General features: G+C 37.2%; 4 protein-coding genes, 1 long non-coding RNA gene and 1 pseudogene across 14 annotated transcripts in view; 5 read left to right on the top strand and 1 right to left on the bottom strand.

Annotated features, from left to right (window-relative positions):
* PDE3B (phosphodiesterase 3B) overlaps nt 1–77,439 on the top strand; it is an 84,430-nt gene extending 6,991 nt beyond the window's left edge. The window contains exons 2-16 of the mRNA XM_068685221.1: nt 56,288–56,338; nt 57,242–57,490; nt 60,253–60,392; nt 62,257–62,363; nt 63,953–64,163; nt 64,726–64,799; nt 65,301–65,404; nt 66,154–66,288; nt 68,492–68,603; nt 70,393–70,506; nt 71,533–71,732; nt 73,480–73,683; nt 74,118–74,279; nt 75,635–75,881; nt 76,216–77,439. Coding sequence (XP_068541322.1) covers nt 56,288–56,338; nt 57,242–57,490; nt 60,253–60,392; nt 62,257–62,363; nt 63,953–64,163; nt 64,726–64,799; nt 65,301–65,404; nt 66,154–66,288; nt 68,492–68,603; nt 70,393–70,506; nt 71,533–71,732; nt 73,480–73,683; nt 74,118–74,279; nt 75,635–75,881; nt 76,216–76,445 — 2,340 coding nt within the window. The 3' untranslated portion in view covers nt 76,446–77,439. The remainder of the gene's footprint in view (nt 1–56,287; nt 56,339–57,241; nt 57,491–60,252; nt 60,393–62,256; nt 62,364–63,952; nt 64,164–64,725; nt 64,800–65,300; nt 65,405–66,153; nt 66,289–68,491; nt 68,604–70,392; nt 70,507–71,532; nt 71,733–73,479; nt 73,684–74,117; nt 74,280–75,634; nt 75,882–76,215) is intronic.
* Nucleotides 77,440–78,501: 1,062 nt separating this feature from the next.
* CYP2R1 (cytochrome P450 family 2 subfamily R member 1) lies at nt 78,502–96,949 on the bottom strand. Of its 3 annotated transcripts, none has more exons than XM_068685222.1 (5): nt 96,169–96,949; nt 94,154–94,295; nt 91,894–92,526; nt 88,624–88,953; nt 78,502–87,685 (listed from the first exon to the last, which is right to left on the bottom strand). In XM_068685222.1, exons 1-5 carry the CDS (start codon nt 96,829–96,831, stop codon nt 87,510–87,512), a joined length of 1,944 nt encoding a protein of 647 aa, XP_068541323.1. In that variant the 5' UTR covers nt 96,832–96,949; the 3' UTR covers nt 78,502–87,509. The 3 variants fall into 3 exon arrangements, with proteins under 3 accessions (XP_068541323.1, XP_068541324.1, XP_068541325.1); XM_068685223.1 differs by having other exon boundaries at nt 96,165–96,509; XM_068685224.1 differs by lacking the exon at nt 96,169–96,949 and having other exon boundaries at nt 91,894–92,090; nt 94,154–94,293.
* Nucleotides 96,950–107,878: 10,929 nt separating this feature from the next.
* CALCB (calcitonin related polypeptide beta) lies at nt 107,879–113,013 on the top strand. 3 transcript variants are annotated; one of them, XM_068685227.1, is made up of 5 exons: nt 107,879–107,975; nt 108,869–108,964; nt 109,272–109,403; nt 112,254–112,427; nt 112,770–113,013. In XM_068685227.1, exons 2-4 carry the CDS (start codon nt 108,879–108,881, stop codon nt 112,414–112,416), a joined length of 381 nt encoding a protein of 126 aa, XP_068541328.1. In that variant the 5' UTR covers nt 107,879–107,975; nt 108,869–108,878; the 3' UTR covers nt 112,417–112,427; nt 112,770–113,013. The 3 variants fall into 3 exon arrangements, with proteins under 3 accessions (XP_068541328.1, XP_068541327.1, XP_068541329.1); XM_068685226.1 differs by lacking the exons at nt 112,254–112,427; nt 112,770–113,013 and adding an exon at nt 110,234–110,775 and having other exon boundaries at nt 107,887–107,975; XM_068685228.1 differs by lacking the exons at nt 112,254–112,427; nt 112,770–113,013 and adding an exon at nt 110,234–110,775 and having other exon boundaries at nt 107,960–108,102.
* Nucleotides 113,014–129,660: 16,647 nt separating this feature from the next.
* On the top strand, nt 129,661–265,416 carry INSC (INSC spindle orientation adaptor protein). 6 transcript variants are annotated; one of them, XM_068685218.1, is made up of 14 exons: nt 129,661–129,869; nt 133,852–133,969; nt 170,043–170,133; nt 199,970–200,315; nt 200,799–200,851; nt 202,353–202,476; nt 204,976–205,089; nt 211,097–211,222; nt 242,022–242,193; nt 244,192–244,370; nt 255,388–255,454; nt 258,396–258,551; nt 259,220–259,296; nt 261,231–265,416. In XM_068685218.1, exons 3-14 carry the CDS (start codon nt 170,081–170,083, stop codon nt 261,357–261,359), a joined length of 1,596 nt encoding a protein of 531 aa, XP_068541319.1. In that variant the 5' UTR covers nt 129,661–129,869; nt 133,852–133,969; nt 170,043–170,080; the 3' UTR covers nt 261,360–265,416. The 6 variants fall into 6 exon arrangements, with proteins under 6 accessions (XP_068541319.1, XP_068541318.1, XP_068541321.1 ...); XM_068685217.1 differs by lacking the exon at nt 133,852–133,969; XM_068685220.1 differs by lacking the exons at nt 129,661–129,869; nt 133,852–133,969 and adding an exon at nt 130,159–130,192.
* Nucleotides 237,334–237,450, top strand: LOC137858188 (U2 spliceosomal RNA; annotated as a pseudogene).
* Nucleotides 265,417–269,176: 3,760 nt separating the features above from the next.
* On the top strand, nt 269,177–288,137 carry LOC137857953 (uncharacterized). Its single transcript, XR_011097420.1, has 5 exons — nt 269,177–270,971; nt 271,539–271,579; nt 273,630–273,704; nt 287,343–287,408; nt 288,080–288,137. It is a non-coding gene; the product is annotated as an uncharacterized lncRNA (long non-coding RNA).
* Nucleotides 288,138–288,358: the final 221 nt, after the last annotated feature.

Here is a 288,358-nt window from a genome sequence, read left to right as displayed (position 1 = left end):
AGAAGTTAAATTCCTGCTGTGCCTGTGAAACACAGGCACAGAGCCCTGATGAATGGGCTCTGACTGGAAGACGTAAAGGCACGTGAGCAGTTTTCCTCTTGAGTTGCTGGACCTGTGAGATGCAGGCTTTAGTCACCCAGGGAAAGCTGAGCACTGATCTGCATTATACTGCTCCCTCTGAGATGGTACATACAGAAATGCACTGAAACAGAGGGACGTCTGCTGGGAGATGCTGGTTACAGCCTGGGGTAAGCAAGCACATGCATTCATCAGTTGAGGGGCTTTGCTCTTCCCAGTGTATCAGTATAGGATAGAGCAGTATCTTTCATATCTTAATTAGAAAACACAGACAGCTTTGTGGTATTGACCCCACATTTGCCCTATTTTTGTCATTTTTTTAAACCTGCTGTTTTTTTGGGGGGGCAACATACCATTCGTTTGGGGGTTACTGAAGTGTTCTTGGAAAGCAAATTTCAAATGGAAAAAGTAGAATTACAATGAGGGAACTTCAATTGGTTATGCACATAGATGTTTATTGGCATCTTCTATTTTTTTTTATTTTTTTTTTTAATAATAAAAAGCTAAGCAATGTTACTTAGGATCTTTCCAATGAATTAAAGAAATGTAGCCTGTCTAGATGAAGTTAAGATGAGTGATTGCCATGATGCGAATAAGAAATAACAACATTGTGCCGTTATAGCAAAGCATAGTTGAAAGTATTTTGAAGACAGGCATCTGTTCACTTATTTTCTGTAGTTATAGGAAAATATTAATTAGAGTCTATCTTGGAGTTATTTGCTATTCTTTTATTCATTACAGCAGACTGCTTCCTTGCTGTGGTAATACTGGAAATCTGTTTTTTCCCTCTATTTGGAGTTTCTGGTGAACAAATTTACTTGAGAAGATTTTGGAACAGCTGTTGTGTTAATGACCAGTGTTCATGTTGGTTTTAATTTTATTTATGTCTCATGACTAGCAGCACTTCTGTTCAATGAAAAAATTTTTGAAGAAGCTTGAAAATAATAGGTTTGCACATGACTTTATGATGTCAGGGAGGAAATAAGACATGAGTAGATGAGCAGAGGCAGACAATGGCTATTGCTTTTAAGGTTAGCCGATATTTTCAGACCCTCTGAGACAATGGTCATCGCATCAAAGACATCTGCAAAATGTTCTGAAGAAAACAGCACTTCAGCCTGTGTGAAGGATAAAGATTTTTATTGAGAGTAAAAATCAAAACTAAGATGCTGAAGTCGAACAGTCTTGGTAAAACCAAGTAAAACTGTGTTTACATATGAAGTGTAACATTGTTAAGATTATTAAGGATAAAAAATTCAGGACAAATTAATTTGGAATTTAGTGTTGTGTCTGAAAACAATAAGTTGATACCTTGTTTGAATTTGTGTTCAGGAAAGACTCATACAGCTTTGGAAAAGATGCAAACAGTGTTTCATATAATAGAGATGCAATTTCAGAACTAATAGCAAGTCAATATAACTTCAGTAATGCACGTATCACAGTTCTCCATGAAGTAACAAAGGTGTCATTTTTCTAGTATGAGCCTAGCTAATGTTAAAATTTAATTGCTGAAGATTCATAAGTCTTCCATACTTGCCTTAACGTTTGTTCTGTTAGGAAGCTCTCTAGAGTCTGCACAGAGCACATTAGCTTTCAAATGGAAAAGAACATGTGTTTAACAGTGTTTAAGGAATGAGATTACAGTCCTCACTTGTTAAAAATTCACAGGGTTTAATGTAATTTATAACTTCAGCTCTAGTTGTAGGTGTTAACAACTTCAAATGAATGCATTCTTAAAGCTATGTTCCTTCCTCCTACCTGATGATGGACAGGTTTGGTGTGCATTCAAAAGGTTCATCTTTGTTTTAAATTAACTTGGCCTTGAAAGTACAAGAAAAATAATATCCCAGAAGATATAGTAAATATAGTTCAATAGTAAATTGCTTACTTGCTTGTCTGTCTTATCCGTAATTCAATTTTTCCTTTCCATTCCCTGTCCTTAGCTGTTCCTAATTTTGCAGTCGTTTTAATACCTCTTCTCACCAGTGTGTTCTCTTCCTGCACATTACAAGACTGATAACTTTATCCAAAATCACAGGTGTCTTTCAGCAAAGACATAAAAATGTCCTGACTGGAAACATTTTCACTTTTTTTTTTTTAGAAACCTTTCAAGCTAATTATTAGAAAAAAAAAAAGGCAGAACGTTTGGTAACACAATTAATTAAACTGAAAAAATAAGTATTTATTTGAATTTACAGCATGAAAATGTTTCTAGAATCCCTTACATGAATACTATATAAATGTCTATGAATGAAAAAATGACAAATAAGTAGACTGCATTTGAAAAGGCGTGTATATTTCTTTTTGATATACTCATACAGACCGTATCCTTTATCTTGATCGTCTGCAGTATTGTGAAGTTCTTTTTTTTCATTTTGTTCCTTTAGTTCTCTAAGTTACAAGCAAGGTGTTCACTCACCTGCTTCATTTTCTATAAACATAACTGCAATTCTCTTTGTGAAATGTGAGCTGTTAATATGTAGACTTCTGTAGCTGGGAGCTTATTCTTTGCTACTCAGAGAGAGTCTGTACCTCTTCAGTAGTTGCAAAGCTGCAAATAATCCTCCATTTATTTTTTTGGATAGATGGGACAGGTTTTCCAAGTTTTTTTTTGGAGAGCACCAAGCATTTAGCCATCTTGCTTATGGTTTGCCTCTTTCCTAGTGTAAGCAAGCAAAGAGAGCAGTATTGGATTGGGTGCTGCTGCAAGAGTAGCTACCTGACAGGGAAGGAATTGTGCCTCAGAAAATATTTACCGAACATCTTACTCTCTTCAGTTCACCTCCACTCAAAAACAAAGGCAAAGAATTAGAGGATTTGTATCCTTCAAAATTCTTACAGCTCTCAAACAGTGCAGGAAGGAAGCTTTGCCTGAGCTTTTTGATACTGAAGTTCATATGTGAATTTGAGGTGTTACATTCTGGTTACAGCTTGGGTTGTAACAGGATCAGGAGGAGCAGAGAAATATTTTCTGTCCTGAGTCTTGAATTCTATTTGCCTCCACAGGGCAACCAAATTAAGCCGAACTTTTGCAGAAGTTATTTTTAAAAGAGATTCTGAACTTTATTTCCAGTTTCTCAGTAATACTTCAGCTCAGCATTTCTGCTAGACTCCCAGCTGTGTCCTGGGTCTGTCTTTTTCTTCCCATCAGCTCTGCTTCACTGTTTGAGATGTTCTGCAGCGGTATCCCTGCCGATTTCAGGAAGAGGCATAAGCTGAGAAAAGCCAGAGTCAAGAAGAACTGTGAGTTCCCTGGATCTGTCTTGTCACAGATGTCATTTGGGAGGTTATCCAGCTCAGTGGACAGAGCTGTATTTTCTTCTTTTGTCACGGGCAAAGTATGGCTGGAGGCAGAGCTGGAGAAAATGTATCTGATGGTGGTACCTCCTGTAGCTTGTGGATTGTTACGAAGCATGGAACAGTTCTGCCTGTTGCAAAATTCACTGGATCATTAGTAATTGGATAGACTTCCAAGGCTATCCGAAGGCTCACAGAGGCTAACCCTCTCTGCAGGATGGCTGTGTTATACATCAATGACATAACTGAAATGGTGAGGTCACTTGGTGCCTATTCAGATATGAGCCGTGTTTTGTGCCTTCTGAAAGACCTTGTCTGTGGATGTTCCTCTGGTTCTAATCCAGACAGCTAAAAACTCATTTTATCAAAGACATCCGATACAACCATTATGTTAGTTTTGTAAAAACCTTCCTGAGCCTTGAGTCCCATAACCTAAGGCCACCAAGTGCCATTAGAAATATACTTTGAAGAACTAAGAGAAGAAAATTGCTATCAACAGTTCTCAGTTTGGAGATGAGATTTTTCTCAGGGCTCTCTGATCTCTTGTTGAATAGGGCTGAGAATCCTTTGGATCCCAGGAACCAAACAACGTAGCAAAGTTAGTCTCACTGGTTTCTGCTGGCTTGTTGTTTCTCCATTCAATTGAAGAAAAATGCTTATTGGTGAAGAAAATGTTTCTTTCCTTGTCATATTTTTTCTTCTGCTTTCCTATCTGCTATACTGGTGCTGAGACATCAGAGCAAAGAGGAATGCAGGTGTGTGGGAAGAAACTTAGAAGTGATGCAGTGGGAAACTCTACTAGTAAGGCAGAAAAGCCTGCTGGCTGAAACATCTCTGGTCAGAGCAAAATGTCACTGGGAGGCTAACAAGTAGTTAATTGCTAACTAAGCCTCAGCATTGATTATATCATGTAAACATGGTGGCCCTTTTTGTTTCTGCTTCTCCAGATAAGTGTGGTTGCCAGTGCATGCCAGCATACCGCTCCTCAGAGCCCTATGTCAGGACAGTCAGTTGTCTGTGCACCTGGGCTTCTTGCCCTAGTGCTTTATTTCTGTAATATGGATAAATTGTGATAGGAGATGCGAGCAAGAAGGCCTCCTGAGGAACTGGAGAATCTGATGAATTTGAAAGGTTGAGATTATTTCCTGTTATTGGAAAACCAGGACTGTTTTGGTGTTCCTTTCAGAGTAGTTCTAGCTTGGTGTGAACCCGGCCTTTTTGAAAAAAAAGTCAATAGACGGTCACTAGCTTGGTCTCTCCTTGCACCTTGACATTTCTGATACCTAGTTCTCTTTTAGTGGTCAGGAAGCTGCTGTGACAGGTCGTTCTTGTGGCTGTCATCTGTCTGTTTCAAAATGCTTCAGGGGATTTCCCACTTAAACATGCTTTGAGTACATCAATCAGTGAAGGCGGGAGGCTTTTTTTTTTTTAATCAGTAAATTTCACATGCATTTTGCCTTTATGAAGCATTGCTTACAGTTTTTAATAAAAAAAAAATATGACTTGATCTTTCCTTTTTGCTTTCTTTGTGCTGCATGTTTATTCCAGAGTACAGAAAAACAGTTAAGTTTGACACCAGATAAGCACCACTGTCAGCACGCAACAGCTCTGTGCTGGAAATAGTTTGTTGCATGTTTATTTGTGCCCTGAAGTGGCCAAATTCAAATTCACATTTAAAAATAAACCCTCAAATTATCTAAATTGTCTTGTGCAACATGTTGTCAGACAGGGCCAGTGCTTGTGCTTTTTGATTAACATCTTAGATTTTATTATTTTTATTTGCTCTAGGGTCTGCAGTTCCTCTGGAAGATAGCTCATTGATGATGAGGCCAATGCCCTCTGCACTTTTTGTTAAATTAAAATGCTGTTTTTCTTTTCCTGTGTGTATACAGTTACCATTTCTTTGGTACATTTTTAAAGCACGCTCCTGACTGATATATGAAGACACATCTATTTTAAGCAAATGAGAAGTAAATTTGATATTTGTATCTAACGTGTTTTTGGTGTTGTGTAAAATCAGGTAAATTCTGGAGTTAGAAAATTAAAATCAGAGGCACAAATAATTTGATATTTTAAGTAAAATCTGCAGCTATTTAAACTTCTGTACATCTAGTTTGTAGCAGAGGCTTTCAGTAGTTTTCCTGCGTTTTTGTTTTAAGTGCAAATAACTTTTTAAATGATTTTAGATGATTTCTTTTTCGTGTTCTCCTCCTCCATTAAAAAGAAAATGCAGCACGGACAGTTGTTGCCAAGGTGTGATACAGTTAAAAACATGTTCGTAAAAGGTTGCTGTAAGGGCTGATTTCCAGATACGATAGGTTAGCTGTTGAGATGCTAGTCAAGGGTTAAGCTCGGCGTGTTTGGCTGGCTGCTGAGTGAAACAGGATGCAGTGACTACATTGTCAGACTGCTGGTGTGAGTGCAAACAGATGAGGAAATGCTGGATCAGGCACTTCAGCAACTTGGGCTGTAACCGAGGAAACCGCTTGCGTCATACTTGCCAGCAATTAGCTTACAGTTCTTTTCTTTTTGATAGTGTTGCAAGCTGAACTCAACTGTTACAAAGGAAAAGACTGGCTTCATCTCCAACTGTTAGGTTGCGGCTGAGGCCACGTTGCTCATAAAAATTTGCAAGCGTAACTTAGGGTAATGTGAAATTATCAAAACTCTCCAGCTCACCTCTGCAAAGAACATTGCAGCTGTGCTTGGTTCTGAAAGATGTGCAGTCATTTTTTTTTTCTTGTTTGTGAGAAAGTGATCATTCCTAGCTCCCAAAATGAAGTACTGTGCAAGGCTCACCGATGCCTCCGATTATCCCCACCGTTGCTAGCACTTACACTGAAGTATTCCTGTGTGTGCTGCAATGTTACATATTAAAAATTAATTTTCAAAATAGGTGCTACCTGAGGTTTAACCTCTGAAGGAAGGGATTCTCTTCTGAAATCCTGCTTTTTCTCTGTTGATTAAAATTCAGCAACTTTTAGTGGTGTTTAAAGCAGCGGGTGCTTTGTCTCAGAAAATCAGCATTTCTTTTGCATTTCACTTACAAACTGAACAAGTTCACAGCTACTGATTTAACACTAATATATGTTTTTAATATGAATATTGCCTTATTGGCTAGCTATGGCTAGTTACTTTTTAGAGGAAAATCACATAGTGAGTATACTAAGCCAAGAGTGCTTGGTCACTGTCTTTACCTTTGTTGCTGTTGCTTTTTGTTACTTGAATAAACTTAGATGTTAGCAAACGACTGCTGTAGTACGTAGTTGCAGGCTGAACCTGTTAAAATGTCAAGGTTAGTACACAATACACATGTTCCTGTGTTTGTATGAAGGTTAAAAAGTTAGTATCTTTTAAATGTTTGAGCACTAGGATTTTCAATTTTTTTTTTTTTGGAAATAAGCTGTTCCTATTAAAAATAAACAAAAAACGCAACTTGTTGAAAAATAACATTGGCAGATCATCAGTGAAGGCTGTGTCAGTATTTGAAGTGTAAACTCAAACCTATTAAAAAAAAAAAAAAACAAAAACAAAAACTTGAATGCAAGGCACGGAAAGACTACCACGGGTATCTGTGGTTCTGTGCCTTTGCGATAGATGAACTTGGCTGTGAGAGCCTAGCAGCCCATATTTGGGGGGGAACGGGACGGGACATTTTTCACACTGAATGCAAGTGCCATTTGTAGTTAGCTGGCCATTCGTATTGCACTCCAAATGGAGACCACAGTCTGCCTTGCCAGGGATCACTCCTTATTCTCTCTTCTTCGTTGTTATTATTTTAAAATAAATATAAGATTTGAGTGGGTGGAGGTGTTTAAAGCACTGAGATGTCGTTCTAAATGAAGACCAACTGTTTCTGCTGTCCATTAAAAATCACTTGGCTGACTTGTCCAGCCTTACTAACACATGTCATTGCATGTGGTCGCTGCTTTGTATTTGCTTTATGTGGTGTGCTTTCACTTTAGCTCAACTGCAAGTTAGGAATTTTTTTCCATTGGAGTTAGTACTGGGATTTAAATCTAGATGGCTAATAAATGGTTAATGTAGGTGCTAATAAAAACAGTGTCTGGAAGTCTGAAATTTATGTGAATTTTGTCCCTAATTCTATTTATTGCTTCAATTCCTGACAGTAAAATGGAAATTACAGTGTCGACAGATCACAGTTGGTTCTGTGATTGTATGCTTTGTAGCTTTGCCATTTATTTAGGTGAATGCCTGCAAATTATGCAATACATCACACGTATTGGATATTATGCCTTATCCTCATTTAGTATTTTTGCCTCTTAAGCCTTGTCAGTCTTTTTAAGTGAAGATTCTCATCCCTGTTTTTCTGCACAACTTCTAATATTCTTTAATTATTTGAATTTAATCGTCATTCTAGTACTTCCTAGTTATTTTCAAAGTGCTTATATGAGCACAATATTCACTTGTTGCTTCCTGAGTTTCATATTCTCAGCCAGACTGTTTGGCATACATGCATGTTTCAAAAGATAAGTCTGCAATAACAGATGCAACAGCGGTAGGAGTAGGACACTCTTTGGTATGTAGTCTTGTAGGCCTTATACTAAGGGACCATGTTTTTCCAGCAAAGTCTGTGAAGTTCCATATGATTCACAGGAAAATATTTGTTTTGTATATGTTGTGGTCTCCTGACTTGATAAACCAATTCATCTCATACTGTATCTTCTGCAGCTTTTAGAACCAGGCATGTACGGGGGTGCTACGAAAGAAAAGGCTCCTTTCCATCTTCTTGTGATCGTGAGGCAAGCAAATCCATAACCAGTTCTTTGAAACTCTTACACTATGCAGTAGTTTGTAGAAAATCCACTGAAAATGCCAAGGAGATGGCTGATAGTCCATTATTTCTTTATGTATGTAGCTAAAAGGGCTAGCTGTCAGATCACCTAGAGTAGAGAGTTCTGTGTGTCAGGAATATTGTCCTGCTTTTCAGAGCACTACAAAGGGGTTTTTCTTCATTTTGTTTTCTGATACAACAGTTATGTTCTTAAATGATCATTAGAATCACCTAAGATTATTATTTTAATATTGTTATTCCCATTGTCTAATTTGAATAGATTTCTTTCAGGCCTTTTTGTTTTCAATCCATCTGTGCCAGTTACACAGCCTTGTCTCAATGCAGTGATGTAGAACTACTACTCTTCATCAGCTCCTTTTTCCCAATTTCCCAATGTTAAAATATCCTTGCTTCCTCTGAATAGGAAGTTTGTCTGCAGCTCCACCCCTAGGAAATCCCAAATTCATCGTGCATTAAACCTGTTAGTGGGCTACTTTTTTTTCTTTTTCCTTAGGGTGAAACCTAGGGGGAAATAAAGGGAAACATGTCTTTGGCATCTCTGGAAAAAAAAAAATAAAAATCCTGGCATGTCAAAAGATTTCCTTTCCTATTTTGTGATTTTCAATGTTTATTTATTGTCTGTGTCCAAGTAACTCTTTCCCAATTTCTTCAGTGTCAGGCTTCACCTCAATCTGTTTTGTATCCACGTAGAATTTGAGTCCTTAATTCACCAATATAACTTATCAGTTGACTAAAATGCTGTGGATCAAGAAGCTTGCTCCTCATTCTTGTTGCCTTAGTTGCAGGTGGTCTTTCTCAGATTTCATATCCCACCAATCTTTTCCCGGGATACTACTTTTATTTAAATAAATAAACAAACCTGATTTAAAATGCTGTTCTTGGTGTACAGCAGCTATTTAGAGGAAATGTTTACTAAGGATGTACTTTGGAGGCAGGGATATCAATGGCTTTTAAAGACAGGTAATATCACTAACTGTCCCATACCTTTTGCATTCGTCTCTGTTATCTCCTTTTAGCAAGCCTTCCTCATTGTTTTTTTTTCACACTTTGATTTTATTTTTTATTTCCCTTTGCCTCTTTTCTGCTGATAACACCACCAGCAGAATTAACTAAAATGTAAGGTTCAACAGCAGCTTGTTGTCTGGGAGGTACAATTGCGGTGCAAGTTGTAACCAAAATCTTGAGCTCTGGTGTTAGAACATTTTTATCATATATGTATAGACATATATTATGCTAAGAACTACATTAAATTGATATAAATCTTTACATAGCCATTAAAAAAAAATAATATATATATATATATATTTATACACACACACACCTGTAGACGTATCCTTTCTAATCTAAACATCCCTAACTCAACTGTTGCAATTGCCTGAGTGCTTCCTAGTGATTCCACTGCTGGGAGTGCTCCTTCCCAGCGCTGTCTGCTTATTCCTGCCCTGGCCCCATCCCCCTCCGTGCTGACACAAGCATTCATGAGACTACGCAGTGAACTAAATTGGGGAACTAATCCATGTTAAAACTAATCAGTTCTTTTTGTAGTTCCTTGCCATGTGTCTGCGTGAATGCTTTTGCTGCATAAGGAGGGAGTGACACGGGTTGGGAAGGAGCAGCTGGGGGAGGGCAGGGCTGCTCCTTTATTGTGGCGATGCCAAGTCATGCTGATTTAAGGCAACTAATGGCAAAGCAGTGTAAAGAATGGATGTGTTAGAACTTCCCACCAAATAATTCCAAATAGCATCCCCTCACCCCCAAAAACTTCTGTGTGTTTTCTGTGTCTTGATTGAACTCCATGTTTTGCATTTTTCTGCTTGAAGTGAAAGGAACAGGAAGCTTCAGTATCGGAGAGCTGGAATATGCCTAACAGGTACTTAAAATGTAAGATATTAAGCAACTGCTGTCATGTGTGGTACCAGGTTTGCCATATATAAAATATACATGAAGTCCCTGAATGGGAAGGTGTAATTTAGGTATCTAAGTAGCCTTGTATTCGAAGTGAGGCAGAGGGTTCATTTGGAAAACAATTTAGGATTGTGTGGTAACAGACAGAAACATACCACATTCGCAGGTGAGAACAGAACTAATTGGTAAAGGACGCATGTGAAGCCAGATTCTGTCTCATATCCGGGTATTTGGCTCTCATTTATAACAGTGTTTTAATGTTAAGTTTATGTGAAAAGCCTTTGTTATTTTCAGAGTGAAGTAAAATAACATAAAACTGTTAAAGCACGATTTTGGGTCACCTTATGAGTCTTGTACTCAGCAATTCATCGTGCTTCCATCTACAGGGCTAAATATGTAATACGGTAATGGAAAAAGGCTATTATCTTAGAATGTAGAAGTCCTGTCATGCTGAGTCAGGAAGTATGGCTCTCCCTCTTTGATGCTCTTAGGTGCTTTGATAATTTTTCTGCCTGCTTTTGTGAGTACTTAAAGTTTCAAATAAAGTAAATTGCTACAGTAAGAAAGTTTCAGTCTAGGTCTTTGCAGTAACCTTCCTTGGCTCTTCCTTCTCATGTTGCCAAAAATTGACATATATGACAGCAAGAAAAGGGAAATTGTGATTAAAATAACCATTTCTTATCATTAGTTCAAGCTCAAACTGAACTTCGTGGGGCAAACAGGTCCCATAACTTCATTCCTGCCAGCTTCAGAGATCTATCAGGTTTATAATTTTCTGTAATACAGAATTGTGCAGTCCACTCATGTGTCATTGATTATTTTCATAATAACTCACTCTGTTATTTTCATGTTATAGAGATCTTTGCTTATATGTTCTTTTCCACCATCCCAGTAAAATCACCCAAGTGAAAGGCATCAGCCATTGCCCTCAGTATTCATTGCTGGAGGGTTTAGGGATGGAGAAATGGAAGCAGGTGCACCACACTTCTGACTTCAGCTTTTGAATAATTCATCTGTTGGGGAGCATACGCAAATGGCTTCAGTTAGCTACTTCTGTTGTGATGTTTTGGAGGTTGTTTTCTACCTCGTGCTCGAGGTTTGTGTTCAAAGAGAAACTCTCGTGAAAGCACTTGCACTCCTGCCACTTGGAAAAATTTTAGTTCTACATCTTTATGAAATTCAAAAGAGCAGATCTTTCATTGTGCAACTAATAATGTTTTTCTAATACAAGGACAGTGTCGTCTGATCACCTAATTGAGGTGTTGGTCTGTCGTGTCCTCCCTCCCTCCCCCCCCAAATACTAAGGAAGATAAAGTAGACATTTGCATTTAAATTCACATTTTTTAAACCCAAAGCATCAACAGCATTATTGATTGTATCAATGCTTGTCAAAGATTAGACCCAGAAGTGAGAGGAAACAGAAAGGAACAATAAACTGGAGAGAAAACTTTAATCATATAAAGAAGAAATGTAACTATAACCAAAAGAAGCATAAAGCTTAAAAGTGAACTAAATCAAAACTTGATTAAATACAACAATGCTTTATGTTGAAAGAACAGGCTAAAGCCTGATCAGCCTGATGATTCTTTATATTTTTTGATTTTCCATGCCAATTATTCCTAGCCAGAAGGTGGAGTCAGAACACTTTTTTGATTAGGTAAAAATAAGGATTTTGCAGTTCTTAGCGCTTTATCTATTTTGTGAGCAACCGTACAAGACAATCTGTTCTGAACAATGTTGTGTGAAGTATGAAGTGTCCAGGTTCTTCTGTCACCGGAATTCCCTGAATGTGGTCTGTAAGATTTTTTTAAATAGTATGGCCAGCTGGCAGAAATACGCTGGACTTAGAAGCAAAGGCTTCTAAACTGAAAACATTATTAGAAAAATATTACAAGTAATAGTTGAGAGAAATCATTCAGGGAGTGAGAGTTGGGCAACGACTTCTGAAGAGTGTAAGAGTGTCCCTTAGCAGTCAGACATTATAATGACTACACAAAAGGATAACGGCCCTACACCATTTTAAGAAAAGGGGTACAGTTTGTGATAGTTTCATAAAATCTTTATCTAATGCTGCTAACAGTACAAATGAGACAATTTACAGCATACTGTGAAACCTGCTGAGGAAATTGGGTGACTACAGGTGGATATTTTGCATTGAATTACGTTCTGCCATTAATCTTTTTTGACTAATTGAACATTTGGAAAAGGAGCCTATAATGCTCAGGTATTTTGCCAATGCTCCTTTTTTGTGTCTGATGAGCTGTCAGAAGCTGTAAGTTTTGTGAAATTTAGTCGATGTTTTCTGCAATTGGTCAATGCTGACAGGGATCCAAACCAAGGTCAAACAAGGTAATTTTAATCTGATTTCCCTGCCTTGTTTTCTAGCCTGCACCATCTGGGAGTCTCCACTGAAAAAACTTTTTTCCCTTGTATGTTAATGTCTTTGTTCTCCATGCAAATGTACTGTGTGTTGATTTGATTAATTCATTAGTCCCGTGTGGGTTGAGGAAAATTCAGGATTACTGAATTCAGGATGATCTTTTATATATTGATCAGAAACATCAAACAGAAGCAATTCCAGAGTCTCTTACGTATTTTATTGTATTGGTATTGAATACAGCTTGATTGACAATAAAGTTACAGAGGGTTATAGATCGTGTTGCTAAACAAAAACCTCACCCACAACCTGTAATGGATTTGTATTTATTAGACTTGATTGTATAAAATGTAACTTTGCTGTGCAAGTGTCCTGAGAAAAGAAGGAGTACAGGGTTCTTATTTCACCAAAATGCTTAAAGATAGCATTCCTGGTAGATAATATTTTTTCAGAAAAATTATAAATATTCAAAATGTTTTAAATTTTCAATAGGGAAAGTAGGAATATTGAGATTATCGTGAATACTGTGTATTGAGTGGATGTGGATTTTTTTTCCACTTTATAACTTTTTTTTTTTTAAAGATGTATAGCTTTTTGGTTTTATTTGATTGAAAGATTACTGCATTGTGCTAGTTACTCAGTAATGACTTTTTTTTTCAAGTAAATCCATGTACCCTTAATTCTAAAACTTATGGACGTTAGACACTTTTTTACTTTTAATAAAACATTTTGCTTTTCCCACTCAGTTTTCAAATCTGTGTGTTTAATGACTAACCTGGTATGGTGTACCTAAATACAGTAAAACGTCCCATATGTTCACACTGAAGTCTCATAACTTCAAAACAGCTACACAACCTTTTTATATTAGGAAAGCTATTGTCAGTCAAAACTATTGTCCAAAATTTTTGAAATGGACAGTTTATCCTTCTAAAGTGTATGTTTTTTTTTTGTCTTTAGAAACATGTTGCTTAGTATTCTGTCTAGTTTCAACATCTGCATAAACTGTACAGTGTGCTTCTTCCTCTAAGCATTAATAATCCTTTTTAATAGCCATTTATACACACTGAGAAACTTAATTTTCTACTTTGCAAAGTAGTAGTTCATTTTCCATTTCCTGATGCAATTAATTTAAATAGTTTAAGTGTGATAGTGAGGGTTAACATTGTTTAAGCGTAATAGTGTGAGTCAGTCTTACAGTGTTTGCAATAACAAGTTTTCACGTCACTATTTTTTTAAGCAGCAGTGTGATTTATTTTTTTGCATTGAAGTATAAATCATTGTAACTGTTCCGTTCTGCAAATTAGTCAATATTTCTTTTCTAGTTAGCTTTTTCTGGTCTTAACTAATATATTTTGGTAAACTCCAGGTTGAGTGTCTTCAGCTTGCACTACCTTTTGAAAACAGTCCTTTCAAGAAGTCAAAGCATATTTAAACTATATAAATGATTGTTGATGATGGTTATCTGACAAGACAAAAAGCTTTAAAAAAAATAATCTCTGCTCTCCTATTTTACCTTCTTCTTAAATACAAATAAATGACACTGCTCCATGCTGTCAAATACCTGTACTTGGAAAAGAAATCTGTTCCCTTACCACAGGCATCTAGTGTTTTCCTGGCACTCTGAAGTTTCTATTTTGTACTTTAAGTTGGAGCTACCTCTATAGATTAACTTGCTGGCAATATAGCCCTGTATTAAATTATGACCTTAACTTTTCCTAAATATTTATGGGTACCTCAGCAAGAGGTTTTTTTACTACTAAAATGTGTACAAAGCAGTATATGTGGGTGTATATGGTGTGTATGTGTGCACACAGTCACTAGCATGACTGGTGTCATCTAAGTACATCTTTGTCTTTTGTGATCATCCATCCCTAGCACCTTTGGATCTATTGACCTTTCAGTTAGATTTGACAGAGGATAATGATCTTGAGCCCTACATTTCCTGTATGTTTCATGAAAATCAGTAGCCAGCAAGAGGGGAGAGCCTACTAACACCCTTGTTACGAGAAATACCAAAAGAACCACAAAAGACAGAGAGAGAGAGTACTCTAAAAAAGGGAAAATGAAGCACTTAAAGCTTACAGCTCCAAGGTGCCAAGTCATTTAGTCATAAGACAAATGTTCCTAGGATTTCATCACTTACACTCCTCACAGAACTACTTATCCCTTTTTCTGGAAAAGCATGCGTACTCTTAAGATGTTTTATTCAAGTTTTGGGAAGATGGTCTTCTGTGTAGTGCAGCATGATGGTGTATTTCCTGTCATGTTATAGGACTCTGTTTACTCCTCTTCTGTCTTTACCAGTTTCAGAAATAAGCTGTCTGGTGACGGCAGCCTCATGATCAATGAAATGTTGTCTTATCAATTGGCCAATTTACTTATCCTCTGAGCTTTTCTTGCAGTAGACTACAATTTGTTTGTTTATAACAGAGTTAGCTTGCTAGGTGGGAATAGCAGTAGCTATGGCCTCTCTTTGAAGGAAGCACTTGAACAGCTTTTGCTTTACAAAACAGTTACAACAGTTTACAAAACTGCTTACAACAGTTGTGCTGTACAGTGAAGCACAAGGCATGCTTCCCTGCCATTCCTGGGATATGACAGCAAGCTGCCTTGCCGGATTTTATTTTGTTGTACCTATTCAGAAGCGGAGGAGTAGGTCACAACCTATTCCTGGGGAGCCCTGAATAGTAGAATGGACAGCAGATAAAAACAGTAGCAAAGCAGTTTGTTTTCCAGGGAAAAGAGGAATTCTTACCGGATTTCTTTGCACAGATTAATCACAGTGATTCCCATTCGTTTCCCTCACAGTCTTTTCTGATGTACCAAGTTATTTTTTCCCCTTTAAGAAAAGTAACTTGTGTGTGACTGAAGTACGTTTGTCATTGTATCTCACAGATCATCACATTGTTAGCAGGTAAGATTTGTACATTTAGAATCTGGATGTTGTTTGTTTCAGCGGGGAAGTGATTTAAAAAAAATAATTAGCTAACGTTATGAAGGGCAGGATGAAGAAGGAAACAGAATATAGGTATTTAAAACTTGGCTGTTTCCTAAGACCAGTTATAACAACAACAAAATTGAGTTGTTCAGCCTGGAGAGGAGAAGGCTCTGGGGAGACCTCATTGCAGCCTTTCTTAGGGGGCCTATGGGGAAGCTGGGGAGGAACCCTATCAGGGACTGTAGTGATAGGACAAGGAATATTGGCTTTAAAATAAAAGAAAGTAGGTTTAGATAAGCTATTTGGAAGAAATTCTTTACTATGACAGTGGTGAGGCCCTGGAACAGGTTGCCCAGAGAATCTGTGGATGCCCCATCCCTGGAAGTGCTCAGGGCCAGGCTGGATGGGGCTTTGAGCATCCTGGTCTGGTGGGAGGTGTCCCTGCCCATGGCAGGGGTTAGGAATTTGAGCATTAAGGTCACTTCCAACCCAACCCATTCTGTAATTCTATGATTTCCTAGCAACTCCCACCTTTTTATGGGATATGGAACTAGTATTGAAAAAGTGTAGTTCTAACCTAGAATTCCGCAAGTGTGTGCTTAGTGCATTGGCTGCCCTTTCAGCAGTAATCTGGACGCTTGCTTATGGGCCTTTGCTTCTTATCACAAGTTAAATTTAAAATATTATCTGAGAGGCTTCTGACTGCTTCTATATGGGAGGTTTACCAGCAGTGAGGCTGGGGCAACCGAGTCTCCTGCTCGTGCTGCCCATCGAAGCACCGTTGAATTGTCTTGTAGCCCTTCAAAATTCCTCAAAGTATAGAAGAGTTGGAACAGCCAGCTGTTCCCTTCGGCACCTTGATTATTTCCAGACACAGCAGCAGAAAAAAATGATGCTTTGTTTCCCAAGGGTGTTAGAAAGCTGGCAATTCAGTTCTTAGCTGTCGTGGTGGGAGGTGTGATGGAAAGTTCGGATTCCTGGAAAAGTAGTCTGTAGAGCCCAGAAAGCAAGCTGGAGTGATTTCTGAACAATCACAGAATCAATGAGGAAGGCTTCGGTGAATTTAGTAGAACCAGTTTTTCTTTAGACTTCTCTGTCTTGATTTCCAGGTAAACTAATTTTGGACTAGATGTCCTTTGAAGGCCCCTTGCAACAGAGATATAATATTTGATTCTACTCAAACCTTTTGCTGTTGTCAGTTCAGTTCAGTTTGTTCAGTTCTGTTCAGTTTGGGATCAAATACTGATTTTTGGCTCAAATTACTTTTAGACATTGTCCGGAAACAACATTATTGTGTTGTAACGGCAGGTGCAGCTTTGTCCCATTCCTGACAGCAGACCCCTCAAAAAAATATTTTGAGGTGAACAAAACCAACATCAAATTGTTGTTACTTGCTGCTTTTCCTTGCTTTGATTTTAGAGAATCTGGGGATGAATTGTGTGAGATGGTCTGCGTGTCTTGAAGTCAATATTTCAAAAATGAGGATTATCCTTGTTTACTGTCTTTTATGTAGTTTTTCCACTTTGCATATGGGTGGTGGCTTGGCAGGGGGTGAGGGGGGAGTGGTCCTGGTTTTGATCACTTCCACTTGATACAGCATGTGTTCCAGTAATCCTTTCCAAAATTGTAATAGTTCTTGTGTTAGCTTGAAGAAAGGAGATTTTCTCTTTTGGTGCAGTTTTTCAGTCAGAGATGTATACAGTGAAAAACTAGTAAAAAGCATACACAACCTCTTGTCTGAGAAACTAATTTTATGTCAGGGACTGAGAGTGAATATGCTTTATTCAGATTTATATATATTTTGACATATAGCTATATGCTAAGAGGAATATGAAAATAAACATTGTTTTTGTAATCCTGACTCACTTTTCTGGTTTCTTCTCTGCAATGGTCTTTTCCTGGCCATTCTAGTTTTAGCTTCTTTCTTCATGTTTTCTTAGAGCCAGTAGGAGGAATGCTGTGAGCACATGTGGGACAGACTCTCTCTGTTCAGATGTCTAATGTTACAGTGCGCTGGGATTCCCATTAGGCCCAGCTCTAATGAGAACTCCTTAAATTCCATAGCCTGAAGCTGGAGAGTGCCTGCTATAGGTGTAATATGTGAATTTAACACTTCCAATAATATTTTTTTAAGCTCGTGCAAATCATTCAAAGTTGTGTGTTTTTTTCTTCAATAGATTTTGACAAGTGTAACAAAACGACATTCTTCATGTCTGTACCTTACTGTCTGTTTTCAAGACCTTGTGCCAAAGTATGTTGCCGTAATACACATTTTTTAATTTTAATACAAGTGAGATGCAATCTCTTTAGAATAATTCCAAAAAATAGACAATATTTTCTTGCAGAAATTAAAAATAAAATAAATTGGAGAAGGCAAAGGGAAAAGAAAACAGTGGACACCTTGCACTTAATTTTCAGTGTTCTGTGATTTGGACACTTAACCATTTAGCAATGACTTGTAACCATTGTGCGAAGGTTACAAACCCTGTACTATGTTGTTACAGAATGGGAAGTATCGGGCCATTCAGAACCTGGGCTTCATTCTTAAATTGCGATGGACTGATGGAGGAAAACTGTATATTCACTTTTCACACACATTTTTTCTAAATTAAAGTTCTGGAACTGGAAAATAAAGTTTGAAAAGCTGTCACAAACTACTTTTGCAGCTCTACATGTTTATATTTATTCTTGAAAGTCTTCAAAATGATTTTTGTCTCAGGTTATTTAAAACAGAGCACTGTAAACAGAGCAGTAGAGCTCTATTATATAGTAAATGCTATCCTTAAATGCTAGACTTTCTAAATATTTGTCTATTTGGAAAAAAATGATGGGATGATTATTTCTATTGCTGCAGGTTGTTTTGTGAGATCTTTTTGCTTTCCTGCTCTGGGAACAACAGAGCTTTGTCCCCATAAACAGTTACCCGATGAAGTTGTTACTGGATTTGAATTTTTGTTTACAGATTAAACAGAAGTGAAAGAAGCTGAAAGCTTGCATTCCAGAACTGGTGACTTCTGGGGAGGGGGGAATTGTACCATTTGAAATAGGGAAAAAGAAATCTATTGCTCTTGGTGGAGTAATAACGACTGCGAATTATTTATGCAGATCAATGTTCTTAGAAAATCCAACAAAGCTTTTAGAAAATATTTTTTTTTGTAGGTTTATAGATTTTTAAGCCCTTTCCTGACGCTATGGTGAGTCCTGCATACTGTCATTCTCCTTCAATTGTAAACATAGTTTCGGTACTACCACTTTTGCACCAAACGCTGTTCCTAAGCGACTGCTGACGTCAGTTGGTGCAGCACAAGAAGGTTTGTGTGTTTATCTGCTGTGGGCAGACTCTCAGAAAAGACGAAAGTATTTAACTAGATTAGGCTAAAGAGGTTGCTGCTTTAAATATGCATACATACTGTTTGCAATGTCGCACTTTATTTTTTCTGTGTTTTATTTTGATTAGCAGTTGTATCTTCTTTTGCATATGCCACAGTATCCAGTTTACAGGAGAGGATCAGGAGGGGTACATATTCTCGTTGCAGTTTCTTTAAAGGGAAAGCATTTTTGCTTCTTTTCTATAGCATAGTTAGAATAATTTAAAAGCAGCACGAATGTCATAGCATAAAGATTTCAATACCTGATTGCAAGGCTAGAAAATAAGAGTATTAGAAATGAAAGCAGGCATACAATTTCCAGTTCAAGTGAAACATTTACTCAGAGATTTTTGGCTAGAGTCTATACATTTAGAAACACTGGAATGATACTTTTGGAATATTTTGCTGCTCGCTTTTGTATTAAACAAAATCAGAGTATAGCTGGTTTAGGAACCGTTGTGAATTTTTATTTGTTCTTGGTTTTACTTGCAACACACCCACACTGAATAAAAATTACCTGGGGGGGGAAAGGAAGGGAGGGGGAAGAAAAAAACCTCACCGTTGTATGAAAGTAAAGGAAATAGTAGTGGGACTGCAGTTAGGGCAGTGCAAAGAGAGAAGCTGGGCAGTTTACAGGTAGTAGTACTACACAATGAGTTACTAAGGCAGTAAGAAAAATTGCAAGTGTTTCTGGCATAAATCTTGTCTTCAGATTGAAGAATAGAAGCAACAAATATCAGAACTAAGTAAAAGTTGAGAACAATTGCTCCAAATTAAATTAGATTTTATTATTATTATTTTTTTAATTTTATTTTTACGAAAATGCTTATGGGACATAGGAGCACATTGGTAAGCACAGAAGTAAAAAGCTAAATAAGGTTCAGACCAAACGTAGCTGTTTTGATGGCCTCATTGGTCTTGAAGTCCATTTCAATTTTGTTATGTTTCCTGTACTGGTATATTGGGTTATCTAATTTGGCCTTGAAAACCTCTGAGGCTGGAGGCTGCACAGCCTCTGGGCGCTTTGCTCCACCTTGCCCTACTGCCTGTCTGTCTTCATAATGAGAAACATTCCCCTTATATCTAGTCTGAACCCCTCTTGTTTCAACACACCCTTGTCCTCCCACTGTGCACTGCTGGGTACAGCCTGGCTGCCATCTCGATGACCTCCTAAAGGACACTGGCAGGTGGTTGTACATCCCCCCGAAGCCATCGCTTCTGCAGGCTGAATCAACCCATGCTCCCCAACCTCCCCTCACAGGGTTGAGTTTTTGGTCCTGTGGTCCTCTTGGTGGACCTCTGCCAACCTTGCTCCATTTTAACGATGACTTCTTGTGTTGGAGAGTCCAAAAGTGGATGTAGCATACTAGGTATGGTATCAAAGGAGCTGAACAGAGAGGAATAATCCCTTCCCGTTAGTGCAGGACAGGATAAGGCTGGCATTTTTTGCTGCCAGGGTGCGCTGCTGGCTCGTGTTGAGCCCCTCATCTTTTCCAGATGCACAGCTCCACTGCCTGTGCCTTTGCAAGGGATTCTTCCTTCCCAGGTGCAGGACCTCACCCTGTCCCTGCTGAAATTCATGACTCCAATTTGACCCCTTCCTTCAGCCTCTCTAGGTCCCTCTGGATGGCAGCCTTGCCCTTGTGTAGACAATCTGCTTCACCCAGTTCAGTGCCATCTGTGAGCGTGTCTTGTAAATGTTTTCTGTTATTCAGAAAAACATAGTTGGTTTTAATTCTTTATTTTCTTTTTTCTTTCTTTGTCTCTTTTTTTTTTTTTTAAAGTATTTGTGAGTGCTATTACTTCTCTGCCCTTAGTGATTCTTTTTTCTAGGTTTTCAATGAATTTTCACCCCTCCTTAACAGTATTTTCTTATGATGAAAGTCTCTTCATTTTTTTCAGTAACGAAGGATTTGGAAAATGACAGCGAACTTTTTTTTTTTTCAGTCAACATTTCTTAAAGAAATTTTAAAGTAACTTATGAGTTTTGTTAGTGTAAAAGAGTAAAAATGGCTCAGGTCCATGCAGCTTAATATTCTGCCTACAACCCCAGGTTTTTGACTGAGATCAAATTCAACATCTGTTAACGTCTGGTTTTGACTGAGGTCAAATTTAACATCTGTTCTTATCGGTTAAATATCTCCCACATCCTTGACCTGAAAATGTCATATTAAACAGATTTTTTGGGACTGAAATATGGGCTAGAACTTTTTCCCCAGCTCCCATGCATCTGCCTGTTATTGCAGTGTCTCCGGGAGCAGCACACCAAGGGAAAATCAATAAGAACAGTAATCGTAAGTAGCTGCTTATCACTTCCTGCCTATTACAAGGGCTAGTGTTCAATTAAATGCATTAAAGATCACGGGGGGAAAAAAATAAAGCAGCCATAATCAGAGGCCGATAGAAGGATGAAGAATATGAAACATATGATGCTCTTTTTCTCCCATCCTGCCTTCTTATGCTTCCACCTGTTTTCAGTTCAAGGGACTTTCTGATGTGGTTTAGCTGTTTAGTGACAAGTGGCTCCCTTTCAACTTCTGAGAACTTCTAACTTTGCCATGTCTCCCGTTGAACTTATGTAAACTTCTTGCATCCACGTGTTCCTTTGATAAGGCAGGTTACTTAAAGAAAAAACTGCTTTCTCTTTTGGATCTGGCTCATCCTTGCCCTTTCCAATGGCTTTTGGTTCTTGTGCTGTGAAAAAGTAGTCTTTGATGTTTAACTTGCTACTGACTGTTCCTCGGGCAGAATTTGCAACCATCATGATTTCAGCATAGCAGTATACGTGACACCTAGCAGTGAAAATAACTAGTTTGTTTAAAAAAAAAAAATCACTTTAATATGATTTCAGGAACCAGTTTATATCAAAGTTCGTGACTTTGTGTATTCTTAGAATGAATATATTGCAGTAATATGTAGTTTTCCTGTTTTCTGGAAGATAACTGTCTGTCCTTGCAAATTTTTGCTGCAGGATGTGCCACTCCAAGTGTTGCCCAATGATATCCGACAGTCTTTTGCAAAATACCTGGAGACAAATGAACAGCAGAAAAATCTGTTCGCTGAGAAATGATACCATTCTATAACACTGATGTCCTTCTGCAGGGGAGATGTGTCAATTATGCATAGTGTGAGTAGGGCTGGAATTGGTATAACTGTCTTTGCATAATTACAGAGAAATGGCTGCATCTTGGACATAGGGTCTGGGTTTTTACAGGTATTTGTGCTGCTGGTTCTGCTCATGTTCAGAGAGCAAGCTGTGTATTTTTGATAATACCGAGATTATTCCAAAAATTGTCCATTGTGTTACTGACTTCAGAAGGCAGCCACAACAGAAATCTCAGAATACAATTCTATGAACAGAAAAAAAGGTCACTCTTTCCTTATTAGGTCACATGTTAAGAGTAGAAACAAGCAAGCCAGAACAAAAAAGATAGAAACTCATTTATGATGTATGATCTTACAACAATTCTATTCTGAATTTTCAAAGCTATTGCCCTGGGATACCATTAAAATTTCCGTTAAAATTAATTATAATCAAAATTGTGTAACTTAAAAAAAATATATTTAAATTGTTAGCCACTTTAAAATTATTGTAATATCTCCTTGTATTAAGGAAATAAAATATTAAAATGATTTCTTTAAGAACACCTGTGGTTTAACTGTAATTACCTTAAGTTGAGACAAAGCAACAGGCTTTTATTATTTTTCCTAATTGCAGTACAACCTATAGTAACCATTCTGGGCTCAGGTTTCTTGGTTACCATCCCGTATGCTCTGTTTGTGAAACTATAGCTGGGCTCCACTCCAAAAACTTCTCTCTGGAAATTTATAATAGGCAAAGGGGGAAGCCTTTCTCTTTAGACTTGCAAAAAAAAAAAAAAAAAAAAAAATACCCATGCTGGTTCTTTATAATTTTTTGGTAGTTTATTTGTTGGATTTTTAGTTTTAGCAGTCCACTGTTACTTTTTGAAAAGTGATATTTTCAGTGCAGTATCAACATCATTAATTAACATTAGTATTAATGCTGCATTATTCTCTCAGTAAGGCATTTTTCTTTGGTTTTCAGTACATTTAAACTGACTATACACAACTCTAAAATTCTGAAACTGTGTAGAGTCAACAGAATCTTTCAGAAGCATTTTGTTCATTTACATAGGGAAAATAAGTTTTAGTAATGAAGTGGAATAAATAGTAGAGATGTGTTAAGCTAGTATGAAACATACTGGAGTTGGAATAGTAATTCACTGATGATTGGCTAACAAGAGGCTTTTGTTGTTCTTTTCACTGTTTATACAATGATTATGAAAATATAAATTTGATCTATTTTTGATCCTGTAAATTTCTTCTGCCCACTTTCCTTCGATTCTTACTTTTATTCCAGACATACAATTAAACAAGTATAAAGCTAAGTTATTCAGAAATGTCCTGAAAGGCCATGATTCCTCAATAGATATGGCTTATTTTTTGTTAACATGTTTTAGACAGCAACTAGAAGGACAATTGGCTGATAAGATGCATTTACAAAGTTATAACTTAAGTATGCTTGGATGCAAATGGTGAAGACTTTTTTTTTTTTTTTTTTGTCTTTTTAGGCCAGAGTAAATAATTCTGAGGTATAGTCCACATATGGCTGCCAGAAAAAGGAAAGTTTTATAGATAAGCTATGCATGACTGCTGAAAGAATTAGTTTTAACTCAAATGTAGTAATACTTCGCTCAGTCTTTGTGGAGATAATTTGAACGCATTTTAAGGCTTTATTTTCTAATTTCTTTTTGAGTAGTTCTTTATTGGAGGCAACCACTTGAACTGATTGTACCAAGAATGGAGACAGCATATTTTGCAGAGAAACCCTAGTTATTCTCTTTCTGCTTTTGGTAGCTTTGCCTCATTGGTTTATTTCAGAAACTGACCTTTCATTTTGGCCAAATACTCGACTGAGTTACATGCTGCCTGATGTTACAGTGGTTCCCAGACTAGATGGGATTGCTAACGGTTGCTAACCCAGTTTTGGTTCCTGCAGTTGCAAGGGGAATTTCATTCCTGACACAAAACCAAACTGCTTGTTAGTATCAGGAGTTCTCACCATGGAAGAAATGACGCTTAAAAGTGTAATTATCACAACATGGGAAATAAAATTGGCATCTACACTTTTTGGAATAAAGGCAAGACAGGGAAAAGATGATATTTCTTTCTTATGCAGGAATCATTTACTATTGCCATATCGTGACTTCTTTATTTCTTAAGGTTTCTTTCAGATGGATTTATCCCAAAAGAGGATGTATCTTGTGGTGAAAAATTTTGTGAGGACATACCTAACTAGGTCAGGTACTGCTGAGGGCATGTTTGCAGTAGCACATAATTCTTCTCAGGCTGTGAATTCTGGGAAAGGAACTGAGCAAATATTTAAGTATTGAGTCAATGTTGAACTCGAGCCACTGTGGCTACTGAGCTAGTACTACCTAAGCTAGTTAGCTTGTAGTTTGCAAGGAGTTTTCTAGCATACTTCTTGCTAGCATGTATGAATGAACTAGAAGCACCTAAGTGCCTTCAACTACTATTTGTAGCTCTTCTGTTGTAGTGGAAATAGGCCATATGATGTTACATATCCTGTCTGTCTTTTCTTGGATTTTAGACCTGAAAAAAACACCAAAAACCTAGAGAGATACTCATGACTTAATTTATCCAGTACTTCAAACAATCTGTTAGTTTACTGAGTTAATATAAGCTTATCAGTTATTATTTCAAAATGTTCTGGGGGAGGGGATGAGATGTTTATTGTTCTGAAACATGCATTTTAGATTGCCCTTAATATGTTCTCACTGTATAGCACACAAGTCATAACAACTGACATAAGTCACATTATTCTATTAAATATTACTAAAACTTGAAAGATTTTGTTAACGTGATATACATCTGAAGTTGCACTGATGTTTTAAGCAATGCTTTGGTTAAATTTTATGAATTTGGGAGGAAAAATGTTCATGTGCTTTAATGATATCTTGCAATGTTCTTTAATCTGCCTTTAAAGCCAGTGACCCAAGTCTTCAAAAATTAAAACCTTTTTTTATATTGTTAATTTAGTTCTCTTGTCCCCACACTGGTATTGAAATCTCTGGGTTCTTTAGCACTGCTGAAGTAATTTGTGGTAGAATAAGCTTTGAAATGTATTTTGCTTAAAAGCATGAATTTGTACTTTCCTCTTAAGATGTCTGTTCTGCATGAGAGAATTATCAGGAAGCTGGACCTCTTAAACTGGGGGAAGAAGTGGTATCATTCAGTTCTTGGCCTTCAGTAGATTACATCAGCAAAGTATGTATTAAAATGTATAAAATACACGTGACTCACATTAGAATTCACTAATTGTTTTATTCTGTAAGCAGTCTATCTAATTCTCAGTTTGTGAGTCATACCAACTTTTGTTGTTTTTCATAAACAGATTACAGGAGATTTTGAACCCATTGATTTTTAGTGTAATTGCTAGTAATTGAGCTAAAGAAATAATACTGAAATCTCTGTGCAGACCTGTTCCTGAAGAAAGATTTGATGAATTTTTACCCAGTTAATTACTGAACCTTGTTGGTTTTTTTTTTTTTTGTTTTTGTTTTTTGTTTGGTTTGGTTTCAAGTGAAGAACTGCGCAGAAGAATCCTGGAGTAAGAGGGGGTACTGGTCACATAGCAAGCTGAGCTGTCACTGCTTAATCAGGTTGGCATCTGCTAGGGCCTTGCTAGATGTCACTCTCCTCCGTTGGATTAAGGTGCTACAGCATGTTTGGAGATGGATTTTTAAACATTGCTAATAGCTTCATTAACTATTAAAAGCGTTGAAGCAATGGTTTGATAGATTGGACCACTAGAAGTTGTTACTAAATCCTCTGTAACAGAAAAATGTGCTTCTAAGGTCTGTAAGGATTCCTTGTTGCCTTGGTAGTATGCTGGATGTTTCTGTTACACCTATTTTAATTGGGTAGTCCCTTACATGAGTCTTTATCAAGAAAGTTAATAATTCCTAGTGCCATTATGGCTAGAAACAAAACAGTGGAAAATCTTGCAAAAACTACTTGCTAAACCTTTGACTAATAAAATGTTTCATTAATTTTTGGCAGAATGTCTGCTTACTGTATTATATATAATCTGAAGGAAGTATAAAATATACAAACTCATCTATGTATTTAAATAAAATTAGTGAAAACTCAAATTCAAACAAGGTGGCTGTAAGCTGTTGGATGATACTGAGTGAGTGGAGTTGATATTGTAACTAGTAGATAAAAACTGAAATACGTATAATCACAGTAAAATAAATCAGAATGTTAGAAGCTAGAATGAGGATCTTTTCATTGAGATGTACTATGCAGTGTCAATTCTGTCAAGAGTTACTACTGAAGATCTAATTCAATTGTTTAAGAGAGTAAAAAGATAAATATTTTTTACAGATAATGTGAATATATATCTTGAGCTGTGTATATCCATGAACAACTATGGAAACTACACATATGAACAACTATAGAAACTCCTCTAGGCATTTCTCTGCTCCTCTGCTATCAGCTAAGAAACTAGCTAAATAGATAAGTTTTCTTGAAACTTGAAAAAACAAAACAAAAAACTTGTTGTCCCATCAGAGATCCATCCTGTATTTTGTGGCACCTTGAGAACTTTAAACTACATTAACATAGCTTTATGCAAATTGGTTAGATTTTATGAGGGTGGGATGCTCAGATTACATGGAAATCTTTACGTACCATCAATGATTGTTTATTGAAGCTGCCAATCAGGGAAAACAGAAAATGAAAAGCAACTGTTAGGTTATTCCTGGGAATATTTAGAATCTGCTTTAAGATAGCAATTGGAGATCATCCCTGTATCGGTGATTGCAATGTCAGTGATGGTTCAGAATTCATACTGGAACAATGCAAACTAGAAGATCCACTACACTTGTGCTTAAATAGAAAATTTATCAGTCAGAAAGTTTGTTAAGCTGAAAGAGGGAAGTAAATAAAGCGAAATTCCTGCAGGCAGCATTGGGCCTATTCAAAGACATCATACTGGAAACTTGAGGTAAATGCATGTCCCTCCCCTTCCCCCTCCCCCCCCCCCCCTTTTTTTTTTAATAAAAAAGTGAAAAGAAACATGCCATGATAAAAACAAGTCAGCAAAAGAGGCTTAAAGGAAAACTAAGCGTTTCTGAAAGAAAGTTAGGCTTCTGTCTAGAACATACAGGTTAAATCTAATTGTCGGAGACAGGTGAAAAAGAGTTTGAAGAGCAACATACAGAAAATACAAAAATCAGTAATAATATTTCAAATGCATTTGAAGCTTGAAGTCACTGAGTGTCTTTAGGACTGATGAGCTCTCAGAAGCAGAGGAAGAGTCTGTATAAGATGAGGCCATAGCAGGAAAAGAAATGATTTTTCTTATGTTCACTGTGAGAGAACATAGAGAAAATTCTGTCCCTGGAAGTTTACAGGCAACGTTTCAGAGGATTTAAGTGTTTTTAATAAAAACAGCAAAATATCAAGGCCAGATAGTGCAGGCTCAATGTTCTCAAAAAAAAAATAAAGAATTAAATAATTCAATTGTTGACTGTAATGTGCAGCTTTTTACTTAAAATGGGTGAGGTCCCAGTGGAATGGAAGACAGCTGATGTCATATCACTTTATGAAAGTTCCTAGGAGATCTCTTAAAAACTGTTAGCCAATAATGATGATGTTCATAGCAAGCAAACCGGTAGAAATCATAACAAACATTAGCATTACTCATTTCAGATAAAATACGGTGCTTTGGGGGAGAGTCAACACTGCTTTTGTTAGCAAGTCTTGCAGCAAACAAAACTGCAACAGTATTTGGAAGGGGTCAGCAAGTCTGTAGATGATAAAGATCCATCTGACACTGGCAAGAGTGGAAAAGAGAAAAGAAAGAGGTAACAGAGCTAATAAAATCTATTGCAACAGCTTTTATACAAGGAAGGATTTATGGACTGTGGCTGCAGCAGGACAAAAGGTATCTACAGGGAGAGTATGACAGTGAAATCATGAATGATAGGGAAAGCCAACTTCCCAGGGGTTTGACTGGATCCAACAGCCATGTAGTTTCCTATATCCTTCTGCTTGTCTTTTAAAAGTTGGGTAACAATCCTCTGCTCACTCTGAGCTTACAGAGACACCAGACATCCAGTGGAGACATTCCACCTAGACCAGTCCAGCTTCCTTCATCATCCTCAGCTTGATCTGCCTCTGCTCTGGATTGCATTGTGGATGGTACCCTAACCTCTGGAAACAGACCAGGTACTTGGGAAGCTTGAGGCCAAAGGAAAGAAAGCATTGGGCATGTTGGGCTTCTCTATATCCTTTGTCACTCAGTCATCTTCCCCGTTCAGTGATACACTAATGTTGTCTTATACTCCTCTGTTGTAGAACAGGACTGGAAATTGAAGAGGAATGACCTTTATGCCACGTGTGCATCATCTTTGTGAAAATCTGCCCTCACAGCTCTATTTTTAAGATGGTATTTTGCGTATACTCAATAAACCCTTTTGATCTTTAGGGCATAGCAATTGAAAATTCCACCATAATGTGCACAATCCTATCTGAAGTGGTCTTGGCCTATAATTTCAGCTCTGAGCTTGGGCTGTGCCCCAAAACTGAACAGGAGGATGGTTTCTTCCACTCTTTATCTCTTCCTTGGCTCGTCATGCATGATTTGATAAGGGATGAGAACGGTGGGGGAGAAAATACAATAAAATGTTTTGGTAAGCAAAAGGAGCGACGCTGGGAGCAGAGTTTCAAATGGTGGTTTGAACATGCATAAGAATGGGATGTTTTATATCTGGAGTAATGAGATTGACATGCTAGTCGAGGAGGTTATGATGAGAAGCTTGAGAAGTAAACATAATTAGAGAGAGATGAAGAAATGGGAATAAGCAGGCAAGAGATGGGTCTAGATTTATGCTAGAAGGGACAAGGCTCTAAATCTTGTATTTGGGAGAGCAAACAAAAGTTTGTGCCTGCTGTGGAATGCTGCAGCTGGAGCCTGAAAGACACTGTCCCTCCCCCTGTTGCAAGCAAGACCTGAGAAGTGCTCCTAAGGAGTTTTCACCTTACTCTTATCATTTTTTTTGCGTATATGTCAGATCTAGGGTGAGTCACTAAAATCTAACTTTCATAGGTGGTTACTAATTGTATGGGTTTGTTTGTTTGTTCCCATTGAGACCGTGGATCTGATGTGCAATAATGGTAACCACTCTAGGCTATCATCTATACCTTGAACATCTAAAATCTACATGAGTGGCGAAAGAAACTGTATGGTCAATTCTTAGCCATCTAAATGTATCATGATGATTTTTAGTCTTTGTGTATCTGAGATACTAATCAGTAAAGTACTTCAATATCTTATGAGTATTTTGTAACTAAATCTGTGGGAATGTTTGTAAGTATTCAGGTGTTATGGTCAGCACTATACAAAAGGCAGAGGAAGTGTATTTGTTGAGTGATTTTGAACTGCATTCAGCAAGGATGGGGCCTTACTCTGAACAATAAAAAAGCAGAATACTGTACTCATTCTGTGGACCTGATCTGTTGTTCTTTTTTTCCGAGTGTGACAACTGACGTTTTGCTGTATTCCTCTTGACAGACCAAACTCCTATCTCACTAAGCCATCTGTAAATCCCTTGCAGCTAAATCCTCTCAGTTAGTCTGAGTCTGTATGCTTCTATTTCGATTTAGGAAATACCACGCTAACATGTATGTAAGCATAATTATTGTGCCAGATTAGGCTATTTTATGAGATTAAGGATTTCATAGGTATACGTTTCCTCCATTGAATTTTGAAAAAATGCATTCCATTCACATGAGTCAGTGATGGTGAACTACGTACACCCATCACCAAAAAGGAATGTGACAGCTAATTAAACAATTGTTTTTTGCGATGGAACAAGTTCTGTTGCTCATGAATTGAAATTATTGTTTATAATGCGTCTGCATGTCACTGTGCTATTGTGATCCTAAAACGTTAACCACGATATTTTTTAATGTCAAGAACAGCGTGAGTGCTGCTTGTATATTAAACATCTGTATTACAAATATATGTAAGTACAGTATATTTTACATTATTGTACATCAGCTTTTCATATATTTCAGTTATAATATTGCAGTTTTGCGTGCATTAAAGCACTGTAATGCTTTTAAGAAACCTACATTTATGCTTTACAGTTTTGCTGGAAATGTTAGGATATTAATGGCTCTAAACTGACGTCAGGTATACGTGATTATGATGAAGCCTTTGATTTTCCAGCAATAATTTTTTTTTTCCACGTGTAGGTTAGATGTATTTGGAAGAATTAATCTGTGCAGATAATGTGAAATATGCAAAAAAATCTATAGCTCATATGATGTTTTGTCTCAGGGTTGAAAGTATGACAAGTAAGGATCACTTTGTGGTTGAAATAATTGAATGACAAAGCATCTTTGTCTGATAGTGTTGTTATCCTGATAACCAGCCTATTGCAATTGTCTTTGTCTTGGTCTGTCTTTAAAACATTTATCATAAAGCTCTCATCTTTCTTGGAGAAGATGGAGACTTTTTTTTTCCCAAAAATTAACATTATAGAAAATTCATCAGAAAATTCATCTTTATTCCATTAACAGTTTGGAAGGTTTATGGTAAAGAATATATGAGGTCACACAAAATGTGTGAAATAGAAATATTGAATTGTTTCTGAACTTAAAATGGTCTGTTAACCTTTTATGCCATCATTGTTTAGATGTGAGTATGTTACCTTGCCATTGTTATCTTATGATACATCAGCTATCCTGCAGTAATTGCTGATGGATTTCCTTTTATTCCCTGTGTAATAATCCATTCTCAGTGTATTTTCTCAGAGGGGCGATATCTTGAAGCATCTTGTTTTTTAAAAACAGAGGCTTCAAATGGAGCAGCTGACAAGTAGCAGCTTGCACCACACTAATTGCCTAATGGATGCCTCTGAGAGGGCCTAATGCTTTCAGAAACATCCCACTTCACTAGGGTACTTCGCGTATCTTGGGTCATGCATTATCAACGTATTTCCACCAGCTAAGAAACCAGGTAATTCACATTTCCTGGAGTTGAGGCATATATGTTGAGAGATTAGAATTTATCAGATTGCTTTGAAAGGTCATAATTTTAGTGCTTTTGTTACAATATTCGTGACTTTCAGGAGGTTTTGTTGTAGTATTGTAAAGAAAGTGAAATGTAACATGGGCTTCTGCTTGTACAGAAGATCTAAGAATGTTAAATTTGTTGCCTTACTATTGTCACAAAACAAATATTAGGAATCTCAGCATTTACTGTTGGTTTGAGTACATGTTCAGTTAACGTAATTTTGCCCTTGTAATTTGGAGTAACCAGGAGTTTAACACGGTGAATTACAGTTTTAAACTGATGATGGAAATATCTTGATTTTTTTTTTAAATTAGAATATTTCACTATTCCATATACATGGTTTAGGTTAAAATTGTTGAAGTCCTGTTCACGTCTTGTTGGACAGCTGTCTCCACTGCTGGCATCCGAGTTATTCTAAACTGAGTGGAAAACAGGTCTCAGACTTTCATTGCCTATAGTGTTATAAATGTCTGTTCAGAATGACAGACTTCATCTGTTTACTCTGTAGTATGCTGATCTCTCAGCAGTTTAACTTTTTCCTTTCCCACCAGCCTCTAGTAATTTGGTTCAAACATTTGCATGTTAATAGTACAGAAAAGTCAAATTTGCATCTTTTACCACGAGTGGTCTTTCTCTGTACAGACTGATATGCAGTAAGGAACCAGTTATGAGGGCAGCTCATGAATATAAATAGTCCCCTTTTACAAGTATTTTGCCAAGGTCAGTGGGAGAGAGGAGGGAGGTCAGAAGTAGCTCCTTAGTCGCAATCACATCTGGAGCTGAAACAAACTCTTCCTTTGTCTGTAGAAATTTGGCAGTGCTTTAGGGTTGCCGGAGTTTAGATGCTAAAATCTGGGACAATGGCAGAGAACTAAACTGTGCATAGATTAACTGTGCATGGAAAGTACAATTTATCTGTATAATAACTACTTTTCCGGATGCCCCATAGCCTTGATTTCTGCATGTTTGGAAAAACAACTGTTACCACAGAAATACAGGAAAAGCCATACCCTATATGCTTTTCATAAAACATCAGATTTGACCACTAGATCATAACATCTTAATTATACAGGACATCTGGCAATCCTGTGAGCTTCAGTCTGCATTTTTTCCCGCATCACAGAAAAAATATTAATGCATCAGCAGAAAGCATTCTTTGGATACAGTGATTATTGTTCAAGATGGCACTACTGGCACTTGGTTTTGACCTCTCCGCTTATTTCTGCTTGGCAATGCCTTTCAGTATTGTCTGAGTCCAGACTGGTGTCTTCTCAAAGCAAAAATATTTTTGTTTTCTCTTATCTGTCAATCTGTCCACTTAAGTAGCCTCTGTCATCATAACATTGTAAAATACAACTGAGAAATCTCCTTTGAGTGGGGAAAAAATGCATGTCTGTAAGTTCAAAAAAAGAATAGTGTTTACATGATTCTTCTCAGTTTAATACTGGCTTTTAAAGAAATTGTCTTGGGAGTGTAAGCACTTCAGGAAAAGAGGATGCGGGTCACTTGCAAAAAATAAAATGAAACAACATTAGCAACTCAGGGATGGAACATTTTTATTGTTGCTACAAGGAACATGACAGCCAGGGAACATGGCAGTGGGTGCTTTCTAGGTATTTCCCAGCCAAAGTAGTCTCCTCACTTTGTACATAAATTTTTTTCTGTAATTATTGACCAGTTTTGTAGTTTGACTGAGCAAATACTATGAGTATGTTTAATGACTGTTAAATATAGTCTACAATAATGCCGTAAAGACAAATCACTGAATATATGCTGCAGGAATATAGACTCTTGGCTGTGAGCTGAGATACGAATCCTTGTATCCTCCTGTCCCCTGGAACATTCCCAGCAGTTTGAAACACTGGAGATGGTACTTTACCACTTACCAAATTCCAGACTTTTTATGTTACAGTTCACTTTGCCATAGAAATTTGGGAAACTTGGGAAAAATACTTTTAAATTACCCTTTGTTAAGGGACATTCATCTTCTGAGTACAAATGATTTTTTCTCAGTGAGAACACTAATGACCATGGCAATATAGGTTTGAACATGAGACAGTTATGGTAAAAAGTTTCAAAGTTGTCTATTTTTTTTTTTTCTTCTGCAACAGATGAGGACTGGTTCATTATCTGTTATTTGTGCTGGAGTGAAGGCAGGAGCAGCACTGCTTACTGTGAGCCTCATCTGCCCATTGCAATAGCCTTTATTACCTTACTAAATAGCCTGGAAAGAGAATTAAGTTCTTCCAACTATTTGATTTCTAGCACCTCAGATAGTTTGTTAGAATGGTAGCTTGAAATAAGATAAACCCCTAGACCATAAAAAAAAAAAAAAAAGTCAAAACCCTTGTCTGAATCCAGTTTTTAGTAGCTGTGTATCAAATTATGGCCCTTGCGGATAATACAGACTGGCACTAACCTCAGTTAACATCAGCAGCTCGAACCATTCTGAAGAAGGAAAGCTTTTCAGGAATGTCTTTGGGAGGGCATCAATAGCCTGTCCCTGAGAAGGTTTGTTCACTTATGAGAAAGCCGTATCATGAACCATGCGAATAATCAAGTGATTATGGGGGGACAGTTATTTTGGATCAGAGCAGAAAATGTGCTGAGGAACGATGAGAGGGAAGTACTGGGATTTTTTTTTTATTATTATTATTAAAATAGAGAAACTGATGATAAAGAAGAAGCCTACAGGCCAATTTCACTATCTTTTCATGCAATTGCAAATGTCTATTGGTTGGGGAGATCAAAAAGCAGATTGACATTATTACAGATTGAACACATCAGAAAAGAAGAGTCACTTTATACACAAGTTCTGTTGTTATGCGTCAGTCACATAACTGCACTTTCCAAGTCAAACTTGATTTTGCTGTATTCTTGCATAAATGTACTTGTTCACAAAAACCTTAAATCCTACTCTTCTTACAGAGCATGCGAAACAAATATTGCATTAAAAATACATTATCTTTATATATATAATTATATATACAATATAATATAATTAATATAGTATTATATATAATATAATAGTAATTATATATAACTATGTATTGGCTTAAGCTGCACATAATGTCAGGCAATATGCTTGGCAGGAGTACCGTGATGTAGTACGAACTCCATACCTGTGTTCCAGCGGGGCTGACTGAAAATCTCCATACGGCCCTTCGAGCATCCTCAGTACCTTAGTGAGTGACAAATTGCTTTTTGTTTGTTGAGTGGTCCAAAATACGGTTGTGTTACCACCATTAATTTGTTGAGTAAATGGCAGGCTTCAATATGTGCACAGAAGGGTTTCCTTAAGTCAGTTATTAGCTGGGTAAATCTAGTGTCAAAACAGTTCATAAGATTGTTATCTATCTGGATATTTTTATAGGTTTTGATCCTTTTTGTTTCATTACTTAAAGGTGGAAAAGGCATTTGCGATTATTGACAGTGAACCTAGTGTCAAAATTTTTAAGGCTTACAAAGCTGAATTCAGGATGATAGAAGCCACAAAACTGTCCTATAATTGAGGCCGGGCTAGCTATTGTCTTGCATGGTCTCAGTGCTTCCCTGTGACGTGTACAGAAACAGTGAGGCAGTGGCAGGAGAGAGGCTGCAGCTCCTTTGCACCCCTTCACCTTTCCTGGCGCTTTGTCGTGTTATTGGCAGTTCTGATGCTTTGGGTTGATGTGATAGACAGGATTATGTTCTTATATTTCTGCTTTTAGAAACGAGTAGAGCAGAAAGAACAATTCCTGTAGAAGTATGCTTATTCAGTAAGTAGTATCTGAGGTACAATACATGTTTTAGCTAGGTTTCTGGAGAAAGCCAAGTATGTGTGGTTCTGCCCTGCAGGCAGAAAGGTGCAGGAGAGCATTCATGCTGTCTGTATTGGCCTGTACAGCTGTCCCCTCTTGCCTGCTAGTTTTTGAACCTGTTGCATCACTTCAAAATCAATCAATAAATTGATGGAGGAGTAGTTATTTTACTTGTGATGAACTTCTTTAAGTTTTATGACTGTAGTTATGAAAGACATGTGAGCTCCACTACTTGGTAGAGGTTACCCATGGGAGAGACATCACAGTTTTAAGTGCACAATGATTTCAGTTTCAATTTAAAATGTTGGTGTCATTTTTTTGACTGTTCCTTTTTTTTTTCCCCATGCATATTTTATTAAATGAATCTTGAGGCATTTATACTGTTGTTTTTTTTTTTAATTTATTTTGTTTTGTTGTTTTTTAAAACTTTGATAGCTGAGTCCTTTCCAAAAGATTTGCTAAAATTATGAGGAGCAGAGTTCCTTTCTGTAAATCTTTAACTACATGGATGGCAACAGCTTATCAAGCAGAGTTTCCTTTCTGCCTTGTTATCCTGAAGTTTCTGAAGATGTAGCCTCTTTTCTGGTTCTATCCTACTCCAGCTGCTCCTTCTCTATTCTAAACAGGCCTTGTCTGAGTAGGCACATGACAGTTACATACCTCTTTACAGTTCTTCACGTTTTAAATCAAAATTTGCCAAGTAATTTTGATGTTTTGAATTCTGGTGTACCACGATATTAAGTATAGTTATAACATGGGTCATGGGTGTGTGTGTATATATATATATATATATATATATTTTTTTTTTTTTCTTCTGTAAGTGGCAACAAGTCAGAATTTGGGGAGAGAGGGAGAAAGTAGGAAGAGAGAGAACTGATTTAGCACTCTCCTCAGTTTTATTAGCTTTGAAGACAAAAATAACTTTTATACCCTTCTTTGGGGCAGTAGCGTTGAGGTAGTAACATAGGTAGAGCTGTATTCTTCATTTTAGAGTATCTTCTACTCTAGTGACAGCTGCCAGGCAGTGATGCTATAATAATTTTTTGGCAAATAACCAATCTTAGAATCTTAGTATGTAGTCAAATAAGATGAAACCCACCATCACCACATAAGGCATATTTACATGTTTAATAATGCTTCTGTTTTGATTTTTTTTCCATTATGCATGTGGATTAGTGTTTGCTCTCTTCATAAACATGGAGATAGTCTCCTCAAATTCAGGTCTTCCTGTTAATATGTCAGAATACAAAATATGGTCTAATATTTTGTTTTTATCTCTAACATAATCTGCCTTCTGCCTGGTGAAGAGAAGGTCTCCAGAGATTGAAACATGCACAGACCTTAATTTCCATGTATTTTGACAATTAGTGAAAGCTGTGCTGTGAAAAAAAGAGCAGTGAAAAAATCAATTTGATATGATACAACTGCCAAAACTTACTCAGATGTGCTCAGCTTGAATCTTGCTACCTGCCAAAAAAACTAACCCTAGCTGCTTTTTGGTTCCCAGATGGAGAGGATTTCTTTATTACATTCTTTTTTTCTTTTCCTTTTCTTTTCCTTCTTATAACAGCAAAATATATGAAACTCAGATGGTATTACCTGAAAGAAGATAACGCAAAAAAAAAAAAAAAATGTTTGTTTTACTTTTCTTACATAAGTTGGGCAAAAATGTCACTAGTGTAAATATTTATTAACACTTTTGTCTTGAATAAGTACCCTGTATGTTTTGAAAGAAAGGTAGCATTACATGAGTCTTGGACTTAAACAATTATTTAAGCTATCTTCCTACAATTTAAACATTGTAGTTTGGTTTCACATTTTTAGAAAATCTTGCTAGCTTTTAGGTGAAATTGAATTTCTCACTGTATCTTGTGTAAAAGCTGCCAGAAAGATTGGGTGGTGCAGCAGCATCCATACACTAGCTGAGTGTTGAGAGTTCCTTCAGGCTGTCTTACTCTTTCAGCCCTGTTCTGAGCCCCAAGATTCAAAAATGCTTGCATAATTGGGTACTGTTTTGTGACTTATTAATTGCTCTCTTGGGTATATAGTTGCATGTGAGCCAGATTGGCTCCTTTCCCAGCTTGCATCACTGGCAGCTGTTTTGCTTGAGGCAGATGGCTTGTAAGAGAAGCACCCATAAATTAGGGCATTGCTACTTTTCTCAAACCATTTTGTGAGTGAGAACCTGATAAGATGACGTTTCAAAGTGTTTTCTTGTATGCCCTAATAAACTTCTTCGTGTCTAAACAGTACATTTTACAGTAATCTCTTTTTTAAAGCATTTCAGAGAAATGTAGATTCTACAATGGAGTCAGCATGAAAATCTTATATTAAGAGCCATTGATGATATTTTCTACACAAAAGATTGTTCTGGAAGAAAAGAATTAATATCAGAAAGATGAAAGAGCCTTTATACTGAGAGTAAGAGCATTTCTAAAGCCTGTAGCTAGAGAAGAAATGGAATAACATGAGTAGACCACTAATGTTTTCCTAACATAAGAGTTTTAGACGTATTTGCTTATAATATTTTTCTTCTGGAGTTAATGCTCACAGTTCCCATGTGCTTCTGATACTTCCCGTGTGCTTCTCATAGTTACACTTCCCATATACAGTAATAGCTGTACATGTATTTCTACAAAACTGCTCCTAAGGAGAGATGTAAAACTTGTGCAGTTTCCTTGTAGCCAAGCACTAGAATTTTTCTCCACCCATATGTTCATTCTGTAGTTATGCGCATATCACTGCTCTGGCAACTGGAAAACTTCTTGCATGAGCAGGATCCAGGGACAAGCACACAAACATTGCCGTAGTATGTCCTTACCAGCACAAACCAAAACTCTTATCCTATAATCTTCATTTCTTACAGCTATCTAGCAATTTCAATCCAGAAAAGTTTGTTACTTTTGTCTGTTTCTTCTTTTGTTTCTGCACTGCTGTTTTTTTAAAGCAAATTACTTTTGTTGTTGTTGTTATTTTTTTTTTCCTAGTTTGTTCCTCAAGGATTCTTCTTTATTGTTGACTATACCTCCACTCCTCCAGTGGATTTCAAGAGCCATCTTCACCCTAGACTGCTTCTGAAATACGTTTCTAAGTATGTCTTCACAGAAAGGCCTGCATTTGAGAAATGTGGTATGTGAATTGGATTCACACTCCAGGAAAAAAGCGATTACTAGAGGAAATATCAATAATTTCCTCTAGTGAAGACCTAAGCTTTTATGCTCTGATGGCAAGCTGGGAAGGTTTTTAAATTCAGGTTAGGCTCAGATAGGTCTCATGTTATGAAGAAGGGAAAAATAATTGATCTCTAATTCAATTTAGCTTGGAGAAAATAGTTTTTCTTTCTTCCATGGGGAAACAAAGCTCTTCAGATGGGCTGTCAGAGCTTTTGATCTATGATATTGGTCCAAACTGCCTTTATATGTGGACCACTGTTAAATCTCTGTGCTTCATTGCCTTCTTGCCTTACCTTGAAGATGTACTTGGAAGCATCTCTGCTCACAAATCAGTCACAGAACCAAACTGTGCTTATCCTGCTATTGTTTATAAATCACGTTGTAGTTTGATGATTTAAGTCACTTAGCTTCTGTGGTTATGACAAGTGTTGGATTATTTGTTTTTCACATTTTTAATTTTCTCTAAACGCCAGATTTTCTCATCTCACTTCTGAGAGGAAATGCTGAAGTATAATGGTGGTCTTTCAGCTCTGACCTTGTTATTTAATTCCTCTTTGTATGTGTGAGAGACACTGGGTGTGTGCATACTCTTTTGAAGGAGAGAAGGAAGTTGGAATTTGGAGATAGATATGAACTATCTCTTGAACTGTATCCAAATCAAAATTATTAATTTTCTTAAATTACGTTAATCTGGGGAAGCTGGGCTTTCTGAGCTTCTTCCCAGCATGTAGAAGTGAAGTGATTTAGAGCACTCCAGTTAGCATGCATATGACATAATCTAGATCAAATATTTCAAACAATCACACATTTTCTCTTTCAACTGAAGTTAGCTACTGTGAAAAGACCCAGATGTTCTCCTAAAAAACAGGCTCTAAATTAAACCTGTCAGTAGTTATGGGCTGGGTGCAGAAATTACTACGATCTGTTTTATGTTGTATGTAAGGAAGGAATAAAAATAGTCCTTTTGGGACCAATATTTCATAGCTTCAAGTGTCTCCCCCCCCGCCCCTGCCTTTTTTCTTTTTTTTTCTTTTTTTTTTTTTTTTAAATCTTCTGTTGTTAAAGCGTAACTTGACTGCTTTTACTTCTCCAGTGTTAAGAGATACTTTCGGCAATTGGTGACATAATTGAAATGAGGGCAACTGTGGTCACAGAGCTCCAAACCAGGAGTGTCCTTTTGTGGTTGTCATGAACTGCAGTTAGTAATTGGTCTCAAACGGGTGTCACTTCTAACAGATGTCTACTTACCTGTCTTTATTAACCAAGGAAGCACCACTGCAAAGTGTAGGCCAGGAAATTTCAAATCATTGCTCTGAAGGAAAGAGGGGTTTGAAATAAAGACAAGCTTTGCTTTTCTCTTTGTTAAAATGTGGAAGTAGGAAAAAAAGGAAGTTAACATTAAAAGCTGTTAGCAATTTTCAGGGTTTTTTAGTCCATCTCCCTCAAAATCTGAGAGAGGTTTATGGTTTGTTTGTTTTTCCTGCCATCTACTTCCTACTGACTGATCTCTGGGTCAGGTTCTCTGGTAATACTTATGGCAATTAGCCTATGTCTTGCTGATCTAATTGCCCTTATAGGCCAGCTGACTGGCCTTGGCAAAAAGAACCACAACAAAGTTAGACAGCATGAACAGATAGACTGAAGAAAGAGACAGAATGGGGCAGGGCAAGAAACCATAGAAGAAATTGTACCTTCTTTTCATTTAATTCTGACAAGGTTCTGTCAACCTGTTTTTATATTTCTGAGTTTATGGCTCCTGACTTTGACCCCGTCCTTCTCTTTCAAAAATTTGGTCTGTAAAGTGTCTTTATTTTCAACAAAATTCCTGGTATAAAAACAGAAATGTCAGTGATTGCCAATAACAATGGAGAATCTAAATAACATAAATATAAGCTTTCTATATAAAATTTGTTTCCTTTTGTCTTAAATACTAATTATTTTCTATAATCAAGTTGCAGCGAAGAGAGAGGTGTTCTGCATCTTTTGACTACTACTTCTTAAGGGAATAAGTTATAGTTTTTTGTTTTTGTTTTTTGTTATCTTCACTTCCAAACATTGCTGCCTGAATACGAACGTTAAAGTAGTTTGTTATGCTATTTGCAGTTGGATAAAGAAAATACTGCAGTGTGAGACATGATGAAATCTAGCATGGCTCAGAAGAATTCATACCCTTCACTTGAAGATTTGCTGTTCTCTCTTCTCCTGTCATATGACCATCTTTATTTAAGAGGACACACAAGCTTATTTGAAAACAGTTCTCTCAGATTATTTGATCCAATACAGTGGAAACTGCTGGTATGATCATTCTCCATCAACATTGAATTAAAGAGTAAGCAATTATGTAGACAGAACAGATCACAGACCTTTGTATGATAATCTGGGCAGTCAGGAAAATGTGTAACTGTGAAATAATTCTATTGAAAGCGAATAGCCAGTTAAATAATGGTAATTTAGAATCTCACTGGAATATTAGTCATTCCTTATTTCTCTGTTCCTCTCCCGAAGGTGATGCTCATCTAGTTTCTCTCCAAACAGTATTAGTAAAATTTTTGGAGATACAACAAATGGGGAAAGGACTGAGGTTGTTTTCATTCAAGACAGTAAAAAATACCTTTGAACCTAAAACTTCAGATGCAGCCTCTGAAGGACACTTGCTACGTGTAAGGAAAGTGCTAATTTCCTCCATAATTCTTAAACATCTTTCTGAGTTTAGTTTCTTTTAAGCCCATTCAGTGATACAGTGCTCAGTTTAGAGACGTATTCTTTTTTGTCCATTAGGACAGTGATAGTGCAGTTGTGGCAGTGCCTGCTTGCTCAGATTACAATTGCAATTTACTTTGCCAATCAAAAGTAGGCTCTATTTGGATGTACTGCTAATAAATTCATTAGCTTGTTTGTTTAGTGAAGTATGATCATGGGCATATTCTCAGGTTTGTTGGCTTGCTATTTGCAGATTGGTTCAGTTTTGTGTTTAATATTTGATGTTATATTCTAGTGTTTGGGGCTCTGTGCTGCTGAGAACACTGCTCTTCTCCTTGGTTGTCACCATTGAACCACCCTGAATGTTTTGAACTAGCAGCCTGATATTCATATTTTGAAAGTGTCAAGAGAAATAAAGTTGAGATATATTTACTGAAAGAGCAAAATTTCTGAGCTGTTTTTCGGTAGAAGGAGGTGAAGGAGGGCTGGGTCATTAGGATCATTTATTCTGCAAGAGGAGCAAGAGGATTAAGTCTTGTATTTGAGCCATAACCGAATCTGGTGGGATAAGTTCAGATTTATAATAGTTTGTATCATATATAGGGAATGACTTGGTTGTGTGGGAACTCCCTGGAGGGAGTGGAAAACTGCTGCTGCCCTTGGGAGCACGTTGGGAATTTGGGCAGGGGGAGAGGAGAAGCTTTCAGACTACAAGAGTGGAGGAAGAATGAGATGTACAGAAAGGAGCTGGCAGCCTGCAGTTCAAAGACAGGAGCAATTCTATGACCCGGGCCTTGGAAGGAAACTTCCCATGGATACAGAAGGACAGTACAGTTTGCAACCAGGAAAACTGCTGAGATGGGTCCGTTTTTATAATTACTCATTTCGCATTAATTGGAGATCAACCTGGTCTATCGACCCCAGGTTTTTCATCTTTAATAACAATAAGTAGCAGCATTTATTTCAGAAGTGGATTTTTCCCTTCTGGGGTTCTCTGCCAGGTTCTGTCAAACTGTGGCTTGGGCCTCCTTAGCCAGAGGATGATGTGTCGGAGCCATGGCTAGTAGCCATGGGTTGACCAGTCTTGGGGAACTTCTTTTGAAAAATCTTTGGTTACACCTGGCTCTGTAAAAACCTGCACAGGGAGTGCGATAATTTAACGATGCAGTGTAAGAGAAACACCCTCTTTGGCATGTTTTAAGCCTGCTGCCAGCTGATCTAACATGGCCCTCACTCATACTTGTGAGCAATACTGACTAACTGTTCCGTATTTACCTTCTCCATAACACTGGTAGCTGTAGAGCACTGTTATACCCCTCTGTTTTCTTCACACTTGAGGTACCAGTCTCTGTAGCTCCTCACAGAAGAAGCTGCTCTATAACATTAATTTGTCTTATCCTGTCCTTTTGTATTCCTTCCATATTTTTATGTTTACACCCACTTATATTGTGGATGTAGCATGGACTTATGCAGTAGCTGTGGCTTTCTGTATTGTCTAATCTTTCTTTTCTAATATTTCATTAAAATCTTTGAGCACTGGGCTGATGCAAATGACTTCAAGATCTCTTTCCTGGCTGATCTTCCTAATATTTCCTGGCAATGCAAACCCAGCTTTCTGTATATATAGTTAAAATTTATTTTTGTTCTCAGCATCTGTTCATTAGTTATCGCTGAGTTTCATCAGTGTTTTATAGCCTGTTTTACTCATTATGTTACCATCTTTTGATGCTTTTTCACAATCTTCTCTGACTATCCTCAGAAACTGTATGTCAACAGAATGTTGACACCTCAGTTTTTTATTGCCTTTTCAACTCATTTTATGACAGGGTAAACGAGTATAGATCCCAGCCTGAATCTTTGAGGAAGTCCATTTTGACTTGTTTTTCTTTTGTATGAACTTTCTACTGGTATTCTTTGCTTTGTACGTTTTAACAAGTTCCTAATCCAGAAGAGAGTTTTCTGTTTCTTTCCATGTCTGTGTGGTTTCTTCAAGAGCATTAATGGGAGACCATGTCAAAGACTTTTGCAAATCAAAGTACACTGGCTGGCTGGTTCACTTTTAATCAGTGTGCACCGTCTGTATCAGAGACCAGTAGATTTACAGGACATGGAATCCATGTATGAAAATTCTGCTGATTTTCTGCTAATATTTCATTTAAATGTTTAAGTAGTTTAAATTAAAATCTATAAATTCTTTTTTTTTTTTAATTATTACTTTTTTCTTTCCATTTCTTGCCCATTTCCTCTTACAGCTTCCCCACGTTCATCTGCATCCCTTTAAAAGGTGATGTTATATTTGGTGCTTTCTGTTCCTGTGGTATAAGACACAACATGCAATTGGTTCTACTGCACAGTACAGATTTTACTCATTTGAAGGTTACTATAATAAAATCTTATCTTTCATGTGCTGGATTGGGCATGAATAAATATTTGATTATTTATTTTGGCCAGTCTTCATCCTAGTTTAATTTGTATGTGTTTTACAAGGGTGTTTGATTAATATATGCATTTTGAATGTCATAAGTTAACTGATAAATTCAAAACACTCAGGAATAAATTCTAATGGCCACATTTCATTAAATGCTGTGAAAGATATTTGTTAGTATTAATTTCAGAATGAAATCTGTAATTACTATAATAAAAAAAACCTTATGGTTTTTAAAGCATAAGGTAGATAGTTTCCAAGTTTAAGAGAAATTAACAACTATATAATTATTTGTCTTTTTCATAAAGATCATGAAGGTAGTCTTTATTTATTTCATGGAATAGACCTATCAGTGGTCTGATAGGTATTCCTTTGTAAAAGCTTTTTTTCATGTCTCGCTGAGACAGTATTCTTCTAGTCAGATAGTGCTGAGAACCTTGGCATCCCATACTTTTTCTATGGTTAGTGTTAGTTTTAAATTCAAGGCATCTTTTCTTTTCTGCTTTTAGGGGAAAAAAAAAAAAAGAAACTTAAAGTGTGAAAAATTCTACGATAACCTAGCTGAGAGTTGAATTTTTGAATTTATTGGAAAGAATATAGAAGTAGACACAGGTGAATGTAGGCTCTTTTTGTTGGGTTCATCATATTAATTAATATTTTGAAAAGTATAGACCAAAAGAGACTTCATAGCAAGTACCCTAAAAGCTGTTAGAAAAAGAGAAATGAAAGAATTACTGGTATTCCCCAGGGAAAAGTTACTTAGCATGTATTTGTAATACTTGATGGGTTTATTGGGTATGCTGTGCTGCAAACTTGTCGTAAATAATACTTGTCCCAAATGGCAAATGATATTCTCACTGCAAATTTTGTAATTTTGGGGCCTTTATGTAATTTTCACAGTTCTGATGAATTTGCTAAGTGTCTTGCAGTTTAAAAGAACATCACAGTACTTTTCTGCTTGTATAGAAAAGGCTGGAGAGCTGTTCTTGTTATTGTACAATCACTGGAAGATACTTGACCCATCTTGACCTCCTTTCATATTAGTTTCTCCATTTGAGTCATGCTGCCAAAATGAAAAAGTTTTTTGTTAACTGAGTATGTTTAAGATCAACTCAATACATTGCAACTTTTTTTTTTTAATTTATTTTTGTTTGTTTGTTTTATGGGGGGGGGGGGGGGGGTAGGGATCAGAGGGGCATATCAATTTAAAAAAAAGAAATTTTGCCCAAGCCAATCATTTTTATTTTTTTTCTTTGATGGAAATGTACCTTAACTTACCACATTAGCAGAGAGTGAAATTCAACTTAAGTCTACATAAGTCAATCAATTCCAGAAGGATGTGCTATTAAATGTTATAAAAACATAACATTTCACAACAACTTCTGGAGTCTTACAGTATTTTTTCCCCTCTTAACTGAAATTTGAACTTGTTCAGCGCCCAGTATTTTCATTCAGAACTTTGTCACAGCATGATTAGTAACTGGTAACAATTACCAGGGTATGCTGCCTGCATTATCTCTTTATAGAAGGAGTTTATCACAAAGCAAGGTGGAATCGGGCATGTGGCCCTATTGAAATGCTGTGGGGAATCCTTTATTAACATTGCACTTGCAATATTTGTTATAAAAAGTTATTTGTGCAAGAAGAGCACGGATACGAGCACAAAACCAACCAACCAAAAAAACCCAACACCAGTTATCTGAGCAAAACCCATAAACAGTTATCTGTGCAAAGCTCAGCATTTTGGGGACAAAGTGGATCTCACCAAATATTTTTATTTAAATGTCTTCTAACATTTTAAAATAATAATCCTTCCCTCCTCCCTTCAGTTGCTTAGGAAGATGCCAGCTAAAATACCACTTAACATGAATACACCAGAGAAAAAAAAATGCCATTTTCTGCAATTTGCATTCCCTCATTCTTCTCAGTTTCTGACAGCAATCTGTATTATGTTCTTCAGAGTTTCAATATTTTTCCCCCAGGAGAGCTCGTCTTATATTTCCTGGCACTGCATCCAGAAACTTGTCAGTAAGATATTTTTTAATGCCGATTTAACTTTCTCTAACACAATTACTCTTGTAGTCAGACTGACAATTACGGTCTTTCATCTGTTTTTAAGTTGTTATTTTTAATTCTTTAGCTTGAGTAACTGAGAATGTCATTAGTTCAATCCCCATGTATAACTTCCAACCATAGCACTACACCAATATTTATTTTCCTTTATGAAATACTATCTTTTTTGGCTTCTTGACCGTGTTCTCCCAGCTTACTTCCCTAACTTCAGTGTCTGTACTGTTACTTTTAGAGTCATCATCTTCCTCGACCGGGTAAATTACTGAAAGAAAAAAACAGTGATTTGTGTTGATTTGTGTACCTTGTGGCAATTCTGTTTAGAATATATAACAACAATTAATGCAATCATATTAAAAAAAAAAAAAAAAGGCGGTGTTTAATAAATTAGTGTTTGTTGTTGTTTTTCTACATTGAAGGCACCGTGTCTCTGAAGTGTAGCCTGGAGGATTTGAAAATACTGTCTCATATTCCAAAAAAATACTGTCTCTTGTGCCTGCAGGTAGCTGGAGAAGAACTGTGAGGTTTTGTAACAATCATTCAGTGGGTAGGCTGCCAGAATGTAGTGGTGATTCCTTGCTGTAGGAATTCGAGGCCATTGAATGGAGCAGGTTGACAGATTCAAAAGGAAAAGGAACTTCGCATAATCTGTAATTAAGTCGTGAAACGCTTTTGTGCATGATATCCTAACTGTCAGAAGTCTACGTGGATTCTGAAAGAGTGATCAGACAGATGCAAAGACCAAAAAAAAAATCAGTCAAGAGTATTCTGAGAAATTGCAGCTAGCTCTGGAATATTCTTATCTTGAGGTGGCTGTGATTGTCGGTGGCAAGATAGCAACTAGATGAACAGATATGGTCTAATTTACTTGGTGTGAACCATTCTCATGTTCCATGGTAACTTCTGGCTGCAAGAGCTGTACAGCTTTGGTTTATGCTGCTTGTTGCAAAGCGGGAGTTGGAGCGAGCAGAGGACTGTGTTTTTGTGAGATTTTAAAGAGAAAGTTTTGATAAAGCACATTTGTGAAAAATTCTCTATCTCCTGTTCTTCAGCTCAGCACTTGCAAAAAACTCGACCCACCATCATGTAACAGCCCTATGAAGTAGTTTCTCTGTGTCCTATGGAAACAGATCTACGATACATTCTTAAACCTCTAGTGTAATAGGTGGAAAAAACACTTGATTTGAAAAAAAATAAGTTAATAGAGGAAATCAGTTCATGTCTAAATAGTGTTTTAGTTACTGCATTAAGAATCCATCAGCATAAGATTCGTGCCCATCCATCTATTGCAGAAGGAAGAAACTTAAGGTTACTGTCTCCATTGCACTAACAGTGTGTCAGCACACCAGTAAAGGTGTGTTTTTACTGTGCATTATTTTAAAGCCATGTCAATAGGTAGATGTGAAACGGATGCTTTGGGAACAGCTTCTAGATTATATTTTTCATAAAAGCAACACAACTTTAAAAATGGTTTTAGGTTTTGGATGACAGCAAGAGAAGCACAGAATGCCAGAACACCGGAGCAACTGCTGGATCAGCGATGGGAGCAGTAATCCACCTAGCGCTCTTTCTTCCCTTTGATGGCGATTAGAACCACATGCTCCAAAGGAAAATGCTTGTAATGGGCAATTAAAGGATCTGCACATAGCAGGCTTTTTTTCCTCTACCCTCCCTCCCCCAGTTGCCATAAATTACTGGTTGGCCTTTACTCTGACATGCAAGTCTGACAAAACCTAGAAGGAACAGGAAATGACCTAAGTGTGGTTTTAGCCAGTTTTTTTCATTAGCTACATAAAGGAGGGGGGAGAGGAAAGAAAAAACACACAGAAAAAGAAAAACACTTTCCCTTAATAAGCAAAACACCTTTAAAACCTTTTTGAAACACTTGAAGATCTCATAAAATATTGAAAGGATGTTCTGAGCAAATAAAGCAAACAAACAAACAAAAAAAAAGAGAGAGGAAGAAATCTGTAAACTTTCTGCAACAAAGTGGAAACTGACCTGCAGATACTCCTGGTTACAAAAGCAGAAGTATCATGTCTTGTTTAAAAAAACAAAACAAACCCCAACCAACCAAGCAATAAAAAAGTATTATTTCACCCACCTGTAAGCATTAATGTGAACTTTCTCCGTAAGCCTGCTGAAGGCTTATTTGAAAGTTAACCTAACCTATCAGTGGAGTGTTTTTGCTCTGTTTTTGTATCTTGTGGGTATGTTGGAGTCTAGTGACTACTTTGGTGTAGCCAGGCACCTGTGTGCTCCTGTCTGGTTCTTATCTGTCCAGGCGAGTATTTAGTACATCCTATATAATGTATCAAATAAATATTTAATAAAATAATTAAGTAGGAGCAACTCTCTTTCCATTGAAGGAGTATTTTAGATTTCTCACAAAAGCGAGGATAATGCCTTTAATGAATTAGTTCAGTCAAGTCAGTGGAAAAGGCCAGGACGTGACCATTGTAGTGAAATATCGTCACGACTCTAAATGCCTTAAGTATCACACTGAATGCTTTTCCAAGTGCCATATCTTGTCTTGTTTATGATAATCTTCTCAAATGGCTGTTGTTCTGGCTGCAGCAGGATGTTGTCTTATTTAAGTAATGCTACTGCTTTGACAAAGTCATTCTTTGGTTGTATCACCATTAGTACTGTACAGAATATAACTTTACTTACTGGAATAGAGTTTTTCAAAACCTGCCATTTTTACACAGAGGAAAAAAAAAAAAAAAACAAACTAGTTAATAAGATAGGGCTTCTAGGTTATATGGTGCTGTGTTTGCTTTTGTATCATGAAACTACAGGGATTTATATAGCCAATTGATTCTGAACTGTCACAAAAGAACATTTAAAAATAAAAGCAATGAACCTAGCATCAGTCTTGGTTGACAGGCAGTCATGAAAAGAAATGGATGTGTAATGCAACCTTTCTTGTACTTTTCAATAAATTAGTTTCTCAGCTGGTTGTAGAATTCAGCTTTTGAATGAGGTGATGCTCTACAGAGTTGGTTTCTGAATCAAGTTGCTATGGTGTTGGTTTCATTGTTTAGGCAATTCTCTGCTGGTCGCTATGGAAATGCTTATTTACGGAGCTGATTCCTAACCATGTCAGCCAGATGCTACTAGCAGCTGGGAACCTTTCATATTTCATCAATGAAAGGCTTGGTCAGAAGCAGAAACTCCTTTTTCTACTCACTTGTTCTCCAAGAAAATTTGAGAGCATGGAACGCGAACGGGTGCAGTCAAATCAGATGAGTTTGCTTCTTCCCAGTGAGCGACATGGAAACCAGCACCTCCTGGGACCTGCTTGAGGCGATCAAACAGCACAGCGACTGCTGTTAGTGGTGTGTATGGCCTCATATGGACTTCACACCTCAGCGCATTAGGGTATGTGGCATATTTCTAGGTTATTTGCTAGTTTGAAAACTGCTTTTTAGTTTTATAAGCTCTGAAACTTTTTTTGTAGTCACTGCGTAGGCATGGATATTGTCCTTTGTATAACTCTGGAAAGTTTATGCTTTTAAATGCACAAAAGTAGGTAATTCTTGACTAGTTAAGATATTATGGATTTGTATTTTACATTAAGCTAAATTACTCTCAAAATATCGTCACAGCTATATACCTAATATAGTATCGCTTGAGCATTAAATTTGAAAAAAGAGGTTTAAAAATGCTGAGTTGAGTGTCAGCAGTAATTTCAGTGGTTCTAACTTGAGCAAAGTAAAACCTGTAAACTTTTACTGTGCTTAAACTTTTAGAAGATTAAAATGCTCCTCAAACAAGTCTTTAGCCAAAGGGAGCTGTGGCAGTCACGTGAAGAAGATCCAAAAGGATTTCCCCCCCCCAGCTTCTGGAACTTGCCCATTACAGGCCCTGTGAACAATGGCTGCACCGTGATAGGAACGTAAATTTCTGTATTTTGTAAATAATATGTAAATTTCAGAAAAATATTCAAAGGAAACAATCCCCCCCCCCCGCCCAAAAAAAAAAAAAAAAAAAAAAAAAACCTGCCATTTTTCTTTGACTGTTTTATCCCACTTTTCACCTGTTTTTTGTTTATATAGTCTATAAGCTCCTAGGAAGAGTCATTTGACATTTTTCCTTACTTTTTGTTTGTAAAAATTACCATTGCTTGTTCCTGTTGCTGCGTGAACTATAAACCGTATTAGGGAAGGCCTTTAATGCTGTTAGCTTGTGTACATTTTTAACAAATGTTTCTGGTGTTGCTAACAACATGTGCTTTGCCAAAGTGCCATGCTTTGGTAATTCTCAGGTTGTTATTCTACGCTCAGCCTTTTTCTTTTCTTCTCATTTATTTTCCTTTTCTTTCTGTTCTGTTGTTTTTTTTTTTTTCCTCTTCCTTTCCTCTTCTTCCCACCTCCTCCTCCCTCCCCTCCTCCCCCCTTCCTTTTCTGTTTCTCCCAGTAAATTTCAAATGGTGTCAGACTCACTGATTCTAAAATTCTTATGTTCCAATTGTAAGGCGTTCCTCTGGAGCAATGGAAATGCCATTTTCATTGTTTGAGAAATATAATATATAAACCAAAGATATCTGTCCAGGTCTCCATAGATCTGACTCAATATCCATCAAACTGAATTCATTCCTCAGAATAGTGACTCTAAGTTGTTAAGCTTCAACAGTTATTTTACAGTTTTTAACTTTATTTCCAATGATGTAAATTCCCTCTGTGGTACACTTAGTCTGGTTGACACGTTTCTGTTCAACCTAAAGCCAACTGCGGCTAAATCAGAAAAGACCACTTGTATTTCGAGTTCTTATAAGCTGCTTTGTCTCATTTTACCTGCACTGAAATTTATTTTAAAGACTAGATTTGTTTACTATATTTAAGCATGATGCAGCCCCTGACTGTTAACGAACATACTGCTAGAGGTGTTTGATTTTTGTTTGCTTGTTTGTTTTATTAACTTTCTCCTTCAGAAACATGACCAGCTTAACAGGCAATTAGATAAAAACATGAAAGTGTGCTCATTGCTCCGGGATGAGCAGGGAGTCTCCAGGATTAGCATGGGGCTGAGATGAGAATTTATCCTGCAGGTTGACTGGTAACTTGTTGTACACGATTTTGGGGGGAAAGACCATAGCTTTCTAACCTTACCAGAAATTCATAAGCATTATTAGAGTCCTCCACAATTTTGTTTTTGAAGGAGCTTGCAGTTCTGTGACTTTGGTGGTGGCGGCACTGCAAATTGATGCTCTGAAGTTTTGTGAGTTGCTAAGCAGAGGTCTGTGTTATAGCTTGGAGCCTTAATGACTGAAGTCCCTCCTAGATCAGGTGTTTCTTGATGCAGGAGGTAAGGACGAATGTTGTATGCAAGTGAGTTACAAAATCTTGGTATTACAGAGCACAGATCTTTCTGCAACACGTCTAATGGTTGCAAAATCACAAATTGCTGAGGCTCTGCCTAAGACCTATTTTAAGGTCTGTTCACATTAAGTTAAAATAAACTGTACCCTTTTACTCCTGCTCTGCTCTAGGATTAATGGATTCATGCAATTCTGGGAATACTTTGTGACTTTCTACAGATGATCCACAGTAATTAATTAAAGGCTTAACTGCCAAACTCTCAAAAATAAAAATTCTGGATATGCAGCTTTTTTTGGTTTGGTTTTGTTTTGTTTACTATGCCAGAGTGAGGTTGCAAGGCATGGTATTAAGCTAATTGAGCTAAGTCTGGTGGGTAGTGAGAAAGTAAGTATAGCTTCCTTACAGGTACTTTCTAACTAGAACAGTAAGGATGATTTTGTGAAGAAGTAGAATTTATCAGCTGATAACCTTTAAAATTCATCCCTTCCCTCAAACCATTTCAGCTCTGCAGAAGGTTGGTGAAAGAATATGCTGCTGGTTTCTGTTCCTTTCTCCGTTGTTTTGGGGGGAGGCTTTATGGATTTGAGTGCCATCTTGTGGTCTATTATCAGCATCTAAGGACGAGGAATAACCCCCCTTTCATTGTTAATCTGTGAGGCTTTGAGTAATACAGTGATTTACCAAATTGTATTACCATGGAAAAATATTCCTCGTGTGGTGATTGCGGGGCGATTGGACTAAATGATCTTTCAAGGTCCCTTCCGATCCCTAATATTCTGTGATTCTGTGATCTACTCTTTTTCACTGTGCTTGGTGGAAGAGATTGTTACTTTGCTTCTAAAACTTTAATCTGCTAATTTAATTACTTTAGTGTGTGCCACATGGAGGGAGCCCTGAAAACTTTACAGCTAACATAGACTGTGCTATCCTGGTAGCTGCAGTGAAATAATATACCTGTCTTCTCTCAGGACATTTGGCTTTTAATTAATGGCAATAGATAACGAATTTATATATGTATATGTATATACATATATATCTGTTGGTAATGCATAGGTGAATTTGTGCCTGTTTATTTCAAAACCGTTTTAGTTTTTCTGTGAAAATTGAGATCAGTGGCAAAGCTCAGTTCTTCTGGTTTAAATGCCAATAGAAAATTTTCAATCATGGAACCGATCTGTGAAATTTTTCATTCAAATAAAATTGTGTGGTGCCCTGCCATTTAAAATACCAAATCATTATTTGCATTGGAAGTAGATTTTGCATGAACTGTGCATGTTATTTTACCTTGTGTATACTGTATGGGTATAGGACACAAAGTTTAGCAGGAGCACTTTTCACTGAGTATTTTATGCCTCTCAAACTTTGAACTTTTTTTTTCTCTACCAAAGTAATGCTAAAGCAAAAAGGAAGCCTTTGAACTTCTTTAGTCCTATGATCGATTCTCCAAAATCTTAACAGTACAGCTTACGTGACAGTGTGTAAGTACACGTGTGCACATCTGTATGCATGCAGAGACAGACATGCACACAAGAAAGCTCCTGGTGGCTGAAAGGATTAATAAAGGATGGGTCATGTCAATAAAAGGAGCTGCGTTTAAGGGCTTGGTACAGAAACTTTCTGGAGTTAATAAAATGCCTGTGCTCTTGCTAAGATCTTGCTTAAATAAGTAAACAAAATCAGCTAAGGTACCACGTTTCATATTAGAAGAGCTGGGGGAAGGGAAGCCTCCCATGTGTCCCATAATGGAGGTTGTGAGCAAGCTGACAAGGTTGCTGATGCAGCTAACAAAACTCATGCGGACACCCGATCGTCCTGGCTGGTTAAGACAAAAGTCAGTGAAGCGGATGGGCACAGTCACCGTGTCTGTGCTGAACATCATACAGTGAAACCACAAGGTCTACCTCTGTTTGACTTAAGTAAGTGTCAATCTGGAAAGAGAAGCTTAAGAATGAAGAAGAGGGTTTTGTTTTGTTTAAACTGTCCAGCTGGACAACCTGGAGGTAAAAACCTTAATCTTTACAATGATCTGGCTAAAACCTAGTGCCTCATGCAAAATGGGTATGGCCAGGTAGCGTTGGTTGCAATTGTCATGCTCCTTACTGACAGGCCAACAGTCACCTTGTCCATTTATTTTTTCAAGTCTTGATGTACGAGGCAAAGGTAGCTAAGTTAATCACAACCCAAAACCTCAAATTCTTGATTCTTGGGTCTAGATCTGCTCACATTATGTAACAAAGCTTTGTTATAGCGTAACTTGTTCCCAGTCTACGTGCATGCCTAGAAATCAATTTTCACAGCAAGTGGATGTCATCACTAATAACATTAAATGTGGTGTTTAATGGTGTCTGTGTGAAGATAACAGAAAAGGAGCCAGTGAATGCTGCCCTCACCTGAGTGCCACTGGTGCTCAGCCCGTGATTCTTTACCTCTCTACACCTTCTGCTTGACCAGTGCCAGCCTCGAACTTTGAGATTGCCCCAAGGAAAGCTGTTAGTCCTGGAGGAACAAAACTAAACAGAGCTCTCACCTATTTTATTAAACAAAAAAACAAAGGTGGGGCGGGGGGGAGGGAGGCAAACAAAAGTTCCAGGACTGCAGAATATGAACTAACATGCAGGGATATTGATACCTCATTCATGATCTGTAGTTACAGATAGAAGAGAGGAAAAAAGGGTTGTCTTTATATTTGTTTAATTTGTGAATGCATGTTGCGCAAATGAATTCATTTATCAGAATAATTAGAACCTTGTCTACCAGCATATTTTAGTGCCTGTCAAGAAGTCAGAAAGACTGAAGACTTTTGAAACATAACAGGCATCTGAATTTCATTTCTTTTATGCTGTTTTTATTTTTGCTCCCTGTAGAAGAAAAGTTAAGTGAGCACTGTTGACATACTTGAAGCTGATAGTATCTTTGGATTGTGTTGCTGACGTTTCTTTGTGGGTTTGGTGGGTTTTGTGAAGTTATTTTGGCACGTAGATTTGTAGCCATACTCAAGTAGAAACTAACAAAACACCCCTCCTGCAAGACAATGCTTTTTAAAATACAGATAAATTGTTTTTAACCTGAAGTACTGGGAAGCCTTTTGGTTTTATTTATTTATTTTTAAAGTGAATTATGTTAACATACTGCTTTCTGAACAGAGTTTACAAAACTGCTACTGTTTGAATTGTTCTGAAAAGAAAACAAATATTTTAAATTGCATTCTGTATGATATGTTTAAGAGAATGGAATATTAATGCAGCTGGTATAGGTGGTTACAAGCTGTGAAATTCATGCAGTTGTGTTAAAGAATTACTTCTCTACTTAGTTTCTATTTATATTTCCTACAATATATAAATACAATGAATGTATTTAACTTCTAGCCAATGTCATTACAGATGCTATATTTCATTAGATTTACAGAGCAGGGAAAAACAATAGTCACACAACCTGACTGTGGGTATGTAATAGGTTGTTGTAATTTAATGTGACTAGTGACACTGGATCTGTGTAATAGGCATTTTTTTCCTGAGAGCTGCTGCAGTTTCACAGTTACTGTGAAAATAGGCCCAGGAAAAAAAAATATGTATACAAATCAGTTTAGTTAAAGACTAAAGACATTCATTCAGAATGGTAATTTTATCAAAAACTGTATATTCATATGGAACGCTTATGTAGGGAGGTGCATGTACTGCCAGGAAATATTTGTTTTCATAATTTCAGTGCATGTTTCTTAACTCTGTCTGTTGTATTTAATTTTATTTTATATCTTAATTAGTAATGGAGAACAAATGTATAAAAAATGAGCTGGGACTCAGACTAAGGAATGATCAAAACATTGCGCAATATTTTAACATTTATGAATTGTAATATTTATTTTTTATTAAAAATGTTGAAAATGAGCAAAATGTGAGTGCAAAATATTGCACTGGGAAGGACAGAGTGGCAAAGACGGCCTGCTTTCCCAGCTGGAGAGCACTTGGTTGCTGCTTGCTGCCCATTTGACAGTGCGAGGCCATCTTCAGTGATGCTAGTTCCCATCCTGATGGACTTAGCTGTATTAAGGACTTAAGGACTTTTCCTGTTATGGGCCCACTCATGCATGTGCATATCTCACGTGACTGTTCTCCCTTCTGCTGCTCCTTTTAGGAATTAAAAAGTGAAGGGCTTTTTCCTAGATTGTCCTCTAAAAAAATAAATGCGTTCTGTGAGCTACAAAAATAGCAAATGATGATTTCTAGGGCTTTCTGTCCACCTTTTATCATGTACCTCTGTCACAATATCTCAGCTTCCTTACATTCAGTGTTTCCTCTGAGCCTCTGACCAAAATGGCCAATAAAATATTATGACTCAGGAGTATGTAGGCTCCCTGTTGGTCAGATGTGTCAAAAAGTTATGGGACAAGAAAAAGATGAAGAAACCAGAGAGGCAGTTTGGTTGCTCAGTTATATAATCTATATGCTCAATCTTCTATTTATATGAATATATATGTCCCCCCATATGTAAAATATTCTTATATATATATATAACTGTTGTAGAAATTGTGTCTAAATATCTGTCCTACCACAGAATTGCTAGCTTCCATCTATCAGCTGTTGCAGGGTCCTTGTTCATGTATGTTAATAAACTATATAAAGCCTCTATAATTGGAGTAATAAATGAGCATAAATTAAAATTATAGGTTCAAATCTCCAGACCTTTGTGTTGGTAATCCTGTGTATGCAGAACCATTTGAAAACTTTCAATGGCTTCTTTTTGAACACTTTTTTGACAAGCTCTGTAACTTACATAGGAAAACTTTTGATCTCCTCATGCATTTTTTTTTTTTGGTAGGATTTTAATGTTATAGTATTTTTTTTTTCTTTTTAAAGAAAAGTCTTTCATCTGTTTCTATATTTTGCCATTTTTTTCTTAAAATCTTATTTACAGTTTCTTAAATTGTATTATTCACAACTGTGTTAAATATTCTAAGAATTATATTTTTCATAGACTTAGCAAAATTTCAATTTGTAAAAATTCTGAAATATAAATTTGTTGATGAGGATGTTTAAAGTATTTCCTAATCATGACATATATGGGATTTTCCTAAAAATAGAATTGCAGTGAATTTCTACAGTTAGAAATTCCTGGGACTAAATGAAAACAAATGCTGTGCTATGAGCTGTTCCTTGTGTGGATTTGAAAATTAATGCAAAATGTATCCTCTAACTTGAGTTTTTCTGTTGTGAGCTTATTGCAACAGTTTATTGCATTAGATACAGGTATTTACTTGTACATTCACTTTAATGTTGGACACCTGTTATATTTTATTTTATTTTTTGTTCTATGCTTGTGTAATTCATGTAGGAAGTTCTACTGTGAGATTTGTCAAGCCTGGTACAGCCCATATCCTGAAGGGAAAAGCATATGCTATTAGGCTTCTTTTTTTCTCACTACCTTTGGAGTATATTTTATAGTTTAAGGAGGAAAACGTTGTTGGTATACTTTTCCTTTCCTGAGTCTAGTAGCTATATGCTGGTTCTCTTGATAATTTACCTACGTTTATAAAATATACTGGAGATTTTAGAATAGATTGGCTTATATCAGTCTAGGTGAATAGAAACAGGGAAGCTCTATCACAATTTAGTGTGTGTCTCAGATGTTCTGTCAACAATCCAGAAATATTGAAATAAGTCTATATATTTATGTCATCATCAAGACATCTCTGTTACAATTTCTTCAAATGTTTCTTTAGGACTTTTGCTGTGGTAGCATTAACTGAAAAAATGACCTCATTTTCATATGAAAAAGCATGAAGAAAGAAACATTTTGTTACCTCATATAATCAAGATTTATTCTGTATTAACATATCATCTCTTTAACAGAATTAACATATCACCTGTTACTCTTATTTTTTTACAGATGATACTTTGGGATTGGGATTTGAAGCAATGGTACAAGCCCTATTACCAGGTCAGTGTGTTATGAATTTAATTATTCTCTTATGAATTTGTCTGAATACAGACTTCTCTGTAAACTGTTAGATTTATCTATGGATGTTTTTGTTACCGAAGTGGCCCTAGTACTTTCTAGCTCTACATATCTATGTAGCAGTGACTAACTATTTAGCAGTCTGACCAAGCTGACAAGGATCTGATTTTGGTGGTGTACATGAGACCAATATCAAACCCAGTTAATATGGGAGTGTGGGGGGCATTTTTGTTGTTTTTGTTTTGTTTAAACAGGCATTAGCATAAGGTTAGGGAGCAATTTTCCAACTATGTCATCAAACTCAGGCCCTCAAGGATCTCACTTTTTTTCCTGATGGCTTGTTTCTCCTTCTCTTTCTTGTGTCAGTACTGGCATCTAATTAGCTATTACTGCTCATCTTCAGGGAGCTGTGCCAAATAAAAACTAATGATAGTTGTTGATATTTTTTTTAGGATTTGTCTCATTAGATTTAGAAATAATAACAATAATGAGGTTGTGGAAGTGGTACCTCTGTGAAGGTCTCTTAACATTTTGCCAACCAAATTTACTGTTGGTATTGGAATACTTAGTATTCCAAATTTAGTATTCCATATTAAATTTAATTCTAAGAAAAAGTAATAAAAAAATGAGGGCAGAAAAATTGACATAGGATCTTCATTTTAAAAAGAGAAAGTCTGGTAGCTAGCTTTGAATTCTGAAGTATTTATCTTATTGCATGAGAAATCTTTGTACAAAATTTTTGAGATTTGTCTATATTTTTTCTGTAAAATAAAAATACTTTCTTTATTTTTTAACTTGTAATTGGATAAGATCCTTATTTAAAACTTAAAATGAAGTGAAACTATTTGCCATGTTAATGGTTTGCAAAAATTCCATCTCTTTTAGAATGTTGGCAGTGGAAATGGAGTTGATCTATCAGTACTAAATGAGGCTCGGAGCATGCTAGCAGACCTCCTGACTGACCCATCCCTTCCACCGCATGTGATTTCTTCCCTTCGAAGCATTAATAGTTTGATTGGTGCATTCTCAGCCACATGCAGACCAAAGGCCAATCCATTCACACCATTTCCGGGTTTCTTCCCATGTCCTGAAGTAGAAGATCCTGCTGAGAAAGGAGACCGAAAGCTGTTCAAGGTCAAATGACTTTAATTGTCACTATATATATGTGTTGTCATTAAAAAAAAAAATCATCTGGAAAGAATGCTTCTGTATGTATAGCAGCTTCATTGCTGAGTACCTGCACTATGCTTAAAGTCTAAAGAAAGAAGATGTGAAAATTCTTTTTCTGAAATGCAGATGTGTACCAAGATGTAAATTGAAATTATTGATGGGTAGACAGGTAAGAAGCACCTGTCTGCATTCTGAACACATTTTCTCAAAATAAACACAGGGTAAAAAAAAAAAAGGGGAAAAAAAAAAGAAAAAAGAAAAAGCAAATATTGTTAGAACACAATATATTCATAATATTTTCATCTTATATGGGATAAACAGGGCTTTTCTTAATTCTCGTGCATTCTTGCTCTAACAATTATTTGTTAGATCTGTTGACTAACCAATAATTTTTTTTTTTCAAAATAAATTCATTTTTTGTAAACATCAAATTAATCATCAGAAAGAAGCAAATCAGCTATGTAAAACATTCAGTTCTTCCTACGGAGCACATTACATTGTGGGGCGAGTGTGTAAATCCATTTATTATATGACACGTTAAGGAACATGGTGGAAAAACCATGTTTTTCATACAAACTCAGCTGTGGTGCACCAGGGGTAATAACTCTACAGACGCATGGTGCTGACAACTTGAAGCTGGTTATTGCAGAGGCTGGTGCACTGCAGGTGCTTCTCTTTCCAGGCAGTGGGCAGCTTGCCCCAAACTGCTTAGCTGGTTGACTTAGTATTTCAGGGTCAGATAAACTGCTTCATGAGCCAGATTCAGTGCAGGTATTGGGGACTTATTTCAATATTTTCAATACTTATTTCAGGGAGTGGACTTTTCCGCTGTTGGGGATTTTCAGCTGTGCTCCTTGTGTTGCAAGAGAGCACCCAGGTTGGATAGCTACGGTCCACTGACATAGTAGTCCATTCTAAACCTGAGAGCACATAGTGCTCAATGTTGTGTTATAACCAAAGGCTGGGCTCAAACAATTTGTCTGCTTTCCCTGGGCTAAATGCCCAGGGTGGACGAATTTTTGAGCAAACGCTTTACAATTACAACTGTTTCTTCTACTTTCCTGGAGAATGTCTTAAGACATTAGTCCATTCTATCTTTGTTAGACAATTTCAGATATACATTTTCTTTTGTTTACTTAAACTATTTCTGCCTAGCAAATCGCTCTTCAAGAGTGCATGGCTTAGTTGTCTCCTGTTGCTCCCTGTCTGAAGATTTTGCTGTAACTGGTTTAGGTAGGTTAGCAGAATTGCTCCTCTGGTTCTCCTTGCAGTAGAGCTGGCTGGTTAAGGACTACTGCAGGTTTCTGTGGGATATGGTGGTTCTTAGTCTGTCCAGTTCCACCTTTCTGGCTGTGCCTACTGCTTTTTGCAGCAAAACAAACAGGGTCAAGGTGCATCTCATATCAAAAACTCAAAGCAGTCTGATTTTTCAGGGTGAGAGACTAGTTGCGTGTGTCAACTGTTTAATTTTTTTGAAGTATATAGTAGTGAGTTAAGTATGATCTTTGACCAACTGATGAAGCTTAAATTGCAAAGGCAGTATTTCTGCAAACCTTCTGAAGTGCTAGTATCCAAGGGTCACCTGTCCTCATACATGACCCTGAAGACCAATATTGCAAGTATCCCTTTGTATTTTTTGCTTCACATGCTTTTTCCTGGCATCTTTTTTTTTTTTTTTTTTTTTTCCTTTGTGAGGTCTAGTTCCATGTATCTGAATTATGTGGAACATCCCCATCTCCTCACCCCTCATTGCATGCCCAAGTTTAGGGGCAAGTTCACATGTGGATTGTGGACTGAATGCAGTCAGATTGCTTAAATTTGATTAGAATGCAATGCATAGGTTTTCTGTGCAATGGAGGCAGATATGCCAGAGCTAGCTTTGTGGTTTTGGTTCAATGATCTTATTTCTGTTACTTAGCTTCTCTTAGTTACTATTTAAAAATGGCTATACATTTTTGAGTGTAGTTCTGTAAGGCAGAGCTAGGAAGTCCTGAGTTATTTCCATACCAGGACCATTGGAGTGCTGTTCTCCTGCAGCAGAGAGCTTTGTGTTCAAGTCCAATGGTGATTCCTTGTGTTTGAGCTGCAGCATGTCTAAACTAACAGAGCTTCGAGGCTGGGAATGGAGAGGTGCCTGGGAAGCCTCCTTGGTGCTGTGATGCCAGTATGCAAACAGAGGGAGCCCTGATGGACTACAGCTGACCTTGTGTATTGTGCATTGCCCCTTCAATATGTTCCACTGCACACACATTGTCCTTTCCATGTGGCCCACAATACAAGCATTACCAATTTTTTGTATCTGAGCTATTGCCGTTTCAGGCTATCCTGGATGCTGGAGACTGGATTGTGTAGCCTGAAACTGAAATGGGTAGAAAGATGATCTATAATCCTATATCAATTGCCCATCTCTAGATGACCTCCATTTTGAAATCCACATGGCCCAATAATTACTCTTTGAGGCCTTTTAAAAGTACAAGTACCTTTACATATTTTAATTTGGGAAAAGAAAACAAAATGATTTGCAATGAGCAAAACATTTTTAATTTTTTGATTTTGATTTTTTTATTTTCTTAATCAGTAAGAGTGAATATGAGATACCTTGCTTCCCGTTTCAGTATGAATGATTAACAATAAAGTGTCACATCCTATCTTCAGAAAGTATAAATAAAGTTTTTTTGTTTAATTTCAATTACATAAATTTTAACCATAATTAAATTATTCAATAGGGATTAAATAGCAGGAATAGCCTACCAACACCACAGCTGAGACGAGCTTCAGCAGTTTCTGGCATTCCACCTATAGAATCGCAATCTAGATGGGAACGGAGTAACAGCAAGAGATCTCATCAGGAATACAACACATCAAGGTAAGCACCTAACCAGGTTTTAAGGGTAGAATAATAAATGTTGCTCTTCAAAAATATTAATTATCTGTAATGTAGGCACTTTTCAGGAGAAGTATTTAATATAGATTGTACTATTTAAATATAAATTTAGTATTTATTCTTGTAGTTGAATTAAGTCTCCAAATTCTGATAGCATAAATTGGAAAACATTTCAAGTTAGTAATATACTATACTTTACTATACTTTTGTAACTCTGGTCCCGACTAGAAATCAGGTCATTCTGAGGTTGAATGGGGTGCTCTGTTGTACTGAGTGGGATGGCATATCAGTTTTAGTAGGAAATGAAAGCTAAGTCCAATAAAAATTTCTTTTGCAATTGTGTAAACTCTAAATCATTACCGACTTTATCTTCCTTTTTATTTAAAGTAGGTATCACTTTCCAACTTCCACATATCCAAAAACTGGGCCTTGATTAATATATAGTCTTCGTATACTAAATACTAATGCAACATTTTTATATGCTTTAGATGCATGTAAATCATGAAAGCTGAACAGCATTCAAACAGCAAAAAATTCACTCTGCCCTAATTGTCGACCTGAACACTTAAAAAAAAATTGTCTAACAAGTCAGCATCAGACTTCAAGATAATAAATCTGTCCTTATTTTTTAACTCATTTTTTGTTATATACTTAAAAATCTGGTATTTTTTTAATGTTTGACTTTTGTTTGAAATCTGATTAAAAAAAAAAAAAAGAAAGACTAAAGCTGTTTGAGTAGATATTGTTTTCCCACAGTGAAATGAAATAACTAGTTTTAAAAGTATTCTTACTTTAGATCACATGTATACAGTTGCTTTTAATTGCATATCATGTTTTTATTATCTAACAAATATAGAACGGGATTTTTGGAGTGCAATGTCATGCCTACGACAGCAGATGGCATAATTTAACAGTCGAGTTTGACAATGTATCTACTGAAGTAAAATATGACAGTCAAAAACAACTTTATTTTTAAGATAATTTATGATTAATTAAAGATGTGGAGCTGTTTTGAAAAACAGGCTGTAGCTTCATAAGGCTGTCATGATATTTGCAATGTACCTAATCAGAGAATGTTTTGGGTTGGAAAGGACCTTAAAGGCCATCCAGTTCCAACCCCCTGCCATGGGCAGGGACACCTCCCACCAGACCAGGTTGCCCAAAGCACCTTTCCACCTGGCCTTGAACACTTCCAGAGAAGGGACATCCACATCTTCTCTGAACAATATTTTAAATGCTTTCAGAGCTATTAGAAAAAAGCCTGCTTTGTTAAAACATACACTAGAGTATCTGATATTATCCCAAAAGAATAAAAATATGTGTTATTGTGTAATATTTAGCAGGGGTATATTAAGCAGTCATTCAAGACAGAATAATTCAGCAAATTCCAGTTACTTCATAATCTAGAAAATTTGTCTTTTCATAGCATTTCTTAAAAAGTGAATGGTCATGAAAGAATTGAACGGTGTTCTGTGGAAAGGTCTAGCTGATGAATGTGATTGTTCAGAAGAATATTAGACCCCTTCTAGACAATACTCAAGAAAAGTAAATAAAATTTTAGACAATAAATTCTATGACAAGTATTCTGGTTATATGTATTATTTTAGGACCACATAATATTTGCTGTGGCTTTTATCTAGTAACTAGATGATGATGATGATTATTCTATATAATCAACATTGTCTAGCTGATCTTGCCTTTTATTTCTGTCTAGTACTCTCTTTTTCTTGAATGGTAGTGGAACTTAGTCTAGCTGTTTTACAAGCATTTTATTTGATAAAATAAAATTTATTGATGGAATACAAAGGTAGGGTAGAATAAGTTTGTTTGTTTGTTTGTTTTTCAGCCAAGGAACTCATTCAAATGGGTCGTTTGGTGCAAACCTGCTGACAATACCAAAACAAAGGTCATCTTCAATAACGTTGGCTCATCATTTAAGTTCCAGACGAACAAGTAAGATTGTGTGATTTGTATAGCCTAGTGGCAGGATGTCAAGGCAGTACATCATGCGTTACAATTGTTTATATTTATTTATTTAATGCAAATGCAGTACCTGTATAATACCAATATGTTCTATATACATTATATATACACACACACACTTAGTATCTAGATGTTTTTAGTCTGCTTCTAAGAAATTCAAAATTACAGTTAACGTAACTGTAAAAAGCTCACTAGTCACCTAATGCAATGTATCTGCAAGTTGTTATATTCAGCATGGTTGGTAATTGTTGAAAATTGCTAAGTTCACATACCTTAATAAGGACCTTTTTTTTTTTTTTTTTAGTAGTGCTGCATTTTGTAATGGAACAATGTTATTTATGCACTGCAGGTTTCAAAATATATATATATTTTACATATAAAAAAATGCAATTACTTCTCTTGAGGTATGTGAGTCAATTCAGTGCAGCCTGTGATACTGTTTGAAGCCTTTAATGTATGGATTCCTTTTTTAAGGGCAGTTAATGCCTTCTGTATGTTCTCTTAGTAATTTGTTGTCATGTACTACCAATCACAAAAAAATATGATGGGAGTTTTTGCTTCATAGCTTGCAGGACAATAACAAATTCATCAATGGAATATCCAAAGAATACTTCATGATTTTGCTCTTTGAGCCATTGACAAAGAGCACTTTATTGTTTTTGATGAAAGTATGTTTACAATGGTTATAACTTACCTTTTGCACTCATAGACCTATATTTTTTGTATTTTTGCATAGGAAAGAACTGATATTTGGTTTAACACCAAATGTTGTTGTAAATTCATGTCAGGTACATAGTAGTCAAAGTACAGTTTTACCAGTTTTCTTTCCTAGATTACCTGAAGTAAAACCGAGCTTAGTGTTTGAACAGGAATGGTGAATTTCATGGAAGGTTGAGGTGTTTTTTTGTTTTGTTTTGTTTTGTTTGTAAATACCTAATTACAATGAACTTCAGTTGTTTTTGTTAATTTGTTTTTAATGATTTAATAGTCAGATTTGGACAGATTACCATACCACTAACAAAATGACACATCTCTGTCAAAATGGCCAGTATCTGCCAGCTTTAATCCCTTGCTTCAAAAATATGATTACTTTTTTTTTCTTTTGTTTTTAAAAATGTCATTAAGTCTATTTTTCCTTCATTACAAAACAATGAGGTAAAAGAGTTTGCACTAGGTCAGTTAGCAATACTGAGGTTTTTTTGGTCATTTGTTCTGGAAAAAATGTGATCCTGAATCAGAAAGGAATAGAGAAAATTTCAGCAACCAATTAAAGTTTTCCAAAGCTAAAAACAAAACAAAACCTTCAAAAGCTAGATGTTATGCATTACGTAGTCTGCTCCTTCAGATATATTGCCTAGACTGTTGTATATTTGTAGATCTCAAAATCAGGAATAAATCTTGTTGATCTCTATATATTTAACAATGTGAACTGTACACCACATTTTGAAAACTTCCACATTCTTTACAATTCATAAAGATTACTGTTGTTTATTTTCAGTCTTTCTAAACAATAAGACTATTATTACAGTCTGAACCCAATGTTATGTTTGTTTTGGAAGGTGCTTCTCCTGGCCTGAGTCCTGTGGGTTCACCCAGTCATGGATCTGTCTCCAGTGGGACCCTCAGCAGCTGGTCACCTGTAGAATTTCCTGATACTGCTGATTTTCTTACAAAACCAAGCATTAATATTTATAAGCCTCCAGCGTACACATTTAGTTCTTCAGATTTTCAGCAGCAAGTTAAAACACCTATAGGTCATGTGTGTAGCAGGTACTGTAATCGGTTACATTTTTAGTAACTTCATGTATATTGAACATACTATTTTCATTGAAAACAATAACAGGGCCCATTATTTGTTAATATTGAGGGAAAAAAAAAAGAATATAATCTCATAATAATTTGTATGTGTATTATCCAGGGAACTAAACGATGCTGTATCATTGAGTTGTGTACTAATGAATTGAAACATTTCATCCTTGGTAGGAAATGCAGTAGTTATTGTAGAGCAATAATAATTTACATATTTTAGAGAAGGATGACTTCTGACCTGGGAATTTAATCCTTTATGTCTGAACAATTCCTAAAGAATTATCTCTATGTTGTTAATTCGTTGAAGAGAGTCCAGGGGAGGTGATGGCTGATTATTTTCTAAGTACAGGCTAAATCTGTATGTACTTAATTTAGAAGAAAATACTAAGGTCACTTGGTGGAGGAACCTTGAAAAGCATATTTTTTTAAGAAAAGTAATTTGCAGATTTTTTCAATACAACACAGCAATAGCAAAAGAAGAAAATTACTGAATGTTTTAAATATTTTTCATGTATTCTGTAAGCTGTGGATGTCACATACTCAAGGCTGTTCCAACACCAGAACAAGAATTTGCAGAATATAAAGACAAAAAATCAGGTGGGATTTCAAAATAGACAAATATTTGTGTTTTCTTAAAAGCCAGTTAAATTAATATTTTTATATTTCTACATGAAATTTCACTATACTTTAAATAATTTATATGCATATTTTATTTCAACTTGCCACTTGGGATAATTGGGATAATCTACAATTTTAAACTGCTTCAGAATAAGCATTATATAATAGGCTTCCAGTCATAGCTTTATAGACCCCTACTCAGTATGTCAAAAATTTCTGTACTATCTCAACTAAACTAAGCACTGCACAATTTGTACAAGTAAAAAGTCATGCTTCTACTTTTTCTAAATCTTCAAATACATTTTGTCTAATAGATTTTATCCCTTGACACTTTGTTGCTAAATTCTTAAATAAGTGGTTTAGAAACAAGCCATTATTTATCTTTCTGTGAAGAAATCTGTATAAGTAAAAGAATTATTAGTCATTAATATTTTACAAATAAATGATTGATATAGTATTTATCTATTTATTTTCTTTAAGGTGAAGCTGGAAGCACTAGTGTTCCAAAAGAATCTTTCTACCATACAGAGAAGACAAAAGATGAAAAGAAGGAAATAATCATTCAAACACAAAATAGTCCACTTGTAAGCACAAAATTGCAAAAGAACTTGCAGTAACTTCTATCAATAAAATATTTATCATTTGTAACGTGTAGTAAAGAGGTTTTATTATTGCTAATATCTGTAGTGACTGAAGGGAAATGGTGCATCACTGGAATTCAAATTTACAGTTAATAATAGAGTATTTCTACCTCACAAGAATTTCAGTAGCAAATAACAAGATGATGACTTGCACTAATTACTGTTGACCAAAATTAATTTGTGTGGATTTAATGTAGGTAGTATGTTCAAATACTAATTGACTTGTATTTTCTCCTTGAAGTTTATGAGAGATGCATCAATTTCAGTGAAACTATAAAGACACTGTTCACACAATGCCGCATATTGGTAGTGCAAGAAGACAAGTTGTTGAATACACCTTTCTACCATTTTGGGTCTATACATCAATTTTTCAAATCTGGTTCAGCTAAGGAATTGTCAAAGCTCAGTAAATGTTAGCTTATGCATATTTTTGCTTTGTTTTATTAACTCAACTTGCTTTAATGATAATAATAATGGTACCATCTCAGAAAGCTTCCCCCAAATATGAAAAGCCAAGCAATTAACTGTGCTATTTGTGCTGTTGATTTACAATTTTTCTCATAGCCACAGTTACGGCACCATTCAATAAGTTCAATAAGGTTTTATCATTTTGATGTTTTCTTGTCAGTATAGCTGACAAATTAGTTTTCATTCTTATTTTAGAGATGATTAAGCGTCTTACTCTCATACAGGTAGAGCAGAATCCTGCATTAGAAACGATGTTAATAGAACATGACTCACTAATGGAGAAAATGAACAATTGGAACTTCCAAATTTTTGACCTTGTACAAGAAATGGGAGACCAGTCTGGAAGGATCCTTAGCCAGGTTTGTTGTATTTTATTATATGAGGGAGAGGGAGGGTGTATAAAACTGTCAAGCTTTTATATTTTATTTAAACTATTGTAAAGTTTTGCAGTCAACATAAATTTGAACACTGACTTGAAAAGTGGAAATATCATTTTTCACGTACTCTCTCATAGTAAAGCATAAGTGATTTATTTATTTACAACTTGCTCCAATTTTTCTGAATTTTATTTTCAATGTAAAATAGGTTAGATTCATGCTTACTGGAATGGGTTTTGTAGTAATGTGCCATTTCCTATTTAAAAAAAAAATAAAAAAAAATGTCTCCTGCTTTCAGAATTGCTACCTTGTTTGTCAACCATTTCTTTTTTCTTTATTTCAGTAAAATAATTCTGCCAGAGCTACACCTGTGGGGGAAGAGAAGTGATCTTTTAGGCAGTCTTTTGCCTCTTGATCCTACAAACAATGGGATTTTTTTTCCATGCTGCTTTCTGCATGTAGTATCCCTTTTATCTCTTTCTGACTTACTACTAAGCTCTTTTGTGCAGTTTTATGTTGTGCTGAAGCCAATCTAATGGCAGGTGCAAAATAATGATCCTGTTTGGTCTTTCCCAGCCTCTTCTATTCATTAATGTCATCTGTAAACTTCTGTTTCTTTCTTTATTCTGGATTTAGAAACCATGGGGCTATAGTATGAGCTGGATTTGGTTCTAATACAAAGATGAAAAGTTTTTTTTTTCTTGCTAGTATTTTAGTTTTTTACGTTGAGGTAGAATGTATGTTTCTTTTGGTTCAAGGGTAGTGTTATGAACAAGTAGCTGAAAGGAAGGAAAATGATTGAAAGGACTCATGTGCAGGTGGAAAAATAGATCTGCATCTATATGAAGGCATGGAAAAAGCAATGAGGAAAACTTCATTTTTGTCATTAGGCACTGTCTTTTCTTTTATTATCCACAAATATTCTGGCTATTGTTTTAAGTCTTCAGTTGGTTTTCTTTTATTTTTTTTTCTTTTCTTTTTTTTTTTTTTAATCAAATGTTGACAGGTTTTTTGTCACCTCAGTTATCGACTGCTGTTAATGTGCAGTCGAGAATGCCACAATCCATTTTTGAGTGGTATTTTTACAGTTGTATACTAATACTTTGGGATCTGTATTAGCTTGCGTTTCATTTGTGTGCAGTCTGGTATTCAAACCTGTAAGTACTTAAGTGTGCAGGTTTCTACTTACCTCTATCACATGTTCTGGAATAGTTCTGTATACATGTGTATCACCTGTCTTCTTCCTCCTCCTCTTCCCCCACTCCTTTTGTTAGTTGTTCTGTAAGCATCCAATATATACTTTGGTTAAAAGCCAAATAAAAACTGCATTTTACCATTATCAGTTGTAAGGGTCTCAGATTGAGTATGTGTAAGGGGGCTGGTTGGGACAGCTGGAAGGAGGGATGTCCCTTCATTTTGCTCTCATGTTTCTTTGAACACCTCCCACACTTCAGAGATTTTCACATTCTCTCAAGTGTCTGGGAAGGAGGTGGCAAAAGAGGTGTAGTGTCTTGTTTTAAAAAGCTTTTACAATATTTGTGGCCTTAACTGGTTTTTGGTCTTTATAGTCACTCTGTTCTACTTGTACAGCTTAATGTATTTGCACAGTATTCATGTGTGTACGTGTCATGTACATGTTAAAAATATTTTGCAATATTTTTTGGTTTATCAGACATATTGTTTTAAAAATACCCGAGATATTTCACAGGGGTTAGGAAGAATAGAATTTAAGTTCTCTAAAAGTAAATACAGGTGTGGGGTGACTCTCTACCTTTTCCCCTGTCCTCCCTATTAATGGATCTGCTACGATAGTTAGGTAATCTGAATTTTAGAGTAATAAGTAAGAATATAGATTTCTTCTTTTTTAGGTTACTAATGGAACGTGTCATGGATAATTTTAGAGAATGTTATTAAAATAATCAGTTGGAAATATAATTTATCAGTAGAGAAAAAAGGTTTTATTATCCTGTATTTGAGAGGAATATAAAAGTGCATATTTTTGGTGTTGAAATGATTAAACATGCAACTGTATGACATTAGCTTTCAGGTAAATTTTAATGGTATATCAATAATTTCCAGCTCTATCGGCAAGCAAAATTTTAAAAACAAGAACATTTTTAAAGTTGCAAAAACAGAATATGCTTAGGAATCTTTCAGACTAAAATTCATTTTAATGTATGTTTAGGTAACTTATACTTTGTTTCAAGACACTGGTTTGTTTGAGATTTTCAAAATCCCAATTCAAGAATTCATGAATTACTTCTGTGCGCTGGAAAATGGCTACAGAGATATTCCCTGTGAGTAATATATAATTGTGTGTGTTTTTTCTTATATGTTAGAGTATCTCTTTGAGTTCTGGAGTTCTGCATTAATATTTAATATTGAGGAATAGGTATGTTTTAATTATTATATTTCTCAGAATTTAGAACTTATTTAATTTACTGCAAAAAAAAAAAAAAATCCAAAATGGAAATTGTTAATGTATAGGCTGAATATAATCTTAAATTATTTGAATGAGTAACCGAATCCAACATACTTAAATCAATAGAACATCTCTTGATTTAGTAGAAAATTGGATTAGTCCTGTAGTAGAGCTATGAGAAAATAAAGAACTTGGACAGCAATCATTCATCTCTCTGTTTAGTGTTGCCAAATTTAAAAATAAAATAAAATCATGTCACAAGTGTTTGTGCCAACCCAGATGTCCCTAGGTGTCAGAATGGTATCAGTGCTAGTAGCTCACCATCACTGATTTAAAAGGTCACTTAATCCTTCCCTGACTCTCAGGTCAGATGAAGTATGCCTAGAGAATGAATGATTTTTACCTCACTTATTTCTTAAAAACATTGTGATATAGTGTCTACTGCCAGTTTAATTGTTGTTTTTTTCTTTATATTTAATTGAAATTTCCCTTATATTTGGTCCATGAGATATTTTTTGTGGTTCCTTTGTGATAGATAGATGGAACTGTTTTTTAATCACATTCGATGCATTTTCTTGTACTTTGAAGGCCTGCTGGGTTACTTTAACGTCCCTTATTATACACAAAATTGGTTCTAATTTTACTTTGTAAATCCTTGTTCCCTATTCCTACTGTATTCCACGTCTTCTCTCGCTGTACAAAAGCCAAGAGTGGCAGAACAAATAATTTCAGGTTTTCACATAACACATCTTTTAATAGTATGTTTAGTTTTATAGTCAGTCTGTGATCCACTGTAGATCTCTAATTCTTTTTGTGGCATACCACTAACATTCTGTCAGATCCCATTAGAAATATAATTATAATGGAAAATAAATGGATTACATAACAAAAATTGTTCTTTAGATATTAAATAGCAAAGCTCAATTCTACCTTGGGGTTTTAACCAATTTGGAACTAGCTGATAAGTCCTTTTACTGATTTTTCTGTACTGATTTGCCCCTGGTATTTCTGCAGAAATACAACACTCAAAAACACTTAATTTCATGTTTTAATAAAAGAAAGTAGAGGTTTGGTTTTTATATGAATAATGTCACAAGAAGTACAGCGTCAACAAGTCCACTCAATTGAGTTAGTTCCATTCTTTCTATCTGTCCTTGATTTCATTTTTCTGCTCATTTCTCCAAGTTATTAATGTAAGTTAAACATAAATAATTGTTTTGATGTTTTGTGTATTACTACATTTTTATTTTATTTTTCCTTTTTTTTTTTTTTTTAACAAGATAGTGTATCTTATGCGATGCATGAATATACGTAAGTGTTAGTGTTTTGTTTTTTTTTTGTCTGGAAACACTGGTTACAGTAAGTTTACAACACAGGTAGGGAAAAGGAAAGAATAAGAAAATGTCATTGAATAAGGCTTCATGAGAATTAAAAGTCAAATATAATGTATCATGTCTTTGTGAAATTTGAAAAATATTACAAATAATTTTGTTTCCATTTTCTTTTTCTTTATTTTCAAGATATATATATATATATATTTTTTTTTTTATGTGGATTTTTAAAATTAACTTGCACACCAAAGCCTGAGTAAAGGGTGTAAAGTAGCTCACTTGCTTATTTGTGGTGTTTTTTTTTTTGTTTTTTTTTTTTTTAATAATTTTCAGATCACAATCGTATACATGCCACGGATGTTCTTCATGCAGTATGGTATCTGACAACACGGCCCATTCCTGGATTTCAGCAAATTCATAATGAGCATATAATGGAGAGTGATATGGGTATGTATCCACATAGTTTACTTCTATGCATTTGCTGTAATAATAATTTAATGAAACTACAATAAATTAAACAAAACTGCAGCTCTAGGCAGCCTGCTCTAGTGGTTGGCAACCCTGCCAGAGCAGGGAGGTTGAGACAAGATGATCTTTAAGGTCCTTTCCAATCCAGGCCATTCTGTGATTCTCAGGGGAAAAAAAAATAAAAATCTTGTAACTCAAATATTATTGCTTATATTTTAATATAAGGGAGTAGATATCTGACAATATTAGTATATACCATTCAAATATTAGTATAAACAATTCAGAAGTATCATGCAGTTGATTTTAGAACAGTTATTAGGTGAGCTGACTTGTTAGCCAAGAATACCCTTTCACTTAAGCTTTCTATGCTGAATGAAACCTCTGCATACTGCTACAGTCAGTACATGTTTAGCACTTGGAATACATTAGACTATTTTTTTTTTTCCACATATGAGTAGTAACAGCTCTTCCAAAAGTCTCTTTTATTTGTGTGAATGATAGTTATCTTTCAGGACTGTTGTGGGAGATCATGTCTGAAAAAAAGATTCCTAAGGTATATTGATATCTGTATGCAGTACTAAGGAATTGGTTTTAGAACAGGAACATAGGGCTTTTACATTTTGGGACACTTCTTAAATACTCCAGAATGTCCTGGCATCCTGTTTAACACCTTTAAAATTTTCTATATATTTGTAAGATTGTATCTACTATTTTGGACAACCAATGTGGTCATGAATTTTCTGCTTACTGGCCTTTTTAACTGTAATTCAAAATTGCTGGTTTATGTAAAAGCAGTAATATGACTTTTTTTTTCTTTTCCTTTTTGTTCCTTCTTTAAGATATAAGAATTCCTTCTTTGACAATTATTCAGCTCCACAATTGTAAGGATAACCGTATTAAGATTATGTTAGTATATTAAAGTAACACTGAGTCATTTAAAATGTATTAAAAATATAAATGAATCGCGTTCTAAATATTTTATTTTTCTATTTTCAATTTTTGTAGATGAAGCTAGTGGTGTTGCCCCTGTTCAAGTCAACTATATTTCTTCAAAAACCTGTTCTGTTGCTGATGATAGCTATGGGTGCCTGGCATCAAACATTCCTGCCTTGGAACTGATGGCCTTATATGTAGCAGCTGCCATGCATGATTATGATCATCCTGGTCGTACAAATGCTTTTCTAGTAGCTACAAATGCACCACAGGTAAGAGATTCTTTAACCAGAAAATTGTCTCTATCTGAAATCAAAATAGTAAAATCGCCTTTCTTCTATATCACTACTATTGCCTGTTTAGGGGATCATTTGCCCAATATAAGGCACAGGGAAATTAATTTATATTTACTCGTGTAACAGTTTTTCCTGATAAATTCCAATGTGTTTCATGTGTATCGGTTGTGCAAATATATAAAAATATTTTTCAGTTTACAAATCTGTAAGCAAAAAAATAAATAAACGCAGGTTATAGTAATAGATTATTTCAGAAAGCTGGTTCTACAACTGTCTAAGCAGCGAAACTCATGGATATATCACATTTTGGGAGTCTTCTGTAATCGTAGTAATTTCTGCAATTACTATATAAAAAAAAGTTTTAGCAGTTCAATTAACTGCATTTCCTGACCTCTGAATTAGTCCATTATGGTAAATAATTGTTATCTGTAAGGGTGGATGAGTAAACTAAGAAGAAATATGCAAAACATCCTTGCTTTTGTCTCTCATATTCAACTTTTTTGTTAGAACAGACAGTAGGAAAGTAGAGATTCTTTTCAGGGTTGAAAAGACAATTATAGTAGATGCAAGGGAGAGCAAAGTTTTAAGGGAGAACAATTTTTAAATACAAAAAAAAAAAAAAGTGGAGAGGGGAGGGTGTGGTGGGGAAGGATATTCCACTGAATAAAAGATAACTGGAGTTCACAGTGAAATGTTTTTACTTAATGAGTGCAATACCATCGGGGAAAAAGAATATGTATCATAGTGATTTCTATCTCTTAATAAGCTTGAGAGGAGAAACTAAAATAATAATGACAATAACAGCAGTAAATCAGAAACTAATACAACTTGTCAGGAGATGGAGGCTTTAAAAATGAACGTCACAGTCAGCTTTCAAGGATTTCAGATTTAAAAAAAAAATAGTTACGCGTTTATACTGAAAACAATATGAAAGGAAGAATCAAAACAAATGACATAAACATTCATCTCCACTTTTCAAAAATGAACACATTCATTTTATCAATAATCTCTTCATCTTGTCAAAAATTGAAGACTTTTTTTTGCAGTTTTCCATAAAAGTCTTTTCAGGTCCTACTTAATTTATATTCAATTGGTTATATTCTAAGATATTTTGTATAAACATAGGATTTGTGAGTAAAATCTACTACTGTTTAATATTTGTAATTCATTTACAGTTAAAATGTATTCATCAGCATTAAATGTAATATACTGAAATAGTGAAGCTCTGCAGTATTTTGCATTAACCACAGTTCTTAATTCACTTTAGAGTTTTTTTCATTTTTTAATTTAATAAATGATTCTTAAAAACAAAACACTGTACTGGAACTGAGAGGAATTAACAGCATATAATTAGATCTGTGGGTTTTGTTTTGTTCTGTTTTTGTGTTAGTGTGTGTGCCCCATACATATTGCCAAACATACGAAGTCTCCATTTTAAGTGTGGGGTGTGTGTGTGTGTGCATGTATGCCTAAAAGGATAAATGGAGATCTAGGAGACCTTTAAGGACTTTTGAAGAAAGAATTTTTTTTTCTACTTTATTTCCTCTTATCTGCCACTTTTATTTCACTTTTAACCCTCAAAGCTAGAAGGTGAAAACATCATTTAATATTTTCATTAAGAACAACAACAAAAAAGCTGTTAGTGACTATCCGTTAAGCTTCAGAATATTTAATTATAATTCTAAATATTAAACCTATCATTTATGATTTTCTTCTTGTGTAGGCTGTTCTCTACAATGACAGATCAGTCTTAGAAAATCACCATGCTGCTTCTGCCTGGAATCTTTTCTTATCACGACCAGAATACAACTTCTTATCAAATCTTGATCATGTAGAATTTAAGCGTTTTCGTTTCTTAGTGATTGAAGCAATTCTTGCCACAGATCTCAAGAAGCATTTTGATTTCCTTGCAGAATTTAATGCCAAGGTTAGTTACATTTTAATGTTGTCACAAATTTCACGATGGTCATGATATGCATGAATAGCAATGTTTGCATTGCTATTTGATAGCATTAATAACTTGCATTTGAAGTTTTAAATTATTTATATTTAAGTGACTCAAAAAAATCCAATATGTGTAGAACAGTTATATGTCAGTTTGTGTATCGCATAGTAGGCTTAGCAGATGCGACACACAGGACTCATGGGAGACCTCAATCATATCTCATGGTTCAGTCTTCTCAAAGATAGAAAGTGACTTTGAATAAAAATGACAAAACAAAACAAATTGACAAAACAAAAACAACAACAACAACAAAAGAAAAAACTTAATCAAGTGTCTGTCTGTTGTGTAGAGCCTGAAAATATAATATTCATGAATAGTTTTAACTTAATTTTTAAAAACGTATGTACTCAACACAGGTCAATGATATCAACAGTCATGGTATAGAATGGAGCAATGAAAATGATCGCTTGCTTGTCTGTCAAATATGCATAAAACTGGCAGATATTAATGGCCCAGCAAAAGTTAGAGAGCTGCATCTGAAATGGACAGAAGGCATTGTTAATGAATTTTATGAACAGGTAGGTATGGAAAGGTTTTTTTGTTTGTTTGTTTTTTTTTAATTTGGGACAGACATACAATTCTTTACATTAAAAATATATAGCTAAATATTATTCCTTGCCTTAAATCTTCAGGTAAAGGATTTCCACCTTCTCTTTCTGAATACTGTCAAGTAATTTTTATACTTAGTATGATAACATAATCTTTTACTTCCTATTTTCTTAGAAGCTTGAAAAAAAAATTCCCCACTAATGTTGTCCATTTTTCAGATAGTAGTTTTGTTCATTCCCCACCTCTTCCTTTAGGTTGATACTGATAAACTAAAATAACTTCTTCCACTTTGGGAAGTTAACAGGAATGATTCCATGTCAAAGAATATTATGGAATCCACAAGACTGGAAATGTATATTCAATGAATCCATAGTGCCGAGGCAGAAGGCGTTAAAACTTTCAAAACCAACTATTAAATATATGCATTAGTAAATAGCATTAGTAAAATGTAAATAAATGTTTACAGTGGAATTTTAATAAAGGAACTTTAATAAATAATCCTATTGTAAATAACTTAAAAAAAAAAAAAAAAGTCTGAAAATTGGGTGTCTATTTTTACATCTAGAACTTCTTTAAGGCCCCCCAAATATATCTTACAACATTTCTACAGTTATTTTTCTGTAGCCAATTTCCTAGGGGATTCAGTATTTATAAGGCAACAACCAGGGATTAAAAAATATCTTTCAGACTAGGATAATAGAAGTGCTTACACCTAGTGTTCTAAGTTATTCCTTTAGGAAAAAAAAAAAAAAATCAAACAATCAGGTCCTACAGAAATGCTAAGACAAGTTATTATAAATCAGAGCAACTGCTCAAATTTTTCTTCTCTCATTTATAAAAATAAATACATACATATATAATATTTATATATAGACATATGTAATTTATATTGGATGTTGTGGTTCCTTTCAATCTACCCCATGCTTTTGGAGGAAGCCATTCATCAGAACGCCTTACTCTATTTGATTACTTTCCCATTTTCTCTGTTCATCAGCTCAGCAGCTGAAGTCAAATTTCTGCCTACCCTGAAGCTATCCTATAAAGGCAGAGGAATAGCAGTCCCAGTAGAACTAGATCTTCATCCATACAAAGGGCATCACAGCAAAGCTGAAGGGAGGATTATGATCTGTGCAAATCTGAAAATGTCTTTATTTGTCATTATTATTTGTCCTGTTTACATTTTCACTCATTTAGTCTATATTATTATTGCCTTTGACAAATAGACACAATCCATTTAATATCTATTTGGTTCCTTAAAGTTGATCTTTAAAAATGGAATTTAATTTTTTGAGAAGTTCTGTATTTTTGGTCCTTTCTTTTTCAGGGTGATGAGGAAGCAAGTCTTGGATTGCCTATAAGTCCCTTCATGGATCGCTCTTCTCCGCAGCTTGCAAAACTGCAAGAATCTTTCATCACTCACATAGTTGGCCCCCTTTGTAATTCCTATAATGCAGCCGGGTTGCTTCCAGGGCAATGGGTTGATGAAGAGGAGGATGCAGAAAGTAATGAAGATGATGATGGAGCACAGTCGGAGAGTGATGATGAGGAAATAGAAGACGATCTTATTTTAAGTAAGTTTCTGTATTTGAGTTTGCACACACATTTTTTTATTTAATACATTCAGGAATAACAATGATAGTTGAAATTAGGGAGTTCAAATATTGTAGATTTTGTGATTATGCACCTTAATTTTTACTCATAATAATTTTTTGTTAATATCAGGAGACTTGCAAATAAAAAAAAGTCATCACTATACTTTTCCGTGTCACTGTTCAAATATTCTGAATAAGAATCTGTGCTTTTTCTCAAATTTACATCTGTTTTTCAACATGGCATTTTATATGTACGTATAAAATGTAATTACTTTGAATCCCAAAATATCAATTAATGCTTTTAATTTTTCAGAAGCTCAAAGAAGAAAAGGTAGACGACGAATATTTTGCCAGCTAATACACCATCTAAGTGAAAATCACAAAATATGGAAGAAAGCAATTGAAGAAGAAGAAAAAAATAAAGCTGAAGGAGCTAAACTGCTGACTGAGAACTCATCTTTACCTCAAGCAGATGAAATTCAGGTTATTGAGGAAGCTGATGAAGAAGATGAACGACAGCTAGGAGAAGAAAAGACATGCTGAGAAAACTTCAGTCATGTCCAGTACAAAGATAGAAAGCTTATATCTATCTATATCTATTTTCACTGTGTTGACTTTCGCCTAACACAGTTCACTTAAAATTGAAAGGCCTTAATACTGTGAGAGGATTCTTTCTACTCCAGTGGAATCCCTATGCACTTTCGCCACACAGAATACGAAACTTTATTCAAAGATTGAGTATTGTATACCTGATGCAAAGTTCTTTATGCCTTAGTTGGTATAAAATATTCTGATATAATGCTGCCTTGCTGAAAAAGGAACTCCTGTTTTCCTTGAGGTACCTGCAATTTTTAAAAACATTCAGTGACTTGAGTTACCAAAGTGGCAAGAACTTTTTGCTAACAAGGAAATGTTGGATGAATTCTAATATTGTAATGAGTTGTGTATTTCATGTTGTTTTTGAACATGAATAAGACAAAGTCTGTGCCTGTATGAAAACCATGTTACTGTTGCAGTGCAAGCCTGTTGTGGGGTGTCTACTTAGTGCAATAGTGTGCTTAATGTAGTCATCTCAGAGCAACTGTTCAAGGACTGTGACATAAATGCTAAATTCTGGTGTTTGTGGTTTAAAAAAAAAAAAAAAAGAAAAAAGAAAAAAATCAGGTGCATCTATTTCTGATGCTTTTTATTCTTGTGCATAATCTGATGTTTTATTTTTGCAGAAAATATTCAGGTTTGCAGTGGGTGTTCACGATAATTCATTGAATATAAGGCCATATCTGTTGCCTTGCTGTTTTGTGGTAGAACATTAAAAATCTGTTCAGCTACTTAAATTATTAAGGGATTTTATTCTCTAGTTAAAATGTTATATTTCCTGCCCTTTCTCAGGTTCCTGTTTAAAAACAAGTCAACCACACAATAGATTTTATCTTGCACCATTTTCTGGTATTAAATTTTAAAGTAATAAGATCGTATTTCATTTATTCTTTGTATGTAAAACTTTAGGAGAATTAAAGATTTTTTTTTAAAAAAAAGATATGAAATATTGTTTCAAAATGACTAGTGTATTTTAATGTGTCCTACATATTTTCTTTTATCACAGACATAGCTTATATTACCTCCAAGTGTGATGTACATCCTGATATATACATATGGAAAGCAGAATGTGAAAACTTCATGTAAGGCCTAGTAGTAAGATAAATATCACTGTACTATATTACACTTTAGATAATTTAGGTTTTAAATAAGCTTAGACAATCCAAACAAATATATTTTTAGGAACACTCCCATTGGAGGACTGATTGCAAAAGTAAAAAATTAGGCTGCAAGTGCATGATCACCTTATGTAAGCCACATATAAAGCAAGCTTTAAAAGTGCATCTTTTAATACTAAACACTTACATGCTGTACTGTTGAATGGAATTTTTAAAAAAATGCACACATGTTCAAGTTGCTAAATGTATTTTAGCACATTCTTGTTTACATTTTTATCAGTTGACTTGAAAAAGAGGTAACATTCCTAAGCTAACCTTGTGTAAATTCTATTGCACTATTTTACACAACTGAATTTCTGTTTTGCTCTTGGGACAGTTTAAATAACTGAGAAAGATTTTTTTTTTTTCTATATTCCACTAATTACCTTTTTGTGGATTAATTTAGAAGACCGCTGAATTGTGCATTTGTTATTTTATATAATAAGTGCCAAAATCTACTTTGCTGCCATTATGACTATCACTGGATTTTTATTTTTTTTTGTAACATGAGCAGCGTTAAAAACAGATATTTCTGTCATTAATAAAGTATTGCACTATTGAATGAGAATGTAGAGCTTAGAGATATGGTTTAGTGGAGGACTTGTTAGTGTTAGGTCAGAGGTTGGACTGCTTGGAGGTCTCTTTCAACCTAGATGAATCTGTGATTCTGTGAAGGTGACACTTATCACTCCTTTGTGTTTTACATTTGGTGCTCATATATTTCCTAACAAATCATTTGAAGACTACAGAAATTATGCGTGTTTCAATATGCTATGTTTTCAGCATTTTGTGGTTAGTTTGTGTTTTCATGTTTAAAAAGGGGGGGGGGGGGCACATTAATGCAGTTTAGTTTCATTCTTGCTCTTACTGACAAAAGAATGCAGATGTGCTTGTTTAAAGTTACAGTTACGGTATTTTACATGGCAGTTCTCCATTTAGTTTCCATTTTTAAAAGAGCATTATTAAAAAGTATTATAAAGAGAGAATAATAAGGTAGAAATAACATTATCTTTTACTAAAGCATTGGCAGTAATTATATCTGGTGACAGCATTGCCAGCAACTTTATCTTAGGTTTCCATTATATTCTTTAGAAATATGGAAGAAGTTTTTAAATTTAGGAAAAAAAAACAATAACAAAACAACAACAAAACAAACAAAACAACAAACAATTCTGGTAACAGACCAGAATGAGAAAATGAGAAAAGATTACAACTAGTTTAATGCATCAGTTCACAGCCACCAAGGGATCCCTACACTGAATTTTATGCTTCTAGATAAACATTTAATGGATAATATTCTCAGTTTTAAGTGAAGTCTTTGCAACATCTTTTCTGTCAAGACAGTGTCCCACCTCCTCGTCGCCCTCTTTTGCAATGTGGGTTGGATTACTTGCTCCCATGCATACAGTGCATACAGAACTGAACTACTGAGTTTGTTTTCTGTAAAGAGCCAATTCCCTCTACAGCTCTGGAGACCTCTGAATGTCATGGTGGTACTAATTACCAGAGTCAAAATCAACTTGGATCATCTTCCCATGAATTATTCACAGCACATTCAGATGGTGAGTCTAGGATTCAAAATGGAAGCACAGGTGTAACATTACTTCAGGTAAGTTCAAGTTTACAAAGTTTGAGTAAATCTGTATTTACTATATGCATAAAACATTTTTTTCTGTGTACTTCTTGCATTCAACTTTCTAATTAAAGGGGATCAATTGGAGGAGAGTTCTGTCAGGTGACAAAAGTACATTGTTCTGAGAAAAATAATTTCATTGCTCTTCTTTCAACGCCCTTTTCATTTTAAGTGAAAAGAAAGGGAATATTCTCATAGGCGTTGAAACTGACAGACATTTATCTGTCGAACACAAACAATGGCAGGTGAATCAACAAAAGGTGTTAGCAGGATTTGAGAGCTCACTTCTAGCTCTGGTGCTTCCTCCTGGGTATGTATAGATGAAGGCTGGTTTATGATTCTTCTAAAAGTATACAAAGAAATTGAAGTAAACCAGTCTGGAACAAAAACGCCTGGGGCAGTACTTTCCCTTTTGTCCAAAAATGTTTGAAAAAAAGTGAGAGGTGCAGAATTGAAGTATCATTTGCTGATGAGTCTGAGATCAGGAATCCCAGCCTATGATACTTGAATCACCGAATTAGCTTAGGTGATGAAAATTAGGAAAGAAGTAGGCGGGGCATAAATATAATTGCACATACACATGATACATTCTTGTATGGAAGAGAGACACAGTTCATAATTTCAAGTCAGTTCATTGTCTTCAAAAAATATGGAAACAGGATATCTTTTGATATGTCATGATAATTTTCATTGTTATTAAAAATACAAGTCATACCACTAATGTATAATAATAAAAATACAATAAAATAAATATATAAATAAAAATACCACCAATAAAAATACAACTACCATAACTCAAATGTTGCAAATTTAAGAAAATTGATTTTTTTTTTCTGTGGCAAATAAATGTTAATATGTTTAAAAATGTGTGGACAAACACGAACTTGATCAAATAAGGTATAAAAATATGATCAAGGTGGTGTTTTATTTTAATTATTTTTAATTTTATTATATATATAAATTTTCTTACAGCTTTCCTAAGAATTGGTTTCGGACAACTTGCTTCCTTGTGTCTGTTCAAAGGCAAATGAGGTGATCAATCGCTTTCATTTTTGCATTGAAGAACTTTCCTTTTGATATCTCCAGAATTAAAACTTTATCTTGCTATGATAATTATACCATGACTTTTCAAAGAAGTGGGCAAAAAAACACAATTGTTAACTAGTCTTAACTGATCCATATGTATTTAATAGGGTCACAAGCAATCAGTATTTTATTTTTTTTCCTGTTAAATGAGAAAATAATGGCTTATATTTCTGAGAAAACAGGAAGGAAAGCTAAGCTACAATAGGATAAACACTCCAGCGTACTTGAGATGAAAGTTATCCTCCTGGCATAGTATATGTACTCCACACCCTCCAGCAGATGTATAACCCTTAAAGACATTTGTGTATATATACGTAACTCTTAACAGAGCCGTCTGTCTTAATGGTTTTGTTGTCCATTTCTACTCTCATTCCTCTAAGACACTTCTGGTTTGCACTTGAAATAATACTTCTGGTTGGTCTTACATTTGTTATCTTTAATACTCCAAAATAATAGAGTAACTAGCAATTGCTTGTTTTGTTAATGATAGCATTAAGCTAAAGAAAATCATCCCAGTAAAGAAAAAGCTGTTTTTCTTGGGTACTGAGATTTAAAAGTCTGTCCAGAAAATGACTAACTTTAAATGCCATGTTGTGATATATGCAGGATACTGAATAATGTGTTTAACGCACCTAAGGGATTGACACTTGGTTCTATGTGATACTACAACCACCCTTTAAAAAAGGGCACGTCATGATCAGAAATGTTTGACTGGAAGGCTTCTTTTGGAATCTGTACACTGTGAGTCATCTTTTGATTTCTGTACTGCAAGAGATCATAGGTGATAGCAACTGGTGTCTATGGTGGGTTCTACTACCTGGCACAACATTACTAGTTGGCAGAACATTAGTATGTGTGAAACCTAAGAGAGCTAAAAGCTTATACAGAGCAGAAACTTTGTCTTGTGGTTTGCCTGAGGTTTCAGAAAAATAGAAATGCTTAACATTAAAACAACAGAGCCTTTAAATAATGATGAGGTGGCATAGTGTTTCAAATGATTCCTATCATTCACCTTGTGATTTGTCCATCTTCTAAGTACCTTGCCAAAAATCAGGTGATGATTCACTCCTGACTCATCTCTCCAGATCAGCAGAACCCTTTGCACCTTGGATGAGATCAAAGTCTTTTCATTTTACTTATAAAACAGGGACTAATGCTCGGCTTAAGATATATGCATTATAACAAAAATCCAAAAGGTAAGCTTAATGTTGCTTATAGCAAGTGAGGAGCAGACTGCTTTCAAACTCATTTGTCACCATGCCAGTTAGGCATGAAAACTTACTCTTGTGTGGTCATTCAAACAGGCTTCTGCGTCTTTTATCATGACATTGATCCTGCTAGTGTTAATTAATCTCTGTGGTATTGTTAATTTATCTGATTCATATGCTAACAAAAGTTCCTCTCAGAGAAGGGAATAAAGAAGCACTATTATTTACCTTTGAGAATGGGTTTATAATCACTTTGTTCTACTCAGTGTACATAAGGAATTACCAAAGTACTGTTTCTAATTTCATATGTCACACCCCAGGAAAAGTATGTCCATTAGATAGACTGCTGAATTCCAAAACAGATCAGTGTGACTGAACAGAAACACAGAAGACACGTCCTAAAGAGAGAAGAGGATGATTAAATGAATTCGAGAGATTTTTCAGAGTCTAGAAAAAAAATCAGGCTTAAGTAATTATATTCAAAGTCTTATAAGGCTGCTTCAAAGAGCAAAGTAATCAGAATAATGTTTTCAGTGTTCATAGTGTTTAGGACAAGTAGTAACAACTTTAAGTTGCAGGAAAGAAGACTCAGGCTTGAGGACTGAGAGTGTGATTCACTGAGAGACATTACCTTAGTGTACAAAGGAAGTCTTATAAACAGCTCTGAGAAAAAAATATATTGCCTGGGTCAGATGAGCGAACTGTATAACTTACTGACCTTATTTCGGGACCTATATGCTAAATACTAGGACTAGAAACAGGATCTCATGTGAATCACTTTAAAGACTAATAAGGAAATGCGCACAATCTTAGAAATATGACAAATACCAACGTTCAAAAAACAGGAATTGGAAGTGTCTACTGACTCAGTGGAACTGCCTACTAATTTTGACTGTACTTTAAAAGAGAAACATTATAGTTTCATACACTGTAAAATATAATGGGAGAAGATCTGGATTCATTGAGGATCTTTAAAAAAACAACTCTTATGCTCCCATGAAGAACAATTAAATGAACTTCCTTACCTATGTAGGCACAAGATGTCTCATAATTACCTAGGTTTCTCCTGGAAAAATTAGACCAATTTAGTTCTGCTGTGGTGCGTGTTCACGACGAGCATTATTTTAACTGAGTTTATTGTGCAAGTTAAAGACAGCCAAAGGGAAGTTGGACTCCCTAAAACTGAATGTGTGTAAAGAAAGTAAACTTTGCTTTAGAATAACTGGAATTCTTTAAGGTGTTTTATCAATAGTGATTCTATTACTTCATTTGCATTCCTTATTGATATGAAATCCTACCTGCATTACCTATATTGGTGAAGGACCTGAACAATATTTGAGTCATCTTTTATTGCCTCATTTTAGTAAGAACATAAGAGTATTCAGTGTGGACCCTGTTGTCTAGATACTAAGCAGTGGGATTAATGTGGTTAAGCATACTAACAAACTAAGCGTCATGTAAAAAGCTCTTCACATATGTTACTTTATATGTACATTACTATTTATAATGTATATATGTAATCTCTTTTCATGCTTTTTACAAGTAATAGTTTACACAAATTAAGGATATTTCTTTTAAGATTTTTTAGTACTAGCCTGGATGAGTAAGTCAGCAGTTAAAAACAGCAAGGGAAAAATAGTAACTGTATTATGTTTCCTGTTGTATTACTATAGGCTGTTATAAATCACATGTAAAATTTTGGGCAAGCAGCCATCTGCTGCAGTAATAGTAAACTATTGGATTAGATTGCACATTCCTGATTTGCTCCATTATTGTAATAGACTTAATCTATTTGTAATGTTACTTATTCAGAAGAACGTAGCAAACGTAATGTCTCCTGAATTCTGGCAGTCTTCCTAAGAAATGACCACTGTGAGTATGGGTTCTGCCTAATTCTAATCACATTGACATCAAGGTAGTTGACAGCCTTCAGAAATATCTAAAAGGATAAACCTAGAAATGGAACAACCTAGTGATCCTCAAATTGTATGAAGGACAGAATAAGGTGTAACTTTTCCAGAAGTTTAATTTGATCCTGATTAGACAAAGGCTTCAAATTATGAAGCCCAATGCCTAAACAACACCTCCGATATCTAATTGCTATGAAAGGCCATGTCTGTACCTTTAAAGACCAATTTATCCTGAGAATTTGTCCTCACTATGCAGGCAACCACAGAATCCAATTATGACATACCAAATCAAGAAACAGTTTGCTTGATATGTAAACTCAGGCTGCTTTAACACTTGAATGACTAGTAGAAATATGGAATTCAGAATGAACAGTACACTTTAAAAAGGTGATGATTGAGATGGGAGATTATTGTGACTATAGTTTACACCTCATGCTGAAGTCAATTCAAATTATAAGCAGAGAACAGGAGAAATGTCTGATAACTGATTTTAAAATTTCTATAACTATCCAGGGATATCCTCACTGTTATATATATATCTAATTCTTCATCTACAGCAGTTTCAATGTATTCACCTGCTTCCTAGCTCAAAGATATTTCAGCTTGACTTCTCTTTCTGTTCTTTCCTACTAACTGAAGAGATCTTTTATCAACTTTTTCTCTCTGTATAGATGGTGGTAGACTGTAATCAGGTCACTTAATCACGTGTTTGATAAATGAAGCAAATGAATTGTCTTGAATGTATGACTAGCCAATATGTTCTACAGTACATTTCTGTGGTGTATATTCTGGAAACATGCTTGAGCCCCCAATTTATCCATAAGCTGTCAAACAGTGCCCATATATCACCAAGTCTGAAATTATAAATCATGCTGATTTGGAACCATATTGGCTTGGACACAGTGCTACCCTCATATGATCACATAGTATTTGGTCAGCTCATAAATAAGTAGAAGTACCTTGCAGCAAGCCAGAATATACAGCATAAACACATTCTAAGTTATTCTTACAGCTTTATAGGAACACAGCCACATTTTAAACACTCCTTTAAATATAGACAACAGATCGGGACAGTATTTGAGGAATGCTTGTGCCAGCATCAAATATATATGTGGCTTCTGTATCCTCACTCAATATTCTGTCAACACAAGATCTTTTGGCTGCAGAGTTAAAGTGCATGTTTACCTATCCACCATGAATCTGAACCTCTTTTAAGAATTATAGCATTACAATATGGATTACACTGTAAGGTATGAAATACAGCAAATTGACAGTGGAGTAAGTGATAGAAACAGAACCTGGAGTCAGCAAAGTTGAAGGATTAGGAATCCTTAATGGGTATAGACATTTGAACATGACATGAACAACAGAACATAACCCCAAAACAATACCCACCAAGCCCTTTCAGTAATACTGACCATTTCTTAAAGGAAATAATGTAATTATTGAGAATGCAACAATGCTGGTAAAAATTATGAAAAGATAAACTATGCAGGAAGTACTTGGTCTGCATTTGGGGAAAAAAATTAACCAATGTATTTTTAACACAAAATAAATGCTTTAATCCCAAAAGAATGATAAATAGCAGGCAGTTATGCTACATATTTCCACTCTAAAACGTTCACTGGGGAATTCTCAGCACCTAGCTGTCTACTCATGTTCGTTACAATTCAGTCTTGGTGTAACGGGGAAATACCAGAAGACTGGAAAAACTAATATGTCAATATTTCAAATGATTAAATTGGATGATTAGGATAATTCTAAGTCAGATACCTGAGGGAAAATAATAATAATAAAAAAAGTTGATACCGAATGAAACATAACTAATGCTATAGAGAAGATAGCTTGTCAGATGTATTTGATTGTTTGAACGAGACTGTAAATTGGCAGATAATCATAACATTTCTCATTAATATTCTAAGGCTTTTATAAGGTATTTTGATTTAGAAACCAGAATGGCATATAATCAATACAGTTCTCATTAAATGGATTTAAGACCAGCCAAGAATTATTTCTCAAAGGGAAAAGGGAATTATCACTGGCCAGCTGTGTTTTCAGCGTAGCCCTACAAGAAGTACCTCTTGATTATTTTTTAACCCCTCCCCCCTTCAATTTAGATTATTTGAAACAGATTCTAACCAAATATCAAGCAGCAAAACTCTAGCTGTGAGTGGGTATCAGAATTCCCATAAGTCCAGAAATGTAGCTCTGAAAACTCTTTTTTCCATTCCATTTTTCTTCATGCTAAAGGGACCTACATTTTGTAGATCACACTATTTTTACATAAACATTTCAGAAGTACCCACCATCTACTCACGCTGACAACAGAAAAGTCTCAAATTTAACTATTAAGAACCTCAGCAGCTGTCTCATCCCTATACACCCTGTATGCCAAAATCTTAGGAGCAGATTATTTGCAACTTCCATGGTGTGTCAAATACACAGCAATAAGGCTGACACCTCTTCACCTCTTTTTTTTTTTTTCTTTAGAAATCTTGTATCTCTACAGAAAAGCAGTTGGTCAGCAAGAGGATTTGATAGTCTTCCTTCCCTCTTCAGAGCATCAGAAATACGCATTTCAGATGATCCCTGTGGGACACGTGAGTCTGACTACCCTCTGACAGGGTAAGTAATTTAATTTGGACCTGCTGCATCTTAAGTCAACAGACTATTATATAAGTGGACTGTCATTACCTCTATTTGACCTTTCTCTTTTGTTATCTCCAAAGAAAGGAAGCATTTCTACTCAGTATAAGCCAGAAACATCAAGTGAGAAGAAAAATGACAAATTCCTGCCTTTGAACTTTCCCACAGCTCCGAGTCAAAGCAAAAGCTGCATAAACAGCAAGCCTAATACTCAGCCATGCTCATAAATAGCTGTTTGCTCAGTGTGTGTTTTTCACCGAACTCTATGCTGAAGTCCCACTACTCCCCACACAAAGCAGACTTGTGCACCACATTCAGAGTATCAGGTTCTCCTGTAGGACCTGTGTTCTAAGTTTATGTCTACCAATAACCATAAAGTAATAGCTGTCAAACAGTATCAAAAATGAGGCTGGTAGAAGTAGTTTTTGGGCTTACAGCTTGTGTTTAAAATGCATTTAAATATTTGTTTCTCCTTACCCTACTCTATTGCCCCCCTCAAAAAAAAAAAAAAAAAAGTCTCTTTTCTTGTCAGTCTCATTATCAGCTTATTTTCTTGACTTATAGCATATTTGCATGTGGCAGTGGTAACACAAACACTTTTTTCTAGACTACATAGGAAGAGCTTAATGATTACATAATGCTTTGCGTGGGGAGGCAGTGGAGGACCCGTGTCTGGAAATGCAATAAACTGGCAAAGAAGATTGCTGTAACTGTCATGAGCATGGGAATAATGGAACACTTTGTGTATGTTACTAAATGAGAAACAAGCCATAAAAGATCTTAAAAGTGAATTCACGCGGTTATCTGACTCACTAGAAAATGAAGACCAACTAGGAAGATTGGGCAAGGAGAAGTAATGAATAAAATGTTTTAATTGTCAATTTGTTTGTCAAGGCTGGAAATAATAGGTTTTTTTTTAATTACATACAATTAAATAGATATCTTTAAAACCTTTTTAGCTATTGAGCTAAAATTGAGAATTATAAAGAACTGCTTTGCTGGAATAGTGTGTATGGGATTTCTACAGATAAATCACAGCATAAAAAATTTGGAACAATATACTACATGTCTATAAAAATATCCTCTCAAGTAAAATAGCTTGCAAAGAAATATTTTTAAAAAAATATGGAGTGAAAATATCAACTTTAGACACAGGATGTGCTGTATGTTTTTGCTTTTTTACATATATATGAAAACAAAGTAGAAAAAAAACAAACACATAAACTTGTGTACAAATACATGTAGCCACAGTTTAAGTTCTTAAATTTTTTTGTTCTTCCAACATGAATACATTTAGACATAAAAGGCAAGTGGTTCCTCAGCTGCAACTTGGAGCATTTTATTCCACCTGACAGTCTAGACACTTCTCTTCATCGTCGTTCTGCACAAATGAGGTATGGCTGTGGTTGTAATGTCATGCCTAACCTCGGTTTGAGATCTGGAATCACACCATGAGGAAAACACAGATGAAATCGTTGTAGTAATGAAGTGAAAAACAAAAACATTTCCATTCGAGCTAGCTGTTCTCCAAGACAATGTCTTCTTCCTGGATTGGAAAAAAAGTTTTTGAAAAAAAACACTTTAAACATTAATTAATTAATTACATTTTCACTAGTGAATAAGAACAGTCATTTCTATTCTAAGGGAAATAGTGGTTTTGTAAGACAGACGAATGGATAACAAAACCTAGAAGTAATAAGGTAGAAAACCAAACCAAAACAAAACAAAAAATACCACGCCATAACCATAATAGAATATGTAATTAAGATAGAATTCATTACATCTAACTTTAGCCATGTAGAAGTTGTGCATCTAGTCCAAGAAAATTGTCTTGGCTCCATTTATTTCTTGGAGAAAGTGTATCTCAGATTGTAAAGTAAGTAATCCTCTACACAGGGTACGTCTTTTTATGGACTGCAGCTAGGCAGTAAGCTTATGCTAAACAAGTAATTTTTAGGTTGCTAATTATATGAGAGGTAAATGGCTCCCCTTTAGAAGCACCATATGATGCCTATCAAGACAATTTAGGATTCCAAGAATATTTCCTTGGGGGCAGAAAGCAGTGTTATAATCTGCCCCCCAAGGTAATTTGGAATAATACCTGCAATTTCTGGTGCTGACCAAAGTGCTGAAATTTGAAAACTGGGTGTGCAAATCACCTGTATGTAACGAATTCAACAGCAAGTGACTATCTCCATTAATCATGTAACAAAGAGCGTTTAGGTACTACAATGATATGATATATATAGACTCCCCAGTTAAGGATACTATGCAATCTCTTGTTAGTTTATATAATAATAAGGGTATTATTCAAAAATCTGCTATGTCCAGAATGCATTATATTTAATATAGCTTTAAAATAGCTGTGTCATCAGAACTGTGGACATTTTATATCATGCTGCCCATTCCTGATTAATTGCTATCAATTCCGTGTTGTACATTCCTAGATTTATGAAAAGGAACAGTTGAAGCAATGGCTCATACCTAGTGAAAAAGGAACAAATGCATCTTTTTTGACAAACTGCCCACTGCTGTCCAAAAACCTCTCGGGAGAAAATACTTCTGGGTTGCTCCAGTATTTTTCATCAAAATGTACAGAGTAGAGGTTTGTAATGACTGTAGTGCCTTCAGGAATAGAGTAACCACGCACGACAGTATCTTTAGAAGTTGCGTGAAAAATACCTAGAGGAACTATGTTACAGAATCGCAGGACTTCATGTAGAACAGCCTCAGTGTATGGCATTTTACATTTCTCTTCTAAAGAAGGCATTTTGTTTGGGCCAATGACCAAATCGATTTCTTTTTGAACTTGCCCTGTTAGGAAAAGGAATAAAAGCATGTTGTTTATTGAATAATATCCTGCATATTTTCTAGCTTAAAAGCATACTTTTGAAAGAATACTGAAATATTAAATACCTTATACAAAATATAGTAGCTTATAAGCATTTAGACTCTTGTTTTCTTCCTCTAGCTAGTAGGAATTCTTATTAGCATATATACCAGTAATCTTCATTTAAAGAGCAACTATTAAAAAGTGAAAACATGCTTTGACATACTCTTTTTCACTTGGGATACTTTTATTTCTGGAGCTCTTCAAAATGAAGGAAACAAGCATGACACTGCAAAGATAATGTACTTGAGTAATGTACTAAAGTACCTGAGTGGACACAAATAACACTGAAATTACCTACTTAAGATTTCATTTGTATAATTCTGCTGATTCTTTGAAATTGTCATAGTGTAAAGTCATTTACTCTTGAAATGAAAATAACTCTCATTGTAGCGTATCAGGTAAGAGGGACAGCTATAGCTAGATTCTGAATTTAACTGAAAAGGAACAAATTCAATCAGTCTCTGTTTTTAAGCTATTTTAAAAATTAACTTAACAGGCATAAGATCATTATTTAAATAATCTCAAAGGCATCCAGACCTCTTTTCTTCCCCTCCTCCCCCCCCAATACACCTTTTTTGTTGAAACTGTCAAAAAGCTCCAAACTAAAACAAAACTGATATATATATATTTTTTTTTTTCAGTTCATGTGGGATTGATAGTAAAAATCTGGGAAATGACAGAAAAATTCTACCAGAATGACCAGGTTCTTCAACCTGAAGTGACAACATTTCACATAAAAATACAAAGATGAGAAGCAGCTTAGTGAAAATATGTTCTGTAATGCCGTGATGTATTGGTGTACACTGTAATAAGGTAATAGCAATCTTTATTTTTACGCAGGTGAACTGAATTCTGAATCAGTAACTTTATATCATAATTTCTGCAGTCAGAAGATTATTTTAGGTAAATGGATCTCTACAAAACTCTAATGTTATATAGAGATAAAACTACATTTTCCTGATCTCTATTGAATGAGTATCTTGGTCAGCTTTTAACAGAGGAGTAAGGATGTTCTTAGTAAATCTTATCCTATCGATTACTTATGGCACTCGATATACTGTTTTTTCAGCTAAATATAGAGAATTTATATATGCAACCTAAACCTTAAGTGTCCTTAATCAGATAATATATTTTTAAAGTTTATTGAATGTTTTTTTCTTTTTTTTTGGTAGACTTTCTAGTTGTACTATGTCAAGCATAAAGATGAATCAGTGGAACTTAGAAGCATATAAACAATATTTATTTTTTTAGACCCTTCTGTTTTAAAACCTCTGAAGTATGCTTCTTGTTTAAAAATAGCAATCTTAGTTTTAAGCTCCCACAAAATAATATTAGTTGTACTCAGTGAACTGAAAGTAGGTATTTCTCCTTAGAATGTCTATCAAAGTTTTTACAAAAAACATTTCAAGCCCTGCTACAGCTTACTTTTAATCCTAAACTAGAAGATGAAAATTGCCTGATTTTTAATCTTTAACCAGTTACCTCATGTTCAATGAATTAATCAGCTAACTAAAATCATTGAACAAATGAAAATAAGAAAATGTGTAAGAAATTATGGCTGTAAGAAGATATTGAGAAAACTTTAGTTCTACTTAACCAAATATTTTACCCAGCTCAATGAATATGAAACCAAAAACGATTATCGTAACAGCAATAAAAAAAAACTTTGGCATCAATTTTCTATATTTAATTTGAATGCTTTTTACTGTTTATTGAAAGTCAGGTCTTGACATATGTTTTCATTGTTACATATTTTAATGTTCAGTGTGTTTTTTAAATAGAACTGTATTTGCCTTAAATATAAAAGTTTATCACATTTAAAAAGAATAATTATGTTTTGTTCACTTTATTTAAATTTAAAAAATATATATATTATATAGCTGAGAAAATGAGAAGGTGCAGTTATATACCCACTACCATGAGAAGAAAACATAATCTTTCATTTACAGCGATTTCTGGTTCCTATGCAGAACTTAACATCCTTATAGACATGGGTAGTGTTTCATCCCTAATCTAAAATAATGGTGTTCAAATTGATGTTAGAGCAATATTATTTGGTCAAAGCATAAATAGTAACTTTCCAAGTTTGAGTCATCTAGGCTGCTTTTTCTCCAAATACCGCAAGTCCCTAGTTGAACTTAGCACTTATAAGATTTTGATAGGAAAAGCAAAACTGTAAGCAGTGAAACAAGAAGTGTTACTACTCACTTCTAATATCCAAACTTCTACACAAAGTGGCTGGGCTGATACTCAAACATCTAGTGCTGCCTTACTTCAGAATGTCTGTAACATATCTTATATTTTTGAAATGCTTTTTTTTCTTTCTTCTAGAAGTATAAATATACATCTGTGACATCTACATCTATTTTGAGTGGAGGCACTTAAGGATAAATGAAATTGTACCTAAGCAGTTATCCAAAACATTTTTGCTGATGTTTTTACATTTTATTTATTTAGTTTAATATTTTTATACATATTTGCATTTCTTTATTATTTTACTACATAGACCTAGTGCACCTGCCAACCAATATTAAGCACCATAATGCTAAATTTAAATATATTAGAAATAATTTATGGAAAAAAAATCAAAGCTCCATAAAAAGTTTTAAAACAAAATTTAATAATAGAATGTAAGATACTATCATCAATACTATCAATGCTTCAATTTTGATATCTTCATCTGCAAATAAACTCAGCTTTGCACATCTGTCCATAGCATATTTGGAAAATGATGAAGTACAGTAATATATACAAACCTTCATTTTTAGTTACAAGTATGGATAACTTCACTATTTTGAAAAAGCATTTTAAATTGGCAATTGGAAAGTGTACCAGTTTCTCAAAATATCAGCATTCCTTACCTTGAATGTGTGGATAAAGAGCCATAAATAACACTGCCCATCTTAAAACATTTGTTGTGGTTTCTGTTCCAGCTATGATGAGTTCTCCAACAGAGAAAATTAAGTTTTCTCTTGAATATGTAGATTCTGGATCATTTTCATTGCAGTCCATCTCATCTAAATATGCATCTACAAAATGTCGAGGTGACTGAGGCTTCCTATTTTCAGAGACACGTTCAATAAGCTCATGAAGAAAGTCATAGACTTCAGCTGCATTTTTAAACAGCTGCTGGTGTTTCCCAAATGGCAAGATACCAATCCACGGAAAAGCATTATATAAAAATACAGAAGCGCTAGCAGCTAATTCAATATTTTCACTAAAAATCTCAATCATGTGCTGAAATTCAGTATCTTCATATGTAAAACGTTCTCCAAAAATAATCAGATTAGTAATGTTTGAAACGGCATTTGTTATCAAGTGCTTAAGATCAAATGGTCTGCCTTTGTATGTATCAATGGCATCAAGAAAAAACACAGATTCTTCAGAAATTTTGTGTTCAAAAGATCTTTGACCATATCCAAAACTTCGAAAGGTATTTACAGCTAATTTGCGATGCTCTGTCCATCCTCTGCCATATTTACTGTTCAGTAAGCCTGAAAAAATATTTTGACACAGTATTTTATGCAATGCTTTATTTTTCCCCCATAAGATGATAGAATTATTTAACATATCAATCCACTCTAAGAGTATATTACTATCGATAGAATGAACCATTAAATGATTATTGAAACAATCTCTCTGCCTCAAAGTTGAATTAAATTTGCCTAAGCTACTCCTGACAAACATTTGCCTAACCTATCCAAGCAGGCTAACAGACATCGTATCCTTATGTAGAGGCACATCTGATCAGTTTGGAAACATTCTGTGTTTGTGAAAATTTGGACTAAGATAGAACAGCTGCTATGGGTACTTCCACACAGCAAAATGCAACGCAACTATAATGACAACAGGTACACCAAGAGTATTTTGATACCCATCAAGACAAAAAACATTTTAGCAATCAATACACAAGCCCTTCTGGGACATAACACGTATACTAACACGTAGTAAAGCCCATATCTTCCTTTCTTCACTGAAGTTCTCACTCACTTATTATTAAAGTAGCATATCCTATAAACAAAAGTTAAGAAGTGAAATTGGTAATAAAAAAATCAAAAAGATCCTTCCTATTAAACTTGAATTCAAATACTGAATATTATCAAATCTATCTTTTATCAGAGTTGTAAAGTTCACAGTACTTCTCCACATCTCAGGGAGGTATAAAAAGTGTCACTGGGAGCTGGGACTCTCAGCCTGCTTCTGACAAACATCTTTGAAGTCAACACAGCTCCTGAATGTTAATAAAGATACTTAAGTTAAACACAGTAAAGTTAATTAAGCACTCTAAGCAAAGAAAACAAAAGAATACTGAACTAAGGAAGGAACAGGGTACAATTTTTAATGATGTGGCTGAAATCTGTGTAAAGCAACAAAAAACAGCTATTGCAAAACAGATGTTACTAAGCCAAGCATAAAAGACAGAAAACAAAAACAAAAACAAACAAACAAAAAACACAAAATTGAATCACCAAGGAGAAATACTGACCTATTTAACCACAGAACGTAAGTTTCTGCTGCAGCTCTTAAACTCCTCAAATTCCTTAAGTTCCTCATACAACTTTATTTGAATGTTAGAGGCCCATCTAATATAGATCTTAATAGGAAGGCCACAGAAATCGTATTTGCCTACTTAAAAGGCCCAAGTCTACACAAAAGACAAGATGTAACAAAATATGTTCCTCAAACATATTTGAAGAGTTCTAATAATGGGTAAAATATGTCCTAAACAATGTGAAGAGTTCTAATAATGGGTACTAAGTATAGCTACTTCAGAAGGTGCTTTCATTACTCATAGCCAAATAATAAACTAAGAGATGCTTCAAACTCAGGATCACCGGGAACAGAGAAAATGGCTCAGCAACTGATAGTAATTGAGTGGGGAGGAGAGAGCATGGAGACAAAAAAACGAAACATATTTTGCTATGGAATTTAGTCCAAGAATGACAATCCTTGCAGATATCTTAAGCATTGTTTCATGAAAAAAAAAAAAAAGTGTTTCATGAGATTTAAAAAAACAAAAAAGTAGAGAAAACAGCTAATGCACATGTTTATGTGATCATAAACACAAATGAAGTCTAATGGACAAAAACTGCATTTCTGTTTGAAGACGCTAGCACTTACCTCCCATGTTTGTCAACTTCTTAAACAAGGGAAGAGATGGTCTATCTGCAAAAATTTCACTTTGATGAACAAGGCATTCTTTTACTGCATCATAGCCATTCAGCACAATAGCAGAAATACCACCCAGATCAAGGCTGAAAATCTGTGGAGAAAAAAGAAAAAAATAATAAATGCTATTACAAGCCTATCTTAAGAACAAATAACAAAAGCAAGCAAAACAACTAATGAAAAAGTGAAACAATGTTAAACTTCAATGGAAAATACAATCTTCATAAATATAATAATAACTTCAGTAGGGCATATAGGTAACCAGAGAGTTCTACTAGTGATACAATAGTGGCATCATAGAGTTTGTTGTGAGCTGGTTTACTCTGTCAAACGATATAGTAAATTAGCCCACGCTACACTTTGCTTTGCAGCGCACCTAACGTGACGAGACCTCCACAGTAAGGACCAGGGATGCTTTTATATAGTCATTACAAAAATGTGAGTCAGGTACCACAATGTATGTATTTCAGGAAAAAAAAAATATTTTCCCCTAACATTAGTAGGCATAAGGTATATCTTCTATAAAAGACCTAGAAATAAAATATTTGTATTGGCTACTTCCTTAATTTGGTGAGACTATTTCCACAGAAGGCAGGGAAGTCACACTGTTGTTAGCTGTTTCTCCTCCCTTCCTTAGTAAAGGTAAATTCCAGTAGCTTAATTTGGTTATGGACGTTGTGACAGAAGCTACAAGTTATCGCAAAGACTTCCATCGCTCTGCAGTAGCAGATGTAGAAGTGGTGTCAGTTATGAAAACAACCAAGCTGCACCTAGTCCTTTCTGTCTCTGAAACTGGACACCAGCTTACTTTGCACAGGCTCCCCAAGACCCATCAGATGACAGATGTGAGAGCCATGATGACAGCCAACAAATGATAGCATAGCCCAGCTAGTCCCATCACCTGTTTCCAGAAGTGGTCAGCACTAGATGCTTTGGAGAAAGGTGCAATACATCCTGCAGAAGGCACATACAGGATAAACAAAATGAAAAATTTATCCTATGGTTCAAAAAATTTAAAATGAGGCTAAAAATTCTATATCCCTTTCCATACTTTTCTGAGCATTATAAATCACGTATTTTTTACTTTCACAAATCCTTATTTTTTTCTTTATCTCAGCATGGTTGGACACCATTATATGAAGAATTAAGGAGCACTAGTCTAGTAATGCATTCTGTGAAGACTATTTCCTTTTAGCAAACTTGAATTTTTCACTGCTACAAATGCTCTTTTTATGTGACGAGAAGAAACTCGTTGTATACTTCTTGAGAGCATCTGTCACTTTTGCATACTGTAGTCATGGCTTATTTATTATGCTTCCTTGAATACAAAATATCATTTTAAAAAAGATCATTTCTTTTTTTATAAAAGATCATTTTGTCGATCTTTTTCAGAGCTCCCCATATCCTGATCTGCCTCCTTCAAGCGCCCCAGATTCTGCAGGATCTTTGGCAACAGCAGTGGCACAGAACTGCAGGCAAGTGGAAACCTGAGCTTATTTAAAAATGTATTTTCCCTCCTATTTCTTATCCATTCAGGTGAATGTTTTCCTTGAAACACTTTTACCTTTTCCTTTTGCCAAAACAAAAGAAAGAAACGAGGAGATGCCCCTATCCTTTTGCTTCTCCCATTGATGCCCCGCTAGGAGACCCACTTTTTTTTTTTTTTTTTTTTTTTTTTTTTTTTTTTTTTTCCATGAAGCGTGTAAGAACAGACTGGTAGGAAACAGAAACAACAAAGCACCCCCCCGCCTATGATGCACACAAACTGCAAGCAGATCCCCGACTATCCCCCTACAGGCGCTTCCCAGCAGCGCCCCCCCAGCCCGTGCCCCGCCGGGGATGCTCCCGGGGCCGCTGCCCGCCAGGGGGAGCCGCGCTCCCGTCCCGCAGCGCTCCCGTCCCGCAGCCCGGCCCCGCTCCCTGCCCCCGGCCCCAGCCCCGGTCCCGGTCCCCGTCCCGGTACCTGCCCGTGGATGTGGCTCTGCCGCCGCATGTAGACGTGCGGCTGCTCCGCGCCCAGGGCGTGGATGTTGCCGATGAGGGGCAGCCCCGCGGGGCCGGGGGGGAAGCCGGGCGGCCGCCGCTGCTTCAGCAGCTGCCGCACCACCAGCGCGGCCAGCAGCGCCAGCGGCAGCAGCAGCAGCAGCAGCGGCGGTGGTGGCAGCAGCAGCCGCCCTCCGCCCTCTCCCGGCCCCGCGTCCCCCGCCGCCGCCGCCCGCATCTCGCCGCTTCCTCCTGCCGCCGCCCGGCCCCGTCCCGTCCCGTCCCGTCCCGTCCCATCCCGCCGCCCCATTGGGCTGATTGGCCCTCGGCGGCGCCGCCCCACGCGTCAGCCGGCCCCGGAGCCGCGGAGCGCAACGGAGCGGAGCGGGGGCACCCGGGGGCGCGGGGGGCGGCTCGGAGGGAGGCTGCGGTCCCGCCGCGGTGCGCACCCCAGTGGGATGAAAGTGCCCTCGCTGCTCGAGAGTGCCTCCCTGCGCACACCTGCGACAGCAACAGCTGCTTATGTGGCGCCGGGGAAGCAAAATCCCACGGCTGGGGGTGTTTTCCCCCATCCCGGGGGAGCTGCGCGCTGGGGGAAGGCCCCCGGTACCTAAGGAGCCAGCGCGATTGCTGCTCGGCAGGACCATACCTCGGGAAAGGGGGCTGGAAGAGCACGGGATCGCTTAATGCAGAGCTAAGAAAGCAAACCCGCCGTGCAATGTAACAGCCTGCCCAGAGAGTTCATAAAAAACTCCCCTTTGTTTCCACTCACGCTGATTTTCCTATTCCATCAGTGCAACTTTACACTGGCAGTAAACCTTAGGCACAACAGAAGGATTATAATTTCTATACTGTGTGTTCCCAGCTCAATCTTCCTTCCTTTCTTCCTAATTTAGTTTCTTTTTGTAGATTTGTAAGAATTCTGCCATCTCAAATGATAAAGAATTTATACCCACGTACTTAATTACAATTCATAACATTACAGATCAAATACAGACTTGATAATCTAACTATTCAATGCTTAATTCTCAGTACGCTTCTGTTTCAAATGTGGCATTTGTGACCTGAGAGTACACGGCACGGAAGCTGAGGAGGGCCCCATATGTTGCTCAGAAGGCAGGTGGTGAAGAAATCAAACATAGCAAAGGCCATTGCTCTGCGGACACAGAGAGGAGGTAAGAGCTGTGGCTGGACTGGGGAACAAGGAGGGGAGCTGGGAAGTGACCAAGTACAGTGTTGATCCAGTTTTCTCAGCCAGACTTGCTGATGCCTATGTGTTGTCATGTGCTGAAGGCTGGTTGGGGGGGTTGACCAAAGTCTGTGCTGGTTTCCATGGGTCAGTGCAGTGAAAGACTCTGATTTTTGGGTAAATCTTCATGCAATGAGAAGTCAGTTCCACAGGCCTCAGCACCTTTCTCAGCCCTAGCTGTAAAATGCCTGTAAAATGTGTATTAATGACAGCCTTCCGTACCAAAATTTCATCCAGTTTCTCAGGATACAAAGTGGTTTGAGCACTGTTGGAAATTTATTTTTTCATTCCACTTATTTATTTGTCCTTCCTTTCAATATGATACTGCCTGGTGTCTTGAATTATTTTGGCCATATCTGCAAAAATGTCAGCATTTCAAGGTCAGAGGCCTAAGATTTCTCACAAGAGGGCAAGAAATTCAGCCTCAGCTTGGCTCCAGCCAGAGGCAGAATGAGGAGAAATGGCCAAGGATTAAAATTCACTGTGCTTGAGCAGCTGTTCTGAAGCACGTGAACTCAAACGGATAGATTCAAACATACTTAAGTGCATACATTTAAAATAAAAAAAAAAAAAAAAAAAGGAGGTCTCCAAACGCTTTTGCTCAGCAAATTCAGGTGAACAGAGCTACACAGACTGGTTGATTGGAAAAACAAACTTCAAAATTGTGGGAGAAATGCTTATTCACTGCCTACAGACAATTACACAGGGCTAACTTGCAAAATGAAAATGATATTGATTTTCATGGGAGTAAAAACATTAATATGCCAAACACACCATGCAATTATATAGTGTATAATTATATGGTGTCATCACAATCTCAGTTACAAGGAGGATCATGATTTCTACAGCATCTGTGTCAGAAAAGAAAAGACAGGTGATTGATAATTTTGGCAGCAAGCATTCTGAAGAGGAAACAAAACCAACAAAACCTTAGGAAAGACCTAAGAAGAGAAGAAAAAAAAAACATACAGAAGAAAAGGCTAAATGTTTGGCTGTAAATCAAGAAATAGACTTTAATTAGACTTTCCACCTGGGGGAAGGTGATGAACAAGTGGAGAGTTTGCGGGTGAGGATTAAGGGGCAGGCAGGTACAGGTGACACTGTTGTGGGGGTGTAATACAGGTCACCAGATCAGGAGGATGAGGTCGATGAGGCCTTCTACAAGCAGCTGGAAGTAGCCTCGCGATCCCAGGTGCTGGTTCTCATGGGGACTTCAATTATCCAGATATCTGTTGGGAAAGGCCCCGCACATGCAGTCCAAACGGTTCCTTCAATGTGTTGAAGATAATTTTGTGATGCAGGTGGTGGAGGAACCGACAAGGCAGAGGGTACTTCTGGACCTTGTTCTTACCAACAGGAATGGGCTTATTAGGGATGTGAAGTTTGGGATGCAATGACCATGAGATGGTGGAGTTCAAGATCAAATTTGGTGGAAGAAGTAAGGCAAAAAGTAGGATTGCTACCCTGGATTTTCAGAGAGCCAGCCTTGACCTACTTGGGGGTATCTTATGGCTAGATTGCTAGAAGGCAAGGGTGCATGTGAGAGCTGGGCAACATTTAAACAGCACTTCTTCCAAGCTCAGGATTGGTGCATCCCAAAGAGTAGGAAACCTGGGGAGGGGGTCAGGAGACCTGTGTGGCTGAGCAAAAGGAAGAGGAAGGTCAATGAAATGTGAAAAAAGGGCCTGTCCTCTTGAGGGGAGTATAGGAGTGTTTTCAGGGCCTGCAGGGATGTGACAAGGAAGGCTAAAGCCCACCTAGAGATGAGGCTTGCAAAAGAGATAAAAGATAATAAGAAGTGGGTTTTTTTTTTTTTTTGTTTGTTTGTTTTTTTTTAAGTATGTAAACTTATGTAAAAGTAAGACTAGGGATAATGTGGGTCCCCTGCTGAACGAGGGGGGTGTCCTGGTAACTGGGGACACTGAGAAGGCGGAGATACTGAATGCTTTCTTTGCTTTGGTCTTTACTTCAAAGACTTCCCCCCCGGGACTCCTCGATCCTGGAGGGGGGAGAAAGTGGAAGTGGAGATCTCCCTCTTGGTTGACAAGGGAGTGGTTCGGGAGCATCTGAGTGGGCTCAACGCACAGAAATCCATGGGCCCCGATGGGATGCATCCATGTGTGCTGAGGGAGTTAGCGGAGGTAATCACCAAACCACTCTCTATCATCTTTGAAAGATCTTGGAGAACAGGAGAGGTGCCTGAAGACTGGAGGATAGCCAATGTCACTCTGGTCTTCAAGAAGGGCAAGAAGGAGGATCCAGGAAACTACAGGAGGCCAGTTGGTCTCACCTCTGTCCCTGGAAAGGTGTTGGAACAGCTTGTTCTGGATGCCATCTCCAAGTAATTGGAAGAGAATAAGGTTATGAGGAGTAATCAGCATGGATTCATGAAGGGGAAATTGTGCTCAACCAACCTCGTTGCCTTCTATGATGGCATCACCAGCTGGGTAGATGGGGGGAGAGCAGTGGATGTCATCTACCTTGACTTTAGCAAGGCTTTTGATACTGTCTCCCATGACATCCTGATAGCAAAGCTGAGAAAGTGTGGGATAGAGGAGTGGACAGTAAGGTGGGTTGAGAACTGGCTGACTGGCCGAGCTCAGAGGGTGGTGATCGGCGGCACAGAGTCCAGCTGGAGACCTGTGACTAGCGGTGTTCCCCAGGGGTTGGTGCTGTTCTGGTCTTGTTTGACATCTTCATCGATGACCTTAATGAGGGAATAGTGTCTGCCCTCACCAACTACGCTGATGATAAGAAGCTGGGAGGAGTAGCTGACACGCCAGAAGGCTGTGTTGCTGTTCAGCGAGACCTGGACAGGCTGAAGAGATGGGCAGGAAGAAACCAAATGAGGTTTAACAAGAGCACATGTAGAGTCCTGCACCTGGGAAGGAACAGCCGCATGGATCAGTACAGGCTGGGGGATGACCTGCTGGAGAGGAGCTGTGAGGAGAAGGACCTGGGGGTCCTGGTGGACAACAGGTTGACCATGAGCCAGCACTGTGCCCTGGTGGCCAAGAGGGCCAGTGGGATCCTGGTGTGCATTAAAAGGAGCGTGGACAGCAGGTCAAGGGAGGTGATCCTCCCCCTCTACTCTGCCCTGGCCAGGCCTCACCTGGAGTACTGGGTCCAGTTCTGGGCTCCTTGGTACAAAAAAGACAGGGATATCCTGGAAAGACAGGGATCTCCAGGGATCTCTGGAGGGCCACAAAGTTGATATGGGGCCGGGAGCATCTTCCCTATGAGGAAAGGCTGAGAGACCTGGGGCTGTTCAGCCTGGAGAAGAGAAGACTAAGAAGGGATCTTATCAATGTTTACAAGTATCTTAAGTGTGGGAGACAGAGGGGTTTGGCCAACCTGTTTTCAAGTGGTTTGTGGGGACAGGACAAGGGGCAATGGCCACAAAATGGAGCACAGGAAGTTCTGCACCAACATGCGAAAGAAATTCTTCACGGTGAGGGTGACGGAGCACTGGGACAGGCTGCCCAGGGAGGTTGTGGAGTCTCCTTCTCTGGAGATATTTAAGGCCCGTATGGACACCCACCTGGGTGACCTGCTCTAGGGAACCTGCTTTGGCAGGGGGGTTGGACCCAATTATCTCTGGAGGTCCCTTCCAACCCCTACAATTCTGTGATTCTGTAATTCTGTGTGATTTAATGTGGAGGAAAAACAAACAAACAAACAAACAAACAAAAAGCAGACAAGATTTGAGAGTTATCTTCAAGCAGGGGAGAGAACAATCGAAATTGACCTTACCGTAGCATTTAGCCCTGGTGATGGAGTAAACATGGTGGTGCTATCCACTGTAAGAGAAGAGATTTGAAACCGAAGAACATCGTTGCAGAGCTGTAAAATCAGATTTGGTCAAGCCAAATGTAAAAGGTGGTCAATCAGCCAAGATTAAAGACCTGAGAACCTCTAAAGGATGCGTGATTAAATGGAGGAAAAAGGAACAGCATGGATAAGTATGACTGAAAGTTGTCAGAAGTAAGTGATAAACTATTGTGGACAGATGAAATCACTTAAGAACAGAGGTTTAGGGATGCAAGACTCCAATGGGCTGTCCAAGGGCAGATTCCTTGCCAGTTCCTGACTGATTCTTTTTTCATTCTTTCATTCTTTCGAGAGCATGGGGGTAGCGTGTGCTGAATTGCTACTTTGGGAAGGTTTTACTCATCTTAATCACTAATGATCAAATGAGCAAACTCATAGGATGAGTAAAGGTTTTTTTATTTCAATTATAAAAAATGATGGCTGAGTAAAGAAACCCATTAAAGCATGTATCTTTATTAAATTCTAAAACATTCTGGTCATCAAGATTTAGAATTACTTCATATCATAAATTCTGTAAGGAGACAGTAGAGTAACAGCAAATGATTACGTTTCTGTCTTCTCCAGAAAAGCAGAAAGCAATTCTTTGACAGGGGATGACTATGCATTTACATAGCTTTGACTTTTGAAGGAATTTGAAGAAACATACCCATAGATGTGACTGTTCTTTCAGTAACAATATGAAGATCCTGATTAAAACTCTGTTACACCCTTGAGAGAAAAATGAAGTCATTCCCAAGTTTCATCAAATATTTTACAAACCTGTACTCAGCTGCAGTTTAAAGCAGACTTTGGAAAATGAAAGAAATCTATATCAGCATGTGTGAAACGTGCATGCGTCTCGGTGACAAAAATAATTTCCTGAGCCCACTGACAAGTTGAGAGTCATGTGCAGACATTACCTATTGCAATTACATAACTCTTTGTAGCATATCTCTATGCTATAGGTATATATACCCATTCATCTCAGTGAATGCTGAATTACATTACCTTCTTAGCTAAACCTATAATAATGATGGCACTTTACGATTTGCTAAAACAGAACAACCCATCTAAAGTTTTCTCCTGTGAATTTGATGTTTGGTGGCTGAAAACCAACATCTCCTTAGTCACAGTTCTACGGTGCCGAAGCATTTTATGTTGTCGGTCAGATGCAGAAAACTACGATAGTGGTGTAAAGATTGTGCCTTTAAAAATAATTTTGGCATATTTTATTTGCTGGCTCTTATGTTTTAATCTTTCAGAATATACTTAGGTCAATTTAATGCAAACAGTTAGAAGCATGTCTTTTTAATTGATGTTCTCATATGATTACTGGTTCCCAGAAACTCCGATATAAGTAGATTAGCAACTATTTAGAGATAATAATAGCTTTTTCCTTTATGTACTATTTACCAGCACTGTAAGTAGAGAGATTTAGTTTGGTACCTAGTACCTAAAGGTACAGGTAAATCTTTGCCCAAGTGGCTTTTGTTAAGAGTCGAACAATTAAACAACCAGCTCAGGGACAATTGCATTTGGTCCTCCTGATTCAGGTGCCATTACTGGCATCAACAAGGATGTATAGCTGTAGCAGCTGATATTGTTGGGGCAACTGAATGGTCCCTGAATGGGCTTATAAAACCATTAAGTTATACTGTGGCTTAATCTGACCTCAGTATTATCAGAACAAAGAATGAAATAATGAGATGAGATCTTCCAGGCTCCTTATGTCTTGTAAAGAACAAACATGGGATTAACTTGAGGATCTACAGTATAGTTTCTCACCAGATTCTTGCTGACGTACTCTGATGACATATAAGATAGTAGCGTAGCACTTGTGTAAGCAATTCAAACAAAGTTTTATGACGATGCTATTGCTTAACGAGGTTAGTTTTCGGCTCTGAGGTTGCTTTCCAGATAAGGAGTTTGTTCAACTCTTATCTCAGCAGCAGAACGTATGAAGTGGGAACGGGTGCCAATTCTGAAATAGTTTCAGAGTGAGACTCTCCACTGCAGTTTGTCCCCCTTGTGTTGCTCTGGTCATGCTGCAGGTCCGCCCTGGCTGCATTTGGAGAGCTGAGAATTCCCCTTGAGGGATTTCCATTGTCAGAGCTTTGGAGCTGCAACCAGGGACAGAACTGGCTCTGGCTGGAGTGCAGCTGAGTTTTGCCAATTCTCGAGGATGGAGGTCTTGCCAGGTGGCATGAGCTAGGGCTGCAGCCTCTGCAAGCCTGCACAGAGCCTGAGCTGTGCTTATGCAGGACAGAAGATGGCGAAGCCATAGCCAGCTTCCTTGCAGTCTCCCACTTCTCCCTGTCCAAGGGAACTGCAGTGCAGGACGGTGTGACTCGCTTTGTTTTAAAAGATTATTCTGCACTGAATTTTGAATATATACAGGGAAACTGCTTCAAAGCCAAAGCTCATTAGGAAGGTTTCAGTGAGATTAAAACAATCCAGCATTGATCTTCTGTTTAAAATGTCTTTCATATTTCAGTCTGGGAGCTTTTCGAAGGCATTTTGGAAAAACTGAATTTGCTTCCAGACTGATTCATAGATTTCTCAGTAATTAGCTGAATAGCAGTTCCATTTTTGAGAAAGTACTTCCTGAAGCACCCTGAATTTTGATGTCTGTTAAAACCTTTTAGTGTTGGAATATATGTCAGCGTTCTGTTTCTCACTAAAGCACTGCATTTTTCTAAAAAGAGGCTCTCATTGTTTTGGCCAAATTTAAACCAAACTGCAAGATTTGTAGGACGGTCAAATATTTTTGTGGGTAAGCTCTATGTGAGCTCACACTAAACCTGACTATGGCTTTCTGGAGGCCGTTGGAGCAGAATTAAGCAAAGGATCAGATCGAAGGGAAGTAACATCTTCAAGAGCAAATGCTAACAAAAGTTTGGATGATAGGTGAGGTGTTACGTTTCAGAGTTTACACAAGTCTCTAGCTATTAAACTTATGGAATCACAGAAACTGGAGATGGAAGAGTTGAAGAGAGCAGTTTAGTTGATCTTGTTCCATCCCCAGAGCTTATCAACTATGTATGTCACTCCTGACAGATGTTAGACTACCATGCCATACAACCCTGCAGTGAGAGAGATGCCCTAACTGCAATCCAACCTGTTGTTACACGTCATTAATCAAAATGTGTCAGTCTTGCCAATGTGTGGCATCTCCTTCCCCTGTTTACTTTTAAGCACATATATTTTTGCTGTTTTGAATATAGTACCAGCGTGTAGACTCATGGCAAGTATTTATGGTTTTGGTATCACACTTTTCTGTAGTCTTTCCTTTTTTTAACTGTTTCTCCAGTCTTCGTGTCTTCTTTGTTTGTTTTTTTTCTTCCTCCTAAGTCATGTTATGGGCTTTCTAATAACTTATTTTATTATTATTATAATTATTGTTTTTCTGGACTTCTCCACCTTACCTGAGTCATTTTGAGCTATCTTGTGCTATCCTGAACAGAGTACATTGGCTGAGACCTTATCAGCAACAAGCAGAGTGTAAGGATTAGCTTTCAGGTCTTAAATATGATACTCTTGTTAATGTACAGCTTTCTTTTACAACAGCATGATGTGGTTAACTGTGGCTCAGCTTAGATATTTTTTCTGCAGAATGGATTTCAATCAAACATTAGAAAGACACTTTTGTGGGAGACACTTTCCCCTGCATGGTTTGTAGTCTGCTTAAGTGGAAATGCTTTCTGGACATTCACAGAGACAGGATGCTGAATTAGACTAGGCACCCACATGAAACACAGACAAGCAGAGACACAGATAAAGACTATGTGATTTTTATGGCTGGTTTTATCATGAAATGTCCTGATCTGCAAAAGGTTTGGCTGGGTGCTATGAAAACCATGCTTAGAGAGAGCAGAGAGATGTGAATGATGCTCACCTGCCTCGGGAATAACTTACTGCATCTGTGGGTTGTGGCATCATCCCTGGCTTCCCTTCCCTTTTGAAGAATCCTCTCCTGTCAAGTGTGAACCATACTCGGGGATGGAAATTCTATCTATGCAGCTCACAGCCTTGTCTATCTCGAAGAATTACTTTTTATTATTGAACAAAAATTGCAGTGTAATATATAAATGTGATATTTTGGTTTAACGGTGTGTCACCTGGCAACATTTAAGAACCTCACTGCAGTGTCTATGGTTCGTTGGTATAATGGCAACGTGTATAGTAGAAAAAAATGGTTGCACTTTAAAATGTATTGGTAAAAAACATAAAATAGTAGAATATTGTAAGAAGTTCTATCAAGTGAGAAAGTCACTTTAAAATAGGGCAGATTTTTCTTATTTCCTGAAAATTTAAATAAATAAGGAGAAGAGATTCCTTTTACTCAGATCTGTAGGATGTACTAGATAATCTGATTTCTTAAAAAATATGTATTTTATAGCTCTTTAGTTTATTTCTTTTGAAACTGATTATTTTGCCTGCTATATTATCAGGCAATGAAAAAAAGCGGAACAAGTTCCTTGTTTCCCTAATCATTTGCTTTCCTAGTGCAGTGCTCATAGGCACCCCTTTGTGCTAGTTTTTCCACGAAAACTTAACCTCTGGTTTTGGATTCATTTAGCAACGGGAGAGCTTTATCCTGTGGGAACTCTGCATCTTTTTGACAGCTCTCTAAAATAGACCAACTGATCTTTGGAGCTCTTTTTATTTTGTAAATTTTCTTCTCTGTCTTACGTATGAGAGAAGATAGGTTTGCAAGAAGAAAATAGATCTGATGAGACCAGCTGACGTATAATTGAGGAAAAAAAAAAATGGAACAAGCCGGGAGTCCCTCCATTAGCTCTGGCAAGGAGCAGCCTAAGCGCTTGCCAACATCCAAGTACTATTTCATCTTTACGTGCACAAAACTATATCTATTGGCATTAATACCTGTTGCTGTAAATTTATGTTTCTTCCTGTGAAAGCCTGAAGTAGAAATGCTGGCAGCTGAAATCCTGCAGTCAGTGCATCCTGCAGGCTCCAGCCCCCGGCTGAGTTGCATTGGCAAGAGAAGCGCTTGGAGTGACTGAATCAACCGAAAGATGAAATGCAACTTGTTTTCCCCCCGAAGAACTGAAATACATTATTCCAGCAGGGTCGCCTGGATTTTTTGTAAGGTTAAAAGAGGAATATTCTGTGCAAAGTTAATAAATCCCCAAAGCAAATATCTGAACGATTAACTGTTAACAGAGGAAGGGGAAAGCAAGAGTGCGGTTTGCGAGGTGTCTGACTGCAAGTTCACTCATTTAAGTTCCCACACTTTGCTGGTGGAGCTGTCCAAGCCACGCTGAAACAGCAAAGCCGAACGTCCCTTTAGGTGCTACCCGCTGTTTGCAAACGCAGCCTCGGAAAGGCTAGCTAAAAGGGATGCTCGTTGCGAGCCGCAGACGTGCCATTTACAACGAAATTTCCAGCTGGGCGGGCGGGGGGCAGCAGGAGGCTTCGCCGGGGGGGCGTGCGAGGGGTGCCCGGCGAGGGAGCGCGGGGAAGCCGCAGGGGCGAAGCCCCCGGAGCGGGCTGGGCACGGGGCTCTGCGGGCCGGGGCGCCCAGAGGATGCTGCGACCGGGAAAGGAGAAGCCCCCAGCGGGTGCCCGGCGCAGCGACTCCGCGCTACTCCTTAAACTTGGAAGCCAAAAAAACCTTACAGCGCCACGGCACCTGCTCCGCGGCTCGCCAGGCGCTACCTGGCTCCTCTAACACCCCCCCGGGGGCCCGCACCCGGCTGCCAAAGCCGAGGCACGGTGCGCGGGGTCCCGGGCGGCTACCTGCAGCCCCCCCCCCTGCTCCTCCCGGCCCCCTCGGCAAACATCCTGCCGGCAGGTGCAGCCCCGCCGCGCCCTGACAAAGGGCCCTCGGCGGGTGATGCATGGGGCGGCGGGCAGCTGCCCGGTAATCCGCTACCGCCGGCCCCCGCCCCGAGTGCCTTCCGTTCACCTGCCCGGGAGAGGCGCCTTACTGCGGTGGCCGTGGTGATGAGGATGATGGTGGTGGTGAGGATGATGATGGTGGTGGTGAGGATGATGGTGGTGGTGAGGATGATGGTGGTGATGAGGATGATGGTGGTGAGGATGATGGTGGTGGTGAGGATGATGGTGGTGGTGAGGATGATGGTGGTGGTGAGGATGATGGTGGTGAGGATGATGGTGGTGGTGAGGATGATGGTGGTGATGAGGATGATGGTGGTGAGGATGCTGATGGTAGGGAGGAGGATGCTGATGATGCTGATGGTGGTGCTGAGGATGATGCTGATGGTGGTGCTGAGGATGACGGTGGTGCCGAGGATTTCCTCGAGGGGCGGCTGCCCGGGGCCCCTCGCTCCGCGGAGCAGCTCCGAGCTGCGCCCCCTCCCCGCCGGGGACGGCCCCTCCCGTCCATGCCCTGCGCCCCTACCCCGGCTTCGCGCCCCGGCCGCCCCCTCCCTCCCGAACGCAGCCGTCGGGGCTCCGGAGGATCGGCGGGGATGGGCCCGTGAATGACCCCCCCCCCCCCCCACACACACACACACTCCGGCCCCGCCGGCGGCGGATTTTTGTGAATGGGACGGTCACGGAGCGGGGCATGACGTCAGCGCCGGGCCGGGCGGCGGGGGCGGCGATTGGTTGGCGGGGCCCCGCGGGCGCCCACGCAGGCTGCCGCGGCGGCGGGGATAAAGGGCGGCGGGCGGGCAGCGCGCGGCACCGCGGCTCGGCGGCGCCACCGGCATCTGCTCCGCATCGCCCCGCACCGCACCGCCGGTAAGCACCGCGCCCTGCCCTGCACGCTGCGCTGCAGCAGCACCAGCAGCAGCAGCTCCCGCAGCGCCGTCCTCCGGGGAGCTCCCCCGCGTCCCGTCTCCGCGCCGGGGTGCGGAGCTTTGCGGAGGTGCGGGTCCTGAGGGGTGTGTGTGTGTGTGTGTATGCGGGGGGAGAACTTGGCCACCTGTGCGGGAACCCGCGTGGAGAAGCGGGAGCCAAGAAAAGCGAAGCTTTTTTGGGGGGGAGTCGCGGGGGTGCTCATCCGAGCCGAAGAAGCCGGTGCTTTGAGGAGCAGAGGTGTATCTCAGAGCAAACCGGTGAAAATTTCTTCTGCGGGCTTTGTTCTTGTGACTGCTTTTACAGAACTTACTGTTTTTCTGATTTCAGAATGCTTATTGAAATGAGCTTAGCCTGAGCTGGGATGTTAGTGTGCTAACTGCCAAGTAGCGAGCAGTTTTGGAGAAAGCGCTAACAGTAGTACTATCAAAATGCTATACGCTAAGCATTTTTCTCTCTTTCTCCCTCTCTCTTCCCCCAACTCTTTTCCCGTGACTGCCCGTTTGTGATGGACACACTGAATATGACATTGTATGCAGTAGTTAGTTAGAGGACTGTGTGTTCAGCCAGTTTAAGAGAGAGTCTGCATTAAGTTGAATGCTGCTGTACAGAACTTCAACCCCAAAAAGCTGCATTTCTATCCCCCGTAATAGTGCTAAGTTATTTTAAAATTCTGAGAAAACCAAAGCAGAATGGGAATGATCAACAGCAGTGAAAAGGTAATACTGAAAAGAAATGCTGTTAGCGTTTGTGCTACTTGCAGCTAGGAAATGGTGACCTTATAGGATGGAGGGGATTGGAAAACAGCCATTGCTTGATGTACCTCTTTGTTGTAGAGAGGAAATCATGGTTATGCTGAAGATTTCATCTTTCCTTGCTGTTTATGCCTTGGTCGTGTGCCAGATGGATAGCTTCCAAGCAGCTCCAGTCAGGTAAGAAGCTGGTCCTGTTGCTGAGTGCTTGCTCTGAATGGTATGGAAATATTTAATCTCCTTTAGAGACCTAGGAGGAGAAAGGGCTACCAAAAGCTAGCTTCTTCTGATGCTATTTATGATACTGTCTTTTCTTAACTACGTATATAAACCACCTAATGCTGTGCATGAGCACAATTTACGTATTCACACCGGTGAAAGGCACTGTCAATGACACAGAGCAAGGCGTGACAAACTCTGCTCCCTGTGCATGGCTCTCTGTAGCAGACTGGGCTGTAGTCATCCTGTTTTGCTTGCCTCTGCGTAGACCTGGCTTGGAGTCCATAACAGACAGAGTGACGCTCAGTGACTATGAAGCCCGGAGACTATTAAATGCACTGGTGAAAGAGTTCATACAGATGACAGCAGAAGAACTGGAGCAAGCCTCTGAGGGGAACAGGTAAGGACCGTGGTGCTGGGACAGAAGAAGGGCACTTGAGCAGTGTTAGTGTTTGATACCCAGCAAGAGCCATCTGAGCAGACCCTCCACAAGCCAAGTAATTTATTTTTTGGGGGAAGGAGGGGGGGGTGGGGTTATGGCTAGCTGTAGTCACCTAATTGGTAAAGGATAATGCAGAAACATCCTAACAATGGCATCAGGAGAATGGCTTCCACCTAGTTAACCTGCTTCTATCTGTCTCTTACGACTGAAAGTGGAGGGCGATTTGAGCTTGAATGAGGGGGTTATATTAAAATATGACAGCAAAAGGTACGTTTTCCTAGTGGGAATGTTAGAGGACATTCAATCACTCTTGGATTCTCTGTCGTGAAAGTGCATGCTGTTGTAAGGCATGGAAAGTCCCTGGCAGAGGGGAGGTGTTCCTCCTAATGCACGCAGCGCCACTCTCCTCCCCTAGAGCAAAGGCATGCAAGAACATTTGCGTTATCCTAACAGGATTTGTATTGCAAGCATGGTGATGTATGAGAGACTAAACAGCATGCTGAATACATGGAAACTAAAATCTTTTTGTCCCCTGACTGTGACCGTCTGAAAGGCTAATTAACTTGCTTTATCAACAAAATGAATTCATTGGAAAAAAATAGTGTATTCCTTCTAACTGCATTTGTATGAACCTTCCTTGCATGGAATGTGATGTGGAGAGATTATTTTTTATCTTTTTTTTTTCTTTTGAGTTTCCTAACTATATATATTTGTCTAGGGAAGAAATGCATGACCATGCATGTTTGAGATTATTCTTCTTTTGGGCATGTTTTTTTTTCCCCCTGCAGCCTGGATAGACCTATTTCCAAACGCTGTGCCAGTCTGAGTACTTGTGTGCTGGGCAAACTGTCTCAAGAATTGCACAAATTGCAAACTTACCCTCGTACTGACGTCGGGGCTGGAACTCCTGGCAAGAAAAGAAATGTGCTGAGTGACCTGGAACATGAACGCTATGCAAACTATGGGGAACCCCTAGGAAACAACTAGACATGCTTATTTCTGCCCTTCTCCCTTTTTTTTAACCTGATGCATGTGGATCTAACTCTGATTGCTAACTTTGCTATGTTCTTTTGATTCTGTTTTTGACAGAGAATGTTTGAGATGGACCTTAATGTTAGGAAGACAGAACATAACACACATAACAAGCTAGGGGAAAACTAAATAAAAATGAACAGCACTGCATTGAGATTTCAAATGATTTTCTTAGATATTGATTTAAAAAAAAAAAGTCTAGACAGGGTTCTTCATTTCTGGCTACTAAATGTACGAGTAGACTCTTTCATGCCTGCCCATGCACTTGTTCAATAAACCTATTTTTCTATAAGGATTAGATCTGTTTGGTTTACTTGTTTTAGAATGTGAGACTTGTAGATAAGGCTAGAAATATTTTTACAAGTTCTATTCACATTCAAGAGAGGCAATGCAAGTAATTCTGGAGTAACTTAGGAAGGTGATGAAGTGCAATGAGATAGAAATAGAAATTATACTCCTAAGATATTGCACATATGTAACCAAATTATGCATACAATCCTATTGGTAAAGATCCTGAGAAACAAAGGAATCAGGAAAGGCTCATACAGAGCTGTTCAAACTAGAATTGTAATGCTGTTTTAAACTGAATACTGAACGCTTCCAGGTAAGAATTTAATGTTCTTTTCTTTTTTCCATTTAACTTTATAATAGGTCTTCACACCAGTATACTTGAAACCCAAGTGTATTAAAAATATTTATATTACTTTAAGACAATATAGCGTGTATGGAATGTAAATTGAGACCAAGTTCTGTTTGCTTAATGTTTAGGTATTGTAGCCTCTTTTAAAAAATGACTTTCTTGAGCTATTTTCTCACAGATGTTACATATCCTTCTTTCCAGTTTTCCTGTGCAGCACCACAGCTATCCTGTAATCAGAAACCTGTTCCAAAACACGGCACTGATGTTATAAAGAATATTAGTTGTTAGTGAACAATCCTGTAATGATTAAATGAGCAAAATCCCTCCTTCTCCAAGAAAAAGTCCTTGCTTTAGTAGAAGACTATTCCAAGTAAGGACCATATGAAGGGCCATGAAGTCCTTTGTTGCAAAATTATTACTAGAAGAAATCCTGATGTCACTGTACTGTTTGCATGGCAATGTGCTGTAACAGGCTGGAGTCTGATGGCAAGAAAGGTGTTTCCATATTCCAATTAGATATGTGGAAGTAGTATGCTCATGTGTGGTTCAGCTCTGAAAGAAAGGGTAGGAGCAAATGGTTGGCTGCTGTGCAGGTGCAGCCCTAGCAGCATCACTGGAAGGAGAAAAAAAATATCAAAAAACCTCCTGTTAGCCAGTGATGCTAGAATTTCATATCTTTTCTGGGTGTTATGGTGCTGACCTGAGAAGTTAGTGATCAACTTCTGCTACCATCCTTCAGCAGCACTGTAAACAAAACACAGATTTAAATTTTTGGAGGAAAGGGGAGATTGGCTAAATGCCACAGATCTGCACCTTATCAGCAGCTTTCTGCTAGCTGTGGTGACTTGCCAGAGGTAGGAAACAGCTCAGGCATCCCTCAAAGTCTGGAGTGGTCCAATTGCCTGAGAATGTGGCTCAGCTACCTTTTGTAAACTGAGCCTGACACTTAGAAAAACATAAAGGTGCATCTTTTAGAGCTTGTTAGCAAAGCTCACTGAAGCTGTAAGTGCTTGCTGCTCAGCAAGCCTGCTTGCTTTTATAGGAAAATCTTTCCTAGGCATATGGCCTGTTACTGACATTCTGTTGCATGCAGAGTAGATACGTTGGGAACTAACATTTGTTTTCCTTTCAAAAAGCAGTGTAACAGCACAGAAGAGGGCATGCAACACAGCAACCTGCGTGACCCATCGTCTGGCAGACTTCCTGAGCAGGTCGGGAGGAGTGGGCAAGAACAACTTTGTCCCAACTAACGTGGGGTCTAAGGCTTTCGGCAGGCGAAGAAGAAGCATTCAAATATGAAGAGCTGAATGGTAACGTGAATATGGTAACTACATTGCACTAAATGGTCTTCAGTGCAGGCAACCCTCAGATAACTTGAGTTATCAGAACTCTAGGGTTCCTGGGGGAGTAACAGGTTTACAGGGAAAACCTCTGGGGAAAATAGGACAAGTAATGGTATAAAAAGACATTATAAATATAAGCGTACCTTGTTTAAACTGTGAAGAAGAGCTTTTGTAAATGCTTTGCTTAGTTAATGTGTCCTGAAGCTAGTTATCTAAACACCACAGTTAGGTAGAAATGACTTATTGCCCCATTTTACCAGTAACATTTCATTATTGGCATATCAGTAATTCTGTGTTTGTTTCTTTCAGATTGACATGAAATTGAAAATCCAACTTTAATTTCTAATGAAAGGAGCTCTTCTCCATAATTCAAGACAGCCAAAAAGAAGATTAATTTTGCATCCTAATATTGAAAATGTTTTATTTAATACAAATGAGAACACTTCTGTTATGTATAGTACAAGAGAATCTAGTTATTCAAGTTAAATTATTGTATATTCTTTTTATATGCAACTCTATTTCAAATAAAATGTGACAGCATCTATTATTTATTTATCTTCTAGTATATATGTGATTCTTGCTATTTATCCTGGCACTACTGCCGAAACTCGGGGATTATACCAAACTGCTGCCTGGCAAGGCATGTGTATAATATAGCGTGCTGTGCCTTGATGTAAAACACTGAAGTAACCTGACTGTACAGTATGTTTAAAAAAACAACCAACAAACAATCAACACTTAAATATTGTATAATTTGTGAATTTGCGCAAAATTAAAAAAAGTATTTTAGATACACTTGGATTGAGAAACTGATTTTTCATTTAAACACACTTACAGAAACATTTGGCGCTAGCCCAATGTCATTGGAAATCATCTGGCCCGGTGGTTTGCTACAGCCTTGTTAGCTATAAATGCTAGGTTTTGAGTCAAATGTTCAGAACAGGAAGATTAGCTGCTGTTTTATGTGTATTCATAACACAGGAACTCAGGAAGCCACCACTTAATGAGACTTGTACTTAAAAAAAAAAATAGAGGCCACAGTTCCACTTAATAAAACAATAGAGACAAAACTCACCATGTGTGGGTTAAGGCAAATTTTTATTTTTTATACAGGATGTAGTTTGGCTGAAATGGCCCAACATGCTTTGTAGATTTTTGTCTAAGGTTTAAAAAATGAATTAGAAAGAAAGAGGAAAAGGTGCTATGTAAATGTAGGTTTCTTTTAAGCAATCCTGAGACAGAGTCTATTTAGAGATCAGGGACTAATAATTAGAGTAAGTGGAGAAGAGGGTAGCTGGAAGCAATCCATGGATTTTTATGTGGTGCTGCCAACTTCCTCCTCAAAGCTGCTGCTTTTTCAGTTTAGTAGCTGAGTCAGATATTTGTTTAGATTTGTTTTGCACTCCACAGTCTGACTCTAAAACCTGCTTCATCAGTTCTGATGAAGATCACCTCACAGCGTAAAGCAGAGGTTAGGGCACTCATGATATCTCTGTCTGTCTTTGCTGCAGGTATAATAGCAAAAAGAAGCATGACCAACCAGATGTAGACAGAGCCAGTAAGGCTGTTCAGTGGTGGCACTTCTGTAGCATGCTCTTTAATGGCTATGCTTTTGCTCCCTGAGGGACATTTCAGCCCTGGTAAGTCAGCGTACAAAGCAGACCTTGTGGATGATATAAGCTAGTTGAAAGGGAAAAGTTTCAGTGCTTAGATGGTCAAGGAAGAAATGCACTCTGTGGTCTCTCCTTGGCTTGGAAATCTGTTGCCTTGAGATAGTGTTTTTTTGTTTATTTGTTTGTTTGTTTGTTTTTTCATTTTCTCCTAAAATATCTGAGATTTGCCTCATGTGAGTGTACTACACCTGCAAGGTGAACCACTGGCCTGTGTGACCCTGCTTGGGTCACATGTGAAAGACCCAACTCTCAATTTTACAGCCCCAAAACATTTTTTATTTAGATTTTTCTCAATTTTCTGTTGCACAAAGCATGGATCACATGCCAAGATGACCTGGCCACATCAATATAACCTTTCCCTTTCATTGCAGAGCCACTGGACACAGGTGGCAGGTGGTCTCTTGTTTCTTGCTACAGCACACAACAGCTTAATCTGCTTCAAAATAAAATGCCTAAGAACTGTTATTGGGATGAATATATGTAATTTGATAATTCACATTAAAGAAGAAGCCAGGTAATGCTCATGGTTTCCTTCTTGTCTTGAAATCTAGACACTCAAGCAGTTTGTTGTTTCTGTTCACAGCCATCCTCTGCTGAGATGTGTCTGAGTCTTCCTTATATCAACAGCCAAAGTTTCCATCCCTTCTCAAAACCCGCAGTCCTTGCTTTCAGTTTGACAAACTTATTTATTTATTTATTTATTTATTTAATATTTCCTCAGACTAATAGTCTACATCAAATCACAAATCTAACATGGACAACAGATTCTAATAATGTTGGTGCTGGTTCTTACATTGTCCTGGCTGGAGAAAGATTGGATCAAACTTTTGATGCACTTGTTTTCTTTAGGAAGAAATAGTTTCGTATCTCAATGTATATTCCTGTTGTATTTTCTGTTTTCTCATTAAGATCTCTGTTCACGCATCAATGCAATATTTTCAAAAATATGTCTGTAATGGACAGAAAGTACAAGGCAAATGGGAAAGGTGGTGAGGATCCTTATATCCTTTTTTGTGATGGGAAAAGATAGAAACCCTTCATCCCAAAACTCAGTTGCCCAGAACTTTGGGGAAAACAGATTATTACTGAAACAAGACAAAGCTAGAGGTGTAAAAACTATTTTTAATATTTATTTATTTATTTTACGGTAATGAGTGTGTTAGAAGGAATTGCAGAACCATTGGAAGCTTGTCATTTGCTTTGATTAACTCTGTTAACAACTGGAAGAATTTTCTTCCAGTTTTTTAGAAGTGCTGTTCTTGATATTTCCCAATTTCCCATTTCTTGATATGTTCTTGTATTACCCAAACTTTTCAGTTTTTGTTGTTGTTGTTGTTTTAAACAAACAAACACAAACTTTTACCCAAATAGAAAAACTATTTTGTAAATAGCATTTAGTAAGGGAAAGTGTGCTTTCTGTTGTACTTGCCTTTCCATTTTAATTACATTGCCATTCTAGGCACAGGGAGAGCTGGTAGAAAATATAATGTTGGTGCAGTATGTACAAGTGGCATCAAATGTAACTTGCTTAGTGTTCAGTCAGCCAAACAACACAAATTAGTCACGCTCAAGTGTGTATGTTCTTGTTTATGAGGCAGTAACTTCATGGCTAGGGTTTGGTTCTGATGTTCTTGGATTTTTTTCAGCGTGTCTTTTCTTTGACAAATTGGTAGTTTCTTTAGCTATGTGCAAGCAAATTCTTTGGGAAGTGTACTTTGCAAGTAAAGGCAAAGGGGGAAGACATTTTTGAAAAAGAAATATCTGAAGATAATTTCTTGTAGATGGCCTTCCTGTTGCTATAGAGTTTTGGGGCTTTTATTTTGCAGATTTTATAGCGGTTTTGTCTTCTAGTACAAATGTAGACACGAGTATCATGTGGGCCCAAGGAAGATTATGAATTTTGCCCAGTTCTTTGCTCTAAACTGATGGGAGGTAAAAAAGCACCATCTTGTGGCCAGTGAATAAAAGTGAGGGCATACAGGGAGCCCTCTTATCTGAAGTATTTATTCACTCACTTGCTCCTGCTTTTGTCTTGCTGGCAGGTGCGGCTTCCAGCTGGACATGGGGCAGGTGAGCAGAGGTGATCACTTGGGCTGGTGCCATGAGGCAAACTACTCTGCTCACCTCCTGGTGGAAGGTGGGGGAAAGGGGATAACACCGGAGGGAGCTATGGACTCTCCATGGTGTCATGGGTCCACAGGGCCACTGTGCTGGGCCATGGCACCTGACAGGGTGTCAGGCACGTGTGAGCAAGCTTCTGCAGGAACCAGGTGATGGATGCGTGAGATACGAGTGATAACAGAGGTGCTAACACCAATATGTGTCCCTGTGGATCTTTGCAGTTGCCAAAACAGAGGCAGGAACAATACAGCCATGCTCTCCTTGCCAAGGGGCATGTGCTCCTGGATCTACTGAGTTTTTGGTTCAGGATCATGCACCAGGACATCTCTGCATGTACTGATATAGCATCACTTTGAAATAACCCGGGTGGAATTTCACTGTGGCTCTCTCCAAATGTTTAGACCCCTTTTTTCTTCTGTTAGGAGAATTTAATTCATCTTTCTGAAAGCTTCCATCATCTGCAGTGTGAGAAAGCAGAAGAGCTAATGCTATTGCTTCTGACACTGAACACTGCCAAAAGCAACTTTTAGTAGGTAGCAGTAAATTTTGGTATCGGATAGCTAATCCAACATTGTCATGTATAATTAGCAGATTGAACTTCTCTCCAAGGTGAATAGTTTAAACTGTGCTGGAGAATTTGGGCATGTGCATTTTTCTAGATTGAACTATTTCAGAATACCTGTTATAGATCAATCTGGCATTTCAAGCTTCTTTTCACCCGTGCTGAGCACCGTCAACTTTAGTCCAAGCTCATTGTGCTCACTGCTTCTGACAATTGGGTGAGCCCTGCCTTTGCTGCCAAATGGGGGTCTACGTGGTACATACGTTTTCTGCCTCTTTAGTGTTTTAAAAGGCACCTCGTCCTCCCCCCATTCTGCACAGAATTGTCCTTTACTTTGGATATTCCTTATCAAGTTCTCCTCTTTTGCAGAAAATGCCCATGGAGTGCCCTTTTTCAGAAACTAATAATTTCAATTTCTTAATTATGCCAAAGTTCACAATAGATTCTCTAGGAGCTTTCAAATACATCCTTAGAGTAATAAAAAATATTCTTCTTTCATTTCTTGGCTTTATCACAATTTGTGCTGTGCACCAGTTACTCCTTTGTCTGGGGCTGTGCTGTGATTCTAGATAACTTATTCACCTCCAGAAAAGCAAAATTTACCTTTACAAATCTGAGTGTGTACCTCTGGGCAGTTTTTTTTCCCTCCATAACATGTGAGAAAATACTCTGAGATCCTACTCAGTACTTCATTACACACGTATTGGTTGTCTGCAAAAGAAGATCACACTCCTGTTAGTTTGGCTTTTCTAGTTACTTCTGTTGTTGTGCCACAGTTCTTCTTTTAAATGGCTTTTCCTAATAGTATCTTGTCACATTAGCATATGAGGCGATTTGGCATTGCATTCATCTACTTGGTCTTCTCTGAGAAGATCACATGGCAAGTGTGATTTTCTGGAGGTGATGATCAAGTATGGTAGAGCCATCAGTACAACAATCTTGAGTAACCACTCCCAAGGTTGTCTTGAGTACCTGCTCCCAAGATTGCAACCATAAGTGCTTGAAAAGCCAGCAGCTATACTAAAGAGTGTTGCCAAGGGATGAAGCAAATGAGAGGAAGCAATGAAGGCTTTAAACATGAAATAATTAATGTAATTGCAAAGTGTTGGCTGCAGTAAGCAGCGGTGTTTGCTGAGCTGCCTACCAGACACCCCAGGCATTTTCCTAAGTGGCCACAGAGCATGGGAAGGTGGAGAGGACAGTCAGATTAGTGTTTTCAGTGTATTACCTTGTATTTCCTGATGTGGAGTTAAGAGTGTAGCTCCATTCTGCTTAGCTGCCTCTCTGTCCTCCCTGCAGCAGCTGTGGCCCAGAGTGCAAGGCATGCCGGAGGGTGCCTCCTCCTCTCCCGGGGCTGATGGAAACAGCCCCTGGTCCTGATTGTCTCCATCCCAGTCAGTCCCACTGAACTCTATTTGCTGCACAATTAACTGCCCTCCACTATAGCTGTGCTGTGGTCATAAATCATGATCATAAGCAGCCTGTTCTGGTGGCTTAGAAAACCAGATCTTTTGCTTCTTGTTTGCAATCTCAGGCTACTTCTGCTCCATAAGAGAACATTGATCCTACGGCTGTTTGGATTCTCCATAGCTTCTTCATAGCTTTGCAAACACTTTGTAAGTCTAAATGAACTATATGAGCCACTTATATTTGCTCATTATTCTGCTGACGTGCTTGAAAGGCTGTTATAGGCCTTCACTGTCTCCTGTCATGGAGGAAGCCAATTATTTTGATTAGTATGTTCCTAAAATAGTTACATAGATAGTTTGTAATTCCATTTTTAGCTCATGATATAACCATGTTTTTATACTGAACTAGCATCATGGTTATTATTATTAGTGGGTAGGAATAGCCTGCTATAATAAATTAATCCTGAAGTGAGCACATCATGGGGAAGGATGACAATGCCAGTGTAGTGACTTTCATGTGGAAATGCAAATTGTATCTATGGAAATGTCCCAGCAGCTCAGAAGTGCTTTTTAGTAAATTCTCAGCCCTCTCAGAGAGGCACAGGAAGACAGGGTTGCCTCTGACAATTTTGAGTGAGCGCACATTTTCTTAGCAATGCTTTCACTCAGATTTCACAGATCCTTTATTTTAAGGCTAGAAAATATTTCTTTATCATTCTATAATTAGAGTTACCAAGTGTAGTGTATAATTAGGTTACTAAGTGTTAAAGTAGCTATAAAATGCATGTTGATCTGTGTTCTTAATGGGATGGAAGCAGAGAATCAAATGGAAAGCAAACAGATCAGAGCTCCAAATGCTGGAATTACAAAGTTTGAATGAAAACCGTCCAGTTATTCCAGTGACTTCCTGAAAGACAATGGGATACAACCTTATGAAAACAGCACTGCTACCTGCAGCACTGCTAGTGAAAAGCATTAGCATTGTGCCCTGTCTCTCGGTAGCACAGGTAGCTGACGTGGCCCACTCACAAAAAGAACAGCCCAGGTAGCCTCAGGGGCCCTGAGACCTTTCTCTCACCAGCATTCCCCTTCTCCAAGAGTTTTATTGTTTGTGTTCCCTGCAACGGCCGCAGAAGCTATGTTTTACATGATGCAATTGATGTAAAGCTAATGCATGCCTCTAAGGCCCATTTACACTGCCAGAGAAGTGTGAGGTGCCTTTAACGCAGAGGAGAATCTACACACATATTTTCATGTCTTCTTTTCAGTCTCAGATAAAACTTATATCTGGGAAGATGAGATGGGAAGGCTTTTCACTTTCTGTTCTAGTAAGTTTTCAGTAAGTTTTTAATAGCTGAATAGAAATTCAAACTAAATAATCTCGAGAAAGGGAGCGGTTGGTAAATGCATCTTCTAGAAGCTAGAGGGCATAGGAGACATAGAAAGTCTCTGGGTATAACAATCACCAAGTGAGCAATTTAGAGCAACTTTCTGTTATTTTCATGTAAAACGATGTTTGCTGCTGAAGTTCAAAGTGGCTTTGTTCTCTTTCTGAAGAGAATTAACTGAAAAACAGAAATACCTTTTTGTATTTTTATTAGTTTTGCAGATATTCTAAATAAAAATCAATTATTTGTTGAGATATTGGTCTAAATGAAGCTGTTAATATATGTTTCCGATTTTTAATCCAGAACAGTTTAGTAATAAGTGTATGTTCTGCAGGAGCTCCTGTCATTAATCATTAAAATAGAGAACTACTAATAATTGTTTTAATGAAGAAGGTGAAAGGTAAATTCCTCGTCATAAGAGCATTTTTATTGAGCTGAATAACCATAGACTTCAGATTTTTACTTGTCTGTCTGGTCTGGTCAAAATATTTGCTAACTTTTCTTCATCTCTACGGTGTTCCCATGCTAGTGAAAATCCTAATGTTGTTTTTATTACCGTCTGCAGGTCTACTGGTATAATACTTGTGTGAGGGACGTAGTGGCAGACTGTGCAGCATGGACCAAGCCTTATTCTGTTTTCATTTTGAGAGTAAAGCTCATAGGGCTTACCCTAAATGTGTAAGAGGAAGAGAGCAGCCTGAATTGCTCTTTGGAATACCTCCCCAAATTTTGGGGTGTTTTGTTTTTAGTTCAAAGTAATCCAGCAAGAGAACTGAGCTTTCCAAGGTTTGCAAAGGAGACGAGATGTACGTATTTATTATTTTATGTTGGGTTTAAAATGCTGTCAGTTCATAGGACTCCAGCATCAAAGAGAAGGATTCCCCTCAGCCATTGTGAACTGCTGCATTTTCCACAGGTTTTATGCTTGAAGACAGAGAGATGCTGAACCATGGAAAGATATTGCAGTAAACAAAACAGGACAGGTGGAGTAATGAAACTCTGTTGAATTATTCATTGAGTCCTGAATGATGCAGAGAGAATTATTACAGTGAACACCCCTGAAGGCAGGAGCAGTACAAGGGACAGCCCTGCCTGTGCAGTACGCCTGACATGTTTTCCCAGGTAGGCATCTTCAAAAACCAATAACTTGTATAAATGAACTGACACAGCTGTGTTTGGTAGCTGTCCATTACTCATCTAGAAATAGTCAGTCTATTCCAGGACCAGTTTAGTTCATGCTCTGGTGCCATGGACATCAAATTAAAAGCACATTCAAGTACTTTGCCGAAAATCAATGGACTTCTACACATCTTTAATGAGAAGCACACCTTCAGGCTTGCTGGCTTAAACTTGATGATGCCTCCGAATAAATGTCATAGGTAAAGAGGAACATACATCGACACTGAGCTGACTCCAAGAACCAGTGTACACCAATACATACTTTTAACCCCTAAAGCATTTTCCCAGCTTGCCTTTGGGGGTCAAGAAACTGTACAACCTCGTCACAATGGTAGGTATCTCAAGGTATCGTACTCCTAATGCTGTTAAGTGTTTTTTTTAATGATCAGTGGTGTGCTCTCTTTTCAGATTTGTACTGGACTTGAATGTGGTGGTGAAGAATGCTGTAAGAAAATTCAAGAGCAAAATAGTGAGAGAGAGCACAGGGTTTGAGAAATACACGGTACAGGAAGGGCTGAGGAGTTATAAAATATTGTTCACTGAGTGCCACCTCTACTGTGTACCCAATATGGCAGAGAATAGAAGTGCGTTAAGTCAGAGCAGCATTTCTAATTGTGCAATAATGAGTCAGGGAAAAGCCGGAGTATTCCAGCCTCCCTGTATGTGACTTTTTATCACAAATAATGTCCTTTTCACACTGTATTAATATAAAATGCAAGTATACAGTAGTATACAGATTAATTTAACTACTCTGAAATTCCATTTTAGATGCCTTGTTTCCTTCTGGTGGTGGTTACTCCTGAGAGCTGTACTACTTGAAATTCCTCAAGAACAAGGTATAGATGTCACTTCACCATCAGATGCCAAGGAATATTTGATTTTTTAATCTTCTAAATCTTTTAAAAATATAATTTATAATTTATTCCAATGTTTTCCTTGTTCTTAAAATGGGAAGTAAAACTTATTAGGATGCCTGGTAACCTTAGAGTAAAATTTAGCAAAATAATCTGATACTTTGGCGTAAGAAGCTAAAAGGTTATTTGGTTTGCAACTGGATACTAAGTATATAGCTATCGGAGAAAGCGACTCTTCACTTAAATGCATTTTTCTTCCTGATAGTCATTTCTAGAAGTCGGGTAGGTGGTTAGTCCTAAAAATGTAGGTTTTAACTTAATACTGTATTATTAACTTAATGCGGCAGAAGACTGTCATCTTTGCACTTTCTGCAGCAGATCCATACGCCACCTTTGCTAGCTCCTTTTCATGAGACAGTGTTGTTAGGCAGAGGCATAGAAAAGGTATAATGTTGGTTCCTTGTAATGATACGTATTTATGTCTTCTGCTGCCACAGACTTCCTCCTTCCTGACTGGAGATATCTACAGGACCTAGGTTTGGTACTTTATACTCTGAGCTTGACTTCTAAGACATCATAATTTCTAGGAAGCTTCACTGAGGGATAGCAATGGCAAACCTTTTATTCTAAGAAGTTACATACTCATGACTTCTCCTGTACAACAGGGTTGCCATTTTTTGACTTGATTTTCTGTGTTATTTTTATCTATAGGGCTGAAATAGGATGATTAGTTACTGCTTCTCTGAACTTTTGACACTTGCTGGCTGTTTTCTGTGTGTATTCCCTATCCAGGCCAGATGTTTCTGCACATGAGCAGCCCAGCCATTTAGCTTATTTTCTTTTGGATGGCAAAGCCTTAATTTTGTCTTGTGGTGGAGGACATTTGAGCATGGAGACTACCCATTTTTTTTGGAAGGACTCCAGCGACTCTGGCATTCTTGTGTGACTGGATATGGTTCCCGAGATGCATGATATTCAACTGTGGCATTAACTCTGACCTCGGCAGAGGTTATGTGATTTCTGTAGCATGTCTCCACTCTGCTTTGGGGGCACTGTTGTGTGTTCTTGGGAGACTGAGACTAAAGCTCATAGAAATCTCCCCAGAACATCTCTTGAGATTACTAGCACTCCTTAGCCTGGGCTTGACAGCCACTGCCTGCAGCCTGAGCTCTGAAGGGACCTTGATGTTTTAAGCCCAAATTGAGATCTTTTCCTTTCTTTGAGACATATGTTGAGAAGGATATACTCTGCTTAAGCCAGGCAGGTGGTATTTCCAGAGAGAAATGTTTTCAGAATGAAAAAATGTTCAGATTGAACACTTCTCAGGCCAGATTTCCAAACAAGCTCTCCACCCAGGAGGTCTCACTAGGAAGAAGGAGCCAGTCTGAACACTGCAACCATAAACAGATGACAAAATGGGAAGATTCTTCAGAAAAGCTGAATTTGGGCTGTCATGGCAAAACCTTCTTTAAAGTCCCTGTTTTGGGCCACAATGCTTGAACAGGTGGGAATAGCATGAAGAAACCTGGCCTTGTCCTCAGTGTTGTTGGTAGGTGATGCTGCCTTAGGAAAGAAGTGAAGAGCTGGGTTTCCTCTAACAGCAGTGATTTTCTCCATTGCTTGTACAATAAACTTGATGTTACTAAGTTGTTGGAATAAGTACACACAGAAGGCAAAAAGTAGAATTGAGGTTTTCTTTCTGTTTTCTTGTCAGAAGATGAGCAAACTAAAGCTGCAGTCCTGCAGGGACTCCCCTCTGTGCTTTATCTTAGGCACTACCGATAGTCCCATTGCTGCAGGAACAAAAAAGAGCAAGGCTAAACGAGGACTGGGAATATATATATATATATATATAATGAGAATATATCAAAAGTAAAATAGGAAAAAACAAATCAGAAAGAACTAAAATCCAAACCTTAAATTCAAAGGGGGAAGATTATCCTGCTTCTTACTCCTTTCTGGTTTTTGGGAGGCCAGTTCTGACTATAAGCAGAATGAAGCAAGAAATGTGCCCTGCTTTGAGCAGAATTTGGGATGCTATTTAATTTGTGGACTTAAGGTAAGCACTGGATGAAATGAGAGAAAGAAAAAAAGGAACTCTTAAGTGCAACAGAAAGGAAGATTTTTGCTGTGAGAATGCAGTTGTGGGATGCAGCCACGTCCGGCAGACAGGAAGGAAAGCATGTTGATGGTACCATTAGGAGTGCAAAGGAGCGCCAGTGCACATGCCAGTGCATACTGACCAGTCTGAGTGCTCACAATGAGAACAATTAACACTAAATTCCTGAGAAGGTGGTGGAATTTGCCAGGCATCCAAAAAACAACCAGACCATTTTCAGGTCCTGATTATTTCCTAATGAACTGCTTGACCCCAAGGGCCCCTAGCAGCCATGAAATTCTGCCTTTTGAAAGCCTCTTAGAATAGTTCCATTCAAATACAGACATAATTACACCTCTCCTCACAATATTACATTTCAAATATCCTCCCAGTAATCAGAATTACTGCAGTGTGTGAGGAGTGAAGAGCTCCTTTATCCTTAGAGGAGAAAGCATCTGAGCTGTTATGAGCTAAAGGAGGTTTATAATGGGAAAGGCTAATAGAAAAGGCTTTGAGGCATCATCACAGTCATAGAAAAGGCTTGAGCAAATTTGTGTCTGACAGAGAGTTACAATGCTGTGCCTTTACTAGGAAAAGCTCAGATGGAGAGCACGAGAGAGAGAACTAGAATCCCTTTCCTGCCCCACAGAAAATCACAGCTACAGAAGAGTTTGTGTATATTTCATTTTGTTTCCATGGTTTTAATCTTCTAACTTGCTTTAATTATTCCTATTCAAGGCTGATTTATGTTTGGCAACTTTACATCAAAAATGTTCCCACTAGTAAAATTGCAAACACGTAGAAGATAGAACAACTCTCAAACTTGCAGGCAGGATGGGGGAATACGATGTGTTCAGATGCAGTGTGAACCAGTCAGCTGGTGAAATTGTCCATGAAAATATCTCTGATACTGGCTGTGACTACTAATTTTTCCTTATTTGCAGTAGCCCCTCAGTTTTCTGTCTCCTCTTGCTGAAGAGCAGAAATATTGACCTCATAGGGGATTTCTTCCAGTTGGTTTCCCAGTTATTTTTTTTGGTGCTTATACATAGTTTGTTTACCAACTGCATGTTTTGAACTTTGGGGCAGTATGTAACACTGTGTGCCTGTAGGAAGTTTCAGTCAGCTGTATTGTTTTATGCTATGACATTCAGAGCTCTGCTCTCCAGAATGGAGTGTGAATTTTTGTCAGCCATACTCTATAGCCTGTTACTAGGATGCTTACTCCACAGTTAGGAGTATGACACATCCAACAGGCATCTAACTAGGAAAGACTGCAAAATCACTGTATTTCATAGATGCTAAGTTCCTACAGGTTTTAACAGAATCAGGATCCAGTGTGGTGAGATGTCCTTATCTACAGGAAAATGAGCTTTCTTAGTTCTGCTGCCTGTACAATTTGCAGTTTGTAGTTTCTCCTCAGTGGGAGTGGGTGTGCATTCATGGAACAGAGGTGGGTCTTTGGGAGGTGACCATTTTTATTTATTTATTTATTTATTTATTTATTTTAAAAGCAGCTGGTAGTGGAGATTTGATTGTGGAACAGAAAGTGAGAGCACAGAGAAACCAAGCAGCCGAGCTACAAGAGGAGCCTGAAGTTACAGCAAACTGGCACTGCATTGCTTTGCATTAATCCTCGACCAGTCCAACCTAGTTGGAGGAAAGGTGACTGATGTGCCTGTTGTCACCGACTCATAAGGAAAAGATACATCAGCAGTGACTAAATAACATTCAAAATGGAGGAAGAATTAATGAATAGTAATGAGCGAGCTATAGACTCTCAAAGTGTTACTGTAAGAAACTTCACTGAAACAGACTGCAAAGTTTGAGGTCTGTAACCATACACAGAAACAAACTGAGCTGGCTTGACAGAAAGCCTGTAATTTCCTAGATTAACAGTTTGCAGAGATATGGTTTAGTACTAAGTGAGGGTTTGTGACTGAAAAAAGAAAAATGTTGTTCAATAGATATTGATTTGTCTAATTATATGCAGGATTTATTTAAAGCGGAGACTAGTCTGCTTTTAAAGAAATGGTAGTGGGTGTGTCTGTCTGAGTGCATTTGCTGTTGGAAGCACTGGATTCCCACATGTGGTATCATTTAGTTGGGTTTAAAATGAATAAGAAGGAATGTGCTTTTTGGTCCTAAATCCTCTTACCTTTCATAAAGTGCAGGTGATCCCATGTTATGTCTGTGGTGGTATCAAAGAAGCGTTTGACATAATGAGGGACATTTTTTATACCACGAGTATCATTACTATTTCCAGGAGAGTAATGAGAGTGGTCTGAATACCAAGGACTCTGGCTGGTGGCTGCTCTGTGGCAAGGGCTCTGGACCTGCAGGGCAAAGTGAGTGAGCTGGAGCTGTCATTCCATGGAAGCTGGCCAGGGGCGTTTTCCCCATCCTACTTGGTCTCTGCTGGCTGTGGGGGCTGTGGAAATTAGGATTCTTATGAACCCGCTAACAGGGAATGGCAGATAGCACGCTCCTGATGCAGTTTTTCCCCAGGTTTCATTAACCTCTGTATAGATATTATTTTAATTAAAATAATCTTGACAGCACCTATGAAAAAGCTGTGGGGGTTGCAACAGCAATTAAATGTGTTGTCAAAAGTGATAAGCAGCCTGGTATCACAGGAAGGAAATTAATACTCCAACCAATAATGGAACAGTAATCTTAATCCAGAGCTTTTTGCTGCTCAGGAACTGCTTAAAATGGATGGATTTTGGAGACCAGGCAATTTTAGAACAAGACAGTTAAGCAATAGGTACCATAAAGCATCTCTGTTTTAAAAGTCAATGTCATACTGTTGTAATAGTGGCTCATAGTCAGCCAGCATGAAATGTGATACTAATTAGACATTAATTAGTATGTATGTGCAAAACCTTGACTATTCTCCTTAAATTTTGGATATCAGAAACATTGGGAGTTATATTCAATATTAGGTCCTGGAAGTGGAGTTTAACAACAATCTTCACCAGTGCCTGTTGCCTCTTTTGCATTATCCACTGCAGAGAGAAGGCCTGGAAATTCACTTGAGTGGAATTAGTTTGGTCCACTCTCAGCGAATTTAATTCTGTGAGAATTAAAGCACCATACAGCTAAATAAAAACATCATACGATGGGTGAGCAATTGGCTAACGGGCAGGGCCCAAAGGGTTATGGTGAATGGGGCTGCGTCAGGCTGGCGGGCGGTCACCAGTGGGGTCCCTCAAGGCTCCATTTTAGGGCCGGTACTTTTCAATATTTTTATAAACGATCTGGATGAAGGAATAGAAGGTATTTTGAGCAAGTTTGCTGATGACACCAAACTTGGAGGAGTTGTGGACTCTGTTGAGGGTGGAAAGGCCTTGCAGAGGGATCTGGATAGGTTGGAGAGCTGGGCGATCGCCAACCGCATGAAGTTCAATAAGAGCAAGTGCCGGGTCCTGCACCTGGGACGGGGAAACCCCGGCTGCACGTACAGACTGGGCGATGAGACGCTGGAGAGCAGCCTAGAAGAGAGGGATCTGGGGGTCGTGGTAGACAGCAAGTTGAATATGAGCCGGCAGTGTGCCCTGGCAGCCAGGAGGGCCAACCGTGTCCTGGGGTGCATCAAGCACGGCATTGCTAGTAGGTCGAGGGAGGTGATTGTCCCGCTCTGCTCTGCGCTGGTGCGGCCTCACCTCGAGTACTGTGTGCAGTTCTGGGCACCACAGTATAAAAAGGACATGAAACTGTTGGAGAGTGTCCAGAGGAGGGCTACGAAGATGGTGAAAGGCCTGGAGGGGAAGACGTACGAGGAACGGCTGAGGGCACTGGGCCTGTTCAGCCTGGAGAAGAGGAGGCTGAGGGGAGACCTCATCGCAGTCTACAACTTCCTCGTAAGGGGGTGTCGAGAGGCAGGAGACCTTTTCTCCATTAACACCAGCGACAGGACCCATGGGAACGGGGTAAAGCTGAGGCAGGGGAAGTTTAGGCTTGACATCAGGAGGGGGTTCTTCACAGAGAGAGTGGTTGCACACTGGAACAGGCTCCCCAGGGAAGTGGTCACTGCACCAAGCCTGTCTGAATTTAAGAAGAGATTGGACTGTGCACTTAGTCACATGGTCTGAACTTTTGGGTAGACCTGTGCAGTGTCAAGAGTTGGACTTGATGATCCTTAAGGGTCCCTTCCAACTCAGGATATTCTATGATTCTATGAATGATAGCATGCCATGTACCTGGTTAGGGAAACCTGCACCGTAATGTGCCTGAGGCACTTCAAAGGGACAGACCTGTCAGTGTCCAACCTCTCCTCGCCCCACTGAAGGTTTAATAGCCTGTTATATTTTCTGGTGATACATGTAGGATTACATCGTGCACCATTATACCTGGTGATACGTGTAGGATTACATCGTGCACCAGTCTACACAAAGTTTCTTTGTCTCATTATTCCATCCCTAAAATTAAAATGAATCTCTTCATTTAGTTGCAGCTACATCTCGCAAGAGCTGTGATTTGAAGGCAAGATCTTCAAGAAATAGCTTCTTTCTTGCTTGTTTTGCAGTAATGCCCAGCGGAGTAAAAAAACCCTGTTGTATGAGGGACTACTTCAAAATGTTGTGAGAGATATTTTGTCACAAGGACATTCACACTGTAAGAAAATGTGAAATATCAGAGCAAAAAAGCAACATGTAAGTAAGGAGAACCAAGAAACGGGGACAGGGAGTGCTTCTTCTCTGTTAAAAAGGCACTCTTTGTTCCTCACAAGTCTGATTTACTGTTACAGTTGACTGATGTCATCCAGTGGATGAAGACTTTGACCTGAAGGATGATAGCAGCTAGGGCCAGCTTACTTTATGGATTAACTCAGAAAGAGCTTTCTACACTTACAAAGCAGCACTGAAGGTAGCCCAGCAGGCAGCAGTGGCTGGAGGAGCCCTAAGGCTGACAAGAGGGACAGAACACTGACTTGGTAAGCAGGAGCAGGAGACAGGGATATAGAGCTATGAAGAGGACTGAAGAGTGTTATGAGTGTATAATAGAGAAGGGCAGCAACTGAGGACATCAGAGGATTTTTTTTTTTGGAGGGGGGGGAGAGGACAGAAAAATAAGCAAAGGTGAAAGGGGTGGGGATGGGGAAGCTGAAGTTCAGAGAGGAGAAGGCAGCCAGGACAAACGTCCTGGGGAATCAAACTGGATACAGCTGCTTCTCCTGTGAGAAGTCTCATATTTAAAGATCTCAAGGGGTCAGTAAAGTTTTACACTGAGTTCTGGTGTCAGCTTTCAGATTGAATGTACACAGGAAACAAACATACTTTCTTACAGAGAGAAAAAATCAAATGCAACAGAAGAATGGAGACATATTTCCAAGGTCTTTCCATACTTTAGAAACCAGTGGTTTATAAGGTTTGTTTTATAAGTCATCAGTAGGCAAAAAGGGAAGTACTTTTAAGGAAACACCTGTGTTGAATAAAAACAGTAACATACCAGGCATAACATGGGTGGTAAAACAAATGTTTAGCTTTCTACATAGAATCATTAATATTTAATAATAAAAATATTCAATTAAAAAAGATACACTTACAGTTTTTGAAAATGTGTTGTTGTCCCATTATTTCTGACAGCAATTCTATTTAAAACAAAGTTTTTTACAACTCTCTTCCAGTAAACCACATCTGGATTTTTAACCTCACTGGAAGTTTTTATTGTGCTTCTGTATCGGACTGTAATGTAATGTAATTGTTATTTACCTCCAAATTTATCCAGTTCCTCTTTTGTGGATAGTCGTACTTTTAACAGGGTCTTTAATTACATTCCTCTACTAGCTGACCACTACAAAAATTGAAATCCTCACCACAGATCTGTAAAAATGTTTCCACTTGCAGTGGGAGACAAAAATAGAATAATTCCATGTCTTTTTGGACGGATGCCTAGCTGAAACTATGCAGGGTTTGACTGACAAGAGGATGTAGTCTTTGCTGAGAGCACTTTCTTTAAGGTCCTTTTAGTCTTCAGGAATATTTAAGTAGATGAATGAAGAGAGGATTTATGCTAGTTTTCATTCATTTTTTGTTAACTTTGCCTGCTTTTTTGTAACTTTTGTCTTCTGCAACAAAATCTTTTCAGCTCATCGGGTTTACTGAATATATAATCACAAGCTGGTAAGTAGTAACTTCAGGAGTTTTGATTTCAAATGGCACTATATTCTTTTGTGTACAGCTGTGCTAGAAGAATAAACCCCTTTGTGTGGCTGAGTAGAATTATTTAAATGCACAGTATTTGCCAGGGTTATGACTGTAAAATATAGTCTTTCAGTGGTGAATAAATATGGTTAACACATAGCTCAGCCTGCGAATGCAGCGGAGAGACTTTACTAGAGTAAGTTCAGAATTATTTTGCATCCGAGTGTGCTCTCCCCACAGTGCAGCACAGCACATTATCCATTTCCTGGGGAGTGTGGATGGGAGCTTACAAAGCACAGCAGGTAATTGGCTGCTTCAGCTGAAAAAGCAGAGAAAACATATTTGTCGGTGTATACAGAAGGAAAATGAGAACAAATGGTAATTATTGTTGGGTGATAGTATTTGTCCATAGTCTTCTGATTTGTCTGTGAGATTAGATCCACACTGACACTCTGCAAGAGCAGGGAGTGTGTAAATGTGGTGTTTAGGCAGCTGAGCAACTTTTTCTGTCAATGCATTTTGAAAGGGAATTTTTGTATGCTTTGAATGTGCACAAGGAGGTGAATGTGTAGTGATAACATACTTTTTCAGAATGCTTCCTTCTGCTGTTCAGGACTTGTGTTTCAGTATCTTTGCATAAATTTATATCCCACTACTTTATTTTGAACCCTATCTTCATCTTAGCTAAGCAGTCCTATCTCTGAAGTCAGTGGAAAGTGATCATAGCTCAACCCTTCAGCACTTAGTTCTGTATTTCTAAAACTTGCTTATACTGATGCAAATATTTCCTCTTGGAAAGGGAAAGCTATTACTGGGATAGATACTTTTTCTCAGTTGCACATGTGGCAATTTATAGAGACTGACTGAAAAAAGCTGTAATGTTATATCTGTGCTTTTTGTTTAAAGTGGTTTACCGGCAGATGGGGTATGGAAGTATGCTGGCACTGTAAAGACAGTTGTACCAGGTTCCTCCTAAAATAGGGCCATTTTCATGAAAATATTTTGTATTTCCTACTTTTTATTTCCCTCAGCTATTTAACTAAGTGAAGCATGTGGTTTAAAGTCAAGGCTGATAGATGCTAGAATAAGATAAAATTTATTTCAATTTTCAGAATATAAATACACTGGCTAACAACAGCCGTATCTGGGGTTTTATAATCTGAAGATGTATGCATATGGGTGAATATGTATGATGGGTATCACTGGAATTGGCTGACATGGAAGTACAATATTCACTCAAAAAAATCTTTGCAGTTTTATGTTGCAGTACTTTAGTCCTTTGACAGTTTGGTTTTAATTTTGTTGTTGAAAATCTGACCAAAAATCCTGCACACTGTGTTGGAGCTTGAAATTATGCAGCACCTCTAGGAGGTAACAAAAATGAAGTATTTTATGAATTTGGTAGGTCTGTGTGATTGTATGTAGGGAGGATACTTGGAAGGCTGAAAAACTGATCACACATTTTGAACACTTTACTATAGTCAGAAGTTTGTTTCCTCCTCTTCGGTAAAGATGAAATCTTTTTTTCTTTTATACATTCTTATAGTCTTTGGGGTGGCTTTGATTCTCCAGTGGTGTCATACAAGGTAAACTGTGTAATAAAGCATTGAAGGAAATGGAGTTAAGACATGCAATATCTAATGAAGAATTTTTATTATTAATATTTATTGGCAGTCACCTTTTGGCCAACGTATATTTTTTTTCTTTTTCCAAAGGCCACAGGCCACAGACATTGCTCTTGTTCTCTTTACAGCTATCACTCCATTGTGCTATTGTGTTTTTTTCACTTTTCACCTTTTTGTTTAGGTTTTTGAATTCCAAATACTTCACGTGTCATTTCTGGCAGAAAGTTACAGTGCTGAAAGAGGAAATACCACAGGCCTGAATAAAGTTGCTGGAGAGGCACATACAGGATGGTGCAGCCACAGAAAGATTTTTTTTTTTTTCTTTCTTCCCCATGCATTGTGTACCAGTCTTCGTACTGACTGAATGAACACAGAAAAAAGCATGTATTTTTCTTGGGCCCAGAAAGCAAATGTGGTCTAGGAGTGCAAGGTTTACTACCAGTGCAATCAGCTAGAGTAGTGGGACCAACCTCGTGCCAACTTTCTTTCTCCTCCTGTGTACCTGGCCCAATTAACTGCATTCTTCATTCTCCAGTCATCTCCCCATGTGGCAATCTGGTCTTAATGGCCTATAAAATGAGTGGCACCGGTCCATATGGAAATACTCTGTGCTGTAGGGGGTCTTCTGTAGCCCTACACAAGGGTCCCTAACAGTGTCATAGGTGGTGGTGCTATCTAAAAAGAAACTCAGCTGGTGAGTACCTGTGCTGTCTTCCTGATTGCTGGATGAGTCTCTTTGAACTATGTAGGTCGTCTAGTGAATGCTAGATTGCTTTGGGCCAGCTGCACAGAGCACCCAACTGAGTGAACTTCTGATAGGTACAAAGGAAAAACTACGAAAGGAAAAACCTCAGCTGGGCTTAGATACTGCTGTCTTCATCCCTTAAGAACATTTCTTCTCCCTTCCTCCTTCCCACCCAAGTAGCAATTAGCCATTAACTTTTCCAGCAAGGTCCATGGGGTAGAGAGAGCAGGATGCAGGTGGTCTGGTGAAAGATGCCCACACTGCAGAAGTGAGAGCCAAAAAAAAAAAAAAAGAAAGGCCAAAGGCCTGGGAAGGCCTGATCTCCTGCATGGAGGGGAAAGCACCTCATGCAGGGTCCCAGGCACAGGGACAAGGAGATCTGCAGATTTGGGGTAGGCTAATACTTGAAACTATACTGAAAACACTTTAGTCAGCTTGTGACCTTTAAAAGGGATTAGAGCTAGAGCTAGTTATTAGTTCGTTTCTATCTCAGCCTGTTTATTTGAATAGGTCCTCTGTGTTACGTGTGAATAGTATGCAAGCAGCTTTCCTCTCCGGTATTTCATAGAAACTTAGAGGCAATTCAAGTTTGATCACATATACCTGTTCCTCAGGATCTTTGATGGAGATGTGGTCAAGCTTAGGAATATTATCCAGAGTGTCAGGATTGAAACCAGAATAGAAAAGATGAAAAGATCCGGGACTCTGCAGAACTTCACAACTATGTCAAGTTTCTCAGGTCTCATCTTTCTGATGTGCATATTTCTAAGTGTACCTTAGACACCCAGGCACTCCAGTATTGATCTTATTAGCATAATAAAGCGGTGTTGCCAAACAAAAAAGTGATAGTCTGGCAAATCACCTCAAATCTGCTAGGAGTGGTTTGAAAGCTGGATTTCTGATTCTTCTTTTGCTGGGGCGGTTGTGACACAACTGCCCTGTGTCACTCTTTGTTAATGTACCAAATTTAGAACATTTTGTCATAGCCAAAGAGCAAACATTAAAAGGAACAAAGATCGGACTGTCTGCATCTCCCCACTGGGGTTCACCACACCAAAACACTGCACCTTGCCCAAGGCAGGACCTCCTGTGCTGCCAGGGTTCAAATCCCTATTTCTTTGCAGAGCCAAACACCGGGCCTACACCCTCTGTCTCCAACTCTGCATCTAAGTTCATGGGGATGTACACCTCCTTCCCCACCCTCTCCAGCTTTTACTGCAGGACAGGGGGCCATGGCCTGGCCTGGGGAGGCAAACACAGGAGTTCTAAGTAAACCTGGGTGAAAACTAATCGTCTCTTGGCTAAACTTTTAATTCCTCTGGGGCAGCAAAGGTCTGCCAAGTACAGCCAGAGCACACGTTCAGCTCTCTCCAGCCAGCTGTGCATGCCTTGTGGGGGAGTTAAAACTCACTGAGAGCAAGGCTACATTTGTCTTATTATTTACTTAGAGAAGTGTTAATTATCCTTCTCATATATGTAAACAGCGATGCATGATGCCTAAGCACAAATATTATAGGTGTTGCCTTTGATGCTGTGTAAGTCAGGCAGAGACACGGCACCAAACCATCCACTCATGGTGTCCTTCTTGCAGGTGAGCGCTGGTGGCTGGAAAAGAGACAGGTCTAAAAAAAATAAATTCAGAAATTGGCTTGGAGGCATTTCAAGAGAAAAGAGCATTTTGCAGCTGCTGTATTTCCAACCAGGGCCCTGTAAGTAACAGCTTTTTGTTAGCTAATTTCTGTCCTTAAGAGGAAGCCGCTTCCTTCCTCTCTTCATTTAATTCCTTTGCTGCTTTGACCTTCACCTGTGTGACTTGCTTACTGAAATCCTCTCGGGAGGATCAGTGTCAGCTCTAATAAGCTGGCTGTCACTTTACACCAAACAGAAAGTAAACGTTTCATTTGTTAAATGGGCCAGTGGAAAACATTGCCTTTTTCTACCATCTTCGGTTTCCTTCTGGGGGAAAGGGTTTTACTTTTATGTGACTGAAAGTACATAAAATGGATTTGACGCTGCAGATTTCAGTGTCTTGAATGAAGACTGTTATGTAAGGCTTTTCTCTTTTTTATTTATTGTTGTACTGAAATAGGATGGGAGTTACAGCACAGGGCCTGGTTGCAATGAATTTTCTTGCATTTCTGTTAAGATATGGGATAGTCTATATAAGGAACATGTTGGAAATTTCTCTTTTTTTAGGAAGCTGTACAGAAAAGCATGGGGAATGTCAGATCATTGCACTGAGCTCTTTGGTGTTGACACAGGATATAGTACTGCTTCTTGGGAGTTTTGCCACTGACTTGATTGCAAGCAGGACAGCTTTTCTCTGCCATAGTTTCTGATGTGTTTATTTATTGCTCCCCTCCCACTGCTGTTTGTGCTTATGAGCACAACCTGTGCTTCTCTACCACCTTGTACAGGTGGGTTAGTTTTATGCTAATCTGCCTGGAAAGTATTTGAAAGTGGGTTTGGAGGAAAGTGCCCTTTTTTGTGCCTTTTATGCAGAAGTTGGTGCTTGGGGTTTGAATTGAACAGCTTATGGAATGGTGTTGGCTTTGGTGTATGGGAGGAAGGGTACATCTTTTTCCTGTGAAGCTGGAGGATGTGTAAGTACAGATGCTTCTGTTGATGTGACTTTTTTTTTTTTTTAAAGCTGAAACCAACCCCATATGTGGAGTTAGAAAAGATACCAAATGTGTCTGCAAGGGCTGTGTGCTCCATCACCCTCTGCCCTCTGGCTTTGCAGGGAGGCTGTGATGCCAGCCCTCTCGCACAGTAAGGCCTCTTGGGGCTGTTCTTGCAGGCACTTGGTGCTTGGCTCTTGGCTCAGCTGATGCTTCTTGTTTGCTGTGGCTTGGGGGTGTCTCTGCAGCAGTACTTCTTTTTCTCTTTCCCATGCAAAATCCCCTGTGAAATCTTCAAACCTGAGTCACCACTGTACTGCAGAAGCCTTTGCTAACAGAGGCCCAGGGTAGGCAAGCCACTTAGTGCGCTCACAGGAGGCTGCTCTAGCTTTATGCTGGGGATCAGTCTTTCATCTTGCTGGCTGCAGCAGCGGGGCAGGCAGCTCTTTTCTTTGTTCTTCTGGGTGTTTAGTTTGTCCTTGTCTTGTAGTCTGCACAGGCTGGGGACTCAGGGCTGAAGTCCCTTTTTATTAGCTCCATAGTTTATGTGCTAAGATAGGTATTTGCAGTAACAGAAATCTCTACAATATTGATTCAAGATATTTATTTTTAAATCTAGTTAAATCTCCAGTAAACTGTCCATCAGTTTGAGCTTTGAAACCATGTGTCTATGATGGGATATGTCTCTATGTGACTGTCTCTCAGTGGGTCAGGAAAGACCTTAAAAACCTAAAGCACAGAATCTTTCTGCATTCAGGCCTGCTCAGCACTGAAATTTACCATAATGACCAAGAAGTGCTTTTTTTGTTGCTTTGATATTTGCAGAACCACAAAATGGTTTGGGTTGGAAGGGACCTTAAAGCCCACCCAGTTCCATCCCCCTGCCACAGGCAGGGACACCTCCCACCAGGCCAGGCTGCCACCAGCCCCATCCAGCCTGGTCTTGAACACCTCCAGGGATGGGGCATCCATAGCTTCTCTGGCCAACCTGTTCCAGGGTCTCACAACCCTCAGAGTAAAAAAAAATTTCCAGGTTTTGTGTTGGATTTTTTCTTGTCTGTATACGATGGATATCTTTCCAAGCCTCTGACTCGTGTTGATTGGTGAATCTGATACTTAGTAGTGTGTTTTTTGTTTTTCAAACTTAAAATAAAAATAAATAAATAAAAATCCAGAGTTAGTGAGTAATTTAAAAACAAGCAAACACCAAATCTGGCCATGACTGAACTATACCCTACACAAAGTACTCTGTGGCCCCTAAGCTGCACAACTTTGAATAGGTGACTTTTTCAACAACAGCTCAAATCCATGGCTTGTCAAGAAAACAGCCCTGTAGTGCCCAGAGTAATTGTTCATTTAACCCAATGCTCAAGTGAGAGAAGTACAGCCATGGTAATGAGCCAAAACTCTACATAACAACAGAAAAATTAATAGTTAATTTTTCAAGAAATCTAGAACTGAATTTATTTAGATAAGTATGCATATTTAAGAATCCACAAACATACAGAAAACAAAAAACAGTTAACCAGCCTGTAAAATATGTAAGCAATAACTATCTTTTAGTATATATTACTTGCAAGTTAGCCTAGGGGAAACCTAGGAGATTCTCTTATGGTTAGACCACATCATGTGAAAGCTAGTTGGTAGACTTGGTATTATATTTGCTCTTATGTTTGCAAATAAGTAACTTGAAATTCAGAAGATAGTTTAAACTTTCATCTTTGATAAAATTCAATCTTTGTCATTTCCAATGGATGTTAACATAGGTACTATTGAGGAAAATGCAGTGTTCCCTCCTGTTGGTGCAAGGCACCTGTATGAGACGTTGAAGACAGTTTATTCTGTGTGTTCCAAGAATACAAAAACTGAATGCTTGTTATCATTTCAACCAATTATGATTTACAAACTTAAACTCCTCTTTAACTTTATATTTACTTGGTGCCTTCTGTGACAGTCTGTGCTAGGGCAGGAAGTCAAAGCATCATATGGCACATATTTACCTATAGTGAGTCCATTGCAGAAGTTTGTCCTAGATATAAGGATTTAGTGTCTTATAGTCTCCATACATGAAATACATATTTTAAAGCTATCATCTTTAGCACTCTGTGATCTAGATCTGGGTTTATGGCCCTATTTTGGACACGACCAATATACCTCAGAAGAGCAGATGTAAAACGTCAGCAACCCCAATCTGTCTGTATCTCATTTAAAATGTTTGTAACTTTCTTGACAGAATACTACCTTATTCTCATCATTCAAACTAGGCTTTTTACGATCAGTTGTGAGAAAGTTTTCCTGGCTGGAGAAGTGCGTGCTTTTCTCTTCTCCATGTGTTGAGGATTAAGTTGTTTAGAAACTTTGACTGCATTTCCTTCCCACTGCTTTGTTTATTGGAAACAAGATGTCAGTAGGCACCCAGAGCACTTGCTGGATGTGATGCTACAAATTGCACTGTTGTATCAGTACCACCTGCACAAAGAGCTAAGACTGCTGAAGAATTAGTTGACACAAAATAAAATAAAATAAACTCTATCTGGACAGTCAACATCTGCTGATTTGGCAAAGAAATCACTGCTTACTTAATCCAAAGAATCATTTTTCTGAAACTGGAATAAATCTTAAATACATTTCTTGTTAAAATGTCCATTAAGTTTTCTTTTTTTTTTTTTGCTGTTGTTGTCTGCAAATGTAGAAGTAAAACTATGTCTGAAATGTAGATTTTGGAGAGAATTGTGCATGCCTTGAATCTGTTTAACTTTGAAAGTTAAACTGTCGATGTGTGGTTTTGCACTTGCAAGCTGCAACTGAAGCTTCATAGCAAAGAACTGGGGATGTGAATGTGTGTTAATTCATGTTTTTCTGTGCTTTGCAAGATGGAGTTAACTTTTAAGTGTTTGTTCTGATCAACTAGGTATAGGTGTATATGCTTGTTTTTTCCTTCCTCAAAAAAAAAAAAGACATAAATGGACTCTTTAAAAAAATAAATTAAAAAAGTTTGGCTCATAATTGCTATGAAAGTAGAAAACCTGTTCCCAAGTGTTTGTTGGGATTTATACAGCCAGTAGAGGTGAAAGCTTGCACCGTTTTCAGTCAAACAGCAGATCCTGTAAATTCCCCAATAAGTACTTTGGGGTTGGTACTCTCGGTATATAAATCTGTTTCCTCCCACTAAGCCTGCAAATCTGCTTTGCCTTTCCGTCCCTGCCTCTAAAATGTCCCCAAGTTCCCCCTTCCTCCTAAGAAGTGTGCAATGTTCTATTGAGATGTTTGGAATAGCTGTACACAGGGAAAATCTCTGCTTATTTAATCCAAAAACCCATCTCACATTGGATCTGTTCACCTCTAGCAAAAGTAAGGATTTGCACAATTATTGTCATAATCATAGAATAGCATCATAGAATCATCTAGGTTGGAAAATACTTTCAAGACCACCAAGTCCAACCATCAACCTGACCTACTGAGTCCTGTCACTAAACAGTGTCCCTTAGTGCCACCTCCACACGTCTCTTAAACACCTCCAGGGATGGGGACTCCACCACTTCCCTTGGTAGGCAGCCTGTTCCAATTCTTGACCACCATCTCAGTGAAGAAATTCTTCCTGGTATTCAATCTAAACCTACCCTGGTACAATTTGAGACCGTTAATAATAATCTGTGGGACCCAATGCACCTTGCAGGAAGGTTGACAGTGAAAAAGGCCATTTGAGGCCTACGAACAGGCCTCAAATGATGTAACAGTAAATTGTAGTGCCGGTAAGTGCCTTGCTGGCACTGAGTGGTGGCGATGTGACAAAAATAGAGTCTTTGTTTTGGTTTGAACGTTATGGTGATTGTTTTGTATGGGTGTGAAAGCAATGAGGGGATATGCTTTAAATAGTCCAGACTACTATCAGTCTCTTTGCCAGTGTATTAAGGTTGCTTGCTCACAATAAAGTGTAAAATTGGCAAAGCAGGGCTATTCAGTTGTACTTGTGAACGTGCCATTGCTACGTTTATTTTTTAAACAAAAATAAGAGAAATGCAAAATAGGGAGGATGTACATGTCATTCCTCTTTGAAATTGATCCTTTAAATTTCTGGTGCTTCTGGGATTATCTGTATTACTCCATAATGATGGGTGGAAATCTTACCACCATCTTAATTTTCATACTGTACTGAACAGGATAAGGATTGGGTTCTGTGAAGTAGGACAAGAAAGAAATGCTGGTTATTGCATTGGAGACAACAATTACAGCAAAATTCCTTGTCCAAACTAAGGCCAAAGATGCGTGGATGCTCTTTCTGTGCTACAGATTGTGTACTTTCATACAGTACTACTGGAGAGAAGAGAGGAGCTTGCTTTCTTTGTAAAAATGTAGCTGAATTAATTACCTTTAGGAAATTGTTTTTTAAAAACAATCAAGCAAGCTCTATTTTAGCGATGGGGAAAAAAAATCATATCTCTTTCTAGAAATGATTTTACTTAACTTAATAAATATTAAATATAACTTAATGTATATATATATATATACATATATACATATATATACTTAATGTGTGTGTATATATATATATATATATATATATATATATATATATACACACATTTTTTTTCAATTGTTGCTTTTATGGGAACAGCAAACACCCACCCTCTAGTGATGAAGAGCAGCACCCGAGCTGAAGGCCCGGTGTTTCTTCTCTGGTTGCAAGAATGTGCAGAGAAATGACCTTGTGACAGGACGTGATCTGGATAATACTGTTCAATTTAAGAATATTTTTCTCCTCTTAGTTTCTTGGGGGTTTCCATGGATAAACACGCTGTCTAGACAAAGTGCTTATAAAACGTGTATTTTTTAAGACTGAAGTTATTTCATGAACACCTGGTGATTGTTTTGGGAGCTATTTCCATGGAGGGGCTGGCAATTCTGCCTAAAGGATGGACAGGATAATAGTTTGGGATTAATGAGGCTCTCTGTACCTTGAGCTCTCCTTCATGGTTTTTGCCTTTATGCTCCTGGTTGACAGCTTTTGTACCTACTGGTACATCATATGAGATAATTTCAGCTTTTCTCTTGAATCTTACATTTTTTGGTCACAGTTAGGGAGGTGAAATTATTCATGTCAAACTTGTTGTTTGTTTCTATTTTTAGTGGATTTTTATTTGCTATTATCAAAACCTTAGCGCAAAAGCTACATCACAAAATAATAGTAAATAAAACTTACAATAAAGAAACCAAAAACTTGTTTAGCACCGTGAATCCACATACCGTTTGCCAAAGGCAGACGGCAGTTTAATGGGCTTTGAAAATAGAAACATTAAATTAATCAGATCTATTTCTATGGAAAATAAATGAGGCAATTCTTATCGCATGAATAAATTGTTCTGTTTTGCACCATGATTGCTTCAAGTACCATTTATGTAATCTCCTAATGAAAGACCTCTGTAACAGCCTGCACACCAGGTATGGAAACCCTCAAAATTCCCAATTCCTTTCAAAAGCAAATACAGTGTGTCAGAAAGGAGAGGTGAAAGAGGGGAAACAGTAAGGAGCTAGAACTCATTTCTTTGAGTAATAAGAACAGTGAGCTACCCAGGGAAGAAAAGTCTTATGAAAAGATAATATGTAAAGAGTTTTTCACACTGCCTCAAGTTTTCTTTATTGAAAGTATATTCAAGTAGTTAGAGGATTTATTTTTTTTCCAATTTTAAAATACTTCCTGTTGTTCTCTCCCTTCCCCCAGCCCCGGCACCTCCAAACTGAAATTTCAGGAATGGGCATGGAGTTAATTGACTTTAAGAAAATGAGAAATGGATACTAAAGAGGGAACATTGCAGCTCATAGAAAGGAACTGACCTGTCACGGTGCTGTAAAAGTATTCTTGTAGCTTTCAGATTGTATTAACTCATATGCTTTATTAGTTATTAAATATACTAAATAATAGCAACTATAACTCTAGAGTTTGGAGAAATAATGAATAAAAATTTAATGTGCCAGATCAATCTGTTCATTGCTCATTATGGATTTGGTTCCTTAAACAAAGTGCCCATCAGTGCAGATGAGATCATATCTTAAATGCCAAACAAACTGTAACAGATCCAAGCCTGCAAAGCAATGCTTGCCTCCCTTTGACCAGGCTGTAGGCTCCTGCAGCTTTTGGAAATAAAATTTCAAGTTGCTGCCCTTTCCCTTCTCAGAAAGTGCCAGCTATCCAGAGAAAGTACAAAGGACACAGGCTGGAGTCTTGGCAGAAGGGAGACCTGTATTTTAGCTTAATCTCCGGTTCACTAGGGCTGAGCTGTTTCACAGTTTCCATTAAAAACATCAACAACAAAAATGTACACTTGTGACCAAGATTTTTTTTTTAATTGGTTGCTGTGGAGTTTAACTGCCTCAAACTGGAGCTGGTCTTTGTTCTGTCTTGCAGTTATTTAGCCAGTGTGTATGATAGTTTGCAATCACTGTGCAAACTATCATTTTTCCAAGTATAAAGTCACTGTTTCCCAGTGCTCACTGTGTTATCTGAGATACCACAACTATGTCCACACTCAGAAAGAGGAAATAGCTGTGGTGCATCACATACTGTGGTGTGGGGAGTGTAGGGAAATATGTTTTGGGGGTTGTGTGATATCTGCTTTTGTGGAGCCAAATAATCATAAGCATCTAAAGGAGATAACTTGGTTCATTGCACATACTGTAACGACTTTCCTAGGAGGACTTTGGATCAGCTGTTCATTTTTAAGTGACATATACATGCATGTGGGAATGTAAATATTGGGTAAATTGTTAGCAAAAATAATACTTGGGTCACATTTAGTCATAGGCATGCATGAAAACAGGATCCAGGAGTCAAGAAGGATGGATATCTTATTCTTAGTAGGCAGTATCCACAAACACTGAAGTTAAAGCAGCTGTGCAGTGAGATGTCTTCCTATGGGAAGTGCTAAACCAGCAGATTGGCGGTACCAGACCAGGAGAAACTGTGCTGTGTTGGTATTTGTTCTGGGTTGCTCTTTGGCTTTCTGGAATTTGTAGAGTGGAAACTCAAATATGTGGTACCTAAAAGCAAAGCAAGAATAAATCCCTACCTTCCCTTTTTGTCAGGGACTTGCTATTTATTCTTTCAGGCAATACGCAATCTGCATATGACACATTGCAAGTGGGAAGACAGAGGTTTCGTCATTGCCTGATCTCTGATACGCTGGGTTCCTGATGGCTTCAGTGTTGTGGAAACTGAGGGCTATTTACTGATGGATTTAGATATGTAAGATCTGCAGTAAATATAGATGCAATTTTAACATAGCCTTACGCAAGAGATTTATAAATTCTTCTGCCTTTTGACAGTGAATTACTAGGGATGTTGAAAAGTTATGGTCAATCTCTTTTGCCAAAAACTGTGGGGAAAAAACTACAATGCAACCTTTTAAGTTTGACAGCTTTCTACTCTTGCAGAGATAATCTGTCAAGCTCATTTTTTTTAATAAGAGATGAACTTTGCATAGGGATGTTGTTTAAGAGGTTATGCAAATGTAGTACAAGATTACTATTCATTGCTCTATTTGTTAATGTTAACAGATGCATGAAGATATGACAATTATGTGCCTACTCTGTGATAGCTTGATACACTGGGATGGCCGAAGACTTCTGCTTCCCTTTTTTTCTATCATGACAGAGCCTTTCACAGCTTTGGGACAGCTAGTAAATGATTGCTCCATTCCAAATAAAGGGTGGGATCAGCTGCATTTGTTGTTAAATAAGAGTGTTGATTTGGAAAAGCAACTAAAAGCAACAAGGAAATCAAGTCCTGAAGCCTGGTCATGACCACTGCATGGCACTCAGTCTAACTCAGGTAGTCTTGTCTCCTGCTCAAAGTCCTTTGCAGTTAAGGGCATGCCTGTCTTGGGTTTAGTCTGCTTGTCCACGTCCTTGATGTTTTCATGATCTGTTTGTATTTCTCCTGGTCTTCTCTGGGGCTTTGCTCATGCTTGCATCTCTCACGGTGGCGTGCAAGCTGTAGTCCCTTCCCGCAGCAGCCCTGCTGCTCAGGACTTCCTCTCCCAAGGACCACACATGGTGTCTTACGTGGCTTCTGCTGTCAAACGAGGCAGCCACCCATGCTGAACTCACATGGGCTGATGAGGTACTTTGGCTCGGTGGTAGTGTTAATAGTGCATTAGTGCTGCGTGCCCGCCTAATATTAATGAGAGAAAAACAGGGCTGTATTTAAAACTTATATTTTATAATAGCTTTAGTGCTGCTTTGAAAGATCAGGGAGATTCAAATGAATTGCTCTGCAAATTCATTTATACAGTTAATCATGTTTATATGAAAAATAGTTAAACTGGAGTGGTTTCTCAATACGTTTATAAAAAATATGGTGGATGGGCTGTTAATAGACAAGTTATTGAAAGAATAATGAAGAGGTTGCATGGTAGGAATCTGTTTACTCAAAGTGAAGGAAGATTTAGCTCTGTAGAAATGTCTGTAATCTCTTTAATTCTCTTGGATACTTAAAGCCTCTGTTAGAACTCTCTGAAAGGTTTTATGCTCCGTAAATTTATTGAGGGGTAAAAGTGCCTGGTGTATCAGTTTCACTGTAAGCTCACTCCTCTCAGAAGAGGGTTGCGGTATCAGGGAGGCCAGAAACCTCCAAGGTGTTCCTAATAAAGTTGGTTACTGCCTCCCAGTACAAGTACACTGTGCAAGGAATAAGCAAAGCCTCGCTCTGCATCTTGCTCTCTTTAATGGAGTCTGCAGAGCAAGAGGGGGAATTCCCTCTAGCCAAAGAGGTAGCTTTGCCCATTCTCCTAGCCCTTTGAAAGAAGAGGCAGCTAGACAGTGAGTTGTGGCTCTATTTCAGCAGTGGCTGTGTGCCTCCCTTAGGCTCTGAGAGCTGTTTTGTAGTGTTGCCCTCAAATAATGTGCAAATGGAGCAAAACCACCATATGAATAAAGTAAAATAGAAGCAAACGCTGAGAGAACTTCTGAGATGTTTATTTTTTTTCCCCACAATAAAATATTCTTCTGAAATAATAGAAGTGATGGAAGGGGCTTCAGTGATGTTGTTCGAAGGCTGAGCAGTGCACCAAACTTAAATGCAAGTCAGCTCTGTTGACAGGAACCCTTTGTGAGAGACTTAGTGTTTTTCTTCAATTAGTCTTGATCAAAATTTGTATTGATATACTGCAGTCTGTGCTTACAGCATGGGGAAAAAAGAAGTATTGTCAAAAGAAAGATAAAGATAGTACTACAAAAACTGCTAGTCCTTTCTGTATGTACCTGAAGTTTATTATAGCTCTACTGCAGAAGAGAAAAATCTAGAGTTTAAAGTGCTGCTAGAAATTGTAAGCAATAATAAAATTAGATCAAGTGTGAAGTACGATTTTCTTATGTTGCAGTATCAAAATAATATTCTCTGGTCCTATGAACCTTTGGTGACAAAAAGAAGTGCTTGTGCTGACAAGTCAGCAGGTCACTTGATAAATAAGGCCCACAAGAGTGGACTGTTGTATCTATTCTGGAGAGTCCTTATCACTCCTTTGGGATGTGAGCGTGGGTTGAAGTTCTCTTTTTGAGCATTGTTCTGCTGGCTGCTGCCTTCCAGTGGTATGAAAGATGTTTCTTGTTCAGTGGATAAATGAATCATAGAACATCCCAAGTTAGACGTGACCCACAAAGATCATAGAGTCCAACTCCAAATGAGATTAGTATATGCCAGGCTGGGATCTCACGGCCATCTGCATGTACTCGTGCTCTGCCATACACGTGTAGGAAGATTGAAGTTCCTGGAGAGTACTAGGCTGCAGCATTTAAGTACGATGATCATGTCTCTGCAGTAGGTGCACTTCAATTACAAAGTGCTAGCACAATTTTATGTATGGTAGAGCTAAATGTGGGATTTCAGCATTACGGCTATGTAGCACATGAGCAAAACCATTGGGATGTTTCATGTATTAATTAATGGGTTCACTGTGTGTTGGGAGATACCTGATCAATGGAAGGACTCCTCAAAAGTTCTGTGCATGAGATTTCAAAGTGACAGAAGAAGCATATATTCCTGCTTTACACATGGGGAATCGCCTGTGTAGGGTTTTGTATTTTTCTTGCTGGGTGAAGAGGAACAGGCGTGGTAGGTTAGTACTAGAACCAGGAATTTTTGAGGTTCTCTCTCAGTATACAGTGGCAGAGTTATACTTGTGTTTTCAGGCAAGGCTGATGCAAACAGTTTTTTTAAAATTACTTAAAGAGAGGAAGACACTTAAATACTTCATATGCTTTTTCTTTGTAACATAGCTTCCTACTGATAGTGCGAGTTGTCATTTTTGATGTTCAAAATACATGTTTGTGCAAATAATTCCTGTATAGGACAATATTTCAAGGGATCAGAAGGCTGAATGATGAAGAGGCAGGTGCTTGTCAGCCACTGTGCTGTCACCCTGGTGCGCTGACACCTGGTTTGTGTGTTAGAACATTATACTCCTGACAGCCGCATAGCCATTGTCACTCCTTGCTACCAGAAGGGACAGTGTCTGGACAGATTCATTAGGGTATTGGTAAAGAAAAAGACAAAGTTTCAGCTATGTCAGCTATGTTTTTTTTTTTTGTACAGTTTCTTCATTGCAACACATGTCTGAAGACTTTCTTGTATGAAAGCAGTGGAAATCTGTACAGCATATGGCAGTGTCTCATTTTATCATTTGAAATAGATTGCCAACTACAATCTGTGTGTATTTAATTAGTCTAAAAAAAGTGATTTGGCCAAATTTTCCTGTCTTAGAGTTATTCAATTTAGTCTAATAGTCTTTAACTGAGAGTTATGTTCACACAATGGAGGATAAAATAGACTGGAAGTTTTTTCACTTCTGTATAGTTTACTGATTAAATGGCAACTGAAAAGGAAGAATAGTCTTTTGCTATTTAATATTTCTTGTTTTGTAGAAGGTAACACAGAAGCCTACAGTTCAACAAAGAAGAAATTTTATTTGTTTGACGAAGAACACACTCAAATCTCAATGAAATAAATAAAATGCCTTTAGCATATGCTCTATATCTTCCTGGCTTCCTGTTTTACTTAAGTGACTTACGGGGCTGTGTGGGAACCAGGGGTAGAATCAGACTGGTGCTCTAAGCAGAAGACCACATCTGTCCAGAAAAGTGCCTCACTTCCAAATGAGCCAGCAGGAGCTGCTGGAACTGAAAAAGTTCTTACTGGAACTTTCTGTATGAGGTTTCTCTTTAATTTCTTCAGGAGCTATGTTGAAGGCTTAGTAACTTTTAGCTTAGTAACCCACTTTTACTCAGTGCATTTTAATAGAAAAAGAGCAGCTGTGCCAGTCAAGTCTCAGGTGGCCCATGCTCCTTACCACAGGGTGGTTGAAGAGGTTGAAGGCAAGCAGTGAAGGACAATGCAACTAATTTTAGTGAAGATTCACAAGCAGCTTAGCTGAGAAGTGCTGAGGTTGCTGGCCCTAATGTAGCAAAGCACTTAAGCAGGTGTCAGATTTTAAACATGTGAGGTTTTTCATTTTGGTTCCTATGAACATCCTTAAGTACTTAGCTGGACTGGGATCCTGGCAGGACTGAAGCCCTGGATATTTTTGCACATTAAGCAGTGTAAGTTTAAAGCAAGAATTTCTTTGGATTTACAGCTTTTTTCTTGGATTATATGACACAGATATGTTATTTTTGTTTGTTTGTTCTTTTCCCCTTGTTTACTGCTTATGATAGTATGTAAGATTCTACATTATATTGCTATTAGATATGCAAGCATGTTTAAAGGGTTTTGTAAAAACAAAACAACAACAAACCACAACACACAAACAGAAAATAATCTCCTTCCAGAGCTTTGAGGCTTTTGAAAGAGAATTGCAATCTTGTTAAATAAGTCAGAATAGAGAAGGAATTGTTTTTATTCTAGCCTGAAAAAAGAGGTGAGCTTGAGGGCTGCTCTATTTCTATATTGTCACTTAGCATGAAACCAAAGATAAAACACATCTAGCAACAGCTGATCATCTTGCCTTTCCTTTGAAACAAAATGTGTTCAGGTAAAAACTTGCAGCTAACAGCAAACCATCATAAATGATGTATTAGTTACATTAGAAAGCGAGGGCTGTTGAGCTTGATTCTGCTTATGTTTCATGATTGTATTACATGCCCCTCTATTTTTGGTGATGATACCTTTCCATTTTGTAAAGTTTCTTCATGCATTCTTCAGGAATTGGGAGGCTGGATGGCAAATCCTGCATGCAATGAATTTTTCAAAAGGTGTATATAACATAAACTAGCTGGATTAAATGTAAATGACTTTTCAGCATAGAACAGCATATGGTCCTGGCTGATGAGAAGAAAGCTGAACCAAGGCTGGGAGCTGTAATGATTCAGGCAGCAGTAGCTGGACTGTGCTTGCACACTTAGCACTGTTACAGCTTGCAGACTTCCTGTTGTGGTTCTTCTAAAGAAGATTTTTACAAGTGGATTGAGGGTCTCTTTTGGCCCAGGAAGGGAGAATGCAGCAGTTCTTCACTGGAGAAGGTTATTTTTCAGGCAGAGGGGTTTTGTTCCAGCTTTAGGTACACTCTCTTCCCAGCTTATGAGTCTGTCTGAGATACATAGACTTCAGCAGTTTCCAGTACCAAAAACTGGGCTAAGGAAGAAACTAAGGAGGATATGATTACTGGAAGAATTCTACTTATATTTAAAAGAAAAGAAAACAAAAACAAAACAACAAAAAAAAGCAACTTAGAATGATTTTTTAGAAACTAAATGCTGATCTTTTGCAAATGAGCACCAGTACTGCTGTTTCTCCAGCCAGACATATATAAACTTGTAATTCCAAAAGCATGCCTGATAAGTCAACCCCCAGAATGTGATACTACTTGTGTTAATTGCATCATGGACCTGCCTATGATTTTGAGGTTATGCAGATTTTCAAAAGGGCTGAATTGGCCTTTTCACTTCTATTCTAAAGATTCTGTTTTGGTAACAAAACATGAGCTCAGTTTTCATTCCTTGCTTCAGCAGAAGTAAAGGGAGTTGAGTCTCCTTTCAGCATTACGTCAACTGCTGACCAAGGCTTTGGTTTAGTAGTATCTGATATTCCAGTGGTATCCAAACTAATGGGTAGGACACTGTTCACAAGAATGGCAAAATTAGTAGAGCCTTATACACTGTATGAGCGAAAACTATTTGCTTGACTGATCTGAAGTACGTAATTATTGGAGAGATGGATAGATGGCTGAGGCTGTACAGGTCCTGCAAATAGTATCCTAAAAGCAAAACTTTTGATGACACTTACAAGCCAGCGTGAAGCCTGCACAGCAGCTGTTCCTTGCCTCTGGTGGTGGGAAGAAACAAGAGGAAGAGAAGCTGAAGGGAAGCATGTTGCCAAAAGCGCCGCGTTATTTCTCATTCTCCAAATCACTGTCTCCACACGTGCTATAAGAAAAGTGGAAGGAAGTTTGAACAGATGTGGTTATACCCTGTCATCACTGGGGGCTAGATACACTAGCTTGAAATCATTTGCAAGGACTTAGCTGATGAATATGAGGATTAATATGTGGATATGAGGCAAATGCTTTTTTACTTCTGTCCAGAAAAAGAGCCTTGTTAGTTGTCTGTTAGAATCATCAACTTTTAAATCTTGGGTAGAAATATAAAGTTACTAAACAACAACAAAACCAAAAAACTCCACCTCTCATTCTCCTCTATATCTAAATTAATTATTTGTGACTGAGTAATGGTGAATTGACATAAAATCAACCGAATTGTCACCTCACTTGTTCTGTGACAGTACATGTCTGCACTGTGTGCATGGAACTTGTGCCTAATGCCTTTTCTCTGGATTAAAAAGGAGAGGGAAAAATTGGATATCATTGTTTTTTATTTATTTCTTAAGGTGTAACAGCATTCACCCCCTTCCTGGTAAGCCTATTAATTCAATGATGCTAAATGTATCTTGGAGCAATTCTCTGACCTTAGCTCTGCCAGCTTCTTTGTAGTGGTTACTGAAGAGGGAGTGTGTAGAAATGTGGCAGTTTCTTGGGTAATAGGTATAGGATTTAGTTTTTCCTTCAGAAGTATGACAGTGCTCAGTGCGGTGTACAGCTGCAATAAACCCATGCAAGGCTAGAGCATTTATCGCTCCTCTCCTGTCTGCAGGCCCACAGCAGGCAGAGATGCACACAGAAGTCCTTTAGTGTGAGAAAGTGGCTCATAGGGTATCTGTCTGCTTGTCTGTTAGGACAACAGGCATGGATTAAAAGATATAAAAGTAAATGTCATGCCTAAGTACTAAACTGGGTTTCAATGTTGTGAAAAACAAATAGAGCTTGACATCTATATTGTATTAGTATGTTGGTTTGTCTGTTGTTTTTGATTCATAGCTTTGAAAACTACTTCTAAACACAAATGAAAGCCTTTTTACGTCATCTGATCCAAAGGATCAGTTTGCTTTTAGAATGATTTCTTATTGATTTCTTGGTTGATCTGATTGCTTTTAAATTTTGCAGCTGTAAACATGGTTGTAATTGCTGCAAAACGAGGTGAACACCAGGGCCAAGATCTCAGTCTCTGACTGGAAGTGAACATTGGCTTTCTTCATAGTGATATGGATATCTGTATTTCATTTTCTTCAAGGCAGATTATTTTAATTAGGTCAGAACTTAACGTAATGTTTTACTAATTAATTTATTAGTTGAACATTTTGTGTGATCAAAATCCTTCGTAGCACACAGCTTATAGTAACTAGTACCTAAAAATTGTCGATGAAGTAGCAAATCTTTAGGAAGGGCAACTAAAAGTTTCTGCTTTTTGTGATGTGTCTTCAAAGTCTTTTGCTCTTAAAGTGATTCTTCATATGCTCTAGTTAATGGTGACAACAGAAGTGAGTGTTTTCTTTACTGTCTGGTTGCTGATCATATCTGTTTAGTTGTTAATATTAAAATAAGAAATATATATAATATATATAATATTTGAGAATTGAAAGCTTTGGCCTGTGCTCTGATCCTGCAGAAAAGCAGCTCTCCATTTCTAATTACCAGCCCTGTGCTGCAAGATAACAGACCAGTATATAGGGGGAAAAAAAGCACAGCATTTATAACTTGGATCAAGTTCTCTGTGTAGGGAAGTGATCTCCAGAGATGGCTCTGCATCACATATACCTGTATCACATGTACCTCATATACATCACATATGGTCACTACCTAGGTCACTACCTACGTCAGGACAGGATATGAAACTTTCAGAGGAAGTACATATTAATAAACCTGGGTCATTACACAGTATTTTTGGATTGTAGCTCTCCATGGCAAGGGGAGTGAGCCGTATTTTCATCTGGTATGAACTGGCTCTGCTCCGTGATTGCCATCTCTTGCTGGCATCTTTGCTGTCCTCCAGTAAAACAGAAACTGTTGCTTCACTCTAGGTTATGTTCCTAATAGATCTGTATTAAAACATTATATTTAGTTTCAGAAAAGTCATTTTCCAATTCAGATGTCAGAGATGTTCTTTGTTAGCCTGGAAGCTATATAAAATTAAGAATTAAAACTAGGTCAACTCAAAGATCAGGATCTGAGTAACTTGCAAATGTTGAGTTTGTTCACCAAAAGGAGCTATACTGCCAAGCATACACTGCTTATGGGATTTAAGCATGCCTTTCCCAAATGCAAGGGAGTTTGAATGCATTGATTGTGCCAATAGTAGATCTTTGGATTTTTTTTTCCTGACTCCTGTTTGTTACAGGCCAGGTGCGATGTTTCAGGATGGGTGGCTGGCTGCTTTTTGTAGGCAGTATTTATTATGTGTCAAAAAAATCATTCTGTTACAGTGTGATGGAGCAAGCAGCTGCAATGCTTGATGTCAATCCATGCAACACATCGATGGCAGACTGAAACGTGCTGTTGTTTTCTAGACTTGTCTTTACCAGTTTAATGCATTGATCTGTAAACTGCAAAGGTAGGCAAAGGCCTAACTTAACTAACTGTATCTCAGTTCAGGGCAAGGCGAGGACTGGGGTTGTATCTTCTTTAAAAGCCCCACAGTATTTAATGCCAGTCTTTGTCTTGGAGCCTGAAGAGTTTACATATTTTGTAATTGCTGTTTGTAAACTTAGTACTGAGATTGCAAAAGAAAACACAAGCCTGTCCTGTGCCTGTTGGAGCGGGCTTTATTTTTGCTCAGCTGTTTAGAACAGAAAGAAACTGGAGGCAGAAAAATGCCCAGTCTGTGCTGCAGACTGGGTTGCCTTTGCTGCTGTTAGCTAGCCACCATGACGTAGTTGTGCTAGAGACTGCACTTATGTAAATGCTTGGTGTTTTCTCCTGACACAGTGATGGCTTTGGCTTATCCAAGCCAGTACAGGTGAGCAAAGCTGCTGCCATCCCCATGGCACTGTGCTCCCTGGGAAGCAGACCTAGCAGCACCCAGGCAAATGATAGTAGTGAAGATGGTGATCTGGCTGCTTTAGTCCTTATGCGGATAAATTTTCACTGTTTATGTGAATTGTCCCCCACCCAAAAAAAAAAAAAAAATCTGAATAGCTTAAATGCTCATACTGAAAAAAGAAAGACAGAAGGCAAACTTGAAAAAATAATTTCCCAGTGCCTTTTTTATACTCGATTTCCTGCCTCTTAAGAAACATACTTACCTTTAATTTTTTTGGTCCTATTTCTATCCGTTGTGGTCTCTCCTCTCCCCTCTCTGCCACTCTTATAGATACTCTGCCAAATCCAGAGTAACATTAAAAACAACAAAAAAAGAAAATATACTAACTGTGTCTGTACTGAGGAAGTGGTTTCCTTAGAAATAGCAACCATATGAAAGCTATAAATGCTGATACCAAAACTATAGTTGAATATACTGATGTGGGCCCTGGAAAAAAGGGAAATGTGATCTGTTTGCTAGCTAAAAGGAAAATCATGTTGCTGCCTAGGATTTTTGCCAAATCACAGCTGAACTAAAGTTACTTTAGGTGTGTTGTGTGGCTGTTTTTTTTTCTTTTTGTCTCCTTCTTACTTTCTACTTAAGGTGCTCACAGAAACCTGGATATGGAAGAAAGTCTGATTTGATTTCCTATTTTCAAGGAGTCATTACTGGAAGGTTGGGTGTATGCCTGGTGACGGGGTTTGACAGCTAGAAGAGGTCACAGGAGCAATTGCAGGCAGCAGAGAGGGGGCGAGAAGCCAGGAGATTGAGGAGTGTTGGTACACCCATCACTCCATCCAACACTCCATCCCCCTGCCTTCTCCAAGTGCCCATGCTAACCAGAAAAGCTTCCTGCTAGCCCTGGGTTACATGGCCAATTTAATAAAAATTCAGCATTGAGTCTCACCCTGACAAAATGTTCATTAGTGATCGTGAGGTCAGCACATACTTGGAGCTGGATTTCTCCAAAATGTTACCGCATGGCCATACTACACAGAACTGTTGGATACTGATTTATAGCAAGTGAGATGTAGAGATTTCTGCATCTTTCAAGCAGCAGAGCCCCCCTAGTTTGTCTAAAGCACCACATTAATCAGTCTTGCATCTCAGCTTCCGAACAGCATCTGCAAAGCCATGATGACTGATATTTGGAAGATAGATTTGTTGGTGCCAGTTTGGAGCTCTCACATGCATAGCATCATCCTGCTGCTAGATAGCTTTTGGGATAAATATCTCTAGGTTGATTTTGAACTAGAAAGAGATTTGCCTTACTAGTGCTGATGTCTTTCTACCTTATAAAATATGAAGGTCCCAATATTCATACGCACTTTATTTTTTCTGTTGGGACCTGCACTTGGATGCGAGTTACAAAATCAGTTAATCAATAGACTTCCTTTAAAGGAAAAAAAAAAAGGAATGAATATGCAATAGTCATAAAAATGCTCTGGAGATTGCCCTCTAATGGGGATGAAATAGAAAGCAGAAATGATTAGAATTCCAGAAAACAGGGTATTCATTTATTTATAGGCATTTGAGTCTTTGTATGCAAGATTTTGTAACTTACTTCTCAAAATACTCTTGATTTTAAGCGCTTCTGGAAAAATCATTAAATGAAGAAAAGTTAGGAGGACAAAAAGCCAAATTATCATGTTGATTTTCAAGAGAAAAATGTAGCCAACATGGATTGTCTAGTTGCAGGATATATGAATAACATGTAACAGCACTGTGCCTGAAATGTGTTCTCAACATTGCTGAAGCTCCAGGGATTTACTATCTCTGACAGACTGACATGCAAAGCTAGAAGCTTAGGGCGTAAGGTTGCTTTCTCATGTCACATCTTTTGCTTGTTTTTCAGACCAAATCACGGTCCCTTTCAATGCACATGCCTCTCTAGAGTAAATGCTTCTTTCATGTCTTTTTCATATCCTTTGAGACTGCTCTTGCTTTTCTCCTCCCATTTCTAGTTCCAAAGTATAAGACTGCAGAGAGCAGTCTTGTGAGGAGACTTGTGAGGAGAAGGTGATTTCTGGTTGTTGAGGGGAAAAAAAAATTAATAAATAAATGCTAGCCTTCCACTTCTACAGATGTATTAAAAGGCTGCTGCAATTGTGGGAGACCTGGAAAGCCTCAGGGAGTGGTTCTACTTTGTGGTTAGTGCTGTAAAAAATGTTCTGTGTATAATTTATTTAAACATGTATGCGTTATGAAATTAGGGAGAGGGGCCATTACAAGATAGCATACTCAATACATCATATGGAAATGTTATCTGTTCCTTTTTTTTTTTTTTTAGCTAAGTATTACCATAGCTAGAAAAAGATGTCAAAGGTTTTCAGAAAACACCCTGAAAAAAAAAAACAAATTTGATGTTATGGGAGCAGGGTTGGGGGCACTAATCATTCTGTCATATTCTAGCTGATGAGTTCTCCTGGACCCTGATGTCTGTTAATTGCAATATGAATGAGAGTGCAGTGCACCCTCATAAGGTGGAGGAGGGAAGCTGTGCTGTGTTTTGATATAACTGCACTGTGTCCTGCCTCTCAGCAAGGCATGTCTGAGTGCTCTGGAAATACTGGCTGTGAATCAAGTCTGTCTGGAGCAGTTAATGTACTTGTTCTGGAGAAATTTCTGAATGACAGGGAGAGCAGGGACTGGTTTTAAGTGAGGATGAGGGCATGGAAGCTGTAAGTCCCTGTGCCTAAACGTTCCTCCCTGTGCCATCTAAAAGGAGGTGATGTCAAGTGACTCATCCTAGGCCAAGTTCTTCCTTCCAACTGATGCTCTTATTTTCTTGGCAGCCATACTAGCTGTGTTCTCTAGCCAGCCTGGCCACACTGGTGCTGCTGGCGTGAGTGGCCTGCTGAGCAGTGCCACCAACACCTACACAGGCACCTAGCACAGCCCATCACAGCTTGGTCCCAGGGAGGAACCTCTGTGAGGAGCCAGGGAGAAAGAGGTGCAGCATTGGCTCCTCCAGCCTCCTCCACTTCAGTGTCTTCTAGCTTTGGTTACTCTAAGCAGCTTGTGCTGAACAACTGTTCAGAAATGTGTACTATTTTGTACGCACCATATTTCATTTTAAATACTGCTCAGAGAAGCTATGACGGGTAGCAGCTTTATTGGCAAGGTACCTTGAATGTCTCAGTTGCTCTGGACTTTCCTGTTTGGCTATCTGGGGGATTTCAGAACTACAGAAATACAAATGTTAATTATTTAGTGAAGAGAAGTCCACTGTAGTGAATTAAACTATTAAAAATGTGGATTCAAATTCACATTCTTTTTTTTCCCCATCTGAAATTATTATTATTATTAATAATAATAATAATAATTTGCTTGCTGGGTGATTTCAGGGGCAATGCTAAGTGTTTTCACTATCCTGAACTTCTTACTAGATAAAGACCTTAGCTTGCAATCTGGTTTAACTCAGTGCCTTTCAGGCAGGTAATTTTTCAGCCGAAAGTAACTGTGGAACTTCTCAGAGGATCATCGCATAGTTAAAGAATGCAAGTCTGAGCCACTTGCTTTTGCATCAGGGGAATGTTAGCAGATATCAGCATGTTTAGTCTGAGAGCAGGAGGGAGAACAAGGAAGACATTGTGTGAAGAGGTAGAGGTAAAGCAGAGAGCCACTACAGAGACTGAAACACTGCAATACTCCTTGCTACGGTCGAGCATTGTTATTAATGCAAGTAATACTATAATATCCTCTAAAAAGTATTTCAAATAGATGGGACTTTTGAGTTTCTGCAAGTGATAATGGAGTAGCCTGTCTGGTAAGAATTGTCATGGCATCTGTCATTGAGAGCTACTGAAGATCTGGACCAATATTTGATAGATTTATTTGGTTCTTGTGGAGCTAGGACTTAAAATACGATAAATCCTTCATAAGAGGGGAAGGTAGCTAGCAAAATAAGAATCAAATCACAGAAAATTGTCTCTGGAGCAACTGAAATGCGGACCGTCCTTAGGAATTTAGGAGCTGTGTGTTGGAGGTCTGTACAAATTGGCCAACGCTTTTGCATATGTGGGCACCAAATGTCGGTTAAGCCCACAGGGAGTCTAGCGACAGTAAGCTGGTCTTCTCACTAAGCCCATTGCTACAAACAGCTGGCCTGGAATCCCTGCTTATGGAAGTGCATGAATACATGTGAAGGGTAGGAAAGGTTTCATTGTGCCAGCAGCTTTAGAGGAGGTGAAACAGAGGAAAGCTAATTAGTCCATTCTGTAGCCTTTCAAATATACCCTCTGCATACAGAAGCTGGCTAGAGTTGTATTTTGTTTTGTGATGCTTGTAGTCCCTGAGGCAAAATTCACTTGCTGGCGTAGGCAAGAGCAACTTCCATTAAACTTAGCAGAAGCTGTGCCTGCTGAGCTTGGCCCTCTGCCTGTAGAAAATTAAATGCATTGGCAACCAGAGGAAAGTGTTCTTCTATAGGGGGTGCCTGGTACTTGTTCTGCAGTGCTCCAGGTTTGCAGAAGTGTCTCCAAAATCAGGGCAAGCTAAGAGGGCTCAAACATGATACTGTTCCTTCTTTCCCTCTGTTAAATACTAGGAGACCTGGGAACTGTGCAAAGCATGGTTACTGACAGGCTCAAGATGCATAGCACCTTTACCTGTGCCTTGGAATTTGTAATATTATACCCATAATAAAGAGAAATTCTTCTTTAGCTAGCTTGTCCTTTATTTGATTATTTTTCTGAATCACCTTCCTTAATTTATAAGGGCAGCTGAATTATCCTTTCCTTGGATTACATGAAATAAAAATATCCCTCTGTCCAAATGTCGTGGGAGACTGTCCTCTCTCTGAGCGTGAGGTAGGCAATTAGTAGTATAAATCCCATTATAAATAAATGGGATTTGGGATTGCTCACTTCTAAATTTTTATTCTTTTTAAATGGGAATTTTGTGTCCTAGATACTTGTTAGCATATATTTAAAGAAAGAAAAATTCTGTCATCTGTAAATTGAAATTATGTTTACAGCAAAGCAGTTCTATATGATGCTGGCTAGTAGCATTCCTTGCATTGTATGATGACTGACTTCTGAACTGGGTAGAATTATACTGTCTGGAGCTGCAACACTTCAGTATCTCTTAGAATGTTTACAATACAATTCTGATGGTGATGAGTATTGTGGAGCATATTTTCTTGCTGTGGATTAAACAATTGATTCTGAAAGATTAAAATGCCCCACCTGCCTTCTTGCACACTTCTGTTTTGCCATGTCAAACAATATAAAATGAATACTGCACTTCCCTCTATCTAATTGAATAATTTACTGTAAATAGCTGTCATTTACTTTAGAGCAGTAGGGGATCATTAGCCAAATGGATGTGAGTAAGTCATGCCTTTAATGCGTTAGAGGGGCCTAAAATGGAATCATCTAAATGGGACCATCAATACAGCATGCTGAATTAAGTCAGAGGCACTTAAAGCTTTAAGTCCTCTTTCTTGTAAATTACATGCTCCCTCGGCAGAAAGGTAATCAAGAACTTGCATAAAATATGGCATCTTTGTTTCAAAGCTTTATTTTTAATGAATAAAATAGTACAATTTAGATGACATGATTGGTAGGTATAACTGTGTTTCGGATTTCCCTCATTTTAATTACCTTCCTTCCTTACTGATTGAAGCCTTCTTGCTTGCAAAGAGCTACTTGTGCTGACTAATATTGGCTCTATTCCGTAAATAAGTAAGATGAGCAGGTAATAAAATATCTTCTCTTGACTTTTATGGGTATATGACCTGATAATTATTTGCAGGAGTTTGTGTTTTGTACTTGTAATTTTAGAAAGGACCCAGTCAATTTTAACTCCTAAATGTAGCATACAGTTTGGATTTATTTCACTGCTGAAATCACAGTTGGGCCTGTTGGGTGCTTTAATGTGTCTATGTCCTTCCCAGTGAGTCCTCCTGGCCCCAGGCTTGCCTCTAGTTCTTCTGTTCAGCCCCACGTTATCCTGGAAGAGGTTGGTGTTCAGCTAGAATCAGACACCAAACTTTCATTGACATGTGAAAAAGAGTAAGCAATACAGGTAGCAACTGTCCTGAAGTGCAAGAGATGATTATAAAAAAGAAAATAAATAAAAAATTGATAACTTCTATTACCCATAAATGCAGTCTTCTATGAGGTTTACTGAGGTATTTTCCAACCTCAGCCATTCTGTGATACTGCCTTCTGAGTTGGAGTGACTTCATTAGTGGCAAAATTTAATGAAAAAATATTTCCTATCTGAGTTTTGAATTTGCTCTGCTTTATTCTTCCAATCTTTTAGAGATGCTAGGGAGTTAAAATTCCTATCCTTTTCCCCGTGTTTTTAACTACTGAATTCGCCTTCAGTTATCTCTTGTCAGTGGTCAATCATCCCCCATTCTTTTATTTATTTATTTTTGCGTGTGTGTGCATGTGTACTAGGCGTGTGTTCCAGTTTCACAAGTATAAACTCTTCAATTCTCAGAACTAGACTTGGTCAGAAAGTTCAAAATCAACTTTGAGGTTCAAGGGCTTTAAAAAAAACTACAGAAAAACCCACTCCAAAAACATTGTACATTTAATCAGTCATTTGGGCACTGACAAGAATAGAAGCATTGGATATGCTGTCACTTCAGGATGTGGAAAAGTTAAATAACTTGCTCTGCAGCCTGGAAGTTGGTAACAAACCTTGTTGTAGAAAGCAGGATGACTTTCTTATTTTCATTCACTAGCTGTAACCACTGTTGTATGTTTCCTGTAACTGATTTTTTTTTTTTCCTTTTTACTGAAATGGTTTATTTAAAGGTAAATTCATCTTGTGCTTTGAAACTTTTCAGAATCTGCTTATGAACTGCTTTCACTTATATTGGATGAGTCATGAGTCGAAAGCTCCATCCTGTAGTTCCACCATGAGTAATGCTTAGCGTTTTCTTAGGTTCCCTTTTAGAAGACTATTAAATTAAAAGAAGAATCTGTTTTTTGATATCCTAATGGACAATTAGGTGGCTGGGTCTCAGAACTGATTTACATTTACCACTGCAGTAATTTAAATTTTTCCTCCAGTTCAAGAATGTCATTTCTCTGACCGCATGTACATGTTGTTGGTCACAGCTCCCCATCCTTAAATAAATAAACATTTTAGTGCTAGGGACTTGTCTATGAGCATTGATTCAGATTTTGGGAAGGGTTTTTCACGGAGGTCTGTACTGACATAAGCTATCAAAGCTGGCCAACCTATACAAGTTCCTAATTACTACTGGACATGCAAATCGTGGTAATGAATGTAAAGAGTACACAGTTTCAGGAAACATCTTTCGCCTGGGTGCTGAGTAAGGCAGGTGATGGGCAGTGCCCCTACAGCTTCTGTTTTGAGTATTGTCCAAGCAATGTGTATTTTAATGTAAACTGATATGTGCTATATCTACTGCTGGTGGGGACTGGGCTGTCTGTCTGAGTACTCAGATGACAGATCCTTCCTCCTCTTGGATGCCAAGGTGTTAGCACATGAGGAGATGCCTACTGGCAATATCCAGCAAGCTATTTTACATGCATGGCCCATGGGGAATGTACTGGTATAATGTAAGTGTTGTAAATGTAAAGTACAGGCAGTTTTTGGATCCAGGTGATGTAAATGTTGGATTGCTGATAGCATCTCTCAGCTTAGACACCCCTAGGGGCAGGGGGCAGCCATGTTTGCAGGTGGAATATATACTCTGTCCCCATGAGGGGTCTATTTTTTTTTGCTGAGACCAATTATTGGCTTTTCTATTGCTGATATTGGGAGATGACAGGTGTTTGGAAGTGAGTCGAGTTGTCTGAGGCTGATCATGAAAAATGGAGGTGTAAAACTTAAACTCTCTGTAGAAGTGCTAAGTGCTCTCTGTAGAGGTGGTAGATAGAGTAATGTTGGTATTAGTGAAATGAGCTCTCTGTTGAGATTTTGGAGTTTGCTTGGCAACTCTTATCTGTTCTTGCAAATAGGAGATGGTCTGCATGTCCCACGTATCACAGGTAACAAATAAAATGAGACTTAAGATTGAAGATTTTAGGGCAATGGATCAGCCTCAGTTGCATCTGCACTGGAAATTGTCAACACCCCATTTCTGGGAATGGGAACTCAGGAAGAATTTTCATGCAAAGATTTTCTGGTCTTACAAGTCTTTATGTGCATGGAGGATTACTAGAGAACAGGTTTGCATTGGAAGGGGGTGAACAGGTTGTTTTGAAGATGTGATTCTAATGTGTTTCTGTGTTTAATTATCAGTGTGGCATAGCAATAAATAACTATAAAACTCAAGCTAAAATTGTAGATAAAAATTCAAGCTCACAGAGATGCTTTTATTTGAGGAGGAAACATGAAGTCTGGGATTTGAACACTTTTAAGCTTAATGATTAGGAATTCATTGAATTTAGCTGCTAATAGCAAAAGCTTGGCTCTGGGACTTTACCTCTAGCTAATTCTGGTCTATGTTGCTCTATGTGTGCCATCACAAACTGTTAAAACTCATGATAATAATTAGAAATTTATCAAAATATTATTTGCCTTCTCTAGTGAGACTTGTACTATTTAAACATTAACTTGTTTTCTTTCAGTATCAGTTTTTAGAAAAATCACAAGAACAAATAATACAAATTCTTGGAACAGACTGTGGAGCATTTCATTCTGTACTCAAAACTTGCTTGCCAATTTCTATGTGTGATAGGTTACTGAATGCATCAGCTATATATATCTGAATATATCAGCTATATACCCAGATTACTGATAGGTTACTGAATATATCAGCTGAGCAACGCTGTCCATTACTGTAGTTCAGCTGATGCATGGTAAATTGTATGACTCCAGTGACTTGCTTTGTGTTTGGGAGCTACAAAAGACAAAAGATATAATTTGTACACCTTCCCAGTTTGGAGCTTTACTTCTACATAGTCACTTTTTAAATCAAAATACACCGATCCCTACTGAGCTATAATACTTAAAGCACACATTACAGCCGTTACAGAGTAATGATGTATTTTACACGATATTACCATAAGCTGATGGAGGATGTTGTGTTGACTGTTCAGCATAGCTGGACTTTAATCAGAGACAAAAACCTGAGGCCTACCACAAAATCTTCTTTTCTCTACACAAATGTTTTCATTTACTAAGAGTCTGCAGCAAACCCTGAAGTTCATTCTTCCACATTTTCACTTAATCCTTAGGGACTCAATTTTTTATTTTATTTATTAAAGATGCATTTTTGGATGAGGGCACACCCAGTTTTGTTCTATCAGGATTAGTAACATTGCAAGCTTTTAGGTGGATTAGAGTTCTTCATATGTACATCATTCAAGATCCAAACTTTACTTGATAATGAGCAATGTTTCTCTCCTTGTGTCCTTCTATTGGCTTGTTGCCTGTGCTCTCTGCTTTGGCCCCTCCATGGTAAAACTTCAGCCAGTAGACTGGAAGGGACAAGAAAAGGGTTGGGGTGGGGTGAAGTAGAACAAACAAACAAAAAACAACAGAAAAGTGCCATTACCTCAGACAATACCATCTGAGCTTTCTTTGGTTCCCTGGAGCTTAGCAGCTGGAGGCACAGGAGTGCTTTTGACACTGACTGAGTGCAGTACATTGACTTTAAGTAAGCTTTGCAGTTTCCTCTCCAAGCTGTTCCCAAGACACCGCTTGATCTCTAGAGTATATCTAATCTAATGTGTACAGGCTGCAAAGTCCCCCTGAGCCTTTAGATTTGCTAGGGCTTTCCTGATGTGCTCTGGTCACACTACTCATGCCCTGGAAATGCTGAATATGGGAATGATCCTACAGAGCAGTTTGTTCTGCCTCTAGAGCTGCTGGGGATTCCCTATCTGCATTATTATTACAGCTTTCTGGTCCCTTCATATCACTTTGTGTGAAGGATGGAGGGAGAAAATGTCTTATGACTGGATACTCTTTGGCAGTTGTTCAAAAATACAAATGCAGAATTTTCTACTTTGATAAAAGAGGAAGGAACAAGAAAAATCCCATTGCAATTTTATCACTTTTATACAGAATTAGAATGACTATGTAACAGAGCTCTGTTGACAGGCTGTCTGGAGGAGTTAATTGGAGTCATTAAAGGAAAAATGCAACAAGAAACAGAATACTCAAATCTTGCTCTGTACTAAAACACTTTTTTTTTTTTTTTGTATATGGGCATGGACTTGCTCTGATTCTTTTTCAGCTTGTAGAAAGAAAATTGTGTTATTCTACTACATTTCTTGTCTCCTCCTAGGAAAGACATGATTTATGGCAGACATAGCAATTAGGGTGGAGGTAACATAGTGTAGAATCGCTGCTAAGAGAGCTTGGCTCCTCAAATACATAGCTCAACCACATCTGTTTCACATGTTCCTTGGTGTGTGTTGGCTCACATGCTTGTTACTAAATTGAGTTCCCTATTCCTGTGTTGTGTTGAAATACCTTGTTAGCAGGCAATAGATCTGGCATCTATTGTTTCTGCCGTATTACCTTCTCTATAGGTTCTCCAATGTCCTTTTATATCTTTTCCCCAGTGAGGGAGGGGGAGGGACAGGGACAGACGATGACTTTATTGACAGAAATTAAGAAATAACAAGTTTATTGGTAATTCAAATAGAGGCTGTTCAATGACTAGAGAGAGGTGTTCTTAACCTTGTGTGCTTAACTTTTAGGTAAATGTGCATTTATTGGTCTGAAGATGGTTTTAAGGTTTTCAGAGTTATAACAAAGAAGAGCAATTGGATATTAACTCTGTAAAATGAAAAAACTTAATAGCTGCTGGCAAATATTGTGAAAATACCACCACTGTTTACCATGTAATGCCTTGCAATACTTCCAATAAAGACTCTGGTAGGGTAGGCTGTGACCTGAATTAATAATATTGTTTTGCTCATCTCAGTTAAAATGTCAGATTTTTTTTTGTTCTTTGGAGGAATATCAATATAAGAAAAGATGGCTTTCAGGCTGCCTATCTGACTAGCTGAAGTGGATGTTAAGTAAGAAGAAACCCTTTCATTACAGAAAATGGATTGTGTACAGAGATGTGCAAAGATGTTGTCCTTCCTTGTAGTGAGTAACTTGCATAGGTCCTTATTCTTTTCCCTTTAATGAAGCTGTTCAGTACAAGGTTATCATCTTCTCTAGGTGCTAACTTAGAGTATTGGACTGGGTTAAACTTGGTTTCTGTTTTCTGCCTGGAAATGGAGATGGCTTTCTTTTTGTCCCTTTTTATTTTAAGCACCGTGTTTTTTTTGTTTTTTTTTTGTGTGTGTGTGTTTGTAGGGGAAATAGCGACCTGTAGCTGTAACTTTTCTGTATGTAGGAGCCCATGTTGAAGAAGTGAAACAGTAAAGCTGCTGTGCTCTGCACGCATTTCTTGTGAGTAGCATAGTCCTTACAATTTTAAAGCAACTTGACAGGCATAAGGAGGGAGGGGTGAATAAATGCCTCTAACAACTTCCTTGCTTTTGAAGATCTATTGAAAAATCACGGAGATGAACAAAGCAATCCCCCATGATGCTTTTTAGAAGTTAACGCTTGTGCAGCTCACATCTCTTCTTGGACATGACAGCGTTACAAACTTGCCTTGGCCTGAGTCTTAGTTCTCTGCTCCCCTTGCCCTCAGCTGTTCTTCTACAAAATGGCGCCTGTCCAGCTGCTTGCCACTTGCTCAGCATGGTCTTTAGGTACAGACTCCCCACTTTGGGAGCTGTTTTGGGATTTGTTGCACTGGTGACTTACTGTTCTCCTTTAGCTGTTGGCTGGGCTGTAATTAAAAAATAAAATTAAAAATTTGGGGTTGGTGGGGAGGAGAAAAAGCTTTTAAGAGTAAGGTGCAAAAAATTGTCCTTTCTATTTTAATTTGTGCCCTACACAATGGCTACTTGAAGTAACAGCACTTATTTCTGACCTCTCCATGAGGAGACTAGGGAGGAGACAAGGTCCCACTTCCCATGGAGGAGAGCAGATGAAATATTTTAGACCCTTATGCCGTAAGGTGTTTGCACATGTCCATTGCCAAGGGTGTCAGACCAAAACAGGGGAATTTCACTTGAATTTATCACCAACTGGCACAAACATCTGACCTCTAACACAGGTGTTGAGGAATCATGGAGTGGCTTGGGCTGGAAGAGACCTTAAAGATAGTCTAACTCCAGACCCCCTGCCATAGGCAGGGATGCCATCTACTAGGTCAGGTTGGCCAAGGCCCCATCCAGACTGGCCTCAAACACCTCCAGGATGGGACACCCTGCCTTGGCTGCCCTTGTTTTCATCATGAGGTGGGTGTTGAAGGAGGAAGAGGCAGTGCTGGCACCCATTTCCTCACAGTCCCCCATTAGGGTGGCTGCAGGCCCTTCTGCACCTCACCCCAAGGCTGCTGCCCTGGCGGCTGGGGCTGGCTTTGGGGGGCTCAGTTGTTGCCTCAGGATCGGCTGGAACCACTTCAGAGCAGGGGGCAGCGCCTGGGGCTCTGGCGGCAGCACAGAAGCTCTTGGCACGTACCTGTGAGGTACTAAATTTACAGATGGTGTTTCCCTGCTAATGTCTATTTTGTTTTTTTGGGGGGGGAGGGGATGTGAATAGAAAAGGGAAAAATAAAGGGTTCTTGTCTGTTCCGATGGCAGCTGGACAACTCCTCAAAGAAAGCCCTCACACCTCGCAGGGGCCGTTGGTGTGGGCGCCATGTCTGAGGGCAATCCACAGTGAAGAGAGGCAGTCAACAAACCATGTGGTTAAAACCAATCTCTACCCGTTTATTTCAGAAGAACCTTCAAAACCAAGAGGCCGTTGTCAGGAACAGGGGTGTCTTTATTGTGAGGAGTTGAATTAAGGATTGTGCGATGTTAGACTAGTTGTTTTTTTTTCCTTGATGAAGGCAGGATGGGGAACTCGTTTTGCTTTCTGTCAGCAAGCAAGGGAACTGTAAATGCAGAGGAGTTGTACCTCTCAGCATTTTGTGGTAGCAGGCTGCATTAATACTGCTCTGAGAACCAATAAACATTTTTATATTGTGATTATTCTGCATCACATAAAAGATAAAATATAGCTTCAAATTTGCCAGCTATTATTCAGTTCCTGAACCTCAAAAGCAAATTCTTTTTGAGCCAACTGCCTCTAAAATGCTAATTGCTAGGAATGTGACCACTAATCAGTTTGCTCCCATAATACTGCTATCCATTTAAATTGGTGTGCCCCTTCCAGAAAGGGAGACTTTAAAGAATTTCACTGATAAGGTTGAAGAAAAAGAAAAAAAAAAATTAAAAAAGCCAGCTAAGTCCAGTGTCTTTTTGCCCAATTTATATATATATTATATTTTTTATTGTTTTTTTTGGGGGGTGGGGAGGGTGGGAGTGGAATCTAGAATCAGCTATAGCTTTCTCTATCTCCTTTTAAGTATTTTATAATGCAGTTAGTCCATGGTGATGTAAACTCTGTCTTTCTAGAGATTTTATATCTAAATGGGAAAACTGATGAAAGGTGCATTGTAAGAAAAATCATGCCTTTGTGTAAGGACTGACTAGAGTGCTTCAGATCTCCTATTTCTGATCTCTGTAGTTATATGTATACTTTGTCATGGAGAAAGCTGGATTACCTGGGCAACGTGAGTCTCTGCTTCCCCTCCCAGTGCAATCAGCTCTTCTGGCTGTATTGCAAATATCCTTGTCAGTGATTTTTTGAATTTCCATATCATTTCACTTGCTAAAATACAGAAGTGGAATGAACAAGCCCACATTCCTTGCTTGGAAAACAGATTTTTGCCTTGTGGTGATCACAGAAGAAATTAGATGTGCAAGAACATTTTGAAGGCTCTAAAACCCAAAGGTGAATGAAGAAATCAAACTCTGCGTGAAGATGAATGAGACCCAGTCTTTAGGAGACTAGCTTGAGATATATTTCCTTTCCCATTGGCAGTTGGCCATGTTATACTTCTCACGCTAAGTTAAGATCTCCAAGTAATGTTTCCTATCTGTAATTTTCAGGATGCTCTTCTTGAACAGAGGTAGATTTTTATCTACCTCTCTTTGTTGTTCTTGTTTTGAATTTCTAGCTGTGTACTGTAAGGCTAAGATGAGGAAAAATCCAAAACAGAAAAGCTGCACAGACTTCAGTTTGAATTAATATCCACATATATATACATAATGAGTGTTGTCAAAGATAAACACAGAACTGTTTAAAATGAAATCCTGCCTCTTCTGAAAATAGAGAGGAAAAGAAGGGAAGAAATATGCATTAAAAATAAAACCCTTTGTGAGTGAAAATGGATTTGTGCTTCAGTTTATACTTGAAGCATAAAGCATGGGCTACTCAGCAGTGCTTCCTGTTTGATTATCAGTTCTGCAAGAGCTTCTATCACAAATGAGTGCTGCAGGTAGTGCCTGTTTGCCCCCACCCCCCCCCCCCCCCAACTTCTAGCTTGAATTTTGTATTACAGGATTATGGTACATATATCTGTGTATATGGTCCCACGCTAATACAACCCATTTTAATGCATCGTTTGAAGGACTCTTCATTACTTCTTGCTTTTGGTTTTATGGCTTCTTGGATTTGTGACACCTAGCTTAATACTCAGTTGACTTTTACTATTGCAATTAATTCAGGCCTGTATAAATCCGTTATAATCCAAAATAACCACAGGATCCTGAGTCCTCAAATGGTTAGTACAAATAACTTCAGATGGACCAGACATGTTACTGAAGGACATGGTGTATGTGTTTACTTTCTGACCTCTCACATAAATGCTGTCAGAATTTTGCTCTTAATTTGATTTGTGGCATTCCATTAACAGTTACTCTGTCTACCAGAAGAATAATAACTAATGATTCCCAGACTCCCAGCATTGTAAAATGAGGACAGGCACTGTTTGGCAGAACAGATATTGTACTTTACTATGGACAGGAACTGTTAATATTAATCAAAGGATATCTAGTCTAAAATGACTGAAGCTAATGACTTCTTGTTCTCAGGCTAACCGTGCTACTTACAAGTAACATGCTCTTCTGATTCAGATTACTAATAATCACAAGCTAGATAGGTGATTTTCTGTCTTTCAGAAAGAAAAATGATGCTCTTGATTGACCTTATTTTCACGTATTCTTAGTGCTGAAATTATAATGTTAGGGGTTAGAAATAGGATGGCAAAAGTTCATGGATTTGCCTTTTGATTTAAGCCTTTACAAAGCTGGACATGCAAGCAGTGAATGTGTTCAAAATGTGAATTTAATTGTGTGACTTTCAGGGCTTAATTATTCAGGGTGTCACTTTGTGATGGAGAACTTCCTTAAGACCATCAGTAATAGGAGTAAATGAGTCACACTTATTTCACCTTGAATACGTGATGTTACTATGATGGTTTTGGACAATGATATGTTTAACAGAAATACAGACTGCTAAAATTCTCCTAATTTTTAGCTTGATAAACATGCTGTTGTGTTGAATGATGGAGAAATAACTTAAACTGGAAGGTTTAACAAGATGTAATATCATTTTCTAGCAGAAATAACATCTTTCTTAGGATGCTAAATGTCGTGTTGTGCTTCAGAAGCTTCTCTCTAATGCTACAACAGACTTGAGCAAGAAGAGGCTCCCAGCAGGGAGCTCTTTTAATGCAGGAGGAATCTACTCTTTTGGAACCAGCAACTTGACAGCTCCCAGCTGCACTGTGCTGATGAGGCCTGGTGTAAGTTAGGATGAGACTCTTTTTCTTTAACTTACAGGTGGGCTAGTTTGTGAGCTCTCAAAGCTGTTTTTCATGTTCTGTATCAGTTTCTAGCACCAGTACATGGTATTTGTGTATGAGCAAGTTACTTCTTACGGGTATTTTTTTGGCCCTTTAGGTCATTACCTCCACTGTCACTGCTTTTTCTGTGAGCAGTGCTTATATGCTGTCACACATGTGATGTTTCGTTTTCTTATTGTGAAGTAATTCTCTGAAAGAAGATTTGGCTGTCTTTGGTGGGAATAAAATGTGATTTATGGTGTGCTTATCTTACATGTATATAGTTAAACATGAGGAAATAACATCTTAAAATCTAGTTCAGTGTTGACAGGACAAAGAGAAAGATGAAGAACACAAAGAGAGGCTGCTGCCTTGAATACATCTAATTCCGTATACACTATCTACCAGAAGAATTAAATATGATCATAAGTTATTTAAAGTGATGATGCAAGTGTGTATGCAAACCCTTACGTAAAATAGTATATAATTTATTAAAAAAATGGATTTATAGAAGTCCAAGAATAAAGCTTGTATTATTTTAGCACAAATGTTTTACTCAGGCCTGTGCAAAAATAACCAGTATTAGAGTTTACAAGGAGTGTTAATTTTTTGGTACATTTGCCTAGGCAGCATCTCTGGCCAGATCTGGGGCTGATCCAGTGTATACTGAGAGCTGGTGGGGAAAAAAACATTAGCTACTTCTGTTGTCTAGTAGTATCTATAAAGTTGATACGTTTGTGTTTTGTGTATGTGTATAATGTATGCACATATACATTTTCTTAACATGCATTTACGTATGCTCACATCAGCTTGGGCTTAAAGAAACAGTCTGTTTGGTGAAAATATTGGTAACGTATTTTGTTGCTGTTCCTGGAAGATAAGTGACCACTAAGTAGGAGTTGATCATGTTTTTAAAGGCTCTCAACCATAATGTAAATGTGTGTTTTATGGGAAGACAGCCTTTAAAAAAAAGCTGCATTTTTGTCATGTTTCTAATTTATAGAGCACAATGAGATGCAGCAACGTAATTTATGTCTGTGTACATTATGTCACTGATCACAAGTAATGGAATACATCAAATGCTCTGATTTGTATGTATAGAAATTCTGTTAGTGGGCTGAACTAATGGTGAAGCAGCTTTAGCTTGCCAAAGGGAAGCTGTTCATTTTTGCATTGGTAGCATAGAAGATAAAACCTGTGCCTTATGCTGCACGGGGGGAGATAGACAGTGTCTACAAAGTCTGGACTTCTGTAGGCTGAGAGAAAGTTTGCCTTTCACATGACAGGAAACCTCATGCTGGGGATGAAGATTTTATGCAGACATGTTCATCTTTTGATTAAAGGTTTTTCCCCAAATGAAGATAGTCAAGATCAGCTAATTACAGTAAATTGGATTCTGTGATTATTTATATTTGGTAATCTCAAATGTATTTTGAAAAGGCAGAAAATAAACAACCTGCTATTAAAAGAAAAAAAAAAAAGATTATTTCTTCCAGTTAGTGCTGTCTATACAGCATATACTATATGATTTAAAACAAACAAACAAAACCAAAACAAAACAAAAAAAAATACAAACAAACAAGCAAGCCTGTTGTTCAAATCAGAGTATCATGGGAGCAGAAGGATGCATGCTAATATTTTCTTACTTGGACAAGTGAGAATTCAGTTAGAGTCTATCAAGTATTGGATGCTGGTGATCTTCTAAAACCAAGGTTTAGCGATATTTAAATTACCCCCCAAAAAGCAAATCAGATTCTTCTCACATGCATGTAATGAAGTATATTTCAATATTCATTAAAATTAACTTTGTTATTTCCAGGAAAACTTGAGGGGGTAGGATGGGGATAACATTGCCCAAGTTACGTGGTGCAGCAACAGGCAGAGCATGTTGAGTGTGTTACTCTGAAATATTTTTGTGTTTAGGACAAAGTTTGTGGGACTTGGGGGGCAAAAAAAAAAAAAAAAGGCAAGGACATGCATTAGCAACGAGATTGGTTTGCTATGAAAGATGCTGAGGACTACTCTGTGTCAATTAAGAGCAATTTGGAGTGGCAAATTTCTTAAATGCTGGCTGACTCAGCTTGAAGAAAGTAGCCAGTAACAAAATGGCAGTTTCACAAGTGGTTGCATCAAAAGTCTTTTCCCACTGTTGGCGACAGAAACAGCATTAATTTCCTGTGTATGTTCTCTGAGTAAGATTCATTGATTTTATTTTTTATTTTTTTCCACATCCAGGAAAGCATCATTGTTCTTTGCCTCCTCCAGATTTGTTCATCTCCTTGTCATTCTTGAGTCATGGCTTAAACTTCTCCTTCAAATATTTTGTATTAGTTCTTCCTCTAGCCACGTGGATGAGTGGGGATTGCTTCACCATTTCTGTAGACTAACTCAGCTCTGGTTTCTGCTCAGAATATGCATTGATCTATAGTGGGTAATGCCCTAATGGAAGATGGGGCTAACTAAATGAAGAGGGCACCCTCTTACTTCTTTCTAGTACAGGGGTTTTGGATGCTTATCCTGGTCATGGTATAAGGGGAAAACGTGGAGGAAAATGTATACAGTGTTTTGAACTAATAAAAAATGAAATTGTGTATCATGGAGGAATCTAATATTTCGATAACTTAGACTTCAAGGGTCTTTCTGTAGATGTAGTGTTATATGATCCTGAAATCATACAACCATGCACTTGCTTTCTGTTGTAGTCTTTTATTTACATGATAACCTGAATAATTAGTTTTACTAAACCATTTTTTCTCTCTAGTGCTAGTTAATGCAACATGACTTAGAAACGATACTAAATAATAACTGTTTACCCAATAATGTGTTCAACCCAGATGGCTCTGACCTGTGCAGTAATCCAGGAAGTTCACGAATATGCAAAACCCTATGTTTCTTATGCCATGAAATGTACTTACTGGCCTTGGTTATCTGATGGAGTTGTGTAATAACCTAAGGTAAAGAAGCTTTTTGAATTGTTTCTGATGAGAACTCCACAAATCAGCAGGAGAATGCCATGCTACCCTGGACTGAAGAGGCTTGAGTTTCCCTGGGTTTACTAAATGACTGTTTTCTTTCTAGATTCCAGCCTATGGAAAAGCATACATAAGAGGATAAATATGGCTTTTAAGGGTGAGGACCACTTAGATTCCCTTCCGTTACCTGTTCAGCGGTAAGTGGTATACTCTTTCATGCTGACTTGAATGATAAAATGCCTCCAGGGCTGCATCTGCACTTTTTTTTTTGAGGATCCAAAACAGATTAAAAAGTCATCTCAGTTTTAAATAATGTCCATACAAAATCTTGAGAAAGCCTGGACTTCACATTCAGCGTTTATCAAGGGATTTTCAAATTTGTATACCTGCAGTGTGGTAAGTCATGACAGTGAATATGCGGTCAGCAGTTTAAATGGATGAGCACGTTTATGGTAGAGATATGGCTGTAGGTACTGGGTTGGCTCTTTGTAATGATGGAACTCACTGGCACTCACTGTACTCTGCAGGCTGCTGAAAACTGGAAATACATGTATATATTTCTTGAATGTGGCTTGCTTTCTCTATTTGTAACTGTGGTAATGATATTGAAGTTATAGTATAACCTCTTCAGACCCTGAGGGTGACTGGAAACACTGGTGACTCTACTATAATAAACTGTTTTTTATAATCTGACTGCTGGCTAAGAGCTAGTATCTGTAGTATAGTTTCATGTTTAACTTAATGGAGGCTGTGTGAAAAGGGAAACATGGATAATGAGTATAGTAAATTTGTGTTCTCTTTGAACTACAGTCTTGACAAGTAGCGCAACTGATTTTTGTGGTTGCTGAACACAAGGATAAAATCAGAAACAAGAAAGACTGATTTTCCTTTTTTTTTTTTTTTTTAGTTGTCTTTCTTCAGGCCAGGTTGTAAGTCTTTCTTGTAGTCCACTGGCTGCTGCTACGTGCTCTCAGAAGGCAGTGCTTTTCTTCATGAGGAATTTGGTATTCCTCTGTTTTTCCCAATCTGAATTTTCCAGTAGATATTTTAGATATTTTCATAATGCCATCAAATTTATAGTCACTGAAAGACTACTTCTGTATGCTGTCTTCTGGAAGACATTTTATGTGCAGGAATGTAGTTTGGGGACCCCATATACCAAGGAAATCAGTATTGGATTCTAGCCAAAAATTGCTTTAGAAATCAGTGAGTCCTAGGAGTCCTGGGTAGCCAGGTGTGGCATGGACTGATATAAACAGCAATGAGGTGTCCTGTCATTCATTAGTTTAATTTTTTCCATTGGATGTAAATGTGGAGTATTGTTTCAGAGGCACACAGCAGAGGAATCAGATTAATGACTTTCACTTGGAAAAGCTCAGGCTAACCTAATGATCAGATAAGGTACCAGATAATCTGGAGTTATTTCTTAGTGATAACTACTGGTTTCTATAACCTGAATAGTAGATTAATAGCAGACCAATTGCTATGTAAGAACTCCTGTTGCAAACTGAGCTGGTGAAGTCTCATTGGAGTGGAAAACAAGCTGCAAACAGGACCAAAGGCAGTAGGTCCTGTGGGTGGCTGGTCCAGGTTGATGCTGGGAAGTTTTTGCTTGCATGTACTTAACTTGAGAGTATTAGCTGCAGACTGCCTATGCTAGCAACTGGAAATGTGGAGTGGGAACAATATACATGGTGCTCAGATATAGCATCATCGCAGAACTGGAAAAATGAATTTGTAGTTTAGAATCCTCTGGAAAGGTAACCTGCCTGCAGGTCAGTTCCCCTGTGTGCAGGGAAGCAGCAGGACGCCACAGTGCTACACGAACAAAAATGTGCTGCTTTACATTGACTCTTCACTAAGATGTGTCTTATCACAAGAAGTGATCTGAAGAAGTCCTGTGTAGCAAGCACTACGTTCTGACAAACTTAGTTCAGCAGGGCAATTTTACATAGACACATTATAAAATAAGCAAATACTCTTTTGCCCCGGGTGAATAAAAACCTATTCTTTTCCGTGTTTATTCTGAAAGATAATATATTTTCTGCTTGAGCAATGTATCAGAGAAAGTCCATGTAACAAGAATGATGGGTAGAGGGAAATTGTCAGTGGTCAACAAACGAAGATGTAGGGAAGGCTAGAATTGAAAATGAGAAAATGGGTATTTACTGTAAGGTTTTTGCGGAAAGAACACAGACTGGAACAATAAAGTCCAGGAACTGTACAAAATGTTTTTCATTTTGAAAACCCTTAACATAATAGCTCTTCTGAAGAAATTGACTTTGTGTGATTAAGTTATTTATCTGGGTTAGACAAAGGAGTGGTGCGGATCCTATAGGAATTTTTAAAGGATTCAATCAAGTTTCAAAATGACTAGCGAGATTCAAGGATCTGCTGTTGTTCCTGTAACCATGCCTAGGATGTATGCCTGCCTCGGCATTCCGGTTCATGCTCCTGCTTTTTGTGAGAGGGGCTTGAATTAATTTATAAGAAATGTGCTGCAGTGTCCTCTCAAAGGAAAGAGGTAACTCAAATTCGACTAAGGTCAGTTAGTGCTGTGTAGCACCACGGTTGTTCCTGGCTTCATGTTTAGCTTGGAATCTTTTGAGAAGTAAAACCAAACACATCCTCAGGCAGCAATATCTGTTTTCATAGGAAAAATGTACCATATACGTACAAGCAAATTCCCTGTGTTTCCACAGCAGCAATTAAAGTCAACAATTATCTTGGCTGTATAAGGAGCTTAGAACTGGGACCTGAGCTGATGTGCTTCATGAATTGTTTACATTCCTCTCTTCTGGACTTCATGGGAAATCACTGCTTGTATTGGAAAATCTCTAGACTACTGACTCTCTATTCTAGTAGCTTTCTAAAGTACTGTCAGACCCACCTGTAATTGACATCTACACTGTTAAAGATGCAATATTTAAAGATATAAAATATCCTGAAGAAAAACAAAATTACTGGTACAAAAACTTTGTTTCACTGAGTCAGGAAATCACAACTTGTGATGATTTTTTCTTAGAAAACAATTGAAGATAGTTCTATTAATAAAAACAACAACAACAAAAAACACCTAGTTAGTCTCTAAAAGCTGTCATTAGTCCTACATGAAGCATGACCAAAAAGAATAATCTGTTGCCATTAGTAATGTCCAGCTTACTATAGCATGTGAATAGTGTATATTCATTAGAGATGTATATAGCAACATTCTGTAGTGTTTTAGTATAGCTTTTGGAAAATATTCCTATTTACTTGCATCTATTGAAATTGATTTCCCACATTTCTAGTGATTTTTTCCAGATAGGAAAGCCAATGTTAAATAAATCAATTTTTCTTTTCTGTCCCTCTCCTCCCCTCCTTTTGTAATGAAAGTTCATCAGCCTTTTCATTTGCTTAAAATTAAAACTTAATGTACCATTTTTTCATGGTAATCATAGTTTCTTGTACTTTCCACGTTGCATACTAAACCAAAACTAACCTTTGTAGTACTGAATATAAAGTCATTCAGCTAAACAAAGTACTCATAATGAAAAACAAAATAGGACACTGTTTTTGTTTTCCTGGGTTATGTTTGGTTAGCTATTGCAACTGAGACAAATTCAGTATGATTGAACATATTTGAAAATAATGCTTTTTTAAATATAGGAGGATTGTCCATAAAAATAGGTATTTAAAAACAAAACCCAAAAGAATTTATCTTGCTGAAAAAAACTTTAAATTTGTTCTATATAACCATCAGTCACTCTTGAAAATGAAGTGTGGGTGGATTCTTCCTTAGGGTCCAAAATGCTGCTGTACTGCTTAATACATCGTCTAAACATTTTTACTGTTTAAAAATGGAAGATGATACTTTCAACTTGCATAAGAACAAAGGCAATGTTGAATATTTAAAGGTTTATTTTTTGTTAAAAGTGAATACTTTGAACACCAGAAAGATGAGCCTATTATGTATTTATATCTAGGATTTTTAAAATTGATATAATACTATTATTGTTTTCTTGAGGAAGTTTACATCATTATTGGTATATATGATTTATTGCTTTTTTTTTATCACTGTGCTTCAGATGAAGGAGGTGAAGCAGAGAATCTAGACAAGTCTTTCAACTCTGGGTACTTACAACTCTGGGTACTTACAGTTAAGACCTCTGAAAATCACTTCCTTTATTTGATCCCCTGAAGTTGGAAAAGTTTGCCATAAGGGACTTCTGTGGCAGAGCCAAAAATGGAATCCAGGTTTCCTGCCTCTCAGTTCTTAACCAAAAGTCAGTCTTTCCTGCTTTTGTTACTTTTTTTTTTTGTTGAGCTAAAGATCTGAGTCCTATGAAAGAACAATATGAATGAGGTCACTCCATGTGTATTTATAGCTTCACTCTGCTCTTTAAATTGTGCCGTGTATCTGCAGGTGTTCTGATAACTTTCCTAAAGGATCTGCTTAGATGTCCTGTTATATAAATTAGGATTTACATGCCTTCTGCCATTAAGAATCTATTAAAGTGACAATCATCTCTTAAGAAACCTGGATTTATTACAGTAGGACTTCTGGCTTTTTTACCATATATATATGTGTGTGTGTGTATATATATATATGTATTTTTTTTTCCTTTTAACATTTCAAGGAATTAAAAAATTTTTTGTTTCTGCATGGCAGGTAGGGCTGGCTGGAGATCTGCTCACTGTGCATGCATGTTCACTCCTCTGGTGAAAGGAACTGTACAAGCTGTAGTAACTGTATCTAGCCTGTACACTGTATCAGATGTGATGGAAATTACTGAAAGAGGGTAGGTTCATAAAAGGATTTAAGAAAAATTCCTTTATAGGGATAACTTTACAGTGGAAGCAAGAACGTAGTCAATGTAACACAAATATGGCCACAGAACCCAAACCTTTTTCTCAGCAGTAGATATGAACCAGAATACCTTCTCATTACAAACTGCAGGGAATTCTCATTGGATTGTTCCCATTAAATTGTGGGTTTTCATTACACAAATAGAAAACAAATGCATCTGAGCTCTAGGACCAATACGTTCTACCCATGAATTGATGGGAACGATTTTGTCTTTTGCACCTCTAACTACTTTGCTGATAGCCCAATAGGGAAAGAGCTATTTATTGAATTGATGCTAGGAAAAAAATAAATCACAAAACTAGAATAAAAATAGCTTTTATTTGGGCTGAATTGTTATTTTGACGGAGTGTTTGCCAAAAGTTGAAAACTGAGACTTAAAGCAAGTGAAGTCCAGAATTATGCTGTAGAAACTGCAGTGATTTGACTTGTTTTCCTCCCAGATCAAGATGAGAAACATGCAGACATTTATGGAAACATATAGATGTATAAAATGAAACTAATAGAAGTTTCTAATGGAGTTTTTTAAAGGAAGCTACATTATCAACCAAAACAAACAAACATAAAACAACACCAACTTGTAAAAATACTCCTAATAAGAAAGATAACGTAAGGATTTTTGGAAAGCAAGATGCATTTTTCCTGCTTATAAGCTGAATTATTTCAAGGACTACACTTTGGATTTTACTTCTAGAATGTCACATGGCCTCTGTACAGCTGAGAAGAGGTTTTAAGAACACTGAACTTGAGGTACAAGATACAGTCTTTCAATGTCTAATATTGCATTCACATGTTCTTTATTAACAAATGCAACACCACATAGGGCTTCGAGGCAAAGAATTTATCATCCTGTTGGTCTTCCTTCCATAGTGTTTCTTTTTATACAGCTAGCCAATGACCACTTGCCACTTGTATTCTGCAGGTGGTGGGGATCTGTAGGTCTTGATGCCATATGATCATGAGGCCTTAAACTGAAGTTCTGGTTTGTAGTGAGTTTGGGGCAGCAACTAAATTTGATTGCACGTTAGTTCATTGAAATATTGTCTGTTTCACGTGCCTACTTTCTTAAACATGTAACCCTCAAGTGAGTGATTCTTAGGGATGTAACTTCCGTGAATTAGTCTGAATAGAAGCTATTCACTTTTTATCTCAGTCTGGTCTACTTTTTAACAGTATAAATCCTTGTCAGCTGCTACAAAACACCTTTCTACTTGCTGCAAATCTGCATGGTTTCTTCACTTCATTATCATTTCTGTTATTAGTTCCAGCCCTCACAAGACTCACCTCACTTTTCCATCTTTTAATAACACTTTGACTCCTCAAGAACCAGCAATCTGTTTATAAGAATGCACAACTTTAAGACTGCTCAAGTTCATAATTATAAAATACTGTTTAAATTGAGATACTCTAAATGCTTTGTCTACTCAGTGTTTGTATATGTCCTTACACTGCTTAAGCATCTTCAGTAGGTTCTGAAATCTCTTTTTTTTTATGGCTTTCTGTAATGTCTGCTGCTAATAGTAAAGGACTTGTTCTGTATTTCTGGCTTTTCCCACCCACGTCTGCAAACTGAACTTCCTGTCAGATAAGCACTTCTTGTGAAGTGGAAAACAACATCTGTATTTCCTATTTGCATTTTTTAGGCTACTTACTGTTCATAGATCTTGCCCTACTAATTTGAACCCTACATTCCCTATAATTGTTTTCATTTGGATGATGTCATGAACTCATGTCATGGCTCTTTAAAGCATTTAGACAAACACTGTAAGAAACTCTAGAGAACAAGTACACATTTTTTGTGATACAAGAGCTGAGAGTTGAAGGTTTTCAAAGTTCATTGTGCTTACGTGGCTCTATGAATTGCTACTCCATAAATTAAACAAAAGAAAACCAAAAAAACAACAGACCATTCAAGAATGTAATGCTTGCTATGGAACAGGAAAATGTTTAAAAAGCTTTTTTCTTAGCAAGCTGTAGGAATAGAATACTACAGAAGAGAGGATGGTGCTCTGCCAGTAATGCTATCAAGTTACCTACCGGTGACAAGGAATAAATTCAGTTATAGCATAGATCAAGGTACTGATGGTGCTCATTTAATACTCGAGGTACTCATTTAATAAACCTGTGTTCTTTTCATTTTACTTGGTCACCCTAGTGAAGAATTCAGTGAAGAATTGTATAGATTCAGAAAGGGAGCTTTGCCTCACTATGAAGTAAGTATTTTTGTTGTTAGTGTCTTATTCTACCTGTAACAAAACTGACAGCCATCAGGGCTTTGGCAGTAGCTAAAACAGGTATGTGTATCCGTATGCTGCTTCTGGGAAAGATTTTCAGGTGTTGGTAGTTGACTGGATTCAAGGGATGGTGTTAGTAAAGTAGTGACTATTGATTTACCATCATTTTGTGGCCCTCAGGAAAAATATGAACTCAACTGTTTTTTTCTTTGAATACATGGGTAAAATATCTCTGTTCCTATATTCAGGATGTTAAAGTGTAGGTCAGCAGTTTAGCTCACAGGCAATAAAAATAATTGGACTTCACTTGTACTTTATGCATTTTTGGGGTGTGCAAGTCTGCCAGAATGGGAGATTTTTTCCTAACCTTTTCATTCTGATGGTTTTATCACTACAGCTTTGTATTAATTGTATATTATGCTGCAGAAACATATTATATTACTTCCCAGAGCTATGCCGTATAATATTTTATGTTGAACTGTATTAGTCACAAAAGAATTTTGGCTTTTAACCTGAAGGGAATTTGAGTTTGTCCATTATAATAATTGTGAAGTTGGGGTGACTTTAAAATGTGAACAAATTGATGAATTTTAACCATCTATTCAATTTGCCTCACTAGACCTTTTTTCATTAATGTTGGTATTTCGTATTTGTGGCTTGATGTTAGTTGGGAGCATTTTTTATTTTAATTGATCAAGCATCATCTTTCATCCTTAATGATAGCTAAGAATTCAGCCTGGATCCCTCTTGTCAGGGTCAAGAGCATGTTTCATAGTATGTGATGCATACTGTGTAGATATCAAACTAGTACTGCTATAACCTTTATCATAAGTTTGATTATTTTCAGAATGCGTATTTTGAAATGTGGAATGTCTGTAGAAGAGACTCTCTGTATATTAGAGGAGATAGCAGACCCTATCTGCCTGGTGAATATCTTGTGTGTGGGAATTGATATCTTTTTCAGAGAAGACTTCATATTAATGTCTTTCAAATAATGGAGAAAGAACTTGCCTGAGTGTTAGGTTATCTGCCAGTCACAGGTGGTACTTTCTGACTGTATTTTACTGTATTTCATGAATTTTATTGTGACATTAGATTAGTAATCCTGTCAACTATGGACCCTAAAACTAGTTATTCTAGTAATTGCTTTATGGCTTGGACTCCGCAGTTTGTGCTTTTCAGCACTCTAAATTTTTCCTGGTCCTAACAAGGCCTTCTCAAAGTATTCGTATGTTTTTTATGGTTAGTTATATTTACTTGTGTTCTAATCTTCATTATTCTTTCTTTTCCGTAGCATATTTCAGAAAAGCTACTTATCAGGTTTACCTATATACTACCACTATGTTGGATGCCTGTGCTGTTTTCACAAGGCGGTCTTGCTAGTTTATTTTTTTCCCTTCTTTTAGTTTCATTTTGCATGTAGGACTTTCTTTCTTGTTCACAGATCTGACATTGTAAACGATACATTAGTTGATTCAAATGCTTTTGATTTCTTTTACTTTATGAAATGTTTCTACATCATTTTGAGAGTTAAGGTCTTGACAGCTGTCTGCTTTGTGAAGTCTTCCAGTAATGTAGATGGATACTGGAAAGTTTGTAGTACATTACTTGGTATGGTGAGAAGCTTGTGATTTTCTTTCTTTTTTTTTTTTCTTAATCATAAAATATTTTTATTTCTATTGCCATCTTTGTTCTTTAATTCAAAATTGGATTTCAGCATTTCTTGCCTATTATAATGTTGTTTTACATTCATACAACTGTAGCATTAACATTCTGCTCATTAGCTCACAGGAAGTGTCCCCACATTCTTATTCACCCTCAACTCTCCCCCTCATCTCTGCTCCCCCACAAAAAAAAGACAAGGTAAAAATAGACTGGAAAATGTTCGGTTTTGGTACCATCTTAAGGAATACAAGCATCTTACTCATATGTCATGTCTTGCCTTCTTGCCACAAAGACTTTAAAAAACAACCAACCCTTTCCCACTAAATACTGTAATAGTTAAATAGCTCCTTTGAGATGCTGTTGACAGTAATGTTGTGTTACGTTAGAATGCTACTGCCACAGGTAGCTGGTAAGAACCCCATTCTTGACTTTTTCTATATTGTTTGTGTCAGCTTTCTGGCAGTAAAGAATCCTAAGCCTGGATTGCAAGCATACTCCCTCTGAACCCAGTTCATTAGCTGTGGAGAAGGAACTGCTCCTAGCAATTGTGTGGCTAAGGAGGAGAGAGGGATGCAGAGTAACAGACACTAGAGCACTGAAGGATCCAGACCATCATGATAACTTGGTATCTTTTGACATGCAAGACAAGAGTTGGAGGAAGCAAGAGAGCTGCATCCCACAGCATGCAAGCCTGATGCTTGCAGTTGGCCTCATGCAGTCACTGAGCAACGCTGCTGCCTGCCTGGAAGTGATGCTGTGCTTAAGGATTGAGGCTGATCTCCTGCACTGTCTCCTGGGTGTAAGAAGGAAGGAGCCAGAAGTGGTAATGCTGGCATTGGCAGGTCATACTAAAACTAACTGGTTGATTGCCCCACAGCTCCACCAGAACACAGTGTGCCTCACACCCTGTGAACTGCATCAAGAGATTTTCCCCTACACTGACTGCAGTTCTTGGTGTGCATCTTGGAAAGCTTTATTTTTTGTTTGTTAGTATGTTTTATCACATATGGAAGAGTTTGCCATTAATACAAGTCTTCAGGGAGGCAAAATTAAGTAACGTTAAACTTAACCCAGCTTACAGGGAAAACAGTGCAGTGTCTACTCTCTGATTTGATTACTCTCCATGTCTTTGTTTACTTTGACAAATCACAGTGAAGACTCTTTTTTCCAATTTACATTATGGGGTTGGAAATCATCTATTTTGCAAAACTGTTTTGAGACTGACCTTCTATGCAATTTTATGCGTATCATGCATTCTGATGTTACTATTCTGCTGGCAAGAATAAAGATCCATACTTTGCCTGTCATTTAAGCAGCTAGGCCATATTGTTGTCATGTATATAATGTATATACATCATAATGTTGCTGGAATTATTCTTGTTAGCTCTGGAAGGTCATTATGGGTGAAGTCCTGGCTGTTGACTTCATTATATCCAAGACATCTTTCCTTGTAAAATACAAACTTAGGAGGATACCAAGGACATTCACCTTACTTAGCTAACCAAAAAGAGCTCAAAAAGGGTGAAGTAGTCCTCTCTTTAGGGAATTAAGGGGGGAAAGGGAATAGTCCTCCTTTTCATGCAACTCTGAAAGAGAGATGAAACTAATGGAGGGATTCTAAAGCTCGAGAAATTCACTGAATCTGCTATTGTTTTATTGTGAGAAAAGGCAGTGTTACCATCTGTCTCCAAAAGGACAGTAAGGTTTGTTGAAGCTTTAATTTTGAGCATTGTACGTCATTCTTCCTGATTCTACCCTGGTTGTACCTCTGATTAATTTCTCGACTTTAGGCTGAGCATTTTGCCCTCCTGTATCTTCCTCTACTTCAGGTGGTGAAATACAAAGGAAGCCTTTGTTAACAAATTTCCACAAGTTGCTGTTCTAACGATAATTTCAAAGCAATAGATATGTTATGACCTCATATGCCTTGTTATTATGCATGCATCATCCTATTGCACTGTTGTCGGTCACTAATGTTGAATGCTATATAGCTGCTGCTTTCTGTGAATGTGCAGAGTGTGCTTTTTCACAAAGACTGACTTGTTCCTTCTGTGTGCAACGTTTTGCCTTCATTTTTATAGGGTTGTTGCCTGGCACGTAAGTTCACTAAACCCTTTTCAACAGTGGCTATAACAGAGGATGATGATTAATCATGTATGCCTCCTTACTTCTGAGGTGTTTTCTTCCAAACTGATTTTAAAAAAATAGCTCTATTAAGGATATTTTTAAGATTTTACTATTCTACTTATTAGATTTTACTTGTCTTCTCAGCTATTCAAAATACTAGTACCAGATTGTGTTGAATACGATGTATTTGTCACTTCAGTTCACGTTTTCTGGGAATTTCTTCCTTAATTAATTGCCTGGTCTGTTTCAGTCTGGTTCACTGCTGCCTAGGGATGGTGATCTTGTAATCAGTTGTTCAGTAACTTGTAATGAGCAAATTTAAGAAAGCCAGCAGAGCAATGCTACAACTTTGTAAATGGTTTCTTGCCTTTTTTCCCTTTTTGACAAATAGTAGAGCGATCTTAAGAAATATGCTAGTCTGACCCCATTTCTACTCTCATTAAATTTGCTGGTGTCTGTTAGTGGCTGGTTTTCTGAGTTCACATTAACCCTGAGGGACTTGGAGTGATGGAGTAAAATGCATACAAGAGTTTAATATTAAGCTGAAATGTTAGCAGTGCCAGTTGATTCTTTTTGCTCCTTACAGCATTTTGGATGTGATGAAGTATATATATGTTATTTTAAGGCAATAATCCTAAAGGACTATAGATGTGCTTTTCTTTACTTTCTTAGAGGAAAATCCTTTTATGTTGCATGTATAGACTATGCAGTATGCTTCAGGTATGAGATTTCTATAGCTTCCCTTTTGTGGATACTTTATTGTTGAAGTCATTCTGCAGTGCAATGGAAATAGAAAGCATTCACATCAAGAGTGTAATATTCTGCCCAATTAAAGCTGATGGAAATGTTTTTCCACTGTCTTAAATGGGAGCAGGATTCTACTCAGAATAAAGAGTAGAGAGGGGTAAAACAAGGGGAAGATGAGGAAAAAAAATACTGTAAGAGAAAGAGGAGGACCAGGAAATGGTATCAAGACAGATCGAGGTTATTCAATGGATAGCAAGATGGTTGAAGGCACTATTTTAGGAAGTGCTGCGGGGCAAAACTCTTATTCAGTGATAGCTGTGCATACACAAGTGTTCCATTTTGGAATTTAACTTAGCATTTTGAAACTAACTTTGTAGATGAAATTTAAAATGCATCATGCAGAAGTTACTTCATTGCTACAGCAATGAAAAAATAATTTTTATATTCCATATTCAAGTAGGATAAGTTCACCTGGCATACTTGTAGCTTATAAATAAGTAAGCTTAAAGGTAGAGGACATTACATGACTATGAATCCATAGTTTCTAACTAGTCAGGAAGCAAATGTTCACAGTGGAATATTATATCAAATTTTTCACTTTTAAAAAAATAGTCTTCTGAGTTCAGAGCACAAAGCTAATCTGGAGAGCTAAATGCGAACGTGACGTGCCTCGTGTCTCCTAATGGCCAGCCCTGTCAGTAGAGTCAGTACATTGCTGAGGAACAGGGTGGCTGCTGGTCGCTCGTGGTAGTGTCTCCTGTCTGTGGCAGGAGAGCCTCAGATGTGCTCAACAGACTTCGACCTACTTGCTTATGGTGGCATAGCTGAGAAGCATTGAAAAAGTAGCCAAGATGCTGCACTTTCCAGTGTAACTTTGTGACTATCCTTGGAATTAGATTTGTAGATTGGACTCTATTGTATCATCTGCATTGAGGGGAGAAGTTTATATGTAAAGAAGGTCTTTATTCAATGGGTGAAATCACTGTTTGAATGACTGTTGACTAACCTGTTTTTGATTTTGGATTTAAATAAACCATAGAAGTGAGGAATAATTTAGTTTAGAAGGAATCTCTTGAAATGTAGTTCCATCTCCTGCTTGCAGCAGACTTTCTACTCGTTTCTTTCTTTCTTTTTTTTTTTTTTATTTTTATGCTGATACTTCTCATGTATTTGTAGACTGTTTTTCAAAACTTTGATCAATCCTGATTTTGTTGTAGTACGTGTTAGTCAATTCCTTTATCAGATAAATATGGAAAGAAAACACAAAGGACAGAAAAATACTGGAATGGGGAAGCAGTAATTTCAATTAATGATTATCTATTCAGACTGTTTTTCCAGTTTTTCAAGACCTGAAGTATGACAGTGGTAGTTCTCTGCAGGTTTATGCACCAGGCTTGGATTCTGGGCCAGTGGTTTCAGTGAGAGCTGCAAAGATTAGAGATTTTTTTTTTTTTGTGCCATTGATGAAAAGTGAAACTTCCACCTTTATTTTTGAGCTTATTTAAAAACAAACAAACAAACAAAAAAGAACAACACTTTCAAAACTAATTCACCTAGATCCAATTAGTAAGGCTAAATTTTTCAGTCAAGTGTAATGGCCTGTCTTCAGGGCATAAAGGATGACATCGTGGCAGTGAGTTCGTGAATATTACAAATATCCAGCCTGCGGAAGTCAAGAGCTGCCCATTCACAAGTGTGTAAATTGAGTGCCCAATCTTAAGAATAACCTTGAAGTAGTCAGGCTTCCAGATTTCAAATGTCAGTATTTATATGGCACTGTTTTTTACCACTTTATTATAATCCAGTGCACCTACCAGAGTGGAGAAATATGATAGAGCAGTATCTCTTCATAAACATTTTTAACATTCTTTTCATAGAAACTTCCCACATTAGGAGTTGATGAGTAAAGCTAATTTCTCCTGTTATCTTTGTGAACATTTGGCTCACTACTTTTTAATTTAATGCAACGTATGGATATGCATTATATACCTTTGGTATGCACACTCCATTTATAGTGCTATAGCACAGAAAACTTGATTTCGGCATATTCTTCTACCAAATACTTGCAGGATCTTGTTCTAGAAAGCTTCTTAAACCTGCATGTGGAAGAAATAAAATGGCTCCATATGTTCTGACAGCTTATTGCTACTCTGTTTATCCTCTGTGCTTTTATCTTTTGTGAGCATTTGAGTGATTAATTGTCTGAGGGTTATCATTTCTTTTTACATTTTCCTATCTCTTCTGGTGTCTCAGGGAAAGGTTTTACCTCACTACTGTTCTCATTTTGCACCTGGTGCTTTTGCTGCTGACACTTTAGCTGATAATTTTCTCAGAATTGCTTACAAAGGTTATACAGCCAAACCCAAACTATAAGGGGAGGTTGCCTGTCCATTTCTGTTAGCTTTGTATATACTTGGTGTCATGAGAACTCTTTTATTCAGTGTCTCAGCCAGACCCCTCTCAATGTATGTTTGTAGATGGATGCTTGTCTGTGTTATTACAAAAACATTTTTACATCTAGGCATATATGAAGAGCACGTGAAGTCATCCTACACGTTTTTCATATACTTTGTGACTGATTACCTGTTTCATACTCCAAAGAAATGCCTTTGGCAAAAATAAATAAATATAAAATAACAAAATCACCTAGACATCAGATAAATCAGGAAAGGTTGAAGTGATAAGCTGGAACATGCATAATATTTCATAAATAAATACAGGAATTGTACGTACTTTCTACATGTATTAACTAGCTTGGCTTTATTTGAACCTATATATAGTCCCCAATCATTCTTATGTACTGCTTTGAGAAGCAGCACTGTTTCTCAAATTAGGTCCTTAAGTCATTTATAACCAGAAGTGAGTTTAGTTACGTTTTATATCTCTAAGGGCCTTAACAGTGAAAACAGCCCATTATCATCAGAGGCCTGTGTACATCCCTGCAGCTCGTTAGGACAAGCTTTCCTGCTTCAAGCAGATAAATGTAGTACGGATTAGCTAATTTACTGTGGTTATATAAGAGGAGACACATTAGGATTTCAGGCATTCTTTTATGTCAGAAATAGTTTAACTTTTTGCTAATAAGCAGAAGTGTCCTGCTGATCTTTGCCATCGTGCTGTTCTTTTTTTCTGGGTGCCTGTGAAGCTGAGGTACCCAGAATGCTGCCACTCAGGCACCTGTGTGAGGAGTGGGCTGGCAGTTTGCTGACCTCAGGCAGGTGGTTGAAGAGTATCCTAGCTAATAACAGTGTGATCCAGGGGTTATTTGGCATGGCCTAGAGAACTCCTTCACGAACTTTCTGCAGTGTTTTCGAGAAATGAGCAGGTAGAAAATTGAATTAAATCTGTACACAGGAGTAAGATATCCTGCAACAGCAGGACAAGAGACTCGTACAAACATTTATCCTCGAGTATGTGAATAAAGTAAACTGAAATGAGAAGGTGCTATAAGACCATTTAACAAAACTACATTTGTTTTTCTAAAAGCTGAAGGTGCACACCAAATTAACAGGACTTCTGAGTGCTGGTTGCATGAGAAATATGCCTTCTACTGCATCTATTGTATGAGGTTAATTTTAGAATAGTGAATAGCTAAAGGATGGAATATGCAGTTAAAATATGTTAAAGATTCACTTTGTGATCTGATATGGGAGATATTTGGCATATTATTAATGCACAGGTGATACTCTAACTGATGGGTTTTTCACTGGCATGGGCTGCATGTATGTATACTCAATCACTGTGACTGCAGGTTGAGCTTGGTACCTGAAAACTGATCTGACCAAAACCAAAAACCAGCAATGAAAAAAAAAACACACACAACCAAACCACCAAACTACATAAAGACAAAACAAAAACCTGGCAAACAACAAATAAGACCATCAGGAAATGACCAGCAGGTGCTAGGTCTAATACTTCATTTAACGTGACGTATTACAATATCTGGCTTAAACTATGCTTCTGCAAGTGAACATACAATCTGGAAAAAAGTACACAAGTAAGAAGTTAATTTCATTGGCATATGTTCTGTCATAGTTTCACTCATTCTATAACCAGCCATCTTTCCAGGCAGCTGCAAAGAATAGGAAAGACTAGTTGCAGCAAGGTTATACTTGATGGAAAACCCAACCACACTTAACAGATCAGGAGTGCAGTGAGACCAGGGTGATATTCCCTGAATATAGGAAAAAGACTTTGTCCCATCCCTCCCAGGTCTCAGGAGAATCATTGAGAATCACTGAGTATCACTGAGTACAAGTGTATCAGTGTTGCTCTTCTATCCCCATTCTACCACAGTTTCAATAGTGCAGCCTGGAGTATTTCACATTTCCAAAACTTCTGAGTTCAGGTCAGATGCCTGGAGGGTCAAGGTAATGGGAAAAGGTGGGTATGGAAAAGAGAAGGAAATGTAAGCCCGCTACTTTTACTGTCAGTACACATCTGGCAAAATACAGACAGAAGATACTTATTGCTGTTTTTGCTGACTCAATCATAGGAGTAAGGGGTTGCAGCACGTAACATTGATTTTTCTTTTAACTACTTTTACGTAGACAATAGATTGTAATTTAAAGGTTGGGAAATGATAGCAAGCTATTACTGTTCAGTGTGCAGCTTCTATTACGCTTTTACTAATTCCTGTTTCTTTTGACTGGCCTTAAATAAGTTCATTGACACTTGATTTCTGTTGTCCACTAGAACCAAGTTTTCTGTACATTTTGTACATAGCAATTTTGAGAAGCAGGACAGCAAGGGCCCCTGCTTGTATTGTTTCTTTTTTTTTTCTTAACGCCTGTTTTATTGGTAACAGGACACAGATACCTGTCAGTGGCTTTTGAAGGGCACATCTATTTAAATGATTAATTATTGGAAAACTTCCAAGAGAAATGTCATATCTTTTACAAAATGGGAATTGCATAATTAGTTCTTCTTTTGTGATTAGAGGATGAAGGTTCAGTTTCTTGCTTTTTATGGATAATTTTTCATTATAGCCCAGTGTAATAATGAGTTTAGTTATATGAAACTTTTGTAGGAAGGGGATGCTGGAGAGAGAAACTGCATATCTCTAGGTTAGACATGCATACTTCTGATCCTGTTTCAGATGGTTTAAAACTTAGGATATGGAACTGAGGGGAATGAGTCCTTCTGGAAACAGGTGGCAGAGGGAAAACTGGAATCTGAATTTCATAGACTTTTCCTTGCAGTTAGTGATGTGCAGAGTTAACTCTGAATTTCCATCCTGATTTGTCTCAGAAAAGCACCCCCTACTTGACAGCTTTGAGAAACCACTTAGCAGGTGCTTTGAAATTTTTATGAAGTGACAGTCCTTTAATAAAACTAAATTGATATATTCTTTTTCTCTGGAAATCAGTAAAACATAGGTATTACACAGAAAATTCTAAATGTAAATCTATTTACATTTGCTTCTTTATACAGTGAAGTCTGTTACCTTATTTTCTGGTTGTGTGCTGGCAGAACTGAAGAATTGTTAATCAGACACTTGACAAATACACAGAACTTTTTTCCCTCTTCTGAAGACTTTACTCTCATAGTAGGAACAGAGAAAGGGAAAGTAAAATAATTTTCAATGAATAAGACATTTTTTATCAGACACTTATTTCCTATTTGAGGAAATTCTGTTACCACAGTAATTTACATGAAAAAAATTTTAGCCAAGACTGGTGACTACAGGAAACTTTGTATTATGGAGTATTTCCTTGCTTCTGCTTCTGATACATTTCCACATCCCATTTCCTTGCTCCCCTATGAGGTACCATAAAGCATTATAGTAGGACAACAACGTAGTTCCACTTATCCTTTAATTGTTTTTAATGCAGAATGCTGTACTCACATAAAATACTAATTTATTTATATTTGGTGTGAGAGGATAATTTGCTGAATCTGGGATAGATTACTGCAAAACAATAACAGCAATCCCATGTTCAAGTTCACTAGTTTTTTTTCTTTTTTTTTTCCTAGTTAGCCCTTTCCCATGTTCCTTTTGTGGCTAATAAGAGTTCATTAATACTAAATAAATAATTAAGAAGGGATAATTGACTTTTATGCAGTAATATCAGAACCATGTTTTTTTTCCACCCCTCTGGAAAACATCATTGTTCTGTTTTTAATGCACTCCAGAATGTGGAGCCTCTGCATACCCTTATGAATCATGGAGAGCTCATTTGTGCCTGAGTTTCACTGTCAGTGACCCAAAGCCTGCTCTCTCTAAATGAAGAGGAATAAATAGATATGCTGCTTCATCCTACTCACTAAGAAAGGGAGAAAAAGATCTTTTTTTTTCTGTTTTCTTTGTAATCTTTTGTAATATTCTCTCCCTCCCTGTAAAAGCCACCTGTCTCTGTCCTCCATGGTACATAATTCTTTTCACCCGCTCCCTTCTGAAGATGGAGATTGACACCTGTGCAGTGGTGCTCTTGTCAGCGAGATTTGCTCCCTCGCTTACTCCTCTTCTACATCTGAGATTACCAGAGCCGCTGGGAAAAGCAGTAAGGTGAAAAGTCCTCACTAATGATTTACTTTCAAGGAATGAGCAATCTGCAAGACTCCTTACCAGCTCATCTTTACTTTCACCAGGGAACCAGGCTGTGGTTGTTTCCTCACTTCATTCAGCATTTTGAAGAACCCTTTGGAACCCCTGTCTTTTTCAGGTTTTGGAATCTGATTGCTTTGGATTTTAGATTTTAATGAGTCTGTACTAGCTCAGGCATTCTTCACTCTTCAGCTGCTGTCCTTCATTCAAAAGCCACTTTCTGGTGGTAAAAATAACTGTTCGTTTCCTTTTTCCTGTTGCCTTTTAGCCTTCAGAACTCCTCTCAGGTTTGAGAAGAGCTTAGATTTTGCCTACCTCTCTTATGCATGTTATGGTAGCACCTGGAAGCTCCAGCCAAGATCAGAATCCTGTGCACAGCATTCAGTGCTAAAGCAAGGACATGTTACTTCAGAGGCTAAGCAAAAGAGACAGTCTGGCTGAAAAAAAACCACATCCTTGGTAGAAAGTGACAGAAGTGGTCAGAATATCAGTAGAAAAGCAGAGTGGAGCCCAGCTTTTGTAATTGCTTTTGCAATTTCTACTCAAACAGTTTATTCACTAGATTGCTCTGCTCCTCGAAGTAAATTTATTGTGGTTGGAGGGTGACATAAGCTTTAACTAAATCACAAAATAAAACTCTGGCTGTGTACAGCAAATGGAGTACAAATATCTCCTACATTTGCTGGCTCAAGAGTCTGGCAACAGGGCAGTGAATGTGTAAGCAGAAAAAATGAAGTATTAGTATCAGCAGAATGAGGGAAAGGAAAGAAATCAGAATTTTGAAGCACATTCAAAAGGCAAGAGTAAAATGGGGTCTCTTCAGATTAGATCACAACCTAAAACATAATCTGTAGTTTGGGAGGGAGGTAGCATGCACAGAAGAGGAGTGTGCCATGCACACGTACAGTTATTGGTGTTTTATTCCAGGCTGGAGCATAAGGCTGGTCCAGGTAGGGACACTAGCACAGAAGGTCTAGCTTTGGTAAACAGTCTTTTAAGAGGTGATTTAGAGGTGATTTAATCCAGTGTATAATGCTAGTTACACTTTTTTTCAGTAAGACTTTTGTTCAGAAAAGCAATTTAATGTATTTGAATAATACCTAAATTCAATAAGCACAAATTAAAAAAGAAGAAAGTAAGAAATGCTTCCTTCACGTTGTTAATAAGGAGTAGATACTAAATGCAGAATAAAAAAAGTACTCCAGATGAACAAAAACTAAATTTTCAGTGCAGACAGGAACACTAACAATCTATCTTTGACTGTTAAATGTGTAGGAAGAAAATTGAAATACCTGAGAGAAGCAAAACACAACTCAATCTCCATGAGACAGGAGATGACTATTTAAGGTGCTGAACTACTAGCTAGCAAAATTTTGTTGTGCCTCCAAGTAGAAATTGGGAAAACAGTCTTGTGTCTAGGGAGCCAGGAAAGGAAGAGCAAGAGGCTGCTGGAATGGAAAAGAGGAGAAATTCAGGGGAAAAAAATGCTAGCAGATATTACCTAAAGATTTGGGATTAATAGGGAAATGGGATGCCAGAACATGAACTTGCCAAAGATAGAATGTACGGAATAACCTTTTATTATCTCATAAGGTAACCTTATTTTCTGTTTTCCCTTTTAACAAAGGCAATTCATTGGAGATTATGTGCATGACAATTTACTTGTAAATACAGCAAGCAGTAGCTATTAGGCAAAAGGTGAAATGGGAAGGAGTAACTGTAAGGTTATTTCTGAGAGGAGAGAAGTAGACTTCAAATATTGGTCTTCATACCTGTTTTTATTTGTTTCATTTCACAAGTGACACAATTTGCTGTAGCTTAAATTTTGGAGTATTGCTAGCACAGATCATCAGCCTTTTGTCTGGAAAAAGATGATCTTGAGGCCAGGGATAATAGAAAAGGGACGAGTAGTTGAAATCTCAAGGTTTTGCATTGAGGGACTCAATAAGAAAGTCTGCAACAATTTGTAACTTATTCAATGGAGAGCTTAAAAAAAAAAAAAAACACAAAACACAAAACAACAAAAAAACAAACATATGCTAGTTGATAATAAGATGCCTGTGACAGCATTTGCCAGTAAGATATAGTGAGTAGGGCAGCAAGATCAGTCCTGGGCTGTGTGAAGAGAGATTTGTGTTTGAGATAGGGGTGTATTAATGCCACTGTGCAAGTTACTATGAGACTTCATGTGATGTCAGAAACGATATCAAGTCTTGCAGTAAAAAAAATAATTTTGCAGCAGCTATAGACCTACCAGGGAGTCTGGAGAAAGGGGAGCGCAAATAGACAAAAGGAACCTAAGAATCTTGCTTTTCAACTCTTGCAAAACAAGCTGAGAAGGATTTTTTTTTTTCTTTTCTAGAAATGCATTGGGAGATAAATTCTTAAAATGAAAGATGAAACCAAATGGGCATTAAATGACTATTAAGAAATTCAGATCAGAAGCAAGAAATTTCTAACCATTAGAGCAGTGAGATCCTAGTATAACCATTTAATAGAACATTTTTGAGCTCACGATAAACTATTAAGTTGATTTTTTTTTTAAACCATTTATGGACAAATTACCAGCCAAGTGGCTATGATGACCTAAGATCTAAATTTCAAATCCTCGGTTTCTACAGAAACATATAAGCATGAGTATTAGATTTGATCAGAAAAAACAAATATTATTAAGCATAAATATTGGATTTGATTAGAAACTGCTTTCTTTGACTGAGACTGCTTAAAGAATTTTTGTCATCTCTGTCCAGTAGTTATGAAACTGTTGCTAGTTTTCATCTTTTTAGTTTGTCTGTTGAAGAGTTAATGTTCTGATATGACTCCTGGATACCTGGTGTTGGCTGTGCTTTTTTTCTTACTCCTTTTATGACAGTTTGAGCAGGAGCTGCTGTGCAATAGATGTGACTGAGTGTCCCCAAATTTCTGCAGTCTCCTGAGTGATACTGATCTCATAACTCCCTGTAAAATGGTTGTTGCTTCCTTCATTAAGTAATCCAGGCTTTATTTAATCAGTAGGGTTAGGACCTTAAGTGAGTAAATAGCAAAAGGTGAAAAGCTAATGGTACTGCTCATAATGCATGTCATAACTCCTTTGAAAAAAGCACAGTGAGTGGTACTGTTTGTTATTAAACTACAAATTAAGGCAGACTTGAAAAAAATAAATGTTCAGTTGTTCAGTGAGGCACTGACTCTACTTTCCTGAACTCTCATGTTAGTCTCCAAATTAGTCCTTGCTTGTGATTGAGCATTCCCATGGTCTGTGGCCCTAAATTATTTCCAGTGTTGTTTCTCTCCCCCTCTTTTATTTCTATTTCTCCATCCCTGCTAGGTGTTTACAAGGACTCCTCTCTGAGCATATTGTTCTTAAAAAGCTGTGAAGAACACTGACCTCTGTGATTACAAGCGTAGCTTGAGCATCAGGAAGCAGTGAACTAGGATGAACTCAATGAGCATTTCTCTCCTGCTGGTGGCCTTGTTGACATTTCTCTCCTGTCTCGCAGTGCAGGAACACCCCCTGAGCTATTTGTGGCAGTTAGAACTTTTTACTCAGACAGCAAGTAGTCTGAGTACAATAACAATGTGAATGCGCATGGAGGACAACATCCCTTTGAGATTACCAACACAGTTCAGTCACACAATCACACTTGGTGTTGTGAACACCTGCAGAAACATTTTAGGTAGAGCTGCCTTGTGATACTCCATCAGGCTATGCTCTTCAGCATATATTGGGCTAAATACAATACAAAGTCATGGATTTAGGCATTTTATACAAAGTTAAGACCTCTCAGCTCAGATACTTCCCCCTCCCCTTGAAAAACTATAACTCTGTTTTTGCAAGACCCAGGCTGTCATTTGAGAACAGAAGTGGTAGGATCTTGCCGCTTCAGCACTGCTTTTGTCTGAACAGTGGAGAATAGTTTCTTATTTCATGACCTCACCTCAGATGGAGGGAAGGGCTACTTCATCCAGCCCATCAGAGAACAATTTGCTTGGGCAAGGAAGGGAATCCCCTTTCTCAGGGTAGAACAAATGATCAGGTAGCAAGCTGAACAAGAGAACTAATATCTTGCACAAATCTTGGTTAGCTGGTTGTTTTACTAATTTATTTATAAAGCCTGTCTCACACTGATATTCTGTGAATGTTAAAAACCATTGGGAGCTGATCCAAGAATAGCATCACAAATGCAATAATTTTCATTTCAAATAGTCATGTTATGCAAATATAAATTGAACAGATGTATCGACTTAGTTGGTGATCGTGACAATATTTGTATAGTGTTTGTTCAGCTTTTGCCTGCAAGCTGTAGCCTTATACTATTGTTAAGCTGCTGAAAGCATGTTTTATTTAACATTTCCTTCCATTCTGTCAGGAAATCCTACCCTCATTAATTGCTGTCTTTATATTCTGCAAACTCAGTGGCTTAAGTGCTTGTTGAGACAGCTGCTGTTTTAACAATGTGATGTACCAGTCACAACGTGAAAATCCATCAAACCAGGCTGAATTTGTCCTTTTGCCTTCTGACTATCCATTCAGTTGATGGAGGCTGGAAAAGACCTGGCCCTACCTAAGCTGTAGGAAGTGAAGAAAAGTGAAGATTTTCTTCTGTGTGAAGAAAATTAACATTTGATAAGTTTAACCTAGATTTTACATAACCTAATTAGCAAGCTGAATTAGTCTGTGATTTTATATCATGTCTTCCATATGTTCTATAGTGTGCCAGTAATTCTGGGATAGTATAAAATTTCCAGACATTTTTAGGGGGACAACTTACAGTGAGGATTTCTCAGAAAGGCATAAAGATCTGAGAGGAACATTCGTGCAGCACTTAACACTGAATGATTTATGTGGCCTTTTAATTAGGTGCGATGAAGCCATACACCATGCCTAATATATTAAAAGTATTTATAGTATTTTTACTTTCCTTATAGACGTTTCTTCCATATTTGTGGATGCACAAGATTTCACAGAATGCAGCAGTCTGACCACAGTTGTTTAGTTCTAAGTTTCACAGACTGGTCTGCATTTAATTTCCCTGCAGAAATTGGATGGATGCCTATCAAAGCACAAGCTTTTTGTGGTTTTAACATGTTTTCACTATAGTAGCGCCGACTTCAAGGAGGCTGGTTTCAGTAACTCCATCCCAGAGCACAGATGCCAAACTGAATTTGGTTGCATTGAAGTTTCAGTAAATGACAAGGGGACCATTGCTGGTTTCAGGTCAGGTGAAAAAGATCGTGGGCATCAGTTATTAAAACAAACAACAACAACAACAAAAAACAGAAGTGTTGTTGTGTCCTTGGTCAACAAAACAGTTAATTTTTTATCATTATCATGAGAAATTTGTATTTTATTTGTGATCTTTGAGTAATTCTGGTTTTGTTAGCAATATAATCCTGCTCATTGGCATCCTGCTTCCTGAACCTCCTAGTGGTAATGCATTAAATCCTCCATTAAATTCTGCTGCACTTCTTTGTGGTTTAAACCTACTCCTAAATTAAACAGAGGTGGAAGGGTGATCAATGCACTCTAAGAGTTCTGTTTTCTAGAATACAGTTCAGGGTGTTTGGCTGACTACAACACTTAAACTCTTCTGTTTTGAGTAATATTTTGAGGGTTATAGTTTGCATTATCAGTTAGAGACTTCATCTGGGGAAATTCTTAGATTTCCATAACTGTAATGGTTGACTAATTGTTGAGGCTAATTAAAATATGACTAATATAACCTATTAACTTTTTTTTTTAAGACTAGGGATGACCTTGCTTTTTTCTGTTTTCTGAGGGTTTAAATAATGCATACCAAACCCAACTTTTGTCCTAGTGAAGTTGGGTCGCTGATGTTTTACTAGAAAAAGTCAAATCAAGGGGAATCATTTGGCTAATTCTTTAGCTTGCCACGTCAATTACAAATGTCAAATATTCATAGACTTCTTTAGGTATGATCTGCAAAGCAAGAGTTTTCACTTAAAAATCAGGAACCTGACTATAAGCTGCCCCAAAGCTATTCAATATCACTTAAGTTAGCTCTCTAGCTATATGAAATTTTGCTAAAATCAGTGCAAATATATCATGGATCTACAAGGCTCTTTCATGCAATTAATAGCATAAAGCAACTTGAGGATAAATAAGAGCCTTCTCTGAGGCTCTTCATTAAATCCTTCCGCTGATAGTTGAGTTCTGCTGTCTATTATATTAATGTAGACACTGGCCCTGGGTATATTGGGTACCTATGAATAATTTTGAACAGATGAATTAGAAAAAAATTAGAGGTGAATTATGTTCAAAGAGGGGGCTAAATCCATTCAAGAAGTTGTTTGTTGCCAATTAATTACCTACTGCTAATTAGAATAATAAATTTGAGCACAGTTGTAAGACTTGGCATTGATTCACTGTAGGCTTATCTGGAAGCTGTAGTAAATGCTATCATTAGGATTGGTAATAAATCTGTCATAACAGGTAAAAATGGATAAAAAGACTAAGAAGCCTCAAAAAAACATAATTCCACACAGCAGAAGCCTTTCCTCTTTATAAATATAACAGACATGGGAATTATTCACGTGGATTGATCAGTTTAGGCTTCCACATAGTTATAAAACATGAAACTTCAGTACTTACTGAAATTCAGCATTAAAATGGAGGCATAACTCTTTTTCATTATAACATTTGCAATTTAAAAAAGAGTATGTGCTGCCAGTAGAAAGTCCCAAGCTGGAAATTTTTACACAAGTGATCTAGTTATTTCTTGTATTCATGTAGCACCAGCATAACATAGGGAGTGTTGCCACCTATAAGGTTGATCCTAGAGATCCTGTGATTCATTAGTTAATGAACTACTTGCTAGATAAAACAAGATGGAAAAAGTGTTGGAAACAAAACTCTGAATATAACATATGTCTTAAAAATGTAAGATGAATCTTTTTCAGTAAGCCTTTCTCCAGGATGTCTGCACTGTGTTCCATAGTGTAGAAGTGTCTGTATGAAACAAGGTCTGAGTGTCTGTTGAAGCAACATCTTTTAATGTGCTGTTCTAAGATTGTTTCAGCCTGTGATGCCAAATGGTTTTGTCAAAATAATACAATTTAAAAAAGACTTTCTTTGGCAGGGACACTAGAATTCAGAGTATTCAAATTGGTAGGTGCTCAAATTCAGTTGAATGGTCTTGGAAACTTCATCAACTGTTTTACAACCTCAATTAAAACAGAATGACTTTAAGAAATGCTGGAGACTCTTTTGACTTTTTATTTTGCACTGAATTATTTTTACTGCTATTTTTACATGAAATGCTGCTTCTTTAATGTAGACTCTAGATAAATTGCTTTTTTGTCAATATGCCATGGCATACTGAATCCAGAAATTCAAACTGGTGGGGAATCATCCATAAACATGAAGGTCTCTGTCAGTAACCAACTACTGGTGATTAATAAAACAGAACTGGACAAAATCACACCAGTGAGGTCCCTATGCTTGAACCAATATTGTTCAACTTATTTGTTAACCACCTGGAAAACAGTAGTAGTTGTATTTTGCATCAACACCACTTCAACTGATGCAAAATCATTCAGGTTAATTCAAAATAACTGCAACTACAAAATCACTGAAGTGTCTGTCAATATTGAGTCACTAAAACATAAAATGCCTCATCAAATTAAATGTTAATGAACATAGTGCATGCTAGAAGAAGGGAACTCAAAAAACACCTCTTTCATCATACATACAGAAGAACTAACTTTTCCAATAGTGAAAAAAAAGATTCTAAATGAAAAGTAGTAGTTTTTTCTGGAAGATAAAAAATGAAACAGCTCTCTTGAAACACGTAAAAGAGAAATGTAATTTTGGGAATTCTTGGAAAACAAGAATTCACAGAAAATGTGATTCATTTGTATAAATCTGATGTACCTGAATTTTGGATATTGTGTGCTGTTCTTGCTGTCTCATCTTGTAAGGGCATAGGATAGCTAGCAATGGTTTTAGAAAATATGGGAAAGGGTAAACAGCTGATCAGATGTGCGAAGTCACTTCTGTATGGTGACAGACTAGATAAACTGAATTTCTCTAGCTTGAAAATGAGAACTCAGGAGATATGGTAGGGCAAACAAAATAATGAATTACACAAAGAAAGTGAATGCGGAGCTGTCTTTCAGTATTTCTTTGCTTACAAGAACTAAAGAGCTTGTGTTAATATCCCCAGGCAGTTAGTTTAAAACAATAAGAAACACTTTTTCACACAAAACATAATCAAACACTGTGAGACACTGCCCCTAGATGCTGTGAAGGCCAAAAGTTTAACTGAGTTCAAAAAGGGATTAATGGCTACTTTTGTTTCATGAATTGTGAAAACATCCTGCTCAGACATGTATTTTGGCTTAGGAAGTTCCTGAACCACTAATTGCCAGAAGATGGGAAGGAGGGGTTGCTCAGCTCCTGCCATGCCTCTTGTAATCTTTCCTTATGCATCTGCTAATGGCTGTGTTGGGAGCAGGATAATGGGCTAGACAGATTTTTGGCCTGACCCATTATGGCTGTTTTTATTTTTTAGGCATAATATTTTTTTCAGTAATGGGAGACGAGATAGAAACTTACTACTTGCTTTCAGCTATCAGTAAATGCAGTTTGGAATATGATTTTTGAAAGGTAATAAGGAATGATCACACATTTTGCTTTCCTTATTTTAATATATAAAAGATAATCTGCAAATTTGTGTACTGAATGTTCAGGAAGATTCCTTTTGAATAAGTGGAGATGTGAGTAAAAGATCATTTATATATTTCATTTGAATAAACATAATATAAATATATTTAAAGAATAACACGTCAGAAAATTCGACATAGTGAGAAAGGAAAGTTTTCTGTGGTTTTGTCTGGAAAAAAAAAAAAGCAAAAAATATTTTTTTTCCCTACCAGGTTAGTTTAAAGAACACTAAATTTCATGTGATAAAATATCATAAATTTCCCTACTGTATTACTGACAATTACTTTAGTAGGAAAAGAGGCAAGCAACAAGAGTTTTTTTCTAAATCTTTTTTTTATACAGTTTATAATCCTTTTTTTTTTTCTTGTTGGAGTAAAGATTTCCTTTTGAGATTAAAGAAAACATGAGCTATATTTTATGATATTCTAGATTCTATGATTTTATTTCTTGTTTTATCTGACTAACCTATTTGAGCTTTTTTCGCCATGTAAACATAATGTAGGAGTTTCTGTGCTCACTAAACAGATTTAATCAATTATCATAATGTACTTTACAAATGAAAAATACATTACTCTGTCAAGTGAGTTTATCCTGTACTGCGTGCAAAGAGTGCATGTCAATATAAATCATGGTTTCAAAGTTCTAAAGTTTTTTTTATCTATTAGGAAACCTTGCTTCACATTCAAAAAGGCAATAGGGAGAATACGCACAGCAAGAAAAAAGTGAGCCACAATTGAACATAAAATGCAATTACACAATGTTCAAAACTGAGTAAAGAAACACCTTAAATAGCGGTAGTTTGGAAAGTTTAAAATTTAAAGTAGATTCATCATGTGTGGTGAAAGGCGGATTAGATCAATGCAACTGATCTCTTGTATCTTGTTTGTTGTTGATTTATTTTAAATTATACTTGAGGTGAGACTCCATATGCATATAATAAATTTTGATAATTTGTGCAGTATTACCTTATTGGTATGGAAGGGGATTTCTTGAATTCATCTGATGTTTCAACAGTAGTTGAAAAGGCCTTCTGCGTAGTCTTCCTTAGTTTGGCTAGTGCAGTTGTTGATTTTGCCCTAACAGTAGGGCTTTATGTGCCTTTATAACAGCACACAGCATTAGTGCTGTGGGGCTGAGTGCAATAAGTCCCTGTCCAGACTAAAAGAATGGAGGCTATAATACAAACTTTCTTTTTGTTCTTTCTGATGTAGCATCTTGGAAAAACTGCAGCACATGTCAGAAGGTAGACAGTACTCCACCACAATGCCAGATTTAGCTGTATGATATCAACAGAAATTTGGACAAAATACCTCACTTGAGGAAGAGATAATAAAATTTTCAAGGATTTCATATTGAGAAGGGCTATCAGAAAATTAAAGCTAAATAAGCAGCTGATGAAAATTGATATTTTTTTTATTTGTTGCAGCTCAGAAATCTGAAATTCTCCATTAGTGAAGTGCTCTTTTTGTGATTTTTTTTTTGTATACTAACGTTACATCCACTAGTCATGATTGTTTATTAATTCTGTGGAAACTATTTTAGATGTACAAAATCAATTTCCTATACCATAGAGACTTACAGTGATTATCAAACTCTTGGCCTCCTGCTATGCTTTTATGGGTGAGTGATATAGTATTGAGAAGGTATATTTTGGGCCCACTGGGGGACAGATATTGATGAAATCAGTCTTTCCTGTTGCAAGATCAAAAAAGTTAGCGTGGCCTGTGATATCGTCATGGTATCATTCATTTATCCTGATTCTAGCAACCAACATATGGAGCATCTTTTAAGCTTTTGGTTGAAGAGGAGGAAAATTCAAGAAATTTGAAAATAAATTACATTTTTTTTTCTTAACTCATCTTTTTCCCTTAGCTCTATACAATGGTGTATTTATTCAGTTTTTATATATCTACTATTTATATTAGAAATGTATTAAATGTGCATTTTCCATGTTTACACATATATATTAACTACAAGGTTAATATATACTCTCTTTTGAGGATTGGGAAGGGGAAAACAAACTGAAAAAATCTGGTCCTACTGTTAAACCTGGAAAAAAAAAAAAAAGACTGATTTCTGGACATGGAGAGTGTTCTGTCCTAGGTTTGAAAGCAAGGGTCGGGTGGAATGCCTTGGCAGAGGTGATGCTTTCTTTGGGGAGCTTTCTTCCACAAAAGGAAGTGGAGTTCCAGCCTTAGGTGTGGTAGGTGAGAGTCAAAATACACAGCTGTACAAGTGCAGGCTCCCAGGCCTTCTGCAAAACGCAGTGAGGAACCAGCCAGGCCTTTGACAGAGAAGGCAAATTGCCAGGGAGGCAAAGGGATCAGAGTGCTTGCATTGAGTCTCTGGGGAATTTGGGAACAGTCACAAAGACAAGCTCAGTACTACTGCTGCCTAGGGTACCACACTTCGCTAATTGCATCCCTGCCAGAGGGTGCAAGTGCACAAAATGCAGGCTCGTTGCCTTGTGTCAGGGTATACCTGAGTTCTTTCAGCCTCATTGTTTCACAGCATGTTTGCTTTAGTGCAAAAATGTGCTTTGGTAGTTAAATGTGCACATTGCACAGACAGCAGTGAGAAGCACAGGGAAAGATAAAGGACTGGTTGGGAAGTAGAGTTCGGCTGAGGTTTAAGGGATTATGTTATGGCAGAAACCAATATTGCTGACAGCATCATTATCTCTCTTGGTTTGGCTGTGTCAGAGTGGATGTAAAGGGCTTTGAAAAGATGCTGCAAGGTAAAACTTGCCTGTTCAGTGAGAAAGTAACAGGCAAAATGTCTAGAAAATGTTAACAGTCCCATAAGTAGTAAGCAAACATGCTCAGAACATTGCTACTTCGTTGTATCAAACTTTGAATTTACAAGAAACTGTAGAACTGTTTTCTCCCCAAACTACAATCTAAACTTCTGCTTAGTCATCTCTATTCTCTGCTCATTTTTCTCTAATAATTTTGTAGCATGGTGTGTGATGTAAAGGTGATCAGAAACACAAAGTTTTTCTTTGGAATAGAATGCAAAGCATGGTTCTGTGTTATACTACAAACAAATTGTTTGCTCAATCTGTCGCTTTTTGTCAGTCAAATGCAACCTGATAGTTAGATGTACTAGTATTTTATTGCTGATCATTACTCTAAGGATCACTTTGTTTCACCTTATTCTTCCTTCTTTCTTTACTATCTAGCATGCATTTAATTCAGGTGGACTCTGTTCAGCGATGGATGGAAGATTTGAAGCTGATGACAGATTGTGAATGCATGTGTATTCTCCAGTCCAAACCGATCAGCATTGAGAAGGATGAACAAAATGAACTCATCCTTTCCTCACAGTATAGCACATGCAATAACTTGCAGCTGCTGTTAAAAAGAGCTTGGATCATAAGCACAGAGTTGACCAGGATTGCTCAAAAACTAGAGAAGAACAGATGGCAAAGAGTCCACAGCATGACAGTAAGAGTCAATTGTCATGTACGTTCCATGATAAATGAGTACAACACATTTACGAGAAGTTCTTCAGAAGAAATGCACCAGGTAGTAATGCCTTACTTGTCTTCTGCCTTGTTTATTTTTTTTTAATTGTAATAACTGCAACTTTCTTTAAACAATTGGTAAGAAATTCTTACACACAACACCTCTTACTGAAGATGTTTAAATTTCTTTTGTCTATGGAAGCATTTTTGACTCATTATGGATCCTATTTTGTCATAGGCCTGATTCTGAGTGCTGATAATATTCACAAATTTTGCTGAAGAAAATTTAGTTTTCAGTGACCACAAGACTGAAATAATTAAATGCCCCATCAGTGAGTTCCTTTGCATTTAATATTTAGAAAACGACACATTTTAACCTTCATTTTTATCTCTACTTGTTTTATTCAGAAAAGTAGGAAAATGGTGTCCATCTGAAATAATACAGTTTCGAAGGGTTTTTACCTAATTATCATGAACAAGCATTATTTATTTTTAAAAAGCAAATATGTATTGTTACTTAAAATAACCTTTTCTCTCTCTGCAGTTGGAAAAACTTTTAATAGACAAGTGTTCAGAATTTACAGCATTTACAGAAAGGTAATTTATTTATTATTTTTATTGTTTGAAATATTCATTTTGCTTTTTTATTATTACGTAGAATAATAATGGGAAGTACAAATCCAGCAAAATCTTCAAACATTTGAACTGTAATTCTGAAAGAGTTTGTGTTAGCCCCCAGTGTGTGAAGTGAACTGCTTTTATCTAAAATGTATCCTAATGAAAGATGGAATCTGCTGTTGTACTAGGAACATGGCATAAATATAACACTGTGAGAGAGGATTTTTCAGAGCTTTTAGGCATTAAGGGAGAAAGTCTGTTTCTTTTTTGAGACAAAACTCCCATTGAGTTCTGTGGAACCAAGATTTCAGCTTCCGTGAAAAATTTAGTGTGAGATTATCATACAAAATGTACTTCTGTGCGAATACCCACTTTAGTAAATCAGACCCACAAAATCACAAAAATATGCATTCCTTTAAGTTGCATTTATTGGTTTACTTAGCTCCATGCATGCTGGAATTCTGACACTAAAAAATGAAAAAGACACCATCTAATTATAAGCAAGGAATATTTATTTTTTCTCAAACTCACACAGCTCAAACTTTGCTTTTATATTCTACACATACATTTAATGAGATCCCCAGTCCTGTAGTGTCTGTCTCCATTAACCCTTTCCCTCCTTTTCTGTTTGAAAATGTTAATATAGGTAGGTGAAATACAGGCAACCTATAGAACGGAACATACTGTGTAGATGGAAGCACTGATCAACCAATCCGTATCTTCCATTAGTGGCCTGCCAAGGTGTAATATGTTTTGACAATTTAAAGTAATGTATTTGTGTGTGGAAACACTAGTTAATTTGAATTGTGTAATGTTTTCCATCTTTATCATGTTTCTTCAGTTGGCAAGTATCATTGGTTACAGGATAGTGACACCAACTCTGTAAACTTGCTGTGTGTCATCTTTGTTCTTAGAAGGCTTAACTTTTGAATCTGTTCTTTAAATTTAAATTATCTCTAGTCATTATTCTGGACATGCATTCGTATTGTGCCCTTATCCTGCTTTCATTATACTAGGACAAAATAAAATAAAATAAAATAAAAAAATATATATATAACACGCACTTATCATCAGGAAATATGGATATGCACAGCTGCAGCTGAAATGCAGGCACTCTAGAGTGACTGTAACAAAAAGCATCAGTGGAAAACAGCAGAGTTACACTGGTATAAACACAGCATCTGCAGCAAAATTTGGCATGCAGTCTGTGTCAGTCATTACTGTCCAACAGTGACCTTTGGTGTTATGCTTACCATGTGCAGACCAAGCTTTGATATTCTGGTGTGATGCTAATGGCAAAAAGATGATGTACTCATGTGAACAACTGAATCCTTGTTACATCCATGTTTTTAATGTGCTGTTACAACACAGAGAGCTCACCTGTGACAATCAGCTTAAAACAACTGCTTTGTTTGTAATTGTTTGTAAAAACAATTGGATCTTGTTTTCTGTCATTTCTTCCCTTTCCCATTCTTTTTAGGTGTGTACAAACTGAGGATGAACAGATGCTGAGGTCCATGAAATCCTGTGTTAATGAAACGCTCACTACTGTTGCTCAGTATTTTGGCCAGTTGATAGAGCTGGTTTTCACACACGAGGCACAGGTTAGTCTACAAAAAAACAGTGTTATCAAATTGTTGAACCTCGAGGGAGAACATTGATAATTACAGCTCTGTTTTCAGCAAACTTCTGATTGGTAATTCAGATATCTTGTAAAGAGATTTAGGTGCATGTTCACCTGATTTGTTTTCCAAACAAAATGATCTTGTGGCTCACTATGTTAATTATCATTCCTGATAGGTGTCTCTCAGTGCAAGGGAGATAACTTCTGGACAATGCATACTTTATTAGACCTTTGGACCCATTTTTCTTTTCCCTCCCTGCAGATGCTGCTTTTCTTTAGAAACCGCGCACACACAAAGTCTATCCTGCTCTTGACAGTTCTTACTAAAAGCTAAAATGTCTAGAAGATGTTCATATACATATTATTACACCAGACATTTTAACCATATCTTAGACTCTAGGAAGTAGTGTTAAAATACAATATATGACTATCAGCTTTCTTGTTGCATCAAAACAGAAAATAAGCTCTTACATGTACGTGGTAGAAAAAAAAAATAAATCCAATTCATAACCATCCACCAGTTTTTGAATAATTCCTTCATCCATAGTGTGAGGACCAATGAGAGCAAAGTCTGTGTGTGTATGTGTGTATAACCTTCCAGAAGCATTGCAGGCATGATGTGTACATTTAGTGGTGGTTACATGTAGATAAACACACTGAGTAATTAAGCTGAAGTTACAGATGCTCTAAATTTTTTCCATTAGAGCATTCTTGAGGTAATAACCTGTAAGTCTAACCAATCTGTCTTGATTTAAACTAGTTTCCTGAGATCTTATTAGCTATCCCCTTGTACCAGCTTCCTCAAAACCAACAACAACCAAGAAAACCCAACTAATTATGCTCAAATCATGTGTATATGTCTTAGAGGTGATGTTATGTTGAGACTTTGAGCAGGAAAAAATAAGCTTGTTAAAAAGGAAATAGTTAAACAGTATTTATTACTGTGCTGAAGCAAAATCACTGTATGGTATTGTTTAAATTCTAATGTACCTTGATGCTTTAAGATTGCAGAAAAATGTGTGTCTCTTTCAGAAACATCCCCTATAGTTTTAAAAGATCACTGCTAGGAATTGAAAGTCTCCAGAATATATTTGCAGAATTATAGTCAAGCTAACAAGCTACGTGCTAATGCACTTTGGTTAGGATTTATGAGAACTACATGAAATGCGTCATATGAATTTAAGTGCATAAATAACTGCATATTGCAAATTCAGTTGTTTTGATGCTTATTGCCTTTAATGTGAAAAGGAGTTGTAGACTGTGAATAGTTCTGTTTGAATACTATGACGCTTACTGAGACATTAAATCCTGATCCCTAATTCCTATATATTTTAAGAGAGCAGGGTTCTGCATCATCCAATCTATATTCCTATTGTTGATGACTTGGGAGAGAGGTCATCTATAAAAACAAAACATAATAAGTGCAGTTTTCTGAACCACCTAGTCATACTCACTTCTGCTATACAACCACATTGTCTGTGGATAGTTGACCACACTGGAGCAGACTCTTTAGGTGAGAGGCTAGGACTATTTACTCAAGAGCTTTATGTTCCAATCAGTGTGTTGGGATTTATTCATGAAAATGATTCATATAATAATGTGAACTGGTAAGTTATGTCTTTTAAAGAAGAATTTTTCTAAAGGGAGATGCGAAGGGTGGAAGAACACAGTGTCTGAAAAGGAAGATAACTGAGCTTTATATCAATAATAGCGTAAAATCTGGGATATTTCTTTGCATTTCTTTCAAAGTTGTGTTAAATATGTAAATGATTATCTTCCTTCTTCTAACAATTCTTCTTCTAATGATTATGTGCTTTCAAAGAATAAAATTAAGCTGTGTTCTACCAGCAGCTGTGTTTATCTGTGCAGTTGCAAGGGCACACACACAAAAGCAAGATAACTATTTACAAAGATAAAATATTTAACCTATTTTGTATATTTGTGAAATAAACGATTGCTCTCTGAGTATTCCTGTTATTAATCAGTGACACTCTTCCGTTTTAACTAAGACTACCGATGATCATAGAGCCTTAGTAAGTTGTGTTAGAAAGAGTAAGGCAATGTTGCTAATAAATAATGTGAAAATCCTCTATCACATTGTGATACATCTTCTGCACTGAGACAGTTAGTTGCCTTCACAAGTTTTTAGTTCAATTCCAGGCCAAATCTAATAATAATTTACTGAACTGCAGAGTTCTTTATTAAAAGGTTTCAAACAAATGCCTGTTTTCTTACTCTGATCATATTTATTTTGAAATATTACTATTCTTGTTTACATCTATTTAAATGTGATAGCAAATATGTTAAAATATGATTGATCTGACTCCTGCCTATGTTTTTCTTTGCTTTTAGTTTATCCGGGTGAGAAGGAAAATGGTATGGATTAAATGGACTAGGCTTTCTGCTCCATCTCATCTTAAATATAATACTCACGTTTTTCATTGGAAGTAACTGCATTTTACTGTCTTATTTCACACAGAACCTATTGAGGCAAATAGATTTGTCGGATAGTGTGTACATCACTGAGTCGGCGATTAATAGTTTATTCAGCCTTACCCAGGAAGGTGCTCACCTTTGCCGCATCATAGCTAAGGTAAGGGGAATGTATGGATTAATTTGGAGTAAAAATAGTAATACAAGTGGATTATTTTACTGAACATACTAGTGGTGGTGAGTTTTGAAATGTACAGGACAAGATGAAATTCTGTATTTCAGAAGACTGATAAAATCTAGGTTAAAGAACAACAAAACTTAAATCTGAGAAACTTTTTTATTATTATTGTTATTGTTTTATAAATAAATTGAGCACATAAAAGACAGAAGATAGCAGGCAAGAAGTCTCCTGTCAGCTGATGGTTCTTGATGTAGGTATTTCACAGCATCTATCTGGATCTTTTCTTGTTTCAATTTATGTCCATACTTGTTTTCCTCCCTCCAGATACTGCTATAGAAGGCCTGGCTATGCAATCTTGATAATCTCCTCTGAGGCACTGGAAAGCTGCTTGTTTTTTTTTTTTTTTTCTTGCCTCTCTCTCTCCTCTCTTGAGGTGTATGCACTCTTGCAGCTCAGGTGGCATCATTCACTTAGTCACCAAAAACCAAGCAAAATGGAAGTTTCAAGTGCCCAACTAATGCTGATAATTCTGAATATTACAAAAGAGGCATTTAGACTAAAATTGTGTGGGCAAGCAAAGGAACAGGAACCTTTTAAGTCTTTATGACATGTCTTTCTTAAGTCTTTTTACAGAGGGCTGTAATTGTAGCGTAGGTTACTTCTGGCAGCACGTGCTCTTACTCATTCAACAGTTGATGCTTGCTGTGGGTATAAACCCATCACTCTACCAAGATCAATGATACTGTCAATCCCTGCAGAGTGCCTTTGAGGACACTTGGATCTTGAAAAAGTGAGAAAGGCAAGGCATTTTATGAGGTTGAGGATAGGGTTATCCAATTCCTAGTATGTACGTATAGAAGGAAACATTTTCCCCAAGCTTCTGCTTGTGGAGTGTTGTGCCAACCCATTGTCCTGCTTGGAGATGAGGATTAATAGCACCAGCTAATTCTTTTTTTTTTTTCTGCTCTGTCTACAGATGGACATTTGCACCATAAAAACACTACTCTGTTCTTAAGGCTCTGAATGAGGTAGACTCATGTAGTGGATCTTGGCAAGAGCATGAGAGGTTTATTTTTTTCTGAATTGGTATTTGAGCTCCACTCAGTGGTATCCAAAACCAATTTTAAAATGTTGAGTATTGAGGAAGTACAGAACTTACAAATTGGAGAAAATTGGTTGTCTTCTTTTTGTCGTTATGATAGTTCTATAGACAGTTCAATTTATCAGAAATGATGTCTGACCTTCCATAAATCACTAAATTAATTTATTACTATCATTACATGGATATGTCACAGGATGCACTAAATCGTTTCCAAGTGAGGAAATGCATGTCCTTATGCAAAGAACCTTAAGTGGTGTTTGGTTGCCAAACTATAGTGGTGATTGTGTCACCCATCCTGTGCATCTGTTTGCTCTTTGCACTGAAATGCAATTGTCTGGACTCACCGTCATCCTTCGCCTTCTGTATGACATTGGTTACCTGCATCAGTGAGCAAGGTGGCAGAAGAACAATAACAGACCAAAATTTTGCATTTGATCACTTGGATTAGGTAGTTATGACAGTGAAAGTGCAGGGTGATGTATAAAATTAAGAAACAAAACAAACAAACAGCCTGATGCTGTGCCTACTTATTAAGAAGATGGTAACGGATTCAATATTTGCAAAGATCTCAAGACCTCCCATACATACAGAAGTTCCCTAAAGAGCTATTGTTGTAAAAAATAACAAAACAAAACAAAAATCCTAGACAGAAGCTGAATGTTTGTATAGTGAAAGCAAAACTCAACAGAGCTATTCATGCAAACTTGAAATCTTACTCTCCATGACAATCTGTGATCTTGTCGATTTTGTGTTAGTGTGTTCTTTTTAAGCCATAAATTATGCTTCTATAGTACATCAAAATCTTGGACATGAAACCAAGAACCATGTTAATTTTGAAAAGCTACTTGGAACTGGTTTCTTGCTTTACATCTTGGTAAGGTTTTCAATCGTCTCTCTCCTTCCTTTCCTTCCCCCTGCTAACACTGTTACCAAAATTTAAAATGTCTCTGCTTTTTAAAACATCCTCTGCTGAAAAGCCACCTATAGTTTTACTGTACCTGGAGGCATCCTTTGACTCACTGGAAACTGTTTTGGGCTTTGCAGTCGAAGTTAAAATATAGATGTTAATTATTTTTTTCATCATGTAACAAATCTACTGTGGAAGAGTCATGTTGTCTCACGCTGTTAAGCCAGCTAGTTGTTCTCTGTGTGAAGTTAAAAGGAGAAGATGGTTTCTAACATAAACGAGTAGTAGCAAGGACAACATAAGAAATGAAGGAAGAAAGAAGAAACATAAATAATAATGTTAATAAAAATCCTTGAATTCTGAGCTAAAAGAAAAATCAATGATGTGATGTGAGTTTTAAACAACGTCATGTGCATCTGGTGTCTATGATGGTGGCAGCATAATGGAAACTCCATCAGTTTAGATGATTTTAAATGCAAAAAGAGAAAACGAAGAGAGGAAGAGCCAGTGCAGCATTTGTAGCAACTACCAGTCACAAAAAAAACTGTTTTAATCAAGCTTTTGCCTGTGGATCAGTTTCCTACATTTGGAAGCAAATATTCCTAAAAATCCTTCTCTCATGTCTCCTGACACACAAGCATAAAACGATGTGACTAACTTGGATCATTGTCTAGGGCTGCATCCATTGCAGGGGTGTATTCATAAAATCTTTATGGCATTATGTCTGTGAGACTTGATCCCAGAATCTCTCATTTTAAAACTTGCACATTATTGTCTTGGTTAAAATTCTTACCTTCATGTTACAAGATCATAAGATCTTAAGATAAAATAAAATAAATCACAGACTGGCTTGGATTGGAAGGGACCTTAAAGGCCATCCAGTTCCAACCCCCTGCCATGGGCAGGGACACCTCCCACCAGACCAGGTTGCTCAAAGCCCCATCCAGCCTGGCCTTGAGCACTTCCAGGGATGGGGCAGCCACAGCTTCCATGGGCAAATTTTGCATGTACTTAAGCACCTGTAGAAAACATCAGCATTGTTTGAAGTACACTGGTTTTAAATTGATTAATCTTCATGACAGCCAGAAGAATCCTTAAAAATGAGAGTTTCAGAGTTGAAATAAAAGGCGGGGCATAGTAATACAGAAAAAAAAAAGTATTTGTAAATCTATTTCACTGATCAATTAGTGTAATCCTAATTTTATTGGACTAGATAGTATATTAATAGTCTCTAATGAGAGAGAGGCAAAAATGCAGATAGTATTTATTTGCAGTAAAACAAATATACCATAGCTGTTTATCACACCTTTCTTTGCAGTAGCTGAGCCTAAATGTTTTACTGTTTGTGGTCTATAGGGGTGTGCAGCAAATCATTTACATACCAGTTCCATTTCTAGCAAGTATTTATTAAGAAGATTTCTTTAGAGCTAGTAACAAATACTGTCCTCCATCCCAAGGAAAGGCTTGATGGGAATTTGCTGTATTTTGAGTCATTTTAAGGCTGGACCTGCAAAATACTACTCCTTAGAGCTGGATGCCTTTTTTCTTTATTCACTCAACCCATGCACAGTGTGACTTTTTATACTCATGACCTCCCTCACATACTTGCAATTGTATTTCAGGTGATTTTGTTATCTACTGCTAGTCCTTCTGAACTGCATCTCAGGGATGTCTCCAGGAAATTGAATTCCTACTAATCCAATATAGGAGAGAAACAGGTCATCAAACATTAAAGCAAGTTGTCCTGTCATTGAAAAAAGTATGAGAAGCCTGTTCTGAATGAAACTTGCATTACCACAAGAGCAATGTTTAATGTGTTACTTTGGCAATTCCAGTTCTTAACCAAAAGTTTGCAAAGGATAAATAAAAGCACACTTAGATATATTGGGATCTTTTGGAAAGGTGTACTTCAAGTTAAGCTCCAAAGCAAGCAAAACTCAGTGCTGTTAGGTTTCTTTGGATGGAACTGTTTACCCATTTGACCAACTTATATTTATTCCTGTCAGATGGAGTAGTTCTGTCATCCTTGCAAAAGGCACAGGTGACAAACTTAGATAAAGGTGAATAATTTCTGGGGGACGCTGAGATTCCAGTAAAGTTTAGGGCAGCTGGGTGCTTTTGACAAGCCACAGAGTCAGGCACAGTATTTCCTGCCTATTTTGCTTACAGCTCTCTAGATTCATTACCTGTGATCAACATTTTACAACTTGGTAATGGCATTCAGCGCACAAAATAAGCGGTTTGGATCTCCTCCTGACAAATGCAGTGATAAATCGCTTCCTGTCCATCAGAGGAAAAAGCAAGGCACCCATTTGTCATAAAGAAAGCTTGAAGCTAATGTGCCAATATTACTTGAGCCTTACTAGTGTCATCCACAAACTTCTGCTTATTATAACCAAACTAGAGAATCAGATCTTCTCTGATCCCACTAAACTGTGAGGACTTTCAGTCTAACAGTAAGACTCAAGAAATCCTAATTACCTCTGTTTTGGGGACAATGCTGTACTTGGTCTTTTCTATATAATTTTTAATAAATAGTTTAATTACTACATGTGTGAAATACCAATATCCTTTTGTGGAAGGAAAAATGTCAGTTTTGGTGTACTGCCTTTTATTTTAAAAGAAATGTCTGCATGCAGCAGGCTATATATAGCAATACAAGACATAAAATAACTCAGATATATGTGCGCTTCCTACAATTCCACAAATAATTTTACTCTTAGCAAGCCTTACTAAATTTACTATTTTCACTGATTTCGTAGAAATGACACACGTATGCGAACACATAAAATTCTATCCTGAAAATATAGAAGTGTTAATTTTGTCTAATTCTAATTTTATTTTAAATTGGTATCTATTTTTGTTAAACCGAACAGATTAGTTTACTATATTATTCTCTACTATATTCCAGAAGAGAGAGTACAAAAATATGGAAATAGTTCTGAATTGTATTCCTGAGATTTTGTCAACATAACCCATTGAGTTTCCAAATAACAAACTGTTAGGAGAAAAATTATTCCAGTAGATCTGAAAGATATTTTTATATAGATGCTACTTAAGCAGTCTTAAACTGAAGAGTGTATATTACGCTTGGTCCATGACTCCATTTAAAATTATTTCAGTCTAACAATCTGAATATTTTAGACCAAGATCTTTCATCTGTGATTAATATTTTGAATGCTTTCTTTTTCACTGTGTTTGCTTGTATGTAATATATTCTATCTGTAGTCTACTTGAAGGCATAACATTTTTGGGTAACACAATCCATCAAAAAAGTGAAGTGCATATATTGTATATATTTATCTTTTCATTTATTATGTGGTCTTTGTTAATATTTGCATGTTTATGTGCTATATTGGAAATTAAGAAGGCTTGCTACTATAGGGATGTATATATACCCTTTTTTTTTTTTATTATATGCCATATCTAAAGAAAAATGTGTAAGAACATAAGTTTTACATGCTAGATGATGAGTATATGGATTACATATCTTTGTGTAACTTGACACCTATTTTGACATTTTCAGTAGCTCTTCAGCCACGTGATGATCACTTTCGTATTTTAGCAATAGGCAAATACTGCATGGGTATTAGAAATGTAGAGGAATGTGAAATATTTGCTAACAAATCTATTTTAAACTAATAGCATATAGTTGAACTATCAATTAAATATCACTCCAATCTTTGTCATTTTCACATGAATGTCAAGTTTAATTTAAATTGTGCTTGTAATTGGTAAAAGTCAGTCACTTAAGTATACCTCCCACTGAGGCTATATTACTTTTTCATTATTAAGTGTATAAGCATTAATCAGCTTGAGTTCTCTGTGTGAGCTTAATATCCTCTTTGTTGGTGTTTTGATGATAGCTAATTTGGATAAATTACTAAAGAAATCTACCCCTCCCCCTATGACAATCTCATTTAAATACTAGAGAAGCATTCAGTGCTGCTTTTATGATTTTTGCTTTTCCCCTGCAGGAAGGAGGTGTAGTTGCTCTTTTTAAGATCTGTCGCCAAGATTGTTTCAGGTGCCTTTATCCCCAGACACTGAGAACATTGGCATCCATTTGTTGTGTAGAGGAAGGGATGCACCAGCTGGAAAAGGTAGGCATTTCAGCATTTTTTACTGACTGCATCAAAAAAAGAAGTCTCACCTTTAATCTCTTCTAGAAATTGATAACTTTGTGGTATTTGATACAGTGCTTCATTCTATGCTCACTTTTTCTGTACTGAACACATCTTCAGTCTTTACAAAATTAGTCCCAGCAATAACATTATCCTATTCAGCTGTTTACACAAGAAGGCTTTCTAAGAGAAGATAATTTCATAAAGCAGCCAAATATGCTAGTGACCACGTCAAAACCAAAGCAAAACTAAACAAACAAACAAACAAAACAAACAACATGCCAAACACTTGTGGAAATAATAATTACTGGACTCTAAGCTTCATACCAATTTTAATCCTTTTTCTGACACTCAGGTAGGTTATCTGCTTGTGGTACTGAGCTAACTTGTGGGAGCTGTGATTTCACAGAAAGAAGCGGGACAGATATAGAAGTCATCCAATAAAAAAAAAGTCTGCTAATCAGCAACAAGTCTCATAAAAGCCAATTTTAACCATGAGGGACAACATCAAAACATTATCCATATAAAATTGTATCAACTGCTTATACTTTATTCCTTTCTCACTCTTGTTATATATTGCTGTTTTGGAAAATGAACACTTCTCCTGGTCACTAAATCATGATCTCATCCTTCTGCATTTCATGTAACAGTCATCTTCCACAGCTGAATAATGGCCTCTTCAAGTTAATGATAAATGATTTCACTGCCACTTTACATTGACGTATCTTGTAATTTAGTGCCCAGAATTCAAGCAAACTATGGCAGAACATCTGCAGCAAAAAGCAAGTCTCTGAGCTTACAGTAAATGAAGATGACTTAAATTTTTTTTGACATAATGCTAGTTCAGACTGACACCAGAATCAGTCTAAAAGGATCTTTCATTATGTCCAAAATAATAGTGGAATTAATAGAGTTAGAGATGGAAAAGATTGATTAAACTCACCTGGTCCAATTCCTGGCAGTGTCAACATGCATTTAATGTGACCCATATCAAAGCTGATGAAACGAGTCCTAGAAAAAGTGATAACTCTCAAGCCTGTATGTCTTTTGATATGCTCTAATGTTGGCCACAAGTAAAGTTGCTCAAGGTAAACTTTGTCACAATCAGGAATGAAGTAGTGTGTAAAGGATTTTTTAATGGAAATCCTTAATACTGATTTCAGTAGTTCACTTTCACCTGGGCATTCAGTCCTTAGAGCATCTTTGTGAATATGAGGGGCTGGACATTAACCCTACTCATCTGACTGAACAGGTAAAAATTCATAGCAGGACTATTTGGATATCACTTTGTCAACTTTTTTGCCTAAAATTGTGTTCCTTAGGATACATATGTTATGTTGGTCCAGTACATGTCTGGGTTTCTTGGAGGGAGAATAAGATATTTCACACATCAAAAGAAACAAAGAACTTTTCTCTAAATGAAGCTAATGTCCCTCCAAGTGCTACTAGAATCAGAACAACACAGGCCAGTACAATGCTACTTTATCTGTAAATATCTTTCAGCTGATGAGTGCCCAGGTTTGCCAGTTTATAGAGATGAGGGAGGATAGCATGCAGGATTTTTTTTTTTATTTTGCACCATTCTTGTACGTGTATTTAGAAGAAACATCATGTTCTGATCATAGCGAATTAATGGAAAGCGTACTAAATGAGAAGACCAGTATTTTGACATGAACACCACACTGGGTTTTAATATTGTCTTTAAAATAAGAACGATTTTATTCTTTTAAAAATGTGAAGTACTCTTGCAAAGAACAAAAAGGAGGATTATCAATATTAACATTTCTGTTACAAAAATTACCATTTCTTATCTGACAAAAAGGGCTGCTTCTATTATTCAGCTATGTATGCGGATAGTAGCGAAGCATTTAATTTGCTCTAATGTGAATATCATTATGCCACCTAGTGCATTAAAACATCAGTGCAATTTGAACTGGATTTTTAATGATAAACTTCATTCAAACAAATAAAGCTTGCCGTTCAAGCAATTCGGATTAGGTAATACAAGATTTTAAAAAACACTCCCCACCCACTTCCAAACAACTTAAAAACAAATAACACCACCACCAATAAGAAAACACCTCACTCCCTTCTGTATTTTTAATTAGATTTCACAGCCTTTAGTGTTCAGAAGGCTACTTAAAAGAAAACAGCAAGAGCTATCATTTCTAATGGAACGTTTATCTAGGAGGTGGGCTAAAAGGAGGTGGTGTACTTTCTGAAGTAATTGCAGTGCTTAATTACTATAGACATTAGGAATATTGTTTATTTATCCACTGCTCTTTCATCTTGCCGGTTTTCTAGCAAGGCAGAGTAACAAGAACATCTGTGTTAAAGTAGACAGTTATTGAGAAAATTAAGTCAGTAAGATGTTTACTAGGCAATGGAAGCAGAGAGTTTTAACATTTTTCCTGGATTTAAAGATAACTGAATATTAAGCTTTCTCTATAATTAGTGTAAATGCAATATGAGTAACTTCTATACAGGGTTTAAACCATTTGTCCTGAGTGAATTTTTGGCTTTCATGTGGAAATACTGTCTTGGTTAACTAGTGAAGGGAAAGTATGAACTGACTTCATTTCTGAAGATGTAGAAAACTGCCCATTTTAAGAAGGCATATTTTTCTCAAAAATTTTCGAGGATAATTATTGTTCTTTCCAGTCACACATCTTTAAAGATATATATCTGCACTATTCTCTTACAGCACCCTTGAAAAAAAACATTACTTCATTGTGATAAACAAGTTTATCTTTGCTCTAATTACAATTACTGAATAATTGTTCTGATGACTAGCTTTTTCAGATGAATCTACTTGGCTATATTTACAGTAATGTAAAATCAGTTGGTTAAAATACCAATTTATAATAGTTATTATTCCACTTACAAGTACTTTTTTGACTTCTATAAATGTACTGTTACTTTGTTGTACATTGAGGTACAGAGCTCCAGGAACAAAACAGTAACAAAATAGGCTTTTAATGTAGACAGATAATAAAGAAGTCCCTTTACTTTGAGCACTGTGTGTAAATAAATTGAGATTTATGTAACCTGTGTTCCACAGGTAGTAGTTGCTGCTTCAAACTGCTTTAGAACGTCTACTTGTTCAGTACATGTTAACTTACTAATCCACTGCTACACCAGTAGTGATCATTCTTGGTCTCAGCTGCCTGAGCAGTCCCATTCAGAGAGGAGCAGACAGATTAGAAGTGATCAGAATTTTTATCCTTCTCATTATTCCTCAGCTACCTGTCCTTGTACCCAAGAGAGCTTTGTTATTTTTCATGTGGCCTTTGAACACACAGTTTTTAGGAGAAAGCTCACTGTAGCAGAAAGGATGGTTACTCTTGGTTCACACATGCTAGAATTTAAGCAAAAAGATGATGCATAGTACAGATAATGGATGCTACAGAAAATCATACATAGTACAGATAACACTGCCCTAATAGTTAATACAGAAAATCCCTAAAAACCAGAGAGGTGAGCATGAGTGGAAACTGAAGAACAATGTTAGTACTATACATGCAGACCTATTTGTGTATCCAGCCCTGGTGATGTTTAGGACAGAAGTAGAATGATTTAGTAGGAGATTGGTTCTCAACAAGGACACTTGAGGTTTCTAGAGGGAAGAATATCTGGACTACGCACAAAGTGCTTTGAAAGCTCAGCTTGATTTACGTCAAGGGTTTCCATGTAGGAAGGATTCCCATGCAGGAAGGACTGTTGCAGGCATGGAGTTTGGCTAGATTAACGTGTGTATTTAATGAAACTTAAGGTAAATAAAATCGTTATCTTGGTATGTCTGATAATGTTATCCTGCAGTTTACATTATGAATAACTCTACTTTAAAATTCACATTCAGTGTCAAGACAAAAATTTGAAGATGCCTTTAACATGTAGTAGCCTTTCTTGGAAAAGGGGTATCTGAATAACAACCATACATCTTAGCACATCATTTGCCTAAAGGATTTCTTCAACTTCTTCTAAAGGATTTCTTCAATTTCTTCTTTCTGAGGTTGCATTAGGCCCTTGTTTTGTAGAGTTGTTGGAACAATGAGTCTCCTGTATATATGCTGATACGAAGCCTCACTAAAGGCTGAAGACTCTGGCAGTTTCTGTGCTTTGCATCTATCCATACAATGCTTCTTGACTGGTGTTAGAAGCCACAGCTTTTGAATTTATGTTCTTTGCTGGAGATCAGTGATATCATCTTTACAAAGGTAAACTTCCTGCTGCAATAAAAGAATGCAGTTAGCTCAGAAAGCGGTACAATATGCTGCAATTTTTATTATGCCTGTGAAACGTTATTACATTAAAAAGCTGAAACTCAGCTGGGGCCTAGATCAAGGTGCAACTACCACAAAAATAATGATTTACAGAGATATTAATTTAAGCAGCTGCTTAAATGAATTAATACTGCAGTGTAAGTTTGCTTGCACTATTTAAATTAGTTTAGAAAGCAAGGCACCTGGAATCCATTCATTAAGAGAAGATATTCCAGAGAGACTGGTGGCAACAGTTGTTACTTTATTAAAGTTTTTTTTTTTTTTTTTTTAATCTTTAACAAGTAACAAACCTTTATTTTTGTGCTTTAAGTAAAATTGCCTAGACATAGTTTATAAATTGCTTTGAATCCTTTATTCAAAGCACATTAAATCAAATGACTTACTTCCAGAAAAAGAATCTAAAGAAGGGGGAAAGTGTAAAATTTTTTGAGATTGGGAAAATAAAAATTTCTTGAAGACTTCTTAAATATGAGTGACCAAAAATCTATTGTTCATAAAGAAACCAGCCTGATTTGTAAGAACAACAATGCTCCAATAATTTCTATGTTACAGGCATGCAGTCTGTCAATCATGAGAAAGGGACTTTTGTCATTGAGCTCTTACTGAGAAATAAGTAAAATGTTTATTACAAAACTGAAAAATACAACTTGTTTATAGCTTTTGGGTGAATATGAGCTGATATATATTGAGTCTGAAATGAAGTTACTGTGGTTTTGACTGATGCTAATATCTGAAACTGAAAGCTCAAGGTGATTAGAGCTGAATGAAGTAATCTGTTGCATTAATTCTTAGCTGCTAAAACAACTGAGGTTTGTGTAGCTGAAGGATGAGACAAGTGAAAATCACTGAGAGTGATTTGATTATGAGGGCTTTGGTCACCCTTTAACCACTTTTAAAGTTAGCTGGTAGCCTACATGTCATAAATTTTTGGATTTCATTGTCAGAGCATGTGAATGCTCCACAACCTTGCATGTTTTTATTTTTCCAGTAACTAGTATGGTATAGACATAACTTCATACCACACAAGAAATCAGAAATCTGCCGAATTGGAAAGAGCTATATAACTGCCTTCCTATTTGAATATTCCAAATGCAAAATACCAGGTGGAACCAAACATTAGTAATGGGCTCTTAGGAAAGGTGGGTAAGATGTTCCCAGTGATTAGACAGACCCACAGATGGCTAGATTTAAAAGTGTATCTTGCAGGTTTTTTCTTTTAAAAAGTGTAGGGTAGTGTGCAGTTTTCTCTGAAGTAGTGAAACCTTACTTTTTTTTTTTTTTAATGGCATATAGTGGCATATTACAGGACCTATTACAGGCATATTACAAGACACGTGGTAGGGGGTGGTTGGACCAGATGATCTTGGAGGTCTTTTCCAACCTTTATGATTCCATGATTTCCAGCAATAAGAATATCTCCGGAAGTTCAGAGGTTTGCCTCAACATGTTTGTCTCCCTCACTCCCCAGGAAAGAACTTTGTTAAAATGTGTTTTTTTTCAGATTAACACGTAAAAACTTCTTATGGATATTTCAGATTTTTTGCAGTTAGTTTCAGGACAAGGGATCAGAAGGGCCATTAAAATGATTAAAATTATGAAATGATGAAAATTATGAAAAATGAAATTACATATATGTTTTATGTTTTATTCCCAAGTGAGCTAAATTCAAAAGATTAAAAGATCAGGACTTTTTTAAATTATTTTTAATTTTTTTTAAATCAGAGCTTATAATTGAGCTTTAGTCCATAGAAATTCATAGAATTTCATGCTATCTTGTTTCCTGAGTGAGACAGGGCAAGGCAGGACACTAAGGGAAAAATTAAGGATTTCTAGAAGTCATTTGAAAGTAGGTAAGTTGTCAAAGGGTCCTTTTCTTGTCTCTTTTCCCCCCAAAAAAAGAATAGTAACATGGAAAGTTATAATCCTTTTCTAGTTTTTCATGGTGCATGTTCTTAACACTGTTTTATGAAGGGAATATTACTTTTTCTTTGTTCTACAGGACAGTACTTGTTTACAAGTAAAACGTGAATCTTCATGGATGGGAAGAGACTTTCTGAATGCTTAAAATCACATAACACTGTCTCATGTGCTAAGAGCATGTGAGATGATTTAGATGGAAAGAGTACAAGCAATGCATTCCTCTTACAGTCCTGTAGCTGAAAAGTCATGTCTTCTGTTATACATTTTGCACTTCTTGTGTGCGACAATGTTGTTTTGGCTCACCTTCCTTGGTCATTTGTAGCCAGACTTTGAAGCCGTGCTTGTGAAATTGCAAATAATAAGCAGGAATGGATAAAGAGATTTCTGCTCTTATCCTCTTCTGTCAAGATTCAGAGCCTTTTGAAGACTAATTCAAGCAACTTTTGACACACAGTGCAGAGCATACTGACACTTGATGTTATTGATAGCTGGAGCTGGGAACTGTGTCTTGCTGTTGTCACTGAGTAATTGTGCAGGTCATAGGAGGAGAATTAGGAGCTACAATGAGACAGAAATATGTCAGCCCTAAGGAAGAGTGTGGAAAACAAGTTTCAAAATCTCATTTTCACATAGATTTTCATGATTATCAAAAAGGCATACTGAAAGGGCATATAGAAAGGCTACTGAAATATCAGTAGCTGAGTTTGTGGTAAAATTAGATAATGTAAAGTTCTAGGCTTGCAGCTCTTTAATTTACTGGACACTTCTTAGTAAAGCTGTTTAATTAATTGGCAGTGAAAAATGTGCTGGGTTTGGCAAATTACATTTCTGCCAAAGCCCCTGCAAGATTAATTAAATCATATCTGAGAGTGCAGGAACTGCCCTTTCTCAACTGCTGGCTTTGTATATATTAGGTGGTGTTTCAATTTTTACCTCCTGATTACACAGCTATATATACATAATTAGTAAATGTAGATTCTTTCAGCACAATACCAGGGAAGTTCAGCAAGACTTCTTAGGTCATTGCCGAATCTGACAATTCCCAAAAAACTCTTGGGGGGGAAATAATACACAATGATACACAGATACACAATGCTGCAGTTCTAGGGTAAAATGTTTTGGAATTCATGGAAGGGACATGTTTCTGAATGTTGAAAAACAGCATGAAAAGATCATCTTGAAAGAAAGTCTCTCAGATAATCTCTGCAGTATTTTTTATTCTGTTGAAAACTTGCCAGTTATGTGGCAGGTTAAATTTTTTTTTTTTAAGTTAGTACCCATTTTATCATGCAGAGAGATGAACAAGCTTTTTTTCCTTTGACAGACTTCTGTGAGAGTCATGGAATTGAATAAAGACAGACGTGTTAGTGCAGGATTATGGGACATTGCCTGATCTCTGTAGGAGAAAAGTATGCACAAATGCTTTGGCTGATGTCACTACAATTTTTCCAATTGTGTTAAAATGACTAATTAAATTATAGTGGTTGTGTGGTTGTAGCCCTGATGGTCTAGGGAGATATGTATCAGTTGTTCTAATAAAAGGTATTGCCTCTTGTTACAAACCTTGCTTCATTTTAATCGTATTATAGATTTCAGGAGACGGAGAAAGGAGTCAGAAAGCATACAACTAAAGATAAACATTTTGATAATACTGGTAAAGTAGGACAATGCGAGACTTGGCTAAGAAGTTGGTGAATAGCTGTTGTTTAGTTGATAGATTTTGTTATTCAGTAGATCATTTAGATATCATGCATGGCCCAGACTGCAAACATATTCATGTGCACTTAGCCTTTAGCATGTAATTTCATCGACAGCAAGAGAACAACTACATGTTTAAAATGCCAAGAGATGCATGTCTACTAGTCTGTTCAGGCTGCAATAAATTTCACAGAATAAACATTCTTTTGAAAATCATTGAACACGTAGAGTTGAGGAGCAAAGCAAAACTTTGAGTCAGGTCACAAAGAGCTTTTTGACAAACCTTCTCTGCTTTTTCAATAGAGTTGCAGCAGGCAGGCTATGAATTTATATATAAAGCAACCTGTAAATTGATAACAAAGTGGAAAGCTGTTTTCTAACCCAACAATGAACATTTTAAGGCTTTTGCCTCTAGTGCGGATCTTTCCATGTCACCTACGGAATTAGGTTTTCTTCCCTTTGCTTCTAGTGGTGTATTCTGTAAGTATAGGTCTGTGGTAATAAGTCCACATGAAAATAAATAAATAAATAAATCATAGCAGCCAATCAGCCCTGCCTGATTTGGGTTTTATCATCTTTTTGGTAAGAGCTGATCAGGATGAGGCATCGCAGTGATACTTGGATATCAATAATGTGCTCAGAACAAATCTTGCCACTGCTGTGCTGTATCTTGTCCAGTTCCAGAACACTGTTCACATAAAATGTGAGATAATGAAATTGGGTGTACTCAGGCCTTTGGTTTCCCCATAAGATTCAGTCACTGTAGGGGAACGACTTCTTCTCATCTATGCCTCAGTTCTGTCTGTTTATACATCTATATTGTTTTAGCTGAGGTGCAGAAGAGTAAGACAGTTTTTTTTTCTTTGTGTTTTAAAAAATGTTTCATTGAAATACATTTTGAAAACTGAAAAGGAAAATCCCCAGACTATGCCAACTCACTGAGGTGAACGCTTCACCGTGCAAGATCAAATTGGAGCAGTGCCTGTAGATTGCTATTCCCTCCAACTTCATTTTGAAGATTTGAGCTGCTGCCAGGTTCCCACTCTGCACTTGTTTGGTTCCCATATAATTTACACATCGTTTTTTGTAGTCAGTTATGTTAGTATTTTATGCTATCTATTGATTTTATATTTCACTAAGTATTTTATTTAAAGCATTCCAAATAGCCATAGATTTATGTTTCAAAAGTCACAATGTTAAGAGAATTTTATAAATGAAAAATAATTTGGAAATCATTAGATGATGATTTTTCTGTAAGGATTCAAAATAATCCTTAAAGCAGTGACAATGACCGGGGCAGCAAATGATCCACGAATGACGTCTGAAGAAATATAAGCCAATGCATCTAATGACAGGTGGGTTTTCCCTACCTAATAATAATAATAATAATCTATCAAGCAAATTTAATTTTAAGATGAAAGAAGCAGCTTACTCAGCTCCTAAACTGAAGGCAGAGATTAATGAGAATCAATTGAAGCATTTAAGAAGAGTGCAAGGAGAGAGCTATTTTGGACCTCAAACATTCCTCTCCTCCCTGATAGAGGCAGAAAAGAAACTGGAGAAACATAGCCTTGCTGAAAGATGTAGATGAGTAGCTTTCATAATTTTTTTTCTATCAGTAGGAAGTTGTTGCATTGCATACTTACATTTGTGATAATGCACACGTAAACATGTACTGAATGTGCTTATGTTGTACACATTAAATTGCTTAGATGTAGCCACAATGAAGTGTGAGGAGAGATCGGGGTGAAAATACTTATTCAAGGAGATAGATGCATTAGATAGCTTCTCTCACAAAATCTCTGCTGAAATTAGATACGCTAGTCTAACTGACCCATTCTGCTACAGGCTTCATGACTCAGTTTTACTCATGATTTTTGTGACTCATTAGAAAAGGCCAGAGAGGTCACTGCTCAGGGCCTCTGTTTCTTTTTTTGGCTGACTTTCGAACTTGCCTAAAACTTCACTGATTTCAGAGGACACTGCATTGAAAAAAAAAAAAAGTGTACTTACATAGATTTGCTTACAGAACATAGATTTGAGTGTCTTTGAAGGCTGCAAATTCAATACTAGCCTTATTTTGCATTCCAAGGCTTCTGGTACACTTATGGTCCTTCTTGAGCTTAACTTATTTCTTGGAGCTTTCTAGTGCTTTATGTAGCTTCTTGGACATCTATTCTTGCATACATAATATTGACTTCAGATTTTTTTACACATTTGATTTTGAAGTATGGAGCTTTCACAGATGCACATTACTAGAAAGTAAAAGGAGAAAAACACTTCCTCTTTCATCTAACTACAACCTTCACCAAACACTGGAATTCCTCACCAGTATAAAACTGTACTTACAGAAATAATCAACCCCCATCAAAAAAAAAAAAAAATAGTCTCCTGGTTCCAGCTGACTTACATTTCTTTTATTCATGGGACGTAAAATGCCAGCTGGGACATAAAAGCTGTCTGTTATCATCTGATGGAGTTTTTAACTCATCTGGTCGCAGTCATACCTGACAATAACATGATGGAGGCTGCCAGACAAAGTGACTGGTTTACGTTGATTTGGTAATGAATATTGATCATCTATTGGGGTGAGAGGACATGAGAACACTGAAGAAAGTTGTTGAACCTCACAGGAGCATCCAGGTTCCGAGTTAGCTTTGCAGCTTGATTGCTTCCTTGGGCTTGTTTTTTGGTAGTAGCTCAAACTAGCAAAATACATAAACTTCAGCTTGCACTTGGCTTAGACCTTGGCTCTTCTCCAAAACCACTTTCATAATTCTCGTTCTCTTATTAGCTTTCCTCCTTTTTCTTGGGTTCAAAATGGAGTTAACAAGCCTCCGGCATCACAGCACACCTCAGTGGGGCAGTAAGAGCCCTGCTGTGACATGGGGTTTGGTGCAGGTGTAAACTAGGGAGCTTTTCTAGTCCCTGAATTGCAGCTGGATGGACTGAAGAACCTTTGCAAATCAGTCCCAGAGAAGTGTCCCCAAATAAAGGCTCTGGATCTTGTTACTCACAGGGAAATTCACAAATTTTCCTTTTGTGAAATCTCATTTTATACATGTACAGTTGCTCGTGATTTTTCTTTGTTTTCAACTAGTGCTTGCCAAAATTACTTTCAAAATGTGACTAAAAAACACTTTTTTTTTTTTTCCTCTCCAATGCCTATCACAGCAAGCACTTTTCAAAACAGGGAAAGAGTACATACAGGAAACTTTTATAACAGCTTCAGCCAATTCTGGCCACTATTACTGTCTCCCAGAATATTTGCTCCATTTAAATAATGAGTGCTTAGCAGTTTCACTTTCTCACCCAAATGGCATTATCAAAATACAAACTGATCTTTTTTTTTTTTTTTTTTTTTTTTGTCAGTATCTGTATATTCTTACTCTCTTTCTAACTCTTACTGGGAGCTGACTTTTTTTTTTTTTTTTCTCCCAGAGATAGTTGTAAGAGTGCCAGAGGCAATCAAGGCCAGTCTCAGATAATTGGCTAATTAGCTGAAGCTCAGTATGCATTCTTTCTGACATGTATTTTAAGTCAGGGCTGGAAGTACTGAATTGCTTCACTAAAGCATCCTGTGTGTGCTCCTAACAAAGACGGAAGGAGATTAATTGTATCAGTTGTTTCTTACCTTGCGTTTGCAGTGAGCTAAGAGCTACCATGTGACTTAGCTGAAGCTCACCCATGATATGTATGAGTCTCTTCACATTTCTTAAAACAGTGAAGGTTAAATAATAATTAATGGCAGGTGATGTAGGGGCCTGTTTGTGCGTCAGTACATTGTTTTTTGTTTTGTTTTGTTTTTTGTTTTTGGCTGAGGCTTGTTTGTAGGAAACCACTTAGATCTGGCACTCTGCCTGATTTATACTAAAACTTTCATGTTTCATAAAGCATCTTTGAAAACATTTAATGAGCTGTTGGGAAAACAATCTCATCCCTTTAAGATAATCATGTTTTTGAAAAGCTAAGCATCTAACAGTATTGCTTATATATTGACTGTCTTTCTTCTGTCATTCAAGTCACAGATAACAGCCCTTTCACTTGACTATTCCTTCCCTTGCCACTACCTTCTAAAGCTCTTCCTGTACAGAGGGCTGTAGAGTGTGCTCATTTGCCACTCCTGGTAATGGATGAGCAAACTTTGTATGGATCAGGGCATCTGATGTGCAAAATCAGTCTTGATTTTCATAGAAACTTTACTGCATGTCATATGATGGCAGGTTTCTTCATTCAGTTTGTGTTTTGGTATGCAAAGAAAGTCCAGAGATAATCAGGACTGACTTAAGCCTGAGTTGCTATCTTGCACAAGGTGTTTAGCGTTGTTCATTAATTTGGAAGTAATCTGGAGTGTTAAAGCTTGTCTCTTAGGCCTTGTTGTGGATTGCTGGTTCTGTTTAACTGCACCAGCTTTGAGATTTTAACCTGACAAGATCTTCAGCTGAGAGTAAGTCTTAGGAGGAAGGAATCCTCATCAGGACCCAGCAGGTGGAAATAGGAAGGCAGAAGTTCTCCCAGTTACTAAAAGCTCATCTTGTCACTGTTTTTGCACAAAAGCCATGAGAAAAGGTTTCCTCACAACTCTTTCTGTATCCTTGCTGAAGAAAGAAGCAACTTCCTGAAGCAGCTGAGCTCCCAAAAGGCAAGATATGTACTTCTAATGGGCAGAGATGAGAACATAGCTGATGCGTTAACTTCAAGAGCTGTAAACAGTGATATTTATAGAACAGATGCTGTCTTACTGGTTCCTGCCCTGATGTCCTTAGTGGGTGAGATACCGGGTTTAAGTGCTGCCTCTGCCCTTCAGTACTTTACTCTCTCCTCCCATCTATTTATATGTCCATTTGTTAAATAAGAAAGCATGCATTTTCTATTCATAACTTACACTTTTAAAGGAGCCCCTCTCTGAGGGGTGAGTGGCAGCCTTAATCTGACTTAGTTTGTGGAGTTGGATGCTCATGAGATTGAAGCTGATGTCCTATGCCATTAGAAACCTTGCCACATGAAGAAGCGCAACTTAGATGAAAGATTAGCATGTGATGGGTATTTTTGGTGAGATCATCTTCTGGCCAGTCTATAGTTTACAAATCTTCATCTGTACTGGGTAATGCTGTAGTCTGCCATGTTTACTTGCAATAAAATGTCCTTTTATTTCTCACCAGAGTCCAAGATTGCTTAATGGAATGAAAACCTAAATAATTAAATAAATAAAGAATGAGTAAAACAGGAGACAACAATGCTGAGGTTGAAGTCTTCTGATAGTCTGAGCACTGCTCTGAAGAATTTTGAAAGCAGAATAAGACCTCTTTGGAAAGTTATTCAGTTTGATGGGAACAGGCAGTTTCTCAAGCTCTCAGCAGACAGAAAAGAACATAAATGTTCTAGTTTCCTGGAGATAGGACCATATCCTTCTCCTGTTGCGTTAAAGGAGGCCACTTCAGATCAACTGTTAATGGAAAGACAGGGATTTTCCAGCTTTGTTATAGCACAAATTGGTTTATTAACATGATCTTCCCATCTGTGATGTTTCCTTTATGTCCTATATGTATAATAGCCACATATCTATTTAAAGAGCAGGTAGATAGTTGTTTTATCTTGTTGCTGTTTTTAATGGGATTTAATTTGTAGGCATAATGGGAGCAACTACATGGGTGATAGCTATTCCTGTAGAGTTTGCTGTCTGCATGCTGAGAAGAGAGCTCTAGCAGGGCTATTGTAGTAGAGGAAAATGTTGTCTCTATTTTGATCGTCTTTTGTAGCTACTTTTCTTTCCTACCCTTGTGAATCTTCTGAACTGAGTAGTTTGCCTTTCTCCTTTCTGCTATTTCTCCTTAACCAAAACCAGACACTTGTGAGTTTTTTTTAGTGCAGGAACATCCAGGCTTCAGGGCACTGGGCTTGTATATTGCCTCCAGACCTGCAACACAGATCTGTACTAGTGATTTAGTTGGTTGTGGGAAGAACTGTGAAGAACTGAAAATAAATTTTCAGTCTTGCTATTTCTCTGTTGATTTCCCTGGTTTGTATAGTCTCTTTCTTTCTACCTGTTATATCTTCTTTGTCCTAGAGGAGCCTGAACTTCAACACCACTTATACGTTCTCCATTTTTACCCACCATAATACAACCAATAACACAACCAATGTTGGCAGTCACATATGCCTCTGTTTACAGGAGAATGTCTCAGAATACGGCAGAACTCCAGAAAGTATTTTGGATTTATTTTAGAAAGCTGAGATCCTTTCAAAGACTGATGTCCGTAGAAACTTCTGTATTTACCAACACCACTGACTGACTACCAGATAAGAGCACAGAGGAATGAGAGGAAAGACTATAGAAAGTTTATAAAGTAGGCTTTGTAAACACTGAAACTTTGCTTCCTCTGTCTTCAACAACTTGAAACAATTGTGGATATATCAGTTCGATCTAATGATTAGTATGGGAAAGGATTCCAGTATGCAAAGATAGCATAAAATTTCCTCATAACTGTCTTTTGACTGTCAGAATTTTTCGTGTTTAACGTAAGCTTTCAAAATCTTCCATTAAGACAGAAATCTTTCTTACTTTCTTACTCTGTTTATCAGAGGCCTGAGAAAAGGACATGAAGCAAAATCTGAGAGCAGGGATGCTGTGAAACAGACAAACTAAAGGTGACTACAATGCCCGTCTAGGATTTTCAAAAGTGATTCATAACATTAAACTTTTCAGTACTTTGATTCCAGCATAACTCACCTGAATGAAATCTGATATCTAGGAAATTGTTGGTATCCACTACCATAGAATGGAAATAACATCCATTCCATTAAACTAAAACTTAATTGTTATTAAAATCAAAGATAGGCTGATTCTGTATTTTCAGCATTACTGCCATCCTTCACATGTGCACACAATTTGAGAAGACTCTTTAAAAGTGTTGTTAAGGTCACCTATGGATTTTGGTAAGGTTTTACTCTTTGGTAGTTATGCTGCGTTAGCGAAGCTCTTTAGAAGGAGATCGGTGTTGCTGTCCCTTCAGAGGTTAAAAAAAAAGTTCAAAATAGGGTACTAAGTTGATTATCAGTCAGCATGGAGGAGAAGTTTCAATCAGAGGGCTAGGAATTTTATTCAAGTAGAAGATCAGGGAAAGAATCTAAGCACTTGTGCATTTGAACCCTTTACCTGCAGTGTTCTAGGATAAATTAAATCATCCTTGAATTTGTCTCTAAGAGACAATGAGTGATAGATAACTCTCTGAATAAGTCTTGACAACATCACAAATATGAACTATGACTGACTCATGCAGTGTAATCTACGTATTGCATTATACAACAGTGGCACCCAGTGGAGGCTGGAATTAGAGCAGGTTTTCCATTGCTGGCTGCTTGGTAAGGCCTTCCCAAATCTACCTCATGTTTAGTGCTGAAAGCATTGATTTGTAAGGTAGGTCTATGAGCTACCAAAGCGATGCATAACTTCAGTGTTCTCCTAAATCAAATACTCTTATCTGTCAACTGGGATTTACATTTGATATGTTTAGGCTATTTAAGCATTTATAGATCTATACAGAACAAACTCTTAATAGCTTCACTGAATGCAAACTCTTGTTAACAAATCCTCTTGTCTCCCAGACGTGAAGCATTAATCTACTCAAAGTATTGCAGGTAGAAACAGTTTTTAAAGGAGAAGATTCTAATTTCTTTTGGTCTGTACCTCAGTCAAAACTTTGTATCTTTTAAAGAAGATAACTGCTAAAGTAGTTTGGCTTATTGCCCGCAGTAGTTCAATCTTGTTTACACCAGTGAGCACTCTGTTTCTGTTACACCTCTAGAGTAGCTGTAGAATGAGAAGAGGTGAGTAGTAAGAAAGGAACCCTTTTTCCTGCTGGATAGACCCTCTGCTTTAGCCACATGAGTTAAAAACCTTTTGAGCAACACCTTGTTCAAAAACATCCTGCGAAACGGAGCAAAAATGCCTTCTACTCCTACTGCTCTGAAAGTACTGCTTGAAAATTATCAGTAGAAGCTGCAAAATCTTGGAGAGAAAGTGAAGAGCAGCATGTGCACATGGAGGTGAGGGAGAATAGAAGGAAAGCATGGCTCTTGATTCACTCTGTGTGTGTGTTGATGCAATAGTCCAAATAATAGTAAGGTGTGTGAGAGAGGCGGGAGAAGAGGAAGGCCAGATGTGGGTCGTGTAGGTGGGACAGGGACCATATTTTAACCCTTTAGATTGAAGCAATGCTGAATGTGGCACCACCAAGAACATTAATCTTATGATGTACATTAATCTGCTGTCAGCAGATTAAATCCCAGTAATATGAAGTCCCTGATATGCAACAACGTGCATGGAATGTCAGATTTCCCCACAGAATATATAATATACTGTGAGGCTGGTCCACATGCTGCTCTATGGGGAATGAGGCTATCTGTCTCATCTCCTGCCTGTTGCCTTCTTGGAATGATGTAGTTTGAATAGTTGTGGTGAAAAGGTGTCTGGGAGTAAGTGATTTGTATTGCCAAAGAAAAGTTTATGAATTGGTATAATGTTCCCGTGTACTTAGTGCTGTTGAGCTCAGATTTCAGTCTCAGGTTGCATGCCTACACAGTGGCTGATATTATCAGGAAGATGATTAATGAGGAGGATGATCTGAGTTCCTCAATCTTTTTTTTTTTTTTTTTTTTTTTTTTTTTTACTGGCTTAGTAGAGGCCATTAAAGCCTCTTCCTTTTTTTTTTTTTTTTTTTTTTTATTATTATTATTATTTTTTCCTTACCTTCCTTGATTTATTTTTAACATTTCATTGTAAACACTGAGTGCTTTGGCATTTTGGGTTTGTGGGAATTATTTTAAATTTCCAGGGAAAGGTTGGATGCAGGGAAGCGCATTCAAGTAAGTGTTGTTTTGCAGTCAAAAATAAGTTATGAAAAGAGAATAAGTTGTCCTAGTTTATTTACACACTTTGGAATTGTTTTCATAGGGATGAAAGGCATTAGGCAGAAGCAGCAGCTTAGTAAGTGCATGCACTGTTAAAGTACTCTATTTTGCAAGCAAGGACCAAGACAACTTGCAAGTAAGTCATCAGGACTTACTGCTGGTTAGATTTCTATTCAGTGTAAGATACACTCTCCTAATTTCTGGAAGAATGACTACTTTTTTTTTTTTTAATGGTAATAGGTAGCATCATTACAATGGCATTTATCCAAGCATTATGTGGAAGTAGGTAAGTAGATCTTTATAGCACAGGGTGTGAGACTAAAATTAAATCACTCAGGAATAAAAAGCTACCTCAAATTTGTGCCTTGAACTTCATGGCTGAGAGATCCATTATGTTGTACTACCATCTAGATTGAGGAAAGAATTATAATGAAAGAGAAAGCAAATCTCAGCAGTTTAAATATGCTTAAATTTATTTTTGGAACTAGAGGCTTGATTTGATCAGAGCAAAATTAATATAAGATGTAAAGCATAAGAAGTCTTTCTCTGTGACTCACTAAAGATTGCTCCTTTTGGAAGGAGAGCCAGATTGCATGATCCCACTTAGGATCCATTTGCATGGATAAAACCATGTTTTTCCTAACCTCCTGCTTCTATGAGAGGAATATGTTATATGTGTTTAAGGCTGTGACAAACTGCTTTTCCCCATATTCAGAAGGGAATATCAAGGAATTGTGCCCAGGGAACTGGCAATGATTGAATTCCCCAGGCCCTGGCACCTCTGCGCTGCTGCTTCAGGTTAAGTACACTCTACATGTTCACTGGCTTTGCCATCTAAATTGTATTGCAAATGATGCTGATGTTACTCTGAGTAAGACATCTCTGTGCTGTTCCTCTTCAGTTTATCTTCCCTCAGCAGTGAAGACTCAAGCTCCTTTAAATGTGAAATAATACACTTCCATGTCATTTCTGGCAGTTTTACCATTTCTTTGCTAGAAGGATTTCTCGCTCGTATGAACTAGTTAAAAGACTTGCCACAAAATATTATATGGAGAAGATAAAGCACTTACTTAGAACCTAGAGCACTGAAGAGAGCACTAGGACAAAGTCCAATTAATCAGATGAAGACTTTCATCCCCAAAAAAGGACAGGTTATTGGGGCATACTTATATAATTACAATTGATTTTTCTTGCAGAGAAAGAAGAAAAAAGAAAAAAACAAAGACACAAAGTATGGCAGTTGCTGAAAGTGGAAAGGGAAGTTATTTTAAGTAGAGATGACAGTGCCTTTTTTCTTTAATTTTCCCTCTTGTTTTTTAAAGAAACGTGAGTGCTGATTTCTAATCTTAAAAATAAGCTAGTCAAAGTAAGTCTATACTAATAAGAGGTATTTTGGTGATACATGAGATAGAAAAACCATGGAAAGATAGGAAAGGATGTAACAATCAAATACCTTTTCAGTAAAATGGATTAAGATTTTAATGGATTAAAATTGAATTAAGAAAGATCAGTTGCTCGAGCTCATTGAAAGGTGACTGATTAGATTTTTATTTTTATTTTTTTTATTTTTATTTTTTAAGCAGAATGCTTTGTGGTCAACTGTTCTGAACAAAAGCATGTTTATGCTTTCTTTTAAAATTCCTCAGGCTTGGCACAGGTACTGTCTTTCTTTTGCCTCAGCTATTCACCTTGTTTCGTAGTGGCTTCTGTATTTTAGCTCTGGTTAATGGTGCTCTTCGCTAAGACAAACAAGGATCTAAGCCATAGGTTTTGATAAAAAGGAATGGAAATCAGCAGTTAATCAGAAGCAAATAAGTTTCTGAAATTCTCTGAAAGTGTTAGAAAAGACGTTTTACAGAGCAACTTTAAAAGCACTTTAGAAAGTGTTTTGACTCCCCAATATGTTGCTCTGCCAATGTCTGAGTGCTGTAATAAAAATATGTTTTCTTTAGGGTCTAAATGTTAAATGTAGAAGTTGTACTCTAAAATTGTTAATCAGTCATTATAACATCCAAGAATTATGTAGCAGTGCCTGGAAAGATGAGCAAGGTGCATGCACATATGTGTGGGACCCGGCTGTATTGGGACTGTGACATATCTAGTACACATCTAGTAAACTTTCTGATACTTAATAGATTTTGCAATCAATGAAATTTCATATTGTTGTGACAAATTTCTGCTCCTGGTTTTTCAGGAAGAACTGGTAGAAGGTGATGAGTGAAAGCATTTAATTAAAGTACTTCAACCCTTATTGTTGCTGCTATCTTTGCTATAGGCATTATGGAAATTTTTTTGGATGTCAAACAATATGGCAATTAATGCTGTTGGTATTTGATTTTGTTATTAGGAAAAAGCACAGTCATGGACCTATGATGCTAGGCGCTGTATGTACCCACACATGCACACAGTCTGTCACAAAAACTAACAATTCTATAAATATTTTGAAAATAAACCCAAAAATGTTTAATGCAACAGTTGTTGGCTAGGTTGTTAAACAGAGGTTTATAGCAGACACTGTGAACAGAACATTTCCAGGTGTCCAGACAGTCTGAGGTTACTCATAAATGTTAAGAGCTATAATGAAATTTTGGACAGCATAGCATGTTGAACAATTTTTAGCTTGACGATGTTTTGATTCTGTGGAGTTCTACCATTGACTCTGAACTTCACTAGGGAACAATCAGACTTGTTTGTCATAAGATTAACATGCCTGAAATGCAAGGCACTACTATTCTGTGTGAAACTAAACTTGTTGCATGGTCTTTGTGCATAAAATGAGAGAGATGGCAGTTCTTAGTATACCAGACTCAGGCCAAGACAAATTTTTGAATGATTTTTAGTAGATCATCCCTTCTTCTGAAGTAAGTTGTGTGTAGAGGTAAAGAGAGAATGTATAAGAGACAGTGGCCTGGAATATTTGTTTGGAGGCTAATAATATAGTGGTAAACAGTAACAAGATGTACAAGATTTATTTTTGTGGCTTATTTCAGAAAATACTCTGATATCTTCCCCTCTAGATCCTTGCTGACTTTGGCATTTTGTGTATTTTGAGTCTTGCTTTGTATAGCCTATTTTCTTCATCAGATGTAGTCAAAGACTGAATATTCAAAATACACTGAATTAATCTCTGGTAAAACCGGTGTAATTTACATAACACAAACTTTGTGCTGGCATTTCCCTGGCAGTTGCTCTCATTGTTTGTAATGCTAGCTCAGTCTCATTGTAATGCTTTTCTCAGGAGAGGGAACGATGTGGTAAGGGCTCTGCTTGCTGCCCAGTGAAGAAAACCATGTACCATATCTAGACGCAGCTGAACTGCTGAACTGTCAGGGGTGGCTGAAAGCACTGCCAATTCTTCCTTTTGTTCTTTGCCATGTCTACAATTGACTTGTGAAAATATTTGTTTGAATATTTAATTTGCAATCTGAATTATTCTAAAATAAACTCCGAAGAAAATGACGTTTACTATGTAAGCCCTATTGGAAAGGGAGACTATAGTGCAAGAGTGTATCAGAAGAGAGTTGTGTGAGCCACATTTTTTTTGCTGTATAGCAAGGCATATCCCCTCAAAACAATATTTCCCCTGTACTCGGCTCTGGTGAGGCCACACCTCGAGTACTGTGTTCACTTCTGGGCCCCTCGCTACAAGAAGGACATGGAGGTGCTCAGCTGGGTCCAGAGAAGGACAACAAAGCTGGTGAGTGGTCTGGAGAACAAGTCTTACAAGGAGCAGCTGAGGGAGCTGGGATTGTTCAGCCTGAAGAAGAGGCTCAGGGGTGACCTTATTGCTCTCTACAGGTACCTTAAAGGACGCTGTAGCGAGGTGGGGGTTGGTCTGTTCTCCCATGTACCTGGTGACAGGATGAGGGGGAATGGGCTAAAGTTGTGCCAGGAGAGGTTTAGGTTGGATATTAGGAACAGTGTCTTTACCAAAAGGGTTGTTAGGTATTGGAATAGGCTGCCCAGGGAACTGGTTGAGTCACATTCCCTGGAGGTCTTTAAAAGATGTTTAGATTTAGAGCTTAGTGATATGGTTTAGTGAAGGACTTAGGTCCAAGGTTGGACTGAGTGATTTTGGAGGTCTCTTCCAACCTAAATGATTCTGTGATTTTCTTCCTTCCAGACTCTTCAAACTTTAGCAGATTTTGCTACTACTAGGAGTTTGGTATACTCTGAGCTTGGGTTATGCTCTTCGGACACAAGGGCCTAATACTTATGATTCAAGAGTGACATGTTTATCCCACTGTTTTCAGTTGCCATGCCTTTCTAATATCTCCTCTAGATCTTAGAGGATGTTATCTGTGCTGTTCTTGCATAACCTGTGGACTGGCAGGTGGCAGGATGAAGCCTGATCATATGTAATTTTTAGCCCCAATTTGGGCTTTACTTATCTGAAGGATTAGGTTGGAATGCAGAATCTGTTTTTATTGTTTATGTGAAGTGAGCCTTGAGTGTTATCAGGGAATTATAATATTTAGTTGCTATAATTACTAGGTTCCTTTAATTGTAACATCTCTTGTGAGTATTATTCTAAAACTAAGCAAAATGGATCATAGATTAGGGATGCTATTAAAAAACAACAAACAAAAAAACAGACATTGATTGATGGTGACAGAATCAGTGCAGTATTTGGGACTTTCCTCAACAGCCTGCTTATTTTTCTAGATCTAGCTTCTTTGTTAAAATATCATAAATTGACATTTTATTTTTGCCATAACATAATGCTTACACTTTTTTTTCCATCTAAAATAACTGAAGAAGATCCTCGGCTAATGAACCTGGAATCTTTTCAGTAAGTAGATTTCAGTGAGTTGTGCCATGGTTTTCTGATGGAATAGAATAGTTCAGTTAGACGGGACTTACTGAGGTCATCAAATTCAACTACCTGATCACTTCAGGGCTAATCAAAAGTTAAAGCTTGTTGAGGGTGTTATCCAAATGCCTCCAGAGCACTGAGAGGCGTGGGGCATCAACCACCTTGCTAGGAAGCCTGACTGACTTGTGTTTGACTGATATTATGGTATAGACATTTTTCCTTATACTTAGTCTGAACTCCCCTGGTACGGCTTTGTGCTGTTCCCATGCATCCTATCATTGCTTAACAGGGAGAGGAGATTGGCACCTTCCATTCCATTTCCCCTTCTCAGGGAAGGATGCAAGATAAATTTATGATAAGAATCCCAATTTGCAAATATGATTTTGAATGCAGATTGGGACTGCCCCTGTATCAAACTGCTATGTTGTAGGTACCTGTTTTTTTTTTTTTTTTTTTATTTTTTACTGAAATAACTTCTGTTGGAAGTGTAACCAAATTTCTGGGTTTGTTCCTTTTTCAATGTGACATTCAAATACTAGCTTAGCTTTAAGTATGTATTTTAGCCCCAATAAGGACGCTCATTTGTGTTGAGACCTAGTAAGGCAGCAAACAATATTAAGTAGAAGAAAAATCAACTTTCAGCTGGTAAAAAGATTCCATTTTGTCAGCATTTCAACATTGTCCCTATTTCTTTTGGTACAGAGTCAATATATCAACTGTATTTGACCAAAGAGCAGTACTGGGAGATGTTAATGGAGAGAAAAAAAATAGATAATTTTCTCGGATGGTTTGTAGTAGACCTCTGACTGCTCATAAAGAGTCCATGCAAACAGCTGATCCTAAACTTGAATTTCTTATGCTTAAAGCAATTCTGAAATTATTTTATTGCCACCATAGTCACAGAAATAAATCGGTGTTTGAGACCCAAGAGACCCAAGGAGATTTTTCTCAGGAGAGAAATCTTAGGATGAAATTGCTTGAGTCTGTTGCAGCTAGTAAAGTTCCTTCAATTTTCAACAGATGAAAACTGCTATTTATTTATTTATTTATTTATTTTAAATTCTTGTTCAAATAAGTGTAGCAATTTCCTCTGTTGTTATTACAACACAAATGGACTCTTACTGAGTTGCTCCCTGGAAGTTTTATAGCTAAAGTGCTGTGAGTGTTTTCATTATAAATGGCTATCATAAAGCTCTACAACTTGCTTGTAAAAATTCTCTGCCAATGAAAATCTTGCACATATAAGGTCATTTCTGGAGCTAATTTATTTAAATTAATTTATTAAAGTAATTGAACAGCAATTGTGCAGTAACAAATGTAGCAAATGATTTTTTTTTAATGCATGGTGCCTCATAGTGCTTTTCTTAAAAACAACAATTTGAGAGAACAACACGGGTGAAGCACTAAGACCTTTTTGGCAGTTATGTGTGTTTAGACATAAAACCTTTTAATTTTGAACAAGCTGCTGTATATATTTAATACGTTCTATTAAGTGTCCTGTAGTTAAGGTGTGTTTAATTAGTGTACATGTGATTCAAAAACCATAGAAACCTTGTCTTTTGTGGAGTATGGATATTTTTAAGCTACATTGAGACCCTTGAAATGAGAAATATTTGCAGAAAAATTGTTTGCATAAGGATATGTTTCTGAATGCATTTGCAGAATCTCATATTTAAAGTAACAGTAAAAAGCAAACCATCATCCTGTGCTATTTTCACTCTTTCTAACTCCTGTAAAGTAATGCTGTTTTCTGCTGTGGTGGTTTCACTGCCACCCCCTGAGCACAGGATAGGTTTGTTTGTTTCTACCTTCATGGTACAGTGTTCTACTGACCCATTCGAGAATCGTTATCTGATGAGAGAAGTTGTATGTGAAGTTACAGTGATAATAATTAATATATAATTAATTATAATTATTAATTATAGGCTCTTTTATCAACTTGATAGCCTATCATGTTAAGGTTTGAAAGTTTTGACTTAAACACATCCACGTTTCTAGCAGGAAGATTGTCAGGAACTTTTTGCTAAGGTAATAAAGATGCTGTGAAGAGTGGGACTAGCTGATAATGACTGATTTGCTGGCTGTGACCCCCATGCTGTGCTTTTGGATAGAGGCACTTTCTCATTATTGTAATAGATGAAGAGGATGCTCTAAAAATGCGATATGCATGTGTTATTTTTTTTTCTCATGAAGAGGTGCAGTAACACTTCTTAAAAATAAAATTCATGATATCACACCAAAAACTCAGTGATACAATATAATCAAACATGTTGAAAGTGTATTCTTTTTTGTAAATGCCAGACACCAGGTGTTTGAGAATATGCCCTCATGCCATGAAGTGTCTGTGACATTATTTATTTAAAACTAGATCATCGGAGCATGTTTTTTTCAGTGAGCACATCTCATTTTCTGGAGTGCCCTGCTATGCATAACCCTGGAGCCCTGTTTGTTTATAGGAATAGTTTATTTTTTTATTTTTTTATTTTTATCTTTTTCCCCCCTCAGACTATGATCCCCCAGGGTAAATAAAAATGAGGGCTATGTGAAAACTACTTATATGTGGTCCTGCCCTAATTCAGGCTTCAGGTTCCAGAATTTTGTTCAGCATTATTATCTAACTCATGACAGTTCCTCTCATCTTGTTGCTGAGTCCTTTTTTGTGTCTGTGTGGCTTCATTTTAATGAAATTCAGCCCCCAAAGTATAATATATAAAGCCTTATTCATTATTTAAAAGAAACAAAAAAAGCATATACTTTCTGGAATTTGTGATGCAGATATCAAGAAATTCCTACGAATAGGAAAAGGTTCTTGCAACTTAAAGCCAGTATATGCAGCCCTTCAAAATACAAGGCAACTGAGACCTTTGACTTCTGTCATCGGTCACATAACTTGAATTGCATTTCTAACTCTGTTGTATGTGGACACAAATAGTCCTCTTGTAATCTTGTATGCTCCTGAGATTACACATAAATCGTTATCGTGATGTGACAGAATAGGAGAAAGCATTTTAAAAATGCTGAGTTCTAAGACCATTAAAAATATATTTGCTTTTTAAAACCACGGTAGTCATTTATGGTCAGTAGTTATCCATCTGTTTTGTCAGTGCATCCCGGTTCTATAAACACCAACAGTGGTTTAGTAGAAGGATTGGGACTACAGGTGACTTCTATATAACTGTGAGTGAATTCCTTCTCAGTCTCTTCTCCTTCTGTCCATTTTAGCCACTCAGCACCTGTCCTACAGAACTGAAGGCCTGTGAGGAGTATATCTAGAAAGTTGGGTGTATCCTTGGCAGGTTCACATACATGTATGTTTGTAGAGGGTAGTTTGAAACAGTGTAAGCTGTGCTTATAAGGGTGGGTGGATGTGAGCTGGTAGGCTAACAGCAGCGCAGCTCCTGGTTTCTTTTATCAACAGCTTTAAAAGACTGCCTTTCCCTTCATCTAAGTCCTCAGTATTGAGGTAGTTCAAAGCCTGCTATTCCCTTATCCTTAAAACAGAGATGAGAAAGAAGTCTGGATGTCAATCTTACTGATTTTGTCCATCCTTTCTACGGAAAGGACTTATTCTTTATAACCTCTTTGACAAATCTTATCTGCAACAAGCTTAGACCCTCTCTGAGTGCCAAAGAACGTCCACTGTAAGTTGACCATCTTTCCTAGGTTTAGAAGGGAGAAAACGTTTATATAACATTTATCCTTTTCACTCCTATTCAACCTAGAATTCACTCATGTCATCTTGCTCTGCAGTTCATTTCTTCCTATGACGTGGCTGCAGGATTCCTGCTTAGGCATTGACACCTTTAATGGTGTCAATCTTCAGGCTGAGAAGTTTAACAGTCTTTTTTGAGGTTGAGATTTCTTTTACTTAATGCACATAATTATATTCCCCATACAGATTAGATAATCTTTATGTTGGCCTTTGGTGGCTAAACACAGGGAAGAATAAGTACGTCATCCATAGCATGATCACGTTCTGAAGGATAGAAGTTTAATTGGGAAATGAGTTGAAGGTGCCATGATCCAAAGAACCTACTCATAGCAAACTTCAATACAAAGCTAAGGTAATTGCCAGCTGTTTTAAAACTACTGAGTTGGGAACCAGTCAGCCTTTATTCAGCTCTGCACTATTGTGTAGAGTATAAAAGAATAGCTCATGTTTATAAGGTGCCATGGCTGCTGCACAGCAGTTGTTCCAAAAATCATTAGAGTGCTGCTTCCATGGAATTGCTGCAGCAGCCTTGATTACTTGAAATAGTATTTGTGGACACTTTAATGGCGTCACTTTACTAGTATATCATCTCACTTTAAAAGTAGCTGACCAGCTCTTTAGCTGGTATAAATCAACATATTTCTCAGCTATAGTGGAGCTAAGGCAGTTTTATCTGCAGAGTATTTCACAGGGCAGGTGACCATATATGAAGCGTAAGGTGTTTTGTCCCTTTTCCTTGGTTTCTTTCAACACCGCTTCTCGGCCTTTTGGCTAAGATCAAGTGTAGTATCTGTTCTTATCAGTTTAATTTCTGATACATCCTCAATGCAAGGACTTTATATTAAATGGACTTTTGGGCTCAGTTTGTTTGTTTGTTTATTTATTTATTTATTTATTTATTTATTGCCAATATAAACCTTGATCGGATATTAGGAAGAACTTTACCAAAAGGGTTGCTAGGCATTGGAATGGGCTGCCCAGGGAAGTGGTTGAGTCACCATACCTGAAGTTCTTTAAAAGACATGGAGATGTAGACCTTAGTGATGTGGTTTAGTGGAGGACTTGTTAATGTTAGGGCCGAGGTTGGACTAGGTGAACTTGGAGGTCTCTTCAAACCTAGATGATTCTGTGGTAAAAGTTAGATAAGAATTGTATGCCTTCTTCAGCTGCAAAATAAGTTTAAAAAAAGTCTTATGTAGAATAGACATCAGTCTTGATGATCAGGAGTTCATTTAATGAGTAATAAGTCATCAAAATAAAGGTATATGGATTCTGTTGAATGCCATTTTCGATGGAATTGTGGAAGAGTGGAGCAACTTCATGATTCATGCAGCAGTCTGGGAAGTGAAGTATATTGTGTTCACAGAATGCTAAGCCAGGGATTCAAATAGTTTTTGAATGTAATCATTTTTCCTTCCTTCCTTTCTTTTTCTCTCTCTCACTCTCCATCCCATACATTCTAGTGTTTCCATTCAGACTGCTAATGTTCATCTCTCCTTTTAGTTATTATCTTCCAGATTCAAACTGGGAGGCACTACTATACGGCATGTGTGAAAGGATAAAACTAATATAATAAACATAACTTTGATCTGTTGGTGCTTGACTGTTTGGTGCAGCCTCTACTTTCAAAATACTCCTCTTACCTTCTGAGAAGGCTGAGACAATGTTTGAGAAGTGATCCCCCCAAAATTCATCTTCTGCTGTTGGGATTTTATTTTCATGCTTGCTGTCTCATAGCTGGATCTCAGCATTTCCCCTTCATTCTGTCATATATATATATATATTTATTTTTTACTGTTTTCCTGTAAAATCTGTTTTTTAACCTGCTGGTGCTGCTTACCAGAGGCACCCAGCAGCAGGCTGGATAGAGTTACCCACACATTTGATGATGGGAAAAAAGCTGATAGCCTGTGAGGCTCTCTGATCTCAACAGGATGACTTGGACATCAATTCAGAGAACTTTAAAAAGCCTTGAGAAAATTTACCAACATGTAGAGCTCATCTGAGCATTGAGAGGACAAACAAGAATGTGGGAGAAAGTCATTGTATGAGAAAAGATCTTCAGCAGCATTTTATACAGCTGAAGACAGGCATTATTGGAAAGAAGGGAAGAGGTCTTGGTTCTCAGAGTCAGCTGGAAAACCTGTCTTAAACCTCCTTTCAGAAAACAGAGTTAAGATGTGCACTGTGTATAATATAGTCGGTAAAGTCAGGAAGTCAATAATGCAATTCATTGCAAGTTCTGTACTGCTATCTTTATTAACTGCTAGGATTTAATTCAAGCTAGTTCAACCATGTTAGCAGATGCCTAGTTTTATGTAATATTTTTAAGAGAAAGAACAGGTATACTGAAGAAAGAGGGCTGCCCTAGAACTTGTTCCTTTCTGTTGCCGAGGAAATAAATGATTTCCCTTCAGAAGACTTGATCTATGCAGTTAAGTGGTCACGTACTTATTTTGCCACTTGGATGAAGTTTACATAACAGAGCTATGCTTATAAGAATGTAAGTTCCTGGCATTTTTCCAGTTATCAATATTGAAACATTAGTGATCAAGCATTTACTGAACACCATTCCTCAAATGCAGGGTCTCCACAGCATCTTGTTGCATTCATGGAATTCATTTATTTGCTTTATCTGGCTAACTGGTTCTTTTGTATTGCCAAGGTGATGAACAGATTTGACATTTAGCTGATTACTTCACCAAAATTAAACAGAAAACAGGGCAGTCATCCAAAGTTCCTTTCAGTGTGAAAGCTAATTATAAAAATGCTTTGAGCAGCAATTTCTTTTTGGATGTTAAAGTGCTTTTATTAGATTGTTCCCCTGTCATTTTAAAATTTATTGCTGGACACTTATAAATGGGGTTGCCTGATGGAGCAGAATTATTTTATCTTCTATATTTAAGATAGGAGCCAAAAGAGTATACAGCAAATTTTAGGCAGAATTTGTTACTATTTTACAGGATTCTGAATAGAAAGGAGGAAAACTAAATAGTGCTGGCCTTTATGGATAAAAATAAAGTTTATATTTTATTTTTATGCTGAAGAACAACATATATCCACTTCTATTTACAATTCAGCAACTGTCTATTTCCACAAACAATTACTTAAAAAAATCAAATAAGTAATTTAGAAGTTGAGTACAGACTCTGTATTTTTAGCAGCTTGTGTTTCATAGTGTAGATATAAACAATCAGTGCTGATGGAAAAATCTAACCTTGTACTTGTACCTCTTTCATAAGCCATTACTGGTTCTGAAATAGCACAAAACCACTCCAAAATCATTTTGCTGAGGTCATTGAATAAGAGTTGGCTAAGTGAATTTCAACTTTAAATTTAGGGCTGAAGAGTACCAAGATCTGTTACCAGCTCTTAGAAGAAGCTTCTTCTGAAGTGTGTGTGTGTGTGTATATTTAATGCCTTGAAGTATATTTAAAATTTTATTCTGACTTATTAGCATCCTTCAGACTCCAGACAAGGTGTGATATAGGGAGGTTTCAAGGTGACAAAATTGAGGAGTTTTGCATATGATATTGTCTAGCACACATTGGCTACTAAATCATCTTGTGAGGACATGTATTAATTCTTGACACTGAGATCTATTAATATACCTTGAAGCCAAAAGAATTATGTGAATCTGCTGTTTCAAACTGTAGAATTCTGCCATAACTAGGAGGAAATATTTTGCTATAGGTAGATTAATGTTGAAAGGTTGTCAAGAATAAGTTTGGTGTTGAAAATTTATTCTTCCTCTTCTTGCCAGTCCTTTCAGTTTCTGTACTAAATCCCATTTGTAATCTGCACGAAAAATAGAGATATAATTTCTTTTGCATTTCTTTATGTTCTTAGGGTTTCAATGATACAGTCTATTGCCTATTAAAAAGTGCATCCTAAAGAATAATCTTCCAGGGGGTGATTTTTGCTTCCATCAATCTGAAAGCTTTTCTTATAAAACATATTATTGATAAGCACCAACAATTACTTTAATTAATGCTCATTGCGAGATAGCTAATACAAGGTAACTCCACTTTCTCTATTAATAAGTTACAAAAATGTGAATACGAATTTTGCTAAATATGCTTTGTGGAAAAAAAAATAGATAGGACTTAAGAAGCATGTGCTGAGGAAGCTTTGAATAAACAGAGAATGCAATCTGAACAACAGGCCTATGAAGGACACTTGGTGAGTGTATAACGTGTTTGGTTTTATTTGAAAAATAAATGTGAAAAACTTTATTAAAGTATATTTCAGTGCTAAGCCTTTTTAATTTCTCTTTGTATTTATAAAATGTCTAAGTAAGTTGTAAGACAATTACAGTCATTTTTCAGAGCTTCAAATAAATAAAGATTGGTCTTAAAACTGTTGCTCAGTGAAGCTTGTAGAAGCTCTGATCATTTGTAAACTGATTTAAAACTGTAACTATAAACCTATAGTACATTAGCTATATTAGCTGTTAGCTATGTATTTATATTAGCTATATAAAGATTTTGATTAGTGAATTTATGTGGATTTGACATTACATGCATCTTCATGCTCTCTGTCCCCTCTTAGCACATCTACCTATATGATGAATTATTCAGCAATATGTTAAACCTGGGGAGAAACATAGTGCTGTTAATTTTGAAAGTTCTTAGGTTATGTCCTTGTCTACAGAAGACCTTCTTTTCCTGGGTTGGTTACTAAGAGATGATACATATCTACAGTTTAAGCTATCCCATCGTCTATACTCTGTCACAGTCTTTCATTGTGTCAGTGGGTCTCCTATAATCCAGAATAAAATGTGCATATAGGATGTATTTGCCTAAACTGCATAAGGAATTAATTTAAAATACTATACTCTAAAAATATAAATCCATGTCCATTTTACTCGTGTTTCTGTTTCTCTTCTGAATATGCAATCCTAGTTCTAAATTGACACCCATGGAAGCTAGCTCACCAGCTGGAGTTTGACAGGTCACGGTACTTTCTGATCGTGTGTTTACTTTGTGATACATTCAGTAAAATGTGGCAAAAAAGTCTGCCTGTGAAGAACTTACTGCACACTTAAGCTTGAGTCTTACAATGGGACACACTTGAATGAATGTAGATGTGTCTTTGGCAGAGTAGCTGTTAACATTTGCTTATCAGAGTTTATTTTTGGAATAGTGCTTTAGTTGAGACTTCTATCAGAAGAGACTTTTTGTTTGACCAAAATCAGTTCAGTAGAAACATTATGGGAGAAGGAAACACAAGACTTTTTTTGGTCAACAAACTTTTCTGTTGAACTTACTTTTATTTGCTAAATTGACATTTATGTAATAAGTGCAACAAGGTTTAAGTCAATTTTAAAAATGAACTGAGTAGTTTAGCCACAGCCAAGAAAGGAGGACTTAAACACCTATTTGGTTGCAAAAGAATTTCTTGGAGTAATTCCAATCTATACCTCTTGTTTCTCCATAGGTTGATGGGATACTGTGCCTGACTGACATTCTTACTGATAACACCCATTCTGAAGCCACTCATGCAGAAGCAGCAGCAGTAATTGCACAGATCACATCTCCACATCTCACGTTCACTCAGCATCTCAGCAGCTTTCTAGAAAATATGGAAGAAATTGTAACAGCGCTTGTTAGTAAGTTCTTTATGCAATTTTTGAGTCTTTCCAGTTAAAATAACAGATTGAGGGTAGGATTCTTCCATTAGCAAGATTCTGTGAAAAGAATGTTTGCAATTTTTTCCTCAACAGCTAGAAGAACTTGGTCATTTTTAACCCTGAAGCAGGACATTCTGCAGTTACTTAACTTTTACTCGAACGTGGACTGGAGTAAAAAATATTATGTATAGCTGTAAAAAATAATATTCATGTGAAATTCGACCATTAAAGCCACAGAAGGAACTTAGCCAAATATCCTCCTGTTCCATGTTAGTCTCTAAAATGGAGTTTCTAGTAGTTGCCAACTTTTATGGCTGTTGTGTTTTCTAAAGTTGCTCATCACTACATCTACGTTTGTACGATACTTCAGAAGAAAAGTATAATGTAGTATAACATATAGATATTGTTACAGGAAAATAAAAGTTCCTGTCTTGCTTGCCTAGGCCTCTCATCTATGGTAAAATAATGTAAAGTTAACAGCAAGCTTTTCCTTAACCTTTTGTCAGTGAGGATACTTCATGAAAATAAGATGAAATTTCTCATGACTTTCTAGAGAGAAGAATCTGTTATTTCTAGCACTGTGCTCTATCCCTTTCAAATACTAGAGGCTTTCAGTCAGGTGTTCTCTCTCTGGCGTTTCAGATTTTCTCAGAGCTTCATACTAGAAAGTCTAGTTTGGTCATGTAGTTTGATTTCTCATGATCATTACATTTTACCCGGATATTTCTCTACTGAGCCCAATGATTACAGTTAAACTAGAGCACTTCAATTTTCATGATGATGTTATTATTATTATTATTTAATGGAATAAGAAAAGAATTTAGTGCTACTGCTTGAGAATTCTGCAGTGGCTAAGAATTATCTGAGATGTGCTCAAACATTCTTGGGTATTCCTAGAGATAGTGCTGCAAAAGTCAAGGGAACACTTTTATCTCTAATGACCAGTCTGCCCAGCAATAAATACTGAAGGTTCTGCCTTGAACCTTCTCTGAATCCAGTGGGTGGAATTAACTGTGCTGGGCCTGATTCTCCTGTAGCTAGACTACTAGAGGCATCTAAACTGACTTAAGTTGTGTTTAGAGGTTATCACAACGTACCACAGTCAAAAGAGAACCTGAATAGCCCACTGTAAGGGATTAGCAGGTGGAGAATTTCCCTGATTCTCAGTGCTCAAGTTCCACATGAATTTAGTAACGCATACTCTTCTCAAGATATGTGAGCATTAAAAATAGACCATGTGTAACTTTGGGAGAGCTTTTTCAATAATCACACACCAGTGTCCTTGTAATATTTATAGCTCAGCAATTGATTTACTGTAATATGTTGAATTTTTAAAACATGCTGAAATCTAATTGCCAGGTGATTCAGATTTTAGTTAAAATACACGTGTGCAAGGAATTAAAAGACAGCTGTGTCTTCAGCACTTCTTACTGAAGCTCGAAAATATGCAGGATGTCTACAAAGGAATAAGTTTAGAGATGTGTGCCTTGTTCTAAAGATCAGGATAGATGGCAGAATTATTCTCTTATGGTTCACCTACTGTCAGATTTCTGCTTCCTCTATTTCATTTTATTTATATGACGTTGCAGGTTGAACAACATTCAGTGGAATGTTCTCTGTAGAATGATAAACTAGGTAGATCATCTCGTTAGTTAGATGAATGCTTAGGAAACACTTGGTGCCTAGGTTCATTTTTTCCATTTTTGCCTGCTTTTGGTGTCCAGAAACACAAGCATAAATAAAGTTGCCTAATGTTAATAACTTATAAAGCACCTTAAAATGTGATATACTATATTTATGCTGCAATTAAAATGATTTATTTTTTTGTCTTGTGTATTATGAACTTGGTCATAATTATTCTTGGTCGGATATTAAGATTACTAATGAAAATTGCAGATGGTTAAATGTTGCTTTGAAACAAACATGTTTTTGCAATGAAGGGATGACTTTTATTCATCTTATTCTCTGCATTCCTAGAACTGTGCCAAGAAGCCTCATCTGGTGAAGTTTTCCTGCTGGCTTCAGCAGCTCTTGCCAATATTACTTTCTTTGATACCATGGCTTGTGAAATGCTGCTCCAGTTAAATGCAATGAAGATTCTTCTAGCAGCATGTTCAGACAAACGCATAGTGGATACTCCGTATTCCCGAGATCAGGTGAGCAGTTTCTCAGCAAGATATCATGTCTGAGCACATTTGTGCAAAAGTCAGCTGGTTTCACCTCCATGTCTGTTTTGACATACTCAAACCTAATTTGCTTTCTTGTCTTCCTTTTTTTTGGTTCTTTCTGACACATTGCTCTTTCTTTATCTGTTTATGTTGCTTATGAGAATTCAGAATGGTGGCAGCTTTAAATGTAATTTTTCAGAAAAACAATAGCTAATTCATAAGTTTCTAAGACACTAGGATGTATTTTTTTCCACCATGAAGATGGCCAAATGCTGACACAGAAACAGAGATGTTGCGGAATCTCTCTTTTTAGAGGTATTCAATATTTGGCTGGACAAAGCTCTGAAATAATTAAGATATGAATAGAGAATGGGACCTAAATAAACAATTTTCAGTTCTAAGAGGAGTTAGCTCCAAGAGCTGAATAAGGATCTGATCCTCAGCCCATTGACGTCGGTAGGCTTTGAATCACGTCCTAACTGCATGGTAAATGGTTTGCAAATTCTTTTGGCAAAAGCAGATGATATAGTTTTGTGTTTCCTTTTCACTTTCTTTTTTTTTAATTATTTTATTTTTTATTTTTTTTTATTTTTTAACCTGTAAAGAGACAGATCATTAAAGGTCTGTGCTAATGCACAAGAGGAAATTCTTTTGCTCCTGTCAGGCAATGCCATGTATGTTTTGGAGAAGCACTTCTTATTTGGCATCTCAGTTATGAATTTCACCTCAGTAGAGTATCTGAGAGTTTCAATAACTACTACTAAGGGGTGGAGAATGCTAGTCAGTTCTGTTAACCTGCTTTGGTTTATGAGACATTGTGAATACAACTAAAAGCCCAGAATTCAGTCCTCAGAAGCCCATTCCCTTCCCAATGGAAATGATTAATGGCAGGCTTGGGATCTGCCACAAAAAAAATAAACTCCGTGTACCTCTCTACAGGAGGTCAGGCCATGAAAATCAAGGCACAAGCGACCATAGAAACTCATTATTGGAGAGCTAGAGGGTTATCACAGGTGCTTTAGCTTGTATTAAGAGCAGTTTTCTGTCTGAGAAGCATTTATGAAAAAATTAAGTAAGCTGTAATTACCATACTTCGGTACAAACAAGGACCTCAGCCTTAGACTTGGTTGTTTATTATTTCATATGCATGATTTTTTTTTTTGTTATTCCTCCTCTACTCTCATAATTTTGATTTCCTTATTTATTTACATTCTCATCTTAGTTCTGCTGTGAGTTTGCAATTTGCTCTGTGGGTAGCATAGCAAGCCTTTTCTTTGCATGAGGAAGGCAGACTTTAAGAGAAACATTTATGACTTTGTTAGGTAACAGACTAGTTAGAGGCCTTCTGCAGCTTTGCAGGTTGCAGGACATCTCATTAGCTAGAATAACAGAAAACTTCAGAATGGCTTCACTCCAAGAATTAAAATTTTATCCCCAGCAACACCTTGCATTCCTTCCTGGAATGAAAAGCCAGGTCAGGAAGGTGTGATGGATTCTGTGATATGCCACAGTAAGTTTCTGAGCTGTCTCCTAGCTTTTTAGCTGTTATTTCTGCAGCAATGGGACTGTGAAATGCTACCTGTGTGTCACTCTGTTACTGAGCACTGGTTGCTCAGGTGGAACTTAAGTGCTGCTCGTCTTGACTTTAAGAGCTGTCAGTGTTGCTAGTCAAGCAATTTTGATAAGGCAACAGCCTTAAGAGAATTCTTCCTTTTAAGTCCTGAACAAGTATGTATTTGAGTAGATTATTCACCTTTCAAAAGCGTACTTGTTTTAGTGGTATATTAAAGGGCAAGTTCTGCCAATTATCATAATTCTATGGAATATTTTGCATTTTAATTTGCTGCATGCCTAGTTGTTGCAATGGGGATAACGTAGCCTTAGCTAGAGGGAAAAAACAAAACAAAACAAAAAAAAAACAAAAAACATCAACAACACAGCACTTCTTTAGTTTTGTTACACATTTTTAATTTAGTAACACATTCTGTAGTGAACCAACCAATGTTTCCAAATACATTAGTCCTTTGGCATTCCTGTTGATTTAAGAAAATGTTAATTTGCTAAAATAGAATGAAGCATGCTCATTGTAAGCCAAAAATGGGAGAAGGATGGTTGATATGCAAGAAAGGAAAAGTGAGTCTTGTTTCCATCTGTGCAATTTTATATCATCTTAAAGTTGCAATATGCCCTTCCATACAGCCTTTGTAAGGACAGCTAGCGCTGATTAGTTATCACCCTCCATGATGGTATAAATAGATAACATTCTGCTCAGGAGCTGGATGTCAGATGAATTCTTTGTTGACTGCAGAAAGTATTTTCCTGCTTAGGCTCCTCCAACAGTAATTTGTCTTTTGACTTCTGAAAAGCTTTTGTGCACAAATAATGACAAACTTTTCTTATCTTCACTATCTGAAAACTGATTGACTTCCTCTTTCACTTCCCAGACAGTGTTAGATTAGATCAGGTAAGAAAACAAGAACTGAGGGCTGGTCTTGATAAAGAAGATAATCATTGTCAATTTTATAGCAGTTCGTGTTGCTTCTGTAACAGGCAGTGTTGCATCAGGATTGCTTAGTTTTATAACAAAATACTTTGTATGGGAGTTGACAGATAGAGCTCTGATTTCCAGATCAATTTAGCCTCTAGTTTTGGGTCAAAATAGATATGAATTTGCCACTTGTTCTTTGCTTACTGCAGCTACCTTTTTGTTTGCTTTTTTTTTTTTTTTTTTCCTCCTGGATAATGGAAAACTTTTACTAGAAAGGTACATATTCTTTCAGAAGGCTTCATACCTAAATTCATGCAGTATTATACCTGTCTAATATATACAGTCAGATGTCTTAATGGAGATAAAGCATTGTCAGAAGAAGGGTTTTAACCAAAACTCTTGTCATTCTGGGCCTCCTTTATTCTAACAATCATCTTAGACTCTATGTAGAAAAATATGAAATGTATATTTGTGCACAGTATATTTATGTATAATAATTTTTTTTCTCTGCATTCCCACTTGTCTCTTCAGTGTTACTAGCGTTCTCACCTTACCTGTGAAGTTGTGAAGGTAAAGTCTAACAGCTTCTGATCTTCTGTTATTCAGGCAGACAAAGAATTAATGTGGAGTGAACACATCAATTTTAAAGTGGTTATTTCTAGGTCTAAAATAAGTGACTTTTTTTTTTCAAAAAAGTTTTATGTGGAGAAAGGCTTTTAAACAGGAAGGAGAAAATGGAAATAGTTTTTTTTTTTTTTTTTTTTTTTTTTTTTTCCCCCTGCTGAATGCTTTCTGGTTTTCCTGGTGTTTGAGGGATGTTGCAGGCTATCTTCTCTCTCAGTTAAGATTTGAAGCCCTTAATATTATTATTCTAGGTTCCAGATACTTTTCTCTGATCCCTGATTTTTTCAGGTCATTTATTTCCTTTTGTTGCCTTTTTCCCCCCTTTTTTCCTCTCACATGGAAGCTTGCAGGGTCAAAAAGAGAGGAGAGAGAGATGCTACTATAAGATCAAGTAGTCCAGATTTTTAAATGTTGCCTAGGTTCCAGTGAAAGAATTTCTTTAACAGAAAAGTATTAACAGCACTTTTAGACTTTTGAAAGTCCCTGCCTGAATAACAGGAGCTTACAGCACTACTTCTCAACCAGAGTTTCTTGAATACTGGGGTACTTATTACTCCTTGCCAACTGTTTTTTGTTTCTGCTTGTTAAGACTGGAACTTCTGACTCCATTTTTTTTTTTTTTAATTGCTGTCCAAATTTTCCCATATGTTTGAAAGCCAGCATGGACTAACAAGAACATGGGTTAAGAATGGAGCTTGAATCATGCAGTCCATGTTAGTTGCCCACCTTCCTTACATCTGACAGAAGTAGGAGATGAAATTATTGCTGGTCACAGAGGAAGGCAGTTGATGAAGAGTCCTCCTCACTTATGCTTTTGAAATTGTAGGAGCAAAAAGAGGTTGGAAGGGGAGCTCCCTCTCCCTGTTGGATCAGGAGAGGAATATCCCTTCCACCACTGACCCATCGGCTGGTCTTTCCCAGAGAATAAATGCATGAGATACCCTGGGACTGAGTGACCTACGGCATGTTACACAAGCAGCCAGTGACAGGGTTAGGAGCAAAGGTTGGTGATCTGCCTTTATCAGGTTTGTCCATGAACTGTGGTTGGCAAACTATATAGTAAGATTGTGCAATCCTTTCTAGCATTTACTTGCTAGACCACATCGAGAAAACATGTTTTCAATGAATATAGCTTGAAACATAGGTGATATGTTACAAAATAAGTATGTTACATGCCTTTCCCTGAACTTTAACCATGACATTATATCACTGATATCCTGGTTAATTTTCTATGTGAGACTTTAATTGCTTTCCTCTTGTCTGGCCCTCCCCCATCCCCCACCCACCCTTTTTAACTGGTTCTGTCTTTGCACATACAGTAATTTTAAGTATATAAAAATAAGTGTGTGTATTGACTGTTTTTATGTGGTCAATGTTGTGGAGTGTTACACTTCGGGGGTCCAGCACTAAATCTCTTAAATCTTTTTGAGAGAAAATGCCTGTTTAGTTATAATTCTGCCTTTTGGATTTAGTCTTGATGCAGTATAAGGCAACATGCATCATTATGGAAAAGAAGGGGAACAGCTGGAAGAGTAAAATCCTAAAATTGTCATGTCAGCTGAAGAACTCTTTGCTATTCTTTCCTCGCTTAGTGTGGCTAGGGCTTTATTTGTAGGACTAATTCCTAATATTGTCCCTGCTCAGATTTTGGAGTACTAATTTAACTTCTCAGCATTTCTGTTTAATCATCTGTAAAGTTGGGCAGACAGTACACTTGCTCAGTGTAAAGCCTCTCTGGAGGAAACATACTATGTCAGCACGATTCATTGCAGTTTTTATTTTCTGTCCTTGCCTGCCAGGTTCACAGTACAATCAGACTGGTGCTATTTACTGCAAAAACTATAAAGAGGAGACTGCAGCAGGCTGTACCGATCATAGAGCTACGAGTCAGAGAGGGTTGTGTGCATTTTGCTGCTTTTGTCTTGTTTTCATCACAAAAGGAGACAGTAGACTTCAAACAGCCTCTGACTCCTGCCATATGACCTGGTTTGTGGTATGTGCCCATTCCCCATGTGACCTAAATGCAGGATGCATTTCCAGTGTGCTTCCTTAAAACAAAATACGTGAGAATATGTTTATTCTGCCTACTTAGCTTTTTCTTAGTCAGTGGTATGAAGTAAATAAAAATCTAGTAAAGACATCCTTCATGCCAAAGGGGAAGATTTCTTTAGTTTTAGCCTCTGATGCTCTGCCTTAGTGTTCCGAGACTATGGTTCCCTGATACAGTCTTAGAGTAGACCTGGACTTTGCCAGCAGATGCTGTCTCTAACTGCTATTTTTATTTTATGGGGATGTTTGCTTCTTCCAATCAGGTGGCAGCAAGACCCTGTTTGTCTAAGTATTTTGTCCCCTATTTTATCCAGGAAGAAAGCTGAATTTTAATCCACAGACAAGGCTATATCTTGGCTATATCATAGCTATATTCCCAGAGAAATTTCCTACAGACTAGCAAAGTTTTTCCTTCAGTAGTATCCCAAAAGGTTAACCAGGCTTTATGTAATGATTGTAAGTTGTCCCATGCTGCATATACTCTTTTGCTGTCTCCTCATGGGCTGATATTGAATCAGAAATACTGTTTTAATTTACATTCAGAAACAAAGACTGTCTTGCTTCTGATTCGTTGTCAGATGCCCCTTTCTTCCTGAAGATAGGTATCTGTAACTTTGCTGACATGATCTGATTTATTCTTGTATCATTAATTCAAATGAATTACCAAGTACACATATAATATGTAGCAAAAATTAATTAGCAACAAATGGATCAGCCTTAAAGGCATAATTAACTAAGAAGATTAGCAATTCTATATTAATATATTTTGCTACTTTTTTAAAGGATTTGATAATTCTTATTTTGATCTTGTGTGTTTTGGTTTATGTTGGGATTCTTACTGAACAGTGTGCTTTTATTATCACTAATGGTGATAATCACACCTTCCACCTTTCCAGATATCCATTCTTGCCCTAAATGAGATAAGTTAACCTCAAATGTGGAAGATATTGGTCCTTTAACAGCCTGAAACGTGTGCTTTCATCTTCCAAATCCTACTGCATTTTTCTTCCTGAATAGCTGGCTTCACACTAATAAGAAACATTTGAAGATCATCTTAAATCTCCTGTTCATGGTAGGTTATCTCAAGCAGTAAAGAAGCCTTCTGTTTCTTCGTGGTTTTTAGGTTTAAAAATCTTTATTACCTAAAGCATTTGAGATTTATGTTCTTAGTGTATCTGAGTTTATAACAAAGCATTTTGAGTTAGTTTTCACTTCTGCAAGAAATGGCCAGTACCTTTTTTTACTGGTTAGTGAACAGTAGTCACAATTACTTGTTTAGAAAGACAAGTGTTGTATGATGTTAGTCGTTACATTATTTAAGCAGGAGAATCTCCAAGCTGACTTGAATGGAGGTTTGAGAGGTTTTGAAAAACACTATTTTACAGGTTCTGAACCATAGTTTCTCAAATTTCTCCCACTCTTGATCTGTAAGTCCTAAAGCTCAGTGCAACCTCAATGACAGAAATGAAAAGGAAGGTTCACTGTTCATAAACTCAGTGTGTGGAAGGAAACCGCATGGAACTAAAAACGCTTTTCAAATGATAAAAATAGATTTTCTTTATTGGAGTAACCAATGACATTAACACTGCCAATTATAACAATGGATAACATTGTCACTGCAGAGGGGTGTGCCTGCGTTTATTATCTGCTTACTTATTCTGCTTATAGAAATAGTGAATTTAGTCAGGTTTTTAATTTCCAGGGCAACTGTGAGGCTAACTGACTTTTGAAAGTCTGAAATCTCCATTATTTTTAAGTGTATTTAGTTATTAAATAGAGAACACTTCCATGGATCTAGATGGGAGCCCCCTTGCTCAATTCAAAAATAACAAAAACGTCTATAATTATTTCACTAGCATATGGTTTAAAGGTGAATTTTCAATGCTCTTAATTTTAAGTATAGTTTTTAAATTCTGAAAATGAGCTCATTATTCTCAGTTTAACCTTGTGAAAAATCATGCTAATCCTAATGGGAGTAGGTGCATTTTAAGATTTTGGTAATTTGGTGCCTCTTCTCAAGGTGCTAAAATAGAAGCATTTCTGACAATTCTCTTCCTAGCATTTTGTGTTTTACTTCTCACTGTGACATGCTTTAGGTGGGCAGTGCATAGCACGTATTAACAGCTGGGTGGTGAATACAGTGATAAACCTCAGAGGCCTGTTCTACTGGTTGTTTTTAGTAGTGCATATCATGTAACACTGACCAGAATTATTCAGCTTTCATGTTGCGGTACGTGACAATTAGGCAATTTATTACTAAGAAAAATTAAGAACTGAAGAGCTCATACAGGGCAATTTACCATAAAGATTAAGAGGTAACTTGCTAGACACTGAACTCAGGTAAATAAGCTAAGCTCTTGATGTGACAAAGAAAGAATGAAAAAAAGCCACGAAACCAAACCAAACCAAAAAAAGAACAAGAAGAAACAAATATTAAAATTTAAAACTAAGCAGTTACAACCAATACAGGGGGAAAAATATTAAGGGAAATGGCAGGTTCTGCATTTTCTATATCATCATATCAAGACAAAGTCTTGCTTAAAAATGATACTGAGTTAAATATATCTTACACAGATAAGTAGTCTCATAAATGAAAGATCCTGTGAACACCCCTGACTCTGCAACTAGCATCTGCCCATGGTTTTAGGGCTACCAGTTCTGCAGAGAAAGCTGCAGTCACCGGGGTTATCAAAAGTCTTCCTGCCATTAGAGAAAAACCTCAAATTTTTTATCAGTCTGGACAACAGAGACCAGAATATGGACTTAGCTTGGGTTAGTCTATCGGAGGGATCTGCAATATTAGTACGGGTAACAGAGATGCAGGGATCAGGACCTAGCTCCAGGACATATCATACATATTGACAATAGATTATGAGATCAAGTATTGCATTAAAAACAATCCACATATGATGAAGCAATATTGTTTTTGTTTTCTGGAAAAAAATAATTTACAGACTTCATATTTCAGTATATTGCTAGGGTTAGTGTAATTTGCAGGCTTCAGAATATAGTTTCTCCCCGGTGTCATCACAACAACAGCTGATCAGAGGTTCTGTGTGCTGTTGTCAAGGACAACCTCTTTTTTGTACTTTAAGCTTTAGAAGGTCATTGCGTGGCTTAGGAATCCAGAGAAACTCCAAGAATCCTAAAGCAGCACAGGTACCAGTCCTTTATAATCTTGGAGAGTAGTCTTGTTCAAGATATTTCTTTAAAAAATAATGAAATTGATATAGAATATTGCAGTGGAATACTAGAGTTCCCATGTCAAATATTTTCATTTTATTTTAATTCTTAAATAATTAAAAATGCTTTCTAAATTCTTTCACTTCTTTCACTATCAACATTTTTTTTTCTTAGTAATTTTCTTCCATTTTCCCCATGGCAATAACTTTTATCTTTGTATGCTCCATGTTTTACAATAATATCTGAACTGGTTTAACAATTCATCAGGGCTTCACAGTTTTGTTTGTTTGTTTGTTTGAGGCACTTGCCTAAGGGTTTTTGGAATTTGGGGACAGATAATGGGAAAAGAAAGGCTTAGATAGAGACTGCAGCATGAGCCTAAGCATCATTAGACAAAAAGAATCTACACTGGGAGAGATGCCGCTGGAAAAGTTCTGTTTACGGTTTGCAATCAACTCTAAATCCAAAGGAAATCTTGCTTCATTAATACCAGTGCTCAAAGAAGTGTTGCTCTTCAAAGCAAAATGAGTCTACATACAAGTTTGTTTTCCCCTAGAGAGTTCATCAAGGAATTAAACTTCCTTGAACTCTGGTCTCTATTACAGAGGAAATTTTCATGTAAGCTGCATATATAGTGAATTCTAAAATAGGCAAATATAGGAGAAATAGAATTTTAAGTCAGCTCTATTCACCTTGCCTCTTATGTGTTTATGTTATGCTAGTTCATGTTTACCTTGTTTACGTCACAGGAAAACGTGACATTTTGGGAAAAGAAAATCTATCCATATGAAGTATGTTAATCTATAGTTTAACTGCCTTTAGAATCCTAAGGTGTTAAAAAGCAATTTAGGTAAAACCTGGATGTTATTGATAAGAAGGGTCTTACATAAACCTTTCTGGACAAGGCTACATACAAAACGTTTAGACTAGTTCATACATACATTGAAAAATAAAGGGGCCATGTAATCAACACAAAGGAGTCTGAAGTATAAATGTAACCATCACTCAAATAATTTTTGGTGTCAAAAGATATACACAAAATATTTTTACATATGAAAATACTTATTAGACAAAATAACTTGAAGCGGTGGAATAATTGGCACATATTCAAATTGTGGTTAATTGAATTCTTCATCTGTGGCTTAGAGAGCCACATGAGGTACATATTCTGCATAGAGGAAGTAATTTTCATTAACAGGATATAATTTAGAATGAGAAAACATATACACTCTGCCTGAAACAGTGTTAATAATTAATATGGAATAAATACATAGACATAGACTGAGTTACCATATTTCTACCTGTCACTCTTTAGAGTTTCAGCAACTCATTTGCATCCTAAGTACATATATTTATTCAGAGAGATGACACTGTAACACTGACTTCGAAAGTGGAAGACCTTTATGTCACATCATTGAAAATGAGTCATCCTTGTTATTAAAATGGCAAAGTGAGATCAGAACTGTGATTTGATCTACTTACATCTGTCTAAGAAGTTTGCTTGTTTGTGAGCAAGTGCTATACAGTTAAGTCGTAACCAGTTCTCAGATTGATCATTATTTTTGAGGCTGATCAGTATTTCTCAACTAGAAAACAGTAACATTTTAAGGAAAAATATTATTTCTGCTTTGTGTTATAATGATATGTCACATTTATTATTTGGTCTCTCACATATGCTGTTAATAATGAGATGTATTCTCATGTAGGAAGTGATTTATTTGAAGACTAAAGTATAAAAGACTATTGTGCAGGATTTATGAAAGAAACTATACAATATCAGTGAAGGGAATGACTGCAAGCCATCAGGTCTAAATGATCCAGGCTCTGTCAGTGGCTGCTGTATCACTTAAAGCAAGCTGTATTGCACCTAATCTTGAAAACAGTTAATACTATTTTGGATAAGAAATTCCATAAGTTGTGATTTCACAATGTGCTTCTCTTGGTGCAAAACCTAATTTTGATCTTAGCTCAGGAAACATGTAAACAGACTCTGAGGACCAGCTCTGGTTGGGACAGTGCTCTAATGCACATAATCTCTGTGCATGTTAATAAGATTTTAAGACTGAAAAATATTCCTTAAATAATCATGTGAATTATGGCTGAAATCTTCAGATCTTTTGTGAGTGTTCCTCAAAGTTTAAGCCAAACCCTGAAGTAGAATGGTAGCAGTAATGTACCGGTACTGAATGTATGGTATGTGCTAGTCCTTAACCTGTCCTGTGAGCATTGTCTGTGCTGGAATGGGACTGCAGGGCTGGCTCCTGAGTACGGGCAGCTCTTGGCTGAATTCTTTGTAGAACTCCTATTTTTTTTTTTTATAAATGCTTATCTTCTTCTGATTTGACCACTGAAACATTTTTTCTGCTGCATAGAATGCTCTAACATACTTCTCTGCATCTCTGCATGAGTATAGGAGTGTGAGAAAAAGAAACATTATTTTTCTTGTTGTCTTGGTTTCAATTGTCAGCCTTACGTAAGAGACCCCTGAGAAACCAGAGGTGGGAATAGCCTGTTCTCCTACAAGAACGCTTTTAATTTTTACTGTTTTTTTTTTTTTTTTCCATATTTCTGCCATACTAATTTTATAAATCACAATGCTATTTAGTTAGTATTTGTGAATGTAACACCATACTTTGTGTTTCCTTCTCTTTTTAAAAACAGGTGGTAACAATAATGGCAAACATGTCTGTCTTGGACCAATGTGCTTCAGAAATCATTCAAGGAAATGGTATGTATTTTGGCTGAATTACATTTTGTGTGTTTGTGGAGAACATTTGAAAGGAAAGGATTATTTACAAGGTAAAGGAGAAAGACTTCACTAATAATACTTCACTTTGAATCTTGTCTCTGTTGGATGTTGCATATTGCTGCAGGGTGCAGAATGAGTCCTTGGGAGAGTTTTGTGTAAGTGAAATAATTTACCACTGGTTTAGAAGACTTTGCATGTAAGGCCACATCGCTGATTCTGCATGTATGTGCACACTGTTTATTTGTAGATGAACAACGCAAGGTAGTATGGAAGTGTTTCAACATTTTTATTCTTATAATTACACTGTGTAAGGTATCAATTCTTACACATTGGAAGATATCATCTGATACAGAGCCATGTATAGTTTCTGTTCCTTTGTTCACAGGTATTCAGAGGTACAAATGTATTGGTTTTATTACTGAACAGCAGTTGCCCCCCGCCCCAGTCCTTTAAATATCATACTAGGAGAAATTTATTAATATACTTACCAACAAATTCATGGCCAAGCAATATTGTAAGCTTTTTTCTTCACCCCTGTCAGTGGGAGACATTCAAATATTGTGAAGCTTCACATATATTACCTTTTCTGTTCTAGGCATATCCCTTCTGTAGTCTTTTAATTAATGTTTGTGTAGGACTGGTTTTGAGTTTGAATCTATTTGAATCTTGTGATGATGGGTTTCAGCATCCATATAGAAGTGGGTCTTGAAATAGTCAATGTTATGTAATATTGGATTTAGTTCTTTATTTCCATATTTCAATGGAAAATTTGAGTTCTGCGCATACAAGTACAACTGGTAAGGATTATTTGATAGATGGAATCCATGTGTGCACAGAGGTAGTGTGCATCTGATGTCCTTGCTAAGGTGTATTTACGTGTGAAAATGTATTGCTGTTTGAGACTAAATGAAAATGTGGAGGTTGAATATATTTTGTTACCAAAGCACTTCCATCACAGATGTGTGCAATTGTACAAATTACATGACCTCCCTGTCCCATGTAGAAAATAATGCAGTAAGGGGGAGAAGACAGGTAAGTTAGCATGTAGGTTTCTTACACAATGTCTTTGTTCCATGGGAGTGGAGGGACAGTCCTGGAGAGGGGTCATTTGGGTCCATATGCTGGTTTCTGTCATGCTCTCTGTGTTCCTAGAGGTTGGGTGGGTGCTCCTGGACTTCTTGGTGCAGGTGCATGAGGTTTCCCTCCCTGGAGTCTTTCCCAGAAACTCTTGATGAGACCCTGACTTCCTCAGGTCTGTAGGTATTTGTAATTATCAGATTGGGTAGAAAACACCCTGTTGGTGATTTCTGTTCAAGTTATATTTTTTTCTGACTTTCTGTTGTTAGCACCCAGAATCCAGATAATGTCCTGGAAACTTTTGCACTCCTTTTTAATTAACAAGTTGATCATGTAGTTTGAGGATCTATTTCCTTGAGCACAACGTGAACTGCTTTGTTGACAGCTGTTTGATCATGTTCCCACAAGTGCAGAAAGATCATAAAAAGACAGTCAAGCATGCTGTGCTTTGTAGGACCAGGACATTGCTGTTAACATGTGCAAATAACTGTGGAACTATTTGGGCAAGTTGTTGAATATTCATCACAGATTGCATTGGATCTGTGTGCGCTCACACCACTGGTGAGCTGTAAGCATGACTTGGACCAAAATAAAAAAGAAGTATACAGTGCCAAAGAACCTGTTCTTCTTCCCAAAAGAAAACAGAGGTGTTCTGTTCCATCCTCCCTCAGTGAAACATTTAATTAATGGAAGTATGTATGAGATAAAGCAAAGTTTGCGTATACACTTCATGCAAGTCCACACAGAAGCATTTGCCCCCAGGCTTTCTAGAAGGGTTGGCACTCTTCTTATGTATAAAAGCTTCTGTGTCTGACTAACACTATAATAATTAGATGCTGGTCAGAAGCCAGGTTTACGTATGTGCTACTGCGAGCGGTCTTCAAATCTTAGAGTCTCGATGGGTTTTCTTCCCAATTTTGATTTTTTTTTTTTTTTGGAAGGCAATTGATTATTATCTAGCTGCGTCATTCTGGTGCTAATTCTTTTAATTGTTTATGCAAATGTTCCAACTGTTAAAATCCTCAGATGCTACCTAAAGTAATCTGAATGCCTAATGGCATATGGAGTTTAATAGCACATAATTGTCCTTACATTTAAAATAATTTAGAAAATATAAATCAGTGCAGTCTCATCTGGTCTTGTCCTACTGCAATAAGACTATCAATTCCTACAGGCAACCATAAATTGATTAAAAAAAATATGATATGGGTGACTGGGTGACATTGTCTCCTCTGAAATGAAGAATAGTCATAGTAAACCTCAAGAAGCAGAATTTCATCATTTGCCTCATCAGGGGTTTTTAGAATGCAGATTACTTTAAATAGTTTGAGACAGAAGCTTTTAAAGATTTGCTTAAAAATATGTAAACTGTAAAAACCAAACCAAAACAAAAAAAACCACCAAACTTTTATTTTCCTTTAATTCAAACATCACATAGAAACCTGAAATACGTTCTTACTGTTTTTTAGGTTAATGATTACATTTAGGTTAGTTTAGAAGCAAATAAAGAAATCTTTTTGTTGTCGTAAATATTTTTATAGCCAGTGTAAAATAGTAACTACTGGACTCCAGTCAGGCTGTTTCAAAGCAGCCTGAATAGAAGAGGGAAGAGCTAGTGCATTTTCTAGTTCCAAAAGTTCTGTAGCTTCTTAGTGAAAACAAACTTCACACAGATTAGATGTGCCTAAATACTGATGGCAAAGCTGGAGCCCACAGTTATGCATTCTTCATGTACTATTCAGGCAGTAATTCTATTTACCTAACTTTTTCTCTTTACTTGTTTGGACTGATTTTATTTATTTATATTTGAAAGAGGCTAACAATGGCTCTTACATCCTTCTAGGTATTCAACTTTTAATGGAAATGCTCTTTGAAAAGTCATCTTCAGGAAATACAGCAGAAGTTGCTGCTTGTGAGCGAGTCCAACAGAAATCTGCGGTTACACTGGCACGACTCAGCCGAGATCCTGAAGTGGCAGATGCAGCTGTAAAACTCAGCTGTAAGGATGTTTCACTAGCTTAATGAGACTAAAAATGAGGGAAGAACTGTCAAGGAGGAGCTCTTTTTATTTTTTAGCCTCACTTGGTACAGTTTGTGGAATAAGCTCCCTATAAAATCTGTTCAGAGGGTTAGGAGGTTCTTCTTAATGAACCTCTGGTTCATTTCCTAAAGGAGCCTGAGACGCAGCTTCCACTCAATGCATAGGTGTATCAGACTGTGACAACTAACCATGCTACCTCCCGCATTCCTTTACTTAAACCATTGATGGACACTTGTGCAGTATCCATCAATGAACAGAAAACTTGGATCCAAGCAGGTTCAGATGTGCTGAATCTACTGGGAGGCAACATGTTCTTTGGGCCGGAGTTTTTTAAAGGCATGTGGGAGGATAGTTGGGGAAGGAATGGAATAATGATTTTAATTCTGAAAGAGCAACAGAGGTTAAAAACAATGCGTATCTTTGTTTACAATTTACAAGTATTAATTGTGAAGTGCTAGCTCCATGGAAAGTCTCTTAAGTATTTGTACATCATTTTGGCATTAGAGGTAATATTTGGTAAGGAATGTAAATATTATACTTTTTCTTAAAGTCCTTTTATCCTTTTATCTCAGATAACTAGTTTGTGTTTCTGAATTGTTTATCTCAATATTCTTTTGTGCATGCAGGTATTCCTCGCCTAATTAAACTTTGCCGATCACCAACTGAAAGAAATAACAGTGATTCTGTTTTAGTGGCATGTCTGGTAGGTACCTTTTTATTGTGCCTATCCTGAAAAATGCATAAAATCCAGTGCTTTAGACTTCAAAATGCATAAGTATTGCAAAAAATGTTTTAAATTCATGCCAGGGCCTCCTGCTTTTCCCCTTAAGTATAATCCTGTACAGTCTCAGTTATTCTTCCTCTAATTGAAGTTTTAGGCAAACATGTGAAAAACATCTTCAACTTCATATTGTTGAGCACTCAACTTTGTAATTTAAAACTTCAATAATTGTTAAATTCCATCTCTGATGTTATCTTTGCCAAAATGAGCCTTGAATCACAGAGGTAGTAGCCCTTTCTGTGTGTGTGCACACATACAGATGTATATGTATGCAAATAAATAAATAAAATAGCCAAAGAGAGTCATGGAGATTTGCTTTCACTACAGTCTATTTTTTTTTCCTGTTTGAGTCTCTAAGACAGCATAGAGCTTAGCCAAGGAGTGGCCAATGGAAGGTTAACACTGTCTCTGCTTAGGAGAAGAATCCTAATTGCTGGCCCTATACTGTGTAGACTATGAGCCCCAGCCCGCTGCTGGAGTTGAGTAATTTCATGTAGTATACTGCAAGAGGAAAGCGCTCTGGGGACATGGGTGAAGAATATTGCTTGACAGTGTTTTATTTATTTACTTATTTATTATAATAATGTTATTGTAGTGTCAAAGTAAATATTGGTGTTAATCAAAGCTACAGTTACCTACCTTGCTTTGTATGTGTATAGGAGAAGTTTTTGTTCATTTAAGCAGGATTCATTCATGATGAAGAGGGTTTGAAAGTGATCGTAAGAAATACTGTGGTTATTCTGCATGTGTGCTGAAAAGACAGGTTTATCTTGTATGGCTTGAGCAGAGGCCACAGAGTGATGGCAGCAAACAAGACTGACTTTTCTATTGCCCTGTCTCACTGAGTTAGTGCTGCACATTCCCTGAATTCATATCTATTGATTGAGATGTTACCTGCCTATCCATCTCAGCATTTCTCTGGATAGTTTAGCAACTGCACAATGGCACTTTTCTGAAAAACATGGCAAAAATGTTGTGCTTGAGACAAATATACTGCCTTAGGCTCATATATATCATCACTGAGGTCCAAATGCTTGTACTTTTTAGTGTTTTTGGCTTAGTTGTTTACTTTTTGTGTACTTTGAAGCAGGTGATTAACTCTTCTGTTAATGTAGCATTGATAAACGGTGAAAGGATTGCTGATCACAACTATCGGACCTTACTAGTTTGAAGACAGTTTTTATTCTTGAAGAAAACTAGCTTGCTTTTCATTTGCATCTTTAGCGTTAGGTTGCTAGAAGGTATGTAGCTGTAATTTATTCTGTTGAGAAAAACAAGTAATGTCTTAGATAGGGAGAGGTTAAACACAACAGTATTATCAAAGTAATTTGTATTATGCAGTTTCATAATCCTAACAACTGGCAGTTTTACTTGTTTCCAAATGGATCCCAAATGCCTTCTTTATACTATACTTCTGTCTAAAAGATCTGTTTATAGGCATTGCATAAAACTCCAATGGCAGACACTTTCTGAGTCAGACAGAAATTAAGACAAAAGCTGAGAATAGAATTGAGATACAGAGGGAGTGACAAACATGCAGCAAATCAGACACATTTACAATTGATACAATAGCTCTAGCTGTTGCCCATGTGTTCTTTCCTTTAATGCCAAACTGTTCTTGCGCTCGTGTCTGAGAGTAATGTGCTTAGAAAGAATTGTCATTTAAGAGCTGATTTTGAGGGGAGGTTCATCTGACCGATGAAGACGCTAGTGAGAGATTTGGCGAAAGCATCCATAAACCTGAGTTGTTTAGTTTTTAGTCCTGGCTATTATTTGAAAATTGCTCCAATGAGTTCCTGCAATGACGACTTTGTCAAAGCTTAACAATATTCCTTTTTTTTTTTTTTTTTCTGTAGGCAGCCTTACGAAGACTAGCAGTTATGAGTCCTGATGGACTTGAAGATTCAGATTTTCAGCAGCTAGTAAAGCCCAGACTTGTGGATTCCTTCCTGTTATGCACAAATATGGAAGAGAGCTTTGTATAAATGTGAGCCAAAAACCTGAAAGCAAGTTATCCTTTGAAAAACAATAAAAATAACACACATACAATAAGATAATACATATTCAATTGTATTTAGTTTTAGTCCTATTGTTATTTATGACTTATTTATTTTAAAACCATGAATATGTGGTTCATGCAAATTTATTTCAGTGGCTTGCAGAGGTAATTTTTCTCAAATTTTCTTGATGTACCGAGACATGGCAAGAGAGTATCATTGCAATCTAACAAAATGTTGTTGTCATGTTTAGTAGAATTGAATTGAGATAACAAAGCCAAGGATTTGGTGCTAATTTTTTAAATGTTTCCAATAATGTTTTATTGCTGACATTTTTCTACAGTTAGTAAATTTTGCATTTTTTTTTGGAGAAATGCGTTAATTTGAGGCATTTGTTTTTAGAAGAAAAATGATCCTGAATGCAGCAAGTATATACTTTGAAATGAATGGGATGTTACAGTCTGAGTCCAGATCTTAATTTTAGTGATCTTCTAATAGAATTATGAAAATATATAACTGGTTATCTGGGGAGGAAAAAACATTTTTTTTTCCAAGTACTGATTTGTAATGATGTTAGAGGACATTTTAAAGCTATATAATGATGTGCTGCATTATATAATACATAATTGCAGACAACTTTTATTTGCACGTACTGACATTTCCTAAAGAAATTGAAAGAATTCTAGAAAAATCTTCAAGAAATTAAATGCACTTCATCAGTAAGAAAGTATCCACATAAGATTTAAGATCATTACACATTGATCCTAAAACGCTTCTTTTCCAAGCATTCCAAGAACTGTAAGTAAGTATATCCAGATATGTTTTCAATATTCAAGCTATTACTTTAAAAAAAATCTAGCATAAATATGTTAAATAATCAGAATAGAGAATTGTAACTTGAATTTCCACTTTGTTTTTTTAACTAGTCTTGCAATTCTAAAGCTGTGAAACAGGGCTTTCAAGGGCTCTTGGAGGTGACAAAAGGAGATTTTACCAATAGATAACAAGATAAAGAATAAAGTTGATTTTAAAAATAAACCTCTTAAAATTCCTCTTAAAATTTGACTTTTTCTTTTAATCAAGAAACTATATACATTTAAAATTGGTATACCATCAGTATCTTGAGAGTGTTTTCTGCCTAGCTTCTCACAAAACACTCTGTAGATTATGAATATATGTGTAACTTTTTCTTGATGGCTCACAATTATTGCTCTGGATCATTTTATGATCAGGCAACTTTAAGGTACTAGGACATCTGCCAAAAAAGTAAGTACACTTCTTTATAGTACTTACTTTGTAGATACATTAAGCAACTTAATTCATTAATGTTTATTTAGTATTACATAGTGTTTAGATGAAAGGCACCAGGAAATTGCTAAACTGTGATTGCTTTCCAGATTTTCTTTGTCTGAGAAATCTGTCCTGCTTCAAGCAGTGATAAATGGTGGCTACTTTTTTTCTCCCCTTGAGTATATGGGTTAAGAAATCTGTCTTAACATTTCTTCCTAGTGATCTTTTCATTTAATGAACTTTAACTTAACTGAAGTTTTAAAAACATTAGAAAACATACAGTGACCTCTGTCATAAGCAACTACTCAAAGATAAGCATTGAATCAGATGTTTCACAGATGTGATTTCCTAGTAAGAGCAGAGATAATTCTGCTTTGTTTGCGTACTTTGAGACAGCTCCTTAAACGTATGAAATTGTAAAGATGTATTACACTGTACAGCTTTCAAAATATTACACAAGCAACCAACATTAACACTTTATTCACTAAGCAGAAATGCATGTATGAACCATGCATGCTTTAAACTGTTTACATCAAGAATGTTGATTTTACAAGTCAAAACTCATAAGAAATGAACTTAATAAGGTCCTGTTGTTTTCATGCTGATAATCCCTAACAGAATACAACACATCAAATTATGTTGCTTAATATGCTGGGCTGAACCTTATTCTGCTAGCTTCAACAAACACCAGAAACAATTTATTTGTAGACAGGGTAGAGTTTATCCCATATTATCCCATAAAAGTGATGTTAAAATCTCATTAAAAAGAAAAAATATATAGTTTGGTGCATGTACATTCAGAAAAAAAGGCAGAGATGATATCATCAAGACAATGGAATTCCTTTATGAGCACTAAAATATAGTTGTATAGTAAAATTAGGGGATCCAAATAACAATTTACTTGATATTTAGGAAAGTGGCAGTGGACTACAGATGTGTTATGCTGGCACAAATGGAACTGTCTGTCTTGTGGAAAGGGAGCAGTGAATTGGTCTGTTGCTCATAGTTCAGAAACATATGTAAAAACAGGGAAATTACAGCCCACCCAAGGCAAAAAGACTAATTCCTTGTCCTTTAGAAGTGCAGCTCAACCATGAGATGGTAGCAAGATTAAATATATATATACACACACACACTTGTATGTATATAATATATATATGTATATTTATCCCAATTTTTAGTCCCATTTTTTTTAGTAGAGGGGATTGTTATAAAAGTGTTGTTTATATATTTATTCATACTCATAAAAATAATTTCAGAGTACAATCAAGTGTAGCAGGAAAGTATAATGCGGCTGCCATTGGAAATCATAACACTATTTTTCAGTAAATATTTCTCTTAGTAATTTCAAAGTCTTTAAAAACAGAAAAACAAAATGAATGCACTAGGCATAGGCACACAATTCTCATGCTAATCTATCCTGCAGTCTGAAAAGAGGGTCTAACAGCTTTGCAGCAACCTGGTTATTGTTCTTGTGACACCTGGCTTTTGCTGATGTTAATAGTGAACATAATAGCACTGTTCTTGATTGTGTCCTTTCTCCAACAAACACTTGCTCCACTGAAAGTTGAATTAGAAATTAATGAAAAGAAATAGTCATAGATATTTTATAATATCCTATTTTGACTTTTTTTCTAAGATAAAGTGCTACAACAAAAAAGCATGATTTTTTTTTCAGCATTAGTGTATCATACAAAGTAGTGTCCACACATGTAAAGTAAATTAAAGTAGCTGTTAAGAAAATGCCATTATGACCCATAACATTTTAAAGCCATTTTAAACAGGTTAAATATTCAGTGAGCAGGCCAGTAGCAATGAAGGAGTCTAATTTGCTCTCAGACACAGAGATGTGAATCCAGATTAATTGATTTGACTACAGATACTCTTAACCTGTAAGTACGTAGCCCGTATTGTGTGTTTATATGTGTTTGTATTATAAATATGGCTTTTTACAGAAGCAATATACATTTAAATGGATCTCACGTTTGTAGCAGAAAAATAGGTATTGAAAGACCTGGTTCGGAACTGCTATCACTTAAGTGTCATTGAAACCATTTTTGCTAGGCATGAATATTTCACTTAAAGTTACGCACTTTATTTTATATATGATAAGATTTATGAGAAAATACTCATCCCTCTTCCTTTCCCCTTCATTCATTAGGAATTTAAAAGTAATTAAAAACACTTAAATATTATTTTATTATTGTTGGTTGAATTCTGAATCAACAGTGTTTGCTTTAAAAGTGACCTTTCAATTTTTAAATTGAAAATGGAATAGTTTAAGGCAGAATAATCACGTTTAATATCAGCATAGTATGAAACAAAATATTTCACATCAAGATTTTTGCTAAAGCATGCAGTGTGGATCAAAATTAGGACTAATATACTAATTACTATGTAGTTTGTAGAGTAAGGTAAAGGGTGTCTGTAACATCTATCTGTATAGGTCAGTATCTGTGGACTCATTTACCTATAGAGAGTGCATGTAAATTAAATATTAGCATAGTCATTCTGGAAACTGAATGTTATGCTTGTCAGAAATATAATTTCATTTAAATTGTTCTGTAAGTTTAATGTTTTGTATTTTTTTTAGAAATGTTAGACAAACATGCAGTGAACTGCAGGATTATTTGTAACTGATTTACATTCCAATGACTTTGGACAATGTGTTCAAATCTTGGCTTTAGTTTGAACTGTTTACAGATGTATGCAGCCCAGGCATTTTATTCATAGAATAAATTTTTTTCTAATTTTTTGTGTGTTTAGTACATGAATCATTTATGTGGGATGTTATTTGTCTGACCTGTTCTGTTTATAATATTTGTATCTACAAGGGACAAGATAATGTCTTGGTAAATTGGATGAGTTACTTACATGAAGAGTGAGTTTGTTCATCTGAGTTGGAAGTACTTGTCTGGTGGTGAAGTGGGTGAATAGTTTCAGTCCTTGACAGATAAAGAAACAGGAACAAAAATAACACATGGTTATGTATTTTAGAAATGCATGCTTTGCAGAAATCCTTCACTTTACTTTCTAGCTTCTTCTTGGGCCTAAGTCTCTCTTTTATTTAGCTGTGACAAACTTCTGCTGCATGGGAGTGTTATTTGTATTAATTGCTAGTTATAATAGAAGAGTTAAATTCCAGTTTCTGGTCCTGTTAATTATTTGTTGAGTTTTTTTTTATTTAATTTATTTTATTTTTAAGAAACTAAGTAATAAAAATAGCTTCTTAAATAAGCATATTATTGATCACTTGCAACCAAAAGGTATGCTTATTTTACACAAAAGGAGAAGAATGGGGATATTCTCCAGAAAACTTGGGAGAAAACATGTAAAATAGCCTACTTCAGGTATTGATACTTTTACAAGCAGACTTTGTAACTAAGAGTTTATGAATTGCTCTGCCCCATGCTAAATAATCACTGAATCAAAGTAAAAAGGGGAAACCAACAGAAGAAATACAGACACAAAACACTGGCAAGTTTTTTTGTTTTTAATCACAACAGTCAATGAGTGACTTTTAGTTTTAATATTTCTAGTGAGCTTAGAGCCCAAGGGTACATATGGAACAGTAGTGCAAAAACAAATGTGATTGACCTAATACCACTAATTTGCTTTAGAGAGAAATTAAAATGGATCTAAAAGCTAAAAAGGGGTGGTGATGTGTCTAATGCAGTACCTTTTCTATTACCATTGAGAACACCTGAGTCATTAATGTCTAACTGAAAGGTATACTGCTTGTACCCTTCTCTTCAGGCTTTCTAGATATTACCAGTTTTTAACTAGTTTTCATCAATGTCCTCTATAGCCTTTAGAATGTCACCTAACAATGCACATATCTTCAAAGTAACTTATTAATTTCCAGTGTACAGGACAGCTCACTCAATTTTTTAGTCACATCATGTACAAATCTTTTGAGTAGTTTTGGAAGGATATACCTAACAAGATATGTCCATTATGTATGCTCATTAGGTTAGGGAAAGTTTGTAATAAATCACGAAGAGACTTCTAAAAAGATCCAAGAACTGCCAGGTGCATTTTCACCTGCATTGGAAGAATAATAATAGAATGGGTCAAATCAACTAGGGAAGTCTTCTTTGAAGCTATATGTAAGTGTGCCAGAGCTAACCTCCAGGTATCAATGTTTTTGCTAAAATTAGAACACTAGAGTTGTAGTGCATAAATACACATAAATACCACCTCACAATAAGAATAAAATTTTTAAAAATCAAAACAAAAATCCTTGGAAGATTATGCGATAAACATGGAAGTTTAAGAAGTATGCTTTTCATCGTAAGCAATGTACGTGTTTACATAGGCTTGCTTCCACTTCCAAAGCAAGATGAAATGCCCTTTGTAATGGCTCTTTACTCTTGTATTGCTTAATAAAGGCCATCTCTCGTATTCGTACTCGTATTCGGAGTAGCAATAATTAGTAGTAATTAGTGTTTTCAAACATTCACCCTATCTTTAAAGATGGATAAACAGGAAAATTACTAGGTACCCTGAAGCACAGCTGATCATTTCCAGGATTGTCTTGTTCTTGAAAGTACAAAAACTTCGTGGAATGACATAGACTAGTTAACACTTTAGAAAATCTGGAGTAGAAGTAGTGTTCTTTACTCTAGAGGGATTCTTATCTACTTTAAAGTTTAATTTTGTAAGTGTAGTCTAGGCCAGTAATTTAGGTAGACTACAGAAGCCAGTAGTGAGTTTTAGGTAGCCAGTAATTTCTGTAGACTACAGAAAGAAGTGGGCCATTCTTCTTCTTTGAGAATGAATGCCCAAGACAGAGTATACATAACGCCACTGGAGCTGCTTTTTTTTTTTCCAGTGGTTATGGAAAAAAAAGTCCTGATGATTTTTTTAGAGGAGATGTCTGAACAGCTCAACATCTAACTATTAGTTCAGGTCCTGAGAGATGAATTCCAGATTTAGTCTGGTGACAAAACTAAGACACTTTTTCAGCTGATATTCTGTGTGCTGTTTATGTAGCAAATACAATTGCCATCAAAAAAGAAATTTGTGCAACATCAGACTCTCCCTTTGAAATTAGTGAGACTTTATCTTCTTGTTTGATGTGTACCAGATGACTCCTCTTGTTTGCTGGTGTTGTAAAACAAGGAATACCTGGACCAACTCATCAAGCTCAGACCATTATAACATTATAACATGTTACTTATCAGAGAGAGAAACAAATGCGTATAAAGAGAGGGAGAATGGAAGCAGGTGACAGGACACTAACTCAGAATAGTCTCCAAAGTGAGCTATCCTTGACAATACGTGAAATATTGTTGAGCTAATGCAAAACATTGCATACACCAGGAAAGCTACTGCTCACCAGGAAAAAATAAAATAAAATAAGCAAACAAACTCACTCTCAAACCAGCATCCCCTATCTCCCCAAAAGTAATAAGCTGAGCTTCAAGAAGAAAAAATTCCTCTTACGTTTCCAACTTTGATTTAGAGTAGTCTTGTACCGCTATTGTGTTATTGTCCTGTCTCCATGTGGAAAATTTGTCTGCTTTGGCTTCAAAGCAGTGTTAAATATCTCATGATAATTACTGCTATAGTAATAAATATTTTCCCTGAACTCAGAATGTTTAGCTCTAAAGAGTATTAGATAAAAAGAGATGAAAAGGGAAAAAAAAAAAAAAAAAAAAAGAAAATAGATGCTAAACAGATACAAAATTGAAGCTAGTAAGACTTCTAGAGATTTCTCTTTGGAAATGCATTGCTGCATAAAGACACATTAAAACAAGAGTATGATTAAACAGCTTCTTAAGGAAGGAAAGAACTGAAAAAATGTCTGAAGATGTTCCTCTTCAAAGTCATAAAAAACTTTGTTATGGTTATAGGCAAATCTAATATTACTAGCTCTTAAAGGTCAAGAGAACTTCAGAAATGGTATATTCAGGAGCTTTTCACTTAGCTGTTTGAGATGATGAAGTGAGGCTTTTATAAATTAATACCACAAGAGTAATATAGGAACATTTTAAATGCAGTATCCATTAATGTACCACTTCATAGGTGCTATGACTTCAGGCCAAGTGTAGGCCAGACTGACAGAATCTACTGGATATATCTTTGCTGGACTGCTCTAAGTTTCTTTACTGCCTTTTTTTTTTTTTTTTCCCTCCACATGATTAGTGTCATAAGGAAAAAGAGTATGGATAGTCGAGAGCATTTCAATAGCTACAAAGAACTTTGTCAACATTTGTGTTCGGAATTTCTGCACTTGACCAGACAGCTACCAGACTTGGATCACAGAATAACAGTAAGGAAGGACCTTCATTACAGGCACAGGCTGGGACCTAGCAGCATCACAGGTAACGGGCTGATTAGTGAAGTCTATTTCTAGGTAGTTCAGGCTGGTATTGGAAGCCACAATGACATGCTATGAGCAACCCTTTCTTGAATTAAGAATATACTTTCCAGCAACACTGCAGATGACATCATGTGTGGTGCTTCACAACATATAAGAATATACTTCACATAAGAATATACTTCACATAAGAATATACTTCACATAAGAATATGCTTCTCAACATATTAAGAATATACTTTCCAACAACACTGCAGATGACATATGCGTGGTGCTTCACAACTGTGTTACTAGTTTTCTCTGTGTCTTGCTACCTAATGTTAACAACTGATTAATGCTTGCCTTTAGAGTGAATCAGAGATGCTGGATTTGCATGGATCAATATCAGGGAAAACAACTGAAATATAAAATCCAACATCTGAACCCTAAGACTGGCATGTTTTACAATGTGTTTGCTGATACTGTCTCATTGCTCTGTTATGTCTGTATCAAGGCATAACACCAAGAAGCTTGGTGTTATGAGATTAACCAAAATGAGATCGTGTTTTCTCATTTGCACGGTTATCACCATATCACCATCTGTCAAATATTTATCCTCAAATACTCAAATCCTGTCTATTTTTCTGTTTTTGAAACATTTTACTTAGATACCAAAATGCTGGCCACTACACTCAAATTGAATTTCTGGGTTGTACTGCCAAAGATCAGATGAATGTGCATAACTGTTTATATTCTTCTTTTATGTCTCTTTTCTATGTAATCTAAAAGTTACAGGGGTAGAGTGTTCCTTTCCATCTTTTTTGTATGGTACTAGGTTCCCTAACACCTCTCATTTCATTTGAGGCCACTTATTAATATTTATTTGTTATATGTTATTTTTAAATAGACAAGCTTTAAGATATATCAATATATTCTTTGTGTACCTGTGATATTTGTCATGTGTTGAAAATGTCTCAGTAGATTTTTATGCAGTTACTAATCTGACATGGTTTTAACTGAGATGGTTTGCTTTCATGTCCAAGCAAATCTTCAGCTGCAGCATTCATGCAAAAAAAAAAAAGAGCCCCGTTCAAACATTTTTTCCATTTTCTATGGGCAAGTTCATTCAAGTGCCCCTTCCATGTAACCACAGAATGGCCTGGGTTGAAAAGGACCTTAAAGATCATCTAGTTTCAACCCTCCTGCTCTGGGCAGCATACATTCACTGCTTCTCTTATCCTCTGAAAGTCCTGATTTCTTCATTGATCACCTTGGATAGTTTGCTGACTTTTAACATTGTCTATATCAATAAGAAAACATCCTGAATCAGAGGTATTTTTATGATTTGTATTCATTGTAAGTATATGTTTAAGGACTGGCTTGTTAAGTGTATAAAAGATCTTTCTTTGGTCAAATCTACCTATTAATTTCAGGTCCAGTTTCTACAGAAGTCCCACTAAAGCCTTCAGAGCAAATCTCACATGCTGGCAGTGCAGCTTAGCCTTGTTGTCTGCTGGCATAACTGAAATAATGTAAATTAGAAATTTAGGATTTTCCAGGTAGTGTTCTTTATATGTCTAATGCCTTTCTAATTGGATTAGTTCTCTTTTACTTCATTGCACTATGTAGAGCAGATTTTTTTTTGTTGTTTGAAGGGTCAAAAATACACTGAACTTTTCCCTTATTAGTTTAGAACTTTATCTCATCTGTGTGTTCTTGCAGTTGTCAATGATTAATTTTGACTGACCTGTGAAGCGTTAAATGGACTGTATATTAATGATACATTAACTATGGTTTATCCTATTAAACATGAAAACAGAACATATGCACTGCAATCTTGGTGGGCAGAAGGAGGATATTAATGCACCATGAATTTCTTAATAATGGAGAGGAGAAAGAAGAGTTACTTTGAAAGGAAGGCAAAATGTTCCTGGTGAAGGAAGCAAAGTCCCATTCTAGGATCTTGGGAGTGTAGCATCAAGAGTGTAGCATACCTGAAATACTGGGTATGGAATTGCCTAAATCAGAAAAACCTCTAATTTTATTTGGAGAATGGCACCTCCATTATTTTATTTTAACTCCATTAATTTTGCTCCCAACCTCCAAAAGAGGGATGGAAAAAAAAAAAAAAAAAAAGCTTGTTGCTGTTTTAATTTTGGTTTGAGGTTGTAATTGAGGTGATGGAGGTAGGACTAATAATTGAAATGGTTTCTGAAAATTTAATAATTAAAACATGTTTTTGGTGAAGAGCTTTTGTTGACATCAGGATTTCACTTTTTCAGATTTTTTAGGTAGAGCATCTTTCACTTAAGAAATATAGATATACTTTTCATAAAAAAAATCTTACACAGGCAATGTTTTTTAATGAAGGGATTTTGTAAAAATTTACCTATCTTATTATAAGAATTCTATTTTTGTTTTAGCCATACATATGTATTGTAATTAAAATAAACACAAATAGACACGAACTGTTATTTTAAAAAGCTATTCAAAGTCAAAAATTTCTTTAGTTTGGAGAAAAGTCTTGATAAAAATCAGTTAAAAAATTCTTTAACCATTACCTTGTTTTCTAGGGTCTTGCTGAATATGAATAAACACACCAGGTCATTCACTGGTGAGTGTCAATAGACAAACTATATATCTCATTAAGATTCTAAGGCTACTTACAATAGATTTATTTCTAGATCTCAGCTGTGAACAACAGAATAATATATGGCTGCTGATAAGTAGAAATTTTAGAAGTATGAAGTATTCCTAGTCAGTTACAAACTGTCCCAAGGTCCTGAAATGCCTCTTCACTGTCCAGTAATTTTCAGCAGTTTCAGTAGTTTGCCTCTGCATAAGAATTTACCAAACAGGGTGTCATTTTTTGTTGTTATTGTTTTGTTTTGTTTTCTTCTTTTGCTTTTGTTTGCCCCCTTTCCCAGGGCACCAGGACATTTCACAGAGGTGGTGTGTTCCCATTTAGTCTGAATCCAGTCTCAATGGACAAAAGAAATTCTAGTTTTACTCGGAATAATTTTGTTGTCACAGGTAAGCGAGCAGATGTCCCGTGGCTATTTGCAGCAGTTTTTCAGTCCTTCCTTTCACACTGAAGGTCTGTTTCATGTAGGATGCCAAGAGCCAGGAAGTGGCTGAAGTACATGCAAGACCAAAGGTCCCACTGAAAGTGCTTTCTCCTGTTGAAGATTGAACCATGTTGTCTTCACTTGGAGATTGCTCCATGGTTTCTATTACATTTGGGTGTCTGTTGCCTATATTCAGTATCCTGTGGACTTGTTTATTTTTTCCAAAACTTCTTGAGAGGTACCGTCTCTCCATTCTCATCAAGACAGCTGAGAGCTGCAGCCCTGTGGATAATTCTGATTTTGTCTGCATACCTCTTTTTTTCTGCTTTATTTGGGACTCTTGCCTGCTCAAGAGCCATCTTTTTGAACATTTGTTTGCTTATGACAAACTTTTCTGAAAACTAGAAGACAGCAATTAAACTCACCACCTAACTAATACTTCTCTGTGCAGAGACAGCATTAGTAACACTGAAGCACCTTACTGAATTCCTTAATATTGATAATAAACAGTTTTTCTTCCAGGACAGTTGCTCATATTCTCTTACAGTCATACTCTTTTAGTTAAGTTGATAAACTGCTTTTAATAGTTCAAGTAAAATTCTTTTTCAATTTTAACCTAATTAAAAGAAAAAAAAGGCAATTTTAAAAGTTTAACATGAAGGTTTGACAAAAAAAAAAAAAAGCATTCAGAAGAATTTTGTAAAAGGGATCAATCTTCATATAGCAGCCAAAGGATTTACCAGAGGTTGCAGGCTTTTTTCTTGAGAAGTACAATCTTGCTATTGTTCAGTTTCATGTTAGTTCTGGCTGCTATTCTACAAATCCCATTGACAATACAGTAATCTAGAGGCCCCTTTAGAGGGTGGGAGAGGAATTGAAATAATGTTTTAAATATTCTTAAAAAAAGCTTGATGGTTTTTAACCCATTCAAGTGGCACAGTCATATAAATAAGGATATTTTAAAAAGCCTTAGTGATGTACTTAAATCTTATTGCACTGCCTAAAAAATTTAAGAGCAAATTTTCCTTACATTTGAAATGTCTTTAGTCAGAGTTTGACTATTTTAATCTAGGCAAAACCTTAATAAGATATCTACACACCTGCAAACGAACCTTCCTGAAGTCTCAGAAATATTGTTGAACAAATCAGAAATATATCATCATTATGTAGTGTTAGTCATCCAAATTCTCTTTAAAGTCTTAAGTGATGAATGTGATCAGAAAGCCAACTTCTCTGGGGGGCCATCTGGTCATATGAAAAAATTCACACAAAATATTTTCTGGGAATTTTTGAGGATTAACTTTGTCTTCTCACATTTTCTTAAACATAAATGTAAAAACTGGCTCTATAGAAAAAAATGAATGTTCTGAAGTTATCCAGAAAATGGGGTTTAGACTACAGAATCCTGTATCAGGATAAGCTTTTTCATAGGGTGCTTTTACATATGCTGATATACATGTATGTGTGTGTGTGTACATACGTGCATGTATACACACACAAATAGACATATATATTTACATTTGCAGTTATGTTCTGTAGATGTGTTTCTTTTAAAAGAGCAAAGTAAGTGACTTTCTGTTTTACTCCATGATGCAGATAAAGTGATGAAAAGTTGTTCATTTTATAGAAAACAATGAAAGATGCTACATCTGTCAGATGCAAGGAGTGAAGGTCAGTATAAGCAAATGAATATTTGTTAATGTGGCGTGGCATTAATCAAAGATCCAGATTTTAGCTGCTCTTGAGTTTAATTTGATACTTATTAAATAATTTATGATTCCATGGAGGCTTGGTGTGCAAACGGAAAAGGAAAGTAGAAAGTATCTTGATCTGAGTACAGCTGTCTAGAAGGAGCACGACCTCTTCTATAAGGTAGGAGCTCTAGGACTGTTCTATGAAGAAAGGCTGAGAGAGCTGGGGATATTCAGCCTGAAGAAGAAAAGGCTCTGGGGAAACTTCATTGCAGGTTTTCAATACTTAAAGAGGGCTGATAAAAAAAGATGGAACTCCTTGCTCAGGCATACAGTGAATGCAGGAGGAATGGGTTTAAACTAAAAGAGGGGAGATTAGATTAGAGTTAGGAGGAAAGTTTTCACTCAGAGGGTGGTGAGGACCAGGTTTCCCAGAGAAGCTGTGGATGTCCCATCCCTGGAGGTGTTCAAGGTCAGGCTGGACAAGGCCTGGGCAACCTGATCTAGTGGGTGGTATCCCTGCCTATGGCAGGGGCGTTGGAACTGGATGGGATTTAAGGTCTCTTCCTACCCAAGCTGTTCTATGTTTCTGTGATTCTATGACTTGTGAGTCACTTGTTCCCAGTCTGTGTGGAGAAAAAATTAATCATGAAAACCAGGGTAACTTAAACCTGATTGCATTTTCATGAGATAGGTGGATAATGAGTGAAAGTTAAGAAGAACCCAAGTTTTGAGGGAGGAGACTTTGTATAAACCCCCACTTTGGGGTTTTAAACCCACTTTGGGGGTTTATACAATTGGGAAATAAAAGCAAAAGAACATTGCAGGGATTGGATGTGAGCTAGAAAACCCATCTTAGTCACAAGCAGGGCTATAATTATAATTACAGGGCTATAATTGTAATTAATGTATTACTGGAAACTTTGATGTTTATAAAGCATCAAATCACTTGGGAAAAATTAATACAACACTAGACACTTTTGTATTAGTGACATCACTTTCTTTGCAATTGACAGCTAACTTGTATCTAGTTTGGTTTACAATAGTGATATGAGTTCTATAAACTCATTAATTCACTGACACAGATTAGAAAAAGTGCTTTTTTTTTTTTTTTTTTTGTCAAAACACATAGATGTAACCCAAAGCAAAACGAGCCTCTCAGCTTTATTATCTCATGATATAGTGCAAACTAAGCTTTTAAAAACGTCTTTTAGATGTACATAAAGACTTGCTGGGGGAGAAGTGGTGACATCTACTGGAATTTTAAAACACTTCATCATGTTTCCAAGGCTGCTAGAAAGATGTATTTGGTTTAGGTCTAGAGTTGGATGAATAATGCAGAAACACTTTCTACTGATATTTGTGCAAATGTGGAAGCAAATCTTCAGCCATCTTGGGGTTGCTTTTGGTGTCATTTCCTGCACACGCTCATAGAGTTATTAAACTTTAATTGTATGACTGTTGGCAGAAAATAAATGTTAAGCTCACACAGGAATACTATGAAAAGTGAATTTGAAATGTGTTTTCTGTGAGACTATGCATCAAAAAGCTGATTCTGTGAGCCACGTTCATTAGACTGGAGGATGGAAACAATATCAAGTGATTTATGGGACCAACTGCAATTGAACAGGAAGTTTGTGCTTGGAGTAGCGACCCCTTAGTTTAAAAGAAATTAAAAAATTCAATGAGTTATTCTGAAAGAGGAAGAAATGTGTGAAGCAAATTGCAAACTGCTCACCACATTTCATGGAAAGAAGGAAGGAAACTCATCTATCATTAAATACATTCATTAAAAATTATTCACTCAGATCCATTTAAACCATGTTCTAACTTTAATCTCTTGATTTCTTGGGGCTTGATTGTGATGGGTACTGAATGTCCAATAAGACAGAGAAGGCTTTTCTTGCATCCCAATGTAGGTTACTTGGACTTTGGGACTGGGAGTGTAGGAGCAGCAGGTTTATATATCAGCTTCTTCTCTGCCCTCTCTACAGAGGGGAGGAAAGGGAGGTGGGATTGCAGAAGATGAAGCAATCCCTCTAGGCACAAAAAAATGCTGTCTGACTTACTGGGATGGGCTGTAGAGGCTCAAGCACTTCCCAAAATTTTACTACTCCAAACCAGTAACAAATAATTCCCTCAGTGACAAAGAATTTAGGCAATACAATGGCCTTTGATATATGCTTTGAGGCACGTTTTCTGACATTATCTGTGTGCTGTAGTAATTTACCTCTCTCTTATTTTTCAGTCTATGCCTAATGGCACTGTTAAATCCTTAAAATCCACAGACCTTAGCAACCTCCAATGTTTTTGGCCTAACTGTATGATGTGATTGCATCATGCAATAAAAAATCTTAGAAAGTGAGGGGTAGGAGGTTTTCGGCTCTCCTCAAACTAAAAGCAAAAACAAAGTATGTCCATTGGTTCACTCTCTTCTACCTGGTGGGCAACACGCTTTCTGTTTTTAGGCTTTGCATACAATGCACAGGATTGTGTGATTTCTGGTGAGTAACATGGTTAAAGAATTGTTCTGATTCACAATTCTCTACTGGGGTCAAACTCATCTTCATCTTGGAAAAGATAAACATTGCTAGGCCCTACAACACTTTGATATTTTTCTGCAATATTGAGAGTAACAGGCACAATAGGAAAATAGAGAATGATGCTCCTTGAAGTCCCATCACCATTTTTCCTTTTTTCTCTGAACCACTTCAAATACCACATATGGCTGGTTCACTTTATGATACCTGTTTTGTTTTTTTTGTGTTTTGTTTTTGTTTTAACCCATATCTTTTTCAATAAAAATTATCTGATCTGTGGGAAACTTTCTGTAAGGCTTTCCACGAAGCTATCCTTATGGATTCTCTACTGTTCAGGAGATTTATTGTTATGGTATAACAAAAGGAAACCATCTGCTGTCATTCATCAAAATGCAAATCTGCCACCAGTTTTAATTTTGAGTCCAAACACTGCAGGTGTGTGAAGGTTTAATTTTGACTTTTGCACCTGTGAACATGGAACCAGTTCTAATATCCTATTCCTGCAGCCTTCAGTTGAGTCCTCTGAAGAAAAGTAGACTGACAGCCACAGAAGTTTTTCTAGTAATCAGAGTTGTTTAATTTCAGCACTGTGTTTTTGTTATGATAGTGGCTAAAGGACTGTGATAGTCTACCTTACCTGCTAAACTAGAACTGTTTGGTTGTCAGCATTACAGTGATAAACTTTGACATGACAGTTTTCTGACTTCATTAACAGTTGTAATCCTCCAAACTAATTTTGTTAGTTCATCTTGACTTTGCTGCATTGTCTGATTTGCTAGACTGACAGATTCCTATCAATCCATCAATCTTTTTTAGCTGATCTTCCACTTCCAAGCTTCTCTAGATTTATCATGACACAAATCACACATACTTTTAATTTAATGGAGGTTTCTTGAGTCTCTATGCATATCCATGTCCATTTCTAATAATTTTCATGGCTAAAAGCTAACCTTACTGCAGACCTTTGAAAACACCATGAATACCTTTGTAAGAAATGCAAGGAGTTGCCTGCACAAAGAAGCTGACACACCATCTGGCAAAAGTTCACAGCATTCAATGCTGCGTCAATTTACACAAGCTGTAAATCTGCCTCAAGGCATTATAGCTACAATACTGTACGTTAAACTAATAAGGCAAGAAATGATAGGGAGTGCAAATACTAAAATCTTCCCCAGACAATAGCTCAAGATAACCAATTAATAGTTAGAGTATATATGTCTGAAATGTATTCCATATCGTTTGTGGCAAGACTTGCTTTCAATCAGAGATTACAGAGAACGTTTGAATTAGCAGTGAGAATTAGCCTGAATAACAAGCTAATTATTTATTATATTTGCATTTTTAAGCTTATTACTATCACAGTCTGTTTAGATCTGGTGGCTCCTTTTCTACTCTTTCTGAATTGAAAGCCCAACTATAGAACACTTCTGAAAGTAACAATTGTGATTTTATAATGAACCACAAGAGGGGGGAGGATGAACATAAATGAAAGACCTTGATTTTAATGAATGATTGTTACATTTAGGAGAATGCAGTGTTAATGTTGAATTCAAAAACGCTGTCCAGGTGTTGTCTGTGAAATGAAGAGTTCAAATTAATGCTGAGATGTTGCTCCTAAAATTCATCTTTTCAGGTCTGCCAATTTATTATCGAGTTTCATTTTAAACTGTGCACAAACCACACTTCCAAAGTTGCAAAATACCACGCTGAGCATATTCATCCCTTTCTTTATTGCCTTGATCAAACAAAACCAAATGCTAATGAAATGACAAAAATGACAAAAATAGAGATCTCTGTTGCCTAAATAATCAGTTTTAAAAATTTCTGCCCTGCCCCCCCCATTTTTTTTTCTTTCTTTTTTTCCCAATTATATAAAGCAGTTATCTGACTCTGATCAAGGAATATCTCCTTGGTGCATAGCTAAGGGTTTGTCTCTATATGAAAACTAAATTACCTCACTGTTGTGATCTTGGACTGATGCAGGACTGGTGGAATTCCAAGAATGTTTTCAAGCTACTTTTAAACAAAGCTCATAGTCCCTTGCCACTCATGTGCAGAAGCTATAGTGCTGACAAAGTTGGGGATTCCCAGGGAATGGTGTTCTGGGGAACTGGGAGCACAGGCCCCTACAGCTGGATCAGCTCCTGGGAGAGCACAGCTAACTTTGGCAAGCAATCAGGTTTCTAATAAAGACTCTGTAGGCTTGGTGGCAGTTCCTATAGCCAGCTGGAGGACAAGGATGGAAAACAGATTTCAAGAAGCTATCCACTCCACTTTCTCCTATTGCAAAGTGGATACAAGGGAGACACAACTTTTCCCATTGTTACTCCTCTGTATCTCGTGTTCCATGTCCCTCCAGCCCTAGGTTGTCAGTCTCCTGGGAGAGGGAAACGAGAGAAAAGGAGTCTTGCTTTCCCCCAGACTAAGAAAGAAGCAAAATAATTATAGCAGTAATACGACGATGGTATTGCAGCAGGTGGTTGCAGCATGGAGAAAAAAAAAAAAAAAAAAAAAAAAAAGAGTAGCATAGGCAGAAAATCTTCCCAGTTTCTCTTTGCAAGTAACCCAGTAGACTCTAACTCTGACAGAACACCATGTAATGTTATTAGGCAAAATTATAATGCCCTCAATTTTATGCAAAGAAGCTGAATGGTGCTGAAGGAGGCTTGCAAAAAGAAATTAAGATAGTTATACTAGAAGACAGAATGTTGATTACCAGCAGTGAGGTATCCAGATTTGACTAATGGCACAGTTATTGTATGCATAAGCTCTAATGGTGTTTAAGTGGTTGCTAGAATGAATGCAATTAATGTAATTTATTTGTCAGCATCCAAACACTATTATACTCAGAATAAGATGGGAGGTGCCTCGCCTAGCATATAGCCCTAGGATTTTTTTTCTATGTCTCTTTTCACAAATAATCATTAATCTTCCAGCAGCCAAAACTAGTGACTTTTTTTTTTTTTATTCCCCTCATTTTTAAAGGGTGTCATCTATATCAGCTCTGCTGATTTAAACTGATTTTTTCTTGCATTATGTCACGGTTTTTGGAGGGATGCTTTGGGACGATCTTGTCTGGCTTGCTACTTGAAGGCAATAAGTGAGCTTGCATCTATCCTATAGCTCCTGAGTGAGTATACAGTTGTAGTGAGAGACCATCCCAGTTGGACTGGAAATCTTGAACTGACATGTAGTTCCAGAGTTAGCCATAAATTAATTGCTTTACCAAATAAATAAACATATAAATAAAAAAATAAATAATTGCATTTCTAATGTGTGTTTCTTTTAACTGAAAAGTTAATCTTCAGTTATGGGATCTTCTTGTGCTACATCAAAGAACTTCGTCTCAGTAGAGACTTTTCCTTTCTCCGTTGCTCTCGATTTTGATTTTTATAACTTCCTTTTTTTTTTTTTTTTTTTCTTTTCTTTTCTTTTAGGATCATCTATTGTTGGTCAAATGAGTTTGGTTTACCAGGTGCTCCAGACCAAACTGTGTAAATGACCTTGCTTGTTATTACTTAGCAACTTAGCACCCACTACTTGAGATGATATGCAAACACTACTAGCTTTGGCATTGCATTCCTAGCCAAATCAGCAGGAAAGCAAATTTGTTGTTCTTTAACACATGAGAACTGATGAATGGTAGGGCTAATAGCAAAACTTTATTAATGTGCATATTCTTTCAAGTACCCTAAACATTAACAGACTAAGTTCCTGCTGCCCTCTGCATTGAGGACTGACATTGCAGGACTGTGCAGAGACACATTTGGCTTTGTCTGGATTCAGATCAATTCCCTTACTGTGAAACTACCACTAAGAAAATTGTGACTGGGTATATCAAAGTGCAACAAAACCAGCAGCTGTTGAAACCATCAGATTAATTGTTGTTCATTAACATTTTGTTCAAGACAGAGAAATCTTCCAAATTAAAGCACACACACACACACAAAAACAAAAACAAAAACAAAAAAAAACCACCTTGGAACTCCTGTTTACAGTAGTAGGAGTAGTTTGTGAGGGGTTATGGATTTTTCAAGTGTTCACTATTTACACGCTAAATCTTTTTTTACGGGAAGTCTCCACCTACATACCCAACAATACAAGTTTTAAAAATCTCATAAGAGAGAAATCAATGAAGTTCCAATGTAAACTGTGAAGTTATACAAATTTATGTGACTGCTATTTATTCTTCCTGATTTATACGAGTGGCTTGAAGGCAGTGTCATGTTTAGCATATCTTAAAATAGCATAAAGATATTTCTCTTAATATATCAACTACAAATGGAAGGTGTTTTTTTGTTGTTGTTGGTGGTGGTGGTGTTTTTTTTTGTTTGTTTGTTGTTGTTGTCAAGTTTGGTTAGCAAAATGTAAGGAGCCTAATAAGGAAGTGCCTTGTAATAGAACTAATAAATAGTTAAAAGTAGAAGTCTTGTGAAAAAATGAAAGACTGGAATTTAACTCTGATTCAGAAAGTAGTAAATTTCTAATTGCTTTTATCGATCAGTTGTGTTGCAAAAATGTGTCCTAGTGCCTATGTGCTTCTGAGTTCCTTGCTGTGTCTCAAAATCTTTCAGTTGCTTCCTGTTGCTATCTTCATTTTAGGGAAACTTGTGAGAGGCTCAATACAGTGGTTGAGTTCTACTGTGCGTTATTTCCAGTGCATACAATCTATACAATGACAAACATGGGGTGCTTGAGTTTTTATTACCAATAATCGCAACTAGAAAACCACAAATGGGCTTTTCATTTTTCCCTTGCAAGAGCTATAAAACCTGAGGTAAACTCTCCTGCCAAATTGCTTTTATGGGAACCTCGCTTTCCTGTTCACTAGTTTTACTCCAATTAATTAAAAGCAGTGCTCATGCCCTTAGCTGTGGTTTCCAAAGTATTGACAGAAGGGCTCATGACCCATCCAAAGTCCTGAGTGAGATCAAAACAGAGGTCCTTGGTGGATTCATACCCCAGGGCTTCTGCACCTGGGGGTTTGAACTATGGCGTTTTGTGAAGTTCCCTTCTCCAGAAGATGAAAGCCTTACAATGCCAAAGAGAGCAGGCCATATAGAATTTAATACAGGGGTACAAGGACAAAGATGAGCTTACTCATTCCTGGTTCATTTCTTTACTTGTTTCAAATAGGAACAATTGTTTTGATGCCTCTATAAAGACAAGGTAAGGTGAATTTTTAAATCTTTTTCTAATATTTTTATTATTTTCATAAATATTCCTGTCTGCAAAAGGTCTTTAAGCATTCTGCAATCTCCTTGCTTTCCAATTAAGTTTTCTGGGCTTTCTAATGTGGTCCTCTGAGTGCTGGAAAGTACCAGAAACAAGAATGCATTTAATACCTGGCCTGGTGTCTTGGCAGCTAAGCTTAGCACTCCAGTGTGGGGAGTAGCAGGTTCAAGACCAACCCCAGGAGTCTTACTACTTGGACTGGCAGAGGGCTAGTGTAATGCATAGACAGTGAGCTCATTCTGCAGGTGGAGTGTTCAGCTGCATTGATCTTATTGCAAAGCCAGCCTGCTAGGGTTTTGGAGAAACATTGGCTCTGATCTAAAAGGAAATTGTGCTGCCTTTCCCTGCCTTTCCACTAGTTTAGCTTGCAAGCTCTAATAACATTAAAACATAGTTTAAACAAGAAGGCTGACACAGCTACACAGACACAAAATAATTTCCTAGAAATACTAAATACAATAAGGAAAAATCTCTAATCTCTCATTAGGTAATTGTATTTTCATGGGGTCAGCCAGCCTCCCTGGCTAGGTTGAGGTCAATTCTAAAATATGTGTATTATATACATTAGGCATTTGTTAATGAAGCATAAATTTCATCAGCAGTCTGGGTGCCAAAATCAACTCATTTGGGTACACGGTTTGCATCTACAGTGGTATCTTATTGATCTGCTCTATAGCTGAAAGAGCAAGGTCACAAGATGCAGTGAATGGCGTATGATAAGGAAAAAAAGCAACACCAGAAACATCTTCAAGAAGCTCTTGAATAAAGCCTCTAAATTTTTGTGTGATGAAATTACAAATTCAGAGGGTTGTAGGATTATAGTAAATAAAGGATAAGAAAGATCATGTTACCAGAGCCAACAATACCTGGGCAGTGCTAGCAATGAAAATAAGAAGAATTGCCCTATAAGAATTGCCCTGTAAGAAAACATGGCATAGTAGTAGATAAATATGAAGCACAACCTCCATTTCAGAGCACCTTTTCTTGGCTAAAGGGGATTAAATGGTGCCTTGCTTTAAAAATTCACCACTACTTTGCTCAGATACATCACAGGGGCCCCAGCAGAGCAGTGGCAAGATGCTACCCTGCTAGCAGTTAAGTAACAAACCCTTGAGCTTCTTACTTCTCCTGTCAGTCTAGGGTGTTAAACATTGGATTTTCTTCCCAACAGGTCTAGAAATGAAAACAGGTTCTGTAACCCTAATGATAAACCTTATGATGTCACGGTATGACAACCCTCTTCCTCTCCAAAAACCATAAGCACAAATGCTAGTTGTCTTTGGAAGGGAAGCAGGGTTATGTGTTCCTTCTCAACATGTAGGCTGTAATATTGCTTTGTTTTATTTAAGCACCGCAGGGTCTATGGACAGCAATAATTTGGGTCATTTTTTATTGCCTGTATAAGTGGTAGAAGTGTTTCAGAGTAGTGGCCAATGTAGAAGAGAATACAAAATACATTCTTCAGAGTTCAGAACAGCCCCTATTCATTCATTAAGTTTCCATAGCTGAGCACAGGATTGGTGTGTGCTTTGGCAGTGAAAAATAACATTTTGGAAAGAGCAAACTTCATCGGTAGTGCACTTTGGAGCAATACTAGAGGCTCTAAGTTATGTTAAGCCAACTGTAAGTTTGACAGAAGAAATATATCTGTCTCTTTGAACAAATAATTGGAGGACTATATGTAGATCTATGTGAGCTGTTCTCTTAGTTTCAACTTGGTAATTTTCACGTGAAGTAAAGGTGAGATTATAGTAGGCAAAGTCATGAGCCTACTATTGGGGAAAAAGAATATACCATACCAAGATGTTGGTCATCGCTTCTCATTAGGATTCAACAAGTGTGTGAGGGAAAAAGAGGATCTCCTAACTCTTCAACCCTCTTCCTTTGCCAGTTGAGGAGAGGATGGGTAAGTAAAGGCAAGTTAGTCCTTCTTACTCCTGTGTATCCAAACTTCACGGGACAGGGGACCAAATAAGTAGGAATATGGAGAAAGGGATAATATATATATCTGTTTTTGTGCATGAATAAGAGAAGGTAAATACAGACTTCTGTCTAATCCATATCACAATCTGACCCTAGATGCTTATATTTTAAACCTCAGTTTTGCATTGCTTAATAAGTAAACCATACAGTTTGGTAAAAAAAAAAAAAAAAAAAAAAAAGTTGAAAAGAAAAAGAAAAGATGAATAAAGGTGCAGCATATGCTACTTGGTAGCAAGAGGTAAATTTTATGCTCCCTCTTCCTCACAAAATATTTTTTTCTCCTTGCAAATATAGCAAAGTCTTTCTGTCTTCTTCAACTATGAATAGAAAATCTGTCTTGAAGAGGTAGATTTCAATGATCCTGTTAATTGAAATAATGAGATATATCTTGAGGTTGACTTTTTAAGTGTTATGTAGGCATGCAGTTACAGAACTCCATGTGGATTTTGTTCCCTACTTGAAAAAGACATCCTTTCCTTGTTCTCTCAGAAAACATTTAACATTGTGGTGAAATCCACCTCTCCCATCAACAGACAGAACTAAATATCCATTTCCTTCAGACCTCCTTCAGTTGTGCCACCTGCTGCCATTAATCATGCCCTTTTGTTCACACAAAATTAGAAGGTACTATGATGAATGTGCCATGCGGTAGGGAAAATGTACATGTATACCAAAGAGAGCTTAGCACACTTTTGATGTCTTATATTCATATATGATGTAGTGCTAAGTATCCAGTGGCTAGCTACTTTATTGTGGTTTGTACATCATGAGCTATTGTCAATTCTGTAAGCATGGAGTTTCTGTGTAATTCAAGTATTCTGAGTGTGAGTCTCTCCTGGAAAACCAAGAGGGTTGACTGCAGAACAAAAAAGTTTAATAAGAGATGATAGTCAATAATGGAGAACAAAGTTTTCATTAAGCATAACTGGTAGATGAATAGGTTGCATGGTTCATGTATAAAACAGGGCATTTTTGAGATGGAAAGATATGTATCAGAAAAAAAACCTATATATATTAAGACACGACCCTTAAAAGCAGTTTGCATTCATATAAACTGATTGTTCTTCATAAGTGGAAAAGAAAAATGCCATGTCTTCTATATGTGTGTCCATACCTTGCTGTAAAACATGGTAGTGAGACCCACAGAAGTCTTTCCATTGACTTCAGTGGGCTTTGGGACAGACCAGTAATTGCCCCTTTGCAATGAAGTTACAAGGTACCTTCAGAGAGGCTCATTGTTTCCATTCTGCTTTGGATAACAGTCTACACAGTTAAGAGGCTTTTTATGTGTACTAGTTGAAAAGAAGCAGATCCTGATTGCCTCTGCAAAAGAAAGCAGTGAGTGAGACACCTTAGCATTTTAATACTATTAGCTTCCAGGTTAAACAACAGGCCTGATTCTCTTTTTGAAAATCTCTGTACTGTTGAAATTAGGCAAACGCTATCATGAATTTCTTGGGGGGGGGGGGGAATCAATGACATATTTCCCTCTTTATCCATCTAGCTCTGGGGAATGTAATGCTTCTGAATATGCTGGCTTTTGTAAGAGATGTAAAACAGTCTGTGATCATTTTGTGGTCATTAAGGATTTTTTTTTTTATTTTTTTCATGAATAGAGGTGTTAGTGAAGGTGTTCTGGCCTAATTCCAGCCGTGGTAATTGGATTTTTTTTTTTTCTACCTACACACATTCCTTCAGCAGTTTCATTTGGCTATGTATGTTGGGCTCAATTCAATGTTGCCCCATTGGCCCCCTTTATGCCAGTTAGACTGATGCGAACAGGCACTAACACAACTGTAAACCCTTCTTTCCCACCCATACAGCCCTTTGTTTCAAGCACATCATTAATGCTTGAGACAGCTGCACCAGATGTGCTTTCAGTTGTATATCTGTACCACCTCTCCAGCAGTAGAAGGCAGGGGGACATTTCTAGATGGGAGTATTCAGTAGGGACCCAAAAAGTTGGTTGAATCCGATATTACAGAAAAGCTAGAAGCTCGAGGCTAGATCTTCCTTCTAACAATGATTTTCGGCCCTGGTGTGGCACACGGGAGCACGGTCAAGTCAGCTTGTGGTAGGAGGTGTTACCTGCTATGTGGTGTGCTGTTGAATTTTTAGTGATGGATGGTATCAGCAACAGGTAGGGATAATTCTCTTTGTGTAACCTGGTAAAATGCCTCCAAAATTCCCCAGAAAGAGAGGGGATGAGTATACTGATGACAGAATTACAATATTGGATGGGAGAAAGGAAAAAACAAGTGAGGCTGGGAAACGGAGATGAATCAAAATGATACATCCTTTACTCTGACAGATATGAGGACATAATGGAAAACAAGGTTACTGTCCTTGTGCCGTTGTGTCTAACTTAAACCACAAAGGATGATGAAAGGTCAGATACAGTGCAAAGTCTAAATTTTCATCTAGATTTTGAATAGTTTCCAACATGGTATCTGCTACCAGTTTTAGCTTGTCTACCCTCTGTTATAGAGGCTCTTCAGCCAAGCATGAGATACCCTGGGATGCCTGAACAGCCTGAGGATTTCTGAAGCTTGAACTACCAGACATTTGCTTTTTTTTTTTGCTTTTTTTTTTTTTCCCTTTTTTTTTTCTTTTTTGTCTCCCACAGAGATTAGCAGGAGTTAATATGATGCCAAGCAACCAAAATTTTCTCACAGCCATTCATTGTCTTATGTAACTCCAGACATGCCACAGCTTTTAATCCAAGGATAAACCCGTACCTCTACACCAGAATGAAGATAAAACAAGTCCTTTCCCTCATCAAAAAGACATTAGCTAACACTGTATTTAACTGGTCTAGAACTTCCCCCAGTTGTCCCCAGTGGTGGTTTTTTTTTTTTTTTTTTTTTTTTTGTATGTTTGTTTGTTTTTAATTAAGGGTGACCAAGACTCCCAAATTAGTGCATGGCCCAAAATCCAGTATTAAAAGTCTGTAAGGAACTGCATAACATCACCTCAGGTGAGAAACAGATTTTCTGTCCCTTGTCTGTGACCAGCAGCAGAAATGGTGATCACTGATATGTGTTTTAGAGAGGACAGGTGTGTGGGATAAACTGAAACACCATATTTAAGAAAATATGGAATCACACAGAATCACGGAATTGAAGGGGTTGGAAGGGACCTCAAGAGACCATCGGGTCCAACTCCCCTGCCAAAGCAGGTTCCTTAGAGCAGGTTGCCCAGGTAGGCATCCAGAAGGGCCTTGAATATCTCCAGAGAAGGAGACCCCACAACCTCGCTGAGCAGCCTGTCCCAGTGCTCCGTCACCCTCACCGTGAAGAAGTTCTTTCGCATGTTGGTGTGGAACTTCCTGTGATCCATTTTGTGGCTGTTGCCCCTTGTCCTCTCCCCACAAAGCACTAAACAGAGGTTGTACAAATCCCTTTGTCTCCCACACTTAAGGGATTTATAAACATTAATACGCATGTGTAGTGTTAATGCATATTACTCTTCCAAGGAGTATTAGCATGTTTGATCCGAAAACTTCACCATATGCTATCAAGGGTTAAAGAGACTTTTCAAAATCAGCTTCTATTGGACTATTTTGTTTGGCCAATATCTGACATGGGCTGTACTGAGCACGTTTTGCCACCTGGCCAATTTTTTTTCCTGCCAAGCTATTCATTCAGGCTTGTGGTGTGAAAAATAGATGTTTAATAGTCAATGAAGTACTATAGTGGGTAATAGTTTATAAATTTCCATGACTTATTATGCTCAGCCTAAGTGACTGTTTATTAAGTGTATTTAAAGCCCCCCATCTCATTAACTTACAGTACTGGTGATTCCCTCCTCCTACCACTGCTGTTTTTAATGGAAAATATTCACCCATGTCTTTTGCCTAGGGCATGTGAAACAATTCTGTGGAAAAGAGGCTGCTTGGATAAGAACAGGACATCATCCTTGGCTAGGTACAATGTGTTTATCATTTTCGGAAGCAGAGTGAATCTGAATTATGAGGTATATATGTTATGGACCAAAAAAAACTATAAATGGCCTTTGTATAAAGTACAGCTGCCAATAACCGACCCCTTTCTGCTTTAAGTTTACACTGAATGACATGGTCAGTTTTATCAGTAAAACGTGTCTCATGTAAAAAAATATTAAACCAGCAACTTAATTATGAAATACCACCTTTATTTTCTTAATAAAATTCCACAGTACTTCAGGGAAATATTGCAGACTAAGGTTAAATAAATGCTCTGTTAACAAAAAACAGGCCTGGTCTTAACTTAAGGGGATCTACTATTAACTGTGCAATGGGAAGGTGAGTTTCTATAGCTGGGAAAGGCTGCTAATTATAAAAATATATTTTGTTCCCCTGTATTAACCTCAGGTCCAATGAAAAAGGTCATTGGTTGCTCTTGCTAAGTTCTGTGAAATCCATCAAAAGGATCCCACTGATATCAATGAGATGAGCAGCCTTTTGCCATATATAAAATGTTAGTAATGCTATGTAACTAAAACTCCAGATTAATTCCTGAAGTAATCTTCTCTAAACTACTAGGATCATAATACAGTTAGGTTTAGTTCTCTAACATTTGGCTTCCTGCTTCACGTTCTTTACATCCCTTTCCCAAAGGTCTCTTGGAAGCTGAAGATAAACATGAGATAACGGGGATATGAAAACAGAAAAAATGGTAAGTATTCTGATAACATGAAGAGATGACTGTAATAAGGTAAAAGGATGTTGTGCATAAAATCCCCTCTGTTAAGGAATATCTGAAAATGTTTTTTTCTGAACAGATGTTAAAGAACAGCTTGTTCCATATAATACCAGATGTCATGTATGGAAACAACCATAGCCACTAACACTCTTTGCTGGGTTAAAAACTGGATGGACGGCCAAGCCCAGGAAGTA

Source organism: Anas acuta, chromosome 5 (assembly GCF_963932015.1).
Source record: "Anas acuta chromosome 5, bAnaAcu1.1, whole genome shotgun sequence".
Lineage (NCBI taxonomy): Eukaryota > Metazoa > Chordata > Aves > Anseriformes > Anatidae > Anas > Anas acuta.
Note: the sequence above shows the minus strand (reverse complement) of the source record. Positions and strands in the feature narration are given on the sequence as shown.

Coding starts and splice junctions, on each gene's coding strand:
- CYP2R1 (XM_068685222.1), bottom strand. CDS start 96,831: ATGGTCCTGCCGAGCAGCAATCGCGCTGGCTCCTTAGGTACCGGGGGC. Junction 92,527..94,153: donor GAAGTTGACAAACATGGGAG/GTAAGTGCTAGC, acceptor ATATTTTTTCAG/GCTTACTGAACAGTAAATAT. Junction 88,954..91,893: donor TCTTTATCCACACATTCAAG/GTAAGGAATGCT, acceptor TTTTCCTAACAG/GGCAAGTTCAAAAAGAAATC.
- CALCB (XM_068685226.1), top strand. CDS start 108,879: ATGGTTATGCTGAAGATTTCATCTTTCCTTGCTGTTTATGCCTTGGTC. Junction 108,965..109,271: donor TTCCAAGCAGCTCCAGTCAG/GTAAGAAGCTGG, acceptor GCCTCTGCGTAG/ACCTGGCTTGGAGTCCATAA. Junction 109,404..110,233: donor CAAGCCTCTGAGGGGAACAG/GTAAGGACCGTG, acceptor TTCCCCCTGCAG/CCTGGATAGACCTATTTCCA.
- INSC (XM_068685215.1), top strand. Junction 202,477..204,975: donor TTTTCACACACGAGGCACAG/GTTAGTCTACAA, acceptor TATTTCACACAG/AACCTATTGAGGCAAATAGA. Junction 259,297..261,230: donor CTGTTTTAGTGGCATGTCTG/GTAGGTACCTTT, acceptor TTTTTTCTGTAG/GCAGCCTTACGAAGACTAGC.